This window comes from Castanea sativa, chromosome 8 (genome assembly GCF_040712315.1).
Source record: "Castanea sativa cultivar Marrone di Chiusa Pesio chromosome 8, ASM4071231v1".
NCBI lineage: Eukaryota > Viridiplantae > Streptophyta > Magnoliopsida > Fagales > Fagaceae > Castanea > Castanea sativa.
This window is the reverse complement of record NC_134020.1, coordinates 55,630,281-55,844,621: the sequence shown is the minus strand read 5'-3', so window position 1 is coordinate 55,844,621 and position 214,341 is coordinate 55,630,281. Positions and strand designations below refer to the sequence as shown.

Here is a 214,341-nt window from a genome sequence, read left to right as displayed (position 1 = left end):
TAAATACACATCTCAAACATCCACGGTTAATCACATCGTTTACAAAACCCACAAATTTACAACATCCGACGTTGATATCAAAATCGTAATCGCCATTATCACTCAATATAAATCTCAAACCCTCCTTCCTTGGTTGTAGCCAACTCAAATGGGGTAGGAGTAGATGAAGCAACAATGTTAGAGTTAGGTAGATGTCGTCGAAAGATTGAAGGTAAATGACATCATTTTTTGTCTGTGTATTTGACATGGGATAGCATGAAGGGCAATAGGTAGGTATATATAAAGGGCTAGAAGTACAAGAGGTGAAAAGAGTGAATTAAAATGCAAAGTGTTTTGTGTGTATGTGTGAGAGATGAAATGTCTTCAAACATTGAACCAAATAATACAAAGAATATCTTTTTTTAATTAGAAAAGTAATGCCTTCAAACATTGAACCAAATAATACAAAGAATATCTTTTTTTAATTAGAAAAGTAATGCCTTCAAACACTAAACCAAATAATACAAAGAATATCTTTTTTTAATTAGAAAAGTCTTAAAACATTGAACCAAATAGGTAGGTATATATAAAGGGCTAGAAGTACAAGAGGTGAAAAAAGTGAATTAAAATGCAATGTGTTTTGTGTATATGTGTGAAACATGAAATGTTTTCAAACATTGAACCAAATAATACAAAGAATATCTTTTTTTAATTAGAAAAGTAATGTCTTCAAATACTAAACCAAATAATACAAAGAATATATTTTTTTTAATTAGAAAAGTCTTAAAACATTGAACCAAATAAAACCAAAAGTTAATAATTAATTTGTTCTTATCTCTGATGTGAGTTAAAGTATTTAATTCTTTTATGTGGCGTTTGGTACTGGGTAATATTTTAGGATTCCCAAGAATGTTTAAAGATTCCTATGTTTGGTTGTAAATCACGCTAAGGAATCAGATGCCAGGAGAATCTGGATTCCCCTCTCAGTAGGAATGTGGATTCCCTTTAAAACAGGTGGGAATCCAGATTCCCAAGCTTAAAGGAAATTGTATTTTTTATAAATTGACAATTTTAACCCTTTTTCATTATCATTTAAGTAATTAACATAAAATATAAAACAAATTATTATGGATTAAACTCTTTTAAAATTATTATTAAGAATAAAACCATTTGAGAATTTAAATAGTTATTTTTGTATTATACCTGTCATTTTGAAATATTAGACTATAATTTTAATGAATTTTTCATAATTAATAGTTTATATTTGGTTTTTCATTATTTATTTAGAGGAAGATTTTTTTTTTTTTAAGAACTTGGTAGTTCACATTCAAATCTAAGGATAGAATAGGAAAAATAAATAATTTATTTAAGATTCCTGGGAATAAACCAAGCGTTATCATCTCACATTCCTAGGAATCTTAAGATATTTTCAATGAAACCAAACATTGGAATAGCTACATTCTTAGGAATGTGATTCCTAGGAATCACATTCCTAGGAATCTAGATGCCAAGAGTAATGTGGATTCCCCCGTACCAAACGCCACATTATAGAGTACGCCAAATAGCAGAACCTCATACTCTCCCGTATGAGGTCTCTGCTTATATATATATATATATATATATATATATATATATATATATATATATATATTGATTTTTAAATAAACGCTTATGATCACAATTAATTTCTGTTATGGGTTTACTATAATCCACAATGGGAAATTGAATAAGAACTAGACAACTTTTGCTCAAGAAATAATGTTTAGAATTTTATTTATGTATTTTCACAATTACATTCCTAACTGTGTATCTCTCTTCTTTTTCTTATAGCTTTGGAAAAACGACCCCCTTATTCTGTTTATCTCCTCCCTTTTATACTCGTCCTCCTCCTTTTTCATCCTTATCCATTACATTGTTCGCCTCATTTTCTTCTCCAGCATGAGCTACAACAGGTGTTGTTCTAATGTAGTTGGGCAGCCTTCGATCCCATCATGTGCTCCTTTTCCCAAGGTTATGATGAATAAAGACTTTTGGAGCTTCTTGTCTTATTCTGATAAGTTATCTTTTGCATTAAATGCAATTGTGTCAAGTGGGTTGTTGTGAATCTATCAAGAAGATCCAAAAAGCATCCTCGAAAATCCACGCATACTTGGCAATATTTTTTGGTAGCTCAGGACATAGATTGACGTGGGCAGTATGGTCAATATACTTCACCTCGATGACTTCCGTGGTTATTCATGATCGGATTTGAGGTGGTGGGTTCTGTTGGGTCAGAGTCTATGGTTAGGGGACTTTGGGCAAGTTTTTGCTGATTTTTCGTTTACCTTTGGTTCGTATTTCGAGGTATGTGTCTTGTAAACATGCTTTTCATCTTGGAAGGATACTTTCAAGGCCCGTTTTAACCCAAAGCCCAATGCTTGTTTGGGCTTTATGAGCCACCTCCCTACACTAGAGTTTTGTGGTTTTTAAAAGAATGTATAAAAGAAAATCTAAGGCACGTTTTTAAAGATTTTTCGAGAGCCGTGTGATCTACACAAGATTTGGAGTTTTCCAAGTTCTCTTGAAATATCAATCAAAGATCCTAGTATGTGGTTTTGAAGATCTAGCGAAAACGGTGAAGTTGTTGCATCTGATATACAATGAAGTTGTTAGAGTGAATCTTCAAGTGGGTACTTTTAAGTCGTGAGTGAGTTGTCCATGTGCAACAATGTTCACATATAGAAGAGTCCGTAAATTCGGAGTTGTGTGTAATCATGTTAGTAAATACTATATGAGGTAATAGTAGATTTAAGGTTAAGTCTATTATATAAATTTCAATTTTACATAGTAGATCTATATTCCTTAGGGTTGTTGGTTTAGCACTTGCAGTGGTTTTCACTTTGGAATTGTTATTCCAATGGTTTCCTGCATAACTATATTACATGTTCCCATGTTCTTTTATTTACGAAATATTGTGTTTTGTCATACCAACCAAATCTTGCACATAATTAGACTAATTAACAACTTGGCTTAAAATTGGTAATTCAGTGCAACTAGGGCCTAAATTTCCTAATAGGACTTAACCTTAATATTTAAGAAAACATATTTCCATCATGGATCATGAACAAACCTAAACAAATTATCAATAATGAGATTTCACGTGCACACGTTCTAGGCAAGTCTTCCTTGCCATGCTCCTACTTAGCAAGGATGGACCCAGGTGGGGGCCTAAAGGGGCTTGGGTCCCCCAGGGCCCAAAAAAAAAAATTTAGTAAGTAAATTTTCCAAAAAAAAAAAAGAAGACTTGGCCCCCCTTCCTTTGTAGCCCAGACCCCCTCCAAAAATCATGAACCACCACTGATCCCAGCAGGCCAGCCCAGAGCCCATGTAAATCTATAAAAAAAGAAAAAGAAAAAAAGAGTTAAGTTAGGAAAAGTTTTTGGTGGTAGTCCATAATAAATTTATAGTGTTGGTAGTGGGACTGGGTGAGCGTCAGAAATATGGAGACAAGACCAAGACAAAGAGATAAATAAAAGCAGAGATACAAAGACTAAAGACAAAAACAAATCATATAATATAGTAAATTGTCACACAAATTTATGAAAATGACAGTGATTCACTTGCGCCTATTGTTAACTCATAATGCTAAATTAGATAAATTTATAAATTGAAAAGAAGTGAAAAATACTAAATTTATACATTGAAAATGATATAGCTTTGACATTTAGTTTGGATTCAATCATAGATGATTTTGAAGATTTAAAAGAGAGTCGAGTTCCCTTTTCATAGATGATTGTATTAAGAAACAATAGTGTTTTATGTCTTTTGTTTTTGCTGGTAGATGATTGTATCTTAATATATTAAGAAACAATGATTTTTGTGTATTTATCTTGGTTGATAGTTTTTTAATACTATATGAATGCGTATTTGAAATTTTTTTTTTCCGCTTATCTCCAGCGGCCCCCCCCCCCCCCCCCCCCCCCCCCCCCCCACCCCCAAACTTGAAATCTTGGGTCTGTTTCTGCTACTTAGACAGCTCTCCAAAAGGCAAACCATCATAGGCTAAACACAATGAGACCCAGCGGCTTTTGTCTAACACTGGGTAGAGAAATAGAAGGACTTAAACCTCATTAATGTTTTTGAAAACATTTTTCCTGTCATAAATCACATACCAAATTGCTCAGTTGCACCAAACCACAAATAAATTGGAACATACGTACGCTGTTGGGCTGTTTGAGGTAACATATCTTATAGTAAGGAAGTTCGTTGATGTCAAAAATTTAATACGAAAATGCATTTTTCCCTGTCCTTTGCTTATCTTGGTATTACGTATAACCAAAGAGGCTGTCATCAGAAAGCTAAAATGCCAGCTCAAAAGGCTTCAATGGCACCCCGTGGCACAGTCAGCAAAAGGGAAAGGAGGCAACTTATGATGCTTGCTTAATAAGATTTTATGCTTTATTAATAAATGTCCTTATGTAATCAGGAAACTTAATTTCCAGGGACCCTTTTGTTGAATGGAAATGTTCTCCAAAAGATTTTTAACTGTCACAGGCATTGAACTCCAAAATTTGAAATGTAGTAAAACCATTTAATTATGAAAATAATTGAGGCAACATTCCAACTCCAGCCATTTAAAACCATTTAGTCCTTGTTTTGCTTTTTTGTTTTTGGTTGAATAATGAGTGGAACCAACTCTGTTTACAAAACCCATATCCATGTTTCTTCTAATATTTTGTAGAATTTCATAACAGAAGAGTTGGACTTTACCAAAATGTCTTTTCTGAAACCAACCAAACATACATCATATTTCCTAAAAGATGACCTTTAAGAGTCCATGCCTGCACCTTTATTCTCTTGGATGAGCCACAGCTGACTCATGCAACCAAGTCTTTTAAGAATAATGTAGTATTTTTACACCTTTAAATACCTCTCAAGGATACAATGTTTGATCAACCTAAGTAATCATTTCTTCCTTATATTCTGAAGAGGAGAACATTCTACGCCCCTTCCTGCAGCCTGCACACAACCGGCTTTTCCAGCTAAATCAGAGAAGTAAGCTTTTGCACTACTCATCAACCATGAAATCCTCACTTCAGGAACTTGTTCTTGGAATGCCAATCAGCTCGGCAGCATACAAAGTTGATAGGTCACCAATAAAGGGATACTTACCTGATCCTGCTAACCAATGCAATATTCCATCACTTAAAGGTGCATCTCTCAAATCCAAACATAATATAACTCCCCCCCTCTTCTCTCTTTCAATCAATCAATCAATAAAAATAATTTCTTTTTAGTAATCAGCAATCTTGTATTGCAGGTAGTGCAGATACAGTGCTTAATAGAAAGAACAAGTCGGGGAAAAATGGAGCCAGTTTTGCACTTGGAGTCCGAGAACATGGTAAGTACTGCTGCAATCATCAAGCTTCTCAACTTTGTTCTCATTTTTTAAATGATGAAATGTATAGGAGCATCTATCTCTAAACTAGAGACCAATGTTACTTTCTTGTTCTGAATAGGAGCAACTATCTCTGACAAAAACAACGTCAATCAAATTTTGATTTCTTTTAGTTCTTGTGAAACTGCAGTGAGAATAGGGTCCAAAATCACTGAAACTGTGAAGGGGAAGTTGAGCTTGGGGGCTAGAATTCTTAAAGTAGGAGGTGTGGAGAAAATATTCAAGCGGTTTTTCAGTGTTAGAGAAGGAGAGAAGTTACTGAAGGCTTCCCAATGCTACTTATCAACCACAGCTGGTCCTATAGCAGGCCTCCTCTTTATTTCCACAGATAAGATTGCATTCTGCAGTGAGAGATCAATCAAAATCTCTTCTCCAAATGGAGAGATGAAAAGAGTCCATTACAAGGTATATAACTTGCAAAAGATTATTTCTCTTCTCTCTGTGTCTCTTGCTCCTTGGCTTGCTGCTTACTAATATTGAAAGTAATATCCATCTGTTGCAGGTGATGATTCCACTTAAGAAAATAGAGAGAGTGAACCAAAGTGAGAATGTAAAGAAGCCATCAGAAAAGTACATGGAAGTAGTTACTGTTGATAATTTTGACTTCTGGTTTATGGGCTTCTTAAATTATGAAAAAGCTTTCAAGTATCTTCAGGAAGCAATTTCTCAAGCTTAGAGGAATGGCTAGTCACTCAAAAAGCAGAAATGTTAATTCCCATCTTCTTCTCAGATGTACCATATACAGCTAGGAACTCTTTGTACAGCTTCAGGCATTGTATCGGTTTTTTTAATGATAAAATGCTATCTGATTGTTCAACATCATTTAATTTTTCGCATACATAATTAGATCCTTGCTGTGGTATTTTTTTTTTCTTTTTTTTTTTTTTTGTGGAGAAGATTGCTGTGGTAATTAGTCACAAACTATTGTAATTTGTTGCATTTGGTCATTCACATCACATTCAACAATAGTTTCACAAATTTCTAGCATTTGTGGATTAGCATCACAAACACCTTCATGATTAGCCAACACTCCCTACTCCACACAAGCTTGAAAATATGGCTTAGATTTTCAGTATCTTGAAGAAAGCCATGGAAAACTTAGTTTCATGTTAGAAATTAATGTTTCGTGTTAGCAATGACACATACGATATTTTGTTATAGATATGTTTGTCATTCTAATATATATAGTAAAATTTAAAAATTATGGATAACTCATTTTCAATTAAATCATTTTATTCATAATTGAATACTTATTAAGAAAGATTATTTCATATCACCTTCACAATGAAGTGGGAATATCCATTATTAAACCCACAAAAACATATACCCCACTATACAATTCTAGAATATGCATCCATGACGACATTGTAGCTTAATGTTAGTCATTGTAATAGATTATAAAATAATTTTTATCAAGTTATTGTAATGAAAACTTCATTGTAATAAGCTATTAATTTTAAATTTTTGTTGTAATAGATTGCAAAAATATTTGGTATTAAGTTATTGCAACGATTTTTTCTTTTTAAGTTATTGCAACAATTTTTCCTAATATAGTAAGGTATTAATGCCTCTATTCTAACAAAAAATTGTAAGCTATTGAACTACTTATTGTTACTTGCAATAATTTACCATTTTTCGATGTAGTGATTTGTTTACTATACTATACTTAAGTGTAAAATTTTGATGCAAATTCCATGAATGTGTTGTTGTGTAACTTAAGTTGAACCATATGAAAAGATTGAAATTGATCTTTGTGGAGTTAAGCTAAGAAAATTAAGATTTATAGTGCACAGTAAATAGCCACTAATTGAGGGTTGATAATTGACATTATTATATAATTTTGGTTGATATTTTGGTATATGAATATGTGCATGAATATATCATCTATGAATAGTATTTCCTAATTTTTTATGGGAGTTATTATAATAAAATCTTAGGTAATAGGTTTTTGCAACAAAAATTTTTTTGTTGCACTAAATTTCAAATATTTTAATAGCAACTACATTGCAATAATATATATTTTTGGAATAAAAAATTTATTTTTTCGAATAATAATAATAATAATAATAATAATAATAATAATAATAATAATAATAATAATAATAATAATAATAATAATAATAATAGGCTATTACTTTACAAATCTTATTACAATAGATTGAAAATAATTGATAAAAATAATTCAGATAAAATTATTGCAATTATATCTTCATTTCAATAGATAATAATTTCATGTTTGTCATTGAAATAGATTGTAAAATGGTTGATATCAAGTTAATGCAATGATATGTTTATTGTAGTTTCATGTTTGTCATTGCAACAAATTGTAATAATTTATATCAAGTTATTGAAATGAAAACTTCATTGAAATAAGCTATCAATTCTAAATTTTTGTTGCAATAGATTGATATCAATTATGTCTTGGAGTTATTGCAACAATTTCTTCATTTTAAGTTATTGTATTGATATCTTTATTGTAGTTTCATGTTTGTCATTGCAATCGATTATAAACTAATTTATATCAAGTTATTGTAATGAAAACTATTTCATTGTAATAAGCTATCAATTCTAAATTTTTGTTGCTAGGGGTGTGCAAAAAACTGACGAACTGAAAAAACTGGCCAAAATCGACCGAACTGTTGCCAAATTTTCGGTTCGGCTTCGGTTTTGAATTTTTAAAACCGAAAATATTCAGTTCAGTTTTTGGTGGCAAGTTTGAATGCACCGAACCGATCGAAACCGAACCGAATTATATTATATTATAATTTATAATATATTTTATATTATATATATAATATAAAAAGACGTATTGGGCCTTGCAATGCTAACATTGGGCCTTTTTTTTTAATTTTCATATACATTGGGCCTTAGGTTATTTAAAACCCATTAACTCATTAGATTAACTAGCTAACATTAAGCTAAAACTTAAACTAATTTTGTTAAACATAAAACTAATTGGAAAAAAATAAAGAAATAAATAACCCTACCTACCTCACCTTCAACCTTCAGTCCCTCTCACTGTCTCTCACACTCACACGCCTCCATCACTCCCTCTCACACACAGCCTCCATCAATCCCTCTCACACACACCGGCCTCCATCAGTCCACATTTGCCGCCGGCCTCCACAGGCCGGCCTCCACGGCTGCTCCACACGCTGACCTTTTCGTTTCTCACAGAATGATTCTTCTCTTTTATTTTTCTCTCTTTTCTTTCTCTGTCTCTGATTCTGATATATATCAAGTATCAACTTCTTTCTTGCTTCGTTTCCAGGATTCTCTCTCTCAACCGAAAACCGACCGAAATTGACCACAACAGAAATAAATCGAAACCGATGATTGTCAATTATTTCAGTTAGTTTTGGTTGAAAATTTCACAAACCAAAATTTTCGGTTTCGGTTGGCCAAACACAAGAACACCGACCGAAATTGAACCAATTACACCCCTATTTGTTGCAATAGATTGCAAAAATAATTGGTATCGAGTTATTGCAATGATTTATTCTTTTTAAGTTATTGCAACAATTTTCCTAATACAGTAAGGTATTAAAGCCTCTATTCTAACAAATAATTATAAGCTATTGAACTAATTATTGTAACTTGCAATAATTTACCACTTTTAAGGTATTATTGCAACAACGTTTAACTTGTAGATGCAATATTGTGTTTAATACCATTATACTAATGTTGTTGTATTGACATTTGATATCATAGACTTATTTTGGTGTAGTGATTTGTTTACTACACTAAACTTAAGTGTAAAATTTTGGTATAAATGCCATGAATGAGTTGCTGTGTAACTTAAGTTGAACTATATGAAACGATTAAAATTGGTCTTTGTGAAGTTGAGTTGAGAAAATTATGTATTTATTGTGCACAGTAAATTTCCACTAACTGAGGCTTTATATTATGGGTATACTGTGGCCTCGAGAGAGGTTATGATCTTAGTCCTAACCCATATCACTACATTTACTTCCACCACTATCACCACCAACTCCACCAAGCTAAAATTGGTTCATAAAGAAAGAAATGAAAATTATAGCCATTGCTTTCAATAGCACATGAAACGCAATGCCAAAATGGTGGTAAGCCTTATCTACCACGTAAAACAACGTGGATTAGATCCTGTTTAGTAACAGTATTTAAATAATGAAAATTGTTGTTTAAATTTCACAACACGTATTTTTATGCATTTTTTTCACCCACATATATTTTCACAAAACATAGACAACATTACTAAAACTCTCTTCCCAAAAGTCTAGACAATTGTAGCTTATACCAGCTAAGACTTGGAGTGTTATACCAAAATTTCCAAATACCATGATTATGGTAAACCATGGTTGTCAATGGTTTGAGGTTTATGTCAACCCTCGTGATTCCATTACTGGTGTAAATAAGCCGTACAACATCCCCACGTGAGGTGAGAGAAAAGTCTAAAGTCCAATCCCAAGGCGAGGAATGAGAATTTCAACCCGACAATACAATATTTACTTTCCAAGAAAGAAATAAAGGATTAATTACAAAATGTACGACTGTATCAATTTTTCGTGTTCACTTTCCAGATTTAAAGTTCTTGGGATTTGAAAATTCCGTCAAAATTGGAAACTTTACACGTTTTTACAGCAATGTGGAGATTGCCCAGAGAATTACTTGATCGTGTTTTTGTGGTCCATTGAAAAACAAATCTAGACAGAAGATGTGTGCTACATTTTTTCTCCCTAGGTTCTGAGGATTTTTTTTGGGAGTTCTGAGGATATTTTTATTTGCCTTTTTCAATATATTTTTTTAAGAATAACTTTGATGACTTTGCTAGTATAAAGATTCATCCACATCATCTTATTTGGCTTATGGATAATTTGCGAAGGAAAGGAGAGTGAAGTGAAATGCATAAGGATAAGTTTCGAACGAGAGGAGAGTGAAATGAAATCAAAATCTTTCTCAAAATAAGTGTTGTTACTCCCTAAATAATGTAACATTTATTAAGCACTTATATAATTAATCATCCATCTTCCTTAACTTATATAATAATGTAAATTATCAACCAAAATTACTTTACTTTTGGACTGAATGCCATTTATGTCCAATGTATTAGGCTATTAGCACTTCCTTCATCCAATTTGTCATTCTAGTGTCATTCAATTTAGACCACAAGCAACTAAGTAGCGGATTAATTGAACAATCTTGATTGAGTACAAACAAGTATTTCAACCACAATTATCAATCATTAAATCAGAGGATAGTAACGATTAACGAAAGCAATAAAGGCACACAGATTTGATAATAAAATGAAAAATTAATTTAAAAAATTTTTCACAAGAAAAATAACCCTAAGGCATCCAATCCATAGAAAAAGCAATAACCTTAGAATACTTAACAAAACACTTTGAAGCTAAATTCTCTAGGTAGCCTCAACAAATGTTTCGCTTTCCTTCCCACCACAATGGCTCTAGAACTATGAATTTCGTTATGATATAAAAGACATGAGTAAAAGAATCTTAGCTCATTATCTTTGAGCAAATCGTAATTTTCTCGTCTTTGAGAAGATTCTGAACTAAACTCAATATTTGCCAACTCATTTGCTCATGTACTTACAGAATAAGTAAAGCTTGTAATACAAGTATTACAATCTGAGGGTTACTGTAAGGATATAGATATACTTTATATTAGGTCCATTGTAACGTAATTTTTCATATACTAGTAAAGATATAGCTTAGTAAAAAAGAAAAAAAAAAGATTTAGTTATTTAATGGCTTTTTATCTTAGATATGAACCGTTTATCCAAATCATGTTAATTCTTATTTCCGACTCCTTTTACTCTCTTGTGACTCTCTTTGTCCCTCCCAATCTCCTAAAAGCAATTTAAACATGTTATTTTTTGTTGAGTTTTCTTCTTCCTATTCCATCACAATTTAATATTGCCAAAATCTGGCAACAGCTCACTATATATAGATTATGTGTTCAGTGGACCGGTTGCCATCAACAATATAGCTGTCTGCAAATAACAATCAACAGCAGAAAATATACTGGCAAAAAAACACGGATACCAAACACTGGTTCGGATAATTATATCATAGAACTTTGTGGATAAGAGGCAAAGAAGGCATAGAACCAAAGGTTATGAAAGAGCAAAAATGGTAGAAAATGAAGTCATGGATCGCATGGCATGCCACCCTTGACCAACTGACATTGCTTGAGAGAATAATAAACAAATCCACTGCAATAAACAAGAATTTTGAGTCCATGTTGTGAACAAAATTTCCAATTAATTTTTCTTAACCATTGACAATTGGCTCACCTATACGCATCCCTCTGCTGACATTTTGGTATATCAATATGTGCATGAATCATCTAGGAATAGTATTGCCCAATTAGTGGCTAATTAATACTTTATCATTTGGCCGGATTAATTAATTGTTGGATGGCCTGGGAAAATGTAGAGTACATCTTATTTGGCTGGGGTGGAGGGGTTCAATTCTTCAATTGCAGGCCATGAGTGATCATATAATGGCATGGATGGGGCATATGTTACTTGTCCCCTTAAACTACCACAAAACTTTGCAAAAAAGTTGCAGTCCCTACCAATTTTATATATAAACCTACTCCTTTCTTTATTGAATATATTAGATTGTCAAGGTAACAAAAACATTCGTTGAAAAATTAAAATGTAATCTGATTGCAAAGTTGAAATTAGATGAGGACATGACTTTAAGAGGTTGAATAATTTGGAGACTTTTGGACGCATGTATTTCATGGCATGCCTTAAAATACTCTCTTAATTTATCTTATTATATATTTTCATTATCATTTCATAAATGATTGACAGCCTGCACTAAAATTCACACAGTTCCATTGATATAATTGGCATTACATTTGGACCAAATTCAATCAAAATGGGAAATATGGCTCAAATGAAAGAGTAGCCAAATTGGTCTCAATATCATAATCTTAGCAATAACTTAGTCCATTTCATTGCACTACGTGAAACAAAAAATTGGAAATAAAGATGTTATCATTATGATTAACTTGTTCCTGTACCAATCAATTGTGTGATTAAATTAATTCTAGGGAACAAGAAAAGGGAAATAATAAGTATTCGGAAAAAAAAAATTCATATTAAGTGTGAGACTACAAATTAAATGAGACCAAGTCACCCAGGCATGTTGAATAGAGTTTGCGTTATATCAACTAATTTACCATTGCTTTCTGCTACAGTAAATAAAGCAAGATCCAATGCCAGATGCACTAAACCATTCAAAGTCAAAATGAGACAGAGAGAGAGAGATATGATTGAATCATTGAACGTTGAAACACTCAATCTGATACCAAACTAATCTGTGCAAGATGGCAAAAGATCTCTAACTTGTTGCGGACTAAAATGTAAAATAGAGAATGGGGTCACATTGAAATAACCTCAATTTGATCAACATAATCCTATTATTGATTGAAAAAAAAAAGAGTATACAAATTCATAGTGTTAATGAATTTAACATCTTAATAAGAAATAAAAATCTCTCTGTATGTACAGTATAACTTAACATCGCAAAGCCTTAAAAACAAGCGCTTTAACGAGCTGAAACTTAGGCAATCCTTTATATGAAGACAACTCTTAGAAAACCAAAAATAAAAACAAAAAAACCAAAAAATATAGAACTATAAAACACTACCAAAAAAAAAAAAAAAAAAAGAGAGGCTCTGTTTTACTCAATTGTGTGTAGAGTCCACCACTGAATTGTGCCCCTTAGACGGCCCGGAAGGCGGCACTGGATTCCCTCTGGGGAAGTAACCAAATATCTGGTCATGATGTCGAAAACCCGTCTGGTGCTTTTCCGGGAGAGTCTTCATATGTTCCGAATTCACCGATGGTTTTCTGTGCACCATTACCATCACACCAGGTCTAGTTGCTGTGCAAGAACCAACTAGCAGAAGGAAAAAGAAAAATATAACACGACAAGTGTTGCATGAAACATGTTGGGATTTAGGAAGAGAAGAAGCCATTGGAGAGGCTGTTTTGGGGAGCTATAAGAAAGGGTTTAAGGTATGTATCAATGTTTGTGACTTTGTGATATAAATGTTTTTTTGCCAAGACAATGAGAGGGAGGGTCTAAACTTTATATATAGGTGAATGTTATGTGCATGGCGACACAGAACAAGTTTGGTAATTGGCATTACAAAGAGGAAGAGTATGAGATTAGGTGAGTAGTGAAACACACGCAAAAGCTAACGACTATTGAACTTTAAGTGTCAACGGTTTGAAAATATATATTTCATATTAGTTCAAGAATTTGGTGCCGGCAGCATGGACTTAATATTTGGAAATTGTTTTCCCCTTAATTCCATTTTCTTTGTGTTTGTCAAATTGAAAAGATTTTTCCTGGAAATACTACTGCCAACACCACCGCCTTGTTGGTAAAACATTGAGACCTAGTGGCACACATGGTTGAGTACGTGGAAAATGCTATTTGGTCACTTTCATTTGTTGGAAAATGCTGTTTCATCTCCTGAAGTTTAGGGCCAAATTCATGAGCCTTCAATGTTTAATTTCCAAGGAAGATCAATTCCATGGGAATGTGGAAATTAGGAAGAAAATTCACATTGCAACTTATTTTTTCATAGTGTTATTTTTCTTTTCACACGAAGGGGAGGGTTTTATAGATTATAGTCGGCAAGAATGTATATTTGGTAATGTTTGAATATGTTATTTGTTGCAAATTTAATGATCTTGGAGCAAACTTGATTTATGAATCTAAGCCTTCAAATTCAAAATAATCCTATCAGATTTATGAATGAGGAAACAACTTGTGGTGATCTAACTTTTTTGATGTGATGGAATAGATATATCAATGGGCCACATGAAAAATATTTGTCACTTCCTATGATGGCTATAGTACAAGCGTGTTATTTATGACATGGGTTGCATCAAAAAAAAAATTCTTTGTAAATGAAAGGAAAAATTAGTAAACTCGCCGTTTTTTAAATAAAAGCAAAACGTTATATGATAAATTTAGTTGGGTATTCAGAATTCAGATTAGATTAGTGTTAGTAATCTGATAGGATGGAATATAATTTGAAAAAGATTGAAACACGTTTCCATACTTATCTGCTAGTCCTCATCGGATAATATTAGTGTTCAAACAATGTAATTGTCTAAATTCATATATAGAAATAATAGTCTTTGGGTAGTTCAATTTTATCTCGACTAAAAACCAACTTGTTTTTTAATTTTATGAAGTGTAATTCTTTAAAACATTTAAAATTTCTTTAGGAAAAAAAGAAAATTAGCAGGTTTCTTTTGCGTGCAAAGCTCCTATATAAGAAAACAATCTTCAAAGGGTCCACAAATCCTTGTTGAACATTCAACTTGACACTGATAGACATGTGGATCTCAGTGTATAATGCCAGTGGTGACCACAATTCTTTTATTTTTATTTTTAATGTGTTGTTTCAATAAAATTATAAGTTAAATCACATAAAAGTCTTCATATTATGCGTGCCGTATCGCGCTATTTATTTTCATTGATTCTACCAGACCAAATTCAATGAGTATTCCAAGTGACACATTTCAAACTTTCAATATGATCTAATCGACTAAACTGTTTTGCTTATTTTATCTTAAAAAAAATTAAAAACTATTTTGCTTATACCAATTCGTACATAAGTATAACAACCAATATTCTACTATTTATAATTTCTCATAAGAGAATGAGGAAAAAATTTAAAAATTAAAGGGTCTACGTTGTGACTTTGAACATGTGGCATTTGTCAAGTGGCTTCTTACTCTTTACGCCATTAATTGTGCCCTATTCCATGTCAAATGTCAAATCATCACAACCGTTGAAATACTAATCCATAGGGTTAGGAAGTAGAAATACATTGAGCAAGCATAGTAAGACCAACATTCGGAGCAGGTAAACGATAATGTAGGAGAAAGCCGAGTATTATGGAATGGGTTTGTTGAATAACAATGAAATGTCTTATGGGGGAGTTGTAATTTTAGGACTTTCTTCGTTGCTTCAAAGTGGAAAATGTTTGTTCATTTTCTTTTAACGTTTTTCTTGGGAAAAAAAGTCATTGCTATGGTAAGCAATATACATCATTTGTATGGTTTAATTAAGAATTTGGGACAGAATTGCAAGTTCATGAGCGTGGAACACAAGCTGAGTTATCTATATATGACTATATGTGACAGTATTGTCAAGCCATGTAGCATGACTTTTTCGTGTTCAGACTGAATTGGGACTAGAGAGAAAGAGAGTTTTTGTGTCGGAATTTTTGTGGGTCATGTGGTAGATGGCGGTCCTAAAGGCTAGAAAGCCAGTCCATTTCACAATGCCTGCTCTAGTCCAAATCAAAGAGTGGGCGGATTTGGAGGGGCTAGTCATGCTTGCTTGTTTGGGGTATGTTATACGAATAGTAATCCTAAGCCTAATTTGTGTTTGATTGGTTCTTTATTTACGAAAGTGATTATTTATCACAATGCCAAATATGCTAGTAGAGTTAAATATTATGTCTCTTTCCTATTATTTTGTGGCTGGCTAATTAGGTAGAGAAATCACCCTTATACGTCTTGAATTTGCTAACTGCTAGCAGGACCAGCATGAATTATAAGAGTTTTTGATGAAATAATTGGTTTGGAAAGTCTGAGTTATGCTGGCTGGCCAATGCGCTTACAATTCAGAGGCGACCTTCCACATCCTCCCATACTTGTCGTTAAAGAAAGAGCGAAAAAATAAAAGAAAAAGTGTGTCTAAATCATGACTCTTAATTGGATTATGCTTTGCGTATGCAAGAATTCTTTTATGAGTTTTACTAACATATGCCCTCATGTTCACACAATAAAATCCTAATAGTCATATATTTGATATCAGTATGGTTTATTGTACAATGAACCCTAGTAGGATATAGACGAGTTCTAAGAGTTTGGATTAAGTGTGCATCGGCTTTACAACAAAATTAGGCCTCTTTGGCCTACATACATAATAAACTTATAAATCCAAACTATTTTTAACACTTCCTCAAACTTAAGGTAGAAACTTAGCGAAGTCTTGAATTTTGGATAAATTTTGTCAAGATCCCAAGCTACCTTGAGTTTGGAATTGTTGTAACATTCACGTGTGAGTGATGTGGTAAGTGTTTGTTAGTGGATCCCACGTACGATGTACTAGTATCAGAGATGGTAAGTATTTATTAGTAGGTCACATAAAGTAGAATAAGAAAGACCGTCATGTTATGCCATAAGTTCTAACTATTTGTGCAATATATGCTCCTAGACAGAGTACAAGGTGAATAATCAAGATTCAGGAAATCAAGGGCCTATAGTGGTTTAAGCTTGTATTTTCCCTGTAATTAGAGAAATTGGTCACAAACCAAAGCAATGTAAGGTGCACTTAATGAATATCAAATATTTAATTATCATATTGGCATACACATTTAAAATAACAAATGATACATTTGTTTATGTAGTTGTTGTGCATTGTGATAATTGTGTGTACCTTTAATAATATTTTATTTTATGTAGTTTAATACGTTTGAATACTATTAAGCCAATTTCTATAAAGCATTAAAAACTCCAAATATAGACATGTAGTAATCAGGCTAGAAGACATATAAATAGGTTTTTGTATTATGACTTCAATGATTTGAGTGATATTGGTTCTTCTCTTTAATCCGTGTATAAAATTCTTTATATATAAATATAATCATCACATATTCACATGTATACTACTGCATGTAGTTATCAATAAAAAATAAAAATAAATACAATTCTTGTGCCTACTTTTTTTTTTTTTTTCTTAATTCCCATCTGATTTATGGGCTACATAATGAACTTGATCCACTGAGTACTAACCCAAAAAAAAGAAAAGTAAAGTAAACTATGTATTTGATCTCTATTTTTTACACCATATTTTAATTTAGTCCATAACCTTTCAATTGTGTCAATTTAATCTCTAATCTTTTAGTGTCGTGACAATTTAGTCTTACCGTTATATTTTGAATGAAAATTCTTGACATAGCAAATAGCCAAAATAAAATTTTAGTTTATATCAACGAAAGCTAATTTTTTATTTTGGCCATTAGATACGTCATCAATTTTCATCCAAAAAATAATGATAGAGATTAAATTGACACGGTATTAAAATGTTATAGACCAAATTGATACCATTGAAAAATTAGGAATCAATTTAAAATATGGTGAATAAGATAGTTATAAAATATGTAGTTTACTAAAAAAAAAGAAAAAAAAATTCACTGTTTTTTAATTATTATTTAAATTTAGTAGTTATAATAGAAAATGGTAAATTTGATCGTTAAATATAAGACACGTTATTGTATTTGAAAATTAGATATTGCTAATTTCTTTATCTTTTTTGGGTGAAATAAAGAACTAAAATTTTGATCTGCTTATTGCTCTCACCTGTTGCAAGTAAAAAACAGTGTATAAACCCAAACGAAGCTAGAACTAATATTCTAACAAGACCACCATGACCATCCAACTTTTGTATGATCCCAAACGAAGCTAGAATTAATTAAGAAAATCCATTAGACATATATATATATATATATATATATATATATATATATATATAAAAGATACAAAAGTCAAACTCGCTGACCCTGGTGCAGCTGTAAAAAGCTTTAAAAATTAAAAGTCAAATTTTTTTTTTTTTAAATGCGTTAAATGAATTATCATAATAAAGTATAATTGAAGGGCTACCGCGTGATGACCAGACTAAGCAGCTCACACCTAAAATATATTATCTATTATACCGTTATAATTGTCGGTTTTTTTTTTTTTTTTTTAAATTTCTTAACAAAAGAGTTTTGCTTCTTTAGTGTCCGTTTGGATACAACTGAAAATTAAAAACTAAAAATACTGTAGCAAAATTATTTTTAAATGTGTAAATAGTACTGTAAGACTCATTTTTAATGAAAAATTGCTGAAAAATGAGGTTTGTGAATCTCGTATATAGTGCATGGGACCCACTGGTGTGTAAAAAAGTCAAAAAATCACGGCTATAAAAAAAAAGGCGTGAAACGCCAACTTAGCACGGTTCATAAGCCTAATGCACTGTTTATTGTCAATGAACAATGCAAAAGAGGAGCCGTCAAAAAAAAAAAAAAAGTTGAAACACCGGTTCAGCAAAACGTGGACGCAAGGAATGCAATCCAAACATTACCTCACTATTCAATCTTCAACTGATAATTTATTTTTTTATTTATTTATTTATTTTTATAAAGTGACATCTAATGCCAAAATAAGTACGTATTAGTTGGACTACAAGTCTAAAGTCTTTATGCGAAGTATAAGTGACATTTAATGTTCTGAAAATCTAATGGAAACAAGGTATAAATTCAACTTCAGATTAAACTGTATATTTCACAATGCACCCAAAAAAAAAAGGAATAAATTCTGACAATAGTTGCTAAAAAATAATAAGCAAACACACTAATTTATTTTTCTGTATCCAGTTAATCGGTATTTTTAGGGTATTTACTAATATGTTTTAAGAAAGTTTTAAATTTTAATGCCATTTTAATAGAAAATATAAAAAATTGAAAAAATCAATTACTTTTTTCTTTTCTTATAAAATATATCTAAAAATATATCCTAAATTAATACATTTATAGCAATTGTTAACTTTTCCCCACTTTTATTTGCAAATTTTTTGTATGAAAAAGTTAATGAATGTGTTAGTGGCATTGGTTTAGAAAATATTTTTAGCAACTTTTTATATGTAAAGAAAAAAAAAATTATAAGTTTTTATATTTTCTATGAAATTTGTATCAATTTTTTTTCTAAAATAGTCCATTAACACATGCCTTAATTAAGGACATTGATTTGTTAATATATTTTTTTTGCTGAATAAGGACATCCATTAATATGAATTTTTCTTTTCTTTTCTAGTGAATTTCTCTCTTTGGTTTTCCAAGTGCAATGCTAGCTATGAGCTGAAAGACTAAAACTTTAATTAATGTTGTTCTCGTTACCTTGTTACTTGCATCATTTTAGTGCTTCTACTAGGTCAAATTGTCTTTCCAATTCGGTAGAACAAAAAAGCAGAAAAGAGAAAGGAACATTCAATTTTCTTTAGTTTTAAACAAGTGTGTAACAAGTGGTTGAAGGGCAAGGAAGGAACATTCAATTTACCTTCCTAGAAGCCATGGCACTTTGATTGCCCTAAGAACAAAGTGAAGAAACCAACCTAGCTAGAACATAGAGATGAGAATAGAGATTAGCTGACAAAAGTTTTGAACATTGTCTAACTTTTATCTGAACCCTAGCCTCATCATCATCATCATCATCATCATCATCTTCCAACACAATGTTCCCAAAGCATTGAACACAAGCTACAAGCCTAGCCATACTTATTCCAAGGTACACGTACAGGGTTACACTTACACAGGCTACACCTACACGCAATGTCAAAAGTCTAGTTATCCATATCTCGCTTTCAACGTATTAAAGTCATTCAACTGCCACGCTTTGAAAAATCAATATAGGAAATGTATAAATATATACCACAGCATAGATTCCAACTTGGTTGGCTTGTTTTGTCAACGAGATACCTATTTAAATTAAAGAAATGATATGTACACAATATTTTTACAATAAAGTTTAAGTAACAGGTTATTATTGGTTGTTATTATTGAGACAAAAAAGTCATTTTAGTGTTAAATTCAAATTTGTACCAATAATAACTAACCACTTGTGATTTGTAGTAAAAATATTGTGAATGTAGCATCCCTCTTTAAATTAATATAATTTAATTTGAAAACCAGATTAGATGCACAGTTTCGGAGCAATAAAACCAGATTAGATGCACACTGTATTGCCAACAATATAGCAACACAGTCTTAATCATAAAATTTTGAGGCCAATTATGAATCTTCAACAATCTATTCAGGGTTAATTATATGTATTTTTCTCTGCCACAAAAACTCACTTGAATTAGGCATAAAGTGTATTATACATATAGCACAATACTTTTTTTTTTTCCATTCCAATATTATCATTTTATGTTCTCCATATTTGAAAATTTAGACTTTCTATACTGAACTATTTAGTTTATGATTACAAAATTTAAGAGATTAGTTCAATTTTCGTCCTTCTGTATACTAGTTTTAAAATAGTTTATTCCTTTTTTTTTTCTTTCTAAATTTAGACAGTTTATTCTATTTTGGATAAGTATATTATATGTCTTGTCATTTTTTGGTGTGATGCATCGTAATATGAATTTTTTTTTTTTAGAAACAAACACACGTACAAGGGAGAGGGAAAGAGGTTCTAACACAAATACACACCTTCTTAATATGAATTGTACATTATATAGAGTAAGATTAGGAAAAGACATAATGATAAAATTTAATTAGGGTCCGGTTAATGTGTACCTTAAAGGCATATATTAAGCCATCCATTTTTGAAAATATTTTATGAAAAATTGAAAAAATTGTAAAATTTTTCAATTGCCAATAAAAACTTTTTTTTTTTAAAATGGTATACTATTATGGCAAGTTTTTATTGGTAAAACATAAACTGGTAAAGAAAATTTAAAAACCCTAGTTTTTAAATATATTAAATATACTAACCTTATCACACGCGCTTCACGCATGCGATAAGGCTTTTTTTTTAGTGGTTATAGCAACAAAAAAAAAATCTATGTTTTTTTTATTTTATATATATAATTTTTATTTTGAGAATCTAATTTATAAGTAAATAAAAAAATTGAAAATAACTGGAGAATGATCCTATTTTTTAGGCAATATTTTAGTGGAAGTTAAGGTTATATTTTTACCAAATTGTCCTTTAGTTTTGTCTCTACTTAAACATAGGGATGTAGAGGTATTTAGAAAAAAAAAATCCAGTCCAAACAGGGGAAATTTCTTAAATAATAGTATAGATTATTAATAATTTAATAACCCTAGTTTTCAAAAAAAAAAAAAAGTTTGATAACCCTAGCAAGTGTTGACTAGGAAAGTCAACCTAAAATAAAGAAAAATTAGCTCAATAGTTTAAAACTTGGACCAAAACAAAGGGAAAAATTAGTTTTTGACTAGGTAAGAAAAGACCAAAATTTGAAAAATATACTAACTTCAAACTGCATTTTATACACTGCACCACACTTGTGATTGCAAAAATGAGGTACGGTGCGGTTATGGTTTTGGCTAAACTTTAAACCGCACCGCACCACACATGTGACTGCAAAAATAAAGTGCGGTACAGTTATGGTTTTAGTTAAACCGCACCGTAAAGTGTGGTGTTAAAAATGGCCCAAAATCGCACCACGAACACCCCTAATAACATGATAACAATACACACACATGTAATAAACCATTTCTATTTCCTAATTATTAAATTATATAAAGTTATATTATATTTATATTATATACACAAATATCCACACACATCATTATTCACAAACATAAAATTATAACAAAAAGTAATGCACACAATTAATATTAGACACAGACACATATAATATAAATTTATAATAAAAAGTAACACTTACACTTCACAAATACTTACTCGTACTCTTAGAGTTGGAAATACTTGTAGTAAGGGTGTATAAGATTTAAGTTATGGTGTGCAAAAATATTTTTAAGAATAAATTAAAATATTGAACTAACAAAAAAAATGTTATATATATATATATATATATATTTTAGAAGTCAGAGGGTTCATTTGAACCCCTGAGCAGAGGATAGAGCCGCCCCTGATAGAATTAGAAGCATATTGTAATTATATCATAAAAAATATATTTAATCCAACGAAGCTCACTTGGACACGATTCCAATTATTATCATTGAGCAATGTTACACTGCCAAATTTTCTATTCATGACAAGGGGCAAATCATCTTGTTTATAAGCGAACTGGCTGGCATTTTGCAAATGTACAACAATGGGAGAAACTAGGAAGATTCGTATGGTACAGAAAAGAATACCTTATCTTAAGTTCTTGACAAGCAGGTTGGTGCACCGGTGAGTCTTCTTCAACCTTGATCTCATTCTCACCTAATTCTTCAAGTTATTGAATTTGACCGATTATGATAATTTCATGAATCTAGCTTTTGTGATCGTCTGAGAGTGTCCAACTTACCATTTTATTGCTCCCAAAGTGTGCGTCTAATTCATAAAACTATATTAGCATAAAACTACAAGAAGCCAACAATATAGCAACAGTCTTATCACAAAATTTTGAGGCCAATTATGAATCTTCAACAATCTATTTAGGGTTAATTATATGTATTTTTCTCTGCCACAAAAACTCACTTGAATTAGGCATAAAGTGTATCATACATATAGCACAATACTTTGTTTTATCCATTCCAATATTATTATTTTTTGTTCTCCATATTTGAAATTTTAGACTTTCTATACTGAACTATTTAGTTTATGATTACAAAATTTAAGAGATTAGTTCAATTTTTGTCCTTCTGTATACTAGTTTTTAAATAGTTTTTACCTTCTTTTTTTTTTTTTCTTTCTAAATTTAGGCAATTTATTCTATTTTGGATAAGTATATTATATGTCTTGTCATTCTTTGGTGTGATGCATCTTATTATGAATTGTACATTATATAAAGTAAGATTAGGAAAAGACATAAAGATAGAATTTAATTAAGTAGGTATGAAATGTACATTATATAAGATAAGATTAGGAAAAGACATAATGATAGAATTTAATTAAGTAGGTATAGAAGTGCTTCTCCAAAAAAAAAAAAAAAAAAAAAGGTATACAAGTGTCAAGTTTTTATTGGTAAAACATATACTGGTAAAGAAAATTCAAATTGTCTACTTTAAGCATTGTAACTTCCCTTCTTCCTCTTTTCCCTTTTTAGAATAATATATCAATTCACAATGCAATTCAAGTCATAAACATTGGTACTGCAGAAAAGAGTTACAAGACAGGACAAGAGGAAGAAAGATGAAATTGCTGTTACATACTTACATCTAGAGTCGAGAATTCTGTCAATTAAGACAACTATAGGAAACAACTTAAGAATAGACCTGTCGAACATCTCTACTAGAGAGTCGGGTTCAAGCAATGTGACCTGTTGCTGGCATGGTTTTACCCCATATGAAACATGGCTAGCAGACACTAACCCAACCGGGTAACAAAGGTTTGGGTTGTTCCAAGCCCCAAACCGCCTTCCCACTTTCCAATAAAAAACATCACAAAAATTAAGTTCTCCAGTCAGATTGTTCGCATTTAGGTAGAGTGCACTAACACAAGGTAGAGTAGCTAGCTTTGGAGACAGCTTTCCTGTGAGGTTATTGTCACTGAGACCCAAAAATCTCAATCTCTATAATTTTGAAATAGACTCAGGAATCTCCCGTCAACCCAATATTGGAGAGGTCCAAAATGACCAAGTTATGTAAGTTATGCCACTCTAGGCTCACTAGGTCTCCACCTATTGGGTTGTTAGACAAGACCAACTCTTCTAAGGAACTCATTCCTTGAAATGATTTGGTCAACCCACCTGAAATTTTGTTATTTCTAAGGTCCAAAAGGGTCAGATTCCTCAAGTTACTAATCTCACTTGGAAGCATCCCTTCCAATTGGTTGTTGCTCAAGTCAAGCTTCAAAAGTGAGGTCAACCCTCCAAGAGTCAATGGCAAAGGCCCAGATAGTGTATTCCTACCTAAATCATATATTAGTAGCTCATTCAACCCACCAAAACTATCAGGAATCCAACCAACAAATCGGTTCCCAGCAAGAACTAGACGCTTCAAGTTGATCAAGTTGCCAAAATTTGTTGGTATATTGCCAGTTAATCCATTTTCTAGTAGCACTAATGATTTGAGCTTCACGAGGGCACCAAAGCTGATAGGAATTTTTCCAATGAGACCAGGGTTTGATCTGAACTCTAATGATTCTAAGCTGCCACCAAGTTTGTCCCAGCTATTGAATGGAATGGCAATGGGATACCTCTTGGGTGAAACAAAGCATTTGAAGAATGAAAGGGTTTTGAGGTGCTTAAGCCCAAACGCTTGTGGTCTGAATTCCAAATTTTTGGCACAACCAAGAGAGTTGTCATGAATGGGCCCAATATTCAAGGTAGTAATTTACCAAAGCCCATCAAGCAAATCACAAGAAGCCCCCTGTAGAAGAATATAAGAAAATGTATCAAACAAAATTGTGAAGCCTGAAACTGCAATTACACATATCTAAAATGTACCACATGAAAATTGACCTTACACATATCTAAAAATAATAAGCAAGCACGCTAACTCATTTTTATGGCAATGGGTGCCTTTTAAATATTTGTTAATGTGTTTTAAGAAAATTTTAAACTTTTAATACCATTTTAATAGAAAATATAAATAATTAAATAAATCAATTAATTTTTTGTTTTCTTATAAAAGTCATCTAAAAATATTTCCTAAATTAATACATTTATAGCAACAGTTAACTTTTTCCCATTTTTATTTGCAATTTTTTTTCTAGAAAAAGTTAATGAATGTGTTAGTAGCATTGATTTATGAAATATTTTTAGACACTTTTTATAGGAAAAGGGAAAAAATATTTCCCTCCAACCAACCTAGTGCTTTTTCCTCTTGTTATTAGTTGACTCCCAAAGAAAATTCCTATTAATCCTGTCTAGATTACTCAAAAAAATAGTTGAGATGGAAACACACTGCATAACATAAGTTGGCATCGCCGAAGTGATTGATTGGACAAGCAGAGTGGTTCGACTAGCAAAGGATAATAAATTAACCTTCCTCCCTGCAAGTCTCTGCTTAACTTTATCCGAGATATAATTAAGATCTAGATTGGAGGTTCCAGGATGCTTGATGGGAATCTCAAATACATCACCAAGTTTGGGGTAGAATTAAATCCCAAGGTATTGCATAAAGACTCTCTTTTCCCCCTATCAATCTTAAATTTTTTCACATATGGTAACTCCTTTGACTAAGCATTACTCTCATTACTACTTTGGGAAAATTATTGAATACTCTAAAAGTAATATTTTCTTCTTTTACATGTATTGTTCTTCTTACCATGAATTTAGCACTAATTTTTATTCTCCTTAGTATCCCTTGTGCCTTGAGGCATGGAATTCATACGACTAACTACAGACTATTTTCTTGAGATCTTGAAATCTTATGGTATGATTTCCCATACTTGTTGGCTTGACAACTCACAGCAAGATAGTCAAGGCAAATGAAAAAATTCATCACGTCTCAAACAATGTTCATATTCTCATCATTTTTGTTTTCACCCTAACCTTTTGTTGACGTGAAATTGCACTCACAATTGATAGTCTAAACTATCAACTAATGTTCCTCCCCCCTTACTCCATGACTACGTGGATGAATTCAAATTTGATGAGAAAAATTAATATGCTACGATTCTGGTATCAATTGAGATAAGTAGAATAACTTTATTCATCCCTAGCTGGTGTATCTTTGGAATTTGTATGATTCATGTTTGTTCTCATGTTCTTGTGTAGCTTCAGATGTTTTGGTTAATTCATTTATTTTGTATTGGTGATTTTACCTCTCTTTTCTTCATTCTTGTTTTGGCCTTTTTTGGGGGTTTACAATTTATATCTCTGAAAATGTGTAGCTCAATGTTTGTCCTTTACAGCCCCAATGGCTTCGAACTTCACTTGTTTTTTGCTTTTCTTGTTGGGTTGTTTCCTTTTTATCTTTTTTGTTAATAAAAAAGAAAACTTGCAGTTTCTGGGAATGTGCTAGTTTATCATTGTTTTGTGGGAACTTGCAAGTTTCTGGGAACTTGCAGTTTTTGTGTTCCATATTTCTTGTGTACACAAAAAAATTATCTTATTTTTTTAATGATTCAATGGCTTAATTTGCAATTGCATGTAATACATCTTTAATTTGCATTAATGATTCAGTGGCTTAATTTGCAATTGCATGTAATACTTTTTTTTTTTTTTACTTATTTAATTATAGTTTTATTTAGAAAAATTATAGAAGAAAAAGAAGTTTATGCATTTGGTTTAAGAACGGACAAAAAACGAGACTTATTTAATTTACATTATGCAGGTTGTGAGTCAATTACTGTGTTTAGGATTTGATGTAAACAGTATGAATTTAGAGAATAAAACAACATGGGGCATCTCACAATGACAAACACAAGTAGACAACAGAGAGATTAGGCTTATGTTACACAGTGCTAGAGCTTCATCAAGTTCACCTCTTTCTACTTTGACTCAAAGTCATGATAATAATATTGAGGAATTTTACACCTTAATTCAAGAGGATGCAAAACTTTTGGAGCATATCAATGAGCTACCATTTGTTGATACTCCTTTACACTGCGTCTGCTGGGCACATCCAATTTGCCATTGAGATGATGGGATTAAAGCCCTCATTTGCTAGGAAACTAAATCAAAATGGGTTTAGAGCTAGTGCGTAGGCTTTTACAAATTGATGGAGACCTTGTTCGTGTCTTTGCGTTACGTAGTAGAAAGTTGCAGTGAGAACCTTCTGCCCAAATTCTATCACTGATGTGACGGTGCAAAACGAGACAGCTTTACATGTTGCCCTAAAATATAACAAAGCCGTAGGATCTATCTACGACTTTGTTATATTTTAAGACAATATGCAAAACCGTCTCGTTTCGCACCATCACATCTGTAATAGAATCGAACAGACTAAGAAAGATTCTTCCAATAAATCAAGGTTTTCACTGCAACTTTCTATTACGTAATGCAAAGTAGTGAGACATTCCTTTTCTTTGACACGAACAAGGTCCCATCAATTTGTAAAAACCTACGCACTAGCTCGATATGCTTATTTCTTAGAGCGAGGTGAATAGGGCTAAACCCATTTTGATCTATATGCACTAGCTCTACGCACTAACTCTATATGCTTATCTCCAGCTCCTTTTCATCATTTTATGAGTAATTGCGCGTCCCTTTATCTTCCTTTGCCTTCGCCTTCCCCTTCTCGTTCTGATCATTCCCCATGTTGATGCGTATACTCACTGAAATGAAGCGGCTCAAAAAATTAGTATATGGGATGGAGTGAACTGAGTTGATTATAATTGTTTTGAAGTGGAACAGAGATAGTGATGTGCAAACTACTTTATATTTTTCTCAATATTCTACGTACATGATACCTTCTCTCTATCTCTCACACTAAACAACCAGCTCTGTCAACTCTCTATCTTTCATGTGTTTCTGACAACAACACTCTTGAAAGAGTCTCCAATAGATGCTTTAAACCCAATTTTGGAAAGTAACCCCACAAAAAATCAACTCAAACAACTTCTTTAAAATCCAAAAGTATCCAAATTTGTTTTTAGAGTTGCTACAGTAGCTCTTTGGAGCAACTCTTTTTTTTTTTTTTTTTAAACTTTCTTTGGAGCAACTCTAAAACAATATAATCTCTTAAAAAAATATCATGTTGAATAAAAAAATATTTTTTTTCTTTCCTCTTTGTTCTTGTTCAGCCTCTCTTCTCAACAGATCTCTCTTAAGATCAAATCAGAGCAGTGCAGAGAGAAGAAAGTCAATAAAAAAACGAGTAGTACGAACAGAGGAAATGGGATTTTGAAAGCTAACAAAGAAGATCAAAATAGAGAGCATCAAAAGGCTGAAACAGGTTTTCTTAGGCCTTTGAACCCCACGAAAATTTACAGTGTTCAATAGAAATGTTCATTTAAGAGAGAGAAATGGAGCACTAACTAATGTTTTAGTTTTTACGGTAAAAAACAGAGCAAACAGATCAGAGACAAAAAAAGAAAAAAGAAAAAAAGAAGCCTATTTCTCTTTGCTTTCCCACATTTTCTCAGCGCCCAAACACCAAGCAAACCAAAAAAAAAAAAAACTCAAAATCATGTATATAATCAGAAGACATACCAAAATAAGAAATATATATATATATATATATATATATATTTCCTTTGCTTTCCAACGTTTTCTCACCACCCAAACACCAAGCACCAAGCAAGTAGCAAACACAACCCAAAAAAAAAAAAAACAGAGAGAGAGAGAGAACGGAGAAGAAGCTAGAGACCGTGAGAGAGAGGAACTAGAGAGTGAGTGTGCTGCCGTCTGTGAGAGGGAGAGTGAGAGTGTGTCAAAATATTGTTGACTGCAAAGATCAAAAACAGAAGAAGAAGAAAGATGCAACAGCTCGTTCTCTCTGTTTCTTTCTGGTTTACTTACCTAGCTCTGAGGGGGAATGTCAATTAGATCTCAATTTCTTACACACACACACAACAGTAAAAAATAAATAATCAACCACCAATCACTCCATCAGCTTGCTTGCAGTTACATTTTAACCAAACCAATCAATCTAACAAACTAAAAAAACATTAATGTGAAAAAGGGAAGCAGCACTTACGGCCCAGTAATGCCGATTGGTGATGTCCCAACCGCCATGGTAATGCCCGAAGCCCGTGAAGAATGTCCGGCCTATTCGTCCGGTTTTCCTCCAAAACAAGCGTGCTCTGAGATTACATTCTTCCATGGCCCCAAATTCTCCTCTCCTGCACCCACAATAACAAAAACACAAACACAAACACAAAGTTAAGAAAGTTCACAACTAAATCACACAGCACATAAGCTGCACGGCCAGAAATTAATGACTGAAACCGTGAAACGTAATCTTTAAGACTTTATATCAGATAAAACACATCTCTCGTTTGGCTGCCGAGAAAATGTGGAAAAATAGTGAAACCAAACAGCAACAAAATTATTTTGCAGAGTAAAAGAAAAGTAAATACCAGAACTTGTACACTGCCCAATACAACAAAAAAGGTTTTACTTTTAATTCAGCTAAAGAAATCCATTTATTGACACTCAAAAAAAAAAATAAAGCTACATCATGATATTCACAATCTCATTTTCCTTCATTTGCCAACCTCTTATATCTCCCTCACTCACTCAGTCACTGCAGCCATAGCAGACGAACCGAACCCAATTTCCAAGATCTGGGTTCGACCAAAAAAACAAAGAAAGACTCAAACTTTCACAGTCTGATCACCATTCTTTTCTCTCCTCCTCCTATAGTTTCTGATGATGAAGCAAAAATGAAACGAGAGATTTTATAGGAAAGAGACTTGTTGGAGCCAAAAACATAAAGATAGAGAGAGTGTGAATGTGAAAGAGTCACATGGTGGGGGCAGTGACAGTGACGGTGATTTAGGAGAAGAAACGAAAAGGGCAGGTGTGATTTGTTTTTAATAAAGTATGATTTTTTTTGCTTAAGCTAATCAACTTTCTTTCTTTTGCTCTGCCATTTTTGTTGTTTATAATCTATTTTTCTTTTCACTGTTGATGAGTGACTGAATTAAGTAAAGCATAAACATTTTTTTTTCTCTCTCTTTTTGCTTATTTATTTTGGCTTTGCTTGGTTACCACTTTGTTCTTTTGTCGTTCTCTGCTTTTTCTTTGTTTGTTTTTTTGTTACTTTTTCTTCACTTTTGGTTTTGAGTATCATATTAGTATATCAGTTACTTAAAAAGCACAAAAAAATTAGTTGAAGGCTCATAAATTTTCACAAATTTTTTTATTAACTAGTTGTATGGTTTGTTGTGTTTATACATAATAAAGTTGTTTGGATTTGGTTAGTGTGAGTTGTATTAGACTAGTGAACACAATACAAACATGACACAAACATAATACATGTTAAAATTTGACAATATTTTGATCTTTTATCCTCCTTGTAACGATAGCTCTAAATTATCATTTTAAGTTGTTACCGAAAATATTGTAACAAAAATGTTCTTACAAAAGTAAAATAAAATTAGAGTTTTTAAATATATATATTATGCTCCGTTTGTTTCAACTTAACCAATACAGAAAAATACCAACAAAAAAAAAAGAATGTCCACACACTTCCTTGGGGTTTAGCAGGATGACTGATAAAGTCCAGTAAATTGGAATGACAAGGATGCCATTGTTAATAGGACCAAATTACTTTTTCAAGTGCTTATTGATGGAGTAACTTCAAGCCCTTTTATGAAAAAAAAAAAAAAAAAAAAAAAAAAAAGGTATGCTGGATATTGGAGCAGTTGTTAGTGAGTCAAATGTCCAAATTTTGGTGAGTTTGTCAAATGGGTTTTTGGGAAGAGCTTGTGTCCAGTGGAAACTTTCACTGAACACATCAAAATTTGGAAATCTGTCCAAGAATAAACATGTGTCCATCATCAATGTGTCCGGTGGAAACTTTCACGGGATACAAACTTTGTTTGATTTTCCCAAGTGAATATTCGGCTTAGCTGCTTTATGTACTTTTTTAGTATTTACTTTTCCTTATTTAATTACTTTTTAAACTGCGTAGCCGCGTAGGGTCTTCTTCAAAGAGAAAATCTATTGTTTTGTACATGCATCGAGGTCACTCTCCTCTATGAAATTATCACTTTTTTTCTTTTATCAGAAAAACATATCAGCATTATGGAAAATATTTTAAAAAATAAATAAAAAGGTAATGACCTTATCAATTTTTGGTACAATGTACATCATGGTGTGATTAAAGGGGTACTACAACTACAAATCCAACATTAAAAAGGCAATAGTCACATGTGCCATATCCTCATTAATCATAATCACTTGTGTTATTTGCTTGATATGATAATCAATATACATGTGTGCAATAAACATAATTTTTTCTATTAAAAAATGGTGAATAATAATTATAAATCTCAAACTCGCTTTAAAAAAGTACTATAGATTTTTTCTCTTATACTATAAAATTAGAATTTATGGCCATCTCTAATTTTCTATATTTATCAATAGGAGAATTTATTTATTGAGTTAATTAGAACTCATAAAATAAATCCTTAAAAGCCAACATTTTTTATATTATTACAATCTCTAACCTAAGGTTTGTTTGGATATCGCTTATTGCTAAAAATTGAAAATTTATTACTGAAAATATTGTACCAAAATAATCTTTAAATGTATTAATAATATCGTAAGACCAAGTTTTAAAGCAAAATTTGTGTTTTTCCGTACACCAGGGGAAAAACGCTATCCAAACTCATACCTCTTTTTTTTTTTGAGAATCTATCCAATTTCATACCTAATGCAAAAGGATTGACAAGGATATATAAAAATTTAAATATTGCCACTTAAAAGTTACCATCTTAAACTTCAAATCGCATTAAAGAGTTTAAGAAATTTATTGTTGTTCATTGAATTTCTTTTTATTTTTTATACATTTTTTAAGTACTTTCCAAAACGTCGTTTAACCTTAAAAAAAAAAAAATTATCTATAATGGAATTATGGAAACATTTATAACATACACTCTTACATATTTGGTGCCTTAGATGGGAAGAAGAGTAAGGAAGTTAAGAGCATAATTTTATCTGCGAAAGAAGAAGGAAAAAGCTGTGAGGGAAAGCATATCATTTGATGTGTCATCAATGAAGTTGAAGCATGGAAAATGTTGGACAGTGATTGATCGGGCACGTGATAAGGGACATATATGCAGGGTCCACTTACTACAAATATAATATTTACAACACATGCACTACGCTCTTCACACACGGATCTGCACTATGTATATGCAATATGCATGAAAAGCAGAGCACCGTTTGTGCTGCACCACCTAATCTCCACCATACACCTTTCGCGTTTGCTGATTGATACTATTGTTGCCTTCTTGCCCATATAAATTATAAAGCCACACACCGATAAAGCCATGAAAAAGCAATAATAACCATAATAATTAATATGGGCTTTCATTTATAATATCATTATTTTTTCTACTTGCTTTCAGTGCTTTCTGCAACTGTTTATATCACATATCAACTTGTTCTATATAACACGGCACTTTTCCAAAGATTTTCTTTTTGGAATTTCCTATCTAAGATTTTCACAACTTTTTTCGTGACCCTTATCCATTAATATAATCTATTTGTGTCAATGATGAATTACTACCTTGACAAATTATATATAATAAAAGAAAAAGGAAATTAGTTGTTTCCTGAACATTGTTGTCTGGTTTAACTGGATTTATCATATGCATGTAAAGAAAGTTCCCAATTGAAGAAAATACTTGAAGAAAAAAGCAGTAATAATATATCACAAAGAGAAATTAATAGTCTCTAGCATGTGCATTTTATTGATCTCTCATTTTCATTCTCATTATCACTCTCCTCCAAATATTGATAACTTGGATATACACATATTAATTTATTAAATTGTTTCTTTAAAAAATTTATAAAAATAAAAATAAAAATAAATTTTCTCTTGCTTCTCGTTTGGTATGTTATCTATTTGTTCATTACAGTCTTGAGTAAGCAATGAAAATCAAATGGGTTAAAGTAATATCTCAATTTAGAGGTAATTTAATAGTACATAAATTGATATAAAGATAAGAAATGTAAAAAGGTTGAATAGATACATAAAACTATCTAATTATAAAAAATAAAAATAAAAAAGCATAATTTCAAAAAACTAAACCAAATTTACCAAGCGTTTTCTTTAAACTTCAACATTCTATAATCAACAGCCTAATTAAATGTCACAATGTTTAAGTTGAATAACTACGATTATCGAACGTGGGTCATTGAGATATCATCTTTTACCTCTATATAAATAAAGTAGGAATAGCATAGTGAATAGGGTCAGCTCTTCCTTCCAGCCATTGAGGCAATTAATTGAATAAAGTTTCAAAATGAAATGGAAGACATTATTCTAGTGGACCCCATGATATCGTACATCAAAAGAAAATTTGCTACGAGATTTAGTACAAAATTTAATAATATTTGATTTTCAATTAAAAAAAAGAAAGAAAAAAAAACTAATTAAGTTCCATTTTAACATGCCATAAATGATTGAGTAGAAATGTATTAAAAAACAATTAGTTGTGTTTAATTTTGTTTATATTTTGTTGATACTAATTACTAAATAGGTTTCTGTATTAGTTTAGTTTTGCATTTTAGTATATTTCTTACTTTTTTAAAATTATTTTTATAAGAGTATATTTCTTACTTGAATGACAGAATAGTTTTTGAAAAAAATAGCTAAAATATAAATTATACTCCGTAAGTTTTGATTAATTTTCATTTTGATCCCATCAGTTTTGCTTTGCCAATTCAATCCTTAAAATTACGTTTGTAGTCAAGGTTGATCCTTCGGTTCAAACAATTCAATCCTTGAAGTCTTCTGCATAGATACTTACAACTAATCATGCATCAAATTATAGTAAAAATTGTTGCGATTGAAGACTTCGTTTTCGAGAGAAAGTGACAAGAAAAAAGCAATCCATATCAAACAAGAGAGCCGACAGGGTCAGAAACAGCTTTTATTAAAGATGAAACTTTAATTAATGGAACTGAAAATGGCGTACGATAAGCATAGGCAAAGCAACTTTGTTCAAATTGTTTATTGGATGTCAACGTCAAAAGTCATTCCAAATTTTTTTTTAAATGGGAAAGAGGGATGACAGAGACTGACAGATATACACTTGAGCTTGACTCCATTCCAAAAATGGAAAAATGAAAAATGGGAAAGAGGGAAAGAAAAAATGGTCGCAAAATAAAGAGAGACGAGTAGAGAGTGAGAAAGGTGAAAGAGCGACCCACTAAAGAGAAAGGTGAAAGCGCGAACTGGTTCGATTGTTTTTATCGAAAATCCTGACCATAATTTGTATCATCTAAGGGTCATTTTACGGCACACAAATTCATGATCATAATCTCTTTAATATTGTTAAAGGTAAGGATCAAACAATAAAACGTAGATTCATTGCCATTATTTTGTACATGATACTTTCTGTCTCTGTCAACTCTATCTTTCATGTGTTTCGTGACACAACACTCTTAAAAGCATCTCCAATAGGTTTGAACAAACCCAATTTTGGAAAGCAACCCCACAAAAAATCAACTCAACAACTTCTTTTAACAAACCCTATTTTGGAAAGTAACCCCACAAAAAATCAACTCCAGCAACTTCTTTAAAATCCAGAAGTATCCAAATTTTTTTTAGAGTTGCTACAGTAACTCTCTTAACCTGGAGAGCACTGTAGTAACTCCAAAACAATATAATCTCTTAAAAAAATATCTGGTTGAATAAAATAAAAAAAAAGACATGAATTTAGACAGCTATAAAAATAAAAAGTGGAATAAAGAAAGAAACTTTCTTTTTAAAATTTGTAAGTAATGTGTTTTGATAAGAGTGATTAGAGCAGATTTGAATTCATATTTTGTAGGAAATGTTTTAGGTAAGACTTTAAAGTAAGTGGTCCTATTTTGTAGATAGTGTTTTATGTGAGAGTTAAAAAGCATTTTTACTAAGATTTACCCCTGCTTAAACTTAGGTTGTAAGGGTATTTTGAAACAAAAAAAATCTGGTAAAAAAAAAAAAGCCTCTTAAATAAAAGTACAAAATATAATATAAAATATATTATAAATTATAATCTATACAATTATTTAAAGGGTTTTCCTTGTTTGCATTTCTCTTTTTTTTTGTTTAAAAATGCCCCTACTGCCTTATATTTAAGTAGAGATAAAATTAAAGAACAATCCGGTAAAAATACAACTTTAACTTTCACTAAAACATTACCTAAAATATAGAACCACTTTTAATTTTAAATTTCTATATCCACTTATAAAATAGATTTTCAATATAAAAACTATATATATAAAATAAAAACACGTTTTTTTTTCCTACAAAATAAAACCACTAAAAAAAACCTCACTTATAAATTAAAATTTCAAAATAAAAATTATATATATAAAATAAAGACATATTTTTTGGTAAAATGGATATATTAATAAAAATTAAGAGTTTGGCTAAGGCTTACATAATACACACCAACTGAATCAAAATATAGTAACAGAGAAACTTCCCCTACAGGGAAATAAAAAAATAGTAAAGTCTTCCACGTTAAGTAGGAGTTATTTTATAACATAGACTCTACTTAGATACTTACAACTAATCATGCATACAAATTATAATAAAAAGAGTCCGGTTAAGGGCACACATTAAGTCATCTATTTATGGTATAATTTTTTCAAAATTTGAAAAAGTTGTCAATACTTTTTCAATTCTCGAGAAATTTTTTTCTAAAAATGAATAATTATTGTGTGCCCTAAGGGCACACATTAGCAAAATCCTAATAAAAATTATTGCAATTGAAGACATCAGTCGTGTTTAGTTTGTGTTTTCAAATAATAATTTTTCAGTTTTTAAATTATATTATACGTAATTTCACACACTTTTTCATTTACACGTATTTTTACAAATATTTTCAAGTAATAATTTTTACACACTTTTTCATCTACGTATATTTTTACAAATATTTTTAAATAACCATTTTTAATTTTTACACAATTGGACCTAACGGGGGTCTTCGTATTCACGAGAAGTTGACAAGAAAAAAAGCAATCCATATCAAACAAGAGAGCCGACAGACTCAGAAACAGCTTTAATTAAAGATGAAAATTTAATTAATGGAACTGAAAACAGCGTACGACAAGCATTGGCAAAGCAACTTTTGTTCAAATTGTTTATTGGATGTCAACGTCAAAAGTCATTCCAAATTTTTTTTTAAAAAAATGGGAAAGAGGGAAGACAGAGACAGATAGACGCTTGAGCGACTCCATTCCAAAATGGAGAAAATTTGGGAAAGAAAAAACAAGGTCGCAAAATTAAAGGGTAAAGCGGAGAAGTTGGCTGGATCAGCTGGAGGTAAAAAGTAAAGTAAAGAAAAGAAGCGAATGAAAGTTTTGGGTTACTACTAAGCTTTTGTTGTTTTTTAGGGGGTGTTAAAAAAAAAAATCTTAAAAGGTATTTGGTAGAATAGTTTAAAGTTTTTGGGTTACTATTAAGTTTTTGTTGTTTTTTTGGCGGTTAAAAAAAAATTCTTAGGAGGTGTTTGGTAGAAAGTGATATATTTTCATCCCTAAAGTGTGTCTAATGGAAGAATTAATGATATGTTAGTTTTTAGTTTGGCCACATCATATAAAGGACTAAAACAAATTACTTTAAACTTTAGGAATTAAAATTGCTCATAAGTTAAGTTTTAAGAACCAACAATATATTTTAAGTCTAAAAAAATAAAAACAAAGAAAGCTTACAAAGTTTCTATAATAGTGTAGGATATATTATTATTATTATGCAAAAAATGAGTATTTTTGATACATACACCTATGTTTAGCAAATGAAGAAAATGTATAATAGAATTGTAAGTCATGCTTTCCACAACTAGTGGATTCGATCTTGTTTATGGTTGAGAAATTTGGATTTATTTTATATGCATGTTTTGTTTTGGATTTCACTCTATTAATTAGTTTTGTTTTAAGTTGGGGTTTTTATGCATTTTTTATGATATCTGTGGTTTGTGATGTGGATTTGGTTTTTATTGAAACAAAAACCAAATTTGAGGAGAATGTCGTGGGTCTGTGAAGGAGAAGCAATAGAGTGGAGGAGAATGTTTGCGGGTTTGTGAAGAAGAATGTTATGTGTTTTTGACTCTAGCTTGTTGCTATTTCTCTATTTCTGTTTTTGTGAAGAGAGTGTGGTTCAGCTACCAAATACCCATATATTAATACTGTTGTTTTCCAAGGAAATAGGCAGATAGATGTCGGGGCCGTTTTGCGACAAGGGCCAAAAATGTGAGAATGGCTCAAATCTGCCCTTGGGTTCTTTAGAAGTGTTTATTATGAAAAATCAAACCCAAAATTCCAAATGTATAATGAACAAAAGGCTAATGGTGCTTTTACAAGAGAGAATCAAAAGGCTAATAACAAAAGTGTAGAAAAAGTATAAAAACATAACAGGTTTGAAATTTCGACCCACAGTAACCGAGAAGAGGAAAATGAGAGAGGTTGTGAGGAAGAGAGGGAAGGTTCCCCTGTACCCATATTTCCACCCCTAAGGTTCAAAATTGTGAGAATGTTTCCTGACTTAGTGGGTTTTTGCTTTCAAGTTTCAGCTCTATGGGGAAAACGTGATTCAACAAGTTTGAAACTTCGACCCACAGTCACCGAGAAGAGGAAATTGAGAGAGGTTGTGAGGAAGAGAGGGAAGGTTCCCCTGTACCTATATTTCCACCCCTAAGGTTCAAAATTGTGAGATTGTTGATTGGATGAATGGGTTTTTGCTCTGAAGTTTCAGGTCTCTAGGTAGAACATGGTTAGTTTCTTTTGATTCTGATTGGGGTCTTTTGTATTGAACTTGGGGTGCTCTAAGTGACTGATTTTTGAGTAGTGGAAGAGGTTTTTATCCCCCATGATACTAATTTAGTGTTTTGGCTTGGGTTGCTTTTGTTTAGGGAAGAGCTTAGCATGCTTTTAGCATGATTTTGGAAATAAAGTGGCTAACTCCATTTAGCTATTGTTTCTATGTCATTGTAGGCTTTTTATAGCTGCATTTGGTAGCTACAATAGACTAGCTCATTAGTTTAGGGTTAGCTGTGTTTTGGTGTGGAAAATTGAGCTGGGCTGAAAATTAGGGGCACAATCACCCAGAACATAAAAGCTCTTTTGAGGTGGAAATTTTGAGTACAAGATCTCCTCTATGAACCTAAGGTGCTACCAGTGTCCCTTACCTACTTGGTAACACGCATGAGTTAGGCTCATAGAAAAGGTCTAAAAGAAACCGACCCATACCTTCCAAACCTCACTTCCTCAATTTTCCCCACAAGTCACATAGGTTTGGGCCATGTTTAAAAGAATAAAATATTATATAATACATGAATTGAGCCCACAATGAAGCCGGACTTGGTTGAATCGAGCTTGTACAAATTGCGTTGCGAAAATGGGTATCAACAATAGACAACTCAATTAATTACTAGTTAGTACTATTAGTCTACTTGTTATCAAAAAAAAAAGCACTACTAGTCTACTGTACTACTTTTGGTAGCTCATTTTAAACACATTTTTGAGCATTTTAAATACATTTATACACATTTTTACATACTTTTTTACCCACACGTATATCAAAAACACTCAAACAACATTAATCCAACTCATTTACCAAACACCCCCTAAGTGGTTAGTATGTTGGAGTTTCATAAGTAGAGAAATAAAATTTTTTCATTGTTTATTAGTTAAGTTGTTACACGATCTAAACTACACATGTTTTTTGGTGAATAGCCAAATGGCATAATACAAAAATATATATTTGGTATTTTTTAAAGGCCTTTTAAATTTGTTTGATGAGATGGTAAACAATCTGAACTACACGTCTATCTTATTGTGAATACCTAGATGCAGCCTTCCAGCATCAATGTTAACAGACTTAAACCATACAAAAGAAGGACAAGAAAAAAAAAATACAAAGCTAGAACTCCCAATAAGTTAGTTTTAGTCGTCACGAGATAGTGATGAAATTAAATCAAACAACACAGATCTATACTAAATTATGAAAGAAAACAAGATTAAGTTTATAAAAAACTTTAATGGTCTGGCAATGCAGATGGGAGGAGAGGAACTGCCAAAGCAAATTAAGGGCAAACAAATTTTACAGAACAAAAACCTCAATAAATTTCGGGCTGATGAACACCTCATTACTTTGACAATTAGCCCATTTATTTACAACTCCAAATAAGAAAAGATTTTCACTTTATGTTTAAGGAGAGAAATCCAAACTCCAACATGAGAATTTCACAAGCAAACTATCAAAATCATCCACCTTCAAGGCGAATGCAAGTGGCTGGAGCTATGAGAGAGTGAGGGGGGGAAAGCGAAAGAGGTAGGAAAAGTCTTATGCTAAGGGCTGAAGAAAAAAAAAAGCGTGTTCATAGAAACATGATTCAGCTAACTATTTTCTCAAAAAAAAAAGATTCAGCTAACTAACGTTAACGCAGACGCGTGCAGAATTAAGAATAGAAATAAATAAATAAAAAAGAGACATGTGTCACAATTTGAGTGGTTGTACATGATGTGAGATGGGAAATTTAAGAAAATTATTGTATGCTTCTGGAGTACCATAAATGTGAACTCCCTCCTCTCACATGAATGGTGAGTCTCACTAAATAAATTCATGATGAGACCTACCATTTATGTGAGAGAAGGAGGACGCATTTATAGTACTCTTAGAGTACTTAATAATTTTCCTGTAATTTGGGACAGAGGATGCGCATTTCGTTTAGAGTTACGTTTTCAAAATGTGTTGTGGGTGAGATTGCAGAATACAGATCTTTTGCATTATTTTATATTCTACTAATCACAACTGATTATATATTGATTTTTTTTTAAACTTCCGTTATTTTATAAGGAAAATAAAATTCATACATGACTAGTTGTGATTGATGAAACACAGAGTGATACACAAAAAATGGTATAGATGATATGTACTTGAGACTACAATATGTAAAGTGTGGGATATATGGGAAAAAAAAAAATCAAGTGGACAATGATATTGTTACCCATTGGTGCACTTGCTTTTTGTTATTTGAAAAATTAAAAAAATAAATAAAATACTTTGTGGTGGGCTTGTTGCTACCTCTATATGTTTATTTGTTTTTGTTATGGTTGAATTTTGTTAAGTGGTATTTAAAAGTTGGTAAGTTAATGTTTAATGTTTTACTTTTAATTAATTTTTTAATTAAAATGACTAATTATAAGTGTAAGGACCAAAAATCAGATAACAACACTTACAATTACAACAACGGTTCCTGACTTAAGATCCAAATACAATGAATTTGTAGAGAGGGTCTCAATAACAAAAGTCCTCTTTTCTGTGTCTTTCTTCTCTTATTTATACCCTTTGCCCTTATCATCCCAACCCTACACCTCACCATCTACTCTACCCCTTTCTATTGATACCTGTCTGTTCCTTTGTAGTCGGTAGTGGAGAGAAGTTTCAGTTTTGTGCTTTGTACTGTTCAGGTCATTTCTACATTAATACAGCGGATAAAGCTGGTACTTCTTATTCAATGCAGCCAGAACGGTTGGTACAGAACATTTAATGCGATGTTCATAGTTATCCAGCCACACCCAGATATGTGCAATATGTCTCCTACATCATCAGTCTCTCTTTCTTCCTTTACCCACCCGGCCCACTTCATCCTCGGGCCTCTTTCTTTATCCTTCTCGGCTCATTAAACCTTTCAATATGTCTTCGGGTCTTCAGCTCTTTGGATCCTCGGGTCTTCGGGTCTTCAGCACCTCACAATAAGATTATTTATTTATTTTATAATTATTTATTAATGACATCATTATCAATTCGATCATGGTCTAACCTCAGTCCCATCATAAAACCAAAAACTACTCCCAATTCTTTGACCGTATCGATTTTTAAAACCATGGATTTAATGATAAGATTTTATTAAAGAAATTGATAAGTAAGTTTTTTAATTAATTTTTTTTGAAAGTAGGAAAATTAATTATAAATTAATTAATGAATAAGAATAATAATCTCTTAGATTAAGATTAGATAAGTGTTCTTTAAAGAAAAAATGGAAAGAGATAATGAAAAGTTAACAAATATTAATAATTAAATAATAAAAATTTAAAAATATGGTTGTAAGGTCACAATTCGACCCGAACCCACTTATCAAAAGGGGATGAGCTTTAAAGGCCTTTTTACAATAAAATTTGTAGAGAGTGGGTTTGAAATCTAGGTTCTATTGATGTTTTGATAACACGAATGATGGGCTTTTGATCACGCTAATACACACAAAGAACTGATTATAAATATCACAAAATCTTCACCTCGGAAACAGGCCGAGGAGGTTTTATCTTATTTCTTCTTGAGACAGAATACAATTCTCGATAATAAGGTCTCTTGTGTTCTTTTTCTGGTTTTCTTCCCCCCCCCCCCCTCTTTCCGGAAGGTCCTCTCTCCTCTTTATACTCCCTCCTCTTCCTCCTTTTTGTCCTTCACCTCCTGGTTAGATCGTTGATCCCAGATACTTGTTCCATCCACTTCCACTTAAGTCTTTTCTTTTAGATAGGATTCAAGTTTCAACCCCCTGATGTTCAGGTCTCACTTCCCCATTAATGCGGCCAGAGTATCAGTTGCAGTGCATTCAATGCGGGGCGGTGGTAACAGCTTTATTTCAGACATTCCACCGCCCTTTTTCTTATCCTCCATGTTTACCATTTTTGCCCTTACCTATGGGAACTTCTAGAACATGCCCTGTGCATGTTAATCAACCCTTCTTCTACCTCGGTTTCTCATATCCGAGGACATAACAGTCCTCGGACTACCGCTTCAGCCTTACTTGCCCCTACGTCATCCCTTTTTTCTTTAATATTGTCCTACAAGTCTTCATGCATACTCCATCGAACCATTCAGTGTCTTTAGATTGGGCTTTTGGCCTAAAGAATAATTATGGGCCACCCCACACCTATTCCTGGGCCCAATGACCCTGCAATGGTTGTTGGGAATGAATAAATGAAGTTAAAAAAATAATGAATGAAAATTAAAGAATGAATAAAGAATGAATGAAAAAATAGGGAAAATTACAATTTACTTACCTGTTGTTTAGTTAAAATTTAAGTTCTCTATCTATGGTTTGAAATTTGACATTTTACCCACCTAAGGTTAGCTCAGTTAGATTTCTATAATCCACCTCTGTTAAAAATAGAGTTATATATATGTAATTTTGCTTCACTTTTATATTTCTTTCCTCCAAAAACAGAAAACTACAAGATCAAATAGGATTAAAAAAAATGTCCATTGAAACAATTGCATCATATAATTTTAAATCACAAATAGGCAACTTAAATTTTGGTTAAACCTCAGGTAAGTAAAGTGTCAAATTTTAAACCACTAGTAGGCAACTTAAATTTTAGCCAAACCATAGATGGATAAGTTGTGATTTGTCCAAAAAAAATATATTTAAATAGGATAGAGTAAGGATGAAGAGTTTGTTGAAAAGCGTATTTGAAAAAGTAAAATAGTAAAAACTAAAAGTAATCGTTCATTCTCTAAATAAAACAAAAATTTGGAGAGACGGCTAGAGATGCTTTAAATAGTTGGTACCAATATGACAATATCACATTTTCATAATATTAATCACTAATCAGTCAATATCACATATAATTGAAATTATTTTCATATTAGTCGGTACCAATATGACAATATCACATTTTCATCATATTAATCTATATCAATATCACATGTAATTGAAACTATTTTTTACTCGTATTTAATAGTTCTATCATCAGATTCTTTTGTAGTGGCACTTTGGGTTAAGTAATGTGTTTAAACTTGGTGAGAGAATGTAATTAAGTGTGTACACAGTTATGTTGCATTTGGTATTGGCTGAAAAATATAATTTTTTTTACTATTTAGTTTATTTTTGTTACTATTTTGCTTATTTTTGCTATTATTCATATGTCTTATTGCACTTTTTGGTATTATTCATGAGTATCACTGTACTATTTTAGTTAATTTTTTGTTTTATTTACAGTACTTTTAGCAAAAATAATTTTAATTTTAGCTAAATAAATTATTCTCAAGTAGCTAGTTTATTTCTTAAAAATAACAATAAAAAAATAATATTCCCTCTATCTCAATTTGTTTGTTCTGTTTGAAAAGTCAAACTTTTTAAGAGAACATCATTTATTTTCTTGTCTGCCTTATAAAAATGTATAAGTTTTCAAAATTATCCTTAAATAAATATGTAAGGTAATGTTTGAATATGTTATATGTTGCAAATTTAAGGATCTTGGATCAAACTTGATTTATGAATCTAAGCCTTAAAATTCAAAATAATGCTATCAGATTTATGAATGAGGAAACAACTTGTGGTGATCTAACTTTTTTGATGTGATGGAATAGATATATCAATGGATCACATGAAAAATTAGTAAACTCACCTTTTTTTAAATAAAAGTAAAACGTGATATGATAAACTTAGCTGGGTATTCAGAGTTCAGATTAGATTAGTGTTAGTAATCTTATAGGATGGAATATAAATTTGAATAAGATTGAAATAAGTTCCCATACTTATCTGCTAGTCCTTATCGGGTAATATTAGCGTTCAAACAATGTAATTGTCTAAATTCATATATAGAAATAATAGTCTTTGGGTAGTTCAATTTTATCTCGAATAAAAACCAACTTGTTTTTTAATTTTATGAATTGTAATTTTTTTTAAATGTGCATGAATGATTGAATTCTTCATTTAAAATTTCTTTAGGAAAAAAAGAAAATTAGCAGGTATCTTCTGCATGCAAAGCTCCAATATAAAGAAAACAAGCTTCAAATGGTCCACAAATCCTTGTTTAACATTCAACTTGACACTGATAGACATGTGGAGCAGGTAAGACCGACATTCGGAGCAGGTAAACGATAATGTAGGAGAAAACCGAGTATTATGGAATGGGTTTGTTGAATAACAAGGAAATGTCTTACGGAGGAGTTGTAATTTTAGGACTTTCTTCGTTGCTTCAAAGTCGAAAATGTGTGTGTTCTTTTTCTTTAATATTTTTCTTGGGAAAAAAATTCATTACTATGGTAAGCAATATGCATCATTTGTATGGTTTAATTAAGAATTTGGGACAGAATTGCAAGTTCATGAGCGTGAAACACAAGCTGAGTTATCTATATATAGTCATATGTGACAGTATTGTCAAGCCATGTAGCATGACTTTTTCGTGTTCAGACTGACTTGGGACGAGAGAGAGAGAGAGAGAGAATTTTTGTGTAGGAATTTTTGTGGGTCATGTGGTAGATGGCGGTCCTAAAGGCTAAAAAGCCAGTCCATTTCCCAATGCCTACCCTAGTCCAAATCAAAGAGTGGGCGGATTTGGAGGGGCTAGTCAGCTTGCTTGTTTGGGGTATATATGTTACGAATAGTAGTCCTAAGCCTAATTTGTGTTTGATTGGTTCTCTATTTACGAAAGTGATTATTTATCACAATGCCAAACATGCTAGTAGAGTTAAATATATGTCTCTTTTCTTTTTTCTTTTTTGTGGCTGGTTAATTAGGTAGAGAAATCACTCTTATGCGTCTTGAATTTGCTAACTGCTAGCAGGACCAGCATGAATTATAAAGAGTTTTTTTATGAAATAATTGGTTTGGAAGTCTGAATTATGGCTGGCCAATGCGCTTACAATTCAGAGCCAACCTTCCACATCCTCCAATACTTGTCGTTAAAGAAAGAACCAAAAAAAGAAAAGAAAAAGTGTGTCTAAATCACGATTCTTAATTGGAATAGCTTTGCGTACATATGCAAGAATTCTTTTATGGGTTTTACTAACATATGCCCTCATGTTCACACAATAAAATCCTAACAGTCATATCTTTGATATTAGCATGGTTTATTGTACAATGAACCCTAGTAGGATATATACAAGAGTTCTAAGAGTTTGGATTAAGTGTGCATTAGCTTTACAACAAAATTGAGCCTCTTTGGCCTACATACGTAATAAACTTATAAATCCAAACTATTTTTAAATTTTAACACTTCCTCAAACTTAAGGTAGAAACTTATCGAAGTCTTGAATTTGGATAAATCTTGTGAAGATCCCAACCCCAACCTTGAGTTTGGAATTGTTGTAATATTCATGTGTGAGTAATGTGATTAGTTAAGTAGTAAAGGTCTCACATAGGATATTAATGAGAAGAACAAGTTGTTAATATAACATCATTGAACTTAAGTTGATGAACTTCAAGTAACGTTCCTATATGTTATATTAACCTCTAAATTAGAATCTTTCTAAAGTGTTATCATCTTAACAAGTGGTGTCAAAGATGGTAAGTGTTTGTTAGTGGGTCCCACGTACGATGTACTAGTATCAGAGATGGTAAGTATTCATTAGTGGGTCACACAAAGTAGAATAAGAAAGACCGTCATGCTATGCCATAAGTTCTAACTATTTGTGCAATATATGCTCCTAGACAGAGTACAAGGTGAATAATCAAGATTTAGGAAATCAAGGGCCTATAGTGGTTCAAGCTTGTATTTTCCCTGTAATTAGAGAAACTGGTCACAAACCAAAGCAATGCACAAAATTCTTTTAACCAAATGTTAACATTCTTCTCAAAAAGACAAAAGAAAAAAAGTTAACACATCTAGATTTAATTCACTAATTACAACTATTTAAAAGTTGAATAGTTCTACATAATTATTAACAGGCGCCTTTAAAGGTGCACTTAGAGAATATCAAATATTTAATTATCATATTGGCATACACATTTGAAATAACAAATGATACATTTGTTTATGTAGTTGTTGTACATTGTGATAAATGTGTGTACCTTTAATAATATTTTATTTTATGTAGTTTAATACGTTTGAATACTATTAAGCCAATTTCAATAAAGCATTAAAAACCCCAAATATACACATCTAGTAATCAGGCTAGAAGACATAAAAATAGGTTTTTGTATTATGACTTCACTGATTTGAGTGATATTGGTTCTTCCCTTTAATCCGTGTATAAAATGCTTTATATATAAATATAATCATTACAAGTATACTACTGCATGTATAACTTATCAATAAAAAAAAATAAAAATAAACACAATTCGTGTGCTTACTTTCTTTTTTTTTTTTTCTTAATTCCCATCTGATTTATGGGCTACACAATGAACTTGGTTCAATTTTTTTTTGTCCATTTTGTACAGGTAGGTCCATTTTACGCAATGCTGACACAATCACGATTAAATAGGTTTTTTTTTTTTTTTTTTTGCTGAATAATGATTGAATAGATTTTGGCAGCTTGTTAGATTGACTATAAACAGTTCTTGTACCATTGAATCTACAGTTTTAGTTACAGTGAGGTGCAGGAGTACAGGTGCGGATAGGATAAGACTCATCCTAGTTCAGTACAATACGTACCCAGGAACGCTTTATGTTACTGTACCATCCAACCCTCCTTGTTGGAAAGGTTCAAGAGGTTGGGTGTGACTGTGAGGGGATGACAAAACATATATTAAATTTATTTAATGATTTATTTGTAGCATTGCCCCTGAGGCCGGATTTGGCCCATACAAATTAGGGGGTGAGAAAATAAAGATTTTAATACAAAAGTATACCACAAATTACAATTAGATATTTTTAAAGAAAACGAGACAAATTATTCTACCAATTTGTGAATGATCTAGTTAATAGTATTTTTTTTTTTTTTGATGAGATAGTTAATAGTATTTATTGTAAAGAGAAAGAGAGATTAGTGTGTCAACTAAACTATAATACAAAAGTTGCATTTATGTATACCCTTAACCTAATTAGAATAGAAATAAATACAAGTGAAAGTTATGATATACTGTTTGCTGCATGCATTGGTCCACTGAGTACTAACCAAAAAAAAAGAAAAAAAAATAGTAAACTATGTATTTGATCTCAATTTTTTACACCATATTTTAATTTAGTCTCTAACCTTTTAATTGTTTCAATTTAGTTAATGCCGTTATATTTTGAATAAAAATTGCTGATGTAAGGACCAAAGTTCGTAAACCAGCCTAGAGTATCACAGCTAGTTTCCTCACTAAAGATTCGAATACAATATATTTGGTAGAGAGGGTCCAACAACAAAAGTCCTCTCTATGTATCTTCCGGTTCCTATTTATATCCTTGGCTCCTATCATCTCAGCCCTACACCTTGCAATCTATTCAGCTTCTTCCCCCGACACCTGTCCGTCGGTAATGGAGCAAAGCCCTAACTTTGCGTTCCGTACTGTTCAGGTCACGTCTACATTAATGCAATGGACAAAGTCGGTACTTTCTAATTAATGTGGCCAGAAAGGTTGGTGCTGGACATTTAATGCAACCTTCTAAGTTATCCTGCCACATTCAGCTATTCGCAATACGTCCCCTATGTCATCAACGCCCATGCCACTTCATCTTTGGGTATCCTCGGGTATGTTTCCTTATTCCTTTATTCTCCGTCTCGAGCTTCCCTTCCTCGGGTCCTCAGGTTTTTGGGTCTTCGGCACCTCACAGCTGACATAGCAAATAGCCAAAATAAAATTTTAGTTTATATAAACGAAAGCTAATTTTTTATTTTGGCCATTAGACACGTCATCAATTTTCATCTAAAAAATAACAGCAAAGACTAAATTGACACGATATTGAAATGTTATAAACTAAATTGACACAATTGAAAAGTTAGGAATCAAATTAAAATATGGTGAAAACATAAGGATCAAATATGTAGTTTACTATAAAAAAAAAAGTTTCACTGTTTTTTTTTTAAAATTAATGTTTAAATTCAGTAGTTATAATAAAAAATGGTAAATTTGACCATTAAATATCCTAATTGCATTTTACTTTTTCTTTTTTAGGTGAAATAAAGAACTAATTTTGATCTCCTTATTACTTTCACTTGTTGCAAGTAAAAAACAGTGTATAAACCCAAACGAAGCTAGAACTAATATTCTAATAAGACCACCATGACCATCCAACTTGTGTATGATGATCCCAAACGAAGCTAGAATTAATTAAGAAATATATTCAGAAAATCCAATAGACATATATAATTATTTTATATATGATATTATAGTCAAACTCGCTGACTTTGGTGTAGCTGTAAGAAGTTTAAAAAATTAAAAGTCAAATACTTTTTTTTTTTTTAAATGTGTTAAACGACTTATCATATTAAAGTATAATAGAAGGGCTACCTCGTGATGACCAGACTAATTAATTTATATTATCGTTTTAAGCAGCTCACAGCTAAAATATATTATTTATTATATCGTAATAATTGTCGGTGTTTTTTTTTAATTTCTTAACAAAAGAGTTTTGCTTCTTCAATCTTCAATCTTCAATCTTCAATCCTCAACTGATTTTTTTTTTATTTTTAATAAAGTGACATCAGACATCTAATGCCAGAAAGGTACGTATTAGTTGGAGTACAAGTCTAAAGTCTTCATCCGAAGTATAAGTGACATTTAATGTTCTGAAAATCTAATGGAAACAGGGTATAAATTCAACTTCTGATTAAACTATATATTTCACAATGTACCCCAAAAAAAGGGACTAAACTCTGACAATAGTTGCTGAAAAATAATAAGCAAACACGCTAATTCATTTGGCTGGATCCAATTAACGGGTACCTTTAGGGTATTTATTAATGTGTTTTAAGAAAGTTTTAAATTTTAATACCATTTTCATAGAATATATAAAAAAAAATTGAAAAAAAAATCAGTTACTTTTCTTTTCTTATAAAATATATCTAAAAATATTTCCTAAATTAATACATTTATAGCAACTAGTAACTTTTCCCCACTTTTATTTGTAATTTTGTTTTTGAAAAAGTTAATGAATGTGTTAGTGGCATTAGTTTAGAAAATATTTTTAAAAACATTTTATATGTAAAGAAAAAAAAATTATAAGTTTTTATATTTTCTATGAAATTTGTATCAATTTTTTTTAAAAAAAATAGTCCATGAACACATGTTTTAATTAAGGACATCCGTTAATGTTATTATTTTATTTTTTTTGCTGAATAAAGGCATCCATTCATATGAATTTTCTTTTCTTTTCTTGTGAATTTCTCTCTTTGGTTTTCCAAGTGCAATGCTAGCTATGAGCTGAAAGCCTAAAACTTTAATTAATGTTGTTCTCGTTACTTTGTTATTTGCAATTACACACACATACACGTCATTTTAGTGCTTCTAGTAGGTCAAATTTTCTTTCCAATTCGGTAGAACAAAAAAGCAGAAAAAAGAAAGGAACATTCAATTTTCTTTAGTTTTAAACAAGTGGTTGAAATGCAAGGAAGGAACATTCAATTTACCTTCCCAGAAGCCATGGCACTTTGATTGCCCCTAAGAACAAATTAAGTGAAGAAACCAACCTAGCTAGAACATAGAGATGAGAACAGAGATTAGCTGACAAAAGTTTTGAACATTGTCTAGCTTTTATCTGAACCCTAGCCTCATCATCATCATCATCATCATCATCTTCCAACACAATGTTCACAAAGCATTGAACACAAGCTACAAGCCTAGCCATGCTTATTCCAAGGTACACGTACAGGGTTACACTAACTAACACCTACACGCTATGTCTAAAGTCTAGTTATCCATATTTCGCTTTCAACGTATTAAAGTCATTCAACTACCATGCGTTGAAAAACCAATACAGGAAATTTATTAATATATACTACAGCATAGATTCTGGTTGGCTTGTTTTGTCAACGAGAAACCTATTTAAATTAATTTAATTTGAAAACCTGATTCCACAATATTATTCATTACCTTTTTTTTTTTTCACTGTAATTGAGGTAGTTTGTCGTGCATAATAATAAGGGGTACCCATTAACAAAAAAGTTTTATATTGATTAATTCATTAACAATTTATCCTTGTCTTATAAAGAATTGTGAAAAATTCTACTCTTCTAATTGAAAACTCGTGAAAAATAATTCTACAATTATAAATGTTATATAATTGTTACACGATTTATCAAGAAAATATAAATGTTATATATTATAGTATTTAATTTAACAAAAAGTTTAAACTATAAAATTAGCAGTATATTGTAATTTTTTTTAAAAAAAATTTAATTTAACAAAGGTCACTCTAGCATGATTCAATTATTATCAATAAGCAATGTTACACTGCCAAATTTTCTATTCATGACAAGGGGCAAATCATCTTGGTCGTTATAAGCGAACTGGCTGGCATTTGGCAAATGTACAATGGGAGAAACTAGGAAGATTCATATGGTGCAGAAAAGAATACCTTATCTTAAATTCTTGACCACAGGTTGTTGCACCGGTGAGTCTTCTTCAACCTTGATCTCATTCCCACCTAATTCTTAAAATTATTAACGGGAAGATGTGTCATACAATCGAATATAAAAAGGGTTTCGTTCTTCTGTATACTAGTTTTTAAATAGTGTTCATAAAAAAAACTAGTTTTTAATAGTGTATTCTTTTCTTTTCTTTTCCCTAAATTTAGGCAGTTTATTCTATTTTGGCTAAGTTAATGTGGATTATGAAAATAAAGATAAATATATCATATGTCTTGTCATTTTTTGGTGTGATGGATCTTAATATGAATTATACATTATATAAATTAAAATTAGGAAAATACATAATGATTGAATTTAATTAAGAAGGTTTACAAGTGGCAAGTTTTTATTAATGAAACATAAACTGGTAAAGAAAATTTAAGTTGTCTACTTTAAGCATTGTAACTCCCTTCTTCCCCTTTTTCCTTTTCAGAATAATATATCAATTCACGATGCAATTCAAGTCATAAACATTAGTACTGTAGAAAAGAGATAGAAGACAGGACAAGAAGAAAGATGAAATTACTGTTACATACCTACATCTAAAGAGTAATCTTCTAGAGTCGAGAATTCTGTCAATTACGACACAACTATAGGAAACAATTTAAGACTAGACCTGTCAACATCTCTACAAGAGAAACCCACCAAATCCCAGCACTAATACCATAGCTTGTAAACCCCAATGAGGCCACAAACTGGGAATTTTGATTCATGTTCCCATTAGCCAACTTGGTTCTCAAGTCGGGTTCAAGCAATGTGACCTGTTGGCTGTTGCTGGCATGGTTTTACCCCATATGGAACATGGCTAGCTGACACTAACCCAACTGGGTAACAAAGGTTTGGGTTGTTCCAAGCCCCAAATCTCCTTCCCACTTTCCTATAAAAATCATCAGCAAAAGTAAGTTCTCCAGTCAGATTGTTCGCATTTAGGTAGAGTGCACTAACACAAGGTAGAGTAGCTAGCTTTGGAGACAGCTTTCCTGTGAGGTTATTGCCACTGAGATCCAAAAATCTCAATCTCTCTAATTTTGATATGGACTCAGGAATCTCCCCTGTCAACCCAATATTGGAGAGGTCCAAAATGACCAAGTTATGTAAGTTATGCCACTCTAGGCTCATTAGGTCTCCACCTATTGGGTTGTTAGATAAGACCAACTCTTCTAAGGAACTCATTCCTTGAAATGACTTGGTCAACCCTCCTGAAAATTTGTTGTTTCTAAGGTCCAAGAGGGTCAGATTCTTCAAGTTACTAATCTCACTTGGAAGCATCCCTTCCAATTGATTGTTGCTCAAGTCAAGCTTCAAAAGTGAGGTCAACCCTCCAAGAGTCAATGGCAAAGGCCCAGATAGTGTATTCCTACTTAAATCATATATTAGTAGCTCATTCAACCCACCAAAACTATCAGGAATCCAACCAACAAATCGGTTCCCAGCAAGAACTAGACGCTTCAAGTTGATCAAGTTGCCAATATTTGTTGGTATATTGCCAGTTAATCCATTTTCTAGTAGCACTAATGATTTGAGCTTCACGAGGGCACCAAAGCTGATAGGAATTTTTCCAATGAGACCAGGGTTTGATCTGAACTCTAATGATTCTAAGCTGCCACCAAGTTTGTCCCAGCTATTGGATGGAATGGCAATGGGATGCCTCTTGGGTGAAACAAAGCATTTGAAGAATAAAAGAGTTTTGAGGTGCTTAAGCTCAAACACTTGTGGTCTGAATTCCAAATTTTTGGCACAAACAAGAGAGTTGTCATGAATGGGCCCAATATTCAAGGTAGTAACATACCAAAGCCCATCAAACAAATCACAAGAAACCCCCTGTAGAAGAATGTAAGAAAATGTATCAAACAAAATTGTGAAGCCTGAGACTGCAATTACACATATCTAAAATATACCACATGAAAATTGACCTTACAGTTGAATGGTAATGGCTACGATGATTTAGTCATGATGGCTAATGAACTATTATCACCATTCACCATGTGCATGGTAATTGTTTTCTGTACGGGGCAGCAAAGAATGCATATGATTGTTGTGAAAAATAATTGGTTTCCCGAGCCTCAAAGTTTGTCATTTTGTGAAAAAAAATTCACTAAAATTTAGCCTTAGGATGTAAGTCTAAAACTAAAAGGCTTTAAACCTTACGATTCCATGTTCCATTTTAAGCTTTCGTTCTGAATGATGATAAGTTCTCACTCCTCAAAACAATGAGTTTGTAGGCTACAGACATGTCCCCCAACTAACGATAGTCAGATGGCAAATGATTGAAGTGTATCTGTGAAATCATTTTTAGAGTTTTCAAAATTCCATGTCTTATTTGCGAAAGCTTACTAATCATCCCAAAGTGCAAGTATATAATTGAAAAAAGAGTGCTGGTTATAATGATGATAACGATGACAACAATAATAATGATGGCCACCATGATGAGCTTTTTAGGTGTCTATATTGGGTTTTTTTTTTTTTTTTTACCAAAAGAAATCAATGATCACTCTGTAGTGTTTTCAATAAAGAATGGTGAATGTTATCCCATATTAGTTACACTTTAATGTCAAAGAAAATAATTTATTTTTATGACACAACAAGAATACCATTTTGATCAGTATCCTAAAGTACTAGTGGACAGAAAAATGTAGATAAACCTTTGAATGAACAGCTGAAGTGATCATAATAAATATTATATTCAAAGTATTATAAATACGGAGTATTATAAATTTAAAGGTTTATAAAGTGACATGATATAGTTAAGTCCATAGAATAGTACCTGTATAGGAGTCCAGCCACAAGGATCTGGATATAGAGCAGAGCCATTCCACCAATTACCCACAAAGCCCTGTACAGCAGAGTAAAGAGCTTCCTTTTCTGTTTTCTCCATTGGAGCTGCATCAATGTTTTCATGTCCACAGCACCATGCAACCAAACAGAAGATGAAGACAGCAAAAATAGCATTACTGATAGTAATGAAGCTCTTCATGGATACTTATGCAGAAGGAAGCAAGGGAAACCTTAAAGGAAGAAGCTTGGCTTCAATTTAAACGATCATTCTAGCAATTCTATAACAAGGGCCTTTCACGTTTTATCCATAGAAACAAAGTGGGATATTTTTGGAGTAATACAGTTCATGATGTGAAATATAGGATAAGAAATAGACCCAGAAGAACAATGTAACATAGAACTCAATAAGTCCAACTTATATGGGACCCTTTAGAATACTTCAGAAAACCCAGAAATAAATGATTGAGAAAGATCCAATCACATGTTGAAGGAAGAAAGTTAAAGAGGGAAAAGCAGAAGCAAAGTAAGAAATCTGAGGTATTTCTTCCTTTGTGTTAAAGGAAAAGCTAAGGAAGTTGTATATAGCAGAAGGGACCCAAGATCCAGCACAGTTTTCCAAGATCAAAGTAATAATGGTAATGACAATAATAAGATGCGACAGAGGTGTAATTGAAGGGCTTGATAGTGAAAGCGAAAGGTAAGGAAAGTAGGGTTGCTCTTAATACTGCTCTGTGCTTTGGACCCTTTATGATTCAGTTATCAGACATTAAAGTATTACTATTCATTAAAAGTATCATTATTAATGTAATAGGATCCTAGAGATATGGTTAAAGAGTAGTTGAAGAAATGGTTAAGGTTGTGGGGGGATTAGTTAGGGTAAAAGGACCTCTTTTTCTTTATCTTTTTTTCTGGCTTAGGGCTTGGAAGGTGTAGGGGAGGCCATTATACATTGTCCATGCAAAAGAGAGAGTGCATGTAAATGCATGCAAGACAAAATAGGGTTTTTATTTCTTGCTTGCTTGTTCTCTCTTTTTGGGCTTTTGGATGATTAACCGTTCTCTGAAACCGAGAAGAAAAGACAAGAGGGCAGTGAGGTTATGTTATGAAAGTGGGACAGTACAGCACTGCAGCAGTACACTGCTCTGCTCTGCTTGGCTGCAAAATGGGCATGGAGTTGGGCTGGCAGCTTGGCACTTGGCAGTGCAAAAGGGTTGATTCTTCTTTTCTTGTTTTTTCTGTTTTAAATTTATGGGACATAAATGATAGCAATAATTTCTTTTCTTTTACTTTCGGGTTTGAAATTTTAATAGGTTCACACCTGCCAAAACAGTGATGTGCTGTCTTATTGTAAATTTTAAAAAAATATATATTTTTTGAGTATTTGATGAGGAAGTATATAATACAATAAATTAGTACTAAATCGTTCATATAACAAATTAAATAATGAATATTATACGAGAAATTGGTATATATAACTTCCTTACTTAGGTATTTTCTTAAATGTTATACTCTAATTATGTCATCCATTTAGATTCTATCATGTGGTTATATTAACTAATGAAACTATACAATTGAAATGATTTTTTTTTTTAAATATAACAATTAATATTTATGCTATATTGGTCAATATAAGCATGTGACTGTTTTTAATTAGAGAAACGTATCACACCACACTTAAAGACTTATACTTAAACTTTTGCTCTAAAATTAAAATACATAACCTTTCAATCATTAGGTTGTTACATGAATTACTTTGTCTAACGGTTAAAAATGGTATTTTTATTTTCCTTTTTTTACTGTTGGCAGTCCACTGTTCTGTCTTCTTCTATGTAGGAAAATCAAAGCCTCTTATCTTACCTATGATTTTTAATGCACGTTTGCCTACTTAACATGGTCCCAAGGTAAATCAATTTTGAAGCTTAGATGGGACCAACAAGCTGAATAAGTTCAAATACATGAGTCACTCCTACAGTTTTTTTTGGTTGGACAAACGAATATAAACAACCTAAACCTATATATACCACCAAAGGCTAGAGGTACTGGTACTTGGTAGAGTGATTATGACCTGACCAAAGTTTCATTTTTACTCCAAACATGTTAAACATGTTAGGTTGCATGTGACTAACATCTATAAGTTCCAATTTTCCATGCCCTTTCTACCAAAAAAAAAAAAAAAAACTTTCCATGCCCTCAACATAGAAAACCCTTTCAGGAGAGTTATAACTTATAGAGGAGTGAGAAGAACCATAAAAAAAAAAAAGTTGAAAAGCAACTGGAAACGATTTTGGAGCTCTCAAAGTTTGGACTTTGTTTGGACCACGATGCATCAGTTGATAAGAATGCATAGAACACGCTGCACTTAATTTCCTTCACAGGCCTAGCATACGCTGACAAGTCATTTTCTACCTTACTTTTTTATTTTTGAGAGAGAGAGAGTAATGAAATAGTGCTTTCATACATAAACATTTAACTTGATTCTTTTGAATATTTTATTTTCCCAAACTTGTTTCTTTTCTAATATCAGTGTTTTATATTTTTTATCATTAAATCAGAATTTTTTATTTATTTAAATGCATTCTTCTGATCCTTTTGGTTGGGTGCAAAGGGATGAAAATGAAAGTTTTCTCTTATATGGTATGATGAAAATGAGGATGGATGGAGTTTTTCACTCAAGGCCCATCAAAAACCATCTTCCCAAGTCCCAAATTGGGAGGAAAAGTAGAGGAGAAAATGTTTGTTACATAGAATTTATTATTTTATTTATTTTAATTACAATTTTTTTTCTATTCTCTGTCAAATCAACTCAGTCCGTTGCTATAATTATTTACTCCCTGTTTCCGCATGCATAATAGTTTCTTAATATGTGGGGAAAACCACATCATGTATTTCTTTTTTTCTATAACCAACATCACATATTCACATATATATATTTCATTCTTATAAATGGATGTTTGTGTTATAGTTTAAGTTTAAGTCTTCCAAAAAAAACTCTACAAAAACACACCCACACGAGGGAAAAGTGAAATATTTTGTATTGGTCAACTTTTTTTATTATTTTTACATTTTCAATCTTATCACTTTGAAGAAATTATACAATCTCACTTTGTTATCCTCCCAACCAAACAAACTTTAATCTTTAATTCTCTGGTGTAGTTATCATTTAAAAAAAAAACCTTCAAAGTAGCTTGATCAATTTATGTTGCTAATTGCCACGAAAGTTGGAAATTTCAAGAAATGGAGTCAAATTTTTCACTGTATTAATAGGATCGAGTTAGTTGAACCCTTGGGGCAACCAGCCAATTTAAATTACACTGGGTTAAAATCCCTTAACCATTTGGGCTAAGAAGAAGGATTGAATTTTGTATTATAATTCTCTTCTTCTTTTTTTCTTTTTTTTAAACGGTGAAACTTGTATAACTAATAAGAAAGGAATAGATTGATTCAGTTAGTAAAATCTATTGATGTTATACTTATACTATACATTTAAAATCAAATATTTCATTCATAAAATTGACTTGGAAAGTGAGAGACAATCTCCTTTAACGTGACCCAAGAGATCGCCAAGAAATCCCTGCCCGTAAAAATATAGAAGGTTGACTGTTTGTATTTTTTCATTCATTTTGATCTGAGATAGAATTTCACTTTAACTTAATATAGAATTAAAATAAAATTTTTCTCCCAACTAGTTTACTCAATAAATTTTTTTCCCAAATTAGTTTATAGATAAGAGAAATTATTGTTCAAATTTGTTTAAACGGTGAACCCATAGGGCAACCAGCCAATTTAAATTACACTGGGTTAAAATCCCTTAACCATTTGGGCTAAGAAGAAGGATTGAATTTTGTATTATAATTCTCTTCTTCTTTTTTCTTTTTTCTTTTTTTTAAACGGTGAAACTTGTTACTGGTTGTTATTGTTGAGATAAAAAAGTAATCTTAGTATTATATTCAAATTTAAACCAATAACAATTAACCACCTGTGATTTGTTGTGAAAATGTTGTAAAAATGTTGTGGACGTAGTATCTCTCTTCGAGATAAACTTTTCAAATTTCTCATATATCTCTTTTTTGGGTGTGAATTTTGAATATTAAATTGTTGAATTTCATGTTCTTTATGTTTTTAACTTACATATTAAATTTCATTCATATTGAATATTACTTACTGTTCGATCAATAAACTTATTTTTTTATACACAATCTTAGAATATAAAAACTTGAAATTTTAACATTTTTTTATGATATAGAAATTGATCTTTGATCTTCTTGAAATTGTTAAGTTTGAAGGATATAATAATAACATGCAATTCAATGATTAAATTTTCAAAATTCATACTCAATATAAAGATATATAAGGAGTTTGAAGTTTGGAGAGAAACCTGTGTTCCCTAATATAAGTGTATATGTGTATGAAACTCTCTCTTGAAGACTTAAACTCACGTCCTTACCTGTTTCACCCCCACAAGAACTTGTACTTGTAAAGTGATCATCATGCTAAAAACGTGTGGCGGTCAAAAGTCAAAACTATTGGGTTTTACATGCGCGTGATGAGACTATCGTATTTTTCCTTTCTAAATTTAATGTTGTGGACATATCATTTCTCATTTAATAATAGCTTTATAAACTTTAAATTTAAGCAATCATTTCCGTAAATTATGGGATCAATCTCCTTAAATTTACGTTATACTTAACCTTAAAAGATAAATGTTTATCACATTATCATGTAATTAGTTTTCTTTTATTTTTTTCCAAAGATTACGTAAATGGCATACGAAAATTATGGTTAAATGTTATATGAAAGTCATCACAACTGATCACATAGCTTAGAGAATTAATTACTCAAATTTAAAGTCTGAGGCTCTGAGGAAATATGTCAAACAACGGTATAAATTGGACAATACAGTTTATTAAAAAAGAAAATTCTCGGTTTTTCCATAAATAAATAAGCTTATAAAGGAGAATAATACATTAAAAGTTTTAGGCCTTTGTCACATTATAATTCAAATGCTTCTACCAAATTTGCGCAGTGACACCCACAGAGACAAAATCTTCAACTTGGAACAATTAAGATGAAGGGAAAACACTGCGCAAATGTAGTGAAAGCTTCTGGATGCGTTCTGTTGCACCAAATTCTGTCACAAAAAGGTTCCAAACCCAAACGAAATAAAGAGGACACAGCTTCTGTCTATGTGTTCTGTTGCACCAAATTCTGTCACAAAAAGGTTCCAAACCCAAAAGAAATAAAGAGGACACAGCTTCTGTGCAGTGAATTAGTGCACTTGACACTTTGGGATATTGAAATATGTCCGAAACTAGACATGTGTCTGCATCTAAACGTGTCCAATGAAACTAATGCACTAGACACAAGCTCTTCTCAAATAATAATTAAAAAAAGGGCTACCCAACTTTCTCCAAGCGCATCACATCACGTATATGTAAACATATTTGGCTATTGATCCAACTAACCTAAATAGCCAACTTTGTTTCAACTATTTCAACAACAATTAAATTTGAGCAAGAATATCATATTTTAAAATAGATTTCTCAAATATATATTAGAAAAAATAATATATATAAAAAAACCCTTGTATTCAAATAATTAATGCAACACTTAAAATAATTAATATAACAAAATATGTATTTATCCTATTAGCAATTATTTTAATTACATAAAGTAAACACTACAATGTTGGTTCCTATATATTGCATGTTACTATTAGAAGTAGGGAAATCTAAACGATTAAGATTAACTTTAGTGAATTCACAAATATTTAATTTTTTATGACTTTTGTTTCAATTGTTTTCAAAGCAACTAAAATTGAGAAAAAGTGCTATATTCTAAATCAATTATTATTACTCCTAATAAAAATAGTCTTTTTAATCTAAAATCTTATAAAAATAATCATATAAATTCATTTAATATAAATAATTAATGCACAACTATAGATATTTAATTCTATAAAAATATACAATTATAAATATTTAATATATGCATTTACTTTATTGGCTAATTCAATAAATTAAATAAATAAATAATTTTAAAGAATATACTACGTGACAGAACTTCATACTATCCTTTTATATATTTTCTTCAAATAAAGAGAGATTTACCCCAATAAAGTTATACTTCATTGCTTGTAGTTATGCATATATGCCATACAGTACATACATAATTTTATTCAAATACATAGATATTTTGCCCCAATAGAACTATACATCAGTGCATGTAGTTGTGCATATATGCCATAACGCACATACATTATCATTTCAAAACAAAGGCAAAAAAAATAATAACAATAATACCCTCAGACCACTGATTTCAGCAAGGTGTAAAAAAGATTAGAAGACAAGGAAATCGGACCAGCAACTTAGGATAAAAAATGTGGAAGTTGCACCATTGATCAGGATACAAAGAAAATCAACTTGGGCATGCTGAAACTAGCAGCACATCATGCACCCCCCAGTGTCTGACAGCTAGAATAGAACCCTTTATGCTATCCTGCAATCTTTTCTATTCCCCAAAATTACACAAGACCAAAAGGAAAAAAGGGAAAACCACAAGATGCTTTTAAATCTAACTAAAGCTAGAATCCCTAAAGTTTACATGAATTCCACAATGTTGATACACAGAAGAGAGAGAGAGAAAGAGGAGTTCCTAAGAGTGAACTGAAGACACTATTGCAGTCATCATGTTGTGAAGAAAGTCCATATCTTCCTTCCTATTGAAGCTTCACCAGGATGCTCTGACTCATCATCATCATCATCATCATCAGAGTTATCCCCACCTTCATGTATTGTGCTCACATTCTCATCTTCATTGCCATATTCAGGGGTACCATTTACTTCCTCACTCAAATGGGCATTTTCAACCGATTTTGCCACATCGCCATCGTCATTATCAATGTCTGACGGTGTTTTAAACTGCATTATTACAACAAAAGAAGAAAGGAAATTATTACAACTATAGTTCAGGAAATAAAGCCAACGAATATCTCAGAAAACACGTGCACACCAAAAAGGGGAGAGTTTTACCCGAACAACTCTATCCTCAGAGATCTCCACACTTTTAAATGTTGTAACTTGTACAAATCCTGTATTTTGGCCATTCTTACCAGCAACGCCCGTTGATGGTGCAGAAACACCTTCAGGTGTTGGTACTACTTCCACTGCATCACCATCAGCGGCTTCTTTCCCCTTTGACTTTGTCAGGTCAGCCGAGGTGTGTGCTGCTGTGACTATCCCTGCACTGATTGACGTTTAGGCAATATTTTAGAACAACTGTGTTTTCTCCATTGGCACAACATTAATGGTCCATTTGGATTGAGGGGAAGAGAGGAGGAGTAGAGTAGAGTAAAGTAAATTTGGCCAAAAATTAGCCTATTTTCAGACAACTTTAGTCTACTCACCTCCACTTCCCCTCAATCCAAACGGGCCCAAAGTGAATACGACATATATTACACACATGATCAGGTTTTTGGCAGATGACTGATTTAAGCTTGGATTGTAAAGGTAAGTGTGACTAAAATTAGTTCCATATAAAGAAATATTCTGCTTGTTCTTTTATTCACTGACATTATAGTAACTATTTTGTTTGGCATGGCAAATCCTTCTTTGTCTTCTTTGTACTATATTACCTTTTCAAGTGTTATTATACAATAAATAAATAACAAAAAAATGCCCATGATCGTGTCCAAGAAATACCCCCAAAAGTGATAGATCAGCAGTTTTAATTTCAATAGTTCTAAAAGATAAAAACACTAATACACACCAATCCCATCCCAGAAACATTTAACCGTTAGAAAACAGAATTTGCTATTTAAGTTGCTAAACGACAAATGCAAGGCAGCCGTATTGATTGAGAAGTTCTTACATCAAGGGCAAGCAATCATCACTGACATTAAGAATTTTGTTTTTCCTTTTAAGCCACAGATCACACAAAACGGTTCAATTACTCGAAAATTGGCAATTTCCAGATAAAATTTAATTAAAGGAAATGTAAAGGGCACAGCCCTAGTACATGTGGAAAATACAAAAGATATGGAAAGAAACACAGATCCTATCCAACCAAGACATAATGCAGCCAAAAATGGCAATATATTTTCCGGAGATGTACTCAACCCATTCAACTTAAATATTAAACCTCCAATCACCAAACAGACATGGTCAGTTATCCCCAAAACTGTAAACCACCATCGGTTTGCTGATGTATCAGAGGTGGCTCGCCAGACTGAGTACAAAATAAAAACCTCAAAACATTAATATATATATAGCAAACAAACTTCTGAAAGCGGTTTGCTGACATATCTTTATTCCATTCTTTCAAATAAATACAATTAAACATATCCTCGACCTTACTTTTCCCAAAGCCAAAAGGTCAAAACAATAACTGCACACAAAATTGTGTCTAGAACTTCATGGTTATCAGCATTGCGCCACGCGAATCACCAACACAAAAAATTAAGAAACTTACGTCTTATGTCGTCTGAGATTGTATCGCTTCTCTCCTGGAGTTTGCATGACTGAAGTAGCTGTTTGACGCCTCTTCCTGCGTCCACCAGCTGTGACACTTTCAGAATGCTCTTCACTATTGCCATCATCCTGCTCACTCTCTGTTATCCTTGAGGTTTGTGCATGTTGCCTCTTCCTTGCATTGTTACCAGCAGATTTCTCAGCACGGCTGGAATCACCCTTGCTTTCTTCATTGATATGGTCAATAGCTTCAGTCTGGGCATTAGCATTCACTTCTGATCTTTCAAGAAAAACCTTTGCATCTGCAACAACAGCCTTGACAGAGCGCGTTCTATGCACTCCTGACTTGCGTTGCCTTGCAGGCTTGCGCCGACCACTCTTCAGTTCTGATTGCAGGGAATCTTCTGGAACTTCCTGTAACTTACTGTCCATGTAGCTATGATCATCAACTGATGGGGTACATGCATTATCCACCTCTCTGATGATGCTTTCAGATTGGAGCTGCTGCTGGACATCATAGGTGTCATTAGTCATGCCAAAAGACCGTGGCTCATCCTCAGAAATACCATGCCCACTAGCTCCTTTGTTGACCAGCATGGCTGACGATGGTGATGATTCTGTCAAAACGGGAGCAGAAACATTCTCAATCTTTTTACCTGGAGATAAGTTAAAAATCTTTGAGGTGCATTTGCGGAGCCATGTCATGTGGCCCCCAGAGTCTGAATATCCCAAATCAGATGCAACTGCATTGCCTTGAGGGCTATTCAAAAATTCATCAGCCAGCCTCGGTACAGGAATAACCTCCCTATGTTTTATTTCATTTTCAGGTAGTTGGAGATCCGAGAAAACGAACTCCCTCGTGATTTCCCCACAACTTTCGCAACCCTTGAACTTCTCAACAAATGCAAGGAAACGACTTCTTTCCTCAATAAACAGTTCCCGCTGCTTCTTGAGTTTACTGTTAAGACTGTTGAGTTCAACAATATCTTTATTCATTTCAAGTTGGTTCACTTCCAACTGCTTCTGGTTCAATTTAAATTCCTCCTTTTCCTTCTGTAATCTAAGCCTTTCAGACTTCACTTCTTGCCATTGCCTCTCAGCAACTTCATTCAAGTGCTTAACATTATTATGCTCTCTTTCTTTCTCCTCCTCAAATGCTCTTTCCCTGTCCTGTAAACACCTCTCCATTTCTTCACGTCTGTTCTGCAGATCAGTCTCAAGATCCCTTCTTTGCAATTCAAATTCTTGGAGCATTTGACTTTGCTCATTCTGTGCTTTCTCAGATAGAGCTAATTGTTCATGCTTCATTGAAGATGCAAATGATTCCTTCTCCTGTTGAAGAGCTCCCAACTCCCTCTTTATATGGTCCTGCATTGCATGTTTCTCTTTTTTCAGTCTTTCTTCTTCAGAGTGTTGCAATTTCTCCAATTTCTCTTTCTCTTCAACAATTTGTTTTAGCTCCCTACTTGTTTCTGTTCTTTTCTCATCCAACACTTCCCACTCTTTCTCAAACTTCTCCCTTTCTTGTTTCAAATCCTCACCTTCCTTCAAAAGCATCTCCTTCTGAAGTCTGTAATTTTCTATCTCCTGTTTCAATTGTGACTGCAAACGGAGGTGCTCCGACCTCTCTTTCTTAGTTATCCTCAGCTTCTCACTCTCTTCTTGAATTTGCAGCTTCTGCTGAGCATTTTCATCCCTTGCCTTCTCAATTTCATCTCTGAGATTTTGCAGACTCTCTTGATCAGCAAGTATTTGTTGCTTTTCTGCCTCCAACCTTTTCTCATTAGCTTTCACATCCTTTTCTATCTCTTTACAACTTTTCATCTTGGTTTCAATGTCCTTCTCTTTCTCACGCAGTCTCTCTTCCCTTTTATCCAACGCTTGACCTTGTTTGATCAACTTCTCTTTCTCATGGTTGATTTTAACCTTCCTCTGCTCCACCTCATCTAACTTGCTACTGTATTCCTCATTAAGGGATTTCCTTTTTTCTTCTAGTTCCAGCTCAAACTCCTGCATTTTAGTATCCAGGATAGCCCTTTGCTTGTCAAGAAGCATCTGAATCTCCACCTAAAACAAAACCCATTAACATGAAATGTCAGACAGCTGAATTAATCACACAACTATAATCCATTCAAGTCCTTCACAACATAAATGATCCCATATACATACACAGCAGGACCCTTCTTGATCAATAAGAACACAAGCGGAGCACACAAAGTTCCATACAAAACAAATATAGCTATCTATTCCTCCATATTGCCAATTGAAGCATACTATAAAATCACATCCAGATATGTCATCCTTATAAATGACATTATTAGTTTTTTTTTTTTGTTCAGTATTAGGTCATTTATAATCATCTGTATAAAAACTCAGGTGTCAGACATCAAACCTGCCATATCTAATGATATATAACATTGTAAGGCTCACACAATAAGAGTTCTCAATGATCTTATGGCTCTATCCCATTCAAGCATCCCAAGCACTAATCCATATGCACATACTATGGCATCTCTACACCATAATATGGTCCAAACTTCCAAGGTATTTAAGCTCAAAGGGACTCATCTGCCATCCCCCAAACGATCCGCTAGATTTGAGAGAGAGAGAGAGAGCGAGAGAGGCAAGTGCAGAAGTATTCATATTTACTAGACTTCAGAAGTACCGAAACTACTTAAACTATTCTGCAGAGGATAATACATTCCAAAAGATGTCCCGTCATATATAAAATAAATATAACACCAATTATAGGTCAATTTTCTTTTTCACTACACAGGACAGAAAAAAGAGGGGGTGGGGGAGAGGGGGTTATTGGAACTCACTCTTTCTCTAGAGTCAAGCTTTTCTTCCAACACAAGTAATTCCTTCTCCTTCATCTCAAGGGAGCTTCTCAGAGAGTCAGCTTTCTGCAATTAAATCAACAAAACAGAGGACATGTATGAAACCACTGAAGATTTTTTTTTTTGATAAGTAAAATAAAGAAGTAATAAAACACTGAGGAATTTAAATTATTAAAACAGTTCAAATGAACAAAAGACTCACTTTTTCCTTTAAAACTACGTCCGCCAGTCTTTTGTTGATATCATCTTCCTTCTCTTTCAACATTGTGCTTGATAAGTCAATCTTCTTTTGGGCCTCTTCAAGGCTCCTCTCTTTCCACTTAATAGTTGCTTCTATTTCACTTGCCTTCTCCTCTCTCTCATTAAGGATTTTCCTATTGTTACATAGCCTTTCCTCTCCTTCCTGCAGTTTCCTCTCCCACTCTCGTAAATCTTCTCTTTGTTTATAAAAAATTGCCTTATGTGCCTCTTGCCTAAGTGCAATAAGAACACATATAAGTTGAATGCAAAATACTAATTAAAGTGAGTCATAGGCTCCAAGAAAATAGGTGTTTGTGCTTGTGTGTGTGTGTGTGTGTGTGTGTGTGTGTATGATGCATATATATAGTCATTAACATAAAAATTTAAAATGATGTGCATAGAGCATACTCAGCAACTAAGGATAGGCGCTCCCTCTGGAGAATACTTTCACGAGCCTCCACCTCTTGCAATCTCATTTCCAATTCTGAACTCTTTCTGTTTACCTCAGCAAGCTTGGCTTCAGCAGCATGCAACTTTTCTTCTACCTCCAAAGATTTCTCTCCAATTCCAACAACCAAAGCATCTGCATTAGCTAACTTTGTCTCAGATGTAAGTTTGAGTTGGTGACGCTCTCCTTGAAGTTCACGTAGAATTTTTTCAAGCTGCATTGAAGAAAACATGACCCAGGTATCAATAACCAAAAGTCCAAAATAGTACACACTACACTCCACATCCAAACAAATAACCCAAAACAACTAGAGTTTTGAAAATAACAAAAATTGCTTTTTTAAACTAAAATCAGCATTCAATAGTAGCTACATCCAAATATTAATTTATTAAAAAGATGATACAAAATCAGGCTCGCAGCAACCAAAAAAAGAATTGAACTCTAGCATAAGCCCTGTGTAAACAAATTTAGTCTACCATGAGCATCAAAGAATGTAAAAGATCTCTGTTTTAGAGACTTATGAAGATGGCACATGTATAAATTTTAAGGATCCAACAATAAAATAATTAAAAAAAAATCCCGTAATATTCACAGCACAATTCTTCTAAACATTTGCAAACGACAATTAAAAATTTGCATAGCCAATCTTCTAAAAAGATGAAGATGAAATTACAACAAAAAAAAGCAAACCTATCTAAAAAAATACAAAGACATATCAATACACATGTGAATCACATATCAATGCACACATTATGCAGATTATATAGCCTTGGTACTCAAGCACACTTGTGCATATCAAGACCATAAATAGGAAGGTACATAATCATAAAGGACCAGGGTGGTGGGACAACTTTAAGACTTAAGGAAAGATAGAAAGTAGTAGCAATGTAGCATACATCAATCACACACTGCTTCTCAGCCCTCAATGCTCCTCTCAAATTCTCCTCTCTCTTTTCAACTTCAGAAAATGCAATTAAATGTGCTGACTGTTCACGTTTGAGGATCTCCTGAGTTTCCGCTAGCGCTTGTGTCAGTTCTTCGTACTTGGAAGTCCACTCTTTCTTCTCAATCAAGAGAAGCCCCATGTTATACTGGTAGTCATAAAGCTGCCCAAAAAAACAAAGATACCATGAAACAATTCCTTAAACACAACACAAGTCTTCATCAAAGAATGCCAAGTCTATCTCATACTATTCAAAAGAAACACAAGATCAAACAACATAAAAAAAAAATAAAGATTGCGGCGACGAAATTCAGCAATGCTAGGCACACAACAACAAATTTCAAAATCTTTTTTTAAAACTATTGGCGTGGAAATTGTGATCAGAAGCAACTTCACTATCACATGGGTCCCTAGCAACATTCCTTTCATTAACACCAATCACAGCATGTCACCTCAAAAGACTTATTGGATGAAATCTAGAACATAACTTTCACTTTCAAAATGGAACGAAATAGTTTGGAGAGGAAAACCCCAAAAGCATAACCAATCCAATAATACAATAAGAATTCAAAGTCACAGAACCTCACATACATACATACACCCTAAATTTCCCAATAATACACACACAAACAACCATCCATATAAAAAAAAATTGTAATGAAATTAAACCAAATACAAATTCGAACAATACCCATTACTGAGAACTTAACCCAATTGGAAATCCATTAAATATTAAACCAAACACGACCTATTAATCATAGTTCTTTAACAAAATTGAAACCCATTACATTACTAAAAATATTCAATGAGATTCAAATAAAAATTAAACCTCGTTTTCAAGCTTCGAGAGCTTGAGAAGAAGAGCCTCGCGGTCCTTTCTCTGCATAACCGCCTCGTCCAACAGCCCCGCCTCTCTGAACCTCTTCCAATCCTCCATATCTCCGCCGCCAATCTCCGCCGCCGCTGCCGCCTCACCGCTCAGAGAATCCAACGGCGGCGGAATATCAGCAAACGCCACCGCTTTACCCTTCCCCGTCGCCGCCGCCGCCGCCGAAGCACTCCTCGGCGCAATTGCCGTCACCGCCTTCCTCTGCGGCGTGAACATCGCCGAATGAATCTTCACGGCAACCGACCAAAAGAAAAAAATCGGAAACCCTAGATTGATACGATACTATAGCTTTTGCCAAAGAATGAATGAATGAAAGAAAAGAAAGAATTACAGATCGCGCTGTGAACCGGCCGAGATTTCGGAATGTATCGGATAAGAAACTGAAATAAAAGGTTTTGAAATTTTGATTTTTGAATTCAAACTTTTTTCTTTTTTTTTAAATGTTTATTTTTTATTTGTATTTGGGTTTTTGTTTGTGGGAGTGAGTGCAATGTGAAGAAGAAGGGTCGGGTTCTTTGTTTTTGTTGTGAGTAATGTGATTGCGACAGGTTCAGGTTGTACTATCTAAAACGGCGTCGGTTGTGCCGCGTGTACGTTATGTCATGCATGGGCTGGGTTTTGCAGGTTAAAAAAACAAAGCCCATATCTCTATGAAGAAAAGCACAAAAGCCCCTCAAGTCCAATTGAAACCATCCATGATCTCCATCTTCAAATCTTTTTAGGTTTCTAAAATACAAATTACTCAAAAAGTAGAAGAAAATAAGAGGTAGGAGGAGGAATATCCGAGACCTATGTTTTAAAAATCGGACCGAACTTTTTTTAAAAAAAAACCCTAAAACCAGTAAAAAAATTAAGAAAAATTGGAAATTGGAGGCAAGTTCGATTTTGCACTTAGTTTGATTTTTAAAACTGTGGGCAAGACTACAAGTGGAAGGATTAAAAAATAAAAACAAAACCCACGAACTTTTGTCATTTAAGAGCTATCTTTAAAATGCAAAACCTAACATTCAGTTGTTCAAGAAGTAAAAAGATTTTCTCTCCTAAATATTCTCTAAGTCAGCTTGTGTATATGGTCTTAATAGTGCTCAAAAGTGAAGAAATTCTAGTGTAAAGAGAACAATGATGTATGTGTATTATATCTAATTCTAAGACATAATAGTTTTGGTTTAAGCACCAAATCATTATCTCATTTTTTGGAATCTTGAGATTTAGAATATTGAGATGACTACACTAAAAAGGATGTTTAAATATAAAAACATATTCTTTTATGCATAATATTACATGTTAAAGGAGGCGGACCTAGGATTTCAAGCTAGGGGGCCAAAGTATAAGAAGAAAAAAAAATCCAAATAAGTATCTATATAGTACTAACAAATTATCCACCAAGACCAATACACAAAATCATTGTTTCTTAATATATTAAAATGTAATCATTTACTAACAAAAAAAAAATACAAAATAATATTGTTTCTTAAGAACATCAATTATTGCAAAATATATATATATATATATATATTTTTCACAAACCAAAATTTACTTTTGCTACTTTAATATAGCATTTGAAATGTCTTGTACAGTAGTGTTTTTGGTATATATTTACCATTTAGAACACCTAATGCTAGTACTCTAATACTGGGTTGACTGAGATTTTTTATTTTCTCAGATCTCTTATACAACCATCACAAACTTTACTAGTTGAACTAACTGGAATCCCCAATTAAAGATTGAACATGAGTTGTCAATTTACTTTTCATATTCTCTTCTTATTTTTTTAAACATCCAAGACAAATGGGGGAAATTTTATTTTCTTTTCCCCTTTACCCTTCTCTTTCTTTTCCCTCCAAACTTCCAAACTTATTGGCTAAGTTCCTTGTGGGGAGTAAAAGGACCCAAGCGGGCATTTGGACCTTTGGGCTCTAGCAAGGAGGGTCGATCTGTTATTGAGCTAAGAATTTGTTAATACTGTGAATCGGCCCATACGCCGAGGGTCCGAAGATACAACCGAGGGTGAGTTTCTCCTCGGACAGACCCAAGAGAACTCGGAGATTCACTACGAAGGTCAAGGCAGAATTCTGAAAAGACTGTTGGTTAAAAGGGGAAAACCCTGAACCTTCTAGATACACCGGTGTTAGAAAAATATCAAGAACAAAGCCTGCCACCTCCACATTAAAGACTCTGCACCTACCTCCCTAGTTGCATTAATGGGGAAGTGACCCCTGAACAGTAGAGCTGAAACTTCTGGTCACTATTCAAAGGCACTAAGAGAAGAAATATCTAGAGGGGAGGGGGTTTGAGCAACACGTGGATAAAGTATCAGGAAAAGAAGTATTTAAGGGGGTGAAGGCCAAAGAAAAGGGGCAGTCTGTAACCAAGAAAGAAATTAAGAATTGTAATCTTTAAGAAAGAAAGAGAAATGATACAGAAGTGGTCCTCGGCTCACGTCCGATGAGGTCCATTGGCAATTATCATTCATTATTTACAAGTGTTTGCACACCATAGCCTGTTATTAAGTTCTCAATACCTCTAATCTAGATTTCAAGCCCATGCTCTACAAATTTCATTGTTTAAGGCTCATTGGGCCTGAGCCCATAATTGTCTTTGGATCCAGGTGCAATTGTGCACTTACATTTCCTATTAATTCAATCATGTGATTGCATTAGCCCCTTCTAAAAAAAAGAAAATGATTGCATTAGCTAATAAGTTATATAGTTCAATTTAAAAAAAAAAGTAACATCCATAACATTTTTTACAAATATTTTTATAACAAGTCACAGCTGGTTAGTTGTTTTACTCTACCAAAAACAACTCATAACAACATACCGTTTTAAATTGAGAAATGATATATCCACAATATTTTTACAACAAATCTCAAGTGGTAAGTTGCTGCTGGTTGTTATTTTTTGGGAAAAAAGTAATCTTAGTGTTATGTTCAAATTTGAACGAATAGCAACTAACCACCTATGATTTATTATAAAAATATTGTAGACGTATCATATCTCTTTTAAATTTATTATAAAAATATTACTGACATAGTACTTCTCTAAATTTAATTATCAAATATCACCGCAAAAAATGTTGTAACATTTTTTTTATATGATATTGGAAAATGCAATCACTCACTGTAATATATAATTACATACCTCTCCTTTTTCTTTTTCTTTTTTTATGAAAGCCAAATTCAATTAGAAAAGTTAAATTGGACTTAACTCTTAAGGTTTCTCATTGCCTAAGCATCTAGGTGTGCGTTGGATGGTGATGAAAAATTAAATTTATTTCACTATTTAACTTATTTTTGTTATTATTTATGAGTTTTATTGCACTTTTAACACTATTTATAGGCCTATTATACTATTTCAACTAATTTTTATCTTTATCTATAATACTTTTTACCAATAATTTTTTAATTTTAACAAAATAAATTGTACCTAAACCCAGTACAAGACCAATCCAGCGTTTGGGAACGCGTACAGGACCTTTTTACCTTTTATCCTTTTCCGTTAGCTCGAAAGTCCAAAAATCCCCACAAATTTCGCTTGCTACAAAAAGACCAACAAGTCCGAAATACGCCAGCTGGCACACCCCCATTGGCCATCCATCAAAATCACATAAGTATTAGTATTATACTATTATAGATCTCTCTTCTTTCCCTTCTTATTTTCACAAAACACAGGAACCGATAAAATCACAGAGAGACAGATAGAAACGCACACAGCAAAGCAAAGCAAAGCACACAGCACCCTCTCCCCCAAAACCAAAACCAAAACCAAAACCAAGAAAAGTTCAAAATCCAAACCCTACTCTCTCTTCGAGTCTTTGAAACCATGGCATCGGAAAGTGCATCGAAACCGAGCTCAGCCTCAGGCTCAGGCTCGGCCTCGGGCTCAGGCTCAGGCTCAGGCTCAGGCTCAGGCTCAGGGGCCGATTCGTACATAGGAAGCTTGATTAGCTTGACTTCAAAGAGTGAGATCAGATACGAAGGCGTTCTCTACAACATCAACACTGATGAGTCCAGTATCGGACTCCGAAACGGTACCGTTTTCGTTTTTTTCTCTCTCTAGGTCTAGCATTAGTGTCACATTCAAATACTTTGTGCAATTTCAACATATCGATTTTGTTGTTGAATTTGAATTGTGCTTGTTATCGATCACTTTACTGTTATTACTTATTAGTTAATCTAAACTAGTCGTCCTATACTTTGTTTAATTGAATTCTTGGATTCTTTGACTGTATATTGAAGGAATTTTCCGTCAAATTGGTTTTGGAGGAAAAAAATTTTGTTTGCGAAGTGAAAGGAGAATTAGATAAAGATTATTGTGAAGTTGAGAGTGTGGGTAGGAATACGGAGAAACAAAGGCGTTTTGCAAATCATCGGAAGATTTAATTTTTCGGTTTAGTTTAAAATGTGACCGAGTGTAAGTAAAAAAAATTGTTCCAAATTTTTATGATTTTTAGGTTCATGATGAGATAATCTTTGTATCGCTGTCAAGGTCTCTTATGATCTTGGAAATTCGAGCACTTTTTTGTTAGTAAATAGTTCTATTGTTATGTGCCATTATAATTTTTATATATATAAGATATGTTCGGGTGGATTGTTAATGCTGGTTTGTCTGTTTTTTTTTTTTTTTCATGTGGCAGTACGATCATTTGGAACGGAAGGGAGAAAAAAGGACGGCCCGCAAGTTCCTCCAGGCGACAAGATTTACGAATATATACTCTTCCGTGGGAGTGATATCAAGGTATCTTAGGTGTAAATGCCCTTTAGCTGCTCACAATGTTTGTCTATGATGTTTATTCAACTCCTAAGGCTCTGTAATTTCAATAGTTAATCATGCTTTTGGAAGAGATTTAATACACATCGTTTCTAGTGGTTCTTGTGTTAAACCTGCCCTTGAATGTTTCATTTGTTGAGTTCTTTAAAATATGCAGTTTTATCTATGCTTTGGTGTTTACTCTTAATGACCCCTTAAAAAGAGTAGTTAGTTTACCTTTTGGGTGTGCGTGGTGAGAATTTAAATTTCGAGTTAGATAATTCTCTAAATAGATCACAATGGAGTCGAGAATTACCAGATTTACAGAAGATGAGATGACAAACAATGAGAGGCCTAAGCTGTAATGTTTTTATGTTATAATTTATGGGTTTTAGCCTTTGGTTGGAATGACTGTGTTGCATGCTACATGCTGAGATTTTACATTTCTTAAAAAAAAAAAAAAAAAAAACTGAACAGATATTATCTCAATACTCAGCTTTGTACTTGGTATATTATGATGGTTAATATTTATGAAAGTAGAAAGACCCTGAACATCCTATAAGCTTCTTTTTGCAGGATTTACAGGTTAAATCTTCTCCACCTGTTCAGCCTCCACCACCTATAACCAATGATCCAGCTATTATACAGGTAATTGGAATGAAGGCCATTTGATCACTTTATTAATTAAATCAGGCTATGCCATTATAATTCTTTCTAACTTTTATGCAGTCTCATTATCCTCGCCCAGTTTCTACAGCTACAAGCTTGCCTCCTGCTGTTAGTGGGACTTTGACAGATCTTAATTCTCATACTGCCCAGTTGGGACTCCATGGTGGTGTGCCTTTGTATCAACCGAATCTAGGTTCTTGGGCAGCTACACCACCTCCTCCTAGTGCAAATGGTGGTGGCCTGGCGATGCCAATGTATTGGCAAGGATACTATGGCCCCCCAAATGGACTCCCTCATTTGCATCAGCAATCTTTGCTTCGTCCACCACCAGGGCTTTCAATCCCTTCTTCAATGCAGCAGCCAATGCAATATCCTAATTTTAACGCCTCTCTACCCACCGGGGCTTCAAACTTACCTGACGTTCCGTCTTTGTTTCCTCCTGCTAGCTCTAGTTCCCTGAATTTAAGCTCCAGTTCTTTAGCTCAATTAACTTTGCCATCCACTCTGCCTCCTGTGCCTTCGGCTACATTAGCTTCTGAAACATTAGGAAACTCAGTGCCTAACAAGGCACCACATATTATTGGCCTTCCATCAGTCACACTTAGTTCTAGTTTGACATCTCTGACTCCTTTAGCTACATCTAGTCCGGATATAAGTGCTATTGTACCACCAATAATCTCCAACAAGCCTAATGCAATTTCTGGTCCAACCTTGTCATATCAAACCTTGTCTCAATCTACCTCGTCTATTGTTGGGACATCCAACTCTATTCGTACAGAAACACCAGCTCCCTCGTTGATAACTCCAGGTCAGCTGTTGCAGTCTGTACCTACTGCAGCTTCTTCGCCTCAAACTTCACAAACAGCACATAAAGATGTAGAGGTGGTTCAAGTATCTTCTTCGTCATCATCATCAGAACCAACAGTGCCAGTTTCAGCTGAAGCTCAGCCACCAATACTGCCATTACCTGTACCTTCACGAGTTGTTCATAAGGTGATTGTGTTACATATATCCGTGTGTATCCATTACCCTTGGGCTTGTGCCAAATATCCATAGGCTTGGTAGCTTAGTTTATATTGCGTGGGCTTGGTTTGATTTTGAATTGATTATTTTAAGATTACAGGGTACAGGTTCCACCCTCCCCCTTGAACCTTGGTTGCCAGCTAACAAGCTTTATCTTTTTCATTATTTTTCATGAGGTTGTTCATAATGTTTGAGAGATTAATGCACTAGTAAGAAAGAGTGAGTTGATTCAAGTTAAGGAATGAAACAAGGCCAAGGAAGATCAAAAATCACATTAGTAGAAGTAGTTAAAAAGGACATGTCAATTAAGGAAGTAACAGAGACACTGACTTCGGATAGAATAAAATGGGGAAAAAAAGAATACATGTGGCCAACCGGACTAATCTATTCAGGATTCATAACTGACCTCAAAATTTTGGGACTAAGGTGAATCTGTCTGCTGTGGGTTTGAAGCAAGCCGCTAAAGCTTTGTAAATTGTTGCTGTTTTTGCTTGGTTGCTCTATGGTTTATGGTTCATGGGAAATTTACTGTTGGTTGTGCGAAGACTCACAATTTGCTATATATGCCAAGCCCATTTAGTCGTTTTTTTCCTAATGTGAATTTAATTGAACTTAGTCCTTTCTATACTGCACAATGATGACATATTTTTTGTTAAGTCACAACAGTCCTAACAAATTTGAACCTATGGTGTTCCGAAATCTGAGTTTGTGTTGATTTCTTGCTTATCATATTTTCTATATACCCTTGTATTGATGAGGTTGCTGACATGTATGTCTCTCTTTCTTCCCAGCCCAATGGAACTCCTTACCAACATCGTCATGTTTACAGGGGACGTGATAGAGGAAGAGGAATGGGGGTAATTTTGTTGTTTACATTTACATTTTAAAATTAAGTTGGGTGTCTGTATGTTGATCAAGCTTACAACCTGAAAATTCGTATTAATAGTTATAATATTGAATTAGTTGAGTGGACAGTTCCACTTCTTATGGTTCAAGAATTTGGTCCAAATAACAATCTTTTATTGCTCAAATTTGGGAGTGGTGACTTGTTGAATATAATGCTGGAGATGGTGTTTAGAGAGTAAAGATTTTGAAATTGGCTTTGGACACTGAATGGCATTTCAAAATAAATATTTAAAGCTTAAGATATTTTTTGATGTGAGACTTATGTGTTTTGTGTATTAAAATTTTAATCCATCACATAAGATCAATGTACTGTCTCCCCAATCATCTCAATTTACACAATATCACAGTAATTTTTATTGAGTAGTTGCTTTCATTGAATGGGGAGTTCGACATGAAAGCTGAACATTTTCTGTGCAGAGTTCACGTCCAGTAACAAAATTCACTGAAGATTTTGATTTCATTGCCATGAATGAGAAATTTAAGAAGGATGAAGTGTGGGGTCATCTTGGTAAGAGTAGTAAATCTCATTCAAAGGACAAAGAAGGGGATGAAAATTTTAGTGATGAAGATGATACCCAGGATGAAGACGATGGTCAATCATCCAAGTTACTAGAAAAGGTAAGATTTACTGTCTTGTTTCACACTGGTTAAATTGAGTTCTGTTAAGAATAACTTGTTTTGCGCTTCTTACTTGATTATAATTTATTTCTTTATGTTTGCAGCCTGTCTATAATAAGGATGATTTCTTTGATTCTCTCTCCTCCAATGCTCTTGACCATGAATCACATAATGGAAGGACTAGATTCTCTGAGCAAATGAAGATAGACACAGAGGTAATGTGTGCTTTGATGTCTCTCCAAGTTTTGAGGATTATGTGCAATATGTTCGACTTGGCCAAAATTTCATTAAAAAATGTTTAATATGTTTGCTTGATTGTATGCACAGACGTTTGGTGATTTCGCAAGGTATCGGGGTGGTCGAGGAGGTCGGGGGCGTGGTGGTCGTTCTCGTGGTGGTTACTATGGAAGGGGGTATGGCTACGGTGGGAGGGGCCGGGGGCGGACCATTAGTCGGGCCTTATAGATGGCACTTGAGACGTTTGAAATGTTATAGTTGGTAAATATAAAGCCTTTATGCTCACGGCAGCAAACTGGTTTAGGGATGTGCTTGTTATGGTTGTGCGTTTTAGTTTTGATTGTCCTGAAAATAAAGAGTAGGATTTGTCTTAATCTGTTTCCTGCATTCAGCAGTCCTTTAATGGAGGTAACGAATTTTTTTGCTTTCAATTTGGAGAAATACTTTTGCCACCTAAGGTCCACCTCATCAGGCATTAGAAGTTCAACGTTTTCACAATCAGTTTTTATATGGCCACGCACTTTTTCACAGTTTAATGACGTGTAATTACTTTCTCATAAATCTATCCTTTTTTCTTTATAATTCAGTCACTCATGTTAGGATTTTTGCAAGAGTTGTGTCCATAGAATTTCTCTTTTACAATTAGCAGTTTTATTTTTTTATTTTTAAATGAGATTGCTTCAGAATAGTGCTCCCCCTCCTCTTAGTGATAGGTCCCTTGTACAATGCTAAGAGGCTTAGTGAGTATGGTTTATTAGTATCCACCATTTCATTCCAATTTCTGATGGCTCATAATTGATCACACAATGTATTCATCATTGAAGGCCTCGGTTGATGATGGTACAATGTCAACAAATTGCATTTTCAGGGTTACATCTTGGGTGGGGGGCGCTGAGAGTTGAGGTCTTTCAAGGAGTTCAGAAAGATGATGAGCTTTTAGTGATTCTTAGAATAAGCAAAATCGGATCAACTACCTGTTTAAATAAGATTGAAAATTTATGCTTTCTTGTGGTGGAAGATAAGATACGACCAAAGAATTCCAAAGATAAGATTGAAAATTTATGCTTTCTTGTGGTGGAAGATAAGACAAGACCAAAGAATTCCAAAGTATTTCTTGGGCTGGGCACTTGTAATTGAACAAACAACAAAAAATACCAAAAGAACAATGAGGTGATAACTAGATGTTTAATCCCTTATGGCATGTTTGGGAGTTTAGAGAGGGAGGAGAGTAGAGGGGAGTAGAGGGGAGGGAAGTAGTGGGGAGGAGAGTAGAGGAGAATGATTACCCTCCACCTTGTTTGGATGTTTTTATAATTAGTAAGGGGGAAGGAAGTAATTAGCCATTCCCCTTGTTTTTAACATTGTAATTTTATAAATATAATAAGGGTAAATTAGGTAATTTATTTTATCAATAATTTTATATGCTCTACTCTCCCTCTAAATCTCTCCAATTTTGGGGAATTAAAAATGAGGGGGTTGGAGGTAGTTGAAACCTCTTCAAACCCCTCCAAACCCCTCCCCCTCCTTCCTTAAAAAACTCCCAAACAAGGTAATTGAATTACTCCCCTTCTCTCTACTCTACTCCCCCTCCTTTTTTAAACATCCAAACAGGCCATTAAAGTCCTGCAGCACGAACTAGTGGCAGAACTCGGAATTTCTTTTATGCAACAACAAATTGTGTCACACGAGTTATTATAAACAGGCAGATGTGGAATAATGTGAGAGGATTTATCACACGACATATAAATTTGCACTGTGAAAAGGCCTCACAACGCACACAATTATTGATAGAGCCACAAGCGAAACAAACTACTTGGTTGTGGCAACCAGGACTCTTCTAGGAGGAAGAGAAGGCCTTCTTCCATGAAGCAAAGCCATGTTATCAAAGAAGAGAACATCTCCCTTTTCCCACTTGAATTGGATGCTCTCTTCTTCGATGATTTCTTCACATCTCTTGACTACATGTTCCGGTAATTCTGTTCCGTCTGCCATCATGGCTGAGCTATGTTCCTTTCCATGCATGCCAACTACGGTGTTAAACCACATCCTCCTTCCTTTTCTTCCATCAAACACCTTTATTAGAGATCGTGGGCCCAATGTTGCCCGAACCGCACCATTTGGTAGCCACTCCAAGTCCATGCCAAGAGCATTGGCCCTATAATAAAATTTTACATGTGAGACTTGAATTACAAGTGCTTTACCATTATAAAGATGGTACCGAATTCAGGAGAAGGATCCTCTGCATTTGCTTAATTTGAAATGGAGAGTGCATTTCATATTAAGAATTTGATAGTTAATAAAAGTCATCTAATTCAAAATCAGTTAGCATTCCTTATTTGGTGTAATAGAATTCTAAATGATGTGGCACCATGCATAGTCTTACATTCTTGAAAATGAAATTTGAAACATGAAATGAACCCTATTCAATTTGAGCCAAACAGAAAAGATCTTGATCCCTAAAACCATGCAGTCAAAACTTTCCTGCCAGATTACTTATGTGTATGTAGTCCTTATAACTTGTTCTTAGAATCATGCATAGGCTATTTTAACTAAAACTAGACTCAAGGAAAAAGCTAACGAACATGGGTTCTGAATATTTGATTTATGCCAAGAGGCAAGAGCTGTCATATTCTGCAAGAGCATGCATTCCACCTATGTTGAAAACTAGAGATGAGCTGCATGTAACTAATCAATAGGTTTAAGGACAATTTTTTCATAAATGCTAACATGACTTGTTGTAATTGATGTATAATAAAAGTGATGTCAGTGGTAAAACTGGGTGAAAGTAATGTTACTCCAATCACAACATGTCATATTAGTAGTACTGAAAAATATTGTCTCTCTTGTATTACTCAAAAACCTATATATATATATGAGCACACTAACGGACAACATCATTACAAAACTAGAAAGTGATAGCTTCTTTATGCATGTAGATCATTGTCTGTACCTTCTATCAGCTTCTGCACAATCCGATGTTCCAAAAGTATCTTCCAAGCCTCTACCTCTCATGGAGGATGTATCATTCTTGCTAAGAGCCGTGAATGTGTACTTTAACCCCTTCTCCTCTATTTCCTCCACAGCTTCTGGAAACTCCTCTAGCATCCTTTCTGTTACTCGGAAGCTAGGAACAAAGGGTGTCTCTCCACCTTCAGGGGGTGGTATCTCACTGAAAAGTATTACTTTTTTTGGACACTCCTTAATCTGGTTGGTTAGACATAATAAAGTTTAGCAAATGGCACATTCTATTATTTGTCCAACTCTTTCAAATTAACATCAAAATTATACATTTGCAATCTCCAATTAGATGTGTAAGAGACATAATTAAGATGAAATAAAATGTTGAGTTTACTCCATATTTACTCTCTAATCAATTCAGTGCATAGTCTGCTTCATCCTCAAAATACATCATCACTGCTTGACTCGTTATATTTATATATTGCACATCGGCTATGATTTAATATGAAATGCTAGTTTCCTAGGAGTTAAAAAGTAGTGATTGATGCATCAAAATAAATAAAAGAAGTGGTTGGTGCTGAGGTATAGTACTCTTGGACCCAGCTTATATGGACCAAAAATAACAATAATGTCTTATGAACTCAATACGACGATGACTTTCTCCTTCATGGCAAACTAATTAACCACAACAACTGTGTTCTTAAAGTGCTTTGATGTCTCATTTTTAGCTGGGGCTCATGTGTAACAGCTGGAAATGACACTTTAGACCTTGTAGTTTTATATTTTAACTTAAAATTTGATTGTGGATTTCCAAACTTTTAGTTAGTTCAACTGACAAAGTCTTTTGGTCATTGAATAAGAGATTTAAAATTGAATCATGTCTACACAAAAAATAAACTAATTGGTGTATTAACTTAATAATATAAAGCAATCAACATAGAGTAATGCCATATGTTCAAACTATCATATTCAGTCAAAGAAAAAAGTTGGGATTTGGCTAGGTAGAGAAGGTATATTCTATAGCTATTAAGAGGCAGAAATAAATCACTTTTAACCAAAACTCCCTTTCTTAGACTATCATATATATATGTGACTTACCAAAACCATTTCGTGGTGGTAGTAAATGAACTCAGAGAGGGGTCCCTCGTTGGCTGTCCAAACTCGTTTGTAAACATGTGTTCGAGGTGCTGGCCCCACATAATGAATGTCTTCCCAGCCAAAAATTTCTAGGATTTCATTGAAATCCTCAGCTTTCTCAACGTTGTAACCTCTAAGGAGGACAGCACTGTTGTTGATGATCATTTGCTCGACCCAGTCCTTGTTTTCCTTGAGAGCAAAGAGAAGGGATTCCAAGTCACCCTTGTTCGGCTCTGGAGGTTGTAAAACTAGTGGCATGATTTCACCATGCACTACTTTTTGGCCTTGACATTTTCCTTCCTTGAAGGCCTTGCTAGAGAATTCCATTCCTCTCTAAATGTTTGTCACTGCTTTAGGATTTTTCACTTCAATTGGGATTATGTTTCACACTCCTAGTTTGCTTATATATAGTGGTGAATTAATGGTTATTATCGTTTAGGGAGTTGTTTACAAAGCTTGGAATCAACGTGGGTTTGGTTTCTTCATCGGCCTGTTTAATGGAGATTCTTTATATGTCTTTTTGTGAAGGGTTTGAATTTTGTTTGGTTTTGGTGAACACTTGGCTTATGCAGCCCCCTACAAACAGAAGGAAGTGGCTTTTTTTTTTTTTGGTCACAATTCATTTGGCATTGTTTACTTAATTTATATATGATGGCCTCAAATTACCACCAAATTATTTTACATAGACTTTTGAGATTGATTTTTTTGAAGAAGTTAAATAATTAATCTTGGTTTGACATTAGCTGATGTTGAAGTTAGATGGTTACTAATACCAAATCTTTTATATATATATATATATATATATATATATATATATATATATTAGTGGTAGTATTAAATTTTACGCTGTCCTGCCAAGTTAGGGGAGGATGTTAAGGCAGTTGGCCATAGTTAACAGTATGATAGAATATTTTTTGGAAAAGTGAGAGTAAATAGTATCAATAAAATTCTTTTGAAAAGTATGTTTCAAAAGCCAAAAGTTAATAGTAATATATATTAGTTGTGCCGGACAATGAGTGTTAGGATGACAATGATTGTGTTGGAGAATATTGTGGTAGGAGGATAGCATGCTACGGACAATTTTGGACCAAAGCAAAGACTTGGTCAAAAGCCTAATGCAAAGAATGTTTTTTTGAGTTTTAGCATCCGTAGGACATTCTTTGGTGAAGATATGCTTTTCACTAAGGTTTTTGTCATCATGCAAGTAGTCAACAAAAGAGATATTCATATTGTCAGGGTAGCTATCATTTATCAGGACACTGTCACAATTGGCAATTATTGTTGGCAACCAATGAGCATAGAGTTGTCCACCAGTCTTCTTAGAGCTATCTTTTTGTTTAATGGAGTTAAGATGTTTATTAACATTATCAATATGAGTTTCACACTTTGAACAAAATTTGAATTTTACTTTCTGTCCAAAAGGATCAGTAGTAATTCTATCATCTTCAGTAAGAAAATGGTACAAAGAATCAATAAAAGGCAAACCAAGAATCACTTTATCAGTCATGTTTTTAACAAGTACAGAGGGGATCTTAAAGCAAACATTATCATGACAAACATGAGCATTATTTAATTCATACTTGATTTTCATTTTAGTTCCATTAGCAGAAACTAATCTTTCAGTAGATTTTTCAAAATATTTAGAAGGAATCAGTCCTTCTTGAATACAATTAACATCAACACCAGAATCAATCATAGCAACAACATCAAAAGCATAATCATGAGAAACAACAATTTTGACTTTAGTGTACCATTTGGGCAGCATATATTTAACAAGAGACAATTGATTGTCAATCAAATTAATCAAGGTATATGTGTGTGTATATATATATATATATATATATATATATATACACACACACACACAGGGGATTGGATCTAAGTTACACCTGGTGTAACATTGCTTAAAGTTACATTAGATTAGATGCAAATTTTGACAAATTTACCATTAGATTACATTATTTTTGTATATTCTCTATGTTTGCAAAATTTTAAGGTGATAAAAAATTAATAGTCATGTCATCAATCAATTTTTTAAATTCAAATTTTTGTAGTTTGAAATTATGTATAAAAGATGAGTTTATGGATCAAATGGTAAATTACATTCAATCGGCATAAAAAATGGCATGCATGTTAAGAACATATAGAAAATGTAATTCAATGATTGGATTTTCAAAATATGAATTTTATAACAAGTTATTAGGTGATGTAACTGAAGTTTCCAACTAATGGTGTGTGTGTGTATATATGTATATATAGGGTTAAGTTCAAGTTACGCCTGGTGTAACTATAAGTAATGTTACACCACTCAATAACTTGTTATTGAATTAATATTTTAAAAATCCAACCATTGAATTACATATTTTATATGTTCTTAACATGCATGACAATTTTCATATCAATCGGATGCTATTTATCATTTGATCCTTAAACTCATCTTTTATGTATTATTTTAAACTACAAAAATTTGAATTTTAACAATTGATTAATAACATGATTATTAATCTTTGATTACCTTGAAATTTTGTAAGCATGGAGAATATACAAAGATAATGTAATCTAATGGTGGATTTGTCAATATTCACATCCAATTAAAAGATATTGAGTAATGTAATATTGGTAGGTGTAATATTACACTAGGTGTAACTTGAACCTAACCCATATATATATATATATATATATATATATATATATATATATATATATATATATATATAAAGTTCATTCTAAAAGTTTTTTTTTTTTGGGATACATTTTTAGTTAAGGTTGGGAGATTTGAATCCTAAATATTTTGAAAAAAAATACTAACTAGTTAAGTTACAAAACTCTTGACCGTTCGTTATAAAGGTTTCAGAGTTTAATGAGTAAAGTGAAATAGGTAAATGACAAAATATGTAAAAAAATACTAGAGTACAAGAAGCTTGTTAAAATTATGATCCTACCAAAATTAAAATTGGCGGAAGGCTATTCAAATAATCTATCTTGAAATAAGTTTAATATAAACTATTTTGTAAAGGGTTTCTACTATTCAAATAATCTATCTTGAAATAAGAAAGAAATAATAAACACAAGGCTATGTAGGAGTGTAGACAAAGTCATTACCTTGGTGGATTATAAAATTTGCCACTATAGATCGAAGTTTTAAAGAAATCTCTTTTACCGATAATTGTAACAAAATCAAGTACCTTATTTAATTTGTAATCGAGGTGTACCCCTTCCCAAAAAGTTTGATCCCTGTTTTATGCTTATAATAAATATTTAAAACATTTTAAACAGTTTATACATGTGAACCTAAATAGAAAAACATTTTAAAACCCAATAATGTTATTGAACAATACAATCGTATAAAGCATCCATAATCTAAAGGGAAAATGGAGATTTAATAATTTTGAGCTTTTTAAGAAAACACCATTTTGTATGATCTGAATCCGAATTATATTATAAAAAGGACTAAAAGAAAGAACAAAGGCAACAGCTTGATCTTAACGAGGGATAGTCATTCATTGCTAGCTATAGCTCTATGTTTGTTGTATCCTATCTCCAATGGGTGCAATGCAACTAAGTTGAGGCAGGCCAAGGCCTGTTAGATATACCATGATTAAGATCTTACTTTCATAGAACTTAGTTACCAATAAAACCCACCAAAAGAGATTGTGATTTTTTAAATTGTAGATTACGTGGAACTAAGAAGTAGAGGTCCCTATCAATTAAGCAACCTCACAAATCTGGGTCCTGGAAACAAACGAAGGTTTTGTTTTCTTTTGTTCTGGTTTTCGAAAGAAACAAAAGCGAGGTTCACTATACATTTTGCTAGAGCTAGAAGTAAAACAAGGCACGAGGAGAAAGCACCAACAAATGTCAACAGTAATGAATGTGTTGGCACTTGGCACCTTCTTTACTCAAATGTTGCATTACAGACAGCACTGGCAATGCAATTATTAAAAGCAAATACACTTTGTGGTTTTGATTTAATTTGTAATATATATATATATATATGCAATTTTATTTATACGTCTGTAAGATATCAGTATGGACCATAGGTATGGAGAATAAAATAAAGTGAAAAGAAATGCTCTAAATGCTTTTATTAGTAAACTATTTTGAGAATAATACTATTTTATTTTTACTACTTTTTGTTTTTTTAACAGTTTGTTGAGATGTAAAGTATGAGTAGAATAAAATTATTTTCATATTAACCATTACTAATATTACTTTTATGGTATAACATTCCTAGTAAATTACATCAATAGTTATAAAAAAATTATGGAGTATAATTAGGGTTTTTTTCTTTCACCATTGGGATATTTTTGGTTGAAACCGGGAACATATGATTGATTGATTGATTTTCATATATAAAGAGGCCAACCATGAGTTTAGATTTGATACTCAAAAACTTTATTATTAAGGAACTAATTATCTTCCAATTTTGTTAGATGAAAATCACCTATAAAAGAAGTGAAGAACAATACATCGGAAGGGATAAAATTAATTAAGGAAAAGAAAAGAAGAGAAGATAAAATGGTTTCTAACTATATAATTCAGTCTTGCCATTCATTAAAGGGAAATGTTAACAAGCATTGTACGGTGCTGGTTAACATTTACCTTTTTGGGTCTCACTTAAAAAAAATGAATAAAGTTGTCAAAAAAATTGTCAAAAGAGATAAAAAAAAATTATCAAAAACTGCAACAAAATATGTTGTTAACGGGCACCTTACGGTGTGCGTCAACACAACCCTTCGTTAAAATGGTCGGCCATACCTTAACTAAGAAAAAGCGAATAATAGCTTTTATTAAGAACTATTATATGTTCTTATGTTACCCCTCTTTTGAAAAAAATAATCAGAACCAAATGATCATCGGTACAGTGATACACATCTAGATATATTTCAGTGTCAAATTTCATTGATATATAGACAATAATGGCCTAATCTAAAAAGCAATCCACTACAATTATCCATCCAAATAATTCAATCCAGGCAAGCAATCCTACTTTATTGTCATTAATGTCTAGTCTGACATCTCAATCTATTACATTACCAATAAAGTAAGTAAACGGTAAGTTCCTACTATCTTAGATCTAAAGCTCAGCTTTAACTGTAAGTTCCTCAGCTCAGCTCCTAGTGCTACCACTTTCACTGAGTTTGGACTGTGGGACTGAGAGTACTACTGCAACAAGTACACATGGCCATAACCTCCTCTTCACTATTCCCACTCCTTTTCTTTGCTAGACTCTCAGGACTTGCAGTGGCATTGCTAGTCCTCTTCTGGGCACTTGCTTTCAAGTCCAGCTTCCTCCTTCACTCCTCCCAAGAAGACCTCATCTATGCAGTATGTTACACTGTCTCTCTCTGCATGTCATTTACACAAAGCACCAAAGTTTGTTTTTTTATTTTTGAAGTGCTTCAAAGGATTGGTTTTTATTTTCCTTTCTTTTACGACAGGTTCTTCATCCTTTACTAATGGTGATTGGTTTTATTCTCATCAGTGGCGAAGGTAGCTAGTGAAAGAACTTAGAAATTATTATATACTACTCAATGTACATGTAAACTTTTGTTACACCATTAACAGTAAATTTGCACAATGGGGCTCATGTTGTGCTTCTTTTGTTTTTGTCTGTGTTTTTTAGCAATTCTGGTGCATAGATGGTTGCCTGGTTCAAAGAGCTTCAAGAAAGCCGTGCATCTATGTCTACAAGGAGTGGCTTTGGCTTCTGGGTTTTTTGGGATTTGGACAAAGTTTCGTGGGAATGATGGGATTGTGGCTAACTTCTATAGTCTGCATTCTTGGATGGGTTTGATATGTGTCTTCCTATTTGGAGCTCAGGTTTTGTTTCTTCAATTCCCCAAGCTTTACTGATGCATGTTTCTTATTTTACTTCAATTGTTTCAAAATCATAATGTTGTGTGTGTTTCCTAAGAAACAGAATAATATAGTCTCATTATGTGGATAAGTAATGCTTCACAGTTCAGGTGTTGATGCCATTTTGATCCTTTTCAGTTTTCACACTATTACCAAACCCTTTTAGTTTCAATTAAAAATTAACACGACTACATTACCTTTTTGATCCTCCACTTCTTTGATGGCATGTCTGTTTCAATTAAATAGCAACAAGACTACACTATCGTTTTCATCTTTCATTTCTTTTGAGAGTAAGTCCCTTATCTTTACTAACATGACGCCAAAATTCTGTCTATGTCAGTTACATGATCAAGGAAGATGCTTTTGGGTGTTTTCATAATAACTAGCTAGGAAGCATGTAGGCCATCAATCATTATCAATTTGTCAAGGTAAAATATGGAATCCGATGCAAGCCCTTAAACTTAAAGGAATCAGACATGCAGATTTGGCAATGACTAATATGACATTCATATACAATTTCCATAGTAATTTACGGATAATAAAATTCAAAACAGAAATTAGTGGCCGGTAAATAAAACAATAAGATGGAAAATTAGAAGGATTTTTCTTGGATAGCAAAGTAGCATATATATATCCTAGTAGAAAACAATCTCTAAATTAACGTCAACCTCTTCTCCTAAACTAAGGAAAGCAAAAGGGGCTATTGTTATTGACATTGTCTACATCTTTATCGTTACCATTGAGATCTCTATTGGAGGTATGTATAGAGACGAATTCTAGGCTATTCATAGACTACTACAAATGAACCTAGACAATTGGTATATTTGTAACAATTACTTGAGTACTTTTCTACTTGTTGGGTACCTATTTTTGAGATATTTTATTTAGGGTAAGGAACGATTCCTCAGGTTCTCCAATTCTTAAACTCAACCTACAGTTGCATTGATGAATGAACTAAATGGCTGAATTTAATAGTCCATGTAAAAAATGACACTTTTTTTGTTGCATTAATCGATATAATGTTTGGTTGAATTCAATTGGAGAACATAATGTACAAGAATTATATGAGTTTTGTCTTTTATATATTCTAATGAAAAGTGTGTATTTTTCAAATAATATGATGTGAGTTTCTAATTCTCTTATAGGAGTATTAATTTAAATGCAGTGGTTGATGGGTTTCCTGAGCTTTTGGCACAGAGGAGAGGCGCGCACAGTAAGGCTAAGGGTCTTGCCTTGGCACATTTTCCTTGGTCTCTACACATATGGTTTGGCTGTGGCCACAGCAGAAACTGGACTTCTAGAGAAGTTGACATTCCTACAAACCAAAAGAAATGTATCCACACACTCTCCAGAGTCCATGGTTGTCAATAGTCTAGGACTGGGTTTGGCCCTTCTTAGCGGCATTGTAATATTAGCCGCGGTTTCACCAAAGCACCAAACCCTTCAAAGTAAACTCGTGTTCTCAGATGCCAAGTGCTTGTCGTTTTAACAAAATTGTTTTGACTTGGCTTTATAGTGATATCCTTATTGGATATGTATGTAAATGTTACTATATATTTGTTTTATAGTAGGGGAAAAAAGGGGGAAATCTTCTTGTGAATTGTGAGCTGTAATTGCCTTGATTTTCATGGATTCACATTGAATATGTAGTGTTTGTGGTTTGTCAAAATGCAAAGAAATATTTTCCAGGAAAATGGATATACTATTTCTTGTGACTTTCATTCATTTTATCCCTTGATTTTTCAGACAAAATTTTCCCAAAACCGTTCAGGGATTTGTTTGTTCATACCTTTCTTTCTTCATTCCCCTCACACAATTGCATGATCGAGTACTCTATAATTTATATATAATAAGCAATCTGTTCATTCTTCACGTCTGAAAAGTAGTCTTCTTTTTTCCTCACACCTGAGAAATACTAAAATAGTCTTTTTTATGCGTCCTCTTGGGGTTGGAAGCTACCAAGATTTGAAGAGCAATATATTACACATGCCATCAAAACTATGCTCAGTTATAGTTTGAGATGTTATAGTTTAAGAAGTCTCAAATTTGTTTCTTAGATTTGGTTTTCTATTCAGTATTTTATAGTGCCCATTTGCAAGATACATACACTTTTTTTTTAATCCTTCATAAATCGTTTCCTCAACTTTCCTCATTCACCTCAAAATTGCATGTTGTCTTGCAAATGCTCAACAAAACAAATTCGAGGGTTCTAGTAAAATTACAAACACTTAAACATAACTGAGGATGATTTTGATGGTATGCCTTTTTTGGTTTTATGGAAACTATAAGTCCAAAAGCTAATGGAGTAACAATTAGCTAATAATAAGATTTTCAATAATAACTACAATTAGAAACAATAATAGATAATTTAACTATATTATCAATCGAGGAAAAATGCAATAGACTCGAAAGGCAGTGATTATTGAGATTTGGAGTTGAGAAAGAGAGAGCAGATGATGGTATATGGTGTGTTGTGAGAGAGATGAGAGAAAATTTTGATTTTGATTTTGCAAAAGGGGTTTTTAGGTTATAATTGGTGGGGCTTTGAAAATTTTGATTTTGCAAAAGGGGTTTTAGGTTGTTAATGGTGGGGCTTTGAAATTTCATGGGCAATCTTATCTTTTTAGGAGCAAATAGTATGTTTTGTTGATATATATTTTGTTTAGACGGGTGTCAATTTTTTATTAGCCTTAGAAACACCTACTTAGTGATGAGTTGGTATTCTTAAAACATGATATACTTTCTCATAACAAAGGGTATACGGTCTATTTTTAGCAACAACAAAAAAAATGGTACATTATCTTTTGAGATGTTCAATTTCTTCCAAATATCTATTTAATTTATTCATTCTTCTTCTTTTTTTCTCAATACTTGGTAGGTTATATATATATACTAAGACACTGATTAGCTGCCCCGTCCACATACACTCTCCAAATCGGAGGTGTTGTGCCGGTGATCACACCAATTGATTTTTTATCCATGTGTGCTTCCTTCAGAGTTTCTTCTAGCAATGGTTCGGCAAACTCTGCCACCAAATCAGCAAGGACCTGGCCTTTCACCGAGGTGTGAGGAATGTATTTAACGTTAAAGGCTCCCAAAATGGTTCCCCACTTTGCCACCCTGCTAAAGTAATCGGCACTGCGTAACACTGCCTTGAGGGGCAATTGGGTCAGAACCACCACAGTGTGGGACTGAAATAGTGAGGAAGCTTCCGCGTGGCATGAACTATGGCCAGAAGTGCTTTCTCCAGGAGTAAAGAGCGCACATAGGCCTCATTCAAGGACTTACTGACGTAGTAGACCGGTCTCTGCACCCCACTTTCATCCCTTATGAGGACCAGGCTGACCGCGTGGACGGCCACTGCCAGATACGCACACAGGACCTCGTCCGCCTCGGGGCGAGACAAAATGGGTGGCCAAGAAAGATATTACTTAAGCTGTTGGAAGGCTAACACGCAGTCCTCGGTCCATTGAAACCCTTTCCATTTATTCAACAATTGGAAGAAAGGACGGCACCGGTCAACTGACCGAGAGATAAATCTGCTGAGTGCGGCGATCATTCCAGTCAATTTCTGGATCTCTTTTGGGTTCCGAGGCGGCTGTAAGTCCTAAATAGCTTTGACCTGCGCTGGGTTTAACTCTATACCTCTATGAGTAATCATACAACCCAAGAACTTTCCAGAACTCACACCAAAAGAGCACTTTGAGGCGTTAAGGCGCAACTTGTGCTTCCTAAGCACCTGGAAGGTGTCAGCCAAATCTTTAACGTGCGAAGGTATTGTTTTACTCTTTACCACCATATCATCCACGTATACCTCAGTGGTCTTCCCTAGTTGCTGTTCGAACATTCTGGTTATCATTCTTTGATAGGTAGCCCCAGCATTCTTCAATCCAAATGGCATGACCTTATAGTGGTAGTTCCTTGTTGGAGTAATGAAAGCAGTTTTCTCTTGATCCTCCAATGCTAATGGAATCTGATGGTAACCCTAGAAGGCATCCAAAAAACTCATACGAGGATGTCCGACAGTGGCGTCCACAAGCTGATCAATACGCGGCATTGGGAACGAATCCTTCGGGCAGGCCTTGTTTAAATCCGTGAAGTCCACACATACTCTCCACGTTCCATTCTTCTTTTTTACCACAACCGTATGCGCCAACCATTCGGGGTAGAAAACTTCTTTAATAGGCCCAGCCCTTTTGAGCTTGAGCACTTCCTCCTTGACAGCCTCAGAATGTTCCTTGGAAGAACGCCGAGGTGGCTGCCTTCTCGGAACAATGGCGGGGTTGACATTCAAATGATGACAAATGAAGTTTGGGTCTACGCCCGAAGCCTCATAAGGGTCCCACACAAAAACATCAATGTTGTCTTTCAGAAATTCCAACAAATCCATTTTCTCCTGATGTGGCAAACGTATGCCCAGTTGAAAGAATCTTTCAGGGTCATCCGCTATCAAAACTTTTTCCAAACCCTCACATAGGGCTTCCTCTCCTGTCACCGCATCGGGCGCATCCGGAGCTGTTAATTGCTATAAGTCTTTGATGATCAAAGCCGAAGACTCGGCTTCTGTCTGATGCAGCACTGCAGCCGATATGCATTGCCTGGCCACCGATTGACTGCCAATGATCTCTTCAACATATTCTCCTGACGGGAACTTAACCTTAACATGCAAGATAGAGGAGACAACACCCAAAGCGTGCAGCCATGTCCTGGCAAGGATAGTGGTATATGGGGAGTACGCGTCAACCACAATGAAATTCACCTCAACCGTTTCTAAGCCAGATTGAATAGGAAAACAAATCTGTCCCTTCGGTACAATGGCCTTTCCTTTAAAACTTATGAGTGGCAAATCATAAGGAGTAAGATCCTCCAACTTCAACCTTAGCCCATTAAACAAATCAGGGTACATGATATCTTCACTGCTGCCCTGATCAATCATCACCCTCTTTACGTCATAATTCTCTATCCTAAGAGTGACCACAAGAGCATCGTCATGAGGTTGGGTGGTACTAACTTTATCCTCCTCTAAAAATCCCAAGATGGGTAAATTCACCTTCAACCTCTTCGGCCTGCAGTCTGCCTCTTCGGCCTGAGAATGCGAAACTGTCATCACCCTGGTGGAACCTGAGCTGGTCCTACCAGGTGCAGCAAAGATAACGTTAATTGTTCCCAATGCCGGCCGAGATGAATTATTCTTCTGATTATTTGAGCCAGATTGATTGCTCTGCCCGTTAGGTTGATAAAGGTGCTGCTTTAGTTTTCCTTCACTGACAAGCTGCTCCAAGTGGTTCCAAAGGGTCTGACAGTTCTCGATAGTGTGGCCCACGTCCTGATGGTACTGACAAAAGAGGTTCTGATTCCTCTTCGCAAGGTCTCTCGCCATCTTACTAGGCCACCTGAAGAAGGGCTCCTTACGAACTTTCTCTAGTAACTGGTGTACTGGTTCTCGAAACACAGTATTCACGGTCTGAGGTGCTGCCGAGCCGGACTGCTCGATGTAATCTCTTCTCGGCTTATTGTTGTGGTATCTGTCCGACTTGAAATCCCTTCTCTACTGCGAAATAACCTTCTCCTTACCCTTTCCTTGCTGCTGGTCTTCCTCTACCCTTTTGTATTCATCAATACGATCCATGAGGTGATGTACGCTGCAGACGGGCTTTTTGGTCAAGGACTTCCTCAAGCCGTGATCAGTAGGTAGGCCTATCTTAAAGATATTGAGTGCCACCTCATCAAAATCACTATCTATCTCGTTAAACATCTCCTAGTACCGGTCGGAGTATGCTTTCAACGTCTTCCCTTCCCTCATGGCCATGGATAACAGTGAGTCCAATGGTCGAGGCACTCTGCTACATGTGATAAACCGCGACGCAAATGCTCTAGTAAGATCCCCAAACAAACCTACAGACCCCGATTTAAGGCCGTTGAACCACCTCATAGCAACAGGTCTCAAGCTAGAAGGGAAAACTTTACACATCAGGGTCTCATTATGAGAATGCACTACCATCCTCTGGTTAAAGTGACTCACGTGCTCCACCGGATCAGTCCGGCCATTGTAGATGGTGAAGGTAGGCTGGGCAAACCTCCTAGGGAGTCTTCCCTTCTCAATCCTTCGTGAGAATGGCGATTTAGAGAGTTGGTGCAACGCCCGACTCATAGCATCTTTCCCCGAGCCCCTGGAAGGGAGCTTCTTATGCCTGCGAGCTAGCAGGTCATCCTCCTCACAAGAGGACGTTGCGGTGGGGGGCGACCACGACCTCGAGCTGTAGCTACCTCCCCGGACCTCCACTGAAGAAGGATTAGATGAGGATAGTGAATGCTTGCGTTTGACGCGGCGCAATTTCCTTTTCAAATGATTTATCTCCTTCTGCATGGCCTTAGCACCATCCTCGTGGGTGGTGCTGCCCCTGCCATGAATATGACTCGTTCTAAGGTATTCCGTATGAACACTTCCCTCTCCATTCCTCCGACGCTCCAGACGCTTGAAAAGATCCTTAGGTTGTGATCCTTGGGACTCTGCATGGTGTGAGCTTAAGCCTGCCATAGTATCTCAGCTCCTTCAAGACTAGATTTCCCACAGACGGCGCCAATTGTAAGTGCATAATTGCACCCGGACCCAAAGACAATTATGGGCTCAGGTCCAATGAGCCTTAAACAATGAAATTTGTAGAGTGTGGGTTTGAAATCTAATTTAGAGGTACTGGGAACTTGATAACATGCTAAGGTGTGAAGATACTTGTAAATAGTATAAGATAATTGCAAAGGGATCTCCTCGGACGTAAGCCGAGGATCACTTCTGTATTATTTCTCTTTCTTTCTTAAAGGTTACAATTCTTAATTTATTTCTTGGTAACTGACCGATCCCCTTTTCTTTGGCTTTCACCCCCTTTAAATACTTCTTCCCTTGGTGCTTTATCCACGCGTTGCTCAAATCTCCTCCCCCCTAGATATTTCTTCTTTTAGTACTTTAAATAGTAACCAGAAGTTTTTGTTTTACTGTCCAGGGGTCACTTCCCCATTAATGCGGCCAAGGAGGTAGGTGCAGAGTTTTTAATGTGGAGGTGACAGCTTTTGCCTAAGATATTTTTCTAACACCGGTGCATCTAAAAGGTTCAGGGATTCCCCCTTTTAACCAACAGTCTTTTCGGAACTTTTCCTTGACCTTTATAGTGAATCTCCAAGTTCTCTTGGGTCTATCTGAGGAGAAACTCACCCTCAGATGTATCCTCGGACCTTTGGCGTATGGGCCGATTTGCAGTACTAACAGGTTCTTAATTTAAGAACAGGTCGACCCTCCTTGTTAGAGCCCAAAGACCCAAATGCCTGCTTGGGTCCTTTTACTCCCCACAATATCAACCTGTCTACAATATTCCTGTTAAAATACATATACACAATATTCCTGTCTACAATATTCATCCTATTTATATATATACACACACGCACACACATACATTCAAATCAACACAATAATATTCCTATCTACAATATTCATTCATGATCAGCCCAAAAAAAAACACAAAATCACACAAAAACTACAAAGAAGTGTATATAAAGGACGAGAAGCCTATAGCCAAGGCATCACAAGAAAACTATGTAGAGCAAGCAGTTTAATTACATCATGTGAATGTTTTTCATCCCAATTTTCAATTAAACTCCCCAATATATAAGGAGCATCATGCATTTCTAGATGGACCTATAGTCGTGTTTCAAAAGCGTGGCTATACGTAGTTTGTTAAAAAAAAAAAAAAAAACTCCAAATGAACCTATAGCTGCACTTCTAAACTCTTAGAAATGCGGCTATAGACTTAATCTATAACCAAGTTTTAAAAACGCAAGTAGGTCTGCAGTTTAAGCCGTGTTTCTTAAAAACGCAGTTATAGGTTAGCTACAGCTGTCTTTTTTTGTAAACACAGCTATAGCCCACGTTTTTTGTAGTGAGGCAATAGTAAAAAAATACTGCACCATAGATATTGATAGTTGGTGCCTCTTTATCAAAGAGACATTTTATAACTTCTTTGTCAATATATGATTTACAATATGAGTTAATTGTACGTTTTCTTACGTTATTTAGGTGCATAACAACATTAATATCTCAAATAATTTGATTTGTATGTAAAACATCTTTGTTTCCTTTTGCTTTATATGCTTTAGATTAAAAGTTAAAATTCATCCTAATTAATCCAATAATTTTATCTTCAATAATATACATAAACTCAAAATATTATTAGTATGTCCATGATCTAATTGTTAAATTGTGTCCACTTATATGATTTATGTTTTCCACTTAAGTGAAACCATACTTATTCTTTCTTTGTTTCTTTTATTGATTCCCCCCCCCCCCCAATATTCTCACTTTATCATTCACTTCTATGAGTTCTTTTAGTAGTATTTCCCCACAATGAAAGGTACTTACATATTCAAAATTTTGAATCCTCATAATTGCATATAAAGAAATCAACTGTAACTAATTACTAAATTATTTGTGCAGATCTACATAACAATTGGAAGAACAATTGAAAGGATAAATTTTGTTTTGTGATAATCCTGAAGAGAAAGATCTGGTAGAAATTAAAGGCGTAGCATGTATATTATATCGATACGAGGACCATCCACCATTCGCCGAACCTCCTTGTGAAGTGCCATCAGTTTATCTCACTCATAAAGTAGCCAAAGATATTGGTGATTACTTTATTAGAGAAAAAGATATGTGTACTTAACATTCATCATAAATTAAATGATCAATACTGTATTGTAGATGAAACTTCTTTTACTTGGCCATTTGTAGTAGCAAAAGCAACACTAATTAAAAAGAAAACTAGTTAAATTCTCACATGATGTGTGGTGCAACTTATTATTAGTTTTTTCCAATATTTCAAGAAGTTTACAAAGAATCTCATAATAATTAGTTGGCACCTTAATTTCCAATAGAGACATTCATGATTCATATCTCCCAACTATTGATATATATATAAAAAATTTGAATAAATTTCATTGTAAAAAATTGTAATCTTCATTTATTTTATAGACAAAATAGAAATCACACTATATATGTGTGTTCGCAAATTGAAAATTGCATGATATAATGGTTAATATAGATAAACATATTTCATGCATGAAAAAAAATGCATATATTTTTCAATTATTATTTTTCATATAAATTGTAAAAAAATTATATTAAAATTTCATTATGCTATAACAAAATAAATGTACTTATTTTATTACACACACACACACACACATATATATACATGTGACTAAAAGGAGTTAGGAAATTTAAAGGACTAAGATTTATTTTAGAAAATTCACAAATATTTAATTTTTATGGCTTTTGTGTCAATTGTTGTCAAAGCAACTAAACATGAATAAGAATGTCATATTCTAAATTTATTATTATTATTCTAACTAAAAATTATCTCTTATATAGGGTTTATAAAAAGAGAGGTGCTACGTCCACAACATTTTTACAACATTTTTACAACAAATCATAGGTGGTTAGTTGTTATTGGTTCAAATTTGAACCTAATACTAAGATTACTTTTTTGCTCCAACAATAACAACCAGTAACATCCTGCCACTTAGAATTTGTTGTAAAAATGTTGTGGACATATCATTTCTCTTATAAAAATAATCATATCAATTCATTTGATATAAATAATAAGTGCACAACTATAGATAATTAATATAAGTATTTACTCTATTGACTAATTTAATGAACTAATACTTTGATATAAATGCAAACTTTGTTGATTTAGAACCCTAAATAAAGAGAACTTCGAGGAATGTGTCACATGGCATAACCCCATACTTTTTAACATAAGATTTCTGCTTATATATTTATACTATATATAAGATGATTCCCCTATTTCAACTGGATTTTTATGTGGTTCAAAAATACCCTCATTACTGAAAGACAACTTTATTTAGAAATAGAGTTATAAATGTAAAATAACAAATTTCATTTTGAAGTTAAAAAAAATAAAAACTCTTAGGGTATGTTTGGTACATTGAATGTAAATTACATTAAAATAGTAATCTTTATTACTGGGATTAGAAAACATTGTAATGAAATAACTATTATTATTTATAAGTTTGGTTGTTACATATGGAAAGCTTGTAAATGATGATATATAAGTAAACTTTATATTTTTATAAATATATTAATTTTAAAACCTATTATATGTACTAAGAAATAACTGTTACATTCATTTTAAAGGGGAATAACTATTATTCAATTTAAAAAATAGTTATTCCAATGTAATAACTAATATATGTAATAAAGATACAACCAAATGACCGAATTGTTATTACACATGAATAACTATTCCATTACAGGAGCTATTACAAAATATCAAACATACTCTTAAAATTTAGAATTTTTTTCCCTTTACGTTCAAAAAAGAAATTTATCTCTAAAGTTTATCTTTTTTATTTGTTTGAAAAATAGAAAATATATATTTCTAAATAATAATAAATGTAAATTATTAACTTTTAGTTTTAAGTTTTAAGCAAAATAAGCATTATCAAAAAATTAAAGGTGAAAAACTCATTTTAATCCCCTACATTTTCACTCGATTCTCACTTTGGTCCCTAACTTTTTTTTCCACCAAATTTAGTCCCTATTCTGGAAAAAGCGTTTGGTTTTTGTCATTGACGGTACATTAGAGACGGAAATTGCACATCTGGCAAATGGAATAAATTAAAAATATTAAATAATACCCACAAATGCCACGTCATTTTTTTAAAACAAAAAATTAATTTATAAATTTTAACTTAATGAAAAAAAGGAAAAAACTGAAATAAAAATAAAAACCTAGAAAAGTAAGAAAATTCAAAAACCCAAAAAATTCAAAACCCATAAAAAATCTAAATTAGAAAAAATTAAAAACACAAAAATTAAAACATCAAGATCTACTTTTATTTTATTGCATTTTCTTAATAACTAACATGCAAAAACCCAAATCAAACCCATAAAAAAAAACACACACACGCACACACACAATATAACCCAGATCAAACAATTTAGCTTAGATGGTTTAGAAATTGTTCGCTCTTAGCAGTACACGGTGGTGCAATGGAGTCGAAGAGGTAGAGGTGGAAACTTAGGTATGGAAATGTTGAAGTGATGACATGGCGGAGGTTGTTGTTGTGGCTATATAGGCGAGAGGCGATGAAGTGGAAGACAATGTTGTGGCGATGAATTTTATGGGTTTTTGTTCTTGTTCTTGTTCTTCTTTTGAATTTTCTGGGTTTTTAAATTTTCTTACTTTTATGGGTTTTTATTTTTATTTCATTTTTTTCATTAAGTTAAAATTTATAAATTAATTTTTTGTTTTAAAAAAATGATGTGGCATTTGTGGGTATTATTTTGTGAGAAATAATATGTTCATAACATTTTCACAATATTTTTACAACAAATCCTTAGTGGCAGGTTGTTATGGGTTGTTATTGTTGGGGCAAAAAAGTAATCTTTGTGTTAAGTTCAAATTTGAACCAATAACAACTAACCACCTGTGATTTGTTGTGAAAATGTTGTAAAAATATTGTGGACGTAGCATCTTTTTTATTTTAATATTTTTAATTTATTCCGTTTGCCAATTGTGCAATTTTTGTCTCTGATGTAACGTCAAAGACAAAAAAGAGATGTGTTTTCCAAAATAAGGACTAAAATTGGTAGAAAAAAAATTAGAGACCAAAGTGAAAATTACGTGAAAATATAGAGACTAAAATAAGTTTTTCGTCAATATTAAAATAAAAGTTAAAAGACGAAAGGCCTAATTTGCAAAAAAAATAAATATATAAAATAAAAGTGTCAAATAGCGTTTAGAAAGGTTTTATTAGTCTTAACTGTCAGTGAAATTATAGAATGGCAGTTCCAAATCCAAATCCAAATCGGAAAGCAATGGTGGCAACGGTGAGGGCAATCGGACTGGCGGTCTCGGCTTTGGTTCTGACATGGGCTTTGCATTTCAGAGGCGGCTTGTCTCTCTCTTCTCTCAACAACAACAAAGATCTCATCTTCAACGTACACACAAACTCTCTTTCTATCTTCATTTCATTTTTTGAATTAAAGATCTCATCTTTTTCCCCTTGAATTTACCTATATTTATGTTTTTTTTTTTAGGTTCATCCTGTACTAATGGTGATTGGCCTCATTCTCTTCAATGGTGAAGGTACTCATCTTTTCTCTCTATAATCTATCAACTTCAATTAAGCAATTAGTTTTTGATGTTAATTACTGCACCAACACTCACTGCTTAGCAGAAACCAGGTTGGTCAATTTTGATTCTGAAACCATATCTGAACTAAACTTGCATAAATAACTTGGGAATCTATTATGCCAAAATGGGTTTTCTTCTAAACAAAGCCCCATTAATTTTTCACAAATATAAAGATGTATGTGGTGCCCTGTAATATAAAATCTTATTTCACCATGTTATTTAGAATCCCATTGCACCCAATAAGAAATGACATCGGATTTTAAATGATGGGGCACTATTTACTCTTCTATATTTGTAAAAAACTAGTCTTCATAACGAAATGGTTCTTTCCTGATTAAGACACCAATGCATGAGAGGGTTACCTTTATGAAATTTCAGCTTATGTTTAGAAAGTTCATGGTTGGTGCATCATAATCATCATATTTTTGACAACAATAACCACCAAGCCTTAGTCCCAAAATTTTGGGGTTGGATATAGAATTATAGGTCCTCAATAGCAATGCATAATAGAGTGACTAAATTTTCTGTTGGCCATCAACTTACCACAACTCTCCTTTTTCTCGACTTGGAACTAGCCGTGAACAAAATATATGATACTAAGCATAGACAAATGCAGAGTTAATCATGATCATGATCATTATTGTTATTGTTATTACTATTACACTGCAATTTTAAGTATATTTTTGGCGTAGTATTCAAAAGCTATTTTGTGTATCTTGTGTGCGTGCTCCTTATACTAATCATGTTTCATTCTCTTATCAGCTTGAATGCTGGATTTTAGGTGGGAAAGATGTTTAAAGTTGTTTTTTGGGGTTTCTACCAATTTAAAAAGATCATATAAACAATGTAGAAATCAGAAAGGTAACATGGTTAACTCTTTGCGGTTGCTGCAGCAATGCTAGCATACAAGACGGTCTCAGGAACTAAAAGCTTTAAGAAGGCAGTGCATCTTACATTGCAATCAGTAGCATTTTGTTTGAGCTTGATTGGGGTATGGGCTGCTTATAAGTTTCACAATGAGAAGGGCATTGACAACTTCTACAGTATGCATTCTTGGTTGGGTCTGGCTTGTCTGTTCCTATTTGGCATCCAGGTTTGTTCTTCCCATCCATCTGCATCTATTCTCTTAAATGGATCTGAATCCTCTGCTGATGTTTATTCAATTCAATCTCTCTATTAGCATCATTTCCCTTGTGCCATACATCTATTCACATCAAATAACTGAAGCACCTTCCTATTCTTGGATATTAACTCTAAATTAATGATAAGCGTTTGAATGCCAATCCTGAATACTGACAACCCTATTGGAGAATTTAGTGAACTTTTGTTAACCTGGGTTTTTATATTTATGTAGTATTTATCTTTTCACTTTTGGATTGTGCAACAACAGGAAGAGATGGGAAAGATTTCCAATATTTGCCTTTTTTTTTCTTCCAAGGATAATTTCCTGAATTCTAACTTTTGTTCATGTAGTGGGCTGCTGGCTTTTCAACCTTTTGGTATCCTGGTGGTTCAGTAAGCAACAGAGCTGCACTGCTTCCCTGGCACGTGTTCTTGGGGATTTATATATATGGACTAGCCATTGCTTCAGCTACCACTGGAATTTTAGAGAAGGCTACATTCTTACAGACCAACCAAGTAATATCACGTTTCTCTACTGAAGCATTGTTGCTTAACTGTTTAGGTATGCTGATCGTTATTCTTGGTGGTTGTGTTATTCTTGTTGTTGTCACTCCTACAAATGCCAAAGGTGATAGCTACAGACCAATGGACTATACAGTTCAGCATTCAGTTGTGTAGTTAGTTGATTTGGAGATGCTATGTAAATTATCTGAATTAATCGGTGATTTTTGTGCACTGATCCTCATGGAAATGGTAATGATAGTATCTGCTGAAGGTTAAGTATGCCATGAAACCTCTCTTTCACACTCTCACAGAAATTTTTGTAGACACATCAAGTAACTGGATTTCTTTATTGTTTGATCAATGTAAATTGTAATTGTAGTCACTTTCATTACTTAACAGGTTTTGTTTATTGTTTTAAGATACAACTAGAAGAATGGAACGACTGGATAATTGAGTGTTCCAGTGGAAAATGAAGTACTAGAATTCAAAAGGCATTTGTAAAATGTGTGTAGTTGAAATAAAATGTTAAGATAGATAAGTGAAAAGACAAGGAAAGTGGGGTTAAAAATGAAATAAAGTTGCTTAAACTTGAAGGTGATCCCTATTGATGAAACATGAGGGAGAGTTGCTTGAGACTGTTTGGTCATAAGCAAAGGAGAGTAATTAGTACACCAGTGGGGAAGAGTGAGTTAATTCAGGTCAGGGAAATGAAAAAAGAAACAACTAAATAAAGGTATACCTAAAATAACATTAGTAGAACTAGTAAAATAAGATTGTCAATCAAGGAGATAACATGGAGTATGACTTTGGATATAATGGAATGACAAAAAAATTCATATGGTCGATCCTGATTAATATGTTGATGATCCAAAATATTAGTCTTGGTTGTTGTATTCTTTATCCCTGTCTGTGAAAGTATTATAGCTGTGCTGTAACCTGTATGAGTGTCAAAGTCTTTAGAAGACAAGTGCAGAAGAGAAGACGCACTACTCTATGCCAGAATTTTGTTACGCAAAGCACTCCCCATGTTACTCTATATATAATGGTCTGTTATGAAAGTTTAGGAAACTCGGTTTTCACTGGGGTTTTATTGATTTCTTTGGTAGTTTGCTAAACTTGATTATTGGTTCTAGCATGACTGAATGGACATGTTAATTAAAAACTTTAATGATATTGTAATTCACTCAGAAATTAAAATACTAATATCAACTAGGGGAAAAAAAAATAACATAAAGCAAGATAATACCATAAATTATTAAATTAAACATAAAAAAAAATAATATTACTTTTTTTTCATTTATATTTTTTAATTAATTCGGGATGAGAATTATTCTCAACCCAAACCTATCTTTTGTCGTTCTTAAGTAGATCAAATGGCTGAACTTGACCAAATTGGACCGAAATCAATTGAATGGACCAAAAAGATCAAAATGGACAAATAGACCAAGTTAGACTGAAATCACCTAAATGGATTGAAGTGACCAAAATGAACCGAAATAAACTGATTTAGACCAAACTAGATAGTAGTGACCAAAGTGAACTGAATTGGGCTGGAATCATTGGTCACATCACTAATTTTTTTATAGATTTATTGTTTTAATTTTTTGATAATATTAAATATATTTACAGATTAACTCATGTATTGATGACAAAGTGAATCTAATTTCTTAGATTTGGATTTTTAAATTTTTACCTCAAAAAGTAAGATTAAATTTTAAAGGGCAAATAACACTATCCTCCCTTGAGGTTTGAGAAAATGACACTCACCCCCATACTTAAAAGGAAAAAACATTTTACCCCTTTGATATTCATTTAACTAAACTCTGTTAAATTGATGTTAAAAATATTGTGTACTAACCTACCCTTTAGTTAAGAACATATTTTAAAAATTGCCCTCAACTTATTCTTAAAAGTTTTACAAAATTCAAAATTTCAGCAATCATCCATTCTCGCTTCTTTGAAAACCTAGATTGATGTTAAGGACTTTTATTTACAAATTCCCAGTAACAAATACACCTCAGCTGGTCCTACAACCTCCCATCCCATGGTCCAACAATGATTCTACAGTGAATGCGACAAAAGCTGAATAACCAGGTAAATGTTGACAAAGCCCTTAAAATTTCTTGTATTTTAGCATAGCTGAGCTATGGATTTTTGGAATTTATGTGTAGATAGATTGTTATGTGCACAATAGTAGAATATTCACAAAACAATTTGTAAAGCTTTATTTATTTATTTTTTTGAAAAAGCTTGATTTTTGTTGTTGTTAATGGGTTTACTTCAAAGTTCAAAGACATTTCCGTTGATGGATTTTGTTTGAAAATGCTCGATTTGTTTGTTACACAATACTTTGGATATTTACTCATGCTTTATTATTTTATTTCTTCTGCATTTTTTTTGAAGATTTTATATTTGTTGAATTTCCTAAACCAAAATTTTGAAATTAATATAACTAAAAAATTAGTTTTTGAGAAGTAGTTCTAGTATTTGGAAAAAGCCCAAACTATTTCCCTTGTGTCCATAATGCTGGAAAGGTAATTTGTAATTCAATAAGTGGATGATACTTGTCAATAATTCAGCCAAAGAGACAATACTTGGCAGTAAAAAAGTAAATGTAAAAATGAGCTGGAAAGTAGAAATCAATAGCCATTGACTCCTCACTTGACTTGCATGAAGAAAAATAATTGATTTGAATTTTTAGAGTTTTTCTTGTACTTTGAATAATTAAAACTAGTTTAATAAATCTATAAATAGATATCCTGTGTGATGAAAATGTGGTCTAACAAAATAAATTGCAATGAAATAAAAATAGCAACACAACAACACTTTGATAAACATATATACATGCACCTATGTAAATTCTATCCAATTTACCCATGTCTGAAAGTTTTTTATATTGATAAGTGACTCTGAAAATTTCAAACTCATTTTTAAGCAATAAAAGCTTGAAAATTTTGACAAATTGTTTTATTTCATAAATTTTGATCCAAATTGTTGGAGAGAGATGCGATTAAAAAATCTAGGAGGATCATCAAACTATAAAATCCACTTAAGTAACATATTTTATAATATGCTCTTTTCATTTTTTATTTTATTTTATTTTATGTGAATGTTCTTTTCACTAACCATGGTTAAACTTTAGTAAAGAGAATCTTTTAAAAAATTGAAATATTCTGTTACTAATATTATCAGAAGGGAGTGTTATTTTTTTAAAATCTCAAGGGAGGAGAGTGTTTTTTCCTTTCAAATTTGGAGGTGAGTGTCATTTCTCCAAACCTCAAGGCAGAAAAGTGTAATTTGCCCAATTTTAAAAATATCCTATAAAAAAAAAACTGCAGCATTTATATAAAATAATTTGATTCTAGAAAACAACCAAACCCAACAAAATTACTTCAATCCTACGTTTTCTTAACAAAAGTACTTCAACTTTGTCGAAGTTTCATAAAAAATAAAATCCTCAAATTATGGAGGAAATGATTCTCCTCTGAGTGGTTTAGATAAATGTGAAGATAAATACATATCTTCTCATAACATGAATTCTGTAATAAAAAATTTTATTTCCAAAAAAACAAAATTTTTTTTTTCTCAAGTATACAAACATAAAGGAGTGTCATTTGTCTAGACTCTAGAGTCCAAATTTAAGGAGTGTCATTTCTTCCATAATTTAGGTATTAATTATTTTATAAAAATAGAATATTCTAATACAAATTATCATTTGGGAGAGGGGGATTAGGTAGATCTAATTTACCCAAAAAAAAAAAAAAAATTTTTTTTGGGAGTTCTTCTTGCCTTAACAAAATCATAATAATTGTTTATAATCCCAGTTTACAACTATAGAAATTTGTTCATAAAAAAAAAAAAAAAAAATCCTTTTGTAATTATATTATGATTAAATAGTATTATAAATCCAATTAAAAGCGCTAATATTATTATTTTCTTATATATTCTAATAAGAATTATTTTGTAATTATTGCATAGTTTTAAACCCAAACCAACCATTTCTGTGTATGTCTCACAGTCTATTCTCAACTCCATTGCAATTGCTTTGCAACACAGATATAGATACTCATATCCGCTCCCATGTCCGATCTCAGCTCACAACACAATCCCTAACCCTAAAAAAAAAAACCCCCAAATTTTTTGTCCCCAAAACAAAACTAAAATCAGCAAATTCAATTTTCAAATGTGTTCCTCCTCGTCTACCTTTCTCTTCGTCCCCACTCACAACAATACCTCCTCACTCTTACTACTACGACGTCGTATTCCCCCAATTCTCTGCAATTCCAGACACACAATCCCAATCCCTAACCCTAGACCTCGACTCCATTTCCATGCCTCGCTTGCTCAGAGTGACCTCGAGCTGTCTTGGTCCTCTCCGGACCAGGATTCCTCCGCCGACTACGGCGGTTGGGCTGTCGTTGAATCTCCGATCCCCTACAAGAAGAAGAGCAAGACAGGTTTTTTATTTTTTTTATACCCTATTATCTAAAAACCCCATTTGGTTAATTTCAATTTTGAATGGTTATTGAGCTGGGTTTTTGTTGTTGTTGTTGTTGTTGTTGTTGTTGGTGAATGTGCAGGTTTGCCTGCATTTGTGATTGGGGGAATTGGGGCCTCACTGGCTATTCTAGTGGCTGCCATTGCTCACTTCTCACTATCAAGAAGAGGTTAGCTGCTACTGCTACTGCTACTACTACTACTAGTTACAAAGTTAAATCACTTTTGCTCTTTTGGATTTTGTTTTCAGCTGAGAATTATTTGTACATTTGAAGGGGGTGTTTGGCACGTCATATAACTGGTTTTAATTGTTTTCTGTTTGGTAAAATAAATGAAGTAATAAGTAGGAAAACTAACATTGTTCAACTTTGATGGTCTTACAATTTTGGTTCAGCTTTTATCAGAACTGAACTGGTTCTATGGTTTGTAGAACACCACCTTATAGTGCCAAGTGTCTTGTAGCTCAACTGGCACTTTCTGGTGTTTCCATTGAAGATGTCCAGGGTTCAAAAAGAACACCACTCTATTGTATTTTAAAAATTGGATTTTTTTATAGTTAATGATATGGTGGTCTGTTAGGCTAATGAATATTTTTAGATGGACATGAGATGGGCAGTTGGTAAATAGGTTGATGACATGGTATTTTAAAAAAAAAAAAAAAGAAATTCTGATTTTGATTTTGAATTTTTATTTTTTCTTAAGGTCTCAAGTTTCAATTTGGTAGTCCATTGCATGCTTTGCATGGGATATTAACTCCAACTGGTACCAAAGAAAATCAAAACGAAATTACTGGCATTGCTGCATCTGATGAGAGCGATGTGGTGTCTGGTGCCAGCCCAGATGGTATAATGAATGGTGCTGCTAAGACTGTTACTTCAGGTATGTTCAGATCAAAGTTTTTAACACTTCTCCTAGTGTTACTGTCTTTGTTTTTTATATGTTTTTAAACTGTTTAGGTATCCTCATAATTTGGGGTATTTAGTTTTTGCAATGTGCACCCTAAACGCCCCCAAAAAAAAAATAAAATGCAATCAACTTGTTAATTCCAAGTTAGTGGGTAGATTAATTTGAAATATGGTGTTGATTGTAGAATTTTATGGTTTAGGGTATACCGTATACATTGCAATTGTCTCCATAGTTTATAATGAATAACCATGTACTAATCCTCATTTAGGCACTGATTTGGACAATGGGGTGGGCGGACATTGCAATTGGTCTTTAATTAGGGCACACGTTGTAAATATTCCCAAAGCTTTTTTTGATAAGAGTGAATATTCCCAAAGTTTAGGGTAGAGAGTTGTATATTGTAATTAACGAAAATAATTAATAAATAACTAAATAATTTCCTAGGTTTTTCCATTTAGGAATAACTTTGCAGTGATAAATCAGTTTTATTTTACCTGGATTTGACTAGGTCTGAGCTGGTTAGGACTATTACCCCATATGATTATGTCTTTTTCCTTCATGAGCTATTCTTTTTAATATTTGTTTGAATTGAGGAAAAAAGGAAAATTAAAGGATAGATTCTTGTAATTTAGTTCCTCATATGTGGTAGTAGCAAAGATTTGGATTTATATTAGCATATTTTATCTTTTCTTCTTAGCAGCATTCTAATAACCTTTCTCTTTTTATGAAATCAATGTTCCTATTCTGAACATGTGCTCAGCATCTATGGACAAGCTTGAGCGTATTATAATTCCAGCTGCTGTGGATTCTACTCAACAGGAAGCTTTATCGATACTGAAGAAACTGAAGGTGTGCCTTTTGAAGCATAATGTGTGGGTGTGTGGGAGAATAGGAGATTAGAACTTCTGAAAAACCTTGCATAAATTTTCTAATGAACTATATCAGCTGTATTTGAGTCATTATACTTTTTGTTTCCTACTTTTTATTAGTATAAATGCCTTAATTAGTTTGAAGTGGCATAGGTATAAAACATCGGTTATCTCTACTATTTACTTATCAAAAAAGAAGAAGCAGCATAGTTATATATCAGAGAGAGGCATCTGTCATATAAGATTCTGAAGCTACCAGAATGTTTACTCTTTGTTGGAGGAATTAAGAACAAAGGTGAGAGAAACTAAGAATTCCTAAATATGAAATGCACGTGGATGGTGGTAGAAGGGTTAAATGGTTAAAGTTAGCTCTTTCATTTTTTATTAGCTTAGTCTTTTAAGATAGGTGGTAATTTGTCATGGTTTCAAAGAAGTTGCACTTCAGTTCAAACTTGTCTCCATGCTACCTCTCATTTAACTTAAAAACTTCTGTATGTTGAGAATCATTCATTTTAGGGTAGCTTGGGTCCCCCCACATGAGAGGAAGTTTCAGAATAAAGGTGATTAAAGTTATCTTTTCCTATCAGCTTAGGCTTTTAGGATAGGTGGTAAGTTGTCCCGACAACTACTGTGTAGTCATTGGATAAACAACAGACTTTTGAAGTACTAGTCTTAAAGCACCAGGGGACTTCCAATCTATCTTTTTTGTTTAGCTAAAATTGCTATTGATCTTGTATTATCAATAGTTTGTGTGCCTTACAACTTTCTAGTTCTGCATATATGATAATATGACATTTTGTCTATAATTTTAGCTATAATTTTGTAGACTAATTTGAAAAAGCTATGGGTCCAGTTCTGAGCATGAATATCTGAACTGTAATTAAGGTATACAGATCATTGAAGATGATGTCAAGGCAGATGAATTGTGCACTAGAAGGGAATATGCTAGATGGCTAGTTCAATTAAATTCGTCGTTGGAAAGGTAGCAGCTGATTCGTGCTTATAAATTGAAAGATGTTTGACCTGTAGAAGTTTAGAGTAAATGCAGTTCTGGCTTAGAACTAATTGTTTGGCTTTAATAGGAATCCGAAGCACAGGATCTTTCCAGCAATTTCACTTTCGGGGTCTATGGTTGCTGCCTTTGATGATATAAGTGTTGAAGACGCAGATTTTGAGTCAATTCAATGTAAGTCTTAAATCTGATGTTTGCCTGCTATTTCAAGGGGATATGGTTAAACCTAGTGCCCTGGGGAGAAGATATTTATTTATTTATTTTGGGGGAGTGGATGGGTTTTTTTTTTTTTTTTGTAATTATTTATTGTGAACTTTGCTCTTGGATTTGCCATTCAGGCTTAGCAGAGGTTGGTGTCATTCCCAGTAAGCTATCAAATAAGAACTCGAGTGATAATAATTCAGATAACCAAGGGCACATTTATTTTTTCCCTGAGAGGTATGATATGTGCAGCATTTTTTCTAATAATTTTTAAATTTCCATTTCTCTTAATAAAAAATATCTGCTGCGGCAGGTTTCTCTCCCGACAAGATTTGATTCACTGGAAAGCCCGGTTAGAGTATGAATTCATGCCAGGAATAATAGAACAGGTAAAGAATATTTTCTAATATAATCTTAATTGATATTGTTTCTGGTTTTATTTTTTGAATATGCATCTAAGTGACACTTCATCAGTCTTTCATAGCTTTTAAAAACCTGACTTGTTTACAGTCCAGATATCAACAAAAGAATTGGGTTTTCTGGATTGGAGGGAGATCAGTTCAGATGCATTGGCAGAACTTTTTGTAGACATGTCGGCTGGGGACAAGAGCATAGTGAGAAAAGTATTTGGTATTTCTTCTCCCTTTTCCTCATGTTTTAAAATTAGGTTTCTCAAGCCCATGGACATAGACACAAAATAAAAGGTTATATTAAGTGTAAGGGTAAAGCCAGAGAAAAGATATAACAATTTGGAAATATGAAAACTTGCTACTATTCCTCTTTAATGTTAATAACAATGCAAAGATTATCAATAAGCAGACTTTTAACACTCATCATATAGATGTCTTCATTATCATTCTCTCTATATAATCTGAGGCTTGCATCTAATTCAATTGTGATTAATGCTTAGTTGAGTTGAGCTTGCACACTCCTCTTTCTATATGTAGGGAGTTGTTCATCATATTTCCATGCACACACATAGATGTGTTAAAGTGAATCACTTACATTGATGAGAAAACCATGTTAAATTCACCATTTGCAGGACAGAGCAAGCGGCTTCAACCAAACAAGCCCTCAACAAAAGCACAAGCTGCAGTGGCACTAACAAGTGGAAGGATGGCAGAAGCAATTTATACTGAATTAGCAAGACTAGAAGCTGAGAATTCTGCTAGGCAAGCAGCAATGGAAGAAATTAGGTCTGAGTTACTTGATAGAGGAGATATACAGAGATATTGGGATGAGAAGCTGATTGAACTGAAAACTTGCGGTTTTGAGGTGGAGAAGGTTTATATCTCTGCGGTTAGTGATTTGGAACAGGAGAAGATTGTTCAAGAGAAGGTTTTTGCTGAGCATTTGAAGGAGAAGGCAGCCATGGACTGTCAGAAGCAACTCGCTCTGAGTCTAAAGGAAGAGGTTGATGAGATGTCAGAAAAGCTTGCATCTGAGAGGACTTTGTATGTCACTGAACAGTGTAACTTACAGGATATGCGCAGTGAATTACAGAACAAGCGGGAAGGACTGCTTGATACAAAATCTATACTTGAAGCTGAGAAGGAAGCTCTCCGGATTCTTAGGTAATGAAGCAACAGGGTATTGCGTTTTATTTATTTTTTAAAAATGATATGCTAATATTATACTGTTGGAGATAGCCATGTGCTATGGTTGTAGTTGTATTATAACATGGCTATTTAGTCTAATTAATGGAAGCATTGAATGCAGATCTTGGGTAGAGGATGAAGCGAGGAAAAGTCAAGCTCGTGCCAAGGTTCTTGAGGAGGTTGGTCGAAGGTGGAAATGGGTCAACCAAGCTTGATATTCATAGTCCCTTACGTGTAAAGATTTGCAGTTGCTTGTAAAAATAATAGAAAAGGGCTCTTTGTGGAATCCCTTATTGTTTTATTGTGTATTAAGACTTTTTGTAAAATTTTGGTGTGATTGGCATGGAGGATTTTTTGTTTCTTCCATTGTTTGCAGCATACCAGCCATCATTTATGTCCCTTCGTCCAAGAGCAGTCAAGATTTAAAAGAAATTGTTATTATTTATGTTGATTTTCTGCTAGATATCTCACTAGAGAGTCAAGATTTCAAAGAAATTGTTATTATTTATGTTAAATTTCTGCTAGTTATCTCACTAGAGAATGTCCTGCGAAGATGTCTATCTTGTTTTACTTTTAATACCAAACTAGTTGTAGACTCGCCCGATGTGCTGAAAGATTTGACAATTTGTTTTTTTGTTAAGTGAAAAATGAAAATAGTAGATGAAAATTATAAGTGTTAGTTTGAAGTCCATTTTAAAATGATGTGATTATTTTCTAATAAAGTATAATCGATACAATTAAGCTATCTATATTTGTTATTGAAAGTATTTTAAATTTTGTAGTTTTTTTTTTCTTTTTCTTTAAGGAAATATAATGTATTTTATGTTCAATTATTATATAAGGCGAGATAATTTGTAAATAATATAATGTGTAGTTAGAATTTGTTTATGGTTCTCTTACAAACACTTCATCCTTAATATGTTTTGAATGACCTATAACCTAAAGAAGAAGTAGATATATAAGTAAATTTATCACTTATATTAGAAGGAAAAAAAATAAAAAACAAGACTTTAATAACATAAGAAAATTGTTATTTTATTAAGAAATTAACAATATTATATTAAGAATGTGACATAATTGTCAATAAAATAGCTTACATTGAGCTCATAACATTACATTGAGCTAACAACATTACATTGAATGAAGCAATTCAATGTTACATATAATATGTCACGTTAGCTCTTGGAATAGACTAGTTTATAATAACATGTAATATTAATAGGTCGGGTTTAAGTTTAATATCATACTATTTAGTGTGAGTTGTTTCGGCTTTTAGAAGCTAGAACGCCCCTTTTGAGGTTGAAAATATAAAATAAGTGTTTAATAATGATTTCAAAAAGTGTTTTTTCAAAATAATTGTGTTTTGAAATGGAAAAGGTGAGACATTAATCGTATAGATAGCCAAGAGCTTAATATGTTTTTATTAAACATATTTTTATTAGATACGAATTTAAACAAATGTATCATTGGATTTCTAAATCAATTATTAGATAGAATTTCCACAAATATAATGTTGGATTTCTAAATCAAACAGTAAACCATATTAATAAACGCACAATTGGGTTCAAGTGTTCAACCCTTAGGGACACACTTTTTTTTTAATTTTTTTTTCCTTTCTAGTAAGGAGGTGATATTGGTAACATTATTTTCATAAGATATGGCTTTTGATGCACTTGGACTAATTTATAATGACCAATCATAATTTATCGATTTTTTTTTCTGCACACCAACATACTTTATTACTTGACTTTTAAAAAAAAAAAAATATGCATAAGTGCAATGGTGTGTGTGTATATATACATATATATATATATATATATATATATATATATACTTTTTTTTTTTTTAAAGAAAAGGTAAAATAGACTTTTTGAAACGATAAACGGACGGCGGTTAATTTAGGATGTTCCAGTGAGAAACCTGTGCTTTGAATAGACGCAAAAAGAAAAAGAAGAAAGTCAGCAAACTTATTAATTCCCGCCCAGGCTTTGACCCTTAAACCCAAAAAGTAAAACCCCTCGTTAGGCTCAGTCCTCAGGGACTTTTCAACTCTTATCTTCTTGTCTGGTTTGCCCATCTCCTCTACTATCCCATGACTCAGTCCTGCCTCTTTTCTGGTCTCCACTCTGTAAGCTTTACTATGCTCCACATTTTATTTTTTTATTTTATATACTTTGTGTTTTTTTTCTTTCCTAGTTGCTCAGCCAAAACAAAGAATGTATGTCAAAAGAAAAAAGAAGAAGAAACATTTAATATAGCTTTATTATTTATTTCTTTGTTTTAGGACCAAAATTAGGTACAACCTTAAGTGTTTGTATTTTATGTTTCCAACTAAGTTCAATCATGTGGCTGGCTGCATTGCAAAAAACAGACAATTATACTCAATTATGTGACTAAATTGCAAAAACAGACAATTTAGCCGCATGATTGAATGTACAGTACATAAGAAAATGTAGTTAAGTTTTGTCGTTTATTTCATATACTTGAAGCCAGCTGCGTGTGATTTTGGGCTAGATAATTTGAGGTGAGGATTACAAGAGCCCCCAGAGTCACTGGGGTTTTAGATAATGCTTTGGCTGCTACTGAGGGACGGTGGAGTCCATAAAAAAATGACCCAGAAAACGATTTTTTTTTTTTTTCTTTTTTATCCTCAATACTATATATTAGTATTGCATTTTTTTTTGTTTGAAAATAGCAACACTTGGACAAGTCCACACCACCAATTTCCTAGGCCAAACTACTTGGATTAAATGATGGAATAGTGGATGGAGTCCACATGTCCACCTCCACCTCTTTGCTTCTTCATTGTGGTTCATTTTGATGGACTACTCTTTTGTGGTACCACATTTTGTTGGACTTTGAAAACATATAGGCCAATCATATCCATAGTCTCAGCCACATCTATTTTCTTCTGCACCAATAGTGGCTAGCGCAGAGAATATTATCTCTGTGCATTTTGTTAGAATTTAATGGAAATTATTAATTGAATAATTGATTGGGATTGTACTGAAGGAAGCCAAAGATAAATACACTTACTTCATCTAATATACACACACAAAAAAAAAAAAAAAAACCAAGGGATGGAGAAAAGCCAAAAAGGATAACATGTGGGTTTTTGTGTCCATCACCTAAAAGTTTAGTTAACCATGTTTTGTTTCATCTTCATTTTGTGGAAAGCCAAATGAAGGAAAGCATGTCCCACCACAGTGCAGGAGTCACTTTTAGTTGGACCCACTATCTGAAAATTTTCCTTTAGGATTGTTATTTGTTAATTTTATCACTACTAATCAGACAAACTGAAACCCTTGGATGAAAGATTTTCTTTGTGGGTCCACTGCAATAAAAAGTAAAAACAGAAGTGTCCTGAAAAGGTATTTGTTTGATTGGCTAGAAATGCAGGCATGCACGTAATCTATAAAGGGGGCCCATAAGATCATAATAATTAGTTGTTTAAAACCCTTTAATCAAAGCCTATTTGGCTTCAGATTATTTATATGGCTATGAATTATGAATGGTAGATGTATGTTTAATGAATTATTATCGCATTGAGCAAATAATAACTCATTGAGTTATTATAAAAAAAAAAGTTATTATTATCTACCTAAGCTTGATTATATTAAGTGAGAAATTTAATTGCAACAGCACCTAACCATTAGCTGGAAAAGAGCCATCAGAAATATTGTGTGGCATAAGGGACAAAGACAATTTTCTCAGCCTCTTTTTCACTGCATGTAGCAGCCATATAGATATACCTTAAAACAAGAAAGACACACACTGAGGGGTACTTGTTTTTGTTCAAATTTACATTTGCTTGTCTTTTTGGCTTCTTTTTAACTGTCTAAATACCACTTGACAACTGTGGCAACATGTTAGTCACAAAATTCTGACTTGGCCACTATTTATTGGCCAATATGTATTGGTGGTTGCTGTAGTCCTTAGCAAGAGAGTTGTGGTGGAATTCTACTTATCAGGAACTTTGTGAATGCAAGAAATTTAACTCTTGAAAGGTCCATAAAGCTGATAAGATGATAAAGCTGGTGTGGGAATGTTTATAGTTGGATATGGCTTTTTGAGTTTGTGTATAAATGCAAGTTTTTAATAGGGGTTTTGTTTAGAATTGCACACTTGTGTTGTTAAGCAGTCTTGCCCATTACAGATTCCGGGTTGCAGTTGTTGCATATCAAGTGGCCTGATGAGTTGATATTCATCAATGATGGGATTGGGAAGAAATGGTGGTGGGGTGTCATGGAATTGTGTTCTTTGTATGGATGAGTTGAAGGTTAAGATTTTCCTGTCAATTGTATCTCCATGGTAATCAGGTTAGGCCTCCTGGTTGCTGCTTCAATTGCAGCCTATGCAGTTAAGCAGCTCAATATCAAAAGCTCGAGGTCATCGACCTTAGCAGTCAAGCCTTCAGGTACTCGTTTCTATATTCTATGAGTCATATGTGTGTGTGTGTGTGTGCACGTGCGCGCATGCGTGCGTGTTCCTGTATGTGTCACTCATTTTTTCCAATCTCAATGCTTATGAAGAAGAAAGTTGATCCCTTAATTTAATCCATATTTTTAGTTGATAAAACTGTTCTTAATGTATTACGATGGCTAATCTTTGGTTGGAGACTACATTTTTGTCTTCCTTTTTCTTGTAAACTTCATTCTGTTAAGACTTTCATTTTTGGGTAATACTGAAACTCAGAAAATGGAGAGGCAAGCTTTGAACATCAGTTTGAGGGGGGAGACAAAGAGCAAGATAAATATTCTAATGATAGATTCAAAGAGAAGGACGTAAGTACATATTCAAACTTCGATTAAATTTTCCATCTCTTTTATGGCCGTGCAAATCTGACTTGCAAGTTTGATTTGTTGTTTTCTGTAATTTTCTTTAAGCTAAGAAAGTTTTTTTTTTTTTGGTAACTGTTACAGGGGAAGGAGGAAGAGGAGGAAGAAGAGGTTAAATTAATTAGTAGTATATTTAATAGAACTTATGTCAGTCCACCTGATTTTGATGATGAGGAGATCTTGCCTGAATTCGAAGATCTTTTATCTGGGGAGATTGAGTTTCCAGTACCTGGTAACAAGATTGATAAGGCAGAGAAAGACAAAACATATGAAATTGCGATGGCAAATAATGCAAGTGAATTGGAACGGTTGCAGAAACTAGTAAAGGAATTAGAGGAGAGGGAAGTGAAGCTGGAAGGTGAATTGCTTGAGTACTATGGATTGAAAGAGCAGGAATCAGATATTCTCGGGTTACAAAGGCAACTCAAGATCAAGACTGTAGAGATTGACATGCTCAATATCACCATTAACTCTTTGCAAGCTGAGAGGAAAAAGCTTCAGGAAGAGATTGCACATGGAGTTTCAGCAAAGAAGGAGCTTGAGATGGCAAGGAACAAGATCAAGGAACTGCAAAGGCAGATTCAGCTTGATGCTAACCAGACAAAAGGCCAGTTGTTGTTGCTCAAGCAACAAGTTTTTGGTTTGCAGGCAAAAGAGGAAGAAGCTGTAAAGAAAGATGTTGAAATTGAAAAGAAGCTGAAAGCTGCAAAGGAGTTAGAGTTTGAAGTTGTGGAGCTTAAGAGGAAAAACAAAGAACTTCAACATGAAAAGCGGGAGTTGACTGTAAAACTTGATGCTGCTGAAGCTAGAATAGCAGCCCTCTCCAATATGACAGAGGTTGGAATCACAATGCTCTATAGCAAGCTTTTATCCTGCTGTTATGTGCACATCTGCTTTTCTTTCATTTTTCTTATTTGGCTTCTGCTTTTGTGATTCTTATACTGGACAAATAAGATACTGACATGGTTCTCTCTAAGTATGAAATCAATAGATGCATAATAGTCAGTCGAAGGGATATAAAGTAGCTATGAAGTAATAAGGATATTAGTATATTATCTGTTGATTAAAGAAGTCGACTTTCATCATCTACAGCATCTTAAAGTTTAACTGTTGACTACATCTTTTTCCCATACTAATTTAAACATGTAACTTGTCAAACAAGATATCAGTGAAGATAGTAACTTAAGAATTTAAATATTAATTATTGAGATAATTAGGTAATGCAGTGACACACATCATATCCACTTGGCTTGTAACTTGGTGACAGAACAACATTGCATCATCTTTTTTTTTAAAATTTTTTTATATATATTTCCTTTTCTTCTCTATGACGACCTTATTCAAGCTTCTCAACAAGGAGCCAACTGATTAGGAAGAAGTTTTGATAGATAATTGAAGGATGACTTTATATAACGACTTGGTTAAAGTACATAGGCTCTTTAAAATCATAAATCAAGCCTGTTTTAATCTGTGAGGGTACATGTGATGGGTTGAAATGATTCTTTCTGTGCTTTGCCTCGCATTGCAGAGCGATATGGTTGCCAATGCAAGGGCAGAGGTCAATAATCTTAGGCATGCAAATGAGGACCTGTCGAAACAAGTGGAAGGACTTCAGATGAATAGATTCAGTGAAGTTGAAGAGCTAGTGTACCTTCGCTGGGTCAATGCATGCTTAAGGTATGAGCTCCGGAACTATCAAGCACCTGCAGGAAAGATATCAGCTCGTGATCTCAACAAGAGTCTGAGCCCCAAATCCCAAGAGAAGGCTAAACAGATGATGTTAGAGTATGCAGGATCAGAACGCGGACAAGGGGACACAGATATCGAAAGCAACTTTTCCCACCCATCCTCCCCTGGAAGTGAAGATTTTGACAATGCTTCTATGGATAGTTCCACCAGTAGATATAGCAATCTCAGTAAGAAACCTAGCTTAATCCAAAAGTTGAAGAAATGGAGCAAAAGCAAAGATGATTTAAGTGCTCTTTCATCACCAACCAGATCTCTCTCTGGAGGTTCTCCAAGCAGTGCAAGCATGAACCAGAGACCAAGGGGTCCATTGGAAGCCCTGATGTTAAGGAATGCAGGTGATAGTATAGCCATCACCACCTTTGGCAAGGGGGAGCAGGAACCTACTAACTCTCCTGAAACTCCAACTCTTCCAAATATTAGAACAAGGGTTCCATCTAGCGACTCACTGAATAATGTTGCTTCATCATTCCAATTGATGTCTAAATCAATTGAAGGAGTCTTAGATGAGAAATATCCTGCGTATAAAGATCGGCATAAGTTGGCCTTAGAGAGGGAGAAGCAAATTAAAGAAAGGGCTGGCCAAGCAAGAGCAGAGAAGTTTGGTGACAAATCATATGAATCTTCAGCCAAGGTTGAAAGAGAGAGACCTCTAACTTTGCCACCAAAACTTTCTCAAATAAAGGAAAAGGCTGCTGTCTCTGGTGATTCAATTGACCAATCTAATGATGGTAAGACTGATTCTCAAATAATAAGCAAGATGAAACTTGCTGACATTGAGAAAAGGCCTCCTAGGGTGCTTCGGCCACCTCCTAAACGATCTGGAGGTTCTTCTGCCAATACAAATTCAAATCCTTCAGGTGAAATACCAACTGCTCCACCTCCACCTGGTGCCCCACCTCCACCGCCACCACCTGGTGGACCACCTCGGCCACCTCCTCCACCAGGAAGCCTACCTAGAGGGGGAGGAAGTGGAGATAAAGTTCACCGGGCTCCTGAACTGGTTGAATTTTATCAGACATTGATGAAACGGGAGGCAAAGAAGGATACTTCATCATTAATTTCTCCAACATCTAATGCATCAGATGCTAGAAGTAACATGATTGGGGAGATTGCAAATAAATCATCATTCCTCTTAGCTGTATGTTAAATTTTCCCTTTATATATATTTATCCTCTTATATTGAGCATAAAGTATGATATTTGTTATAAAATTTTAACAAAGAGTTAAAATTATGCACTGGATCCAGGTGAAAGCTGATGTGGAAACTCAAGGTGATTTTGTCATGTCATTAGCAACTGAAGTTCGAGCAGCTTCCTTCTCCGACATAGAAGATTTGGTGGCTTTTGTAAACTGGCTAGATGAGGAACTTTCATTCTTGGTACGCTATTAAGTTTCTCATTGTTTAAAATTACTCTACTTTTTTTTTTTTTTGGAAAGAGACCAAAGTTAGAATTATTATCTTCATATGTCACAGATACTTAGAATTCTAGATTAGAAAGAGACCCCAGTTACGTACAAGTATATATAAATACACACACACACACACACACACACAAGGATATATATGCTGCCATAGCTTTGAGTCCTTTGAAACATTGATTTCCAAGACCAGCTCTCTTCTTATTTTGGAATTCCTATTAAGCAAGCTATCCTTGGATGTGGGACCATGTATTTAAATTAGACTTGGTGAACAATCTACATACTCATTTCTGAACCTACTAGAAATATTCTTGGAGATCTGTTAATAATTATTTTTTTCCTTTTTCTACCTGTAATAAGGTTGATGAACGGGCAGTTCTCAAGCACTTTGATTGGCCTGAGGGGAAAGCGGATGCATTGAGAGAGGCGGCTTTCGAATACCAAGACCTGATGAAATTAGAGAAACGAGTCTCCTCTTTTGTTGATGATCCCAAGCTTCCATGTGAAAATGCTCTGAAGAAGATGTACTCATTGCTAGAGAAGTACGACTTTTCTTTCCATTAACGTTCCTTTGATAAAATAGAGCATTAGGATTATGGCTACATTGCAGCACATATGATTTCAAATATTTTAAAATGCCATCTTCCTTGTATGTGAGAATCTTCAATCATCCTTTCATTTCTTTGAAGGGTTGTACTTTGCCCCAACATCTTCCAGTAAAGTAATAACCTGTTAGGAGATCATTTATTTTCTTTTGTACCTTGCCTAGCTAATATCCAATTATGTGAAGTTAATCCATGATTTTTAATTCTTCTCTATTCTCATGTATTTTGGCAGAGTGGAACAGAGTGTGTATGCTCTCTTACGTACAAGGGACATGGCTGTTTCACGATACAGGGAGTTTGGAATTCCAGTTGATTGGTTGTTGGATTCAGGGGTCGTTGGCAAGGTATGCTTTAAACTGAAGGAAAAGGTTCTATTTTAGTTGATTGTGGAGTTGGTTCTAAAATGTTGCTTGATTTATTTAATTTTGCTCGGTGTTATTTGGATTATGGAACTAGTAATGTTCAGGGCACAAGATGTTATGACTAATTGGAAATAGTTTGCCAATGACCCTGTGATGACGATATAATGCAATTTGATCAGCTTTCATTTGTTATGCCAAATTATATAGCGACGTTGATGGACCCATTTAGGATCTAATAAAGTATTTGCTGCACTAAATGATTTAGTGTAGATATAACATATTTTACTTACTACTGGAAAAGGTGTGTTTATGTGTCTGTAGCTGCTTTCATGTGTTATGCTGCGGTAAGTGATATAGCATTTTCTTCATTGCAGATAAAGCTCTCATCTGTACAATTGGCAAGGAAGTACATGAAACGTGTAGCATCAGAACTTGATGCACTGAGTGGACCAGAGAAAGAGCCAAACAGAGAGTTTTTGGTTCTGCAAGGCGTGCGTTTTGCTTTCCGTGTTCATCAGGTAGCCCATATTCTTTACTAGCTTATGCTGATTACAAAATGGACTGATCTAAGGTCTAAAGAAGAGGACCATCTAACTAATTGATTTACATTTGAGTTAAAATATGGTAGCTAAATTGTGAAAAATTGCAAGGGTGGGTTTGAATCTCTACAGTTGTGAATATTGCAGCAAGTTTTTATTGATAAATTAAATACTTGCCAAGTCTTCGAGCATAAAACTTTTTTTTTTTTTTGGTTTCTCTACACTGGTGCTTCCTAAGCAATTTGAATCCTTAAAGGTGTGATTGTAATATTGACTTGGACCTTTTTCCAGTTTGCTGGAGGCTTTGATGCAGAGAGCATGAAGGCTTTTGAAGAACTCAGGAGCCGTATCCATTCACAAATGGGAGAAGACAATAAGCTGGAAACATGAGGATATTTTTCGTTTGAATTTTTTCCTTTTTATTTTTATTTTTTTTGTTGTATATTTCACCTGACTCCATGTTGAAGAAAATATAGATCATCTTAGATATTGTACAATGACCAGTCTAATTCAAGACACTAAATAGGGGGAAAAAGAGGAAGAAGCAGAAGAAATCATGTAAAGTAATTTATAAATGCTCTGAGCTTCTATATGCTTAACTCTGGGTATCAAAAACACACTAGAAACAATGAAACTTCAAGCAAATGAATCAATTAATGGAAAAAGTTCAGCTTGGAAGCCAAATAACAAGAGCATGAAGCATTTACTTTGTCATCACAATGGCCATTGGTTTCTAAACCTAGCCCCCTATACACTTGATCACTTGAATACGTGCTGGTTATGTCTTTTAGACTGATTGTGGTTCATGCCTTTTGATTGGGGTGGGGGGGGGGGGGGGGTGTGGTGGAAGTGTACAATTGTTTTTTTAATCAGATGAATTTGGCTAACTTCTAGTGCCTCACATCTTTTGTACAAAATCCAGTACATTAATTGATGAAAAAAATGTTTTATACGCACACTTGGGAAGGAAATAAATTAATCTGGATGGGGAAATGAGACTTTATTTGTGGCAAAAGACCAGATTGGGGTCTCTTAACATAAAATTCATCAAGACAGTTTCTTTTCAAAATGTCAACAGTATGCCAAACACAGTTTGAAAAAGGGATTTCTGTCCTCTAGGAAAGTAGAAATACAGGTTTTAAGCTTTCTATGCGTGCATAAATGTGTATTAGAGTCTCCAAACACACCATGGAATGTTCCCTTGGGATAGCCAGTTGCTTCCAAACACTGTTGAAGAGGGATCTAGCTTGAGCAGTTGGGAGGATTAATTGCAGACATGATGAATAACCCATCCAATGGCTTTTCCCTCCTTGTACACAAGGTTGAATGAAGCATAGGTCTCAAAGACCCTGGTGAAGCATGAGACATGTCCTTGCGAGGAGTGCATTTGGGAAAATGCAATAGATTATAGATATGGGAAGAATAATGAAACTAGTTGAACCTTGTTGAGAAGTTTTTCCTATTTGAAGTTCCAAACTTATCTCTTATACAGTGGATTAACAACACTTGGAGTTTCTCTCACTGTTGTGATATATATGTCAGTTAAGGCTTGCATTATAGGTTGTCGCTTTCACTGACTGAAAATTTTTACATAATCAAGACTCACAGTACCCTCTAGTTGCCATCAATTTAATTGTCAACATTAAATTTTCCTGGCAGCTGGGTGGAATAAAGATAATTCTGTATCTTCCTTGATTTGCACAAAGTAAAACTGGAGTTCCAAAAATATTTGTGAAGTGCATAACTGGTTGCAATGTGAAATGCATATTTATTGATATCAAAACATTGATCAATTGTTCCAAGTGCCAAATGCTCAAAACTAATAAACCAAAAATTATGATCATTTGGCAGGGACATCCTCTCAGAAACAGAAACACATCAGTAGAGAAAAATTAAAAATCTTCTCAATGTAATTACACTACCGCATTGTGATAACAAGATTTCTATTCATGAACTTGGCACCTCCCACCTTTCCTTGAATCTCTGAAGGCAGAAGAATGACACGTCTTTGGTCCCCAGCTTCCACCAGTAACTCAGATCCTCCCCTATACTGCAATTGTCAGATAATGATAATATTGATCAGAATTCTGCAAAGAAGTACAATAGCATAACAAACTGGACTAACAGAAAATAAAACGTAATGCAGATGACTATATCTAAACACTGATAATCCTCTAACAAATCCACTAAAACAAGTGCCAAAACTCGCACTAGTAGTACCTCTATAATCTCTTTCTAGACCAGCTGTATTCAAATTCTTATCCCCTCTTTTGGTGTAACTTTTGATTTCAAATTTTATTGGTAAGTCACACACACACAATGGGTTCTGAGCCAGAGCTCATTTGCTTGGTGATACTTCTGATTTGCTTGATACAAAGCTCAGGGGGAGCAGTTTCAAAAGCATATTCTCTAATCATTTTATTTTCTCTCTCTTTAATACATTTAAATATATTTAAAGGAGAAATAAAGCATTAGGATTCAACAGTGAGATTCTAGTTTATAGATTAAAAGTTCAAATTATCCACTGGCTTTATGATGACTAAGAAACTTGAAGGTCCCATTTCTATAAATTTTTTTCTCTATAGCAAAATAGAAAATTAATTCCATATCACTTGGAATGCTACACCTGAAGAGGCACAAGTAGCAGTGTAGCACAATAAGTGGTCAATGATTTGAAGAATGGGAAGATGGACGTACTTGGTATAACTTGATCTCGGACTTGTCAAAACCAGGCATGAAAAGAGTTATGGACTTGTTGCCTGGATCAAATTTTACTGACGATATATTGCTGTTGTGGCTTGCTGGCAGAGAAAGAAGATTCTTCGCATCTTTACTAACTGTGTTGAGCATGATTTCATTCCAGTTGAGAGGGAGACCCACTTGGACTTGTGGGATGAAAGCAAAAGGCAAGGGAAAAAAGTTTTGCTTGACTCTTTCCACTGACTCTTCATCCAAATGTGGAGGAGCAATACCAAACGCACCAGACACCTGTGCACCAGCTTGGATTGCACAGCCCCAATAACGTAATGCAGAATTGACAGAGATTGGATTGTTTGGGTCCATCACCAGGAAGCAGCCAAATTTATGTGGTTGCAAGAAGGCAGATGATCCTCTCTGCACGGCATATAAGCAATGCAGAATCTCATTGGGGTTATCTCTAACTGTGGTCTATCAAATAAGAATCATGTTTACCTCCAACATTTGTTCCAAAGTGTCCCATATTTCTGCACTCATTTTCCCGTTCAGAAGGGACCAGCTGCCATGTATGTTCATGGCTTCATCTACAAGTCTAATGAGTGAAGGACCAGCCACTCTCCCAAGATCAGTTTTTTCAGCCAAGTTCCGGAGATATTTTAAGTACAATCTGTGCCATCATGTTCTTGCGTAAACATCATCATGAGAGAGAGAGAGAGAGAGAGAGGTTTGCTAACCTTGCTTTACTGCTTGCACCTATCATCCGTAAGATCTCCTCATTGCTGATACCATCATATATTATTATGTCAAATTTATCTTTTTTGTTGTTTCTTTGATCCACATTACTTAAGAATCCTACAAGCCTCTCAAGTGTGTATGCTGAAGCAATAGAATCCATTCCAGGAAGCACTCCCAGCTCTTCTCCCACAATCTACCATGATATAAGGAATGGTCCATAATAAAGTTCTCTGAAACATTCAAGGGCAACTATATCTTTCTTTAAATTAGATTGCACAAGAATATCAGCAAGTGATAGTATGTACACACCCCTTCAAGAACTCCTTGGGTCATATTAAGATGGGCATCTGCTTGCTTTACTCGATTGAGCGGCTCAAGAATCAGCTGTTATTATAAAAAATAATTCATATTGAGTAAACCGCTCAAAGCAAAAGTTGTCAAAGAAGGATAGGAGGTGAAAAGACACACTTTAGAGGTTTCCAACCTAACAGCTGAAAGGTTGTTGTTGCATATGACAGGAGAAGTTCCAATCTTACAGTTTAAAAGATAATCAGCAGTGGGGTCTTGTGAATGTATCACCAAGCATGTACTAAGCCCTGCCAGTGCATAATGCTGAGAAACATATAGGGTGTTAGTGTAAGTTACTAAACAATTTGTAGAAAAACAAAATCTTAAGTTCTAAACTCCTATCATAATCTCTAGAGGAAAGAAAAAAGTTTGTTACTGGATGTAACTTTAATTGGAAGACTGACATAACCTTTTAAAAGAAATTACATCAAAAGCAGATAAAGGAACTTCCAGCTTAGCTAAAGAACATAAATGATTTAAGGAAGAGTTCTTATTGCTCACTATTACCCTCCATGAAGAAAGTTAAGTTTTTTACTAATTTGATTGAAATATATGGTCAAAATACAAAATCTTTAGAAGCTTGATTTGCTCCATGACTTTAGATATAATATTCATCATTTTGACTTTAAATATCTCCCCAACATTAAATTCAGCCATGTGACAACATTGAGCAATGTAGAACAAAATGCGTAATCCTCCCCAAAGGACAATTAAATTCAATTATATGGTTTATTGGCCAATACAGCCATATGGTTAAAAATTTAACTCGGAAATTGAAAAATAAAGCACCTAAGAAATTATACTTAAATTTTATCCTTGCGAAAGTTCTCACATTTTTTAACCAGAATGAATTAGAAATGTCCCCCTATAAATAAAGCACCCATAATTGGAATTCTCACAATCAAATTATATATCAAAAGTAAAGCAGTGAAAATTAACTCAATAACCCACAAAATTAAGACTAAACATAAACTCCCAGCAAAACCCAAAAATAACAAACACTAAATATTGTATGTAGTATGTTACCTGAGCGGCGAATACAGCTGAGGTGGTCTTGCCGGATCCACCTTTGCCCAAAAAAGTGACCAACTTGGTTGATTGCTGAGAAGAATTAGCACTACTACTACTACTACCATCCTCTGCTAAAGCTGACACTGCAAAAGCTCTTCTACTAAAATGGTAAATAGGGTTTGCAAGAAGGAGAGGAGAAGCGAGAGAAGAAGCCATTTTTGGAAAGAACTTGAAGTGTTCAGTTCTGTGTGTATGTGGGTGAGAATGAAAAAAAGACAGGAATTTTATTTTAGTTATGTTTTTTGAGTTGGGGGAACATGGGGGTTGTTGGCTTGCAACAAAAAACAACGTTGTGAATCACTAAATCTATTTTCGGAAAAAACAACAAAGGGGTACCGTTGAGTGGTACTTCTTGCACTTCTTTTATGTTAGAAAAACTAACCAACTTTCTCTTCGGCCCATGGGCCTCCTATGTAGGTTTCTCTTTTTTGCTATGTCAAGCCCAAGAATGAGTTCATAAATATCATATTACTAATTTATTGATAATAATATAATTTTCATCAGTAAAATGGTGGTAAATCTAATTTTTATTGAGTGATGCTAAGGGTACTATAAATTTTACTAGGTAATTTTTATAAATTGATGTGTCACTAATCACAAAAAATTATTTTATATATTAATTTATTATTATTTTAAAATCTATCAAACACGTGTATTGTCTAATGAGTTTGAAAATATTGTGCAGTAAAATTTAAAGTATCTTTAATATTTTCTATTATTATAACTTCATGAAAGAAAATCATTCTATCTAATTAAATCAAATGAGATAATTTTAACTAAAATTCATTATTAATTATTAGTATAGAATTGTGAAGGGATGAAATATTTTAGTTTTAATGTTTACAAATAAGAAAAAAGAATAAGTTAATTAAGTCTCCTATGAACAAGCTTGAGATTGTTTGACAAAAAGATGAACTAACCTTAAACATGTAATTTAGTTTGATGATGAGCTCAAACTTGACTTATATTTGAAATTAGATTAAATAAACAATCTAAAACTTTTAATACTTAACTTGACTCAAGATCGGGCCATTTGCCTAAGCCTCACAAATTCTCCTTGATTTGTGTGCTTTACAAAAAAGTTGTCAGCAAAACCTAAACTTTATTATCTCTTTCATTAAGCTGCCTCCCAAGAAAAAATCCATTTTTTTCTCTCCTGGTTTCACACTTTATTTTCCTTGTCTCCGTAGGGAGGACCATTGGTCCAAAACTATCAAATTTTTTTGTAGTATTTTCTATTTATAAAATTTCTTCCACACCAAGAAAACCCAAAAATAACCAAAACTAATATTTCTTTCTCCTACTAGAAAATCAACTTAGCTTTCCAAGTCAAAATTGGAATTTGATGCAATTTCCCAACAATCTCTGCTTTGACTCAAATTCCATCAAGTAGTCTTCTTTCCCTCTTGAGATAGCTCCACCTTAATGAAGTAGTCTTCTTTCCTCTTGGCATCACTCCACTTTAATCAAAGCAAATTCATCCATTTTAATTCACACAAGAAACCACCAACTAAATCAAACAAAGTCTAATACCACCTATTAGAGAGATAACACATTAGGGAGACTCATTGAGTAGTCAATATAACATATAGAGACACACTTAACCAAAAATGCCTAAAGCCAATGGATATGAGCTCAATTATAGTATAATAACCACTTATTCTTCTTATCATTATTTAATATGGAATTTCATTCACATGTATATATCTAACAACTTTTTTCTCAGCCCAAGTAGTGGCACTCTTGGTTGTGACCAAAGAAAATGGTGATTTTGAATGTTAGGGGCTTCTTATTATACATCCTTCCCATTCATCCACCGAGTGAGACAGTGATCAAGTTGTCCTCCTCTTTGAATTCTGTCCTTAGGTAATTAACTCATACGAACAAGCTCAAGTTGAGTTTGAAAACCTAAGCTTGGCAAGTCTAGCTTGGACTATATACTTATATTAATTAGTGGAAGGCACCACACTATTGTATAAGGATAAACAAAAATGAAAAACAGACTGTAAATTCTTATTATTATTTTTTTAATCATGAGCATCTTGGAAATATGTCAAACCTATTAACCAATTCGAGCAATATTCCATTGCTTGTTATATATTAGCTAAAGTTGTACCTAGCATAATAGAAATAGATTTTTGCTTCAAGCACCATGTGGCCCAAAATTGTTTAATTAGCAAATTAATCACAGCCAAGACGTGCTTATTCCCTCTAAATATTGTGAAGAGCAAGGAAAAGAAAATGAAGAAGAATTAATAGAAGAATGTTTCCTTCTATCCCAAAATCATAAAAATTCATAACAAAGAAGGACCAAGTTCAATATAATTTAGCATGATAAAAGATAAATTCAATATCCACTGCCATTGCAATTTGTACAAGAAAGTAATGGTGTTCAATATGTATATATGTAAGTGCCACTCCCACTAGTATCCATTTTTAATCTTCAGCATAAACACAGTTTGAAAGGGACTGGTCCTAGGTGACCTTGGTGGTGGCTCAGAAAGCATATTCCCAAAACTATCATAATGAATGACTCCTAAAAACGTCGGTGGCTGGCATTTATCGCTCATCAAGATTGATTTCTACCACAACCCACCTTCACATTCACCTTCATCATCTCTAAAATCATGTACACCACCTTTTTTCTTGTACATGAATGCATTTGCCTTGTTACTAATACTTATCACGATTTTCTTGGGTGACAACAATAGTGACTTTGGCGAGTTTGTTATCAATTGATTTGCCTTGTTGCTAATTGATTTCATGAACTTCTGGGATGGTGACTTCAAGGGTAACGACTTCTTAGGCATAAATGAGTCATTACTTTCATCATCGTCTTCGTAATCTTTTTGAGCACAGTGCAAATGCTTGACACATAAAGCTACAAGAGCCATAACCGAGAAGAACAAGTCAATTGGTAATGGCAATTAGGGATGGCAATTTAAGCCTGATTCGTGGGTACCTGATCCGGCCCAACCCTAATGGATCGGATTTTACCCGGTCTGACAAATAATAGGGTCGGGTATGGGTTTTATAGAATGGGATTTCCTTCGTGGCATTATGACTAAATTGGGCTTTCTTGGACAGTGGATCAAGTTGGTGATGGCTTGTGTTTCTTCACCATCCATTTCTATTCTTATTAATGGCAAACCCTTCGAAATATTACTCCCTCTAGAGTACTCCGTCAAGGAGATTTTCTATCACCTTATTTGTTTCTCTTGTGTGTAGAACGATTCTCATCCTTATTAGCAAAAGTGGAGTTGGAGGGGAGGATTCATGGTGTGGCTATTTGCATAAGGGTGCCAATGATATCCCATTTGCTTTTCACTGATGACTCATTATTGTTCTGCAAAGCTTCTCAAAAGGAAGTCCAGGTGATAAAGGAACTTCTTCTAACATATGCTGATGCTTTCGGTCAGAGTATTAATATAGAGAAGTCCTCAGTATTTTTCAACAACAACACTCCAGTAGGGATGCGAGATTGGATAAAGGAAAAGCTGGCTGTGAAGGAAGTGGCAAAGTTTGAAAATTATTTGGGGCTACCGACAATGGTTGGAAGGGAAAAGTACCAAACTTTTGCCTATCTTAAAGATAGAGTGTGGAAAAAGATGCAGGATTGGAAAGGAAAGCTGTTGTCCAAAGCCAGGAAAGAGGTGTTGATTAAAGCTGTGGCACAATCTATCCCCACATACACAATGGGCGTATTCAAATTACCAACAAAGCTTTGTGATGACCTCAACGCAATGTGTGCGAATTTTTGGTGGGGTCAAGTGGAGAGGGAGAGGAAAATCCATTGGCATAAGTGGAGTATCTTAACTCAAGCTAAGAAAGTTGGAGGTATGGGTTTCCGAGACTTGAAGGCCTTCAATCTCACCATGCTAGCCAAATAAGGATGGAGATTACTGCAGAATCAAGATTGTTTATTGTTCAAGTGTCTCAAAGCACGTTATTTCCCACGATGCACTTTCTTGGAAGCAGTTGATTCACTGAATAGCTCATTTATCTAGAAGAGTATAATGGCTGCCCAACCTGTTTTAAAAAAGGGATGCTGTTGGAGGGTGGGAGATGGATCATCCATAAGGGTTATGACGGATAGGTGGATCCCATTTCACCCCACAAATAAAATTCTTGTCCACCCTGTTGAGTAAGAATGGGAATGGAGAGTGTCTGATCATATAGATCCTGATTTAAGGTGTTGGGATAGAGAACTCATCATGTCAAAGTTTCATAAGGAAGATGCAGAGGCAATTTTGAGAATACCTCTGAGTAGAAGACAAGTAGTAGACTCGGTGATGTGGCTTCACACAGCCAGGGGAACATATTCTGTGAAATTAGGGTATTATGTGGCAATTCAAGTACTTAGGCGGGAAGATTGGACAGAAAGTTCAAGAGGGCATAGTGGCCATAAAATCTGGGCAATGTTATGGAAGCTCAGGGTGCCTAATAAGATCAAAGTCTTTGGATGGAGGGTGTGTCAAAATATTCTTCCAACCCGAGAAAATTTAGTCCATAGACAAATTATGGTGGATGATAAATGTGAGCTGTGCAGGAGTGCTTCGGAACAGGGGTTCATGTTTTATGGGAGTGTGGGGTGGCGAGGGATGTTTGGGCAAGCAGCTTAGTGAAGTTCCAAAAATATGTGGGGGGTCAATTGGACTCAATGCAATTATTTGAGGAGTTGCATGACCGGCTGTCAAAAGAAGAATTTGAGCTATTTTTAGTCCAAGCCTGGCTCATTTGGAACCAACGGAATAGGATTTTACATGGAGGGAAGCTTCAGCCACCAACCCAACTGAACAAAAGAGCAACTGACCTTCTAGCAGAATTCAGCAAGCTCAAGAACAACTAAATGTAATCAGCAGAACCAGCACAGAGAGCAGATGGTGCCCACCGCCAAATTTGAGGTTTAAACTTAACTTTGATGCAGCCATTTTCTCGGACATGAAGTGCTCTGGTATAGGTGCTATTATTTGCAATGAAAAGGGTGAAGTAATGGGGGCTATGTCTGCCAAGGGTCCTCAGGTACAAGATAGTTTGGAAGCTGAAGTTCTTGCATGTCGCAGAGCTCTAGAATTTGCCATTGACATCGGATTTTCTGAATTTGGTGATTGAAGGAGACAATGCACAGGTGCTGAATTTATTAAGGTCCAAGGATAAAAATTTATCTCGGCTGGGTTATATTTTTGCTGATATACAGTGCTTGATTGCTGGGTTACAGTGGGTAGAAATAAAACTAGTGGGAAGGGATGCTAATGGTGTAGCTCACTCTTTAGCACGGTATGCGAAAATTATAGCTGAAGATGTATACTGGTTGGAGGACTTTCCACCACCAGCCTTGGAGGCATTGTATGTTGACTCTATTCAATTCCAATGAATGAAATTTGCAGCACTTTCAAAAAAAAAAAAAAAAAAGAAGCTCGATTTACATTTGAAATTAAATTAAATGAGCAATCTAAAACTTTTAATACTCAACTTGACTCAGGGTTAGGCTATTTGTCAAAGTCTCACATATTCTCCTTGATTTGTGCACTTTACAAAAAAGTTGTTAGCAAAATCTAAACCTTATTGTCTCTCTCATTAAGCTACCTTCCAAGAAAAAATCCATTTTTTTCTCTCCTGGTTTCACGCTTTATTCTCCTTGTCCCCATAGGGAGGTCCATTGGGCCAAAACTATCAAATTCTTTTGTAGTATTTTCTATTTATAAAATTTCTTCCACACTAAAAGAACTTAAAAATAACCAAATTAATATTTCTTTCTCCAACTAGAAAATCAACTTAGCTTTCCAAGTTAAAATTGGAATTTGATGCAATTTCCCAACGATCTCCACTTTGACTCAAATTCCTTCAAGTAGTCTTCTTTCCCTATTGAGATAGCTCCGCCTTAATGAAGTAGTCTTCTTTTCTCTTGGCATCACTCCATTTTAATCAAAGCAAATTCATCCATTTTAATTCACACAAGAAACCACCAACTAAATCAACCAAACTCTGATACCATTTATTGGGGAGATAACACATTGGGGAGACTCATTGAGTAGTTAATATAACATATAGAGACACACTTAATCCAAAATGCCTATGGCCAATGGATATGAGCTCAATTATGTTATATTAACCACTTATTATTATTATTTAATATGAAACTTCACTCATATATGTATATTGAACAACTTTTTTCTCAGCCCAAGCAGTTGTACTCATGGTTGTGACCATAGAAAATGGTGATTTTGAATGTTAGGGGCTTCGTATTATACATGATACATCCTTCTTTTTCATCTCAGCGATCAAGTTGTCCACCTCCTCGAATTCTGTCCTTAGGTAAATAAGCCATACGAACTGAGTTTGAAAAGCTAAGCTTGGCAAGTCTAACTTGATGACTTCCACTAATTAATATAAGTATATAGTCTAAGCTAGACTTGCCAAGCTTAGGTTGTCAAACTCAACTTGCCAAGCTAGACTTCCACACTAAAAGAACCTAAAAATAACCAAATTAATATTTCTTTCTCCAACTAGAAAATCAACTTAGCTTTCCAAGTTAAAATTGGAATTTGATGCAATTTCCCAACGATCTCCACTTTGACTCAAATTCCTTCAAGTAGTCTTCTGACCCCTCTTGAGATAGCTCCACTTTAATGAAGTAGTCTTCTTTTCTCTTGGCATCACTCCATTTTAATCAAAGCAAATTCATCCATTTTAATTCACACAAGAAACCACCAACTAAATCAACCAAACTCTGATACCATTTATTGAGAAGATAACATATTGGAGAGACTCATTGAGTAGTTAATATAACATATAGAGACACACTTAATCCAAAATGCCTATGACCAATGGAGCAACTTTTTTCATATGTATATATCGAACAACTTTTTTCTCAGCCCAAGCAGTTGTACTCATGGTTGTGACCATAGAAAATGGTGATTTTGAATGTTAGGGGCTTCGTATTATACATGATACATCCTTCCTATTCATCCCAGTGATCAAGTTGTCCTCGTCCTCGAATTCTGTCCTTAGGTAAATAAGCCATACGAACTGAGTTTGAAAAGCTAAGCTTGGCAAGTCTAACTTGATGACTTCCACTAATTAATATAAGTATATAGTCTAAGCTAGACTTGCCAAGCTTAGGTTGTCAAACTCAACTTGCCAAGCTAGACTTGCCACGTCTTCAAGTGGCCTATTCTTTGAAGAAGCAGCCGCTGGGTAAATGCACTTGGCCTACGAAAGAGATATAGACATATGATGTGGCTTGAATAATGCCACAGGCTCGGTTATATCTTCTTACTGTGTATGGTTTGAATTAGTCTAGATGTCCCTCGTCTATGCTATTATTTTTTAAGGGGTTTTCTTCTAATTTTTTAGTTCAAGAATACCCTTATATCCTTATGTTTAAGTAGAGACAAAATTAAATAACAATTCGGTAAAAATGCAACTCTAACTTCCACTAAAACATTGCCTTAAAAATAGAACCGCTCTTCTCTCTTCTATTAAATTTTAAATTAATTTATTCACTTATAAATTAGATTTTCAAAATAAAAATTATATATATATATATAAAATAAAAAAATAAAGTTTTTTTTTTTACAACAAGACCACTTAAAAAAAAAAGCCTCATCACACGCGCTTTAAGAGGCTTCCTTTGTTTGGATTTCTAATTTTTTTAGTTCAAAAATACCCCTACACCCCTATGTTTAAGTAGAGACAAAATTAAATAACAATTTGGTAAAAATGCAACTCTAACTCCCACTAAAACATTACCTAAAAAAAGTATAAATTAGATTTTCAAAATAAAAAGTATATATATATATATAAAATAAAAAAATACAGTTTTTTTTTCTACAAATAAGACCACTTGAAAAAAAGCCTCATCGCATGCGTGAAGCGCGTGTGATGAGGCTAGTCGTTTCAAAGGTTTTTGTAATGTTTCGCCTTTTAATTAATTAATTATTATTGCTTAGTGTATGTTTGGTAAAAATTAAGAAGCCAGCTTATTTTAATTCAGTTTATTTTTACTACTCCTTCCGTCCCAGTTTGTTTGTCCTCTATTCCATTTTGGGATGTCCCAAAATATTGTCTTGTTTCTAAAAATAAAAGTCATTAATTTACTAATGCTCCTATTGTACCCCTATTTTATTTTTAAAACTATTTTTTGATAAATTTATTTAAGGGCAGTTTTGAAAAATAATATATTTTTATAAGGCAGACAAGATAATAAATGATGTTCCTTTAAAAAATTTGACTTTTCAAACATGACAAACAAAGTGGGATGGAGGTAGTACTATTCATGAGTTCCACTGCACTTTTTAGTACTATTCATAAGTCATAGTGTACTAATTCAGCTAGCTTTTACCTTTATTTACCGTACTTTCAGTAAAAAATTTTAGTTTCGGTAAAATAAGTGGATCCCAAATAAACCCTTAATAAGGATATGGCGTAAACACAGTGATGTCGCCATTAGTATTTGGTATGGTTCTCAGCTCTCTTGGATGTGTGGCATAAGGCTTTTATCATTAGTTTGTGGGTGGGGCTCTAGATGTCTCTGCCATGCGTTTGCCGTCAATCTCTTTAATTTGACGGCGTATTTAAGATAATACAACGAAAGTGCATTTAATTAATTAATTACCTACACCTAAATTTAGGTCACAAGTTATGAAGTTATGTAGCAATATTGGTTTTCACCGCATAATGTTTTTAGCAAAGACATCTAGGGTTTGAACTCCACTTCAACTATTGAATTATTAAAAATATTATATATATACCCTGCTTTGTAGTTTTAGTAAAAATAGAATGCCATTTCCAAGTGTACATGCAAATGGATATTGCTTATGAAAGTAAATCAGACATAGTTTTGTTCTAAATTAGTTTAGCAAAATATCATCCAATTTACTATGTGATAGTTTATCATTTCCAAGTGAAAAAGTACGTGCAAATGGATATTGCTTATGAAAGTAAATCAAACACAGTTTTGCTCTAAATTAATTTATCAAAATCTCATCCAATTTACTATGTGATAATTTATAAAACTATTAACACGTAGTTTTAGTCATTTGAGCTATTTAAATGTTGAAGGTAATCTTTTTCACAAAAAATGGTGATGTTATACCAGGGGCGGCTCTAGGAATTTTTTCTAGGGGGTCAATAAGAAACATAAATTATATAAAATCTAAAACAAAAGAGACTTAAATATATCAATATCACAAAAAAAAAAAAACATAAAATTCTACAATTGTCTTCTACGAGGTTTCATATTTTGAAATCGTTGCATGATAGATTCATTATCAATCCTATGAATTATATCTTTTTCAATGTACACAGTCAAACAATCATTCAACCACTGATCCCCCATTTGATTGCGCAATTCATTCTTGATATATTTCATTGCTGAAAAATTTCTTTAAGCAAGGTCAAAACTAACTTCACAAGCAAATATACCAATGGATATATGGCATCCTTATTTGTCTCCACCATCTTTCTAGCAAGGTCCTCAATTCCTTTAAGCTCTAAAAACTCGTTATTGGAGAGCATATCAACAATGTAAGTCTGAAGTTGATTATCAAGTACCAATACATCTGTCTCAGAAAAATCAGATGGATAGAACTTTGCAAGATGGGTCAATTTTTGTATATCAAAAGCCGAAAACGAATCACTTGGATTCAAGCAAGCCATACAAAGTAGCAACTCAATAGTCACCTCTGAAAAAAGATTATTAAACTCTTGAAGTTGCAGATCTATGACTTTAAAGAATAGATCAACACAATAGTGATGTAAATTTGTAATTTGTGGGGTGTTGCGTCGTGGCCTCACACCAACTACAAATATTTCTTCCATGTTCAAGATAGGAATATCATGCTTGCTACAAAATGTGGATACTTCAGTCAATAGAGCTTCCCACTCATCATCTCTCATCATCTGCAATCGTTGCTTAGACACTCACAAGTGTCATAGCATTTACAATATCTTGATTTTTCTTTTGCAATGCTATTGACAACTCATTTGTGATCCCCAAAATATTTTTCACCAAGTGTAAAGCAAAGGAAAATTCAAAAGATAGAATTAATCTTAAAATAGATCGAGCTTCAACTCTTTACTCAGAGAGTAGGCTATCCTTTTCAATCATCTCAAGTACATCAATTGTGGAAGAGAACATCAAAATCAAGTTGAGGATTGTCCTATAATGTGATCCCCAACGTGTATCACCAGCACGTTTAAGATTTGTCTCTTGGTTCAAACCTTGCCCACTTTCAAGTTCACCCAAGTTTAATGCTTCTATGATTTTGGCAAGTTGTGCATTTCGTAAAAATTCTCATCTTTTACAAGAAGCTCCAACAATAGTTACTATTTTACTAACCAAGCTAAAAAATTCAGCAATATCAATATGCTTGTTAGCAATAGCTACAAGAGTCAACTGAAGTTGATGAGCAAAGTAATGGACATAAAATGTTGATTTATTCTCCTTCAGAATTAAAGTTTTAAGACCATTGAATTCACCTTGCATGTTACTGACCTCATCATAACCTTGCCCACGTAGTCTTGATAAACTTAATGAATATTTACAGAATAAAAATTCAATTGCAGCTTTTAGAGACAAGGCAGAGGTATCTGCTACATGTGCGATACCAAGAAATCGCTCTGTAACAATTCCTTTTTTGTCCACATAGCGCAAAACAACGACCATTTGTTCTTTTATTGAGATATCATAGGACTCATCAACTAAAATTGAAAAGAACTTACTGCCAAGATCTTCGATGATGGCATTGGTAGTTTTATATGCAACTGCATTCACAATGTCTTTTTGAATATCAGGATGGGTTACCTTGCTATTTTTTGGAGTTTTTTGCAATACGTCATTAATAACATCATTATGATTTGCCAAAAATTGTAGAAGCTCAAGAAAATTTCCTTTATCACTTGAATCATCAGATTCATCATGACCACGAAAAGCTAACCCCCGATGCAAAAGAAATCTTATGCAATCAACTATTGCATTTAATTGAGTCCGATATATAATTTTATCTTGATTTGACTGCTTAACAAAAACACTTTGAATGTGTTGATTTTTTGCTTCATTATATTTTCACCATCCTGAAGAGCTTGGTTATGGGCACTATTAACACCTCCAATATGTTGGTCTAACTTTTCTTTCTTATTCCAACTATTGAATCCCTTTGTCACAAAACTATCACCTCCAGATTGCATACCAACATCTTGTCTAAATAGGTAACAATTTAAACAATATGCAGCATCCTTTTCAATATTATATTCCAACCAACTTTCATACTCTTTAGACCATTTAGGATTAAATCGACGCATAAGTCCACCAATTTTTGTTTGAGGAAAATCGTGTTCATAAGGTTGACATGGTTTTTTTTGTAAATAATATCTTCTTATTTCATCTCGATCATTAGGATGATAAAATGAAATATTTTTTTGTAGCCCAAGGTTTGAAGGAAGATTGTTCACATCAATACGACCATGCTTAGAAGATGAATCTTGAGTAGAAGATGAATCTTAAGTAAGATATGAATCTTGAGCAGAAGATGAATCTTGCGGCCGACGGGGTTTCCTTATTACAAATTTATCCATGGTACTAGCAAAGAACAAAAAATAAACTATTAGTTCATTTGACATTTTTTTCTAATACAATAAATATATTAATTATTGTTGTTAAGTGATTTTTTTACAATTCTTTAATTTATAAGTTTACAATTCTTTAAATATTTTATATTTTTATTCTCTTTAGTGTTAATGTATTAACCAAGTCACATTGCTAACAACCACTCCCAACTCACATTCAACCAGATTAAAGAACTATGAAAAGTCATGACTCAAGTCACTCTTATATCAAATCAATCTAACACTCACAAGCTCACAGCAAGTCAACAACTCTGCCCAAAAGTAAAGAAACTCACACTATAAATAATAAAGTAATAAAAGTGCAACTCTGCAACACGCCACCCAAAAGTAAAGAAACTCCTTATAAACTAATAAAATTATAAAAGTAATGAGTATTTAGAGCAACGACATCAGTCTATTTAAAATTTTCTAAAATATAAAAAATAATCAATTTTACACATTTTGAGCAAAAAAATACACACATCAGTAGGTGTAAAAATATGCAAAATTGTGCAAATCCATCCCCGAGCTACAATAACCGTGTATATTTTCACAGTTACTGTAGCTCGTTTATAGATTATTTTATTAATTTCCATTCGCTCGTTTTTTTTTTCTCTTCTCCATGCTCAACAAACAATTAACTGCTCATCTTCTTCTTTTTCCTTAGATGCACACAAACACACCCGCACACAAACCTATCCACACAGACAAATCAACACAACACAGAGATACATTTGCTCAAAAAAAAAAAAAAAACAGAGATACACAAACAAGATCGGTGCTTGATCGGTGCTTAATTGGATTGGAGCTCATGGATTGTGGATCGGAGCTCGGAGCTTGTGGAATGGAGCGGATCGAGCGGATCGAAGCTTGGAGCTTGTGGAATGGAGCGAATCGGAGCTTGGAGCTTGTGGAACGGAGCAGATGGGAGCTTGGATCGGAGCTCGGAGTTTGGATCGGAGCTCAGAGCTTGTGGAACGGAGCGGATCGGAGCTTGGATCGGAGCTCGGAGCTTGTGGAACAGAGCGTATTAAGACCATCATTGTGTTTGTTATTGGATGGTAAATATTGATACCATTAAAGTGTGGGTCTGGCCATGTATTTTTTTAAAAATTAATTAATTTTTTTTATTTGACAAAAACACTAACCTATGGAAAAAATGTTTATTACAACGTTGCTATGTTTAAACTAAAATGAGAACATTGCAATTTTCTTATAGTATTAAGGGGATAAAGTGTAATTTTTCTGTTTTATTATGATTAAAAACAAATTTAATTTTAAGCTGAAAATATTCTGTCTTTTTGCAGATAAGAGCTATTTAACAAATGGGTATTTGGACACAGTTATAGATTGGATTCCAAGTATGAAAGGCATTCGACTCAAGGATCTTCCAAGCCCGGTTCGAACCATAGATCCAAATGATGTTATCTTTAAATATGTGATCGAAACAGTAGAGAGAGCTCCTACTGCTTCAGGAATTGTTATTCAAACATTTGATGCATTAGAGCAAGAAGTTTTGGATGCTCTCTTGACCATGTTTCCTCATGTATATGCCATTGGCCCTCTCCAACCACTGCTCAATCACTTACCCAATGACCCTTTAAAATCAATTGGATATAGTTTATGGCAGGAAGAAACTGAGTGCCTCCGATGGCTTAACTCTAAGGCGCCCAACTCTGTAATATATGTGAATTTTGGCAGCATAGTTGTCATGACACCAACACAGTTGGTTGAGTTTGGTTGGGGACTTGCAAATAGTAAATATTTATTTTTATGGATAATTAGACCTGATTTAGTTGTTGGTGAATTAGCAATATTGCCACCTGAGTTCAAGTTAGAAACTAAAGAAAGGGGTTTGATAGCTAGTTGGTGCCCTCAAGAAGAAGTGTTGAACCACCCCTCAATTGGAGGGTTCTTAACACATAGTGGGTGGAATTCAACTATTGAAAGTGTGTGTGCAGGAGTACCAATGCTTTGTTGGCCATTCTTGGGAGATCAACAAACAAACTGTAAGTATACTTGCAATGAATGGGGCATTGGCATGGAGATTGATAATGATGTCAAGAGAGAGGAAGTGGAAAAGATTGTGAAAGAGTTGATGGAAGGAGAAAAGGGTAAGAAAATGAAGAAAAAGGCCATGGAGTGGAAAAAGTTAGCTGAAGAGGCCACTGAGCCACTTGGTTCTTCATCCATTAACTTGAACAATTTGGTGAATGAAGTGCTTTTATCGAAATGATAGATATTTTAGAAATGGAAGTGATAAAATATTTATTATAATTTGTGAAGATTTATTATAATAGCATGAATGTACCAATAACGCATTACATAATTTGTGAATCCTCTAACAAATCCACTAAAACAAGTGCCAAAACTCGCACTAGTAGTACCTCTATAATCTCTTTCTAGACCAGCTGTGTTCAAATTCTTATCCCCTCTTTTGTTGAAACTTTTGATTACTAATTTTATTGGTAAGTCATACACACACAATGGGTTCTGCCAGAGCTAATTTGCTTGGTGATACTTCTGATTTGCTCGATACAAAGCTCAGGGGGAGCAGTTTCAAAAGCATATTCTCTTATGATTTTATTTTTTCTCTCTTTAATACATTTAAATATACTTAAAGGAGAAATAAAGCATTAGGATTCAACAGTGAGATTCTAGCTAGTGATAATAATATAATTTTCATCAATAAAGTGTTGGCGAATCTAGTTTTTATAGGGTGATGCTAAGGATACTAAATTTTACTAGGTAATTTTTATAAACTGATATGTCACTAATCACAAAAAGTTATTTTATATATTAATTTATTATTATTTTAAAATCTACTAATCACATTTATTGTCTAATGAGTTTGAAAATGTTGTGCAGTAAAATTTGAAGCATCTTTAATACTTTCTATTTTTATAACTTCATGAAAGAAAATCATTCTATTTAATTATATCAAATGAGACAATTTTAACTATAATTAATCATTAATTATTAGTATAGAATTGTGAAGGCGTGAAATATTTTAGTTGTAGTGTTTACAAATAAAGGAAAAAGAATAAGTTAATTAAGTGTCCTATGACTCAAGGTTAGGCTATTTGCCAAAGTCTCACATATTCTCCTTGATTTGTGCACTTTACAAAAAAGTTGTCAGCAAAATCTAAACTTATTGTCTCTCTCATTGAGCTACCTCTCAAGAAAAAATCCATTTTTTTCTCTCCTGGTTTCACGCTTTATTTTCTTTGTCCCTGTAAGGAGGACCGTTGGGCCAAAACTATCAAATTCTTTTGTAGTATTTTCTATTTATAAAATTTCTTCCACACTAAGAAAACCTAAAAATAACCAAATTCATATTTCTTTCTCCAACTAGAAAATCAACTTAGCTTTCCAAGTTAAAATTGAAATTGGATGCAATTTCCCAACAATCTCCATTTTGACTCAAATTCTATCAAGTGGTCTTCTTTCCCTCTTGAGATAGCTCCACCTTAATGAAGTAGTCTTCTTTTCTCTTGGCATCACTTCATTTTAATCAAAGCAAATTCATTCATTTTAATTCACCCAAGAAACCACCAACTAAATCAACCAAACTCTGATACCATTTATTGGGGAGATAATACATTGGGGAGACTCATTGAGTAGTAAATATAATATATAGAGGCACACTTAATCCAAAATGCCTATGGCCAATGGATATGAGCTCAATTATGTTATATTAACTGCTTATTCTTCTTATCATTATTTAATATGAAACTTCACTCACATATATATATACCGAACAACTTTTTTCTCAGCCCAAGCATGTGTACTCATGGTTGTGACCATAGAAAATGGTGATTTTGAATGTTAGGGGCTTCTTATTATACATCCTTCCCATTCATCCACCCAGTGAGACAGTGATCAAGTTGTCATCCTCTTCCAATTCTGTCCTTAAGTAAATAAGCCATACGAACTGAGTTTGAAAACCTAAGCTTGGCAAGTCTAACTTGATGACTTCCACTAATTAATATAAGTATATCGTCCAAGCTAGACTTGCCAAGCTTAGGTTGTCAAACTTAACTTGCCAAGCTAGACTTGCCACGTCTTCAAGTGGCCTATTCTTTGAAGAAGCAGCCGCTGGGTACATGCACTTGGCCTATGAAAGAGATATAGACATATGATGTGGCTTGAATAATGCCACAGGCTGGGTTACATCGTTTTACTGTGTATGGTTTGAAGTAGTCCAGATGTCCCTCATCTATGAGCTTCCTCTGTTTAGATTCTTAATTTTTTAGTTTAAAAATGTCCTTACACCTGTATGTTTAAGTGAAGACAAAATTAAAGGACAATTCGATAAAAATGCAACTCTAACTCCCACTAAAACATTGCCTAAAAAATAGAACCACTCTCTTATTAATTTTTAAATTGATTTATTCACTTATAAATTAGATTTTCAAAAATAAAAAGTATATATATATATATAAAATAAAAAAATACATTTTTTTTTCAACAAAATAAGACCGCTTGAAAAAAGTCTTATCGCATGCGCGGGGGAGGGCATGTGATGAGGCTAGTCGTTTTAAAGATTTTTGTAATGTTTCTCCTTTTAATTAATTAATTATTATTGCTTAGTGTATGTTTGGTAAAAATTAAAAAGTCAGCTTATTTTACTATTTAGTTTATTTTTACTATTCTCTCTGTCCTAGTTTGTTTGTCCTCTATTCTATTTTGGGATGTCCCAAAATATTGTCCTGTTTCTAAAAATAAAAGTCATTAATTTACTAATGTTCCTATTATACCCCTATTTTATTTTCAAAGCTATTTTTTGATAAATTTATTTAAGGCCAGTTTTGAAAAATAATATATTTTTATAAGGCAGGCAAGACAATAAATGATGTTCCCTTAAAAAATTTGACTTTTCAAATAGGACAAACAAAGTGGGACGGAGATAGTACTATTTATGAGTTCCACTGCACTTTTTGGTATTATTCATAATTCCTACTGTACTAATTCAGTTAATTTTTACCTTTATCTACCGTATTTTCAGTAAAAAAAATTTAGTTTCGCTAAAATAAGTGGATTCTAAATAAACCCTTAATAAGGATCTGGCGTAAACATAATGATGTCGCCATTAGTATTTGGTATGGTTCTCAGCTCTCTTGGATGTGTGGCGTAAGGGTTTGTGTGGTTTCTATGCAAAGCTTGGCTTTTATCATTAGTTTGTGGGTGGGGCTCCAGATGTCTCTGTCATGCGTTTACCGTCAATCTCTTTAATTTGACGACGCATTTAAGATAATACAACGAAAGTGCATTTAATTAATTTATTACCTACACCCAAATTAAGGTCACAAGTTAGAGCTGTAAACGAGCAAAGCTTCGCTGAGTAGTGTGTGTTTGAGCTTGACTCATCAATAAAAATCAAATACTCAAGTTTGACTTGAGCTTAAGACAAGCCTAAAAATAATGTTTGAACATGAGCTTCTGAGAATGCCAAAATGCTTGAGCTCGGCTTGGCTTGGCTTGGCTTGATTTCTTGAGTTTAATATCAAGCTAAAACTCGAGCTTAAGTCAAGTTTTTTAGCTTGGGATCCAAAAAAACTGCATCATTAAATGTTTATATCACCAAAAATCAAGTAAACAAATATACATACATACATACATACATATATATATATATATATATATATATATATATATATACTCATTTTATCATGCTTCTAACACCTATGATTAGAATTTGTTCACATTACAACTTTACATAATTAAATTCATCCATCATCATTTATTGTCTATAGCTTGAGTAATTGTTTAAAATACAATTTTTACATCCACATTTGTCATTCATACAACTATAATCTTCACAAATCTAAAAAATTTAACATTCCAAAACATATATGAATAAACAAGCTATAAATTTACATTCCAAAACATATGTGTAATGTCATAATAATAAGTTTATTTAGTAAACATATATCAAACTATAAACAAGGTTAAGCTCGGCATGTTTTGTATCGAGCCCTATTGTTCACGAGCTTATTCACGAACAATTTTTTTGCTTGAGCTAGGCTTGTTTATCAAACAAGCCTAAAACTAAGGCTCAAGTTTGGCTTACTTGTAAACAAACGAACATGAACGAGCTTTTTATTGAGCCAAACCCAAGTTGTTCATGAACAGCTTGATTCATTTACAACCCTACAAGTTATGTAGCAATATGGGTTTTCACCGCATAATGTTTTTAGCAAAGACATCTAGGGTTTGAACTCCGCTTCAATTATTGAATTATTAAAAATATTATATATATACCTTGCTTTTTACTTTCAGTAAAGATAGAATGCCATTTCCAAGTGTACATGCAAATGGATGTTGCTTATGAAAGTAAATCAGACATAGTTTTGCTCTAAATTAGTTTAGCAAAATATCATCCAATTTACTATATGATAATTTATCATTTCCAAGTGAAAAAGTACGTGCAAATGGATTTTACTTATGAAAGTAAATCAAACACATTTTTGCTCTAAATTAATTTAGCAAAATCTCATCCAATTTACTATGTGATAATTTATAAAACTATTAATACGTAGTTTTAGTCAATTAAGCCATTTATATGTTGAAGGTAATCTTTTTCACAAAAAATGGTGATGTTATATATACTAGAATTTCCTAGGGAAAAAAAAAGTAGTATACACAGTCTAGGGATGATTCGTTTGGATAGAACTTATTGTTGAAAACTGAAAACACTGTAGCAAAATAATTTTAAAATGTGTGAATAGTACCGCGAGACCCATTTTTAATGAAAAAGTGGCTGAAAAGTAAAATTTGTGGGTCCGTGAACAGTGCACGAATGCACTGTTCACGGAAGACTTGGTCAACAACTGCGGCTGGAAAGAAAAAAAAAAAAAAAAAAAAAAACTGAAGGCTGGACGCTGGACGCAGCCTCCAATCCAAACACACGCATAAAAGCAAAAAAAGAAGAATTGTCTCTTTCTTAGGCCAAGTGGCATATTCCAGAGGCACAGTTAGCGGCCAAAATTGACTCGAAATTGCTAGACCGAAACAGTGGGTCATTAATCATTTTATAAGATACATTGAAACTTGGAAAGTGCATATATATTCACACACACAACACATAATAGAGAGAAGTAAAAATGGATTCCAAGGCACAAAACGCCGGTAAGCCTCATGCAGTTTGTATTCCATTTCCACTTCAAAGCCACATAAAAGCAATGCTCAAGTTTTCAAAGCTTCTCCACCATAAAGGCTTTCACATAACCTTTGTTAACACTGAGTTCAATCACGAGCGTTTTTTGAAATTTAACGGTCCCAACTCCTTGGATGGTTTGTCGGACTTCCGATTTGAAACCATTCCAGATAACCTCCCTCCGTCGGATCCAAATGCCAGCCAAGACCTCTCTTCTCTTGGCCATTCCATTATGAAAAACTTCTTGGCCCCATTTTCTAACCTTCTTGTGAAACTCAACAGTGCAACTTCAAATGTTCCTCCAGTGACTTGTATTATCTCAGACGGTTTCATGCAATTCACCATCAACGCTGCTCAGGAACTCGGAATCCCAATTCTAATGTTCTTCACTATCTCCGCTTGCAGCTTAATGGGTTACATGCATATTCCTGCTCTCAAGGATAAAGGCATCATTCCACTTAAAGGTGTGTTACAAAAACTGCGAAACTCCATTGAAATATTGCATTAATTTATTAGAGCAATTGCACTTTTGGATTATTAATTATTACTATTTTTTTGGAGAAGAATTATTATTATTATTATTATTATTACAAACTTACAATATCCATCTTTACTTCTGTAGTTTAAAATGTAGCAATATTCTATTTTCTTTTATTTTACTGATTCTACTGAACACTTTACTCCTCTATTATCATTTTATATATTAAAAACTCAATTTTTTTGTTCGTTGAAAATATGTCTGAACCAACATGTTAATGACCTTTATACCCTCTTATAACAAACATATCGCATGCGCGCAGTAATACACAATTGACAATTTGAAGGATTATAGTTGTGCATATGTGACGTGTTTGTTATGGGAGCGTATTAAGAGCATCATTGTGTTTGTTATTGGATGGTAAATATTGATACCATTAAAGTGTGGGTCTGGCCATTTATTTTTTTTTAAATTAATTAATTTTTTTTATTTGACAAAAACACTAACCTAAGGAAAAAATGTTCATTACAACGTTGCTATGTTTAAACTAAAATGAGAACATTGCAATTTTCTTATAGTATTAAGGGGATAAAGTGTAATTTTTCTGTTTTATTATGATTAAAAACAAATTTAATTTTAAGCTGAAAATATTCTGTCTTTTTGCAGATAAGAGCTATTTAACAAATGGGTATTTGGACACAATTATAGATTGGATTCCAGGTATGAAAGGCATTCGACTCAAGGATCTTCCAAGCCCGGTTCGAACCATAGATCCAAATGATGTTATCTTTAAATATGTGATCGAAACAGCAGAGAGAGCTCCTACTGCTTCAGGAATTGTTATTCAAACATTTGATGCATTAGAGCAAGAAGTTTTGGATGCTCTCTTGACCATGTTTCCTCATGTATATGCCATTGGCCCTCTCCAATCACTGCTCAATCACTTACCCAATGACCCTTTAAAATCAGTTGGATATAGTTTATGGGAGGAAGAAACTGAGTGCCTCCAATGGCTTAACTCTAAGGCGCCCAACTCTGTAATATATGTGAATTTTGGTAGCATAGTTGTTATGACACCAGCACAGTTGGTTGAGTTTGGTTGGGGACTTGCAAATAGTAAATGTTTATTTTTGTGGATAATTAGACCTGATTTAGTTGTTGGTGAATCAGCAATATTGCCACCTGAGTTCAAGTTAGAAACTAAAGAAAGGGGTCTGATAGCTAGTTGGTGCCCTCAAGAAGAAGTGTTGAACCACCCCTCAATTGGAGGGTTCTTAACACATAGTGGGTGGAATTCAACTATTGAAAGTGTGTGTGCAGGAGTACCAATGCTTTGTTGGCCATTCTTGGGAGATCAACAAACAAACTGTAAGTATACTTGCAATGAATGGGGCATTGGCATGGAGATTGATAATGATGTCAAGAGAGAGGAAGTGGAAAAGATTGTGAAAGAGTTGATGGAAGGAGAAAAGGGTAAGAAAATGAAGAAAAAGGCCATGGAGTGGAAAAAGTTAGCTGAAGAGGCCACTGAGCCACTTGGTTCTTCATCCATTAACTTGAACAATTTGGTGAATGAAGTGTTTTTATCGAAATGATAGATATTTTAGAAATGGAAGTGATAAAAAATTTATTATAATTTGTGAAGATTTATTATAATAGCATGAATGTACCAATAACGCATTACATAATATGTTAATCCTCTAACAAATCCACTAAAACAAGTGCCAAAACTCGCACTAGTAGTACCTCTATAATCTCTTTCTAGACCAGCTGTGTTCAAATTCTTATCCCCTCTTTTGGTGAAACTTTTGATTACTAATTTTATTGGTAAGTCATACACACGCAATGGGTTCTGCCAGAGCTAATTTGCTTGGTGATACTTCTGATTTGCTCGATACAAAGCTCAGGGGGAGCAGTTTCAAAAGCATATTCTCTTATGATTTTATTTTTTCTCTCTTTAATACATTTAAATATATTTAAAGGAGAAATAAAGCATTAGGATTCAACAGTGACATTCTAGCTAGTGATAATAATATAATTTTCATCAATAAAATGTTGGCGAATCTAGTTTTTATAGGGTGATGCTAAGGACACTATAAATTATACTAGGTAATTTTTATAAATTGATGTGTCACTAATCACAAAAAATTATATTATATATTAATTTATTATTATTTTAAAATCTACTAATCACATTAGTTGTCTAATGAGTTTGAAAATGTTATGCAGTAAAATTTGAAGCATCTTAAATATTTTCTATTTTTACAACTTCATGAAAGAAAATCATTCTATCTAATTAAATCAAATGAGACATTGTTAACTATAATTAATCATTAATTATTAGTATAGAATTGTGAAGGCGTGAAATATTTTAGTTTTAGTGTTTACAAATAAAGGAAAAAGAATAAGTTAATTAAGTGTCCTATGACTCAAGGTTAGGCTATTTGCCAAAGTCTCACATATTCTCCTTGATTTGTGCACTTTACAAAAAAGTTGTCAGCAAAATCTAAACTTATTGTCTCTCTCATTGAGCTACCTCTCAAGAAAAAATCCATTTTTTTCTCTCCTGGTTTCACGCTTTATTTTCTTTGTCCCCGTAAGGAGGACCGATGGGCCAAAACTATCAAATTATTTTGTAGTATTTTCTATTTATAAAATTTCTTCCACACTAAGAAAACCTAAAAATAACCAAATTCATATTTCTTTCTCCAACTAGAAAATCAACTTAGCTTTCCAAGTTAAAATTGAAATTTGATGCAATTTCCCAACAATCTCCATTTTGACTCAAATTCTATCAAGTGGTCTTCTTTCCCTCTTGAGATAGCTCCACCTTAATGAAGTAGTCTTCTTTTCTCTTGGCATCACTTCATTTTAATCAAAGCAAATTCATTCATTTTAATTCACACAAGAAACCACCAACTAAATCAACCAAACTTTGATACCATTTATTGGGGAGATAACACATTGGGGAGACTCATTGAGTAGTAAATATAATATATAGAGGCACACTTAATCCAAAATGCCTATGACCAATGGATATGAGCTCAATTATGTTATATTAACTGCTTATTCTTCTTATTATTATTTAATATGAAACTTCACTCACATATATATATATATATATATATATATATATATATATATATATATATACCGAACAACTTTTTTCTCAACCCAAGCAGTTGTACTCATGGTTGTGACCATAGAAGATGGTGATTTTGAATGTCAGGGGCTTTGTATTATACATCCTTCCCATTCATCCACCCAGTGAGACAGTGATCAAGTTGTCATCCTCTTCCAATTCTGTCCTTAAGTAAATAAGCCATACGAACTGAGTTTGAAAACCTAAGCTTGGCAAGTCTAACTTGATGACTTCCACTAATTAATATAAGTATATCGTCCAAGCTAGACTTGCCAAGCTTAGGTTGTCAAACTTAACTTGCCAAGCTAGACTTGCCACGTCTTCAAGTGGCCTATTCTTTGAAGAAGCAGCCGCTGGGTACATGCACTTGGCCTATGAAAGAGATGTAGACATATGATGTGGCTTGAATAATGCCACAGGCTCGGTTACATCGTTTTACTGTGTATGGTTTGAATTAGTCCAGATGTCCCTCATCTATGGGCTTCCTTTGTTTAAATTCCTAATTTTTTAGTTTAAAAATGCTCTTACACCTGTATGTTTAAGTAAAGACAAAACTAAAGGACAATTCGGTAAAAATCCAACTCTAACTCCCACTAAAACATTGCCTAAAAAATAGAACCACTCTCTTATTAATTTTTAAATTGATTTATTCACTTATAAATTAGATTTTCAAAAATAAAAAGTATATATATATATATAATAAAAAAATACATTTTTTTTTCAACAAAATAAGACTACTTGAAAAAAGTCTCATCGCACGCGCGGAGCGCGTGTGATGAGGCTAGTCGTTTTAAAGATTTTTGTAATGTTTCGCCTTTTAATTAATTAATTATTATTGCTTAGTGTATGTTTAGTAAAAATTAAAAAGTCAACTTATTTTACTATTTAGTTTATTTTTACTATTCTCTCCGCCCCAGTTTGTTTGTCCTCTATTCCATTTTGGGATGTCCCAAAATATTGTCCTGTTTCTAAAAATAAAAGTCATTAATTTACTAATGTTCCTATTATACCCCTATTTTATTTTCAAAACTATTTTTTGATAAATTTATTTAAGGGCAGTTTTGGAAAATAATATATTTTTATAAGGCAGACAAGACAATAAATGATGTTCCCTTAAAAAATTTAACTTTTCAAATAGGACAAACAAAGTGGGACGGAGGTAGTACTATTTATGAGTTCCACTGCACTTTTTGGTATTATTCATAGGTCCTACTGTACTAATTCAGTTAACTTTTACTTTTATCTACTGTACTTTCAGTAAAAAAAATTTAGTTTCGGTAAAATAAGTGGATCCTAAATAAACCCTTAATAAGGATCTAGCGTAAACATAATGATGTCGCCATTAGTATTTGGTATGGTTCTCAGCTCTCTTGGATGTGTGGCGTAAGGGTTTGTGTGGTTTCTATGCAAAGCTTGGCTTTTATCATTAGTTTGTGGGTGGGGCTCCAGATGTCTCTGCCATGCGTTTACCGTCAATTTCTTTAATTTGACGGCGCATTTAAGATAATACAACGAAAGTGCATTTAATTAATTTATAACCTACACCCAAATTAAGGTCACAAGTTAGAGCTGTAAACGAGCAAAGCTTTGATGAGTAGTGTGTGTTTGAGCTTGACTCATCAATAAAAATCAAATACACAAATTTGGCTTGAGCTTAAGACAAGCCTAAAAATAATGTTTGAACTTGAGCTTGTGAGAATGCCAAAATGCTCTCGGCTTGGCTTGGCTTGATTACTCGAGTTTAATATCAAGCTAAAACTCGAGCTTAAGTCAAGTTTTTTAGCTTGGGATCCAAAAAAACTGCATCATTAAATGTTTATATCACCAAAAATCAAGTAAACAAATATACATACATACATACATATATATATATATATATATGCTCATTTTATCATGCTTCTAACACCTGTGATTAGAATTTGTTCACATTACAACTTTACATAATTAAATCCATCCATCATCATTTATGGTCTATAGCTTGAGTAATTGTTTAAAATACAATTTTTACATCCACATTTGTCATTCATACAACTATAATCTTCACAAATCTAAAAAATTTAACATTCCAAAACATATATGAATAAACAAGCTATAAATTTACATTCCAAAACATATGTGTAATGTCATAATAATAAGTTTATTTAGTAAACATATATCAAACTATAAACAAGGTTAAGCTCAGCATGTTTTGTATCGAGCCCTATTGTTCACGAGCTTATTCACGAACAATTTTTTTGCTTGAGCTAGGCTTGTTTATCAAACAAGCCTAAAACTAAGGCTCAAGTTTGACTTATTTGTAAACAAACGAACATGAATGAGTTTTTTATTGAGCCAAGCTCAAGTTGTTCATGAACAGCTTGGTTCGTTTACAACTCTACAAGTTATATAGCAATATTAGTTTTCACCGCATAATGTTTTTAGGAAAGACATCTAGGGTTTGAACTCCAATTCAACTATTGAATTATTAAAGATATTATATATACCCTGCTTTGTAGTTTTAGTAAAAATCGAATGCCATTTCCAAGTGTACATGCAAATGGATATTGCTTATGAAAGTAAATCAGACATAGTTTTGCTCTAAATTAGTTTAGCAAAATATCATCCAATTTACTATGTGATAATTTATCATTTCCAAGTGAAAAAGTACGTGCAAATGGATATTACTTATGAAAGTAAATAAAACACATTTTTGCTCTAAATTAATTTAGCAAAATCTCATCCAATTTACTATGTGATAATTTATAAAACTATTAATACGTAGTTTTAGTCATTTAAGCCATTTAAATGTTGAAGGTAATCTTTTTCCCAAAAATGGTGATGTTATATATACTAGAATTTCCAAAGGAAAAAAAAAGTAGTATACACAGTCTAGGGATGAATCATTAACATCGGATATATAAAAGCAAAAAAAGAAGAATTGTCTCTTTCTTAGACCAAGTGGCATATTCCAGAGGCACAGTTAGCGGCCAAAATTGACTCGAAATTGCTAGACTGAAACAGTGGGTCATTAATCATTTTATAAGATACATTGAAACTTGGAAAGTGCATATATATTCCCACACACAACACATAATAGAGAGAAGTAAAAATGGATTCCAAGGCACAAAACGCCGGTAAGCCTCATGCAGTTTGTATTCCATTTCCACTTCAAAGCCACATAAAAGCAATGCTCAAGTTTTCAAAACTTCTCCACCATAAAGGCTTTCACATAACCTTTGTTAACACAGAGTTCAACCACCAGCGTTTTCTAACATTTAGCGGTCCCAACTCCTTGGATGGTTTGTCTGACTTCCGATTCGAAACCATTCCAGATAACCTCCCTCCATCGGATCCAAATGCCAGCCAAGACCTCTCTTCTCTTGGCCATTCCATTATGAAAAACTTCTTGGCCCCATTTTCTAACCTTCTTGTGAAACTCAACAGTGCAACTTCAAACGTTCCTCCAGTGACTTGTATTATCTCAGACGGTTTCATGCAATTCACCATCAACGCTGCTCAAGAACTCGGAATCCCAATTCTAATGTTCTTCACTATCTCCGCTTGTAGCTTCATGGGTTACATGCAGATTCCTCCTCTCAAGGATAAAGGCATCATTCCACTTAAAGGTGTGTTACAAAAACTGCGAAACTCCATTGAAATCTTGCATTAATTTATAAGAGCAATTGCACTTTTGGATTATTAATTATTACTAGTGTTATTTTTTTGGAGAAGAATTATGAATTATGAATTATTATCATTATCATTATTATTATTATTATTATTATTATTATTATTATTATTACAAACTTACAAATTACAATATCCATCTTTACTTCTTTAGTTTAAAATGTAGCAATATCCTATCTTATTTTATTGTACTGATTCCACTGAACACTTTACTCCTCTATTATCATTTTATTATGATTAAAAACAAATTTAATTTTAAGCTGAAAATATTCTGTCTTTTTGCAGATAAGAGCTATTTAACAAATGGGTATTTGGACACAGTTATAGATTGGATTCCAGGTATGAGAGGCATTCGACTCAAGGATCTCCCAAGCTCGGTTCAAACAATAGATCCAAATGATGTTACCTTTAAATATGTGATCGAAATAGCAGAGAGAGCTCCTACTGCTTCAGGAATTGTTATTCAAACATTTGATGCATTAGAGCAAGAAGTTTTGGATGCTCTCTTGACCATGTTTCCTCATGTATATGCCATTGGCCCTCTCCAATCACTGCTCAATCACTTACCCAATGACCCTTTAAAATCAGTTGGATATAGTTTATGGGAGGAAGAAACTGAGTGCCTCCAATGGCTTAACTCTAAGGTGCCCAACTCTGTAATATATGTGAATTTTGGCAGCATAGTTGTTATGACACCAGCACAGTTGGTTGAGTTTGGTTGGGGACTTGCAAATAGTAAATGTTTATTTTTGTGGATAATTAGACCTGATTTAGTTGTTGGTGAATCAGCAATATTGCCACCTGAGTTCAAGTTAGAAACTAAAGAAAGGGGTCTGATAGCTAGTTGGTGCCCTCAAGAAGAAGTGTTGAACCACCCCTCAATTGGAGGGTTCTTAACACACAGTGGGTGGAATTCAACTATTGAAAGTGTGTGTGCAGGTGTACCAATGCTTTGTTGGCCATTCTTGGGAGATCAACAAACAAACTGTAAGTATACTTGCAATGAATGGGGCATTGGCATGGAGATTGATAATGATGTCAAGAGAGAGGAAGTGGAAAAGATTGTGAAAGAGTTGATGGAAGGAGAAAAGGGTAAGAAAATGAAGAAAAAGGCCATGGAGTGGAAAAAGTTAGCTGAAGAGGCCACTGAGCCACTTGGTTCTTCATCCATTAACTTGAACAATTTGGTGAATGAAGTGCTTTTATCGAAATGATAGAGATTTTAGAAATGAAAGTGACAAAAAATTTATTATAATTTGTGAAAATTTATTATAAGAGCATGAATGTACCAATAGCGCATTACATAATATGTTAATCCTCTAACAAATCCACTAAAACAAGTGCCAAAACTCGCACTAGTAGTACCTCTATAATCTCTTTCTTGACCAGCTGTATCCAAATTCTTACCCCCTCTTTTGGTGAAACTCTTGATTTCTAATTTTATTGGTAAGTCATACACACACAATGGGTTCTGAGCCAGAGCTCATTTGCTTGGTGATACTTCTGATTTGCTAGATACAAAGCTCAGGGGTAGCAGTTTCAAAAGCATATTCTCTTATCATTTTATTTTTTCTCTCTTTAATACATTTAAATATATTTAAAGGAGAAATAAAGCATTAGGATTCAACAGTGAGATTCTAGTTTAAAGATTAAAAGTTCAAATTATCCACTGGCTTTATGATGACTAAGAAACTTGAAGGTCCCATTTCTATAAATTTTTTTTCTCTATAGCAAAATAGAAAATTAATTCCATATCACTTGGAATGCTACACCTTAAGAGGCACAAGTAGCACAAAAAGTGGTCAAAGATTTGAAGAATGGGAAGAAGGACTTACTTGGTATAGCTTGATCTCGGACTTGTCAAAACCAGGCATGAAAAGGGTTATGGACTTGTTGGCTGGATCAGACTTTACTGACGATATATTGCTGCTATGGCTTGCTGGCAGAGAAAGAAGATTCTACGCATCTTTACCAACTGTGTTGAGCATGATTCATTCCAGTTGAGATGGAAACCCACTTGGACTTGCTGGATGAAAGCAAAAGGCAAGGGAAAAAAGTTTTGCTTGGCTCTTTCCACGGACTCTTCATCCAAATGTGGAGGAGCAATACTAAACGCACCAGACACCTGTGCACCAGCTTGGATTGCACAGCCCCAATAACGTAATGCAGAATTGACAGAGATTGGATTGTTTGGGTCCATCACCAGGAAGCAGCCAAATTTATGTGGTTGCAAGAAGGCAGATGATCCTCTCTGCACGGCATATAAGCAATGCAGAATCTCATCGGGGTTATCTCTAACTGTGGTCTAACAAATAAGAATCATGTTTAATTACCTCCAACATTTGTTCCAAAGTGTCCCATATTTCTGCACTCATTTTCCTATTCACAAGGGACCTTCTGCCACGTATGTTCATGGCTTCATCTACAAGTCTAATAAGTGAAGGACCAGCCACTCTCCCAAGATCAGTTTTTTCAGACAAGTTCCGGAGATATTTTAAGTACAATCTGTGCCATCATGTTCTTTCGTAAACATCATCATGAGAGAGAGAGAGAGAGAGGTTTGCTAACCTTGCTTTACTGCTTGCACCTATCATCTGTAAGATCTCCTCATTGCTGACACCATCATATATTATTATGTCAAATTTATCTTTTTTGTTGTTTCTTTAATCCACGATACTTAAGATCTTACAAGCCTCTCAAGTGTGAATGCTGAAGCAATAGAATCCATTCCAGGAAGCACTCCCAGCTCTTCTTCCGCAATCTACCATGATATAAGGAATGGTCCATAAAAAGTTCTCTGAAACATTCAAGGGCAACTATATCTTTCTTTAAATTAGGTTGCACAAGAATATCAGAAAGTGATAGTATGTACACACCCCTTCAAGAACTCCTTGGGTCATATTAAGATGGGCATCTGCTTGCTTTATTTGATTGAGAGGCTCAAGAATCAGCTGTTATTATAAAAAAAAATTCATATTGAGTAAACCGCTCAAAGCAAAAGTTGTTAAAGAAGGATAGGAGGTGAAAAGACACACTTTAGAGGTTTCCAACCTAACAGCTGAAAGGTTGTTGTTGCATAATACAGGAGAAGTTCCAATCTTACAGTTTAAAAGATAATTAGCAGTGGGGTCTTGTGAATGTATCACCAAGCATGTACTAAGCCCTGCCATTGCATAATGCTGAAAAACATAAAGGGTGTTAGTGTAAGTTACTAAACAATTTTAGAAAAACAAAGTCTTAAGTTCTAAACTCCTAACATAATCTCTAGACGAAAGAAAAAAGTTTGTTACTGGATCTAACTTTAAGTGGAAGACTGACATAACCTTTTAAAAGAAATTACATCAAAAGCAGATAAAGGAACTTCCAGCTTAGCTAAAGAACATAAATGACTTAAGGAAGAGGTCTTATTGCTCACTATTACCCTCCATGAAGAAAGTTAAGTTTTTTACTTATTTGATTGAAATATATGGTCAAAATACAAAAATTTTATAAGCTTGATTTGCTCCATGACTTTAGATATAATATTCATCATTTTGACTTTAAATATCTCCCCAACATTAAATTCAGCCATGTGACAACATTGAGCAATGTAGAACAAAATGCGTAATCCTCCCCAAAGGACAATTAAATTCAATCATATGGTTTATTGGCCAATACAGCCATATGTTTAAAAATTTAACTCGGAAATTGAAAAATAAAGCACCTAAGAAATTGTACTTAAATTTTATCCTCGCGAAAGTTCTCACATTCTTTAACCAGAATGAATTAGCGAATGTCCCCCTTTAAAGCACCCATAATTGGAATTCTCACAATCAAATTATATATCAAAAGTAAAGCAGTGAAATTTAACTCAATAACCCACAAAATTAAGACTAAACATAAACTCCCAGCAAAACCCAGGAAATAACAAACTCTAAATATGTATGTTGTATGTTACCTGAGCGGCGAATACAGCTGAGGTGGTCTTGCCGGATCCACCTTTGCCCAAAAAAGTGACCAACTTGGTTGATTGCTGAGAAGAATTAGCACTACTACTAGTACTACTACTACTACCATCCTCTGCTAAAGCTGACACTGCAAAAGCTCTTCTTCGAAAATGGTAAATAGGAGGAGGAGAGGAGAAGCGAGAGAAGAAGCCATTTTGGTAAGAACTTGAAGTGTTCAGTTCTGTGTGTATGCGGGTGAGACTGAAAAAAAGACAGGAATTTTATTTTAGTAATGTTTTTTGAGTTGGGGGAACATGGGGGTTGTTGGCTTGCAACAAAAAACAACGTTGTGAATCACTGAATCTATTTTTGGAAAAAACAACAAAGAGGGACCGTTGAGTGGTACTTCTTGCACTTCTTTTCTCTGTTAGAAAGACAACCCAACTTTCTCCATGGCCCATGGGCCTCCGTGGTAGGTCTCTTCTTTTTTGCTATGTCAAGCCCATGGATGGGTTCATAAATATCATATTACTCATTTATTGATAATAATATAATTTTCATCAATAAAATGTTGGTGAAACTAGTTTTTATGGCGTGATGCTAAAGACACTATAAATTTTACTAGGTAATTTTTATAAACTGATATATCACTAATTACAAAAAAAAAAAAGTATTTTATATATTAATTTTTATTATTTTAAAATCTACCAATCACATGTACTGTCTAATGAGCTTGAAAATGTTGTGTAGTAAAATTTAAAGTATCTTTAATCTATTCTATTTTTATATCTTCATGAAAGAAAATCATTCTATCTAATTAAATCAAATGAGGCAATTTTAACTAAAATTAGTCATTAATTATTAGTATAGATTTGTTAAGGGGTGAAATATTAGGGATGGCAATGGGGCGGGGCGGGGCCGAAGGATGTGGTCTTCGTCCCAGCCCTGCAAGGTTTTTTCTTGCCCCATTCCCGCCCCGTCCAGCATGATGGAGAAAACTTTCTCACCCGATCCCTGCCCCTTAGAGTCCCGCAAAGCCCTGTCCCATCCCGTAAAACTCTACTTTTTGTTAATTTTTCCTACAACTAGTATAATTTTTTTTAATGAAACTTATTTCATTAATAAGAATATAGTTGAAATTACAACTAAATTTATCCTATCAAATCAAATCAATTTTTAGAAAAAATTGAATAATATATCTAATTGTATAACAAGACAATCATCAATAAAAAATTTTAAAAAAAAAAAATCTCATAGTATAACACATAACAAAATAAAGGTAGAGAACCATATTGGGTAGAATAAAATAAGCTAATATTGATATGTTTGTTTAATATAGTAGAGTTTTAGGATATAAAAAATTTACAATTATAACACTTAACAACGCGGGGCGGGGCGGGGTAGGGATGGGAAGGGGCAGGGCGAGGTGGGTCTAAAAAGTTTAAACTCATCCCTGTCCCGCCCTGTGGTATGGGGCTAAAATCTTGCCTCATCCCCACCCTACCACTTTTGCGGGGCGGGGAAAACCCGTGCGGGGCAAAGCGGGGAGGGGTGGGTTAAGCGGAGTGGGGAAAAATTGCAATCCCTATGAAATATTTTAGTTGTAGTGTTTACATATAAGGAAAAAAGAATAAGTTAATTAAGTATCTTATGAACAAGCTCAAGATTGTTCAACAAGAAAATGAACTAACCTTGAACATTTAATTTAGTTTGATGAAGAGCTTAAGCTCGATTTACATTTGAAATTAAATTAAATGAGCAATCTAGAACTTTTAATACTCAAGGTCGGGCCATTTGCCAAAGCCTCACATATTCTCCTTAATTTGTGCGCTTTAAAAATAAGTTGTCAGCAAAACCTAAACTTTATTGTCTCTCTCATTAAGCTACCTCCCAAGAAAAAATCCATTTTTTCTCTCCTGATTTTACGCTCTATTTTCCTTGTCTCCATAGGGAGGACCATTGGTCCAAAACTATCAAATTCTTTTGTAGTATTTTCTATTTATAAAATTTCTTCCACACCAAGAAAACCCAAAAATAACCAAACTAATATTTCTTTCTCCTACTAGAAAATCAACTTAGCTTTCCAAGTCAAAATTGGAATTTGATGCAATTTCCCAACAATCTCTGCTTTGACTCAAATTCCATCAAGTAGTCTTCTTTCCCTCTTGAGATAGCTCCACCTTAATGAAGTAGTCTTATTTCCTCTTGGCATCACTCCACTTTAATCAAAGCAAATTCATCCATTTTAATTCACACAAGAAACCACCAACTAAATCAAACAAACTCTGATACCACTTATTGGAGAGATAACACATTAGGGAGATTCATTAAGTAGTTAATATGACATATAGAGACATATTTAACCCAAAATGCTTAAGGCAATGGATAGGAGCTCGATTATGTTATAATAACTACTTATTCTTCTTATCATTATTTAATATGGAACTTTACTCACATGTATATATCTAACAACTTTTGTCTCAGCCCAAGTAGTGGCACTCTTGGTTGTGACCAAAGAAAATGGTGATTTTGAATGTTAGGGGCTTCGTATTATACATCCTTCCCACTTATACACTGAGTGAGACAGTGATCAAGTTGTCCTCCTCTTCGAATTCTGTCCTTAGGTAATTAACCCATACGAACAAGCTTAAGTTGAGTTTAAAAACTTAAGCTTAGCAAGTCTAGCTTGGACTATATACTAATATTAATTAGTGGAAGTCACCACACTACTGTACAAGGATAAACAAAAATGAAAAACAGATTGTAAATTTTTTTTATATTTTAATCATGAGCATCTTGAAAATTTGTCAAACTTATTAACCAATTCGTGCAATATTCCATTGCGTGTTATATATTAGCTAAAGTTGTACCTAGCACAATAGAAATAGATTTTTGCTTCAAGCACCATGTGGCTCAAAATTGTTTAATTAGCAAATTAATCACAACCAAGACGTGCTTATTCCCTCTAAATATTGTGAAGAGCAAGGAAAAGAAAATGAAGAAGAATTAATAGAAGAATGTTTCCTTCTATCTCAAATTCATAAAAATTCATAACAAAGAAGGACCAAGTTCAACATAATTTAGCATGATAAAAGATAAATTCAATATCCACTGCCATTGCAATTTGTACAAGAGAGTAATGGTGTTCAATATGTATATATGTAAGTGTCACTCCCACTAGTTTGCATTTTTAATCTCCGGCATAAACACAGTTTGAAAGGGATCGGTCCTAGGTGACCTTGGTGGTGGCTCCGAAAGCATATTTCCAAAACTATCATAATGAATGACCCCTGAAAACGCCGGTGGCTGGCATTTATCGCCCATCAAGATTGATTTCTGCCACAACCCACCTTCACCTTCACCTTCATCATCTCTAAAATCATGGCCACCACCTTTTTTCTTGTACATGAATGTATTTGCCTTGTTACTAATACTTGTCACGAATTTCTTGGGTGACAACAATGGTGACTTCAAGGGTGGTGACTTCAATTGATTTGCCTTGTTGCTAATTGATTTCACGAGCTTCATGGATGGTGACTTCAAGGGTGGTGACGACTTCTTAGGCATAAATGAGTCATTACTTTCATCGTCATCTTCGTAATCTTTTTGAGCACGATGCGAATGCTTGGCACATAAAGCTACAAGAGCCATAACCGAGAAGAACAAGCCAATTGTTAATGGCAATGACCCAAATTGGTCTTCCTATGTTGAGGAATTAGACGTACCATTTGATGCGATGGAACGTGTTTGTTTGAAGAAAATGATGAAGATGATATGAATGAAATTTTTGTTGTTAGTGGATGAACTTCAAAGTTTGAACGCTTCAAGAATGAGCATTCTTGTAATGTTGTATATATAGGTGGTTCCGTTTTATTCTAATTATAGTTTTTTTTGGTGGAAGGTAATAGCTAGGAAGGAAAGACTTTTGACATCTTCTTTGTGCCTTCGATGTTTTTAGCCTAACAAAAAAAAGTACAAAAAAAAAAAAATAGTATTGTATTTGTTTAGGTTAGTTGTAGCTTCATTCTATATGGGGTACATTTGCAATTTTAACTTTAAATTTTAGGATACATTGTGTAACTTGATTCGAAAAATTGAAATTGAATCGCTGTACAATGGCAAAATCATCCACACAAAATAAAGAGAAATAAATACATTTATTCATAACCGGATTATATTTATTTAATATAATACAGTTGTCAATGTGAATATCTATTTCTTTTAATAAGAACACAATGCAGAGAGAAGCATAAATTAACCCCAAAAAAAATTCAATATTGAATTAGTATAATAAAATATAAAATTAAAAAACTAAAATAGAGAAAACAATTAATGTGTTGTAATTGATAAAACATATAATAAATACATATACTAAAACGAGTAGGTCTAATCATGGTTCGAGTTGATACGAGCGTTTTCCTTGTTTTACTTTTTGGGTCTCACTAACACACTTACAAACGAGTCTTCTTTTTCTTCTTCTTCTTCTTCTAGAAGTCAATATAATATATAAGAATAACAATATAACACTTGACCCAGAAGTTGAAGCCTACAGATTTGGACTAAATTATGTACTATTAACCATTCACTCTTGTGGTTTTATCTAATGTGAGACTATAATAAGTAACTAATTTTCCTAAGATGTGTTGATGTTGACCTTGTAGCTATACACTTCTGTATTTTCTCTATTATCTTATTAATTAGTGTACCATCACAGACATATTAAACTTAATTATTTATTTGTCGCAATATTTCAAGAAGTCACTTTCGATAAATCTTTTCTTTCTTTGGTTCATTATAAGACGATTGTTGCGATAGCAATGACAAACGTCTTCTCGGTATATATGCATATGCATGCTAGCTAGATCAACATAGAAAGTATATTAAACTTCATGTAATAATAAATACTGAATATAAATCTCATATAACAGAGACAATTACAAAGATAAGTCTCACATATTACGCATGAAAACAAACGTAGTTCCTAACACATTTTCCTCGTTTGCAGTATTCTAAGAGGTTCTTGTGGTCAATGCCAAGAATGTGAGGTTTACAAAGCCAAGAACGAAGCTCTTGGGTAAGTCACAGTTTTTTGTTTTAATAAATGGTAGTTCACTATTATTTAAAATTATCATCAACATTATTATTATGTAATGTTACTTTTTTTTCTTCAATTAATTAATTAGGGTTAGTTTAAGGTTTTATCTTTTATGTTAACTGATTTGTGAGTTGCAACTTGGGTATTTATTATCTCTATTGGGCGTACCGAAAATCAAGACTAATTCCACCATTTTTTTAAGCTTGAATTTATGAAAGAGAACCGAGACTTGTTGATCATCTTGTTGGTAGAATTAAGTCAATGAAAGTATTATTATTAAGATTGAACAGCACAGCCAAAATAAAAAAGTTTAAGTCAATTAATTCCATTGTGCCCACTACACCACTAATTTCCAAGGTCAAATGCGTAAGCATATTCTAGTACACATCACATGTTGATTAAGGCAAGAGCTCAAATAATAGCAAGTATAATAAGCAAGGCTTAGAAATTCTTCTTGTAATTATAACCCCCGTGATCCAATTTGTAAAAAAAAATTTTCACTTATTATCATTGGTAGTTCTAGTCACTTCTAGCTAGAGAAATGATATCTAGCTAACTATTTAGAAAATCTTCATTCCTATTTTAATTTTAATCCAACAAGACACATATATATGATTAGTAGTTTTTGACATTGTTAAAACTAATTATAAGATTTCTTTTTGTCTTGTAGCATTTGCAAAGTGAAGCATAATTTTCCACATTCAAAGTTTAGCTTGCCAAAAGGGATTAAAAAAACAGAAGGAAGAAAAAGAAGAAAAATAACCCATTTATGTCACTCAAAGATGATGACTTATTATATAGTAGAATATCGTACTGAACACGTCCCAATATGTTAAAAAGTTTGCCGTCAAGCTCAAGCAAATTATAAGTAGTTTGAATTTCCCAAGATTTTCATCATTCTTATTACACACCTCAAATAACATGCTATCACCTTTACTATTTTTTTCCTTTTATTTTATGTTTATCTCTTTTTCTTTAAGATGCTATCATCCTGTCTTGATTTGCATCAAATGTCCTATATTTTCCAATTATGGTCTCGAATACCTTTTTGTTAGGTGCCCCATCATCCTATTTATCCATTTATAAGATACAGTTAAATGATACCTTAATTCTCTCTCAGAATTGATAACAATCTGATTAAAACGTTTACCTATATTTAAGTTTGAAGAACAACTACGTTGATGTTGGCTACTGATAATATTCCCTAAACATTGCTTTCATAAAACATGTGTCACCTTGGCAAAAACTAATCAGGTCGGCAAATCCCTTGAAGATATAGATGTGAAAAAGACTTATCTTCTCTCATAACCTTATGTCCCATGGGTTGCACTGCTTTCAATTCATAACCTTATAATTAGATCCAAGAGATTATATATGTTGTACTATATGCAGTGAACCACCCTAAGTGCATTGCTAAGTTGGAGGGTCACAATATATTGTAGTTGGAATGGAGTAAATCGTACAAGGAGGATGCGTAGCAAGGGCACGAGCATTAAGTGTGCTAGCCACATATATATGTCACATATTGCATTGTCAGTGCAAGTAAGGAGGTCTTGTCTCTTTTATCTATATATGGGGATCAATATCATGATCAAGTTGCAAAGCAAAACACATTGTGTGAATTATTAATTTTACCTTTTGGGCACTTTAGTGCGGTTAGTGCCTTGAAGAAATGCTTGCAATATGTCTTAAAATTTTGGAATTAAGCTATTGGTCGATTCCAAATTGATGTCTTTGATTTGGGTGTGGCTCACCTCAATGAAGTTAATATGTGTGACATCTCTTTCCAATAACCATGATATTGACTTAAACAAGAAACTGGGATTACCAAGGGATAATTTAAAGAGACATTTTGTGCTTATTACAAGATCTATGATGGTGTCCGAGGCAGTGGAGGAAAAGGCTATTTTATTCCCCTTATAATTTTCCTCTATAGTATCGTACACAAAAGGGCTTACTGATTGGTTAGACGAAAATCTGATCATTATCTTTTTAATTTAGTTGCACACCCATTAGACGCTATACGAAAATATGATCATTATCTTTTTAACATGAATACGACAAAAAACACGATACAAGTTTTTATAGGTTCGTTTAAAATTAGATCAACTCACTTTGACATGACTAATGGGTGGGTCAATAACATATTAATATGATTTATTAAGCGTGTTATATAGATAGTGTCATGTTAACTTAATTAATAAATGAGTATGTTTAAGGTTGAAAGGTTTTGACAAATATATATATATATATATATATATATATATATATATATATATATATATATATTTGCACTAATGGTTTTGACACATATTTAAATGTGCTAGGTTAGGTTTGATTTTATTGTCAAATACCACCACCTCAACTCAACAATAAAACCATCCGTTAACACAAATAGTCACCCCTAGTTTTGATGCAGTAGGTCATGTACCCTACCAAAGAGACAATCTAAAGAATCCTTATATACTTCCAAAAGACAAAGAATTGGAGATAAAGAAAAAGAATGGAATTGAAATTCTGGGTATAAAAGGGTGACTTACTTTTGTGTGCAATGCATAGAAAGCAGGAACCCGGGCCCCTCTTCTTCAGAGTGTGGGTTTTCAAAAAGAATTTGGAAAGATCTTATGAAGAAGTGTTTAATAAGGACGCTTGTGTTACTATACCCTCCTTGAAGGTTTAATACAGCAATGATACACTAGGATTGATGGCTCTGTGGTTTCAGCTTGATTGATCACAAGATGATTGCAAACTACTGATCAAAAAAAATATGATCTTTGTGCTCATAAGTTGGAAATATTGAGGCTTAAATTTTTTTTTCTTTATATGATAAATAAGTTCTACGTCTAGTAGCCTTACAAAGTTGAGATTATACGTGCCTTTAATATGTGACTCAAGTAATGTTAAAAAAAAAAAACCAAGGGAGTGACTTCAAAATTTAAAACACGTTAGAGTCTGCAATTATTAATCGAGCATCGATTAAATGTCTATTGAATCCTTTATATATATATATATAAAATAAAAATTATATTCTAGTCTAGTTTAAGTGTATATGTGTGTGAAGCTCCCTTCTGGAGACTTGAATCCTGGCTCTTACCCTTCACACCCCACACCCCACAAGCACTTATACATGTGGAGTGACCATCACACCAAGAATGTGCGGTGATAAATGTCTATCGAATCCTAAATCTTGATTGATAAAGCCTCGAACGAGTGGTAGTCAAAACTTGGACAAAATGTTTTCTTTGAGCTGCTTTTCCGCAAACTAATTTTGGACACTTCAATTAACAAAATATTTCATTAACATGGAATTCTCCAATATAAAACCTAGCAAAAATTTTGGATTAAGTGATGTCTGTATATGTTGTATTAAAATCTCAATTGGAGTCATCAAGATTAAAATATCAATCGATTTTTGATGTAAGTGGAAATCAAACCTGAGATCTTTACAAGAAACTTTACCTAAGTTAACTAACACCCACCATAAAAAATAAATTAAAATTAAAAAGTTGAATTAATTTGACAAAATTGGGTGCAAACCAATAAACTTAAACTTTTGAATTACGTTGTTATATTTTATATCATATTATATTTAGGTTTTAACTGGAATGTTTTGGAAGCTCAAATTTTGGCTTGAAAAGAGCTGAATGCGTTAAGTTTAATTGAGGTCACATTTGTATCCTTTCAATTTATGGGCTGTCCCAACGTATGTAGATAAGGCTTGAATAGCCCTTCTAAACCTTATGTCGGTTTTGGTATAACTGCCTCCTCAGGGTTGATGGATACAGGGTCCCTCACCATCTCGGAGCACCATTTGACATTTACAATTACAACTACCCACTAAGAAGTAAGATCTAGAAAATTTAGCTATCAATTTTTTTTTTTTTTTTTTTTTTTTCTGGCACTCAATCTATCTACAACTACAAGGCACCACTCAAAAAAAAAAAAATTCTCAAAGTCAACTACCATATAACAAAGTGATTAACTTTTATCACAACAAAGGGATTTTTTTTTTTTTTTTTTTTGAATTCCATCTATTGCTAGCCCAGAGGAAGAAAATTATGTGCTGTGAAATAAAAAGGAATATGATATATATATATATATATATATATATATATATATATATATTTATACATATTCAAAAAATGGCTCTACCTTCTTCTTCTATCTCTTTTATAGGCTACTCTTAGGTTCCAAGAAGTTCCATAAACACTTAAAAAGAAGTCATATATTCTTGTATCTTTTTTATAGGCTACTCTTAGGTGCCAAGAAGATTCATAAACAATCAAAAAGAAGTCCATGTACCTTTTTACACTTTGTATAATCAATATCTCTGAACTCGATCTAAACATAGTTGGATTAGTTTTTACTTTTTAATCTTTTTGTTCAAGTGTTTAATCATATCTAAAATTTTAAAATCTATACAAAAAAAAAAAAAAAAACTAAAAATAAGCTCTCAAAAAACTAAACCAAATGCACATTAAATCTCACTTTATACATAAATTAGTGTTTGTCAAGTGGGGTGTAAATGTAATAAGGTGTCCTTGAACAAGACCCATGAAACTATAATTACAACATGGAAATATCAGAAACAAGTAAAAAAAACAATGAAAAAACAGTAGCAGTCTCTTAAACAATGATAGTTAACGCACATCCAACAGTTGAGAATCTTGAGATTATTACAATTTCCAAAACCTACTCTATTGCAATCAACAAATAAAATAGACATTCTCATTCCTGAATAGTATTTATGATTCATCAATATTTTGCCACTATCTTACGGATGTATTTATAATTTTATACAACTGATAATCATGCCGACTGAGTAAAAGTACATATCTTGAGGTGCTTTTGAGATCAATTTATAAAAAAGAAAAAAGAAAAAAAAAAGGGACTTGTAATGCTTGTTCTTGTGAAAAAGAAAACCCACAAAGACAACAATGTTTGCAAGGTTCTTATTATAAATGGGTCAGTGCAATGAAAAAAAGGTCTCACGTGCCACCAAACCCATCACGTGTTCTGAACCATATGCTATAGCTTTAATTAATTTTCAAAGAAAGCAAAGCTTTTACACTAACCAACCTCATTAATAAATATCATTATTATGGTGCAGCTGAAAAATCTTCTTTCGGGGATGTGCCGTGCCGTCACAGCTACTCATGTTTCTTTGAAAATCAAATTTAAGACATAAAATTCACCGAAATCATCATAATTACCAATTAGTACTATGTTGATCAAAATTAAGCATTATAAAGATAATCGTACACTATAAAACTGTAAAGTATCAACCTAGCTAAAATTGTAGTATATTAATTTCCTTGTTATGATGATAACAATATCCTTAATACATGTACAAACTCAAACTCTCAAAAATAATAAACCATGAACCTCATCATAATCTGAATTATGTGATCTTGATAATAAAAAAAATAAAAGAGAGAGAAAGAAAGAGAAGAGAGAGGGAGATTTGAAAACATCATTCACGTAATGAGAGCTTCCCCACTAGCCAGCTATCTAGCCATTTCTTTTCTCTCTTTACATATATATTCACCTGTGATGAAATCTTGATCGATCAATGGTGCAATGGGTTCGGACCGGTGGGTACACGGCGCTTTTCGACACCATATCGTGGATCAATCTCACTTCCATCTGGGTCTGGCTTCACATGCATGTTCTGTGAACGTTTCATGTGGTCTTGTTGTTGTTGTTGTTGTTGTTGTTGATGATGTTTTACAAATGGTGTGAAGTCAAATCTGCTGGCTAGGACTTTTCTGGTGATCAAAGGGTGATTTGAGAGTACTGTGGAATAGGTTATGGTGGTGATTTGTTTGGTATTGATATTCTTGGACTTGAAATCAAATAATTGATGAAACAACAAGACGAGGAGAGAGAGCCAAAGAGCAATGAACATCATTTGAGATAGTTTCAAGGCCATGGTGGAAAAGGAGGAGGAGAAGAAGGGCTAGAAGAGGAAGCATGGAGCAATGAAATGAGGAAGAAACTCAAAGGAAATTAAGGTTAAGTAGATGGAGAATTTAGGTATAGTTTGACAGCTTGAATCTGATGAAGTAGCAAAAGAAATGTAGGAGATGGTTGAAATATGTGTGTTTTAGCGATTCATGTGAGACATGAGATGAGAGTACCTTTTTATGCTTATTTATTGAGAGAGAGAGAGAAGAGAGAGAAGACAGAGAAGAGAGAGCCTTTCCCAATGAGAGTTCCTTAGAAACAAAGGAATAAAATAGGGTCATAAAATCATTTGTCAAACCTTGAATTATGCATGATTGTGCTTATTATTAATTTCTTGAATATCTTTGATACTTAGATAGAATATATATACTTTTAACCCCCCCCCCCCCCTCTCTCTCTCTCTCTCTCTACAGGTGCAAGATTGGGTGCAAGGAAAGCTCCATACCTGTTTGAGTGAATTGCAACTAAATAAAGGGTGGGGAATATGCAATCCACATTTTCTATGGAGAAAGCAATCTATGAACTGTATTGGAAAAGTGAGTAACAAAGCAATATATGAACTGTTTGCAAAAGTGAAGATGAACCATAATGCCCTAAAAAGAGAGAGAGAGAGAGAGTAGAAGAGTGCACATTTTCTATGGAGAAAGTGATCTATGAACTGTATGGAAAAAGTGAGGGACAAAGTAATATATGAACTGTTTGCAAAAATGAAGATGAACCATAATGCCTTAAAAATTAAAAAAATAAATAAAAATAAAAGAGAGAGAAGAAGAGGGCACAGATTCTATGGAGAAAGCAATCTATGAACTGTATGGGAAAAGTGAGGGGCAAAGTAATATATAAACTGTTTGCAAAAGTGAAGATGAACCATGATGTCTTAAAAATAAAATAAAAAAGAGAGAAGAAAAGGACATCATTTCGATTTGAAATGATGATACTAAACTAGTTTGTTTACTAAAGGTGAAAAGAAAAACATTATAGCAACTAATAATCAATCTAAACCATGCTTGGCAATACCAACTTGTGGTTGATTTTAACTATATGCTAAATTGCTAATTGCGAATAAGTGATTTGGAGCTCAATAGTAATCTTAGCTTGCTTTCATAACACATACATGTTCCAACTTCCAAGAGACCACAAAACAAAATATGAGAAAATACATGCCAATTCAATTAATTAATTAGCGAGAAAATTAAATTTTACATATATCAATGTAAGGGCTAATTAGAACTACTTTTCTATGATATTCATCAAGCTCTCCCAATAATATGATATGGCACATGCCTGCATATGACAATGGGATATGACTTCCAGAAAACTCTCATTCTTAAAAGAAGGTTTGGAAGAAGCTTTTTGTTGATTGGGATCAGAGGAAAACAAAACTATTCATTTTTTTGCTTGCTTATTAATGTTGGTCACTCTGTAAGTAAAAATGCTTGTGGGGTGTGGGGGGCAAGGGCTGGGGTTCAAGTCTCCAAGAGGGAGCTTCACACACATATACACTTAGATTAGGCTAGAGTAGAAATTCTATCTTGTTTATATATTAAAAAAACAAAAAATGTTTTAAAATTTTGTACATTAACAAATAAACTAAATTTTTTTTAAAAAAAATTGTTAATGTCAAATATACTTTAGGAATGGTTTATATGTGCTAATTAAAAATTTGATACTTTGATTTGATTTCATTGAATTGTTGCTACTATATTCTAAAGTTATGCCAATAATACTACAATTATATGTATAATTAACAAGATAAATTGATTTGTACAATATGATTTAGCATGCTTACTGGGAGGGAGACTTTTTACCTTGCTAGCAAAACACATACACACACACACACACACACACACATATGGAAATAAATAAAGGAAAACGAAAAAAACACAAAAAACTGAAAACTTATAATATGAAGGTGAAAGGTCCTCATCATGAATAATGACTGTCTCCATTTACTTTAAAGCTTGTTGAGACCATTTTTACCATAAAGAGTTAATTTTCAAAGAGCTTTACCATAATGATCTCTTTTTTTATAAGGAGAATCACGATTCAAATCTTTCTCTTCTCACTTTTTGGTAACAATTAAATTATACAGAAGAAAAAGAAAAAGAAATAGAAACCTAATGTCCCGTTTCTTAAGATTAGTTAACAGAGCTTATCATCTATCACTTAATGTGATGATATTTTAATTGACGTGACACCATATTACATTTCAAAATTATAGGTTAAACATGAAATAGGGCACCTTTTAAATTCTAATCACCTCATGATAGTCTCTTTAGAGCCACAAAAAAAAGGCCTCATGATAGCCTTCCCCAAAGGCCAACAGATTGGACCTTTACAATAGATGGGTTGGGCACCCAATAATCATTACCCCAAAGCCTTAATGGACTCCACTACAAAACAATATAATAAGACTGTGGCCCATGTTCCAGAAGGTAGGCCCAGCAAATTTAACACAAACCAAACCGACACCGTTTTCACATACCCAAATAAAAACCACGAATCTCTCTCTTTCCGAACCAATTTCGATTCACAATTCTGACACGGAGAAAATCTCAGAACCCTAATTTGACGAAGAAGAAGGAGAAGCAAATATGGTACGCAAAAATTTAATCTTTTTATGATTTTTACACAATTAATTGTTTATGAATTTGTGGGTTTTAACTCATTTGGTTGATTTTGGGGTTTTTCTTTTGCAATTCACGATTTGATGGTTTTGATGAAAGATAATTAGGGTTAGCTGGTGATTTGGATTAATTAGAGTCTGAAATTAGGGAATGGGGTTTTGATTTGGGAAATTAATCGCTTACGTAGTTGTAATTTGAATTTGATTACTTGGTATTGTATATGATTGGTTTTGGATTTTTTTTTTTAATTTAAAATTTGGGTTATTTTCATTGTTACATTTAAACTTAAGTTTGAGAAATTAGATTTTTTTTTTTTTTTGATAAGTAGAAATTAGATGGTTTTGATAGAATACAATAAGAATTAGCTGGTATAATCTGGATTAATTAGAGCCCAACACATTGGGGAAGGGGTTTTAATTAGAGAAATTAATCACTTTTGTAGTTGTAACTTGAAGTTTGTTTACTTGCTATTGAAGATGATTGGTTTTGGCTGTTCTTTTTTGGGTTGTCTTTGTTACACTAGAATTATGTCTTAGAGTTAGCTAGGGCTGTATTGTAATTATTTGTAAAATATGAATGCACTCTTTTTCACATGGGTTGATTCTAGTGTGGTAATGCTTTTGATCCGTTAATATTACTGGAGTGTGTGTTTTTGGGATTAATTAAAATGTGTCAAAAGCAGGATTGTTTTCATTTGTGAATCATAGTTGAACATCATCCTGCAATTATGCAATTTTCTTTAAAAGATTGATTTGGTGTGCAATTGAGACAACTGTGGTGCTTGAACCATATGAGTGGTGTTTGAAGTTTTGTCTGGGTAATATTATGTTGATTATCATATCTGTCAATGAGCTATATAGCTCAACTGGCACATTCTCTACCGATAATGATGAGAGGGTGAGGTCGTGGGTTCACCATTGGGCGTGTGTTTAACTAACCAAAAATTTTATTAAAAAAAAAAAATCTGTAGAATATTATATCGACCTGGGTCATATTCTGTAGCCTTTTGAGATTCATCTTTTGAAATAGGTCAGTTAGAGATAGGAGTTTACTTGAGGTGCATAATGGTTTTGGTCCTTTTGGAGAAATATACGATCAGCGTTGCATTCTTTCATTGGCCAGATCAAATCTTATTAACCGATAATTTTTTGCATCATTAAATTGACGGCAGCTAAGGTTACACTTACACTGGAATAAATGGAAATGTTTGATATTTATGTTAGTGCCTATGTTTGTCACAATTGTCCATGCAAAGCTTCATAGGGAACTTACAATTTCCTTATAGTTTTTATATGTGCAATAGAATGGATAGATTTCTTTAATTATTGTTGAGTTACTCTCATTTGATGGATCCTGAACCCATGACCTCACCCTCTATTCCATTCTGGGCTCCACAGCTTCTGTTTTGCCACAACTTGGTCCATATGATTTTTGTTGAGTCCTCAATCTAGTGTTGAACTTCTCAAAGTTATGGTTCCTTTTGTTTGTTTATGCTTGAAGGTTTACGTCATATCATTTATTGATCAGTGTTGCTTTTGAGCAAAACTCTGAAATGTGATAATTGATGTATAATTTTGAACTGTAATCTTCATAGTTGTTCCTTGAATTGTGGTATTTTCCTTTCATATATATATATATATATACATATAATTTCTCAAGTGTCTCCCTATAAATTTATTGAATGTGCTAAACTTGCTTTGTCTGGATTTTTGCAGTCTTCACTTGCAGCTGCTAGGGCAGATAACTTTTACTATCCTCCAGAATGGAGCCCAAATCAGGTACACTTCATTAGTAGTTGCTCTATTACATTGTTGAAATAGCTTATGATGATGCATCGTTGCTCTAACATGTTCACATTATTCTTTTTAGGGTTCTTTGAACAAGTTTCATGGTCAACATGCTCTGAGAGAGAGGGCAAGAAAAATAGACCAAGGCATACTGATTATAAGGTAATTTATTACGCTCATTCTCTTAAATTTTTGATAGCTTGACTTTTTATCAAAAGCTTATGTTGGAATTTGATAGATTATAGTCTAGTGACTTCTAATTTCTAAATTTGTCTGATGATGGGAAAAGGAGAGTTCCCAGGGGCTTAGGGAATTAACACACTATACACTAGTGGTTGGCAACTAGAGTTTGCTTGCCACTCTCTTCTCTTTGCCTGCCTTTCTGTATTAGATGGTGCTTGGCAACTAGTGTTTAGCTTGCCACCACCTTCTCTGTCATTTTTTCTAGGCTTAACTCTTTCTGTATTAAACCAGGGGCTCTGTTTTTGTAGAGACAATTTTTCTTCTTCTTTTCTTAGCCAACTCCTAAATATTTATTGCCTACCTTTCAGGTTTGAGATGCCTTATAATATATGGTGTGGTGGATGCAATTCTATGATTGCAAAGGGTGTTAGGTTCAATGCGGAGAAAAAGCAAGTGGGAAATTATTATTCTACAAAGGTATGTTCTGTGACGCTTCTGACTGTTTAATGTAGGATTCAAAGGACTATGAATGCATTAAGGATTATGTTCAATGATGTGTTTTATTTGGAAGATGAATGCACACAAATGGCCACACAATCACTTTCTGACATATTTTGTTAATATGCTCTCAAATGTGAGAGTTTATTTTTGGTTGAAATTTAGTTTCACTACTTCTCTGGTCATTGTGAGAGTTCATAAAATAGTTAATTTTAGCTTATCTAAATTTTTGGTTGCTCTCTCCACAGTATTTTCAATTGACAGTGAAGGTCTGCTTGCTTCTTTCAGATATGGAGCTTTACAATGAAGTCTGCATGCTGCAGACATGAAATTGTTATTCAGACAGATCCAAAAAATTGTGAGTATGTGATCATCAGTGGAGCCCAACGAAAGACTGAGGATTATGACATTGAAGACGCAGAGACTTTTGCACTCCCTGCAGATGAAGGTTGGTTTGGACTGACCCTTTTTTTTGTGGGTGGGGGGGGGTGGGTTGGGTTATGTCAGATGGGAATAGAATCCATCATATAAGTATGTTTCCATGGTAGACCTCTAACATACTAATGTAAAAACATGGGCTCTTATTGTTCATGGGAAGGCTAACCCCTTACTTCTTGTGTTGTTATTTTCTTCACTAACATCTTATTATTCCTTTTCCCAGAAAAAGGCAAACTAGCCGATCCATTTTATCGTCTTGAACACCAGGAAGGAGATTTGAAGAAGAAGAAAGAAGCTGAACCAGTGCTAGTGCGTCTCCAGCGAGTATCTGATTCCAGGCACTCAGATGACTATGCCCTCAACAAGGCTCTTCGGGCGCAACTTAGAGTAAGTTACTGAGCTCATATTAACTCTTCATTTTCATGTTCTTTTACTAGTAGGTAAAGTTGTTCCTCACTTTCTCTTTTTTTCAGAATCAAAAGAAAAGAGTTGCTGAAGAAGAGGCTGCTTCAAGGAAAAAAGGCATTGGCATACGACTGCTTCCACCATCTGAAGAAGATGCTTCTAGTGCAGCTCATGTGAAATTTTCTTCTAAATTTGACAAAAATAGGAAGGACAAGCGAGCATTGATCAAAGCGACTTCTATTTTCTCTGGGCCATCTGGGTCTTCCATGTCCAATAAGAGACGATTGGAGTTAGAATCCAAGAGAAGGAAAATTAGTGCAGCTGCTGCATCTAGCTTACTGGCTGGGCAATTTAAGCCTTCATCATGGTCTCAGAGTGCTGTTACTTGGCATAGGAACAGGAGAACTTAAGTGACAGCAAGAAATTGTTAGGTGAAAGTTTCAGATTCGAAAGAACTGCTTTTTCTTTATAGTTGGCTTTCAGCATCACCTGTTAAAAGTGGCAATGAAGCATGTACATAGATCAACATGTATCTACTGCTTGGTTATAGTCTTTTACACTTAAAGCTCCTTGTGTTTGAGTGATCTAGCTGAGATTTCAGGATTATTATAGTGTATGGGTGTTGTATGACGAAGATTTTAAATTAATGAATGAATGACAAGGATTCTACCTTCAGAATGCTGTATTTTCAATTTATCAAGAGCAGTTATTGCCTTAATTATTTCTTGAATGTAAAGTCTTCTGTTCAAGTGCTAAATGCAAATGATTGTTGATGACGATGCTTTGATGTGGTGAACTAAGAAGACAGACCTATGCCAACAAAGAGCATTTGCGATAAAGATAAACTCACTTGACCAAATGGCCTTGATATGTAAGGATAAACCCATTTGACCAAATGGCCGTGATATATACAATTGTGTGATGATAGCCCAACCATTGTATATGCCTTGAACCCTCGCACGATGCCCCTCCAATTACTCTGTATCTAGAAACTACTGCACAGCCAGAGGATTAACATAGCAAGATGAGATTTGTAACTTTGAGCCCCAATTAACCGGCATGATGCCTCTCCAACTTTGTATCACATAGCAAGATGAGATTGTAACTAGGAGTTAGTAGATTTAGCTTGCTTAGATTGGGCGATGACTAAGGATTTAGGACAATTTTAGTGTCTATTTGGCTTTCGCTTCCAAACTATTATTATTAAGGCCTACTTTGTGGGTTAGTATTTTTGAGCCTACACGGGATTATCAGGTTGGCTACAATGGCATTTATAATGACCCGAGAAAAAAGTACTAGTCACATCTACATTATACTCTAGCATGACTAGTTTAGTCACAATTAAGCATCTTTATAGTTGTTAATAAAATTCAGATCATCCTAGTATACAACACACCCCACAGCACACATAATTAATTTTCAATCAATATGGGCTTCCAAATTATTATTGTTAAGGCCTACTTTGTGGGCTGGTATCTTTGAGCCTATACGGAATTATTGGGTTGGCTACAATGACATTTATAATGGCCCGAGAAGAATCTGCATCATACTCCAACATGACTAATTTAGTCACAATTAAGGCTCTTTATAGTTGCTAATAAAGTTTAGATTACCTCGGTATGCAACACACCTCATAGGCACAGCACACATAATATCCAATTAGGGGTGTTCACCAAACCGCATAAACCTCAAAAACCGCAAAAATCGCACCAAAACCGCCCTCATAATGGCATAACTGTATCGCACCGCAAGTAATAGTGCACCACACCGCATGGTGCAGTGCAGTTTGCAGTTTTACAATAAGAAAACCGCACAAACCGCTCCGCACTACACCCTCTCTATAAATTAATATTTTTAATTATTTTTTATATTAAATATATTATTAATAGTTTAACAACCCTAGTTTTCAAAAAAAAAAAAAAAAGTTTGATAACCCTAGCAAGTGCTGATTAGGAAAACCAACCCAAAATAAAGAAAAACTAGCTCAATAGTTTAAAACTTAGACCAAAACAAAGAGAAAAATTAGTTTTGGGCTGGGTAGAAAAAGTCCCAAATTTGAAAAATATATCAATTTCAAATCATTCAAACCGCATCTTATCCACCGCACCATATATGTGACTGTAAAAATGAAGTGCGGTGCGGTTATAGTTTTGGCTAAACTTTAAACCGCACCGCATCACACCGCACTGCACATGTAACCACAAAAATAAAATGCGGTGCAGTTATGATTTTAGCTAAACCGCACCACAAAGTGCGGTGCTAAAAATAGCCCAAAATCATACCGCACCGCACCACGAATACCCCTATTTCCAATCAATATGGGCATCACAGTTGTGGCTTGGCTAGTAGAGCCCAAAAGTATAATGCTTCTACAGTAAGTGGACATAACCTTCTTCTCAAAAAAAAAAAAAAAAGTGGACATAAACCTTGGGCTTTTCAGTGGCCCTCTAATTAGCCAAGCCCGAATAAGAAGTTTTCCTGTAAATGGCCTAAAGACCAAAAAGAAAGGACCAGGCCCAGAGCGTCATTCATTTTGGGGTTTGAAATCGGAATCCTTTCTAACTATTTCTCCATCCTCATTTATGTACAAGGCTCATGAAAGAAATGATTTGATTTAGTTCTAAGAAAATGAGAGATCGAGTGATGCACCAATCGTAAAACTTCTTATTCGAGGTCCATTGGACTGTTTAGAAAATAATCTGTGAAGGGAAAGAATGCTAAACTTCCAAATCGAATAAGAAAATGCCTACGGTATATATAGTAGGATTCAAGGCATTTCAAAATCATGATGAGAATATGAGATACAATAACTTAGTCACAATTTACAATAAAGAACTACTCTTCTTCTATGAAATTGTGCTTTGTAACACCAAAATTTTGATGATGTACTGCGATTCTCTTACAATATTAAATAAGAAACCATGTATATACAATTATACATGCACATAGTTAATTAATATACTTTCGCTTTTTAGATATATGTACTAGGATGCATAATGTATTAGAAAAACGTTACATTCGCAATATTTATATAAAAAATTTTAAGTGATAAGTTATTATCGGTTTTAATTTGAACCTATTACTGAAATCATATTTTTACCCACTAATAACAGCAAATAACAACTTATCACTTTGGATTTGTTGTGAACATTGCATTTTTTAATATATTATTAATTCCAAAAGATACATACATTTCAAATTTTATAAGTTTAAATTATTTGATAAAAAAAATGTGAACATAATGTCAAGGAAAATATATTAAAAAAAATCTATTGTTTGTCCTTTTTATATGCATGGTACAACATCAAGTTGCAAATAATGTAATTATTTATTAATCTTACACTATTGAATAATTTTTTATTGATTTAATATTTAAAAAATTTCATTGAATTCACATTATTCTTACCACCATAAAATTTTATCCTAATCAGACATTCTTTATTATTGTTCTTTTTTATATGCGTGAAACATGAAAATTCTTGGAATGATTTATTCTATCTATCTATCTATCTATCTATATAAATACATTCTTTATTATTTAATCAATAAACTTATTTTATGCATTACTTTAAAAAAATAATTAAAAAAAAACCCATGAATCTATCAAAATATAACTAATGATATATATTTAAGAATTAGGTTGATACACCTATATATCAAAAAGAAGAATCAAGTTGATGTAACTTTTTGTTTTTAACACATTGTCGAATTCCATATTAAAAAAATATTATATATTATCAAATTCATTAACTCATGTTTTGTGTATAGTTTTAAAGTTTTTTTTTTTAAAAAAAAGTCTGAAATTAAACATTTCAAACGTTAGATAATTGTTTGCTCATTTTGATATTTAGTGTGCATGGAAGGTATTATAAGAAGATGATATAGTTTATCAATTAAGTAACATTCTGTGCAACTTTTTTATTAAGATTACATCAATTAGTATTTTCAAAATCCAATCATTAGGTGATATGTTATCTTTATTCTTAATATACATACCAAAATTTGTGTCAAATGAATACATTTATGATTCAATCTACGAAATCATGTCTGTGTAATTTCAAAGTTTAAAAAATTTGAAATTTAAACATTTTAAAGATTGTTATTTAATTTTTATCATTTTAATATTTTTATAGTATTTATATAAGAAAACAATCTAACTCAATAGTGATTCTCATGAAAAAAATACAATCAATGGAAAATTATCAAATTTTGTAACATTAACAAAAGTTACACTAAGTTATGTGCATGCATGGAGAGAGAGAGAGAGAGAGAGAGAGAGAGAGAGAGAGAGAGAGAGAGAGAGAGAGAGAGAGAGAGAGAGAGAGAGAGAGAGGCACTATCAAAGTTAATAGGATGGATCATTTATCATGTATAATAATCCTGTTATTTATAAATCAATGAAATGATCTATATCATTGTTAGTACTCGTATGGTATATTAATTTTGCATATATGGGATATACTCTTAACCTATTAAATGATTTAAATTACAACAAAATTGCATCATTGCATGTAAGGACAGCATCTGTATATGCTTCAAAATGAAAAGATATAACTCTATCATGGTTTCTCCCATATATATATATATATATATATATATATATATATATGAATGTGTGTGAGCACACACAATTTCTTTTAGTTTTACTTTAAAAAACATAGCTCTTATCTCAATATTTCTCTAATCCCCAAGTACAGTATAGATGCAGGTTGTCCACCTATTTTCACCTACACAGGTTTTTCTTAACCATATTTTCACAATGTTGGCATGAAGGCTGTCCAAAAATAAAAAAGACATGCAGCTAGAGAGGCTACCTCATATGTACAGCAAAAATTCATACGAAAAAATAGATTCGATAATTGAGCAGAAAACACAGGAATTGCAGGACATTCCATGATATGCTAACACGTATTGCAACAAACAATTAATTTAGAAGTTTGATATATACTATGATAATTATTAGTTTATATTATACTACTTATATAAGATTTATATTATACAAGTATGTACAATATCGTAAACATTTATATAAAAATGTACAATATTATACACATTGCATAAAAATATAAAATATTATACATATTTTGTTTAATCTACCATATAAATCTCGCATAAATAATGCATGGTAAGCTAATAATTTTTCATATACTGCTATGTCATAGACCACAAAGAGAAAGAGATCGAACACTATATTCTATATATCGAGTACATTGAAGCCAAAAGGTCGAACACAGCAACATTAATATGTGGAATGTACATTCCCTATAAACGTGCATGCCTCTCATTAGGGCTTTTTTCTTTTTTCTTTTTCCTTTTTTTTTTTTTGTGTGTGTGTGGAATCCCATTAAAAACCATAGCTGGGTGGCATGGAAGTTTGTTGTACTTATGAGTTGGATATAGCTCAATGGATTGGTGGTGGCCATGTGGGGACGAAGCACATGACGAGAACTATATCGTCACCATTCTTAGGAATGATTATACTTCGGCCAGTACTCTGAAGAGAGAGAGAGAGAGAGAGAGAAAGAGTGTGATAGAGAAAGAGACTTTAGAAACAAACAAAACAAAACCACAGACTGCATGTTTGAGTTAAAATCGGATCAGAGAGAGCCCATGAAGTCCATATTTTCTATGTTAGGATTTAAAATAAGGTTTCTCTCCCTACGAAAAAGATCCCTCACTGTTTTTTCCTTATCTAACAAACTAAGCACATCTACGTGCAGTTTCTGAACCACCAAACAAAAACAAAACAAAATAAAATGAGAAATCCCACCAAACCACAAACCCATCTTTCTCTCTCTTTTTTTTCTCTCTCTCTCTCACTCATACGCACATATACACCAAAACACATTTTTCCTATTTTTTGTAGTGATGCAAGTACACAAAACATACCATCATTACCTATTTGTTCATTGGTGGAAATACATAATAATAGACACACCAAAAACCCACTCCCACAAGCAAAACAAAAAGAAGATAGAAGAAGAAGAAGAAGAAGAAGAAGAAGATAATGATGAAAAAAGATCACAAGAAAGTGCATGTAAGGTCTTAGTAAATTAAATCGACCTGTGTTCAAGGATATTCACATTAGTCCTTTGCCTCTTAACATTCCCAGAAGAAGACTCATCCCCATTAGTCTTTTCCATCACTGCTTTAAGCGCATCTTGAATTGAACTTATACAATGTTGCTGTTGTTGCTGGTTTTGGTTTTGGTCGTCGCTACTACTTGAATCCTCTTCCCCAGTAATGAAAAGAACGTTCTTTACACGGCCCCCAAGTGTTGTAATCTCAGCTTTTAAAGTTCTTAAACGTAAATCTTTCAAGGTTTTGATGAGATCAGGCAAAAGATCAGACCTATCCTCGCAGCAAAGTGAGGCTTTGATCACAAACTTACCATCCTCATCAGATGTATCCACGGTTAGCTCGTCTACTTCAGTGGGTACTGGACTCGTTTCTGCTATCAAAGAAGTCTGGCGCTTTAGCTCTTTAACGTGTTGTATTACTTCTGCTAATAATGAAGCTTTGTCCGTCTATATCACATAACCAATGAACCAATAATCAAAGTTAGTATCTTTTTGCTAATGGAATAACAATACATAAATATGAATGTGATTTGAGGTTTTTTCTAGTTGAGAAATGAAAGTAGTAGTGGGATTTTAATGGTGGGGTTTTTCATTTTTGAAGGTAAGGCATGGATCGATGTATAGTGTGAAGAGTATAGTCTACAGTGTGTGTGTGTGACTGACAATAATGTTAGTTTGTCTGTCTTTATTTCTTTTCATTCTCTAACTTTGGTTTGACTGATATCCGGCAAGAAATTTCCATGGCAAGCTTTTCAACTGCTCCATTGTTCCTCTTTATCATATCAACTTAGCGACATTAACGCTTATTCCCTTTTTTTTTTTCGTTTTTTTCCTCTCCTCGGAACTACCACAAGACTCAGAAAAAGAATAAGCCAAAAGAAACACAACAATAAAGAGGTTCATATTTAACAGAAAGGAAAAGAAAATAAAAAAATGTGACTAAACGTGCCTACACTATCTTACTATCTCATATCTAATGGTAGGTTTTGAAGGCACAACCTAAAATAACTAGAATCTTAGAAAAATCTAAAGAGATCTTCGATTGAAAAAGCTCATTAAGTTTGTTATGATACATACAAAACAAAAAGTGTACAAGAAAAGTATAAAGGTATATGACACCTATATAAAATACATGTTGTACGCGTGTTGATATATATGTATATATATTTATGATGATTATTTTTTTAAGTACTTACTTTGGTGGTGCTGGGCAATAAGCTACGCAGTTTAGCAAGATGGTTGTTGATTCTTTCTCTTCTCCTCCTCTCAGCTTCACTATGACTCTTAGAAGCAGCAAGAGCCTTAGCATCCATGATTTCTTGGGCAGTGAGTTTGCCCAACTCAGCTTGAAGCCCAAAAGGAGCTGAACCCGATTGAACAACAGGTCCAAGGGTGTCAGATATGATTCTGAGATGATCTGAAGATGGACCATCATAGGCAAACTGTAGAGAAGGAGCTCTTCTATTGAATAAACTGGCATACGATGATGGTGGTGGAGGGACCAGAAATGGGTCATGGTCTCGGACAGGGTTTGTGGCAAAGTGAGCTTGGTTGAAAGCATGGACTGGAGGGAGAGACCATGGTTGTAAGATTGGCTCAGGGAAAATCAATCCTCTTCCGCCTCCATATATGTCACTATTTTGCTGTTGTTGATGATGGTGATGGTGTTGTTGTTGCATCTGTTGGTGTTGTTGAAGAAGTAACTGTTCCTGGAAACTTTGTATGTTAATATTATTGACACTTTGAGAACACTCTCCTTGATCTTCTTCTTTCTTTCCACACATCTCTCTCTTTCTCTCTAGCTTTCTCTCTATGTATATATGTAACTAAAAATATGGAACAAGTTGGAACTTGTATTGCTTTCTGATCTGAATAAGAGAGAGAGAATTCAAAGAAAAAAAAGGTAAGGAAGTTGGTTTTGGTTCACACTAGGAATAAGAGAGTGAAAAAGGGTATTATTACTAAAGGAAGAAATGCTTGAAAAGAAAATAAGACAGACAGACAGACCTTGTTTGATATATCTTGATGGATGAAAGATGATGATCTTGGTGTTTCAGAGAGTCCTCTCTATCTAGCTCTCTTCTGGTATATGATGATGATATCTCTTTCACTTGGGTAGGTTTTTCCTGCCACAAGCCTTTGTGGGGGGTGAGTGAGTAAGTGAGTGATGACCCTTTTTATCCTTTGCCTTAGCCAAGCCTTTCCTTTTCCTTTGTGCTTTGTTGGTATCTTTTTGGTTTCTTTGTTTTTTTCTTTGCTCTTCTGCACCCTCTCCCACCACTCTAATATATAGAGCCTGTTTGAGTACTGCTAGTCTCCTTTCCTTTCCTTTCTTCTTACGGCATTCTCTCTATCCATGGATCCCTGTAGCTTTCAGGGTGGGGTATCTTTTTAACTTATATATAATTTATTTCTACCAAAAAGAATTGTACCTATGTTACACGAATTAACATCACATTTTTTCATTATTTTTTTTTAATAACCAATAACATAGTTTATTATAAATTGATGCATGGTAAAAATAATGTCAACAATAAACTCATACAAAAATGATATTATTACAATTAAGTCACATTACAATAGATATTGTGACCTAACACTACTCCAAATTAATGAGAGCTTTATAGTTGAATGAAATTATATGATATAATTATGATGTAACTATAGAATTAAAAAAGAACATTACTCTAAACTAAAACAACATGTGGATGTTGCTTTGTGATTGGTTCAAAGTGTATAATTACACTCTACAAGCGCAGTTAGAGAGAGAAAGAGAGATGGGAAACACAAGCAGAAACAGAGTGAACACACAACACACAGATTGTCGACCGACCAAAGACCAAAAAGGCTGAGAGTATCATCATGATAAAAGGCTTAGCTAACCCTTTTCTTTCTTTATTTATTTATTTATTTTTGTATTAGATTATTTGTGTGTGTGTTTTTTTTTCTTTCTATTTCATCTTTTAGGACCTTTCCTCTACTACCTCGGTCAAGCCCCCACGTTCTTCCATACTCTTCGCTATCTCCACGCCACCCTTTTCTGCTTCCCCAAGACCATGTAATCATTGTGTCTTGGAACATACTCCACCACCCCCCTTCGCTTTCTCTCTCTCTTTCTAGGTCCTCCTCCTAAGTTTTCTTGGTTTCAGTTACATATGTATTGATGGCTCTTACCGGTCCTTTTGGAATTTATGTGTCCTTTGGTAGCTAGGTATAGATCAAAGATTTGTGTACATGTAATGTATACACATTACACATCTTCGTATAAGATGGGTTTGAGCTTTGCCGTGGTTATTACAAGATGGGCAACTCTTTTTTTTTTTTTTTTTAATTTTTTTGGAGTACGTCAAAAGCGATAGAGAATTAGAGATGTGTTAATTCAGAAGAATATTAGAGCACTAATTTAAAAAATATATATATAAGTACGTAAGTCCTAAAAAAACAAGTACTCCCACATAGCTACAGTAAGGAATCATAGACCTTTGGTCTAGTTATATATAGAGACATGCTCTCAACGGCTGCAGCGGGTCTAAAGAGATATATCTCAATAAAAAAAATGTTAGAAAGTACCATCTATCAAGTTTATTAAAAAATATCCTCTCAGAAAAAGTTTATTTAAAAATGCATAAAAACTAATATGATGACTGATGATGAAGAATGTGGTTGATGTCACATAAAAAATATATATTTAATAATTTTTTTATTTACATTTGAAAGTTTAAACATTAAATTATAAAATTTATATTTAGTATCACTAATCCAACATGAAAAATACTATTCTATATTTTAATAGGAAGTTTAATAGCCTAATAATATTTTACAAACTAGGAAAAAATTGTGATTCATTGGTTATTTCCGATATTCGGTAGCATTAAAAAAGGACAAAACTGTAGCTCCACTCCTTTCTATCTTTACTTTTTGTCCTTCCAATCTTTGTCTTCTTTTTCTTTCTTATTTTAACATGGAGATATGTATTTCCTAAAAACAAATGACACATAATTTGCGGATAAAATTTTGTAATTATTTTTTACATAATATGTTTTAAATTCTTTAATTAAATTCAATCATATTGTTGTATTGATCAATAAAATTAAATGGTTAATTTTATTTAAATAACCTAAGCTATAATAGCTAAAAAATGTGATTTTATTTTTATCTTGATTAAGAACTTTACAAAGAACCCCAACCTATCTCGAGGATCACTTAACCTAGATTTCTTCTAAGGGTTGTGTTAACGAGCACCATAAGGTGCCCGTTAACAACAATCTTTTGCAGCTTTTTGCTGTATTTATTTTACTTTTTCAACTTTTTTATAATTTTTTAGCAATTTTATAACTTTTTTGACAATTTTTTTAATAACTTTTTATCATCTTTAATCTCTCAAGCCTTGTGAGCCTATGGCTTGAGAAAGTACCAACTTACCAAACATGGACAGTGGTCCTAAAAATTGTACTTAAGCGGCCATACCTCAAATTTTGGTTAAAATTAAATTTTGCAGCTAATCAAAGTTTGGGAAAGAAAATACTAGTACTTTGTTGCCATATGAATTGAGGCTGTTGGCAAGTTGTATGTCGAAACTGAAAAGGGCACAACACCGATGGACTAATAGATGTACCCGATTACTTTTGACATGTGGCACAGTGTTCAAAGCTCCTCCAGTCATTGTCTTCCTAGTTTCATAAAACAGAAGCTCTGTTCTCTGCTTTTAGCCGCTTAGCTTGCTGCTTGGGCCTAAAGAGGTTTAATGGTACTAAAAAACAGGAAAAAGGCTCAAACCCTTTGCCCGGCAAGGTCTGGGTAATTACACAGTTATATAAGCAGCATGGTTAACAAAAGTTAAACCAAAATCATTAACCCTGCATACTTTTTCATTTCTCTTTTCAACATAATAATTGTTTAGTGAGACAGAGAGAGAGAAAGAGAGATAAATCTTTCTTCCTTTCCTGTGTTTTTTTCGTGTCATCCTTTTGATCAAAGGTTCAAGATCGGATTCTCTCTGTTATTGATAAAGATTTAGAGCCTTCTTTTTGTTTTTGTATAGCCCAACAAATGACATATATAAATAAATTACAACTAGTAGATTTTTTTTTTTTTTTTTTTCATATGCATATAAATAGAAGGTATCGAACCACTGATATTAACCCCATAATAGTGTATTGAAAAGTGTTTTAGATTCCGTGGTTGATTTCAATAAGGATTTAATCAACTTGATTAATTAACCAATTATGTATTCAGTTCAATTTTTTGTTATCTTTTCCCCTCTCCTTTGTGTATGTGTGTGTTTGTTTGTCAAAAAGAAAAAGAAAAAAACATCAATCTCCGGTTAATCACTATAGTCTAAACATGTCACCAAATAAGCAATAATCATGGAAATAATTAACACAGTCATACGAGGACGAAGTTGAAAACATCTACAAGAAAAACTACTATGAAAGTTACCGCTAATCCCAATAAGAATCTCACTATCTAAAATTGAAGTTTACCATTGAGAAAGGCTCATATCCCTACCTAGCCACTATATCGTAGATACTTACAAATGGAAATACACACTATATGCTCTAAGCCGTTTCACTTCTCTAAGTTGAGATTCTCCCATGAACTGCATCCATGACTTCAAAGATCACATTAAAGATTTCTTTTCCACTGTAATGAACAGGGATAAACTATTGTGGCTTCAGCTTTGATCACCAACTAGAACACCTTCTTCAAATTCACTTTTGTGTACTCCCTATTTGTGGTGAAAAGAGGCTCTAGGGTTTTCTTTGATGTGCATGACTACCATCAACTAATAAGTGTTCTTTCATACTTATGCATGTATAGTACAACTTCCTAATTAAACACCAACAGTGCAATATCTTAGACACTTACCGACTTAAACAGCCTAAATATAAATTAGTTTTTTTGTGTCTTAGTCGAGCAAGTCTCAGTCAAGGGTGTGTCGAGAGATTTGTTTTGATCGACTGAGACTCGATTGAAGGTGAGTTGAAAAATCAGAGAATCCTTTATCTTGAGATGACTTGATGTTGTATGGTGATTAGACATGATCCATCCAGTAATTTACAAATAAGAAGCTGTTTTATAATTTTTATATTTCTTTCTATTTTAAATCTACTACTTTTATTTTTATCTTTTTTTGTTTTATTTTGCTTAATTATAGAAAATGAGATAACATAAACCTAAAATTTTGGATTGGTTGAGGGTTTTATTAATGATCATGAGTATCCAAGAATACCGATTAAGGTGCATTAATATCAACAAAACTATGCAAAATGAATTAGATAATGTTTTTATGCTTGTACTTCAACTTTATCTTTAAAAAATCTAAAATTTGTAATCATTATATTCTAGAACCTTAGATCTCATAATTTTTAAACCCTAAACATATATATAACTAGAATTTCACTTTTTGGGGCCAACCAAAGCATTAAAAACACCATTTAAAAATGAAAAATATACTAAATTTTAAGATTAAATTAATATGTGAAAAATGAACTAGCAATTATTCTACGAAAAAAAAAAACGTAAAAAAAAAATGAAATACAAAAAGAATTATTTTTTATTATATTTCTATTCAATCATATGTTACAATAGAACTTTATATTCTTTTAAATCCTAAAAACTCATGATCATCTACAATTGATTTCGTACTAAAATTTACCATTGACACAATTTAAAAAATACTTAACAAGCACTTATGAATATATATATATATATATATATATATATATAGAGAGAGAGAGAGAGAGAGAGAGAGAGAGAGAGAGAGGTTTGTCTCATACCCTAAGTATGAAAATTTATAAAAATTTTAACTTTCAAATTCTTTAAAAAATAAAATTTGATTGTTATAAATCCTCAAAAAAAAAACTAAAAAAATATTAAAAACTCTATTTCACAAATCATAGATTCCCTTTTCTTTTGGTTTGGAAATTCTAAGGTAACATTTGGATTGGGCTGAAACGCAGTGCGTCTGCATTTTAGCCCCCTTTTTTTTTCCCTGGATGCACACCTGGCACTGTTCGTTGGTCATGAACAGTGATTTTAGATGTGAACAGTAATTTTAGGTGTGAACAGTATTTTTTACACATTTAAAATTTATTTTGCTACAGTATTTTTCAATTTTCAGTTGTATCCAAACAGATTCTAAAATAAAAATTTTAATATATTCGTAGAAACATATTCTCAAGTAGAATACATTCAACAAAAGTTGGTGAGTTATTTTTCATGTTGTATATTGCCCACAGATAAGATTGTACAGGAATTTTTTTTAACCAGAAGGTTGTATTTAATTAAGGAAAAAATTATATAATCATATCTATGTCTCCCCCACGTTCCTTGCCTTTGGTACGGAAGGCTTCTTTTACCCTATTTGGTCAGTCACTACTCAGTAACCCTTTTTTTCTTTCTCTGTTGTATGATACTATTTGTTTTGGCTTTCTAGCTAGTTCTTACTTTTTTTTTTTTTTTTTTGCATTTATATATATATATATATATATATTTTTTTTTTTTTTTTTGCTATAGGGATTAGGAAATGGAAACTTAGAGTCTGTTTGGATATCGTTAATTGCTGAAAACTAAAAATACTATAGTAAAATAATTTTTAAATGTGTAAATAGTACAGTGAGACCTAGTTTTAAAGAAAAATTTGTTGAAATCTGTACTTGCGGGCTCCGTGAACTGTACACAGGACCCACATACAAAACACAGACGCAAAATAATTTTCCTTTTCAGTGCAATCCAAACGGACGCTTAAAGAAGGGTTTCAATTTGTTATAGGACACCATTTGTGGTCACACGCATGGCTGCTTTGGTCCCCATTCGTTAATTTTTCTATTCATCTTTTAGATTTATTCGTTTATTTTGTTTTTTTTTTTTTTGATGTTGTGGAATTTTGTTTTTTTTAAAATACCCTATTCAAACATTTGATGATAGCTGCACTAGCACTAGCATAACCCCACGAGAAGGCTTTGGGTTTGGGTGGGGTTTTGTATCTGATGACATCAGTCCCACCCTGTCATGACGTTTTTTTTCCTTTAAGCAAATTTAATGCTTACGGCTCCTTCTTCTTTCTTTCTTGCCCTAGAAATATTCAGAACCAATTCCTGAGCTTTTGGTTTTCAATGAGTGCTATTTTTGAATTCTTTCCACTTTGGGTACTCAACTTTTTCCATTCCTCCTCCCATTTCCTACTCCAATATTAATAAAAAATATTATCACCATAATATATATATGTTTCATTAGCTAGTTTATTTATATCTAATTACGTGTGTCTAACAACATCTATATAAATATATAACTAGATATAAGCTCAAATTCTACTCAAAGGTCTCAAATTCCACCACCCTTTACTATGGTATACGTACAATAACAATTTCTACACTTAGTTGGGTACCATATATGAGCCTCTCTACACTCTTAGAACAAATTAATGTTTCATTTAGTTTATTTTCAAATAATTTGAATTTTTTTTAAGCTCATTCTCTTCATAGAAGAGGAGTCCTTGATGCATTGTATCGTGTGCTCTTTAATTGAAAATTTCAATGACAACAATTGTTAGGAAGCTTCGAGTGCCAAGCCATTATCAATAAGCTAAATTTCAAGCAGCCCATCCATCCACAATTCTATCACTTGGATTACTTGCCTTTTGTATTACTCATGAATTGTAATGTTCAACCAACATTATTGGAAGACATATTGTCCTCCCTTGATGTGATCATAAAAGCAAGAATTTAGTTCGGGTTGCAATCTCAACTAAGTTATACATTTTTAATCAAGTTTCATTAGCAAGAGCTAAGTTATTCAGAAGTCAGAAGCAAGTAACATGCTCAACACAATTACGACTTCTCATAATCTTGTGGGTGATAGTGAAGTCTTTCAACTACAAGAAAAGGACAATTTAATTCTATGGTGACCATAAACCCTCATTTTTTTACACATTTCCAGATTGCTTACATAATTGTCTTTCTCTTCTTCTTCTTCATTTGTTTTTTCTTGGTGGGAGGTGGGGAGGTACCTAGTGTCAGTGTGTCACAATGGTAAAATCGAACTTGGAAGAAAATTGACATATTCCACTTTCAAAGTGCTTTGCCTACATGGCTACATTTTTTCCTTTCGTTTATGAGCTTTCAGCCTTACACGCATTACCCTTCCTAGAGATGATTATTCCAACATCTCCATTGCTCTTTACCTGTCGGTACATAAATAACACAGGATGAATCCGCTATTAATCTACCCATAATACTACCCAAATATTAACGATATATATCATTGAACTAGTTGTGTTTTAATTAACCTTGGACTAATGGCAGAGATAATGAAGTAAAATTTATATTTGACACACGCATTTAAGCACATGCATGTAAGTACTTACATAAAATAAATAAATAAACTATTCATTTAAATATTACGTTAATATAAGAACACACATGCATGTGAGTAAATATTACATACACAAAGAAAAAAAATCTATTTATTTAAATATTATGTGATATTTTAATATAAGCAAATGCATAAAAGGCTAGGTTTTTTTGTCACATGCATAATATTTTCATCAAAAATTTCAAATATAATTAAATACGAATATCGGTATTCATTTGAAACTTCTAAGCTTATCTTAATATTGAATATTGGATGTTGGAGGTTGGAGTTTTTTTTGTTATATATATTTATCATCATATTTACAAATTTTTATGAAGGGTAATAAATTATTGTAAAAAGAATTTGAATTCTAATATTATATATAAAAATGTTTGAAATATAATAATAATGCTATTTTTCATATAATTAAAACTCTTGTTTAAGAATATATATATATATATATATATATGTATGTATGTATGTATGTATATCACCAAAATTATAATTGCAGGGGTGGCAATCCCCCTAGTTCAGCCTTTGCTTAGGCCCTATATAGGTCAAATTTTATTTCACCTCACCAGGCATTGCATCAATTGTGGACCATTGCTCATAATGTAATACAGTGTCAAGAATGACAAGAATAATTGGATGCTTGGGTCTATGATGTGCCAATCTATTTGTTAATCCAACATGTGGTCCAGCAATCGTTGGACACAAATAATAGTAATTAATCTACATGGGATAGCAAAGATAGCCTACTAAATATGTTTCTTTATATGCAAGTGGTTCGTACAAGGGTTGCTATACTCATTAAAAAAATTAATCTTGCTCTATCTTAAGTTTCTAACAATAAACTGGGAATGTCGGTTAAACACTTTTTGCCTAGTCCTAAAGCAAAGAGGTTAACTTATTCATCAATTGCATCGATCTCTTCTTCAGCCACATACAAAAAATATATTAGTCCAACAAAAGGGAAAATATATATATATATATATATATATATATATATATATAAAAAAAAATCCTTATTGATATTTAAAACATAAAAGGTTTCCACAGGTCTTTTTTTTTTTTTTTTCTTTTTCTTTTTTCAATTTCAACTAAAAAAAAGATTTTGGATGCGTACTTGAAGACCAGCCAAAGGTCGAAGCACTTGATGGCTTTCTATATATATAGTGCAATAAATGAAATTAATCTTAATGGGACATTTCCTTTAGAGAAGAAAAGGCAATGATTTACGAAGTCAAAGTTACCATTAACTTCGTGACAATGTCAAATTCCAGAGCCCTTCTAATAAATTAATCCATTTAATTATTCCCTTTTTGAGAGTCCTATATTTCATTTTGGAATGTCCCACAATATATAAACTTTATAAAGTAATAAATTTGATTATAATTACTACTTTAGTAAATTAACATTTGTTTATTTTTATTTAAGAATTTATTAATTTTTCATTAACTTTATTTGTGATTTAATTAAAGGAAATAATTTTAAAACGAATAATGTTAAATTCACAATATTTTCATAACAAATTTTAGATGAGAAATTATTACTAGTAAATAAAAAAGTTATGTTAGTAGTAACCCAAATTATAACCTAGAACAACTTATTATTTAAGATTTTTTTTTTTTGTAAAATTATTTTGAAAATATTGTGAACGTGGCATTAACATCTTTTTATTTGAAAGGCATGCATTAATTGTGTTCCTTAAAAAGCTTAAAGTAAACCCCTTGGATGTAGAACCAACAAAAAAGTGACAAAAGAAACTATCATGTAGTTTGCTCAATGAATAACTCCCAAAACAAGACGACAGAATTTACTCATTCATGCATGGACAGAAAACATTCTATCTTTATTAGTATCTTTCAATCAAAAAAGAAAACATTCTTTTTCTTTTTCTTTTTTTCTTTATTTCTAACTAAAAACTTAAAAGTCTTAGAGCATCTACATCAGTGAATACAAACTTTTCATCTATTTTGCACCAAAAAAATTGCTTTTTCTATTTTACACCTATTTTTACAAAACACTCACATCAGTTCATCTATTATACACTATATTTTATATAAATAATATTTTTATATTCTTTTTTTAATATGATTTTATCTCCCGTTTCTTTTTCCTATTCTTCCTCTTCTTTCTTCTTCTTTCTTTTTCCTTATCTCTCCACCATTTCCTCTTTCTTTTCTTCCTCTTCTTTCTTCTTAATTCTCTCACGGTCAAAACCTAGAAGCACCATCACAAGCACTCCATCAACACCACAACCATCACAAGCACCACAATGCCTCTCCAATCCACCGATCTCCGTCAACACTTGTTAGGAATGGTGTTGGTGTTGTTGTAAAGCAATGATATAGTGTATATCAGCAAACAATTAAGCAAGAGTGAGTGGCAATTGAATAGAGATTAGTATTAGTAATGGAAGTTAGTTGTAACAATTGGCGTGGGTGAGTTAGTTACAATTAGTTAGAGTGGCATATGTGTATAAAAGGGTAGATATGGTTGTTGTACAGAACCAAGTAATGAGCAAAGCATAATTCAATTCCTATTCTCTCTTCTTTATCTCTATTCTTCTTTGGGAGGACTACCTGACCTCGAATCCAGCTAAAAATAGAACCACCATACTCTGCACTTAACAACACTCCATCATAAGCACCACAACCATCAAAACCCAGAAGTACCGATCCACATCACCGATCCACATGCAACTGCGACAATGGCGACGGTGATGAACGCCTCTCCAGTCGACCCAAAAGCAACGATCTAGTTGATCCACAAGCAATGATCCAGTTGATCCAGGCGATGGCGACGCGATCCAGTTGATCCAGGCAATGGCGACGCGATCCAGTTGATTTTGAATTGCTGTGTTTGTGGTTGATTTTTTATTTTTGATTTTTGTGGTTGATTTTGTGGTTGATTTTTTATTTTTGTAGTTGATTTTTGATTTTGTGTCTATGGGAGTATGTGTCTCAAAGGAAGAAAGAAGATGATGAGGGAGAGCATGCGTTAGTTTTGCAGATGGAGAAGAGAGAGAAAAAAAAATGAACGAATTAGAAATTATTAAAATATTAAATGCAAGAGTTATAATAACCGTGTATATATGCAAATAGACAAGAGAGAGAAAAAAAAGGAGCAAATTATAAATTATTAAAATATTAAATGTAAGAGCTACAATAACCATGCATATAAATGCATGGTTACCGTAGCTTTTGTGCATTTATGCACAATTTTACTCCTACTGATATAGGTGTTTTTTTTTCTCAAAATGTGTAAAATCAGTTATTTTTTTTATTTTGCAAGACTTTACACATCCTGATGCTAATGCTCCTAAGAAATTTGTATCTAAGTTTTAGTATTATGCAAATATGGTACAACCCAACTCAAAGGCTAGAGACAACACACCACTTCCACTAGCACTAGGAGATTAAACAAGACACTTAGGTACGGACGATAAATAATCTAGATTCCTTTTAATAATATTGTAGGTCGTCATTGGCTAGCTCTTGTATAAAATTTTCCGAGTCCCGAGTCATCAACCATCACTAGGAAATTTTATTAAACTAGTCATATAGTTTTTAGGAACTTTTTTTTAGGAAATTTGATTAAACTAGTCATATAGTTTTTAGGAACTTTGTTTGTCACTTCCGTAGATAATATATAGGATTAAGGACGAGTCCCGTTATATTTTGGGTGTAGCATCAGAGTGCTCACCTAACAAATCAAAATTACTGAATATGGAAGTGTATAGGTGTAGCAGCTGTGTCTCATCAACATAGTCACCGATATCAACTTTCCACCCTAATTTTCCTCACAAAAAAAAAATATATATATATATATATATATATATATATAATTATATATATACACACACACACAATTCCACCTTAACCACACGAACCTGATCTTGTTCTCTTATTTGCATTTGGGTGAATTAAGTTTTGTTAAGTTTGAGACTCAAAATCTTAACAAAGAAAAAAGAAAAAGAGTATCTTAGGTACATCAAATACTTGGGATTTTCTCAATAAATTTTTTTAAAAAAGTGATTTAAGTTAAGGCCCATTTTTGTTAGGCCTATATAGACGGCCCAAGCAAAAATAAAAATAATATTGGGCCCATTATCTTTTTCACTATTTATCTTCACGTGGTCTAAACCCACGTGTGAAATGTATTGGAAAATTTGGAGTATAATTTGGAGGGTAAAAAAATGTTTTTAAGCTCACTCACAGTTCTAAGTAAAGAATGCAAGGTGAGCTTAAAGCCCTTGGAAATAGTTTTTTCAATTTACCTGACCCAACCCGATCCATCATGTATTTGTATATAGTTTATTTTATTACCCTTATTTTATTTTATTTAGTTTGATTGATTTTGGTATTTTGAGAATTAGTTTTGATGAACTTGGGAATATAGAATATAACTTAAACATATTATATGAATTACAATAATTTAATGAAAATAGTATTTAAAATGAAAGCCTAATTTTTTTACAAAGCATAAAACCTGTATGCCTAACTCACCTACTCAACCCATGTGAATTGGATTAGGTTAGTTTTTACACGTGTAATAAGTTGGGAATTTCGCATCGCTACAAGGTTGGGTTGGGTTGGAAAAAACCCTCCAACTTGACTCATGCACACTCATAGTCTAACATATCAACCAAAAACTAAATATTTCATAATATGATAAGACAATTTAAGGAAGTATATATCAGTGAAGTGGTGTTAAAGTTCTAAGATTTTGATAGTGATTTGATGGATCGAATTGGAAAAACCCTTCTTTCAAATGAGGAAACATCAACAGAAAATAAGTTGTTTACAGTATGTTTTTGGAGTTAGTGCAAGAAACTTCTTGAGTTTTCTAGTCATAATCGAGGCATGGAAGTTGATAAAATTTAGCTAAAACCATTATTCAAACTAAGTCACCCTCAAATGAGAAATAACTCTAAATATTACTTTGTCACATATTGTAGAAGGAGGTTCATTTATAAAGTGGCAAGAAGTATACTTTTCTCCATTTATTCGGTTTAAAGTCTAGAAGATCGACTTCGTATGAAACGAGGAGCATCAAAGGACATTTGAGGAGAAGAAGGAGTGCCTCTTGAACTAGAAGCCATTATTTTAACACTTCCAAGAAAAGGAAAACCTTTTGAACATTTCAATGACACACGATTCAATTGGTAACCTGTAAGGGGTGAGCAGGGGCTTTGTTAAGATCTCATTCTTTTGAAATGTCAATCTTATTTATACTTAAAAATCTATTATCAATTGCTATAGGTTACATGTTAGCCTTGCCTTGTTTTTTGAAATGTGGTTAATTTGTACTTGATTTTTGGGTGAGTTGCCTAATCTAATTGGGCTCTAAATTCATTCATTAAAAAAGTTTTAACAGTTTGGTCAGCCAATACTTGGCAGCCACGTAACACATACATGTTTCAAATTTGTCAAATTAGTTCCTATAGTTGCTGGACATGTGTTACACCCTTTTCATACCACGTGTTGCTTAGCAATTAGCCAATTAGAATTTCTTATGAGCAAACTCATTGCCATTGCAATTCCCACTTGCCGTTAAATTAAAAGCAAATATAGACACATGTTTGGCATGTACACTAGGAACTTAGAAACATCATATTTCCAGACATGGACGTTCCTTGTGCATGTGGAAAGCATGCTCGTTAATGAGCTCGAAGGCAGACCCGACATTTCAAATTTGTTATAAAAATGTTGTGGATATATCATTTCTCTAATATTATAGATTAATTGTTTAAATTTAAACTTTAATTTGTCATTTCAGCTGACTCGACGGTTATAAATAGTTAACAACTTATATTTTACTCTTCTTTTTGAATTGTCCTATCACAAATAGTTACCAACTTATATTTTACCCTTCTTTTTGGAATTGTCCTATTGTGCAATTAGATAGCTTATAAAAAGACTCCAAATGTATTCATTTTTGCAATTTTTCAGTTTCTCTATTTGCATTCATAATGTAGAGCAACAACTATATATCGCAAGGAACAAAACTATTGTTTCACTCTTAATGATTCATTTTATATTTCACTAATACGTTCATATGTAATGTCCAAAAAAAAAAAATCCCATTCTAATCTTTGATTATTTTCATTTGTTTTATAAGAGAAAAACAAATGGACATAAAATGGAACACCCATAAATGTCAAGTTAAATATGCATATCTTTCTATTTTAGGGGGTTCTTATAAGAACTTTCCTAAACTTATGTGAGCAATTGTTTTTTTATTTTTAATTGACTCCTTTTCATGTCTTTGTTATCAATAAAACAAAAGGCAAAAATAGGTTAGATATGCGTATCTACATACAAGTATATTTACCAAACAAAGGGAATGTCCTGACACCAAGAAGTTGCTAAGGAAGAGGACCTTTAGATTTGAAGAATCCTATTAGCCTTAATTTTTTGGCATTTTCTTAGAAAGCCAATATTGACCTGCCCAAAAGTTTTATATATAAAAATAAATAAATAAAATAAAACAAACACACGGACACACGTTTTAGAAAAAAGAAATGGACCAAGACAAGAAAAATGAATCACCATCCCAAATTTCATGGCACATTGATAATCCTATCTGTATTTGAGTATATCCTTTCAGAAAGTAAAATGGAATCAATAATCCAACAGGTCAACAAATTACAATCATCTTTTTTGGGTGTGCTTTTGATCCTGCAAATCTCTAAGTGGGTCCAAATAAATCTCAGCTTTCACCCAAAAATTCCACAAGATTAATCTTCCCAAAGTAAAAGCAGTAGCATTGGTACAATTTGACAGAGGTTGAGTTTGGAATTTCCAAACGTCTCAATCAAGTTCAAGTAAGAACTAAGGTTTAATTTTATAAATTTTTTTTATATTCCTAGTCCAGTTGGAGTTGGTACTTTCAATTGTTTCAACTTTCAAGCATTAAAAAGAAAAGTAGCTTTGATTTGTAAGAGTCAAAAAAAACAAAGCCACCAAAGTTTCCATGAAATGTGTCCTCAAAGTGGGACAGTGCGTTTCTGCTTATAATAACACCCTCCACCTCAACCGGTCTCTTTCATTAAGTACAAAAATGCTATGAATATTCATTTGTCCCAGCCGAAAGCTAATTCATCCTAATTTTGTCTCTAAATCATATATAAGCCGAAATGGTACATTCTTAACACAATCTAAAGGTACTAATAACTTAATAATCCCTTTTTCATATTATAATTATTAATTATTATTTCTTCTTTGGACAGTGGGTGTGTGGAAGCGAAGAAGAAAAAAAAAAGCGCAAAAATTGATTTTTTTTTATTGAAAAGAAAAGTGCATTGTGCACCCACTAGGGTACAAACTCAATTCTAGCTTTGCTTCTGGTTAGTCTATAATTATCTTCTTTTATCATAAGGTTTAGCATACCAAACAAAAAAATTAAAAATAAAAATAATACAAATTGCATGCCTTCTTTAATGTAATTGAAGCAAATAAACTATTATAGCATTTCATAAACATGCATATCCATGACATCCGTACTAAATAAACTATTCTAGGGTGGGTGTCCTATCAAGATTGAGAGGGGATCACCCATTTTCACATATAATTTTTGTTAATTTTATAATAAGGGTGAATTTGGTTCAAGAACATAATTTTTTTTAAGCACAAACTTTTCTATTAAAGACATCAAGCTTATTTGTTTATATGCCAAAAGATAAAGGAGGCGTGCCTAGTTTCCTCAGGTCAGGCGGAGATTGGCTCTCGAGTGCAAAGGCAGAAGGAAGTTTGACTCGTTTTAAAATTATACTTTTTTTTCCATAAAAAAAGGTACAATAGTATTTTTGTTGATTTTTAGTAAATAAACAAATAAAATTTCTGCAAAATTATAATCCAATAGGTGCAAATCAATAGATTAAGATGGTTTTATATTAAAGATAACAATGCTAGAAATAAGAAATTCATTTGAATAACATTGATAAGGCGCCGCCCTATTATTAATTGTAGAAAATATATAGCAATAAAATTAAGATACATATACAAAGTGCATGCAAGTGCAAAAAGGGGTTCTTTTAGTGGGCTGTTGGGTGCAGAATGATGCTTTAGAGGAACGACTTGCAATTCACATGTGGGCATCATTGTGAGTCTCAATTCAAAGTAACAATCCAAATCCTTGAATGATGATCAAGATATGTCATATGATGCAGCACTAGTGGCCCACATATCCTTCAATTGGACACATAATCAGGAACTATTATTAGCTTCTTAGCCTCATAATTTAACTGCTACAGCATTATACGGTACAGTATAAAGACACAGAAGTTTGAGAATCACTGTTTAATAGCATGCATGGAAGCAACTAAAATGATTTATCATACACAGACCAAAAAGGAACATAACAGGGATTGTTGTTGGGGGAAGACATTATTTGAAGTAAAGATATAGACTTTATGCAAAGCTCTCAAATTATAATTTTGTCATCTAATGAGAAATCATTTCCTAATCATCTCTGTTTGCCTCTTCAATTTAATTACTTGTTTAGAGATAAAAATGGGTCAATCCATTTGGTTTAGTTCCTTTTTACAAGAAATGGTAACTGTTTCTTTTTTAATATATTTGAGTAGAGGAGTGTGGATTCGAATTCTGGGTTTATCTGTTAGAAACAATAGAAAATGTCATTTGGCCTAAGGGTTATTGGCAAAATATGGTAACTTATATTGCCACTTATTGAGATTTACATACATTGACCTACAATTTCCAACTTGAAGGTTTAAGGGCACTTGGAGTATCACTCTCTAGCAAGTCTATAATCATAATGCCTTGTTTTGTAAGTTTTCAGGACACCACTTTTGAGTTGGCAGATGTTCCAGTAAAAGATCTATAAGAATAAATAAAAAAAATTTAATTTAAAAAAAAAAAAAAAAAACTGCTTATAATCTAAAGAAATAGAAGTTGAAGTTCCATGACTTCACATTATAAGTCAATAGCAATTTTGAACATAGTATACAATAAACATAAGTTACATAACCATAAAAGCCTGGCATACCAGGTAGCAATTCTTCTATACCTAGTCCCTAGACCATACCTCATCATCTTCATCATGTTTATAAGTGTCCATAAACAGGTACAGATCTGCTCACAAGCGATAGTATACCAGGTTTAGGACCTCTTAACTCCTTCAATTGAATGCTTACTCTGAATTTGTTTTGGTTCCCCCAAATATGCCCTGTCATTCATTTGCATCTTGCTTTCTTATTATGTAATGGTTGGGTCTTTTTTTTCCATATTCACAGGTTAAGAATTTGCAATTATGCATATTAATAAGGATAAGAGTTATTGTCAAGAGAAACATAAGAAAAACTAATGCAGTACTGGAGATCATTTTGGTAAATGAAGATTAGTAATGATTTGAGTGCAATTTTGTATAATATGTCCAGGCTTTCCAAAGCCTAAGTTTCACAAGTAATGCTAACACAATGTCTAGAAGAGATTTCTGTAGAACATTTTACAAAGTCTTACATCCAACAGTGCTTAAGTAGATGAATGCCCAATACATGTGGAACCTCAAACTGGGTTGGAAGGCACATGAGAGACTGAAAAATTTATGCCAATACTGAACTAGCATAGTTAATGGTGCAGGTAGAACAAAATTGAGGCTCCATGTAGAAATTCCTGCAAGTAATTTAGTAATAATATATAAGATTGTTTCTCGTTACACTTGATTGATTTATCAACGCTCTTTAAGGAGGCATATATTCCAGCAATTGAATTCTATATGGTCAGATACCAATCCTGATTTGCATTAGAAACAAGTTTATCAATTAGTTCCTATGTTAACAAAAACAGACGAGTGCATAAAATCAATATTCGGCGCGATGAACGAGTGTGATCAACTTAATATTAGTCTCACTCCATGCAGCTTAGTTGATCAATGAAATAGATGAGTTTGGTAAAAGATGTCTGATGGAAAGAAAAAGGATATCAATTCAACACTGAGGAAATAGCAAATGAAAGAGTCTGAAAATAACAAATGGGTTATTAGACCTGGAATGCACAAAAAGAAGAAGGGACACAAAAAGTTAGATTTTTAATTAGCAAACAACTAATTCATACAAAGTACTCTTAAGAATCGACCCAACTACCATCATCAGTCATCACTCAAATCACCTATAATTTTATAATGCATCAACCTTGCTAAATATAATGTTTGGTTTTTGTCCATTACTAAACATAATAATAATAGTAGTAGTAATGAATTATCAATATTAATTCTTTTATTTCAATGTCAATAATAAATAAGGGAAAATATCTAAAAAATGACAGTTTCCTATTATTTAATCAAACATGTAAAGAACTCATCATAATGGTTTATACTCATTCAGATTGAATTGTTCATTGCATTTTGTATATTATATTAGTATAGAATTGTCAATAAAATTAACATATTTGGAGGGGAAAAAATACAAAACAAAACAAAGCATTCCTGTTTGAATTAAAGCGTGGGCTCTCTGATGAGCGGATTAATTGTATAATAATAAGCCCAAACAAAGTGAAAAGAGGACCTATTTTTACAAAGCAAGTTGCACTTTCGAGCCTTTAGTGTTGAGGTAGGTCCAGGACTTAATCTTGGGCTAAAGCCCACATAGTAATTCTTATTATGCCTATACCTTTCTGGGCCAAGCTGATCTCAAAATATAGATGAGGCCTTTGGGCCCTGAATGAGATTGAATTCTTTTTTCCTGGCCAAATTCTGAAGTAACCCACTCTGGGCCTGAAAATAAAAGAAAATACCCACCTTTTAAGCCCAAGCTGAAACGTCTGTACCTAAAAAGTTGGATCCATACTCAATGAGCATATTAAGCTATGAATAAGCCTATAACAAAAAACTTGTCGAGTTACACTACCATATATCCATTTATCCTCTGTTGGCATTTTTAACTGGTTGTTTTAAGTCATGAACGGCCCAATTAACCCCATACCTTTTTATCAATGAATCATAGAGTTTAAAAAAAAAAACTATAATATGATGGAAGCAATTGAAAAAATAAATAAACATCAATATTGCTAATTAATGAACTCTAATGCAAATGGCATTTTCTCCTCTCATGATAGTGAGATGAATAATAACCTCTTGAGTCTTGAATTTAAAACCTACTAGACGCATGAGTAATTTATCCATTCAAAATTCACTAGATATATCTTATAAAAAAATCACTAAATAAATGTGCAACTTACACACATGCACAAACACAAACACAAACACAAACGATTTCATTTGAGTGTACGTAGATTGTTGGAAATATTTTAGTGAATAAACAAACTTTTGATCAAAACCAGTGTAATTTGAATAGTCAATAACAAGAACAATATATAGAGATTGATTAAAGAGCAATCACAAAGTGCTATAGAATCACACGAAAATGTTGTTCTTATTCATGTCAATTAGAGTAAAACTTGAGGTGAATCAGTTCTCAGGCCGAACAACCTCCTAGGATTAAACAATAGTGCCAACCTTTATGCTTGGACACATTTCCACCCAAAGAGGTTCAAAAACAGTGTTCTAATAGTGTCTTTCCTTTTAATCATCAAGCAAAATACCAATTGGGCAAGAGGGGGAAAAAATATGGGAGGGCAAGAACACTTTGAGAAGAAGAAAAGAACTATGCGCAATATTTTGATTGAGAAAGCAATTAATAACAGTGTTGAGAAAGTGTTCTAATCGAGAAAGTAATATTTGGAGAGTGTTTTCATGGTGTGTTAAATAAGCTGCTGGCTTGTTTAGATAATATAAATAAATAAATAAAAGGTTAGCTTGCAAAGAAAACTAACCTCCAACTAACTGAAATAAATGGTAAAAAATAAGTATAAAGTCAAAAAAGTTTGGAAAGGATAAAAATAAAAGACCCAAAGTAAAACTAATCAAAAGTAGACCTATGCAACAACCCGTTAATCCAATTAAACAGTTTAATCCGCTTTACTTCATTCTATCTCGCACAAATATAATATTGATTTTCAAGTGGGTTGAACTAGTTAAACTATTAAAATAACAAACTGAGTTAGGTATGAGGTTGAGATTTTACTAAAACCCCAAAACTCAATCCAACTTCCAATATATAAACTTCTTTTTGTTTTTGTTAACTCAATGATTCAGCCATAATAATTTATCAAAAAAATGAATGATACTTCCTAACACGTTCAAGCCTACATAATGACATGGAGAGGCAAACCAAGTGAATGGAATTTCATTAATCAGTTGTGCTACATTTCCAAAAACCAAGTAAAAATTTTCATCAAAGATGAGATATATACAGGAGAGCCAGCTAGAGATCCATTGAGAATGCTCCACCTCGTGCTCTGCTCATCATATGACAACTACGACAATGAAAAGAGACTCTGATAGGCTGTGAAGATAAGCTGTGTCCCATTTTTTTCTTACATCCTTTCATGGCAAACACTATTCACAATAGGCTTGGGAGATCATGTGAGAGGAAGTACTGTGAAGCCAAGCTTTGCTCCCATACACTACACTCTAGAGTCTAGAGTAACTTTATCTGCCATAACTTCACGCTCTGTCATATGCTTTTTCTGTCTCCTTTCTTGACTAATTCCTCCCCCATTTCTTTTGAAACGCAATAACTCTCTCTCACTTCTACTCTGCCATGCATGTTAGGATAGGATAGGACTGCCTACTCCTAATTAAGGCTGTCTTTATGTGCCACACATGTTAGGTAGGCTGCCAAAGCTACAAAGCGTAAATGGACTCAGAATTTTGTAAAACTCAATCAATTCCATCCCAATGCATGCTTGCAGTAACTGTTTTATAGGCTAGTCAGTGAAGGTTCAATCCCCTGAATTAAATTCTGAGTTTCAGTTAACTCGGCTACTATAAGTCTTTGCCGTTTAATAATATCAAATCTTGAATGTACTAAAACTATTTAATGTTTTTTTTTCTAAAAAAAAAAAAAAATTATTTAATGTTTTTAACTCAATGATAAGAACAATCACTATAAAATGGATGTAATAAATTTGAATTCTATGTATCTAAAAAAATAAGTTTGTTGCGCAGTCGCAAAAAATGAATCCAATATTATTCAATATCATATGATGAATGTATCAACCCATTAAATAATTTTGTATAAGATAAAATATAGACATGTTATTCTTTGGTAACACTTTGCTGCTGTTTATTCAGTTTTTATAATCTATGTATAAGTGTATAACTCTTTTCAAAGTTTACTTTTTTATTTTATATAGAACTGTATTTTTGCCAAACTTATTTTTTTAATTTAATTAGCTAATGAAGATAAACTCTCCTAAAATTACTCCAAGAGTAGTCCTTAAAAAGGTCTATGTACTTAAATTAATTTGCAGTTATATTGTCGGAGGAAAGAAGAAGAAGAAGAGAGTCATGAGACATAGCCAGAGAAGCCATGTATGGTACTGTGACTACTGTCCCCAAAAGCATAAAGGATATTGCCATTGACCCAACAAGCCACGGGGGTCATATCTGTCACCTTATCGTCCTTCAAAAGTGTCTTGATTTACGAATCATGATACCACATATATGATAGAACCACGGACCGCAAGGACAGGCTACAGTCCAATCTTTTTGCTTGGGAGTTTCGTTTATTTAACTAGATATCAGCAAATAACTATTCTCTATTTGTATTGGCCATGCCAGTAACAGTGAGTATATAAAGTTTAAACATGGCTTGGCCAGCCAATTATTGAATTTTCTCTAACGAACTCTTTATGTGTGTCTTAAGAGTACACATTAAGTTATTTATTTATGGTAAAATTTTTTCGAGAATTGAAAAAGTTGTCAATACTTTTTCAATTCTCAAAATTTTTTTTTTTTAAAAATGCATAATTATTGTGTGCCTTAAGGGCATACATTAGCAAAATCCTTTGAATTATAGGATTTTGCGAACAAGAATCTCGATAGATCGAGTTTATTTATCAATTGATCAACTTGGCGTCAAGATGGAATTGAGATTCCAAAAGGACCAAAACCTAAAGAACTTCTTGAGCAGTAGTAGTCTGATCTTCATAACACTCAAGACACTACCAAAATGTTACATTTGTTCATAAGTTGTGAACCCAGCACTATGAACTCAACGAATTAAATTTGCTAGAAGGATGTGGTTAAATAATTGTATTTATTATATCTTAATAATTTAAAATTTTGAAATAATCGGTAACTTAACAAAATTCTATTATTTTGTAAATATAATCTAACAGTCAATAAGTTCCAACCCCAATTGAAACTTTTAGGCTATTTGAGAAACCCTTAATCAAATGACATATCTAATTTATCTCCAAAAAAATAATGACATATCTAATTAGCCCCCAACATGGCATCTTATCGTTATTACAATGAAACTTCGTATATTGATTTCATCTTTAATTGGTTTATATGAATCTTAGGGTTTTTTTTTTTTTACCTCTTCAATTCTTAAATCAATGACAAAAAGAGACTTCTAATTGCCAAATAAATTTTAACAGGATTTGTTTAGCTTTTTTTTCAATCGTTTCGGGTTCAAGGATAGAACTATAGTAAGACTGGGGGCCCAATATTTCAAAAAATTCTTTTATATTATATATAGGTATTAAAAATTTTAAATATTTAGCTACCAAAATAGATGTTGGCCCCCCAAATGTTTGAGTTAGTCTAATCATGTTCTTAAAAACCAATAGAGTTTGTCAATCAGTCCAGTAATTATAAAGACAAGGTAGTTTTTGATTTTTCAAATTCGTTTTTTGTACATGCTTAATATCAAACTAAACAATTTTTGTATTCTTATTGTGGTTTAAAAGATGAGAATTTCCTCTAAAAAATTATCTTGCGAAAATACACATGTGAAATTTGTTAATTTTATATACAATATATTTATAAATTATAACATACTCTAGTATCAAAATATTAATATTTATATATGTATACGTGCGTTTACACATGTGTGTTGTAAGGGCATGACTTGATCCACAGCCAAAAAATGACTCGGATAGTGGCCCAATAAGCCCACCACAATAAATTTGTTAGAGAATGGGTTGGATATTAATTGCTCAATAAGTTAAAGTTAACCACAATGAGATAAAAAGCAAATGAAATGACTAAGGTAACAAATTATGAAGAAAAGAGGCTCCTCGGTCGGGCCCAAGGAATGTCTATTTTATATATGTGTGTTTCTTTCTCACTTATACAAATATTTCAGTTCTTGGTTACAAAGTCATTTATTCTCTTTCTTTTTTCTCGATCCCCATATATGGATCTTAATTTTTCTTTTATATTTAAATACAAATCATCCTAATCCTACACTTGGAAGGCTGAGATTGCATTCTTAGGACTTCTGCCTTATCTGGAACATACACCCTGCAATCTTAGTTGTGCCACCACTGTTCATGGTCATTTCCTCATTAATGCGGCCAGGGGAGTGGTTGTCTTGTATTTAATACGGAGGAGATGGCTTTTACACCCTTATTTCTTTATACTTCTCATATTTTGTGTTGAGTCTACTTTCTTCCCTTTGTGATGCTATAACTTCATGTGCCTTACACAGCCAATGCTTGTCCCCGAGGTCCGAGGTCCGAGGTCCGAGGTGTATCCTCAGAAATAATCTTGGCTACCCATTTGAATTGGATTAAGGATCCTCGTCCTTACAATAGTCCCCCAAAACCTCATTTTTCACACCTGACCAAAAGAAAGTGAGGTTTTGGCCAATAAAAAGTCATTAACAAGGGTACATTTGTAAATTGGTTCCCCCGGGAACATGTCTTTTCAATTGACTGCGACCCACTCCTGACGCTTCAAAATCCCGAAATCCGCAATAAATGCAACTGGCGACCTGCTGTTTCCCACGTTTCACAGTGAGATCATGATCGAACGGCTCAAAATTCACCATTAGAAGGGGTGGGAAGATTACCGCTCCTCCTTTTTCTAGCCTATATATAGAGAGATGTGAGACCTTCTCTCCATTTTGTCTCCCTATAAGCAAAAAAGAACATAAATATGCTCCTCTCACTTGATAACCTCTCTTGAGGAGTTCTTCTTCCCTGAACTCGTAAGTGTGTATTTTTGTTAACCAGAGTTCTTTCCTTATTCTTTCACACTAGTAGATTTTTTCTTTTTCCCAAATGGGTAAATTTTTTAGTTTGGTTGACACTCCTGGACACCAAGAGGAGTTTACAGGTATTATAGGATTCCTAACAAGTGTCCATACAACATTGCAACCCAAGTGAGTGGCACAAGAAGAGGCCTATTGGTGTTGTTGTAATTCCTATGATTACCTTCATTAAAAGGGGTATGAGGATTCTTATGGGTAGAGTCACCAGTGATTTTCTAAATCTTTTTAGACTGTATCCTACCCAGTGTGTTCCAAATATGTTTAGAATATTAGGTAGTGTAGCTGTACTAAATGAAAAGTTGGGTATACAACTTACCCATCACGACGTGCATTGAGTGTATAGTTTTCAGAAATGTGCCGATGGGGGGGGGGGTTATTACCTAAACACTAGGGTTCCTGCCGTTAGGCTAATCTCTTGTCTCTCCGAGACGAACAAAGGCATGGATGAGGACTTTCTCATTGTTTTAGGGAAGTGACACGACAGACTCCATTGCCTTACCAAGGATAAAACTCTAGGTGGGATGGCTTAGGGATACTTAACAAAAATCAACGTTAGCTTAGGAAACTATAAACAGTCTTTTTACATGCCATTTTATAGTTTTACCTTTATGTATGCATATTTTTCTTTGACTTGCTCAAATTTGGGCTTGTCCGACCTGCAAACTAACATGAATTCTTAACTCTTCTTCTTCAAAGAAAAAAGCCACCACCAAGAGACGAAGTTTGGTGAACTTTGAATTACTGAACCAAGTCTTAAGGTCCAAAATCTTCCGAGTCATGGGATTGAATTTCTTGAATTGTGTTGTGATGGTTGTCATTTTAGGTTATGGGTTGTAATCCTAGTTGTTTATATGAGATTTTGGGTTTGATTCCTTATTTTTAATATGCTTTAAATCTGGTGGTTTTAATGTGAGTAAATATTCGAATAAATTGGGCTAGTCTTACAACTATAGCAATTTTCTGAAGCTGTCATGACAGATTTGAGTCAGCCGCAATGCATGATTTTTAATAAATTACATAAAAATCGTTTTGGGCTGAATTTTCTGTGATACGTTTTATACATATAGGAGAATGTTACCTTAAAGTTTTGAATTAATCGGATAACTTTTCATTGACCAAACAATTTTTACAAAATGGCTGCCCTGCTATGTACTAAATCTGAAAGCAAGACTAAAACGTTGGAAAATTGTGAAATTAATCCTAAACCTCGGTTGATCTTATCTTGGCTTATATATATTATTTAGTACTCAAAGGGATTCATGTGTATTTTTTATTATCTTTTGACGCACATTTTTACGGTAGTGAATTTGAAATGTTTTGGTTGTGTCAGCACTATGAGTTTCTTGGATGCTTGTTTGGTTCTCGTTTGGGTAGGGGTACTTGTTTTGGGATGGTCAAGCTAGGCTTTAGGGCCTTAGGTTTGATTTTTGAGGGGATCTTTTCCGATTTATGGAGATAAATTTGATAGCATAATTTTGTAGTAGGCCTTGTTATTAATAGGCTTGATACTTGTGCTCCTAGGTTCCAAGGTACTTGGTGATGAAACTAGTAACTTGATTAGTTGAATGTGGTGCCCGGTTGAGGTTAGTTTGGATTGGACTGCTGAGGTAAGTAGCTTCTTAATGGGATATTTTTGGAAAATAACCATATTTCATAAATGATGTTTTGGGTCAAACACATTTTGGAAAATTATATATGGATATATGTTTTCTTAAAATTGTTGTGTTGTGACCCTATTACATATTATTATATATGAAAATGCATCATATTTGGTATTGCATTTGGGAAAATGCATGAATTGTTGATATGAAAAAATGAGCATCTTTTATTTAATCTTTGATAAGGAAATCATGGATTTTATGGTATATTAGAAAATTAAAGATGCTTATCTTGTCTTGTTATGTGGGAAATTAATAGAAAATCTTTTTGATAAGAATGAAGTTGAAAACCTTACAAACTTTGTGGAAGTTAGATTATTTAAGGTTTTTCTGAAATTACCTGGATATAAACTGTATTTGAAAGAAAATGTATATTGTGAGCTTTATGTGGTTTTAACACCATGTCATGTGTGATTTCCCGATGATCACCCAATTTGGTTTCCGTAGTCTTTGTGACAACGGAATCAAATCCAGGTTAGTGCCATTTCATTTTGGATGAGACATTCTTCCTTGCTGCCCATGGAAGGAAGAGGTTCCTTGATTATGTGTGGGTGAGGCTGCTGCCCATGAGGCCAAGAGACCACATGCAAGAGATGTCCTATTTGACACGCTCTCTCTGCTGCCCATGGGGAGAGAGAAAAATCTTGAGGGTATGGGTGAGGCTACTGTCCATGGGGCCAAGAGTTTGCATACCAGAGAGAACAATATCATGCCAGTTTGAATGGGTGGATCCCTTGACCGGTCTATGTGGTAGTATGATATATTTGTGATAAAATTATCGTATGTGAGATTTTATGGCTTTGGAAGTATATTGGTAGTGCTCACAGATTATAGTATATAGTTTCATGGTATTATTTTAAGAAACTTTGTGTTTCATCATTTAATCATTCTTGTTACATTATTATTGAGGAAGATCTTGCAGTATCCAGTTAGCAATTTCCCGAACTAAAACATGTTTTGCAAACTGTTTATAATCATGAAACTTGCATTTCTCCCACCCCATTAATTATGCTACTTACTGGGCTTTAGCTCATCCCAATCTCCAACAGTTTTTCAAATAAATTAGCTACACATCGGGCATGGAGCTTAATTATTGGTGGTGATTGGAGTGCTATTTTAAATTGGGAGACTTGGGCCATTGGTGGTTGATGACTCAATCTTGCAAAGTTCAACGAGATCATAATTAATTCTATTGGAGGTTGGATACTTGAGGTCTATTAGCCTTGGGTGTTGTAGGCCTAGATTTTTTGTTGAGGTTGCATACCTTAGAGAGGATTGTGGCTTTTTGATTGTTTTATTTGGAGTGTTGGATTGTTAAGTGTTTTTGGAGACACATGAATTGTAGTTTGTATTGCTTGTAAATGTGTCATAGAGCTCTGACTTGTATTGTGGAGAAATCAATATATTTATTTACTTCTTCAATGGAAAAAATAATAACAATAATCCTATACAGGTTCTCTCGAAGGCTCGTTTTTCATGCTTTGGACCCTTTTGGGCTTGGGGCTTGACAAGGTAACCCGAGGTTAACATAAAAATGGTCTTAGTATTAATTTACCCAAGACAGATAACCCGAGGAATTGAACCTAGCCAATGTTCTGTTTAACACTTAGAACGACCTTAGTGTTAATTTACCCAAGGTATGTGGTCCGAGGAACCAAACATAACCGAGGTTCTATTTAACAATTGAGATAAGACATACAATGATTAAAATAGAAAATGACATGATTGTCTTTCATTAATAATAGTATCTTAGTAGATTATTTACATTCCATGGACGTGGTACAACATTTTCATCTAGATTTTTCAAAAAGTAGGCACCTACTCTATCTACCAAGGTTATGCGATATGACCCTTCCCAATTGGCCCTAACTTTCCTCATGATGGATTCTTTGCAGTACCGACTACTTTCCTCAACACTAAGTCTCTTGAGGCTAATGGCTTTACCCTCATACTAGTATCATACCCCTGCTTAAGTTTCTACTGGTAGTACGCCAGTTGAACCATGGCCGCTTCCCTTCGTTCATCAACCAAGTCTAAATTTTTCTCCAATAGTTGATCATTACTATCTGGGGTGAACAAGCTTGTCCTTAATGTTGGAAACCCAGACTCTAGAGGGATCACAACCTCAAACCCATAGGTCATTGAAAAGAGTTTTCTCCTGTCGATCGACGAGGGGTGGTCCAATATGTCTAAAGGATGTGTAGTAGTTCTTTTACCCATCTACCTTTTACTTCATCTAACCTCTTTTTAAGCCCATTTACTATGAATTTGTTGACGGCTTTAGCTTGCCCATTTCCTTGCGGATAGGTTGGAGTTGAATATCAGTTTCTAATGCCCAGCTCACAGCGTATCTCTTGAAGGCTTTGTTGTCAAATTAGAGCCCATTGTTCGAGATGAGGATGTGAGGAATCCCAAATTGAGTAATGATGTTCTTCCAAATGAACTTTTTTGCATCTACATCTTTGATATTGGACAATGGCTCGGCCTCTACCCACTTTGTGAAGTAATCAGTTCCAACCAAGAGTCATCTTCGGTTTCCCACAGCCCTGGGAAATGGTCCTATGATGTCCAAGCCCTATTGAGCAAATGGCCATGGACTAGACAAAGGATTGAGAATCCTTTGAGCTGATGAATATTTGAAACAAATCTTTGGCATTGATCACATTTTTTAACGTACTATTGTGCTTCTTTCTACATACTCAACCACCAATACCCTTGAGTGAGGGCTCTATGTGACAATGACCTACCCCCTTTATAACTTCCACATATCCCTTCATGCAACTCTTTCAAAAGTGGTTTCACTGTCTTAAGATGAACACAAAGCAAGTATGGTCCAGAGAAGGAACGCTTGTACAACTTTTGCTCCTCAAACAACCAAAATTGAGGAGCTTTCCTCCGTATCTTTTCAGCATCTCCCTTCTCATTATTCAAAACACCCTCCTTGAGAAATAGAACCAAAGGATCCATCCAACTAGGCCCAACCATAATCTGGTGAACTTGGACTTTCCCCTTTTTCTCCTCGGCAGGCTTATGTAGATCCTCAACAAGTATAACCCGAGGTAAGTCTTGTCCAGAGGAGGTTACCAGAGTTGCCAAGTAGTCAAAATGGGTATTACTGCTTCTTGGGATTTGTTGTATGGTGAAAAATTCAAAACCTGACTGCAAATGCCGAGCTTGATTCGGATACCCTTACATTCTCAAATCCCTAACTTCCAGCTCTCTCTTTACTTGTCCTACAATCAACCTTGAGTCCGAGAACACCTCAACGACCTTTCCTCCCACCTTCTAAACCATAGCAATCCCTTCTAACAAAGTCTCGTACTCAGCTTCATTGTTCATGGCCGAGAAACCTAATCTTAAAGATTTCTCAATGGTGATCCTGTTCGGGGACACTAGAACCAGCCCCACCCCAAATCCCCTCTGATTTGCCGTACCGTCAACATATAACTTCTAGGATGAGGGTCCTCATATAGAAATTGCCTGAACTTGCTTTCCTCGTGGGCTATGTTCTTCGTCTACCCCCTCTAATGGAGACTCAGTAAACTTGACCACCAAATCTGCAAGAACCTTCCCTTTAATGGAGGTTAGAAGCATATGCTTTATGTCAAATGCCCCCAAGATCGTCCCCCACTTGGCAATTATCCCCTTATAATCAACCTTTTGGAGCAACAACTACAGAGAGAGTTGAGTTAAAACCACAACTGTATGAGCCTGAAAGTAATGAGGGAGTTTTTGTGTAGTGTGCACTACTACCAAAATGGCTTTTTCTAAGGGTAAATAACGAACCTTTGCTTCATGTAATGACTTACTCATATAATAGACTAGCCGCTATACTCCATTCTCTACCCTCACCAATACCAAACTAACTGCATGAGATGCCATAGCTATGTAGGCAAAAAGAACTTCTTCCTCCTTGCGTCTGGACAGAATGGGCGGCTAAGAAAGGCAATCCTTCAATTGCTGAAAAGCTAGGGCATACTCATTCCACTCAAACCCCTTAAACTTATGCAAGAGTTGGAAGAATGACCTACATCTATCCGCGGACCAAGAGATAAATCTGTTCAAGGATGCAGTCATTCCTGTTAACTTTTGGACCTCCTTAGGATTCCAAGGAGGTTGCAAATCATTGATTGTCTTAATCTGATCAGGTTTAACTTCAATCCCACGGTAAGTAACCATGTAACCCAAAAACTTGCATGAACTAACACCAAAGGAACATTTAGAAGCATTAAGACGTAATTTATGCTTTCTTAACACCTAAAAAACACTTCCGAGGTCATTCACATGCTCGATCTCTGCTTTACTTTTCACCACCATGTCATCAATATAGACTTCAATATTCTTGCCAAGTTGGGGTTCAAGCATTCTAGTTATCATCCTCTGGTAAGTAGACCCAGCATTCTTCAATCTAAATGGCATCACCTTGTAATGATAATTCCTAGTGGGCGTTACAAAAGCAGTCTTCTCTTGGTCAACCAGAGCTAATGGTATTTGATAGTATCCCTAAAAGGCATCTAAAAAGCCCACAAGCCATAATGGGACCATTTTTGTCCTAAACATCAAAAATGAGTCTCTCTCCCTAATCTATCTCAACTTGAACGGCTGCGTGATTGCTCGGCAATGTAACTTCACGGCCTCCTGGCACTGCCTTAGGAAATATCACCGCCGAGCAGTCCTCTAGAGATGGGAAGCAGTTCCATTGCCATTACCACCTATCTCAACAAAATAACCACTTAGGGACGATGGAATTGGACCGCCATCAGAAGGTAATCATAACCCCTCCACTTATCTCCAATTATAAATAGGGTGACAGAGTAAGAAAAAGGGGTTGGCAAGAGTGTGGGGAAATTAGATAGAGAAAAGAGTAATTGTTTTCAAGGAGGGAGTAAGCAAGAGAGGGAGAGAGAAATTGGCTTGCATCATCTAGAAGGAGCTTTTGAGTCTTCATACAAAGGGCCACCCATAGTAGGAAACCTAAAAACCTATAATACGAATAGATTGTGAGTCCATTAAATATATTTTTGGCATGCACAGGATCTCCTCCCATCTTATTTGGCCATTTGAAATATGCTCATTCTTTATCTTCTCCAGGATTTGGTGTATAGGCTCCCTAAACACTATGTTAACCGCCTAAGCAATAGTAGGCCCAGTATGTCCAGCAAAGTCCCTTCTGGGCTGATTGCTGTTATACCTTTCTGACCTAAAATCTCTTCGATCCTGGGGAATTACCTTCGCTTTTCCCTTTCCTTTTTGCTAATCCTCCTCCACCTGTTTATACTCATCAATTGGGTTCATTAATTGACTCATAGTTCGGGCAGGCTTCCTAGTCAAGGACTTCCTTAAATTGTGCTCAGTGGGCAAACCGACCTTAAACGTCCTTTTTGCTACATCCTCGAAATTTTTATCTATCTCATTAAACATCTCCCAATACCTATCCAAGTAAGTCTTCAGAGTGTCACCTTCTCGCATAGTCATAGATAGCAAAGAGTCCAGGGGATAAGGAACCCTACTACAAGTGACAAATCAGGCTCCAAAGGCCCTGGTAAGCTCTTGAAATGAGTTAATTAATCCTTCCTCCAAACCATCAAACCACCTCATCGCAACTAGCCTTAAGCTAGATGGGTACACCTTGCACATCAAGGCCTCGTTCCTGAAGTAAACAGTCATTTTTGGTTAAAATGACTGACATGCTCCACCGGGTCCGTTCTACCATTATACATGGTAAATGTGGGCTGCGTGAACCGCCAAGGAAGGTTTGCCCTGTCAATCTTCTGAGTAAATGGGGACTTCAAGATTTGACGCAAGGCCTTGCTTATAGCATCATTTACCAAGCCTTTATAAGTCGAGCTTCTATTCCTTTTCTTATGATGACACTCTTCACTATAAGAGAAAGACTCATTGGGAGGAGTCCTTGATCGAGGTCTATAACTATCATCATCATCAGACATAGATTTTGCGCTTAATGGTGTCCCTCTCCTCTACTTCCAACGTAACTTCTTACGTAAATAATCTACCTCCAGCTGCAAGTTTTTGGTATCCTCCCCATGAGACACATGGCTCCCACTTCTAGAATGACTCCTACTAGTACGAGTTATGTGCACACTAACCTCACAATCTCTCCCTCGCTCAAGATTCAAAAAATGATCTTGATGTTGCAATCCCACTGACTCCTCTAAACCCACCATGGTTGAACTAACTTAGGTATGTTCAATATTTCCCACAAATGGCGCCAATTATAAGGGCACAACTTGATCCACGGCCAAAAAAAGACTCAGACAGTGGCCCAATAAGCCCACCATAATAAATTTGTTAGAGAATGGGTTGGATATTGATCATTCAATAAGTTAAAGTTAATCACATTGAGATAAGAAGCAAATGAAATGACTAGGGTAACAAATTATGAAGAAAAGAGGCTCCTCGGTCGGGCCCAAAGAATGTCTATTTTATATATATGTGTGTGTGTGTGTGTGTGTTTCTTTCTCACTTATACAAATATTTTAGTTCTTGGTTCCAAAGTCCTTTTTTCTCTTTCTTTTTTCTCGACGCCCACATATGGATCTTAATTTTTCTTTTATATTTAAACACAAATCATCATAATCCTACACTTGGGGTGCTGAGATTGAATTCCTAGGACTTCTATCTCATCCGGAACATACTAGTAAGCTTTTACCCTGCAATCTTAGCTATGCCACCACTGTTCATGGTTATTTTCTCATTAATGCGGTCAGGGGAGTAGTTGTCTTGTATTTAATGCGAAGGGGATGGCTTCTACACCCTTCTTCCTTCATTATTCTCGTATTTTGTGCCGAGTATGCTTTCTTCCCTTTGTGATGTTTTAACTTCATGCGGCTCACACTGCTAATGCTCGTCCCCTAGGTCCAAGGTGTATTCTCAGAAATAATCTTAGCTGCCCATTTGAATTGGATTAGGGATCCTCGTCCTCGTACTCACATGTGTAATGGTTTAATTTAACTTGTGACTATTTTATTATACTAAAATTTATCCCCAAACAAACAAAAAAAAAAATCCGCTCTTGTTTGGTTTAACGTAATGTTAGTCTGAATTAGTTAATTTTTCTTCTCAAATGAATAGAAGAGAATGACACTCACGTGTGTGGAGTCAAAAGACATTTAGTTGGAGAATGGAGAGTGACGGGCCAAATTTTGGCTAAGTACCCCACAAACACAGAGATTGGTTTTGACACATTAAATTCCAGTCATTATGTCTTGCCTAATACAGTGGTCTGTCTCTGTCTGTGGGTCATAACAGAATGTTAAGCCTAAAAATTTCCATACAGGTGAATTTGAAAACTTTGAATATTGGGTAAAAACAAATAAATAAATAAAAATGCGTTTAGCAACAATTCACTTTAATAACCTTTTCTTTCCTTGCAAGTGGATTTTACCCCTTTTTTTTTACCACCTAACTTAGTAGCAGCATAACAAATTAAATCTCAAGATTTCAAAAGATAACAAATTTTAATTTTGAAATTTCATATAGTAATAAACCAAACCTCAAAGACTTTAAGTGAAACTGTATCATGTTTAAGCCTTTTAAGGTTTAAGACAGACGCTTATAATTTTTTGGATTTAACTTAGGTCCAACACTCTAGTATAGATTTGTCAAGATGGTAATACATATTCACTTTTTATCAAGTGTTATTGTCTTGACACAGGTGTTTTGTCACAGGTCCAATGTACTCGATATCTAGACTAAACTAGTAAAGTCTCTAGTGATTAAATAAGAAATTTAGAGTTCAATTTCTGCCTACACAAAAAACTGATTGGTGTCTTAATCTGATGATAATAAGCTATTATCAAGAGCAAAAAAGCCGTAGATTAAAACTCTCTTTAAAAAAAAAAACTTTTTTTTTAGCCCTCAAAAAAAATTTGTCCTAATTTATTAGAAAAACCTTAGGTTTAATTTAATAATTTTAAAAACATAACATTTAAAGTCCAAGGCATTCTTGATCCGCATCAAAAAAAAAAAAAAAAAAAAGGAATTCTTGATCTTTTGAGTCAGCTAGGCAGCCGAAAAGTGAAGCATCTGAAAAAAAGACAACAACAGTGTTGCATATAAAACTTGCTCAAAACGCCAAAGCCGCTAGAACATCCTAGCAGTGGAAAGGAATGGAGCCCCTAATACTACAGCAACTTCTACTAGTTGATAGGGCAAAGTGTTAATTTGTACACTCTTCACTACTATTCTATGTTATAATCCAATTTCAATTTAATGAAAACATCAAGTTTCATCTTCCAAAAAAAAAAAAAAAATGCAAATGCACGACGAAGCAATAAAAATAGGGAGCAAATTTGGGTCCAGTTGCATTAAACCCATTGTTCATTTTTTGACACGTGTCATAATTTAATCGACTCCAGGACACTAGAAGCACCGGGTCTAATCGAAACCCATAAAAATATACCAAAAAGAAGGGACAAAAAATATGAGAGGAGAAACAAAATTGAAAATTCACACAATAATGTCCAAAAACAACTATGATTTATCATTTATATTTAGCAGTAATAATATTAAAATAACTATTTCCAACCCTCCAAAAAAACAAAACAGCACGAGTTGAATATGAATTTATCATGGTACGTCACAGCCATGACGCGAAAACCCGAGACGAGATCTGTCTCTATCAAACTCCAACAAAAAACCTTGTTGCATTAGATTCCCTATCACCGAAAACCCAGTCTCCGAGTTCACGGGTTGAATCGCCAGGCACATGACTCGTTCCTCAGTTGCTATAAAGTAATTCCTCGGAGGCGGCGAAAACGCCGAGTTCCCAACGAGTTCAAACTTCAGCCTCGGCAAACTCGTTCCCTTTACCAACTTCGACTCGTTCACACACAGCTCAAACCCCGGAGTTGGACTCGGCACCGTTAGGTTCCTCACTCGCCGTCTAATCGCCGTTACAACTTCACCGTAAGCTTCCTCAGCTAAAAACGTCAGCGTCGTACCGGAATCAATAACTGTCCCGCCGTTACCGTTGTCGTCAATGGACCAAACGGAAGGGTGAATCCGTAATTTCGCGCCGTCAACGGACACGCTTTTGATGCCAATGTAGTAAAACGACGGGGAGAGAGGGTTTACCACTAACGGCGTGAACTTCATTTTGCTGGAAACGACATTGTCGTTTTGAGTTTCGCCGCCACCGATGGTTAAGTAACTTGTGGGTGGTGGAGAGAGAGTGTAATCCTTGAGACAGTAAGAGAACTTGTTCCCAAAACGACGACCCAATTGGGAGGTAAACGAAATGGGTCCTCTGCCGAGACCCATGACTCCCTGGGCCGAATTGAATTCAGTACCGGAGACCCAAAACCCGCACCCGAATGATAATGTGAGGTTGGTGGGTTTGTGTTCGTGTTTGTGTTTGGAGAGAAACGATGCCGTTTCGGTGGAGAAGAAGCCAGAGGAAGAGGAGGAGTCAGCGTAGGAGTAGTTGAAGAGACATGGGGTGTGGAGGGTGGAGGCGTTGTTGCAATGCGAGTTTGGGGGGTTGGGGACGAGTTTGCAGGAAGGGTGGAAGCAATGGTGGGGTTTGAAAGAGGCGGAGAGGCGTGGAAAGAAGATGGGGTTGTGGGGGTTGTTGTTGTGGTGGGTGGAGGCGGAGCAGTGGGTCCAGATGAGGTCGGAGGCTGTGTCGGCGATGAGGAGGAGGGGTTGAGGAGGGGTGCCGAGGAGGAGGGAGATGAAGTATTGGCCGGAGCCGGAGGAGGCGCCGGAGATGACTGGGGAGGTGAGGCGATGGAGGTGGTGGTGGCTGTGGTGGTGGAGATGAGAGAGGCGGAGGGAGTCGTGGAGGAGGGATTGGGATGGGGAAGGTGGTGGGGTTTTGTGGAGTAATGGGAGTTTTAGGTAGTAGTGTTTTGTGGTGGTGTTTTGAGAGGTGGAGAGGTGTGTAAGAGTGAAGAGGAAGAGGAGGCGGAGGAGGAGGAGGGAGAGTGGGGACAGTGACACCATTGTTGAGTGAGAGAGAGAGAGAGAGGGATCGAGAGAGTAAAGAAAGGGTCAAGGGAGTGACAGGAATGGCTAGCTGCAGTAAAAATTGTGTTGGGGGTGTTGGTGACTGAAGTTTCTTTACGTACGTAAAACAGTGAAAGTATATGCATACGTATGCTTGCTGGCTGCTTCCCAATAGTTGCTAAAACAATTTCTACCAAACAAATATTTTTTGGTTTGATCAGGTTAAGGAAAATGCTCTCTCTCCACACACACAAAAAAAAAAAAAATGCTACAACTACTTACAATTTAATTGTAAAAATTTTATAAGTTTGCTTGACATTATGTTTTATTTTTATTTTTTTGGAACAAGGAAAAGGGAAACCAAAACTACGTGTGGCAGTTGGAGTCGCGGTGCTTAACATTATGTTAATAACAAATAATAGAGAAGTATCTTTATTTAAAATAAGTACTATGAATTCGTTTAGATACTACTTATTTTGTTGAAAATTGAAAATATTATAACAAAATAATTTTTAAATGTACAAATAGTGCCGTGAAACCCGTTTTAATGAAAATTTTGTTGAAAAAGAGGTTTGTGGGTCCTGTAAACAGTACACGGGACCCACTAGAACTCCCACCACAGCCATAAAACACTATAAAAAAAAAAAAGGAAACGCAGATGCATAGTGTCTGGTTTCATCAAATACCCAAACAGGTACTATATATATGCTTAACAATGTATACAATGTAATATTTTATACACTATTTAATCCAAAAACTAAAATATTAATCACAAAAATGATATTTGATAATCCCCATTTCTTTTTTTTTTCATTTTTTTTTTTAGAGAATTTCAACATATGGCGTCTGCTCCTGATGATACTCTTTATCATCAGACCAAGACACCAATTGGTTTTTGGTATAGGCAGAAATTGAACCCTATATCTCTTACTCAACCATTAGAGACTTTATCAGTTGAGCTAACTAAAAACCACATAATCCCTATTTCACATAATAAAGTGGAGGTAACATTTTTTTTTTAAATGGCTTTAGGTAGAGTATACATATAAGTATAATAAAAGTAATATGCGTAATGATAATTAGGATTACAAATTTACAATTCCATAAAAAAAAATGTTAGGATTACATCATGTTTCATAAATGTTTTTTTAATGACTATTTTTATGATTTATTGATTGAAGCTGAAGCAACATCATTTTCATCTATATGTAATATTGAAATCGTTATATATATATATTACAATAAATCAAATCAATAGTTCAAAAAAAAAATCATTCTTCTTATTTTATTGGATTTTTTTGCGAAATAATTAAGATGAGTAAGTATGTACAAAAAATAGTGAGATGAATGGATTTTTTTTTTTTTGGTCATAAAATGAATTACCCATCTAAAGAGCTCTCTGTGTGTGTGTGTGTGTGTGTGTGTGTGTGTGTGTGTGTGTGTGTGTGTGTGTGTGTGTGTGTGTGTGTGAGAGACTATTTGGATTATACTTATTGCACACAAATTGTTTTACACATACTTTATAAGCAACTGAATTTAGAACTTAAAATCACAATTTTCAACTTAAAAATCAAATTTTAAGTCATAATTTTAGTTATTTTTAGAAATGTATGTAGAATTATGTAAAACAATGTGTGTAATAATCTCTAACGTTTACTATTAGAATTTAAGAAGATATTGGCTAAAGGTTTTACACATACCCCAAAAGCAAATGAATTTATAATGGTTACTATAAGCAGTGGCGGAGTTAGGATTTTAGTTTAGAGGGGGCAAAATTAAAAGACGATATTAAAAGTGAAATTTATCTAAAAAACATTAATCAACAATAATAACAAAATAAATAAACGATTGTAGTAAATATGAATATATTTCATATTATTAAAATAAATAAACAAAAACAACTAATTCATAACTACTAAAAAATTTACAAACTGATGGAGTAAAAATATGATTAGTGTTACCTAAAAAATATAATGAATAAATGTTTGAAATTATTTTTTGTGATTGATAACATGCCAATTTGTAAGACATAAGTAGTAAAACTTGTAATATCTCTAGCATCATTCAAAGATAAAATGTTGTGAAAAGTATCATAAATAGTAAAAATTGTGTAAATAATGATATAAAATAAAAATAAAAAAAATAGTGAAATAGGTGGTTTGGTCACTTTCAAGTTTCAACAAGTAAAAGTC

The 214,341-nt window shown here is 33.6% G+C and overlaps 17 protein-coding genes, 1 long non-coding RNA gene and 3 pseudogenes across 21 annotated transcripts; 10 read left to right on the top strand and 11 right to left on the bottom strand.

Annotated features, from left to right (window-relative positions):
- Positions 1-4,912: 4,912 nt before the first annotated feature.
- Positions 4,913-6,236, top strand: LOC142608310 (GEM-like protein 4). The gene is made up of 4 exons (XM_075780058.1): positions 4,913-5,169; positions 5,279-5,359; positions 5,547-5,821; positions 5,919-6,236. The coding sequence occupies exons 1-4, from the start codon at positions 5,040-5,042 to the stop codon at positions 6,090-6,092; spliced, it is 660 nt and encodes a 219-aa protein (XP_075636173.1). The 5' UTR covers positions 4,913-5,039; the 3' UTR covers positions 6,093-6,236.
- A 16,281-nt stretch (positions 6,237-22,517) lies between these two features.
- On the bottom strand, positions 22,518-24,612 carry LOC142606584 (uncharacterized; annotated as a pseudogene).
- A 2,665-nt stretch (positions 24,613-27,277) lies between these two features.
- Positions 27,278-29,408, bottom strand: LOC142607073 (uncharacterized). Its single transcript, XR_012839226.1, has 3 exons — positions 29,112-29,408; positions 28,730-28,874; positions 27,278-27,365 (listed from the first exon to the last, which is right to left on the bottom strand). It is a non-coding gene; the product is annotated as an uncharacterized LOC142607073 (long non-coding RNA).
- Positions 29,409-50,397: 20,989 nt separating this feature from the next.
- Positions 50,398-53,301, bottom strand: LOC142607081 (uncharacterized; annotated as a pseudogene).
- Positions 53,302-59,095: 5,794 nt separating this feature from the next.
- On the bottom strand, positions 59,096-67,086 carry LOC142606882 (nuclear matrix constituent protein 1-like). Of its 2 annotated transcripts, none has more exons than XR_012839193.1 (8): positions 66,519-67,086; positions 65,643-65,852; positions 64,707-64,960; positions 64,261-64,531; positions 64,041-64,124; positions 61,220-63,285; positions 59,782-59,990; positions 59,096-59,670 (listed from the first exon to the last, which is right to left on the bottom strand). XR_012839193.1 is itself a non-coding variant. In XM_075778247.1 (8 exons), the coding sequence occupies exons 1-8, from the start codon at positions 66,792-66,794 to the stop codon at positions 59,437-59,439; spliced, it is 3,609 nt and encodes a 1,202-aa protein (XP_075634362.1). In that variant the 5' UTR covers positions 66,795-67,086; the 3' UTR covers positions 59,096-59,436. The 2 variants fall into 2 exon arrangements, 1 of the variants encoding a protein (XP_075634362.1); XM_075778247.1 differs by having other exon boundaries at positions 59,782-59,995.
- A 3,139-nt stretch (positions 67,087-70,225) lies between these two features.
- Positions 70,226-75,210, top strand: LOC142607813 (protein decapping 5). The gene is made up of 8 exons (XM_075779447.1): positions 70,226-70,607; positions 71,214-71,314; positions 71,903-71,974; positions 72,056-72,988; positions 73,810-73,875; positions 74,342-74,542; positions 74,647-74,757; positions 74,870-75,210. Exons 1-8 carry the CDS (start codon positions 70,400-70,402, stop codon positions 75,005-75,007), a joined length of 1,830 nt encoding a protein of 609 aa, XP_075635562.1. The 5' UTR covers positions 70,226-70,399; the 3' UTR covers positions 75,008-75,210.
- Positions 75,211-76,588: 1,378 nt separating this feature from the next.
- LOC142606982 (clavaminate synthase-like protein At3g21360) lies at positions 76,589-79,201 on the bottom strand. Its single transcript, XM_075778369.1, has 3 exons — positions 78,836-79,201; positions 77,730-77,983; positions 76,589-76,934 (listed from the first exon to the last, which is right to left on the bottom strand). Exons 1-3 carry the CDS (start codon positions 79,199-79,201, stop codon positions 76,589-76,591), a joined length of 966 nt encoding a protein of 321 aa, XP_075634484.1.
- Positions 79,202-83,918: 4,717 nt separating this feature from the next.
- Positions 83,919-86,446, top strand: LOC142605583 (putative transmembrane ascorbate ferrireductase 4). The gene is made up of 4 exons (XM_075776999.1): positions 83,919-84,202; positions 84,316-84,367; positions 84,501-84,697; positions 85,899-86,446. Exons 1-4 carry the CDS (start codon positions 84,056-84,058, stop codon positions 86,220-86,222), a joined length of 720 nt encoding a protein of 239 aa, XP_075633114.1. The 5' UTR covers positions 83,919-84,055; the 3' UTR covers positions 86,223-86,446.
- A 10,110-nt stretch (positions 86,447-96,556) lies between these two features.
- LOC142605582 (transmembrane ascorbate ferrireductase 2-like) lies at positions 96,557-98,853 on the top strand. Its single transcript, XM_075776998.1, has 4 exons — positions 96,557-96,749; positions 96,849-96,897; positions 97,839-98,038; positions 98,419-98,853. The coding sequence occupies exons 1-4, from the start codon at positions 96,591-96,593 to the stop codon at positions 98,743-98,745; spliced, it is 735 nt and encodes a 244-aa protein (XP_075633113.1). The 5' UTR covers positions 96,557-96,590; the 3' UTR covers positions 98,746-98,853.
- Positions 98,854-102,562: 3,709 nt separating this feature from the next.
- LOC142606981 (uncharacterized) lies at positions 102,563-108,190 on the top strand. 2 transcript variants are annotated; one of them, XM_075778367.1, is made up of 11 exons: positions 102,563-103,028; positions 103,152-103,238; positions 103,771-103,947; positions 104,735-104,823; positions 105,737-105,825; positions 105,926-106,029; positions 106,194-106,293; positions 106,367-106,445; positions 106,572-106,686; positions 107,099-107,630; positions 107,776-108,190. In XM_075778367.1, exons 1-11 carry the CDS (start codon positions 102,755-102,757, stop codon positions 107,867-107,869), a joined length of 1,740 nt encoding a protein of 579 aa, XP_075634482.1. In that variant the 5' UTR covers positions 102,563-102,754; the 3' UTR covers positions 107,870-108,190. The 2 variants fall into 2 exon arrangements, with proteins under 2 accessions (XP_075634482.1, XP_075634483.1); XM_075778368.1 differs by having other exon boundaries at positions 102,564-103,028; positions 106,370-106,445.
- Positions 108,191-111,425: 3,235 nt separating this feature from the next.
- LOC142606979 (protein CHUP1, chloroplastic) lies at positions 111,426-117,765 on the top strand. Its single transcript, XM_075778366.1, has 9 exons — positions 111,426-112,071; positions 112,350-112,438; positions 112,577-113,329; positions 114,021-115,379; positions 115,488-115,619; positions 116,021-116,202; positions 116,498-116,609; positions 117,002-117,145; positions 117,458-117,765. The coding sequence occupies exons 1-9, from the start codon at positions 111,963-111,965 to the stop codon at positions 117,554-117,556; spliced, it is 2,979 nt and encodes a 992-aa protein (XP_075634481.1). The 5' UTR covers positions 111,426-111,962; the 3' UTR covers positions 117,557-117,765.
- A 1,118-nt stretch (positions 117,766-118,883) lies between these two features.
- Positions 118,884-122,328, bottom strand: LOC142607430 (ATPase GET3D, chloroplastic-like). The gene is made up of 7 exons (XM_075778925.1): positions 121,973-122,328; positions 121,067-121,210; positions 120,908-120,982; positions 120,598-120,791; positions 120,359-120,530; positions 119,864-120,280; positions 118,884-119,216 (listed from the first exon to the last, which is right to left on the bottom strand). The coding sequence occupies exons 1-7, from the start codon at positions 122,171-122,173 to the stop codon at positions 119,085-119,087; spliced, it is 1,335 nt and encodes a 444-aa protein (XP_075635040.1). The 5' UTR covers positions 122,174-122,328; the 3' UTR covers positions 118,884-119,084.
- Positions 122,329-131,386: 9,058 nt separating this feature from the next.
- On the bottom strand, positions 131,387-133,321 carry LOC142606583 (uncharacterized). The gene is made up of 3 exons (XM_075777894.1): positions 133,090-133,321; positions 132,360-132,952; positions 131,387-131,920 (listed from the first exon to the last, which is right to left on the bottom strand). The coding sequence occupies exons 1-3, from the start codon at positions 133,319-133,321 to the stop codon at positions 131,387-131,389; spliced, it is 1,359 nt and encodes a 452-aa protein (XP_075634009.1).
- Positions 133,322-134,864: 1,543 nt separating this feature from the next.
- Positions 134,865-135,901, top strand: LOC142607951 ((R)-mandelonitrile beta-glucosyltransferase-like). The gene has a single exon (XM_075779640.1). The coding sequence runs from the start codon at positions 134,880-134,882 to the stop codon at positions 135,858-135,860; it is 981 nt and encodes a 326-aa protein (XP_075635755.1). The 5' UTR covers positions 134,865-134,879; the 3' UTR covers positions 135,861-135,901.
- Positions 135,902-140,688: 4,787 nt separating this feature from the next.
- LOC142608203 (7-deoxyloganetin glucosyltransferase-like) lies at positions 140,689-142,897 on the top strand. The gene is made up of 2 exons (XM_075779930.1): positions 140,689-141,247; positions 141,928-142,897. The coding sequence occupies exons 1-2, from the start codon at positions 140,731-140,733 to the stop codon at positions 142,854-142,856; spliced, it is 1,446 nt and encodes a 481-aa protein (XP_075636045.1). The 5' UTR covers positions 140,689-140,730; the 3' UTR covers positions 142,857-142,897.
- Positions 142,898-147,486: 4,589 nt separating this feature from the next.
- LOC142607429 (7-deoxyloganetin glucosyltransferase-like) lies at positions 147,487-149,324 on the top strand. The gene is made up of 2 exons (XM_075778924.1): positions 147,487-148,008; positions 148,355-149,324. Exons 1-2 carry the CDS (start codon positions 147,492-147,494, stop codon positions 149,281-149,283), a joined length of 1,446 nt encoding a protein of 481 aa, XP_075635039.1. The 5' UTR covers positions 147,487-147,491; the 3' UTR covers positions 149,284-149,324.
- A 276-nt stretch (positions 149,325-149,600) lies between these two features.
- Positions 149,601-152,383, bottom strand: LOC142607431 (ATPase GET3D, chloroplastic-like; annotated as a pseudogene).
- Positions 152,384-162,371: 9,988 nt separating this feature from the next.
- Positions 162,372-163,047, bottom strand: LOC142608186 (CLAVATA3/ESR (CLE)-related protein 12). The gene has a single exon (XM_075779901.1). The coding sequence runs from the start codon at positions 163,020-163,022 to the stop codon at positions 162,660-162,662; it is 363 nt and encodes a 120-aa protein (XP_075636016.1). The 5' UTR covers positions 163,023-163,047; the 3' UTR covers positions 162,372-162,659.
- A 2,513-nt stretch (positions 163,048-165,560) lies between these two features.
- LOC142605561 (uncharacterized) lies at positions 165,561-169,673 on the top strand. The gene is made up of 7 exons (XM_075776968.1): positions 165,561-165,654; positions 167,400-167,462; positions 167,554-167,633; positions 168,023-168,131; positions 168,441-168,600; positions 168,814-168,977; positions 169,064-169,673. Exons 1-7 carry the CDS (start codon positions 165,652-165,654, stop codon positions 169,403-169,405), a joined length of 921 nt encoding a protein of 306 aa, XP_075633083.1. The 5' UTR covers positions 165,561-165,651; the 3' UTR covers positions 169,406-169,673.
- A 4,876-nt stretch (positions 169,674-174,549) lies between these two features.
- On the bottom strand, positions 174,550-177,332 carry LOC142606951 (transcription factor bHLH30-like). Of its 2 annotated transcripts, none has more exons than XM_075778328.1 (3): positions 177,083-177,332; positions 176,272-176,943; positions 174,550-175,522 (listed from the first exon to the last, which is right to left on the bottom strand). In XM_075778328.1, the coding sequence occupies exons 2-3, from the start codon at positions 176,857-176,859 to the stop codon at positions 175,049-175,051; spliced, it is 1,062 nt and encodes a 353-aa protein (XP_075634443.1). In that variant the 5' UTR covers positions 176,860-176,943; positions 177,083-177,332; the 3' UTR covers positions 174,550-175,048. The 2 variants fall into 2 exon arrangements, with proteins under 2 accessions (XP_075634443.1, XP_075634444.1); XM_075778329.1 differs by having other exon boundaries at positions 176,272-176,784.
- Positions 177,333-210,662: 33,330 nt separating this feature from the next.
- LOC142607066 (aspartyl protease family protein 2) lies at positions 210,663-212,216 on the bottom strand. Its single transcript, XM_075778477.1, has one exon. It carries the CDS (start codon positions 212,144-212,146, stop codon positions 210,770-210,772), a length of 1,377 nt encoding a protein of 458 aa, XP_075634592.1. The 5' UTR covers positions 212,147-212,216; the 3' UTR covers positions 210,663-210,769.
- Between the last annotated feature and the right edge of the window lie 2,125 nt (positions 212,217-214,341).

What these genes read in the sequence shown, in the direction of transcription:
- LOC142605561 (XM_075776968.1), top strand. An exon ending in CAGAATGGAGCCCAAATCAG is followed by an intron (nt 167,463 to 167,553) that starts GTACACTTCATT and finishes TATTCTTTTTAG; the next exon opens with GGTTCTTTGAACAAGTTTCA. An exon ending in GAAATTATTATTCTACAAAG is followed by an intron (nt 168,132 to 168,440) that starts GTATGTTCTGTG and finishes TGCTTCTTTCAG; the next exon opens with ATATGGAGCTTTACAATGAA.
- LOC142606951 (XM_075778328.1), bottom strand. Translation starts at nt 176,859, where the DNA reads ATGTGTGGAAAGAAAGAAGAAGATCAAGGAGAGTGTTCTCAAAGTGTC. An exon ending in TATTGCCCAGCACCACCAAA is followed by an intron (nt 175,523 to 176,271) that starts GTAAGTACTTAA and finishes TATGTGATATAG; the next exon opens with ACGGACAAAGCTTCATTATT.
- LOC142606981 (XM_075778367.1), top strand. Translation starts at nt 102,755, where the DNA reads ATGTGTTCCTCCTCGTCTACCTTTCTCTTCGTCCCCACTCACAACAAT. An exon ending in TGCCAGGAATAATAGAACAG is followed by an intron (nt 106,446 to 106,571) that starts GTAAAGAATATT and finishes TTTACAGTCCAG; the next exon opens with ATATCAACAAAAGAATTGGG. An exon ending in GAAGCTCTCCGGATTCTTAG is followed by an intron (nt 107,631 to 107,775) that starts GTAATGAAGCAA and finishes CATTGAATGCAG; the next exon opens with ATCTTGGGTAGAGGATGAAG.
- LOC142608310 (XM_075780058.1), top strand. Translation starts at nt 5,040, where the DNA reads ATGAAATCCTCACTTCAGGAACTTGTTCTTGGAATGCCAATCAGCTCG. An exon ending in CAATATTCCATCACTTAAAG is followed by an intron (nt 5,170 to 5,278) that starts GTGCATCTCTCA and finishes CTTGTATTGCAG; the next exon opens with GTAGTGCAGATACAGTGCTT. An exon ending in TGAAAAGAGTCCATTACAAG is followed by an intron (nt 5,822 to 5,918) that starts GTATATAACTTG and finishes CATCTGTTGCAG; the next exon opens with GTGATGATTCCACTTAAGAA.
- LOC142605582 (XM_075776998.1), top strand. Translation starts at nt 96,591, where the DNA reads ATGGCAGTTCCAAATCCAAATCCAAATCGGAAAGCAATGGTGGCAACG. An exon ending in ACAAAGATCTCATCTTCAAC is followed by an intron (nt 96,750 to 96,848) that starts GTACACACAAAC and finishes TTTTTTTTTTAG; the next exon opens with GTTCATCCTGTACTAATGGT. An exon ending in CATTCTCTTCAATGGTGAAG is followed by an intron (nt 96,898 to 97,838) that starts GTACTCATCTTT and finishes CGGTTGCTGCAG; the next exon opens with CAATGCTAGCATACAAGACG.
- LOC142607429 (XM_075778924.1), top strand. Translation starts at nt 147,492, where the DNA reads ATGGATTCCAAGGCACAAAACGCCGGTAAGCCTCATGCAGTTTGTATT. An exon ending in AGGCATCATTCCACTTAAAG is followed by an intron (nt 148,009 to 148,354) that starts GTGTGTTACAAA and finishes GTCTTTTTGCAG; the next exon opens with ATAAGAGCTATTTAACAAAT.
- LOC142608203 (XM_075779930.1), top strand. Translation starts at nt 140,731, where the DNA reads ATGGATTCCAAGGCACAAAACGCCGGTAAGCCTCATGCAGTTTGTATT. An exon ending in AGGCATCATTCCACTTAAAG is followed by an intron (nt 141,248 to 141,927) that starts GTGTGTTACAAA and finishes GTCTTTTTGCAG; the next exon opens with ATAAGAGCTATTTAACAAAT.
- LOC142605583 (XM_075776999.1), top strand. Translation starts at nt 84,056, where the DNA reads ATGGCCATAACCTCCTCTTCACTATTCCCACTCCTTTTCTTTGCTAGA. An exon ending in AAGAAGACCTCATCTATGCA is followed by an intron (nt 84,203 to 84,315) that starts GTATGTTACACT and finishes CTTTTACGACAG; the next exon opens with GTTCTTCATCCTTTACTAAT. An exon ending in TCTTCCTATTTGGAGCTCAG is followed by an intron (nt 84,698 to 85,898) that starts GTTTTGTTTCTT and finishes ATTTAAATGCAG; the next exon opens with TGGTTGATGGGTTTCCTGAG.
- LOC142607951 (XM_075779640.1), top strand. Translation starts at nt 134,880, where the DNA reads ATGATTAAAAACAAATTTAATTTTAAGCTGAAAATATTCTGTCTTTTT.
- LOC142606979 (XM_075778366.1), top strand. Translation starts at nt 111,963, where the DNA reads ATGGTAATCAGGTTAGGCCTCCTGGTTGCTGCTTCAATTGCAGCCTAT. An exon ending in ATTCAGGGGTCGTTGGCAAG is followed by an intron (nt 116,610 to 117,001) that starts GTATGCTTTAAA and finishes TCTTCATTGCAG; the next exon opens with ATAAAGCTCTCATCTGTACA. An exon ending in TTGCTTTCCGTGTTCATCAG is followed by an intron (nt 117,146 to 117,457) that starts GTAGCCCATATT and finishes ACCTTTTTCCAG; the next exon opens with TTTGCTGGAGGCTTTGATGC.
- LOC142607430 (XM_075778925.1), bottom strand. Translation starts at nt 122,173, where the DNA reads ATGGCTTCTTCTCTCGCTTCTCCTCTCCTTCTTGCAAACCCTATTTAC. An exon ending in TTAGGTTGGAAACCTCTAAA is followed by an intron (nt 120,983 to 121,066) that starts GTGTGTCTTTTC and finishes TTATAATAACAG; the next exon opens with CTGATTCTTGAGCCGCTCAA. An exon ending in CTTTGGAACAAATGTTGGAG is followed by an intron (nt 120,281 to 120,358) that starts GTAAACATGATT and finishes TATGCCGTGCAG; the next exon opens with AGAGGATCATCTGCCTTCTT.
- LOC142607066 (XM_075778477.1), bottom strand. Translation starts at nt 212,146, where the DNA reads ATGGTGTCACTGTCCCCACTCTCCCTCCTCCTCCTCCGCCTCCTCTTC.
- LOC142607813 (XM_075779447.1), top strand. Translation starts at nt 70,400, where the DNA reads ATGGCATCGGAAAGTGCATCGAAACCGAGCTCAGCCTCAGGCTCAGGC. An exon ending in TCCGTGGGAGTGATATCAAG is followed by an intron (nt 71,315 to 71,902) that starts GTATCTTAGGTG and finishes TTCTTTTTGCAG; the next exon opens with GATTTACAGGTTAAATCTTC. An exon ending in CTTCACGAGTTGTTCATAAG is followed by an intron (nt 72,989 to 73,809) that starts GTGATTGTGTTA and finishes CTTTCTTCCCAG; the next exon opens with CCCAATGGAACTCCTTACCA.
- LOC142606583 (XM_075777894.1), bottom strand. Translation starts at nt 133,321, where the DNA reads ATGCGTCGATTTAATCCTAAATGGTCTAAAGAGTATGAAAGTTGGTTG. An exon ending in TAACCAAGCTCTTCAGGATG is followed by an intron (nt 132,953 to 133,089) that starts GTGAAAATATAA and finishes ATCGGGGGTTAG; the next exon opens with CTTTTCGTGGTCATGATGAA. An exon ending in TTGCTGAATTTTTTAGCTTG is followed by an intron (nt 131,921 to 132,359) that starts GTTAGTAAAATA and finishes CAACGATTGCAG; the next exon opens with ATGATGAGAGATGATGAGTG.
- LOC142606882 (XM_075778247.1), bottom strand. Translation starts at nt 66,794, where the DNA reads ATGTTCACGCCGCAGAGGAAGGCGGTGACGGCAATTGCGCCGAGGAGT. An exon ending in CGCCTATCCTTAGTTGCTGA is followed by an intron (nt 64,532 to 64,706) that starts GTATGCTCTATG and finishes TATTGCACTTAG; the next exon opens with GCAAGAGGCACATAAGGCAA. An exon ending in CTGAGGATAGAGTTGTTCGG is followed by an intron (nt 59,671 to 59,781) that starts GTAAAACTCTCC and finishes GTAATAATGCAG; the next exon opens with TTTAAAACACCGTCAGACAT.
- LOC142608186 (XM_075779901.1), bottom strand. Translation starts at nt 163,022, where the DNA reads ATGGCCTTGAAACTATCTCAAATGATGTTCATTGCTCTTTGGCTCTCT.
- LOC142606982 (XM_075778369.1), bottom strand. Translation starts at nt 79,201, where the DNA reads ATGGAATTCTCTAGCAAGGCCTTCAAGGAAGGAAAATGTCAAGGCCAA. An exon ending in ACCACCACGAAATGGTTTTG is followed by an intron (nt 77,984 to 78,835) that starts GTAAGTCACATA and finishes CTAACCAACCAG; the next exon opens with ATTAAGGAGTGTCCAAAAAA. An exon ending in TGTGCAGAAGCTGATAGAAG is followed by an intron (nt 76,935 to 77,729) that starts GTACAGACAATG and finishes ATTTTATTATAG; the next exon opens with GGCCAATGCTCTTGGCATGG.